Genomic DNA, 236,335 nt, shown 5'->3' on the forward strand with positions numbered 1-236,335 from the left:
CTATTTGCCAATTTAAAAAAATATTTTTAAAAATAAAGATGGTTCCTAGCATCTGGCATGTGCCTCACTCCTTAGTAGAGATGGACTGGAAACATGGAACATAATTTTTAAAACTAATATATGGCCTTGCTCTCTTTTGCTACAATAAATAGTTCTAGAGTAATTCAAACAAGTATTCAGGAACAAAACCGTCACTACTTATGTTGTCACCTCTCTGCAAGTGGTGACAGATTTGGGGGGGCTTGCAGGTCAGATTCCAATTGGAGGAGAACTTAGTATTGTGGAGGCTGGGCATTTTTCTCAGAATAATTTGTTTATTTAGACTTGTATAAAGCCCTGGGACAGAGGAACAAACTGCCTGCAAGCAATCCACCCCCTCCCCCCCCCCCTTTTTTTTTTTAAATGAATGTTAGTCAAAACACTAATACCTGTTTCCCAGGAATCCTAATGATTGACTCTAGTTAGATTAAGATAAATAGCTAATTTTCTTGCTATTTGCCACATCTCCCCAAAATAATTTGCATTACAAAACTAACAATACATCATTATTTAAAAAATTGTACATTGCTTGCTTGGTTAGAAAAATGCTTCCTAAGACTGTGCAATAGTTCTGCTTGGAGACTCCAGCCAGAATATTGTAAGTTCTTTTCTTCTGTTTGTAGCCCAAAAGGGATGAGTTCTTTAGGCACTACTTGTAATAGAAATAATGAATAACAAAATGAACTGTCCTTTTTCATATCTTAGTCTGAAATTATATCACCAAAACATAAACCAGATAGGTTTATTCAAAATATTTTGTCCAAAATCCATAGAATGATGCTCATACTTTATATCTTAAAGGCACATACTCTATGAAGAGGGTGACTAAGCATGACAAGTGGGATACTATGCATTTACGTTCACACAAAAGTAGATCTTTATGATAGCTGGCTATTGGGTTGAGTCTAGCTCACTGTGATGAAATCAAGGCCTTCGCTAGCAACACTTCTGTCCCTTGTGAATCATTCATATAATCACTTACAATCAAGTAAAGAGATCATCAGCTCAGAAAAAGACTCCTTTGCCCAGTATATTCTTATACAAATATAGTCTATTTCAGTTATTGATTCACGCCCTTTGGTTGTGATATTTTTAAATCCAGAGAAATTTCTGCTGTCTTAAGTTCTTTCTATCTCCTCTCCTGGGGCTTTCAGAACATACAATACCTATAAACTTTAAAGATATGACATGATGCTTCATCTCACTCAAATGCCTCATAAGTGAGGATTACTTAGCCACCTCTTCTGATATTTGATTTGTCGTCATAGCTGGTGACCTTGTTGTTTCTCCAACATATTGTGAATCCCTGGGGCATGTAATCAAATGTCACATGATTCATAATAAATGGTTTTTGCTTTACTTTATCCACCTTCCAAATACCACTATGAGAGAAGTTTCTTCTTGTGCATGGCACAGTTGCAGTAGCAGTAATCTATACACAACACCCTTTCCTCTCTGACATCAGATGGTAGAGGTAATTTTCTGCATCACTTTCAGATTTACATTGAGTTCACTAATATCTTTTTCAAACCTGTCTTACAACAATAATATTCCATGGTAGGCCCTAAATCAGGTGTCTAAAAAGTCAGTTCCCCTCTAGAGATTGGGTTTGGTTTTTTTCCTGGAGTTAAGGGTGCTGTAGCTGATAGAATATTTGCTGCTTGTGTGGGTCTGACTGTGCCATGTTGTCTAGGACTTTCTTCATGGTTAATTTCCCATGGCACTAAGGCTTAAGTCCCCTGTCCAGCAGTGAGAACCACATAGGCAGACTCCTCCATGCAGTGATCTACCGAAGTCCAATAACTTTACTGCGCATATGAATTTATGAACAATGCTACCATGTGCCAGTAGATGGCACTCTTTATATTAACGATTTTACATAAAACACATGTATACAGAACTCTAATCTAGCACTCCCTTAACACTTAGGACTGACCCACAATTAGGAGGAAAAACGAGGCATTTAAAAAAAAAAAGAAATACCATAGAAAAGAAGAGAAACAAAAAAAATCGAAGGGTAAAAAAAATCACTTACTTCTCCCCCCCGTAGTACTTAATTGTTTTTTGGCACTCGCATACCATTGTGGTAGATAGAAAAATATTTGTACTGAAATAAATATAGTACCAACCTACTCAGTCACTATCAATACATTACAGTGAATGTTCTTTATTTATGCTGACATGTTCATGCAACATTAGTGTGCCATTTTCTAGAACATTATTTGAAAAGTCTGTCGTTTTGCATCCACAGGGATGAACATTCCATAGAAATATCAGATGCAGTGAGCTGAAAAAGAGATTTTACTGCAGATGACATACAGGGACAGAAAAATCCCAGTCAGTTATTTAAATTTTAAATCCTTCAGTACGTAATCAGTAACTGCACCAAAATGAAAAAAATCAGCTTCTGAAAACTGCTGAATTATAATGTTGGCATAGAAAAAAGGAACAAAGAGTAAATCTTTACAACTCAATAATTAAGTTGGTGAAGAAGAAGTTAACCTAGGAACTTCTGAAGTAGGCTAAATTATAATGCTGTAGTGGGAAGCAAGAAACAAAACCAGAAATAAGTAACAGATTATATAACTGACTCATATTTGTAGTATTATCAAAGGTGATGATCAAAGTGAAGTAATGACAGCATATTTGGTAAATATAGTCTACTGATTGTTTCTTTACAAATACATTGTAGTAGCATGTATTTCTAGCTACATCTTTTACCAATATTTATGCATATTTTTCTAGGGGTATCAGTATTCCTCATTGTTAATGATTCATAACTTCTTAACTGTGGTTTTCTGATGGTATAACTTCATTAAAATCTATAGTTATTCCAATATTAAACTGGAGGAATGCAGTGGTGACACAAATTCGAGTGAAATATTGGCCCCATTGAAGTCAATGGAAGTTTTTGCTATTGATTTCAATGGAGTTAGTATTTTGCCCTGGAGACTTACTCTCAGGAAGTGGATTTTTATACAGAAAGAATAGGAGTAAAGAAGCGGGGAGGGATGGGTCAGTAGTTTGAGCAATGGTCTGCTAAACCCAGGGTTGTGAGTTCAATCCTTGAGGGGGGCCACTTAGGGATCTGGGGCAAAAATCAGTACTTGGCCCTGCTAGTGAAGGCAGGGGGCTGGACTCAATGACCTTTCAAGGTCCCTTCCAGTTCTAGGAGATAGGTATATCTCCAATTATACAAAAAATAAAAAGGAATCCATTCAAACCCTTCACAGCCTGCCACACAGATCTTGACATATTAATGTATGTATGAGGTTTTTAGATGTGACAGTCTTTTTCCCTATGTTCACCTTTCTACAAGACTATGATAAACTTGGTATAAAGTATGCCTTGTAAGGTAGCTCATATGATAAACATCATTGTCCTGGTACAATGTGTGGCAATATTGTATGTAAAGTTATGAAATTCCACTGTAGAAGACATGTTCCAAGTTTAGGGAAACTGCTTCAACCTGTTCTTCAGAGACAAAAGGCTAGCCAGCACCTCAGCCAGGTATCGGCATAATCAAATGGACTATCACCTGGTTAAGCGGCCATTCTTTGGCAGGAAGAAGGGTGTGAGTGAGAAATTTATATCTTGGCAATGCAACAGCTGGAGGTTCTCATGTAAACAGACTGGCTGTCACCTGAACCCCAGCAGGAGATTATTCTCAGAACAGGAAAATGTATAAAAATGAGGAACAGAGGCCCCAAATCACCTCTTTCCCCTCATCTCTACTTATGGCATCAACAACATTTGAAAGACAAAAGAAGCATCACTGAACTGGGGGAGCAGTCCTGGCTGAAAAATCCAGTCAGACCTCTACAAGCATGTGGTGAGAAACACTTTTGCGTTAAGTTCACTGATCTTGTTAAGTTAGGTATTAGTTTCCATTTTACTTTATTTCTTTGTAACCAGTTCTGACTTTTATGCTTCATTATTTATAATCACTTAAAATATATATTTCTGTAGTTAATAAACTTGTTTTATTTAAGCCGGTATGTTTGGATTGAAGTGTTTGTTATCTCAAATGAAGTTTCCCAAGGTTTGTGCATTTCATTTTCTGTTAATGAAATAACAGACAGCTTGTATTATTCAGGAGGTACTGGACAGTACAAGATGCACATTTCTAGGGGGAAGTCTGGGACTGGGAATTTGCTCATGTCACTCTGCAGTGTAATTCAAAGGTGGAAGGCTGGCTGGCTGAAGCACTCTAGCAATATAGCTAGGGGTAATTTACATGCTGGAGGTTGTGAGACCAGGCCAGGAGTGGTTACTCTTACAGCAAAGCAGTGTAAAAGGCACCCCAGGTTGGAGAACTGAAGAGACACAGCTGTCCAGATTGCACCCTGGGAAATGTCACATGTACACTTAAACTGTGCATCTTTAGCACTTCAGTGTAGACCAGGGTGGACAAACTTTTTGGCCTGAGGGACACATCTGGGTGGGGAAGTTGCACGCAGGGCCATGAATGTAGGGCTGAGGCAGGGGGTTGGAGTGCAGGGCATGGGAGGGGGTGCAGGAAGAGGCTCAGGGCAAGGGGTTGGGGCAGAGAAGGGGTGTGGAGTGTACGAGGGGGCTCCAGGAAGGGGGTTGGGGGTGCATAGTCTGGGAGGGGGCTCAGGGCAGTGGTGTAGAGAGGGGCAATTCCATGGGCTAGATCCAGCCCGCAGGCCGTAGTTTGCCCACCCCTGGTGTAGACCCTCACGACAGCAGTGGGAGGGGTTCTCCCATCGCTGTAGTTAATCCACCTCCCCAAGAGGCAGTAGCTAGGTCAATGGAAGAGTTCTTCTGTTGATCTAGTACTATCTACACCAGAGGTTAGGTTGGGTTAATTATGTCATCATGGGTGTGAAAAATTCACACCCCTGAGTGATGTAACTGGGTCAACCTTTAGTGTAGGCTTGGCCTTGGTGTTCACATATAGCTAGTCCCATATCTAGGGCTAGATTTGCATAGTTCAAAATTGTTTGAAGTTGCCAAATATGATACATATTCTGTAGCACCAGAATACCATCAACTAATTCTTAATTAGCTAAATGTGTTTAGTGCCTTGAGAAGGTAAAGTGCTATATAAGTAGTGGTGATGATTGAGTGACCAGTTTACTTGAAACACAGTTGTTTTGCAGTAACACCAGACTGATTTTTGTGTGTAATGGATTGTGTCAGATGGTATTTTCTTATAGTTTTATAATACAACTGAAGATCATGCAATTCCTTTCCTTGGTGTTTCATAGTCACTTTTTTTCTTTTCCCAAAACTTTAGGCTGCAAGTAAAGCAACAGTTGCTGGATAATAACCAGCTGTCATGCCTTTCACTTCAGACATGCATGCCACAAAGTATTCCAAGTCTTCCATTTTTGATAAGCAAGTCCCATTTTGTGATCTTCCATTGTAGTCATTTTTCTTGTATGGACATTTCTGCCCTGGCAGATTAGATGACCTAACAGGTTTTTAGACATTTCTAGTGTCTGTGGCTCTATAAAATTACCATACTTTTTGTTGTATCTGCACTACCCTCATTTCTTTTATGAAGTCCCTAAAGTTTCCTATGCAGCTTAATCCCAAGGTAGAGTAAAAAAACTTCAGGTTTCACTTTTGCTATATTCCTGCCTTTCATTTATTGTGAGAGATGCTGATCCAGTGAGTCCTCCATGATCTGTAGGTTTTTTTGAGGATCTGCTGAAAGCAAGAACTGCCTGTGTAAAGGATCCATGCCTCCACATTCCCTCCTCAACCCCCCTCCCCGCTCACACACACAGCTCTTTGCTATCCCCTGGCAGCAAGGAAAATATATGGTCTAGATTAAATTTACTGTACAGATAAGAGTTACACAAATGGCTGAAACTGTACTCAAAGAGTAGTTAGCGGTTCACTATGGAACTGGGAAGACATACCTAATGGGGGTCCTACAGCTGGATCCAGTACTATTTAATGTTTTTGTTAATGACTTGGATAATGGGGTGGAGAATTATGCTTACAAAATTTGCAGATGACATCAAGCTGGGAGAGGTTCCATGCACTTTGGAGAACAGGGTTAGAATTCAAAAGGACCTTTATAAATTGGAGAATTGGTCTGAAATCAACTGAACTAAGTTTAACAAAGACAAGTGCAAAGTACTTCACTTAGGGCTGGTCCACACTGAAAAGTTACAAGGTGACGCAACCCAGCTGGAGACTGCACTAGGGTGATAGAAGAATTCTTCTGTTGACCTGGTTACCTCCCCTTGGTGGGGGAAGGGGTGGATTACCTACAGTGAAGAGAGACCCCCCTTTTGTTGCTAGAGTAAGTATCTATGCTGAAGTGCTACAGGGTTGGATGCCATGCTTTCAGGAATATGTGGACAAACTGGAGAGTCCAGAGGAGAGCACAAAAAAAAAAAACGATGAAAGGTTTAGAAAACCTGACTTATGGGGAAAGGTTAAAAACACTGGGCATGTTTAAGCCTGAGAGGAGAAGACTGAGGGGGGACACAGTCTTCAAATATGTTAAGGGCTGTTATGAAGAGGACTGTGATCAGTTGTTCTCCATGTCCACTGATGGTAGGACAGGAAATAATCAGTTTAATCTACAAGGGAGATTTAAGTTAGATACTAGTGTAGAGATATTAAAGAAGGTACTAACAGTGATTTCCCCCAAGTGACAGTGACACCTCCACCCCCCAGTTTCACCAAGTACAAAAATCTTCTGTTAAAACTTGTAAGCTCCTGTCTGTAAAAACCATTGATAGACTCATAGACTTTAAGGTCAGAAGGGACCATTATGATCATCTAGTCTGATCTCCTGCACAATGCAGGCCACAGAATCCCACCCATCCACTTCTATAATGAACCCCTAGCCTATGTCTGAGTTATCGAAGTCCCCAAATTGCGGTTTGAAGACCTCAAGCTGCAGAGAATCCTCCAGAAAGTGACCCGTGACCCGTGCTGCAGAGGAAGGCGAAAAACCTCCAGGGCCTCTGCCAGTCTGCCCTGGAGGAAAATTCCTTCCCGACCCCAGATATTCCGATCAGTTAAACCCTGAGCATGTGGGCAAGACTCACCAGCCAGCACCCAGGAAAGAATTCTCTGTAGTAATGCAGATCCCAGCCCATCTAACATCCCATCACAGACCACTGGGCATACTTAGCTGCTGATAATCAAAGATCAATTGCCAAAATTAGGCTATCCCATCATACCATCCTATCTGTCCTGTGAAAGATACTCTATTACTATGTAAAACTTACAAACAAGCTAATTGACTTTGTTCTTGAAGTGAACGCTGTGAGCTTTAAGTTGTAATTATAATTGATACAATGTAAACAAATGCTCACTTCATTGTAACAGCAACGGCTCCTAGAAACAGACCCCCACTCTCTGTGATTAAAGGGCCGGGAGTCTCAAATGAATTAGCACACACCCCAAGAGTGGTGGAGACAGTAAATTAAAATATGGTTAAGATATAGAGTGTGTGTGTTGATAAATGCTTGATGTACATGAATGGTTAGGGAGGTGCCAACCTAGAAAGGGAGTATCTATCGGCCGAAGAATGTGTCAAGTGGACCACCAGACAACCCCCGAGGGGTGGATCCCAGTTTACCCTAACACCTGGAAGGATGAGAAACACAAACTTTGGACAGTGTGGAGCCACCAGGAATATACCATCTGCTGACTGAGTCAGCAACAGCAGGATGAAACAGCTCCCATAGACTAACATAGGAATTAATTCCTATAAGAATGAACTCCAAAGACTGAGGACTTGGAGTCTCTGGTTCTGCTACCAGCCTCCAGGAGCATCAGGTGCATCTGACACAGACTCGGCTCCATCCTCATGACCAAGATACCTGGCCAGTAACTTGGCATGAGCAACTTCTAGGCTGGTAACTATAACACCTATTCAGAATGTGTGTGTGGGGGGGGGAGGGTGTGATAGGGATGGACTAGAGGACCTCTAATGTCCCTTCCATTCCTGCATTTCTAGTATTCTGTGGTATCGCCTCTGGCCTATTCTGCCATGACACGTCCTTGGTGCAGGAGAGAGAATGGGGATAAATTATAATAGTTTCAAATGAAGAAACTATTCAGCCCAATGGGGAAAACTCATGTGAGTTACTGCTGATACTGGCCACTCTTTTGAAAGAGCCCCACCCAGTTCTCTCCATCTGGAGAATTATATAGGCAGAGTTCCTGTGGAGAGGGATTCAACATGATCTAGAATAAGTGGAGACATGTCCAGATGCTGGCACTTCATTTCAAACGAGAATAAATTTGGGCGGATCTTACAAAAATTGGAGCACTCTCCAGTGTTGAGTTTTCGTACTATAGGAGTCACCTTCCGGACTAGCTATTGCAACCAAAATGTCTGAGCCTCATTAAAGGTATATCTAGTAAGGAAAGGAGTGGAAAGCGTCTTTTCGTTTTACATTTATTTTCTTTCCATCCTTCCCTGGAGTGTGTCGTTTGTGAACTGAGGCAGGCAATTCCAGTTGGTACAAACAGAGGGATGAGAATATTTAAAGTAATTGGTAGTGACAAGTCACAGACTGAGTACAGGCAATTTGCTGTTAAAAATCCTCAAGTATAAAAGAAGGGAAGGTCTGTGATATTTCATTTTGCATGAAGAATGTACTAGTGGGGAGGATTCCTAGGAAAGCCAACTTTTTTTTTTCCCAGAAGAATTAAATGCAACATAAAATTGCGCCCTTTCATTTAACAAATAACCCATATTACAACAAGTGACATACAATAGTATGTCAGCTGTTCACACTGAGGAAAATACACAAAACATGTGAAATATTAGACCAGAGTCTTTTCCTGGGTTAAGGGAAGTCAGTTTGAACTTTGACAGTGTACTATCATGTAGCATCAGAACTTAACTGGGGGATATGGACAAGAAAAACAGTAGATAAGGAGAGAGTCATGGGGTACATTTCACTGCCTGCTAGACAGAATAATAATGTATTGTGCTATTGTTAAACTCCACCTCATATGAACCCTTTTGTGTGTCTAGCAGCACACTAGTATGTAAATAGTTTATTGCTGTAATTGTAACTAAAGAATAAAAGAGGCTACAGTGGAGGTTAATTATAAAAGTTCCCACCAGGATTTCAGTGTTAGCCCAAATGGCAACAAGAAACTAACAGTGAAGCACCACATTGGTATGTTTGGGAGATTTAAGCCCTCTATGAGAAAATAGCCTTGAAGAGGGAGCAACTCTAATCCTAAAATATTAGTCTTTCCATTTGGCTGACACCGTTCATATTCTCTTTAGTAATGGAATAGGTGTGTGCTGCCATTTACAATGTTTGGAATATTTGTAAAAATTTCTATTCTTTGACTTAGCTAAACAACCAGAAAATTTGACTGAGCACCTGAGGCTGGAAATGCAGTGTGCTGTACAACACATTATCTTGATTGGGAACTTTTCATTTATCCTTTAAAAGGCTCAAATTGAATGTTCTTTAGCTAGATACTCTCAGACCACTTTAACACACCCAGCTGAGGAGTGGAATAAAATAGCCATTTGATATCCGTAATACAACAGCTTTTAGGGGAGGTGAGATAAACAAACTTCTTCATTTGAAACTATTATAATTTATCTACATTTATTCATTAATGACTACCAAGCTGTGTAATATATAGCTAAAGGTACAGTCCCTACCCAAAGGAGTTTACAATGTTCTGGGAGAGAAAGGCAGTAATTTAGAGTGCTAGATTTTTCTTTCTCCATCTTTCTTGTATTATAAACTGGGGGTAATGATGGTATTCTGTTGGTGGTGTTGGGGAGGGGGGGATGACAAAAAGGGGATGGCTACAGGAGAGTGATAAAAGGCAGATATATTAGCCCCAGGTTAAACAGGTCCCTTTCCCTGGGTAAGGTAACTGGGGCAGTTCCAGAACAATCAGGAACTTGCTGGAACAAATTAAGGTAGACAGGCTAATTAAGACACCTGGAGCCAATTAAGAAGCTGCTAGAATAAATTAAGACAGGCAGCCAAATCAGGGCACCTGGTTTAAAAAGGACCTCACTTCAGTCAGTGAGGGGCATGTGAGGAGCTGGGAGTAAGAGGCACAAGGACCTGAGAGAGAGAGAGAGAGAGGGTGGGGGGGTGTACTGCTGGAGGACTGAGGAGTACAAGCGTTATCAGACATCAGGAGAAAGTTCCTGTGGTGAGGATAAAGAAGGTGTTTGGAGGAGGCCATGGGGAAGTAGCCCAGGGAGTTGTAGCTGTCATGCAGCTGTTACAGGAGGTACTATAGACAGTTGCAATCCACAGGGCCCTGGGCTGGAACCTGGAGTAGAGGGCGGGCCTGAGTTTCCCCCCAATCTCCTCAACTCCCTATTTGATATAAGAGGAGTTGATCTGGACTGCTGGTCCCACCAGAGGGGAAGGTCTCTGGCCTGTCCCGCAACCCATTAGGTGGGCTAGCAGAGACCATGGGGGATTGTTCTCCTTTTCCCAATGGTGGCCAGTGATGAAGTTGGCCAAGTGAATGGCAGGTTTGTGCCACTAACAAAAGGAGCCAAACTGTGGACTGTCATGAATCTCTGAGGTGAGCAAATCCGCCAGAAAGCGCAGAACCCACTAAGGCAGAGAAGGAACTTTATCACACCTGTATAATGCTTATACAGGGTAAACTCATGAATTGTCTGCCCTCTATAACACTGATTCTATATATATATAGAGAGAGAGGTTTGCTCCCCTAGGTATTAGTCACTAACTCTGGGTTCAATAATAAGCAAAAAATGATTTTATGAAGTATAACGAGTAGGATTTAAGTAGCTCCGAGTAATAATAGACAAGTGAATTAAGTTAAAAGATAAATAAAACAAAAACACACAAGTCTAAGCCTAATACATGAAGAAACTGATTAGATACAATCTCAGCCTCAGATGTTCCAATAAGATTTTTTCACAGACTGGATGCCTTCCTAGTCTGGGCCCAATCCTTTCCCCTGGTACAATCTTTGTTCCAGCTCAGGTGGTAGCTAGGGGATTTCTCATGACTGCACCCCCTTTGTTCTGTTCCACCCACGTATATAGCTTCAGCACAAGGCAGGAATATTTTGTGTCTCTGGGTCCCCACCCCTTCTTCTAAATGGAAAAGCACCAGGTTTAAGATGGATTCCAGTACCAGGTGACATGGTCACATGTCCTGGGAGACCCCAAGCCTTTGTTCTTCATGACTCACAGGAAGGCTTGCAAGTAAACAGAGCTATTTATAGCCAATTGTCCTAGTTGATGGGAGCCATCAAGATTCGAAACCACCATTAATGGCCCACACTTTGCATCATTACAATAGGGCCTCAGTTATATTTCATATTTCTGGTTTGATACAAGAATCATACATTTATACAAATTGGATGCCCACACTCAGATTATAACCTTTTAATGGTACCTTACAAGAGACCTTTTGCATGAAGCATATTCCAGTTACATTATATTCACACTCATTAGCATGTTTTCATAAAATCATATGGAGTGCAACATCACAAACAGAAAACCCAGATGTTGCAGAAAGTTATGTTGGTTATCAAGTAACTCTCAATTTCACATCTGATTCAGTATGTAATCAATGTAATAGACCAACATTAGGAGTCGTGGTGAATGCTCAATTTTTTTTGAGACATAAAATTATTATACTCTTAATAGTTTTGACCATTACAGATTCTGTGAGATTTTTCAGTGTTATGAGCAAAATCTGCCTTAAGTAATTATATATATATGGAATGGATAAATTATTTCTGTCTGAATGGAAAGATTAGATGTGATCATTTTACAATGTTTCTAGCTTAATATTAGACCAGAAAGAATAACTTGCAATGAATAATTTAATGAATTTAGCCTTTTTCTGGTCTCAGAATGTGCATTAGCAGATCGTTTCCTTGAATTATTTGGCAACATTTTCAGTACTTAATTGTTGAAATTTGAGCTGTGCTGCTTAGTTGCAACAGGCCAGTGTGATGGTCCTCACTTGTGGTCTGGTTGGGGAGTGTGGCCTAGTGGTCATGGCCAGAACTCCTGACTGCCAAGGGGGTTGTGGGGAGGGGAGCCCGGGCCCACCTACTCCATTGGACTCCAACCCAGGGCCCTTTGAGCTACCTGTGGTCTGGCAACCAAGCAGGGCCGGCTCCAGACCCCAGTGCACCAAGCAGGCGCGTGGGGTGGCATTTCGTGGCAGGGCGGCATTTGGCTCCGGCGGACCTGCCGCAGTCATGCCGGCGGACCTGCCGCAGTCATGCCGGCGGACCTGCCGCAGTCATGCCGGCGGAGGGTCCCCTCTTCCCGCGGCTCCGCTTGAGCTCCCACAGGCATGACTGCGGCAGGTGCGCTGGTCCCGTGGCTCGGACGGAGCCCCCGCAGGCATGCCTGCGGATGCTCCACCGGAGCCGCGGGACCAGTGGACGGTCCGCAGGCACTTCTGCCCCGGCCGCGGGACCGGGGAAGGGCGGCGCGAGTGGCGCAGCGTGCCGCCCTGCTTGGGGCGGCAGAATTTCTAGAGCCGCCCCTGCAACCAAGGCTGCTTAAGGCTGTCCTCCCTGGGCCTTCTTCCTCTTGTCTCATTCCCTGCCCCCTTCCCCTGCCCCTGCCCCTGCCCCTGGATCAGCTTAGCATATGGCTTTTTCCTGTTGCCTTCATAGATTGACATAGATGTAAAGATTTGCAAGCAGATTAGAAGGGAAATCCTTTCATAAAGAACTAGAAAAATAAGAGGCTGTTAAACAAATCAAATTCAAGATTTGAGAAGGCTGCAGTATTTGTGACAAGTTTTAACCAATTAAGTAATAGCTTTTGCAATGGGGGAACTGCCATCTGAGTGAGCCTAGAAACTGCTAAATTAGATGCCCACTGGGAAAGCTGAGAATGGTAAATGGACAAATTCCAGTTGCAATCTAGATAATAACAAATCCCTAATTGGCAGGCATTAGTACTAGTAGAAAAATTAATAGAGAAGGATGATTGTTACTCCTCTGCACAGCTACAACTGTGCTATTGCCCAGAAATAAACAAATCATTTACATAGCATAAATCTAGATTAATTCTGCTGTAGACAAGTGTCACTCCTGATTTACATTGGGATAGATTAGAGCAGAATCTACTTCCCACCTTCTCCCTGAACCCATCTGCGGCATTTTGAATTGTCACAAACATCTTACTAAAGCTTGGAGGTTGTAGCAAATGGGTTCCTGCTTCAGTAACAGCTGGGTTAATTGGTGAGATGTAAAAATATAGCTCCTATGCTGAATTGTGGAAATCAGTACTCACTCGATGGCTTGGGATTTTTTTTATAGAGATGGTTCTTTGCTTGATATTTTACTGCCAGCACAGAACAATACAGTGAATTCATCCTGTTTACTAGTTGGTGGGATTGTGGCTTGATTGTGGTTTTTTGTTTTTGTTCTTTTTAAGCACATCTAAAAATATATTGCTTAACTGGAACTGCATCTACCCAAGAAACAAGACCTGACCACAAACCAACCTCTGCCTATTGTGACACCAAAATGAGATGCTACCCACAATTGGTTACACAGATCTTCTTAATATAATAGTCCCTCTCCTTTCTTAAGTGCTTTGATCAGTGGTGAAATAGTTAAGTGTTGACATTTAAATTTTAGGTCCCAGAGTTAACACCCTAGTGAGGCAATTGAGGCAGCTCCCACCTCTCAGAACCAATTCAGGCTGTGTGCAGATGCAGGCAGACAGCATTGCATTGGTTTATACTCAGTTTACACTCTGAAGGTTTTCCTGACTTACGAAACATCTAGAAACTTTTTTTTAAAATGAAGCTTGGATTCTACAGAACAAGATGATAGCCACTATGAAAAAGTGCTAGCCAAACGAACCACTGCAAGCCTGCCAATTCAGTATACTTATTCCAGAGTAGCCTCACACAGCAATAGTTGAGCATATTATAGTACAGTGAGCAGAAAGCTAATATGGTAAAACTTAAATCAATATGATTTGCTGACATACCTAAAATTAATGGATCAAATACCTAATGCCATATATTTTTGGAAGTTGATTAATACAATTACTTCCCCCTCCTTCCAGATTTATAGTATTAATAATCACTTGGTGTGTAGCATAATCAGACTGATATGAGCAGATGCGTTAATAAAACCAATACATTAACTTTATTTTTGTTATACTTTATATTTAAAGTGACTCTGCATTGCTCAAGCCACTTTCATATTGAATATTTCTAGTTAATATCACATTTAATTCAACCCAACCAATAAAATGACCCATCTGTCACTTCATTCAATATGTTTATATGATGCAGTAATATTATGAGTTAAATCCTGTTTCTACTGAAGTCAGTGGTAAAACTCCTGTTGACTGCAATGAGTATAGGATCTAGCCCAGTTACCCAGTTTACCGTATCAGATCCTTTAACCCACCTCCTCCCCAAATGCCTGAGTAAATGTATGCAATGATACAATGAAAACTCACTAACAAGAAAACATCATGGGGATAATACAATGGACCCTTCATAAGGACTCAGTCTGTACTTTTTCAGACTCTGTCACAACCCAGCTGTTGCCATCTGCTGGAGAGAGCTTTTGGCAGACATGTGTTACAAAGCTCTGCCAAGCCACCAATCTGTTGAAAAAGTGAATCTCCAGAATTCTCCCAGACAGAATCGCCTTGAGAGAGGAGTAATTTTGTATGTCTAAGAAGAGTTCACATTTGTGGCTCGGTTTCCTGCCTGGATATCTCTCTGTAGCGGTCTAAAGATTAGGAAGTGACTGAATCCGTAAAAATAAAATAGAAACTTTTCATCGTCAATTACAAAAAGCTGATTTGAATTTTAAACAGAGCTACTGTAGTTATAAAAGCAACACCTTTTTGGTGATTTTAATTTCCTTGCAGCCCTCTTTCAGTTAATAATCACTAATTTTAGATAAAGTCCTCGGCTCAAGGGCTAACTGCTAGGATTTATTTAAAGGATAAATTACTGATGAAATTTTTCCTATGATGATTTCATCCACAAAGTTTCCCCAATTTAGCTAAGACTGGTCTTAGTGGAAAGTTGACAAACTACTAGTATAAAAAACTGTTAAGTAGCTAAAAATAATCCTGCATAAATTGATATCTTAAATTACATAGAGAAAATTCCATATTCCAGATAACAGATTCTGTTTAAGGTTGCTTCATGGTATAGTAAAAGGATTTGATACTTCATGATTTAAATTTTAATGCTTTTTGCTGAACTTATAAAACTATCCCATTTTTCTTGCATGGATTTAAGTTTTTTCCCTTTTTGTCTGTCTCAAGCACTTCACAAAGACACAGAGCTACCGGTGCATTACCTCTGGAACTGTTTTCTTCAAAAGAATAAGTGATCACTTTACTGACATTCTAGGAATTCACTATGGAAATTATCCATATAACATTAAATAAAATGCAAGCAAAAAAGTCAAGTGAAAGCACACATTGTTGTAAGGCATTATCTGGAGACCCAGAGTGTAGTCCAGAATGGAAAGTCCACCACATTTGGAAAGAGATTTGTACTTCAGGCCTTGGTAAAGTAGTAATTTTGTTTTTGTTTGTAAAGTCCCCCCCCCCCCACTTCCCAAAAAAGCTATTCCTGGGCTAGAGTAGTTAAATTTTAGAAATGTCTCCCATTTTTGAAGTTCTTTCAGAGTCTTATATCCATTCTAATCTTAATAACAAAAGCCTTAAATTAGATTGCTCATCACTTACATACAAGTAGATATTGCTTGAATCACATGCATACACACAGTTTTAGTAGATACATCAGTTCCAGCTTATTAAACCCAGCCGTTCTCTACATTTCCACTTTCCCCTTTTGGGTTCAGTGGTAATCACAGCATTGTTCTCACTCCATTGGTTAGTTACTACTAACCAGAGAAAAGTGGTAGAATTAGCATTTGTTAGGCAAGCCCTTAAACATGGAAACCCCATGTGGAAAATTGACTTCCTCTGCAGTATAACTACTGCAGTAATGCCACTTTCCTTCCAGAATAGTGTGCACATGGGGACTTATACCAGCATAGCCACATCAGTATAATTATACCAGCACAGTTCTGCCTGTCAATTTCCCAGTGCAGCTGAGCCCTAAGTATTTGGTTCTTAGGGCCTGATTCTGATTTTACACAGAGCAGTATGACTCTATTTACTCCAGTGGTGTATATCCTGACTTACACTGGTGTAAACGAGAAGAGAAATCAGGTACATATGTATATGTATATTTGCAATCAGTTGCCCAAATTTTCATCAGACTCCACTGATATCAGTAGAGTTATTATGGAATTATATGGGTATAAATGATTGCATGATTCTGTAAAGGGGATATGCAATGCCATTGCACAAGGCATAATACTATTTTGAAACACAAATGACTGGCGGGGTCCTAATGTAAATTCAAGTTCGCATCATTATCTTCTCTTAAGCATCAGAACTGGATGCTGTGGAGTACTCCAGATGTCCTTTTGAGGACATGGTTCATCTTAATGTGCTTAGGAGTTCACAACCTTTGCAGGGCATGCTGAATTGAAATCCTATTCCCTTGTAGCACAGGAACCCTGATAAACAATGGAACTTATGAATTTACACTGTGGGGGAAGGAAAATGTGAGGCGCCTTTGTGGGCTATGTAGACACCCTTCATCCCATAAAACATAGCTCTAGCGGGGCTTCCAACACCCTAGTACATAGGAGCTTTAAGGCAGGAAGGGCTGCAAGACAGAGCGATATATGTAAAAAGTGACTAAGGCATAAGGAGCACAAAACCCATTGCTTGCGTTTTGACAGTGAGCTCCCCAACCCAAGCAGGAAGTATTTAACATGGTGACCACTAAAGGGAATGAGAGAGTGACTCCTCTCTCAGAATGGAGTATGTATGGAGGCATAAAAAGAAGGGACGTATTGTCCACTTTCTATGTGTAACTGGTTGAAAAGGTCTCATCCTCAGCTGAGCAAATGGAGTCACATAATTGGTAAAGGCATGAGACAAAATATCATTGCCTGATGAATGGCTTGTCAGAGTTTTCAAATTCTTCTTTAGGAAGAAGGCCATGACTTGCACAGAGATTAGAACTGTCCTAATGAAATAAATCCTTCAGGATGGTATCTTGATATTTGTTTCAGTTGATGAGGAGGCCTGCCCTCTGGAACAAACTGCACATCTGCTCCACTGAGGTTCTCAGTATCTGCCACAGACCTCAGTCAGCTGGTCATTCACATGCATATAGATAAGAATCACCTGGTATCTTTAATGAGTAGCCCCCACACCAGGTACTGGGTGAGGACTCTGGGTATCATGGACACATCAAAAGGAATGGTATCAATAAAAAAAATGACATTTTTGATAAGAGCATCTAATATTATGAAAACAGGCATCTATGAAGTTTGAGACCCAAACCGTCTTGTTGGGAAAGGGAGAGAAGGAGAAAGGCCAAAGTAAGTGTCCAGAATTTGAAACTTCTGAAGAAAATTCTCAGCATTCTGAGGTTTGTGCGAGGTGTCACAGTTCATGACAACTGCGCCCGTCTTTCTCCCTTGCAGTCCAGCAAGGGCACCCACTGTGGGCTCCTGGCTCCTCGGCCATCACCTCTCTTGTGTGGTGTCACAACCAGGATGAAGATGGTCAGACCTCATGGCTGGAGTAGGAGTTAGGCCGAGTCAGGCACATTAGCTCAATGCACCCATGAATAGGTTAGTCTATTCTTTATACAGCTCAGGACTTTGATCTTCAGACTCTGGGAACAGGTCCCTTCCTCAGGATGTGGCTTCAGAAGACAGGTTTTTTGCATAACCAGAGATGGAGAATTTGCATCCATCTCTAGAGATTCCCCAGGCAAACCACTTGACACTTTTCGTCCCAAAAGTGCATTCTTATCTGTCACATTGTTCAGTACAGTCCTCTGAAGTTCTAACATTTCCCAGGGTTCTCATTGCATCTCCCTCACTAGAGAGGTTATGTACAATCCCAGCCCACAATAATACGTAACCTTTGCATTTAATACAACAGACTCCAAAGATACTTCAACTTAATTCATTAAGGCTTTTCAAAGATATTGCAGGAAATTGCTGTGTGTGTCATATTAGGGCAAAAACTCTTCAGAATGAGGTCCCCTGAGTAGAAACCTTTCGCGCTCTACCCTTTAGATCTTCTTCTGTGGCTCCCAACTCCAGTAAGACACTGCAAGGATACAACTGCAGAAGGGTCAGTCTTCTAGCAATACACTGGACACAACCAATCCTGGCAGGGGCTGCCTGACTGATTGCACTTCCTGAGAGGTGGAGCTAGCTACTACTTGACCCAGCAGCCACCAGAGCTCACTGGCTGTTCAATGCATTCCATGCCTGCAGCTGTGTTTGGTCCTGCTCCTGTCCAGTCTGCTGTTGTACCCACTTCAGCCCCTACCCTTCTCCATCCTCCATGTGCCTAGCTCTGGTTCCTGACCCACCTCTCCAGCTCACCCGCTGGAGTCAATAGCATGTTGTCAATTATTTGGGTCTGGAGTCGGTTCATGAGGATCCATGCATGAGTCTTGCCAGCAATGGAGAGCAAAGAGACACCGTGGTTACCACAGTTGCTCACTGAGCATTTGTCACTATTTATGAGCGTAATGTTGGCATATTTCAGTTATTGTGGTATAATTTCTTGAAGCCAGGCGTGTAAGAAAAATTCTAAGAGCTTATCAACGGGAAGATTTTCTGTGTTTGAAAACCACCGTTGGAATGGCATCAGGACTAGGGGATTTATTATTTTTCATTATTTGAACAGCCTTCAACAACTTGGATTGTGGGTGTGGATCGGCAGTGCAGTAAATGTGGGAATTTAATGGCTGTTATCCAGCGACTCATCAAAAACTGTAAATGAACGATTAAGTAGTTCATTAAAATGTTCATACCACCTTTATAATATGTTATAAGAGATTTGCCATCAGCATTTGTTAGCCATGTCAAGGCAGATTGGATAGGGTCATACACAGCTGTGGCCACATCACAGAAACCTTTGGAGTCATGTTGTTTCAGAGTGAAACCCTGTAGGACTTCATGGCTACTGTAGCAGTCCAGAAAGCAAACCTTGCCACCATACTTCGCTCTACAGGACAATCCCCTACTCACCCTGTGTCTACCGTCCCACCACATGGAGGAGGGGTTGGACTTACGGGACCCAGAGAGTGGGTCCTTAACTATCACCAAGATGACAAGGTCATTTTCCTGCTATATGCTGAATTTGCTTGCAGAACTCTATCTAAGCCTCCATCTGACAGTCCATTTTATGCTAGTTATGGTTTTCACCATCTCAATCTAGTCGCACCTGCATGCTTGCAGGTTCCTGTGGAAACAGACCTCATTACCCACCTTCATCACACTCACCAGGAACTTATGAAGTATCTGGAAGCCACCAAGGCAATGTAGACGTCATCCCAACTGAGACCGCCAAGTTGCACCAACACTAAAAGTGAGTGATAAGGTCCGGCTGTTTGCTAAACATCTGAAATCCTCTCGCCCATCTATCAAATTAGACCATCAATACCTGGGTCTATTCAAGATTGCTGAACAAGTCAACCAGTATCATTCTGATGCCAGCTGCCCAAATCCCTAAATATCCACCCGGTTTTCCATGTGTCCCCTACTGACGCCTTACACAGAAAATCTCTTTCCCCACTGCTCTCCCACTGCCTGCTCCCATGAAAGAGTCAAGAAGAATATGTAGTTGAGAAATCCTGGATTCTAAGCCAGTCCATGGTCAACTTTATTATCTGTTGGACTGGGAGGGTTACAGCCAAGAAGAATGGTCTTGAGAACCAAGTGGGAATGCCCATGTTCCAGAGCTTGTACATACTTTTCATCATAAGAATCCAGAAAAAAAACAGGCCCTAAGGCCCTTAAAAGGCACCTTAAGGGGCAAGTACTATCAGGGAGCCCATTGCAGCACTACACTGGACACAATTGATCCTGGCATTGCTGCCTGATAGATTGTGCTTCCAGATTAGTGGAGGGTGGAGCTAGCTACTACTTAATCCAGCAGCAGCCAGAGCTCACTGGCTGTTTAATGCATTCCATGCCTACAGCTTCTTTCTGTGCCTCTTCCTCTGCCTATTCCTGCTCCTGCCCAGCCTGCTGTTGTCTGCATCGGCCCCTGCCCTTCTCCACCCTAGACAGCCCTTGCTCTGTTTCCTGACCACCTCTCCAGGTCACCCATTGGCTCTGGCATTTGACTTAATTCTCAAGTATGCCCCCAGGTGTCCGATGGTCCTGATTCTTTGTCTCTGACCATTAGGCCTGACCACCCATGTCCCGGTCATGTCCCTGACAGGCATTCACCTCTGCCATCAGTACTATTTCATAAGGGATTTTAGAGTGGCTTGTGAAGTGGCATGGAGTGGAACTGGATCGTGTTTCAGTGTTCATTGTTTTGTGGCCCAACAATCCCAAGTAATTCTACTCTGTGCTGCAAGGAAATGGGGGGGGGGAAAGGTCCCCAAAGAAAGGAGAAGAAGGGTAGAGGTTAGTTCCACAACTGGTTCCAGGCTCTTGGGCACTGTGGCCTGGCTGACAACATGGCAGACCTGGGAGAAAGAAATCCAGCAGGAGGCTTAATATAGCATCAGAAGTTTTCCCTTTGGTTGTGGGTGCCTCTGAAGAGTCCTGGGGATGGAAAGAGGAAGCAAACCCCAACTCTTCCATACAAGAGGGAACAGGGATGATCCCCTGCTTCACCCTCTCCTTATATTAGCTCACCTGAAGATCAGACATGCATTTTGTCAGACCTTCAGTAATAGCCAATCACTTATGACACTTTTCAGAGTAGCAGCCGTGTTAGTAAGGCACTGCATTTAGCTGTATGGAGTGGAAATCCATCAACTTCATGAAAAAACTCGTACAGATACAGACAGACATCATCTTCCTTTCCAAATGCAAACAGATGGACCTCATAACAAAAGGACTAAAGGTAAAAAAAATCCATTACAATCTACATATCACACAGACTATGCTGACAGATTGTGCCACACACTCTCAAAGAAACTGCGAAACCACCTGATAATCTTCCCCTGTTTGCTGTATAGGATGTTGAAGACTGATCTCTGGCTCTCGTTCCCTAACACCCCTACTCTGCTTGCGCTACTCCATCATCTGGACTCATGGAAAAGAAGCCCTCGAGGAATTCTACCGTGACTTTAACAATTTCCATCCCACCATCAACCTCAGCCTAGACCAATCCACACAAGCGGTCCATTTCCTAGACACTACTGTGCTAATAAGCGATGGTCACATAAACACCACCCTATACCAGAAACCCACTGACCGCTATACTTACCTACATGTCTCTAGCTTCCATCCAGGACACACCACACGATCCATTGTCTACAGCCAAGCTCTAAGATACAACCGTATTTGTTCCAATCCCTCAGACAGAGATAAACACCTACAAGATCTCTATCAAGCATTCTTAAAACTACAATACCCACCTGCTGAAGTGAAAAAACAGATGGACAGAGCTAGAAGAGTACCCAGAAGCCACCTACTACAGGACAGGCCCAACAAAGAAAATAACAGAATGCCACTAGCCATCACCTACAGCCCCCAACTAAAACCTCTCCAGCGCATCATCAAAGATCAACAACCTATCCTTAAAGATGATCCCTCACTCTCACAGATCTTGGGAGACAGGCCAGTCCTCGCTTATAGACAGCCTCCCAACCTGAAGCAAATACTCACCAGCAACCGCAAACCATACAACATAAACACTAACCCAGGAATCTATCCTTGCAACAAAGCCTGATGCCAGCTCTGTCCACATATCTATTCAAGTGACACCATCATAGGACCTAATCACATCAGCCACACCATCAGGGGCTCGTTCACCTGCACATCTACCAACGTGATATATCCCCTCATGTGCCAGCAATGCTCCTCTGCCATGTACATTGGCCAAACTGGACAGACTCTATGCAAAAGAATAAATGGACACAAATCTGACATCAGGAATCATAACATTCAAAAACCAGTGGGAGAACACTTCAACCTCTCTAACCACTCAGTGACAGACTTGAAGGTGGCAATTTTGCAACAAAAAAACTTCAAAAACAGACTCCAAAGAGAGATTGCTGAACTCGAATTAATATGCAAATTAGATACAATTAACTCAGGCTTAAACAGAGACTGGGAATGGTTGGGTCATTACACTAATTGAATCTATTTCCCTATGTTAAGTTCTCCTCACACCTTCTATGGGTCATCTTGATTATCACTTCAAAAGGTTTTTTTTCTCCTGCTGATGATAGCTCATCTCAATTGATTAGACTCTGCCTGTTGGTATGCATACTTCCACCTTTTCATGTTCTCTGTATGTATAAATATCTCCTGTCTGTGTGTTCCATTCTATGCATCCAAAGAAGTGAGCTGGAGCTCACGAAAGCTCATGCTGAAATAAATTTGTTAGGCTCTAAGGTGCCACAAGTACTCCTGTTCTTTTTACTTATGACACTGGTAATGTGTCCATCAAATTTCTTGCACTCAGATTTTTTTTCTGGTTTTGAAAACCCTGCCTCCAACTGCCCTTGTATTGGAAGTGGAGTTCACTTAGGGCCTCTCTTACTCACTATGCTAATTTGATTAGTCATGTATTTCTGTTAGAAGCTGGTGACTGCCTCCAGGAAAAGACAATTCTGAACGGCTTTAAAACTCAAATTTTAAAAATGCTTTATTTATTAGATACAATAATCTGAATTTTATTGGGGCACAGGCCTGCTCCCAGTTAAATCAATGAGTTTTGCCACTGACTTCAATGGGAGCAGGCGAAGGCATTTGTTGCTCCTTTGTTGCCCATTTTTGTTCCTGTTATGTTCTTGAATATTTTTTGCAGCTAAACACTAGCAGCTAAAGAGCAGCATGAAGCTAAAATCTGCTACTCCATGCCACTCATTGGCTGTTAGTGTGATTGACAGAATGTATTTTCTAGGCCCTCCCCAGCACCAGCTCTCTGTGAACATTCTCTCCCTTGCTCTCTCTCTCTGCCCCTCAGAGGTTACTTTGGGTTTGCACCAATGTTTGCTAATTCAGGAGAAAGATGGAGGAAAAGAGCATGATGAGTCTGAAAATGCTAAATATATTGGTTGTTTGGTGCTTGAAAAGCATGATTCTGAGGCATGGTCTACACAACGAGGTTAGGTCAAATTTAGCAGCATTAGGTCTATTTTTTTTTAATAAGCAACGCAGCTACACAACCAACCCCATTCTGCTGACCTAAAGGGCTCTTAAAATCGACTGCTGGACTCCTCCCTGACGAGCGGAGTAGTGCTAAAATCGACCTTCCAGAGTCAAATTTGGGGTAGTGCAGACACAGCGCTGTGCTATTCGATGGTATTGGCCTCTGGGAGCTATCCCAGACTGCTCCAATGTGACCGCTCTGGACAGCACTTTCAACTCTGATGCACTAGCCAGGTACGCAGGAGAAACCCTAGGAACTTTTGAATTTGATTTCCTGTTTGGTCAGCGTGGCAAGCTCAGCAGAACAGGTGACCATGCAGTCTCAGAATTGCAAACAAGCTCCAGCATGGAGCGAATGGGAGACACTGGATCTGGTTGCTATATGAGGAGAAGAATCTGTGCAGGCAGAACTCCGATCCAGCAGAAGAAATGCTGATATATATGCCAAAATCACACAGGGCATGGTGGACAGAGGCTATACCAGGGACACACAGCAGTGCCGCATGAAAATTAAGGAGCTCAGGCAAGCCCACCAAAAGACAAAGGAGGAAAATGGTTGCTCCAGGTCAAAGCCCCAGACATGCCACTTCTATGATCAGCTGCATGTCATTCTAGGGAGGGACCCTACCACTACTCCACCACTGTCGGTGGACACCTGCAAGGGGGGAGCCTCACACAGTATGGATGAGGATTTTGTGGATGAGGAAGAGGAGGAGGAGGAGACTGTGCAGCAGGCAAGCAGAGCGTTCATTCTCCCCAGCAGCCAGGACCTTTTCATCACCATGGAGGCAATACCTTCCCAGGGTGAATTGTTCCCAGACCCTGAAGGCAAAGAAGGCACCTCTGGTGAGTGCACAATTTTAACTACACTACAGAGGTTAAAAGCAATTGTGTTTAATGTTTGTTTTACCCTGAAGACTTGGGATGCATTCGCAGTATAGCTACTGTAAAAGTCTGTTAATGTGTCTGGGGATAGAGCGGGAACCCTTCAGGGACATCTCCATGAAGCTCTCCTAGAGGTACTCTGAAAGCCTTTGCAAAAGGTTTCTGGGGCGGGCTGCCTTATTTAATCCTCCACGGTAGGACACTTTACTACTTCAAGCCAGAAGCAAGTAGTCTGGAATCATTGCAGCACAAAGCATGGCAGCAAATGATCCTGGGTTTTGGTTGGATTCATGCAACATTCGGTCTATATCTTTCTGTGTCAGCCTCAGGAGAGTGATATCATTCATGGTCATCTGGTTGAAATCAGGACATTTTTGTAAGGGAACCGTGATCCCCGGCACATTAGACCCCGGTCATGCTGGGCTGTTTGTGCTTGGCTAAAAGGGATCATCCCAGAGAATGGCCATGCAGGAAGGGATGGGTGTGCTGCACATCCACCCCGAAAGCTGCAGCCCCTCCTTTTAATGGCAACCGCAGGCCCTCCTTTTAAACAGAAAAACCATACGGCATTGGTTGCTATAGGAAAGGAGGGTGCTGCAGTGTGAATCCATTCCCACATGTTATGAACATGGAAGAAGCCAACTGTGTGTACCCTTTGGCTTACCATGGCTGCCTGGAAACTGAATTCTGTTGCCCAGCTGTATGTGATGTCACCATATCGGCAGGCACTCAATATAAAAGGCAAAATGCGACCTTGTACCTAAAACATATGTGCTGTCTGCTGTGAATTGCTTGATTCACTGTGAAAGAGTCTCCCTTTTGTATCTTCTTAAATTATACTCTCCCTTTTTTCCCCCCCTGCAGCTGCAAATGTTTCTATGCTCCCCATATTATCTCCGTCCCTGAGGTTATCGCAGATTAGAAGGCGGAAGAAATGCACTCATGATGACATGTTTTCAGAGCTCCTGCAGTCCTCCTGCAATGATAGGGCACAGCTGAATGCATGGAGGCATTTGGTGGCAGAGGCCAGGAAAGTATTCAGTAAGAGTGATCAGAACACGCAAGAGCAGATGCTGAGGCTAATGGGGGAGCAAGCGGACATGATGAGGCAGCTGGTGGAGCTGCAGGAAAGACAACTAGAGTGCAGAATCCCGCTGCATCCATTGTGTAACTGCCTGCCCTCCTCGCCAAGTTCAATATCCTCCTCACCCAGACACCCAAGAACTTGGGGGGTGGGGACCCAGCCACTCAACTCCAGAGGATGGCCCAAGCAACAGAAGTCTCATTCAAACAGCTTTGATTTGTAGTGTGGCTACAATATGCAATGTGGCCTTCTCCTTCCTTCCTCATCCTACCCCTCCCCCCGGGCTACCTTTTACTAGTCAGTATTGTCAGTGATCTCAGTTTCTTTTTTAATAACTAAAGAATGAATCAAGTAGTGGGGGTAACTGTGTTAGTCTGTGTCTGGAAAAACAACAAGGTGTCCGGTGGCACCTTAAAGACTAACAGATTTATTTGGGCATAAGCTTTTGTGGGTAAAAAACCCACTTCTTCAGATGCGTGGAGTGAAAATTACAGATGCAGGCATTATATACTGACACATGAAGAGAAGGGAGTTTTTTAGATGAAGAAAAGAAGTGGTTTTTTACCCACAAAAGCTTATGCCCAAATAAATCTGTTAGTCTTTAAGGTGCCACCAGACTTCTTGCTGTTTTAAAGAATAAATGAATGGATTCAAAACACTAGAGACTTTATTTCTTTTGCCAGCTGTGGTCAAAGTGGGGGAGGGGAATTGGCTTACAGGGAAGTTGGTTCACCAAAGGGGGCAGCTTTGCATCAAGGACAAACACACACAACTGTCACATCGTAGCCTGGTCAGTCATGAAACTGTTTTTCAAAGCCTCTCTGATGTGCAGCATGCCTTGGTGTGCTCTTCTAATTGCCCTCGTGTCTGGCTGTTCAAAACTGGCTGCCAGGCAATTTGCCTCAACCTTCCAACTCACCATAAACATCTGCCCCTTACTCTCACAGATATTATGGAGCACACAGCAAGCAGCAATAACAATGGGAATATTGGTTGCGCTGAGGTCTAACCAATTCAGCAAACAGCACCAGTGCCCTTTTAAACATCCAAAGGTACATTCTACCACCATTCTGCACTTGCTCAGCTTATAGTTGAACTGCTCCTTACTACTATCCAGGCTCCCTGTGTGTGGCTTCATGAGCCATGGGAGCAAGGGGTAGGCTGAGTCCCCAAGGATAACTATAGGCACTTCAACATCCCCAATGGTAATTTTCTGGTCTGAGAAGAAAGTCCCTTCTTGCAGCTTTTCCGAACAGCCCACGTTGATGTCAGTGAAATGGCTACCAGTGCTTGCAGCACTATTAAGAAGTACCCCTTGTAGTTTATGTACTGGTTGGCAAGGTGCTCCAGTGCCAAGATAGACTGAATGCATATTCCTATCACCCCACCACAGTTAGGGAACCCCATTGCAACACAGCCATCCACTAACCTGCACATTTCCCAGAGTCACTACCCTTGTTAGCAGAAGGTTAGTGATTGCCTTGGCTACCTGGATCACAGCAGCCTCAACAGTAGATTTGCCCACTCCAAATTGATTCCTGACTGACCAGTAGCAGTCAGGTGTTGCAAGCTTCCACAGGGCTATCGCCACTCACTTCTCAACTGTCAGGGAGGGTCTCATCTTGGTATTTCTGTGCTTCAGGATGGGGGAAAGCAACTCACACAATTCCATGAAATCATCCCATACCTGCAACACTATGCAGTCCCACCAATCTGTGCTTGTTTGCCGGGCCCAGAATCAGCATTCCACTCTATCCACATGCCCCAGTGCTGCCATGATATCCCAATTGCCACATCCCGTGCTTTCAGGAATGTCTGTGTCCATGTCCTCCTCACAATCCTCCTTGTGCTAGTGGCTCCTAGCCAGGCTCTGCACATACTGCAGGATAATGTGCGAGGTGTTTACAATGCTCACAACAGCAGTGCGCAGCTGAGCGGGCTCCATGCTTGCTGTGCTGTGATGTCTGCACGGATAACCCAGGAAAAAAGGTGCAAAATGATTGTTTGGCATTGCTTTCAAGGAGGGAGGGAAGGGAGACTGACGACATGTACCCCAAACCATCTGTGACAATGTTTTTGCCCCATCTGGCATTGGGAGCTTAACCCAGAGCTCCAATGGGCAGTGGAGACTATGGGATAGCTACCCACAGTGCACCACTCCATGAGTCTCTGCTAGCCACGGTATTGAGGATGCACTCTACCGACCTAATGTGCTTAGTGGGGACATGCATGATCAACTGTATAAAATTGGTTACTAAAGACCAACTTCTATAAAATCAACCTAATTTCGTAGTGTAGACATGCCCTGAGGAAGAATCGCCTTCCTTTAGAGGTCACTTAGGGGAAATAGCCCAGAATAGCTATTGCACTTTAAATTCACACCCTACTTTGAGTTTATTGCTATATAGGAACAGAAAGCAGGGTCAAAATGTTTGTTTTGTTTGGATTCCATTTCTAAGATCTGGTCTACACTACAGACCTATATTGGTATAGTCATGTCATTTAGGGGTGTGAAAAATCCACACCCCTGAGCGATATAATTATATTAACCTAACCTCCCTGTGTAGATAGCGCTGTGTCAACAGAAGAGCTTCTCCCTTCAGCATAGCTACCATCTCTCAGGGACATGGATTAACTACACAGACAGGAGAGCTCTCTTCTGTAGATGTAGAACATCTTCATTAAAGGGCTACAATGGCTCAGCTGCATCAGTGCAGCTGCACCAATGCAGTGGTTTAAGTTTAGACCTGCCCTTATTCTGATGTGGTAACAGTTGATGTGACACAAGCCTTAACAAGAGAAATCAAAAACACAACAACAAAATGAATTTCTAGTCTGAACATGAGTAACAACAACAAAAAATAGTACCCTGCAAAATTTGCTGGCAATCCACTTAGGCTCACGCATTTCTTTCCCTTGCTGCAAAGAGATGGGCAAAAATTCACTGTGGAGGGCAACACATTAAGATATTGTGCTTGCTTGCTCCATTATTGTCTATTATGAATCTAAGATTTTTTTACTTTGAACAGCCCTCAAGCAAGGATAATATTGCAGTTGTTTAAGATGAAAAGCGAAAAGGTTTTTCTCGCTCTCCTCCCAAGTTAAGCCCTTGTATAAAAGTGGAAGTAGAAAATCTGACAGAGAAACATTTTTGGGTTTTTTTTGTTGTTTTTTTAATGGCCACTGTGGAAAATAACTGGAATTACTGAAAACAGGAGATTATTTTATAGATTGATTCCCAGAATAGTTCTGTTTAAGATAGCATGTAACCTACAGTAATTTGCTCCTCTGATTGGTACTATGATGGTTATAGGAAATCTGAGGTAATGTGGACGGTTTCAATTCATCAGTTTTTTAATATTAGGTTGTAGAAGTCAAATACAGTTATTGGACAGGTACTATATTTTTTGCTAAATTCAACTAAGATATATTGCTGTCTACAAGTGTCATGTATGGCTGTAAATTCAGATACTGGTTTTGATCATAGCTGGACATATCTGTAAGAAAAAAGTGTGTTTATATAAAAGCCCTTGTGCTTCAAAGCAAGATTACGATGGTTGTTAGTGAAATTGGTAGTAGGAAAATATTATAGCTATGAAAATGCATGTTGTAATTACTATTGTTATCTCTGTGCTTTTATATTCAATAGTTCTGTCCTGGATGCTATTACTGCATATTGATTTGGAGAACAGAAAATAAGTTTCTCAGTATTAAAGCAGTTTAGCTTTACTTACAACAAGTCACTTCCTTTTTTTTTCTTTCTTTCTTTCTTTCTTCTGCTCTGGTTGTATCTTTAGATACCCATCTAACAACTGCTTTGATTTATTTTTAGCTTTTTTTTTGCATATTTAAAAGGGTGCTACCATATGGTGTGAGTAGCAAGCTAATGTAGCAATTAACTGACAAAGAAGCTGATCTCTACAATTCCAAATAAGGTAGAGATTATTTCTGGTTCAAAACAAATTGTATCCACATACACTGATACATAGAAAAGCCTGAGACATTTGACTATGCGTTTCAATTTTGAGTCACAGCACAGTATACAAATTACATTCAAATATTATGGTGAGTTTTTTTAAATTCAGATTATATAAATTGAACATTGCTGGCAGCACTAGCTAACCAGCAGCAACCTTTCAGAAGCAGTATCCTGTATGGCTAATGGAGCATCATCTACAAGCTACATTTGCATCTAAATACAATGATCCATGCAGAAAATATCTGGCTTTTATTTATAACTTACAATGAGCTTTTCTATTTCTGAACATAATAGTTCCTTTTAAAGGAGAGGAAGCTTCATCTTCCAATTGAACAGCTGATTTCATATTGTTTGAATAAGGTACAGTATGCTTACTAGTCAAGATATGTTACACAGAGGCTCTTATAAAATGTAGATATAAAACAAAGTTTGCTTTTTTCAACTAGCCCCAAATATCTTATTAAATGCATTATTTGGGCAGAGCACAAACTCTTTTTACATTGTATCTTGATTAAGAATTAAAGTACTTATAAGAAAAAAAAATCATAATGAAATTATTTTTCTTTATTTTCTACATTTTGTTTTTGTAAATGACTTTCTGCTTTTATCTCCACTGGAGGCACAGTCATCAACTTATACCAGAAATACACGACTAATCAAATTAGCATAGTGAGTTAGAGAGGCCCTAAGTGGACTCCACTTCCGATACATGGACAGTTGGAGGCCTGGTTTTCAAAATCAGAAAAAATCTGAGTGCAAGAAATTTGATAGGCACATTACCAGTGTCATAAGTGATTGGCTATTACTGGAGGTCCTAAAAAATTAATGTCTGATCTTCAGGTCAGATAATATAAGGAGGAGAGGGTGAAGCAGGAGATCATCCCTGCTCTCTCTTGTATGGAAGAGTTGGGGTTTGCTTCCTCTTTCCATCCCCAGGACCCTTCAGAGGCACCCACAACCAAAGGGAAAACTTATGATGCTATATTAAGCCTCCTGCTGGATTTGTTTCTCCCAGGTCTGCCATGTCGTCAGCCAGGCCACAGTGCCCAAGAGCCTGGAACCAGTTTTGGAACTAATCTCTACCCTTCTTCTCCTTTCTTTGGGGACCTTTCCCCCCCCCCCCCATTTCCTTGCAGCACAGAGTAGAATTACTTGGGATTGTTGGGCCACAAAACAATGAACACTGAAACATGATCCAGTTCCACTCCATGCCACTTCACAAGCCACTCTAAAATCCCTTATGAATCCTGCTCATGAAATAGTACTGACGGCAGAGGTGAATGCCTATCAGGGACATGATCGGGACATGTGTGGTCAGGCCTAATGGTCAGAGACATTGGGGCTGGAATCAAGAATCAGGACCATGGGATACCCGGAGGTATACTTGAGAATTGAGGGTCAGAGCCAGGGATCAAAAGTCAAATGCCAGAGCCAATGGGTGACCTGGAGAGGTGCTCAGGAAACAGAGCAAGGGGTGTCTAGGATGGAGAAGGGCAGGGGCCGATGCAGACACAAGAGCAGGCTGGGCAGGAACAGGCAGAGGAAGAGGTGCAGGAAGAAGCTGGAGGCATGGAATGCATTAAACAGCCAGTGAGCTCTGGCTGCTGCTGGATTAAGTAGTAGCTAACTCCACCCTCCCAGATTTGCCAGGATCAGCTGTGTCCAGTGTAGTGCTGCAATGGGCTCCCTGACAGTACTTGCCCCTTAAGGTGCCTTTTAAGGGCCTTGGGGCCTGTTTTTTTTCTGGATTCTTACGATGAAAAGTATGTACAGGCTCTGGAGCATGGACATTCTTGCCTGGTTCTCAAGACCATTCTTCTTGACTCTTTCATGGGAGCAGGCAGTGGAGAGGAGCAGTGGGGAAAGAGATTTTCTGTGTAAGGCGTCAGTAGGGGACACATGGAAAACCGGGTGGACATTTAGGGGGTTGGGCAGCTGGCATCAGAATGATACTGGTTGACTTGTTCAGCAATCTTGAATAGACCCAGGTATTGATGGTCTAATTTGATAGATGGGCGAGAGGATTTCAGATGTTTAGCAAACAACCGGACCTTATCACTCACTTTTAGTGTTGGTCCATGTCATAAACAGATAGTTAAGGGTTAAGGTCTCTTTTACCTGTAAAGGGTTAACAAACTCAGTAACCTGATGAACACCTGACCAGAGGACCAATCAAGGGACAAGATAATTTCAAATCTCTGTGGAGGGAAGTCTTTGTCTGGGTTCTTTGTTTGGGTCTTTGTTGTCTCTTTGGATCTAAGAGGGGCCAGACATATCTCCAAGTTTTCCTGAAGTATTTTCTTCTATTCAGTATAGTGAGTATTTGAAAGGCGGATTAGTCTTATAATTAATTTCTGCATTTGCAATTGTGTGTTTGCTGAAGAAATATCTTTATTTCTGTTTGCTGTTACTTTGATTATTCTGAGAAAGGAGGGGGGGGGAAGTCTCTCCAGGTTTATAAGCTAGACCCTGTATATTTTTTCCATCCTGGTGTTACAGAGATAGTGTACTTTCTTTCTTTCTTTCTTTAATAAAATCCTTTTTTTTTAAGAACCTGATTGATTTCTTCCCTTGTTTGGATTTTCAGGGGAAGGGGAGGGGGGAAAAGTGAATTCCTCTTTGTTTTGATTCAAGGAGTTTGAATCAAGGTGCTCTCTCCCAAGGACTAGAGGAGGGGGGAAGAAGGTGGGGGGAATGGATTATTTCCCTTTGTGTTAAGATCCAAGGAAGTTGGGATCTGTGTTCCCCAGGGAAAGTTTGGGGGAACAGGGAGTGTGCTAGACACTGGAATTTCTAGCTGGTGGCAGTCTACCAGATCTAAACTAGGATTTAAGTTTAGAGGAGCCCATGCAGGTCGTCCCCATCTTGTGGACGCTAAAGTTCAAAGTGGGGAATAAACCTATGACAGTGCAACTTGGCGGTCTCAGTTGGGATGACGTCTACATTGCCTTGGTGGCTTCCAAATACTCCATAAATTCCTGGTGAGTGTGGTGAAGGTGGGTAATGAGGTCTGTTGCCACAGAAACCTGCAAGTCTGCAGGTGCAACTAGACTGAGATGAGGGTGTAAACTGTAACTGGCATAAAATGGATTGTGTCAGATGGAGGTTTCGATAGAGTTCTGCAAGCAAATTCGGCATACGGCAGGAGAATGACCTTGTCATCTTGGTGATAGTTAAGGACCCACTCTCTGGGTCCCGTAAGTCCAACCCCTCCTCCACGTGGTGGGATGGGAGACACAGGGTGAGTAGGGGATTGTCCTGTAGAGCAAAGTATGGTGGCAAGGTTTGCTCTCTGGGCTACTATGGTACCTATGAAGTCCTACAGGGTTTCACTCTGAAACAACATGACTCCAAAGGTTTCTGTGATGTGGCCACAGCTGTGTATGACCCTATCCAATCTGCCTTGACATGGCTAACAAATGCTGATGGCAAATCTCTTATAACATATTATACATATTATAAAGGTGGCGTGAATCATTTTAGTGAACTACTTAATCATTCATTTACAGTTTCTGATGAGTCACTGGATAACATCCATTAAATTCCCACATCTATTGCACTTGCCGATCCACACCGACCAGGCTGTTCAAATAATGAAAAATAATAAATCCCTAATCCTGATGTCATTCCATCTGAGGTTTTCAAACACAGAGAAAATCTTCCCGTTGATAAGCCCTTAGAATTTTTCTTACATGCCTGGCTTCAAGAAATTATACCACAATAACTGAAATATGCCAACATTATGCTTATAAATACGTAGTGACAAAGGTCGAATGAGTGATAGTGGTAACTACCCTGGTATCTCTTTGTTCTCCATTGCTGGCAAGACTCATGTGGAGCAGCTGGAAGCACAGCACCAGGCACAGAAACAACAGTAAGTTCAATCAACACAACTAGGCAAATGGCTCTGAGGCCAGTATGGTAAATGTTGTTCTTCCTGAATTGGTCTATGGCAGTGGTGGGCAGATTGCATGCGGCCCGTCAGGATAATCGTGGTTTAAATGACTTGCCTAATATCACATAGCAGTTATATGAGAGAGCCAGGAATAGAACCCAGATCTAGATCCCAGTTAAGTCACTAGAAGACCCGTTATTCCCTTCCTAGAACACCTTGGCTCATAGATTATGCATATGTATACATAGTTGTGCAGTGAATGATGCAGAGGTCATACAAATAACAGATATTCCTTTGCTAGTTTGCTGTATTTTGTTTGTGTCAGAAGATTGCAGGGAGGAGGCTTAAGTAATATCTAGAGCTACTGGGAAAGATTTTTTAAAAATAGAAACCTAAAGCTGGGCTCCTAAATCCATAGATAAGCAACTTAATAAATAGCCTGATTTTCAAAAGTGTTGAGCAGTCAGCAACTTTGAGAATCAGGTCAGTTACATAGACGCCTAAATTGAGGCACCCATTTTTAAAAAAAGTTGGACAATCCATTCGTTTTTTCTTTTGGTGAATTTCTCTTTTAAATAAAGGACGCATGGTTAAGCGGGTTTCCCAAGGAATCTGAGGTAAACATTGAGCATTTATGTATTATTGGAGTTACCGGGTAATGCAGATGTGCTGCAGAATCTGGTTGGCATATCAATTATATATATCACAACAGAGAGCACTCACCTTTTTTGCTCCTTACCTTGGGTCCTCAGTGCAGATCAGATAAGAACATTTTGTCCTTAGGGAGTAGAATTCTTGTAATCCTTCACCAACTGGGATTTCCTACACAACATTCATGGCAATGGTACCATTAGTGCTGCTGCTGCTGTAGTGTGCTGGCGACAGAAATGAATTCTCTGGGCTGTTAAACAGAGCTTTCATTGTTCATTCATATGTGATTAATTGTTTATATGGCCATCAAGTTTCCCTCTGTAAATCTGATAGGAAAATAAGTTCTAATGATAAAATATACTGGCACAAAATGACCTTGTGTAGTTTTAATGACTACAGATGTTTGAAGTAAACTCCACACTTGTAGTAAATTATTCCAGATATATTTTTATGATACAAATAACATTACTTGATTCAGAAGGGAACACATTGTTTTAACAGCCAGCTTTCATGAAGTGTGCTCCTATCATCACCATAACTGAAGTGATCTACGAACAGTTGATTTATCATGCCACTGAATGGCAATGTGTAAAATATGCTAAACGTTTAAAAAAAAACAATGTTTGTGATCACCTTTTTGCACCTGACTGGTAGTCATGGCCAGAGCTGCTATTTTGGCTGGGAAGCCACAAACTGTGATCCAGTTAGCAATTAATCAATTCATAATTCTGTTTTTTAGTCTGTGGACAAGCCTTGCTATTTATAATTGAAATGAAGAAAGAAAGACCACTTTTAAGGCTCACTTTTTTGAGGGGTTTAGTCAGGGTGGTGAACTGTGGGGGGAAAGACAGTGGCACTCTTCTATGACCTGCCCGCAAAATAAACTCTGCCCATGAGAGCTGCCAGAATGATACACCATTCAGAGTATACTGTGCAGAAGTCCAAAATAAGATGATGTGTGCTCACTAAACCCCACTGGGATCCATGAGCGTGGATCCCACTTGGTGAGGTTTGAATATGACCACTGGCTCTGTGGGCTCCTTGGGCCTGGCTATTTCTTGATTGGAGGGGGAAAATGATACTTGTAGCTCTAAAATGAGACCTCATACAGTAAATTGTGCAGATCTGTGATCCTCCTGCTTTTTCGCATAAGCAAAGAAATAGCTAACAGTGTTGATGTCTATATTATCATCACTGGACATCTGAATTAATACCTCACTGAGATGAATAAGGCAGTTCACACCTCTCAGCACTGTTGTTCCGAGCTCCCTGCAGATTTGCATAGACATCTTTGCATTATGCTCAGTTGACACTTTATGAGGTTTTCTTCACAGCCGTAAGACCACAGACGTACTTTTTGTTTCCAAGTGAAAGCTGAACAAGCCAGCATCATCAGAGAGGTGCTGGGAGACCCTATCATTGTGTATCAGCTCATTCTGAGCACTGAGTTAGCATTTTATCACCTCTGGACTGGACTACTGAAATGCATTCTAATGGCCCAATGTTCAGAGATGGTGAGTACCTGTAACTCTGTTTGTCTGCAATGCCAGAAGGCAAAGGCCTGATCATAGACCATTGAAGTCAGTGGGAGCTTTTCATTAACTTATAGGAGAGCAGAATCAGGCTCTTGAATGCCTGACAAAAATAACAAACAAATTATTGAACATATCTCCTACATGGAAGCAAATAGAAAGATAAATGGACAATTTGGCTGAGAAACAATTATATTTATATGAGGGTAATTATTGGAATTTTCCTCTTCAGTAATCAATTTTTTGTATTAGAATTCTAAGCACTTTTGTTCATATGCTCACAAGCGTGACTCTGAATATCAAGTATTTCTAATAAGGTTAGGATATTGATCGGCTTATAAACATAGAAAAGCAATTCCCTCACTATTCATTCTCAGTTTCAAGTGTTTGTACAACTGTTATTGCTGCTTACTTAGAGTCTTTTGAAATTGCTGCTGTTGTGTAATTAAAACTTACAATGCATTTATGAAAGTGCACACTGGGGAAAAAAATCCTTCAGAACTAGCATCTCAGAGTGAAGATGGAAATTCTGTTCAGCGTCTTTCAAGATCTTCTTTAAAAAAAAACAACCCATGCACTGGATTCAAAGCTGGGGGTAAATTGGCATAGTTTCTTTGGCTTCAGTGGAGCTATATTGATTTACACAAGCTTAGGATCTGGATCCAGGGGTTTAAGTAGTTTTAGCAGTAGTATTAAAGGTACCTCTGAGCATGGGCACCAACTTATATGGGCTCGTGGGGCTAAAGCCCCAGGAATATTGACAATCAGGGGCTCTGCTCCACCAATATTTGGAGCTAGGTTTCTCCCCTGCTTGGAGCGCAGGGGAGTCAGAGGGCTCTGGGCTGCCTGCAACCGCGGGGAGCCAAGAGCCCTTTAAATCCCAGCCGTGGCCGGGAATCAGAGGGCTCTGCGCTGCCCGCGGCGGGGAGCCCAGAGCCCTTTAAATCTCAGCCGCGGCTGGGAATCAGAGGGCTCTGCGCTGCCGGCAGCCGTGGGGAGCCCAGAGCCTTTTAAATCCCAGCCGCGGCCGGGAATCAGAGGGCTCTGGGCTGCCCGCTGCGGCGGAGAGCCCATAGCCCTTTAAATCCCAGCCGCGGCCGGGAGTCAGAGGGCTCTGGGCTGCCTGCAACTGCGGGGAGCCCAGAGCCCTTTAAATCTCAGCCGCGGCCGGGAGTCAGAGGGCTCTGGGCTGCCTGCAACCGCGGGGAGCCCAGAGCCCTTTAAATCTCAGCCGCGGCTGGGAATCAGAGGGCTCTGGGCTGCCTGCAACCGCGGGGAGCCCAGAGCCCTTTAAATCTCAGCCGCAGCCGGGAGTCAGAGGGCTCTGCGCTGCCCGCAGGGGCAGGGAGCCCAGAGCCCTTTGAATCCCAGCCATGGCGGCGGCGGCTGGGATTTAAAGGGCTCAGGGCTCCCCGCGGCTGCCAGTAGCCCAGATCCCTTTGAATCTCAGCCCCTGGCCGCTGATTGCCCCCTCCCTAGACCCCTGTCCCAACTGCCCCCCAGGACCCCCACCCCCTATCTAAGCACCACTGGTCCTTGTCCCCTGATTACCCCCTCCCCAGACCCCTGCCCCTAACTGCCCTTTGGGACCCTAGCCCCTATCTAAGCCTCCCTTCTCTTTGTCCCCAACTGCCCCGTCCTGAGACCCCACCCCACTTCCCCCCAGGACCCCACCCCCTACCTGTCCCCTGATAAACCTCCTGGACTCCCATGCCTATCCAATTGCTGCCTATCCCCTGACTGCCCCTCCGAACCTCTGCCCCATCCAACCCCCCCTGCTCCTTGTCCCTTGACTGCCCCCCGGAACCCCCTACCCCTTCTCCAACCCCCAAACCGCTTACTGTGCCACTCAGACCAGCGTGTCTGGCTCCATGCAGCTCCAGATAGTTGCTGCCATGCTCCCCCATGGAGCCCACAGCCCTCTCCCACCCCCAGCACCTGCCTTCCAGATTTGAACACCTCAAAATTCAGGAGTGCTCAAGCTCGGTTTGGGCAGCTTTTACTTCATTTCTCTCAAATCAGTTTCCCCAGCAAGGTGTCAACTGAAGGTGTTGGAGAACAGAGAGATTGGGTGGCCTCCTAATGCCTGGAAAAGAGACAAAGGCCAGAGGAGGGAGTGTCAGTGCCTGTGCGGACTTCTGGGAAGTGCATGGTGTGGAAGGGGATGCTGTGATGCTTTGGAACAACTCCATACAAAGCCAGTCAGGACTCTGGGGGAGCCTCCTCTCTCTGAGCAGACTGTCTCCAGGGCAAGAAGCTTACACCTTCCTGGGTCTGACCTCGGAGCATTCAGCTTGCCCTTCCACATCATGCACTTTCCACAGCGAGTCTGCCCAGGCGGGTCCTGGGGCAACCAGAGGTCCCTGCACCCCAACTCCGCCGTCAGATGTGACTCTCAGCCAGACAGTAAAACAGAAGGTTTATTAGATGATGGGAACACAGTTTAAACAGAGCTTGTTGGTACAGAAAACAGAACCCCTCTGTCAGGTCCATCTTTGGGGGTGGGGAGCCCAGAACCAAGTTCTGGGTCTCTCCCCATTTCCCCAGCCAGCTCCAAACTGACACTCCCTCCTCTGGCCTCTGTGTCTCTTCTGGACAAGGAGGCCACCTGATCTCTTTGTCCCCAACACCTTCAGTTGGCATCTTGCAGGGGAAACTGAGGCACCCACACAGTATTCAGAGAAAATATTAAGAACATTCCCACTTCATCACAACAGGTGCAACAAAATATAATACTGTATATTGAAGTAGGCAAGTGCTGCTTCTGACTTTCCACTTTTAATTGACCCTTGTAACCTTGTGGCACTGACGCGTTGTAGCTTCATTTTAGATCGGCTTACAGGGCGGGAGCGGGGGGGCACCATCATTTTGGGCCCCACCAAAAATTATACAAACCTGCCGCCTATGCCTCTGAGGCCAAAATATGCCCTTGTATGTTTGCGTGACAAAGCTTATACAAATACAGCTTGCTGATGTGTTCTGTGAACCCTTTGTTGTTGAAAAGAATGTATCCAATTAGAATGGAGGGTAACAAGGGTGGATTCTCAAAGACCATGTGCAATAGCTTGAATGGTATAGTGAGCTGATGATACTAGTCAAAACCATAATGTATTATTTTATACCTGGAGGAAATTTAAGTGAAAAATATATCAACATAAATGTTTTATTATTAAAGGACTTCTTAAACATGTAGTTATAGATATTATAACTGTAATATCTTCCCAGTAATAAAGATGACCTTTGATTACTGGAATATTTTTTTATTTGGGAAGAGAAAGGAATGGACTCAGACTTTGGTCACTCTTTCCTAGATGTATAAATATACATTTGTTTCCTTAAATAAGGATGGATGAAACAGCAATGACAAAACTTAAGATATTTAGCCACAGTTTCAGGGCTCTAGCAAAAGTGTTCTGTTTTCAAACCTAGAGCCAGTCATGCTGCTCAATTGTCTGCTACTTCTCCCAGAGCCTGCTTCCAACAGCTGATTGTGATTGGGTATTTACAACACCTCCTTCAAATACACAAAACCCCTCTGTACTGATGCCATTCATCAGGGTAACTGTTCCCAGTCAGCCAGACAGCTGTCAATCAAAGTAATTTATCTCAACACAAAGCCAATCTGTCATGTAGTTGCAGGGTTTGAGCCAATTTAATTTAACCTATTAAAGTTGAAAGGAATGTTTGCCCCCTTGACAATGGGTGAAATGGTGTCATAATGATTATCATTTAATTGATAAATGTAGACTTGGCACTTGAAATTTAAACAGGCCCATTAGGACACTAGGAGTGAAATCCTTCACTGCAGAAGTGTGTCCTCATGACTCTTATGTTTAACTTTCCTGTAAGAAGTCTCCTCTCCAGTATTACATATATTGTAATATATAGAAGCCTCCACCACCCGTTGAATGAATCTGGAACTGCTCAAGTGCCTCTCATGAGCAGTAAGCTGCTAACCGAAATTCTCCTTTCGGTCAAGTGGTCTATGCTTTTTGTGTAGGAAGACTTGGTCCTATCTCTGCTTTCACCAGGAAGTTCTGAGTGGTCATGGTGTGCAGCATAGTGACAATAATGTATTCATAGGTGATTACAGATTAGTTACAATATCTTTACAACTTGTTACAATATTGTGATGCTGGCAAACCAGGTGCCAGCTTATGCCAAATTCCCCATGCCTCACTTGAATACTGACAAATGCATAGCTGGAACCAATCTGGCTCACCTGCATCTTAGTATTTTTAAAATAGGTATTAGAGTTACAAAAATGTGCTTAGTGTTTATACTCTATTAAATGCCTGTAAATTGTTGCATGCATCTCATTGATAACATCTGTATCTCATATTGTAAGTTAATATGTAAGTGTTTTGTATTATAACCCTCTATAACTGCATAAATCACCAGGCAGGAGAGTGACATTAACTAATGTGAAATAGTCTCCAACAGAAGGTGTTATGACAAAGAAGGCCCATCAATACCAGATGAACTATTGTGGGGCATCAGAGGACAAAAGACTCTGCTCTCCCCGACCCCATCCCTCAGTGAAGAGGAGACATGCAAGTGGATTCCTCCCATCAGCTAAATTTGCAACTTGAAGCAGAAGGGGTAAAGGAATAAAAGCCCTAACAAGGAGGAACTGTCTTTATGCTGCTTTGATTCGGAGGGGCAAGGATGATTAAGCATAAGCAAAAGATCTCCAGTGCTTAGCCTGGGTTAGTCCTAAAGAACATGTAGAGCTTCTATTACTTTTACTTTTTAAAAATCCACATCCTGGAATGATGTAGTTAAGAGGACCTCACTCCTGGTGGAGGCAGCACTAAGCTGACACAAGAATTCTTCCCTGCATACCCACTGCCTCTCCGGGAGGTGGATTACTTACAGCAGACGGGAGAACCCCTCACTTTGCTATAGTGAGTGTCTACACTGAAGCACTATAACCTTAGCTACTGAAGGTATACGCCTTCTTGTGAGTTGCCTGCTATGGATAAAGGCTTGTAAAATATTAAAAGCAACATTTAAATGACTTTTGACATGCTTCAAAATTTGCATTACTTTTTTCTTCTTTTCCTTGCCTCCGTTTCTTTGTCTACAGCCTACCTTCTTTGCTTATTAGCTAAAACCAGATTTTAAATAGAAAAAACATTTAAAGCAATAAACTAGGGACTGAAAAGAAATATGCCAAAGAAGAAATATTTCAAAGAATGACAGAATACACAAAGTGTTATAAAATACTTTGGGGCTCTTAGAGCCAGATTTAAGGCATTTATGTACCTAAAGATGCACATAAGCAACTAAATATGTTAAAATATCTGACCCTTAATGTATTGCATAAACTTGCATACGTTTTTAAATAGCTATGGTTCTGCTTGAGTAGTCTGTCTGTTACGAAAATTTAGCTAATTGCAGGTTTATATGTTGAATATTCCACCTATTGGGCCGTTAGCACACATTACAGATATAAAATTTATTTTAAATTAATTTCTTGAATGTTCTTTTGGCTCCATGAAATCTGGCTTTACTAAAGATATCCTATAAAGGATCATTATGTGAGTTCACTGATAACAGAATTCTCTTTATAGCCTGTGACCTCATTAATGTATTCTATGGCCAAACATTTCAAAGTTAGCTGTGTAAATATGAATTTAGATGCCTACATTAAGGCAAACCAATGTGACAGATTTGGCCCATGGTTTTTAATGAAACAGAAAATGCCAGGGGAACATAACTATTCAGGAAAAGCTAGTTAAGATTTGTTTATGTGCTGAATGTCCCTAACAGCCAGGTTAGTGGGGGCATATGGTACATACGTTGGGATTAACTCAGTTTCCATTGTAGCATTACAGGTCTCTTTGAAATGGATAGCTGCTGACCTATTTTCAGGTGTCTTGGTGAGGGTGGTACAAAACCTTTCTGGCACCTCAAAACACAACCAGGTAATATTTTACATTTAAAAAAAATGGTATCTATAGAATAGCAAATACTAGCAAGGTAAATCATAGAAGTCCTCTCTCAGAACTGCATGTGCATGTTGATGTGGGAAAGAGCAATTAATTTGCTACTCTGAAAAAGCAGTTTATTATTATGTGTATTACAGCTGCACTGAGAACACCGTATGGACCCCAATGCATAGTAAGAGACAGCTTCTGCCCCCAAGGGCTTCCAATCCAAATAGGGAAGATGGACTAAGAATGAAAGGGGAAACACAGATGAAAATCCACAAAGAGACTGAGGCATTGCAACACTGAGCATCTGTCACCACCAGCACCACCACCTGCCTGCTCCAGATTTTGTAAGGGCCCTGATCTGGTAGGTGTACTCAAAGTGTGGCTCCTGGATTGAGCCCCACAGGTGAGATAGGTCTGCGGATTGTACCAGCGCTTAAGTGTGTGATAGGCATCCGGATGCCTACAGTGAGGCTGTGTGCATGCCCAGCAGCGGAAACCTAGGCACTAGGGGACTTTTATGGCAAAAATTTAGGTGCCTTCAGGGATAGGTGGCAGCGGCAAAAGAAGGGGTTTTGAAGGTCTCAGTAGTGCCTATCTTTTTGGACTTAGGCACCTTAGTCTTTTTGTGGATCTGGGTCAAAGTGACTGGTCTAGGGTCACGCAGCAGGTCAGTAGCAAAGCTAGGAATAGAACCCAGGTCTCCTGATGCCCTAGTCGGTACCTTATCTGTTAGACCATGTTGCTTCTTTAAGTTGGCTGGAAGAATATTTTACTTCATCTTTGTTAGCACGTCATTATTTGCTTATTTCTTTATAGGCAAATATGCAAATTTGTATTCAGACATTTAACAATGTAGATGTTTTCCTTAAAACATTAGTCATGTGATATGAAAGACTATGCCAGTTCTCTGATATAGCACTTTGTGGCCCGTTAAATTGAGTCTACACTGGGTAACTTCATAGCCCTAATTCACTGTCGGTGCACTTGCACCATGGGAAGCAGTAGTAGTAAAAGCATAACTTGCACAGCACAGTGGCAAAAACCTGATCCCTGTCTACTCTACAGCTTCCACTATTGTTACCACCACTGGAGCTGTACCTATGGTGAATTACATCTATGAAGTTTGGTAGTGTAAACAGAGCCTTTGAGTTCAGAAATGTTTGTTCTAAATCAGAACAAGAGACTATCTAATACCAGTAATTTTAAATAGACAAATAGGAGCCTACACAAAGAGCATAGCATTAACCTTGTACATTAACAATAATGGACTTAAGGAGGACTTGGAATTTTTTAAAATTGTCCTACAAATTAAAAAACAAACAGATTTGATTTAAGCTGTTTTAAGGACATGCTCCTGATGAGAGGGCACTACATTTGTCTCATTTCAGTAGGGAGTATAATTTTTGTAGCTAAATTATGAACTGAAATATGTTTTTTTGTGTAGTGATTCTGCCAGGCCTTTAACTACAGTGTTACTACCACCATAATGGTAAAATGATCTGCTGTGCTGCTTTAGCCTTTGAGTGCCTAGTGAGGTTATTAGAGAAAATTCTATACTTTGTTGTGATGCCTGCCCTAGATAACAGGGCATGTAGATAAGACTCATGCAGTTAAAAATCTGCATTGATCTGTCATGTCCAGCACTACTTATGATGTCTGACTGGTTTGATTACACAGTGTAATAGGTGGGGGAGGAGAGGAAAGGAAAGGGGTGGGGGTCAAGACAAGACAGAAAACAAGACAGCAAATTAAATACCTCATTGTGTCTTTAAGGATACATGGTAGCACATTTATGATTTCTACATTTGTGTACCCAGGTTTGGCCAGCTAATCCTTGAAGTAATCTAATGAGTCTAGTGGAATTACCTTAGGAATGAATTTGCCCTATTATGTTCTGTATTTGTCTGGTTAGGTAAATATAATGGCAGTAGTAACAGACTTTAAGGAGTGCATGTAACATAGTAGTATAGGGTGATGTTTTGGAAAACTGTAAAAAGTTTGAACAGCCTTCAGAAAATTGAGACTTAAACCTCTTCCCTAACACTGTGCTAAGTCAAAAGCTTAGCTTCACCTGTGTTTGAAGTAGAGTATACCACACAACCAAACAGATACACTTTGAAGCAGTAGGGCCATTCTTCAAAAGGGAAATATTTTGTAAGCTTGCCTAGAGCATGTTTCCTTGCAGAAGATTTTAAATAGGTGAAAACCTGTAAAATCTTTCATGTGAGAAGCTATGAAATATGTGTATCTGATTTCTGCATCTTTAGTAATGGCTTATTTAAATTTTTATGCTGCCTGCAATTCTTTCCTGTTTAATGGATTGAGTTTGCTTTACATCTTTAGATATATCCACTGGCTTGGGGCACCTGCAGTCTAATGCTGTATGAATGTATTTCACAATTATTTTCTGTAGTTTTTAATTAATTACTGTGGCTATATTTACATGTGAACTACAAAGTATTGTTTTTAAATCACTAAACCCTTTTAAAAATTAAAATACATTATATTATACTTGAGACATTTGTCACCTTCTTGAGAAATATGAATGGCAGACTTGTGGGTTTCTCTGGCTGAATAAGTGATATCACAAGCACCATCAGCAAAGCTTGAAAGAAAAAAAATTGGACTAGAATTTTCAAAGGAGCCTGAAGCCATTAGACTTCCAATTTCTACTGTTGTTCGGGGCAGTTGATCATCTAACTCCCGCAGGCTGGGATTTTCAAAGGACCATAAACCTTTATCATTCCCATTACAGATAGGCATTTGTAATGGCACTGGCAAGGAAACCAAGGAGTCTGCACCTCAGATCTTGAATTTAGCAAGTCATTTTATTCTGAACCTTTAATTTGGCCTCTAGCTTCTTGCTAAGGGAGGAAGATCAACAGGTTTGACCTGAATGCATGCAGACAGCAGTGGAAAGAACATGGCCTTGCATTATAACAGAGCAGCTGCTCTCTCAACTGAGCATATTCATTGGACTCTCCTCAAATCACTCCTCAGGATCTGATTCTTCAGGGGGCTGGCTGCTCGCAGTCAGGATCAGACCCCAGTTGTGGCAGAGTGAGCAGAACCTCAAGTTTCCCCTTGAGAACTGGAATTAACCTCCTATATCATAGAAGTCACTGCAGCATCTGTGGGCTAGGTGCAGTAGGAGTTAATACCTGCTTGATCACGTCCTGGAGGTACCCAACCTGTATTTTTTCCTAGCTTGCTCTTTCTCATCTTCATGTAATAATAATGCTTAGCAAGTCTATAAGCAAGGAGATTTCCTTAGCTTGCACAAGAACCAGCCCTATTACCTCAGTGTTTGACAAAAACAGAGGAGTTGCAATAGTAATGTCACCAGCATTTATTTTCAATATTCTTCTCCCTTTTTGCCAGAAAGCTGCTTTTGAACACTAATGGCCACAATCTGTTCACACACTTGGTAGGTAGGATATTAATTGAAATGAACATTAGTGAATTCAGAAGATCTATTTTTAATCTGTTCCTCAGACAGGTTTTGATTTGTTTTCAAGGGATTGCTCCTTGTTCTGACTAGATTCTTGTAATGGGCTCATATATAGCCATGTTAAAAAAAATTCAGCTTCCTTACACATAAGGCAGTTGTAACATAACATTTAACAGGTTTCAGAGTAGCAGCCATGTTAGTCTGTATCCGTAAAAAGAACAGCAGTACTTGTGGCACCTTAGAGACTAACCAAAAAAAAAAGCGTATGCTCAAATAAATTTGTTAGTCTCTAAGATGCCACAAGTACTCCTGTTCTTTTTATAACATTTAACAGTTGAAAGCATGTTCCTATAAAAAGGTTCCTAGTTCACCAAACCTAGCAATATCTCCTGACCTTTGCTGTATCATGAAAACAAGATTTCTGCAGTCATTACATTTCTGATAGATAAAAGTAAGGCAGGTTGATGGTCTGACTAATCTGTAGGTTCATTTTGATGTTTGTAACCAATACTATAATAATCCACACTATCATTCTAATAATTACACTCAGATCAGTTTCGATAACATTCAGTGGTTTCATTTTTTCTTCTAGACAGCGTAATTTCCTTATGCTTTTAGATGCCAGTTTTACATTTGAAGATGGTAATTTAAACCAGACCAGTCTGAAATATTTTGCTTAATGTAGTTATGCAAAGCAAAATCCTATTAAAAATACGTTACTCCATTAATGTGGATTGTTCATAATTCTACATAGGCCAAATACTAAGAAATCTATCCGCTTATTCTCAGATTTATAATACTTCTGGAAAATGACACACTGATTTTGACATGATTTCATAAACTAAAATATTTCTTTCTTGGTCAGTTACATCCATTTTATATAATCAGTTATAGTAATCATTATTGTGGCCTGATCTCTTAAAGTCTTTCAAGCTTTCTGCCAATTTGTTGCAATTCCGGTACATAGAAGTTAGTTTAACGGTGCTTTTGTCCCTATCCATCGATTCCCAAACATAAAAATAAATAAAGCAATAACAGCAGCAGCCATTGCCAATAACAGAATCAAAGTATAAGAAACAATTGTTCCTGAATAGCAACAGTGAAACACTGTCAGTTAAATATTGTCACTTGCACATGCTCTCTTCATCTAAAAATAAATTGCTGGATTGTGTCACCAAAATCAACGAGCCTACAATACTACTGACTAAGGACTATAGGATTCTTGGTTGGAGATCTCTTTGTGGTAAAGTGAAGGACACACACACACTGAGCCTAATTTTGTCTTACACCTGTGTAAATTAGGAGTAACTCCACTGAAGTCAAAGAAGTCAAATTTAAAACTGTCAAACTAAGATCAGAATTAGGCCAACTGATATAGGCAAGCAGATGGGGAGACTCCCCTAACTGGTTACGTCTGATCTAGTGTCTGATCACCAGTTAGACAGATACAGCAGTTACTTCATCTTTTTTTCCTTTGTAACCTTTGAACAAAGTTAAACCTTTTATGAAACTGACTACACTGATGGTAAAATTGTTAAGAATTACTTTGTCAGTTTAATCAATTTCTCCCTCATGGAATACCGAGATGTGATTTTTTTTCACCTCGTTTTGTCAAGAAATTACTCATCACAGTTATCTCCATGAAGACACTGGATTAATCAGGGCACAGAACTAACAATCATTGTTTCTGGTAAATTGGCCATGCTAGCAGTCATCTCTTTGACAGAATTATTTTGCACACATCATGTGTAATGCAATTTCTCATTGATTCCAGACATGAATTGCACTGGATAGAGTCACCCAGTCTTTCATAGAATTATTTGGACCAGAAGAGAGCTCTGTTAGAACATTTAATCCATACACCAGCCAGTGGCAATCTCTTTCTGGTACACTGAGTGGAAGCAAGGCCTTCCTACCAATTCCTGCATCTTATTAAAGGTTCCATTCATCACCCTAATAGCCTGATTTTCAGCAATGCTGAACACTCCAGGTCCCTTGATTTCCAGTGGGATGGTGGATATTCAACGCCCTTTGAAAATCTGTTCAACAGCGTACATATGGAGGACTCAGGTTTGGATCCACAAAGGGAGTGGCTCTCAACCGTTCCTGATTACTGTACACTTCTCAGGAGTCTGATTTGACTTGTGTACCCCCAAGTTACACTTAAAGATGACTTGTTTACAAAATCAGACCTAAAAATACAAAAAAGTGTCACAGCATACTATTACTGAAAAATTGCTTACCTTTCTCATTTTTACCATAAAATAAATCAATTCAGATATAAATATTGTACTTACATTTCAGTGTATGGTATATAGAGGACTATAAATGTCATTGTATGACTTGATGTACCCCCTGGAAGACCTCTGTGTACCCCGGGGTATGCATACCCCTGGTGGAGAACCACTGCACAAAGGTACTTAGCTGCGTAACACCCACACTTAGGCACCTACGTTCTAATTTAAGTGTCACTGCAAAGTTCAGTTCAGCTTCCACCAAACTCTGTGGCACCTAAACTCAGTCCGCACCTAACATTTTGCAGTACAAGTTCCCTATGGCCAGGGGTGGCTCTAGGCATTTTGCCTGCCTGCCGCCCTCGCAGCGACCGGCAGAGCGCCCCCAGTGGCTTGCTGCCCCAAGCACGCGCTTGGCGTGCTGGTGCCTGGAGCCGCCCCTGCCTATGGCCCTAAGTTCCTGCCTCTGGGCACATGCACTCTAGTGCATGCTCTCTCACTCTAGTGTCCAGGCCCCTGTCTCCCACCTAAGCACCAGAGTGATCCATGAACTGGTAAGATAGGCACTCCTCTGCCTAACTCAGATGTGGGGCCTGATCCAATAGGTGTGTTGAGAGGCTAACTCCACGCAAAACAGATGGGGGCTGACATGAGGGGAAAAGAGAGATGAACCTCCTTATTACCTTTAGTCCAGTGGTTAAAGCATTCATGCAGGATGTGGAAGATGCCTGGTTGATGTCTCGCCTCCATTTGATGAGGGAGAAGGGATTTTGAACATAAGTCTCCCAATTCTCAGATGAGTAACCTCATTCCTAGACTCTGGGATATTCTGATGTGGGGCTCCCTCAATCTCTCTGGTTGAACTTATTCAATTTAATTAAATATTAACTGGGACAGAGAGAGTAAGAATAATTCTATATAGGCCCCTTACCTGAGAAATGGCAGATCCCTATTCTAACCCCTCCTCATCATCAGGTGAATAGAGGACTTGAATAGCGGTCTCCCACATGCTGGGTGAGTGCTTTCAGCACCGGCTACAATAGAGGGTCTCTTCCTCCTTACCTGCTGGAGTTAGGTGGCATCTGAACATGCCTACTGAATTGACCTCGCAGGCAAACTAAATGAAGGTGTGCTTATCTTCCCCTCATTCATGGATTACCACCTGAGATAGGTTCCTCCCTGCAGCCCGGATTTAGGCACCTATCTCTGTGAAAGGGGCAAGGCTTATGACACACTTCTCTCTGCATTTCCCATTGGCTAGTGTAGGTGGCTTCCCCACCTAACATACTGGTTTTGCAGATCAGATCATTGTTCCTGTTATTTTCCAGATGCCTAAAAGTTACTTTTGTGGATCCAGATCTGAGCCTTTAGGCCAACAGTTGCAGAGTGGGCCCTGACTCCATACTTAGGTAGTTGAAGAAAAACAGCCTGTTCACAAGTGCTGAACATCTGCAGCCGATATCTTGTTAGGCTGCTGCAAAGCATTACTAATGTCAACATCTGGTTCCACATACTTTCCCTGATAGAGACCTGTTAGGTTCTTGAATAAGAAAATAGTTCCACAAAGGGACAGTGGGGTTTAAGGATGGATTTCTAATATTTAGGCTAAGCAGAATTCAATTTAAAAAAAAATTTGGTAGATAATATTGATGTTTATATATAAGCACATTTCTTTTAGTTTTATCGATTTAAATTTTTCCTGCACACAATTATGGAGTTTAAGCATTTTTTAAATTTATTTTTATCCATTTAAGTGTTCACAGTTGCAGGAAACAGAGGCAGAGAATAATTAATTACAGTAGATGTTGCTATTCAAAAAGTAAAAGCTTTATAACCATTAAAACACAATTTTCCAACATCACATATCAAATATACAAAGTAAATATTCTTAAATCAAACTCTAATAAGTTCTCAAGCAACATTTTTCTTTGCCAAGCTGTAAATTTCAATTATCAATAATGGCAATTTTTGTTGTCAATTTTTGTGTGTGTACAGTGAAACAGACATTTACTTATATTTACTCATAAAAATCTAATCTTTCCAAGCCTATTTATACTTTTTAGCACCCTCATAAATGATTTATAACCATGAAGTTGTATGCACTGCTAAAATAGGTAACTTGTATCCTTTTCACTATTACTTTCATCTTTCTTTCCCTGTTCCTTTCTGTTTGTTACCTTTACGTGACACATCTTGTTTAATACTAGATTGTAAGGTCCTTGTGGCACAGACCGTGCCATTTTATGCATCTGTACAATGCCTGTTACAATAAAGCTTTGATAGTGATTGGGGCCTTTGGAACACTTTTATGGAGTGCAGAATTAAGCATATGTAAAATGATTTTTTGCTAGCCTTTTTGAAGGGTTTCATATTTATTTATATAAATATATTTATATTTATTGTGCTTGTGTCTATGCATTTCCTTTCCCTCTTGCCTCCAGACCATCTCAAATACTACTTGCTCTGGTTTGGGCTTCTCACCGTGACTAATTTTTCCTCTTGTTTCAGTCTCTGAACTTCTCTCTTCCTTACTGATCTTTTCCCGCTGGAAAAGACTGCAAACAGTGATTAGTTAATGAGAAAACCAGTCTGATTACTATTTAAAAAGAAAATGTGTAATAATGGTGTTATTATGTTTAAATAGTATAGAAAGATAAATCAGACACGATTCACTTCTTATTGGCTTTGCACTTCTGCCCCAGAAACAGAACCAAAGGAAATGAGTAGTTCTATCTTAGGGCTTGTCTACATGGGAAACTTATAGTGGTATCAGATGTGAATTTAAACTGATATAGTAATTCCTGTAAAACCCCCTATGTGGACATTCTTCTTCTGGTATAAGGGTGCCATTTTTCATTTTAGCTTATGTTGCTTTGGAAGAGGTTTAAACTAACCCAGAAAAAGCCACTCTTGTTCTGGAATAAGCGTGCCTATATGGGGGTTATACCAGTATAACTATATTGGTTTAACAATACTGGTATAATTTTCCTGGTATATTTGGTAAAGTTTCTTGTATAGACAAGCCTTTATTTTTCACTTTACCCATCAATTGTAGATTCAAGCTCAAATCTGAGGCCTAAGGACATTTGTGACATCTAGGTTAGGGTTATAGGGAATAAGGGCTTAATCCTGTGCCCACTGAAGTCAATAGCAGTATTTCCATTGACTTCCATAAGTGATGGATCACTTCATATGTAATTTTTGGGTGGAAACTATTATATTTTAATCCATGGTTGTATAATTTCCCTTGAAAGAAACCAAAGTGAGATATTTTCACTTTGCAGCCTGTCCTGCTTCTGCTGTTATAGGTTTTCTCTCTCAGTCAACGTTCTGCACTCCAACACTCTTAGTTTGATACCTGAACCCTCTCTTCACCCAATCTGTTTATTCAGTAATATTACCCCAAATTTTCTACAAATGACAGAAAGTTCAGACTCCTTCATTCCTGTTTTTAGTCCAATTAATCAAACACAGTGTGCCTTATCCCTATGTACTGACTTGCAGCTAATGCTGGAGTTAGAGGAGCCCTATTTGCCAGTGACTGGGCAAACACTGGGAAATGAGGACAGTGATTAGAAGGAGCTTATGCTCTCCCCTCCCACCAACACACACCTCAGACAGCTGCTGGAAACTCACTTGAGAGCTAGCCACAGCTTGAGAATGGCTGGGCTAGTAAAATATTTATAAGAGCACTCAACAGCTTTGTACAAGATGAGCCATATGGCACACTGCTTTATCTACTACGTGTGTATATGTGTGTATATATATATGTATGTATGTATATATATATATATATATATATATATATACTTTTTGTAATAGTCTTTTTAGAGAAATGTAAGAAAACATATCTTCTACATACATCTGACTCAGAATCCTTCTCATGGTGTCAAAATTCACGTAGGGCACAAACAAGCCTCCACCTTCCCTATCTGTCCTGGGCTGCTCTACGTATGTCCTCTGTTGTTAAGTCCCATAAAGATTCCCTTCTCAATGTACTAATACAGCATATGCGATATCTATTTATTTTTCAGCTAGATCAACCAGCACTTTCAGTTTTAATTGATTTTTGTTTGATCATTTTCAAAGAAAACAATATAAAAATTTACAAGCTTATTGCAAGACAGAGGCAGCTGGTCTCTTACAGTTTCTTCTTTTAAAAGTGAAATGCAATAAAGGAATCAGCCATGTGTTGCAATACAGAACTGACTGAAGCTTACAGTGACCACTCAGCAGGTTTCAGAGTGGTAGCCATGTTAGTCTTTATTAGCAAAAACGAGGAGTCCTTGTTGCACCTTAGAGACTAACAAATGTATTTGGGCATAAGCTTTCCTGGGCTAAAACCCACTTCATCAGATGAATGGAGTGAAAAATACACTTCAGTCTCCCTGGCCACTCAATAACAGACTTAAAAGTGGCAATTCTTCAACAAAAACTTCAAAACCAGACTCCAACAAGAAACTGCAGATCTGGACTTAATTTGCAAACTGGACACCATCAAATTAGGCCTGGGAGTGGATGGGTCATTACAAAAACTAATTTCCCCATACTGTTACGCACACCTTCGTGTCAACTGCTTGAAATTGGCCACCCTCATTATCACTACAAAAGTATTTTTCCTCCCTTGGTATTCTGCTGTTGAGAATAGCCTCCTTTAATTGAATTGTCTCATTAGCACTGACTCCCCACTTGGTAAACTAACTCCCATCTTTTCATGTACTGTGTATTTATACCTGCTACTGTATTTTCCACTCCATGTATCTGATGAAGTGGGTTATAGCCCTCGAAAGCTTATGCCCAAATAAATTTGTTAGTCTCTAAAGTGCCACAAGGACTCCTCTTGTTTTCACTCAGCAGGGGCCATCAGTTCTTCACATTGCGTTGCACAGCCATGCATTTGGAGGTGACAGACAGAGCGTCTGATGTTTGCAGCGCGCGAGAGGTGCCTGTGTGCATGCAGCAGTCACTCGGTCACTCACTGCCTGGAATTCCTTGTCTCTGCAGGAGAGAGAGAGGCGGGAGGTGCAGGCATGAAGAGACAGAGACGGTAGGTGCGTGCATGCAGTGAGCGACCAGAGCCGGGTGCGTGCATGCGTTCAGCGCCTTGTCTCGCTCGCTCTGCACCCAGCTAGTGCACAGTCCCCGCCGCACTTCTCCAGCCTGGCTCTGCTCTGCCCCGCCGCAAGCAGCCCCAGCGGCGCTGCATCTCTTGCGTTCGCACGCCGGGCTTTGGGAACATGCGCATTGCTGGAGCTCATCCTGCGCTGCCCGGACCGGCGGCGGCTGCTGCTGCTGCTGCTCCTCCTCCCGCCGCCGCCGCCGCCCGCTGCTGTCATTTTTCTCCCCTGCGCGGGGGGCTGGCGCGGGCTGCTCCTCGCTGCCTGCCCCGCTCCGGGACTCTCCTGCCGCCGGCGGAGCCGCGCCGCCCCCCGGCGAGTGTTATTGTTAGTCCGAGTCCCGGGGAGCCCGCGCGCGGGGCCAGCCGGGGCTGGCGCTGCCTTTGGAAGTGCGGGTCCCGCCGCGGCTAGCAAGGCGGCAGCCCCCCGGCGGCGGTGCGGGGCCCCGGAGGGGGTTGGGTCCCCCCCCCCCCCCGAAGTCCCGGAGATTCCCGGTAAGTTGGTTGCGGTTTCCAAAGTTGATGGCGGCGGGGGGGAGGGAGGCTGATGCATTAGCGCCGGGTCCAGCCTTGTCCCCCGTCCCCCCATGAGGGGCTCCAGGTTGCTCCCCGGGCTAGAGTGGGCGGGGCGGGGCGGGCACGTGTGGCCCACGGGCGGCGGAGGGGCGGTGCTGGTCCCCACGGGGCCGTCACTCCCCACAGAGATGTTACTGCCCGGCAGGTGCGGGGCCGGCGGGGTCCCAGAGGCAGCAGCGTGACTTGGGCTGGTGGCGTTAAGGGATGGCCGGCCGGCCGGGGGGGGCTTGTGTCTGATTTGCGGGTGGGGGTGTTTGGCTGGAGCGCTGCTCTTTCCCTGGCGGGACGGGGGACTCTCTAGGGAAGGCAAAGCGAGCGCGCGTGGGCGGGGGAGGGCAGGTTCGCGCGTGTGTGATTCCGGCGCCGTGCACTGCTCGGGGTTGGGCGTAGCAAGGTGGTTGGATTAGCTCAAGCAGTAGCCGCGCAATGACTACGGAGCCACGAAGTATCGGATGCGCCTCTGGCCAAGCAATGTATCTTGTGGCGCTGTGCTGTGGGCTCAGTAGTGGGAAGTGCTGTGCTCAAATGGCTGAGGTTGTGACATAAGCCCACAAAGCAAAGGCATCCAGAGGGATCGTTGTCACTCAGTCCCTGCCCAGAATTAGTGTGGGTAGAGCACTCTGCTTCAGACAGGTGTAAAACACCTTCATGCTTTGGCAGCATTTTACAACGCCTCGCAGATACAGATGTCAGCAAGGTCCAAAGCGGTGAAGAATCAGGACCAAAGTCTCAAATCAATGTGTATGTCTTGGCTTGCACCACATACGGCGATACACACAGCAGGCTGATTCTTTCAGCTTTGATTTTCCGTTCTGTTGTTGCTCCAAGTCAAATCCTTAACCATCGTTTAATTCAGATACAGTTACATTGTGACAGACTCCAGTTGGTTTCACAGTGGCATCTGTTCTTCGCATTGGAAACTCTTTGAACGGAAGAGCTCACCAAGGGAGAGCTGGATTTTTTTCAAAGCAGTGCAGAGAGCGTTACATGCACAAATTATACATAACAGATAATTTACTGTGTGCTTGGAACATTTTTTCTAATTTTTTTTTAAATCCACATACTGAAAAATAGACTTAACCGGATATTTGTGGAGATTGAAAGTTACTTGCACTAATGGACCCAGTTATCTAAATAAACAAACACAGTGATTTATAGGTGGCTGAACCGTAAGACTTTGAATGATAGAGCTCTGTAACATTTCTTTTTAATCTGTCCCTGAGAGATTTGTTTGTAAGCAGAGTAATATATCAGCAGTGTTGCCGAATGCTTTAGTTGATTAAATTTGTAACAGGAGTAGAGTTTGTTGTGTACTGGCTCAGTATTATTTCAAATGCAGAAAAAGAGACGAAAATGTAGTTTTGGCAGAAAAGATGTTTTCCTAGCAGCCATGTTTCAATTGAGTTTATCTGATGTATAGAGTATCATGTTTGTTTAATTTAGACTCAAACAAAATAAGGGTTGTTTGTTGTCTTAAACAACATGTAGGCAAATCTTCAGCTGGTGTAAATTGTCATTGCTCCTTACTTCAATGAAGCTAAGACAATTTCTTATGTTTACTGAGGCTTTGCCCAATAATCTGTGTGTGTGCTAGATTACACTTTCAGCAGTAGCTACTAGCTATTTGGGTTTCAATAACTATTGAAATAAATATTCAAAACATTCAGTAAAGGGAAGTTGTTTGTTACCAGATTTATTTACGTTGGGTGTAAAAACTGAGCTGAAATGTTAGAAACAAAGGTTTTACTATGTTCATGATTTTTAAACATTTTTTAAGTATCAGAGGGGTAGCCGTGTTAGTCTAGATCTGTAAAAGCAGCAAAGAGTCTTGTGGCACCTTATAGACTAACAGACGTTTTGGAGCATGAGCTTTCGTAGGTGAATACCCACTTCGTCGGATGCATGAGACGAAGTGGGCATTCACCCACGAAAGCTCATGCTCCAAAACGTCTGTTAAACATTTTTTAAACACCTGTACTACTTTGTTATACAATTTATCATTATAGCAAAAGCTCCACGTTTTACTAAGAAAGTCATTAATCCAGATACGATACTTATTTAACAAGAGGCCAATTCTGTGGCATGCTGAGCATCTCCTGCAAGTGCCAGCTGTCTTCAGCTGCCATTGGAATCAGTGACAGTAAAATGTACTCAGCACCTTGCAGGATGAGCCCAAGGAATTATTCTTCCATTTCAATACCCATCATGGACCCAGGTAGGGTCACCAGATGTCCTGATTTTATCGGGACTGTCCTGATATTTACTTGTTTGTCCCAAGTCCCAACTGATGTTCAGTTGGGACGCGAATTATCCTGATATTTTGCCCTTCGGTGCGCCGCGCCCCAACTCCACCCCAACCCTGCCCCAACTCCACCCCTCCCTCCCTCATTGGATCCCTCCCCAAATCTCCGCCCTGGCCCCGCCCTCCAGCCCATGCCCGCTCACTGCCCTATTGGATCCCTCCCCAAATCCCCGCCCTGGCCCCGCCTCTTCCCCAAGCACACCGAATTCCTCCTCCTCACCCCTCCCTCCCAGGCTTGTGCTAATCTGCTGTATGGTGGCGCACGCGCTGGAGGGAGGGGGGAGAAGCAGGACGCGGCAGCCAGCTCAGGGGAGGTGGAGACAGAGCGAAGGCGAGCTGGTGCGGGGGGGCGTGGCGTGGCACTGCCTGTGGGTGCTCAGCCGCCACCAATTTTTCCTATGCTCCGGCAGCTCTTGGTTGGTTTTTTTTTTTTTGCTTTTGTTTTTGTTTTTTTCTCCACCACCGGTTCTTGGTTGGGTTTTTTTGGTTGCTCCGCGGGCAAACCCCCTGCCTTCCCCCCCCCCCCCGCGTCCTGATATTTCATGTCTCTCATCTGGTCACCCTAGACCCAGGTGTTTCATCACAATATTATATGAATGTAAGATACTTTGTAAAGGAACATATACAGACACAGCTCTTAAATGAGAGGTTGAACTGAAGGCAGCGGGACTGCTTGCATGAGTAAAGTTTGCAGGATCTGACCTTTAACAAGCTTAAATATTTTTCTAATTCCTTTTGTGAAATGCCATTTAATAAATAAAAAAAAAAGAATAAGCCATAGTCTCTCTTAATGCCTTTCAAAACCCAAAGCTCTGCAGAAACCTAATTGCAAGGCATCTTAATGTGAATGTGGTTTTTAGCTCATACATTGAATACAGAGGAATGTTATTAAATAGCTTAAGCTCTAAATTTAACCTACCATTAGAATGATTTTAGTTTGATAGGAGGGACCATCTGGAGTCTAAATCATAAAAAGAAAATACTCCATAATCCAGAGCAAAAGTGTATTTTTGAAAGAGCCACTATTTTGTGGGATCTACAAAAACAAAGCAGTTGAGCTCCTCTCATGGGCTGTCCAGTGGCATTTAGGCAAGGAGCACTTTTTCCAAGGGCTCTGGTGACCTTATCGACACACAAGGAAGTTAACAAATGAACATTTTTCTCAACTAATTGATGCTAAAAGTTTTTCCCACCAAGTTTCTCTAAGGAGATGGCAAACAGTGAAGCATTTCCAAAGTAGCACTTGTTCCAGCAATGTACTATTTAAAACTCCTCAAATATGGGGAGGGGGAGGGATGCTAAGGTTAGTAGACCTGGTACGTTGTTAAACACATTTTAACACCATGTTTAATAGAAACAAATCCTTAAGGTGATCCACAGTGTAACTGAAGGCAGTCCACAGTGAGATCCCAAGTCTACAGCTGATAGTATGCAGGTCAACTGACCGGCTCACATGGGGCTGCTCTGACTTTAATGGGGTTTCACATGGGCACAGCGGTTCTGTTGAGTGCTGTCAGATGCAGGATGAAGGCTTTAATTGGGTAAAGCTATAGGCCCCAATCCTGCAAACCTTTACTCTTGTGAGTAAAGTAGTTCAGTGGGGGTACTCACATAGGAAGAAAAGGAATTGTATCTAAATATTTGCATTGCTGCATATCAACATATCAAGCAAGAAAATAAAAAGTACAAGAGATCTTACAGTGCAGTTTACTTAATATTAGGTCTGTTAAGGGATTAAAAAAAATAATCACGATTAATCGTGCAATTGAACAATAATAGAATACCATTTCTTTAAATATTTTTGGATGTTTTCTACATTTTCAAATATATTTATTTCAATTACAACACAGAATACCGTGTACAGTGCTCACTTTATATTTATTTTTGATTATAAGTGTTTGCACTGTAAAAAGACAAAATAAATAGTATTTTTCAATTCACCAAATACAAGAACTATAATGCAATCTTTTTATCACAAAAGTTGAATTTACAAATATAGAATTATGTACAAAAATACTGCATTCAAAAATAAAACAATGTGAAATTTTAGAGCTTGAAAGTCCACTCAGTCAGTTGCTCAGACAAACATGTTTGTTTACATTTGCAGGAGATAATGCTGCCCTCTTCTTCTTACAATGTCACCTGAAAGTCAGAACAGGTGTTCTCCTGGCACTGTTGTAGCCAGCGTCACAAGATCTTTATGTGCCAGATGTGCATGCTTTAACTACCATTGCAGGGAACATGCATCCCTGTTGATGATGAGTTCTGTTTGAAAACCATCCAAAGCAGTGTGGACTGACACATGTTAATTTTTATTATCTGAGTCAGATGCCACCAGCAGAACATTGATTTTCTTTTTTGATGGTTTGGGTTCTGTAATTTCTGCATCAGAGTGTTGCTCTTTTAAGACTTTTAAAAGCATACTCCCTACCTCATCCCTCTCAGATTTTGGAAGGCACTACAGATTTTTTAATCCTGGGTCGAGTGCTGTAGCTATCTTTAAAAATCTCACATTGGTACCTTCTTTGCGTTTTGTTAAATCTGCAATGAAAGTGTTCTTAACATGAACAACATGTGCTGGGTCATCATCCAGGACTGCCATAACATGAAATATATGGCAGAATGCGGGTAAAACAGAGCAGGGGATGTACAGTTCTCTCCTAAGGAGTTCAGTCAACGCCGGCTAGAAAAGTGCCATGCAAATGCCTGTTCTCACTTTCTGGTGACATAAATAAGAAGCAGGCAGCAGCATCTCCTGTAAATGTAAACAGACGTGTTTGTCTTAGCGATTGGCTGAACAAGAAGTAGGACTGAGTGGACTTGTGGCCTCTGAAGTTTTACATTGTTTTGTTTTTGAGTGCAGTTATGTAACAAAAAAAAATCTACCTTTGTAAGTTGCTCTTTCAGGACAGAGAGATTGCACTACAATACTTGGAGGAGGTGAACTGAAAAATTCTATTTCTTCTGTTTATCATTTTTACAGTGCAAATATATGTCATCAAAATAAACACTTTGATTTCAGTTACAACACAGAATACAAGATATATATGAAAATGTAGAAAAATATACAAAATATTTAATGCAGTTAAATTAGTAGTCTCTTGTTTAACAGTGCAATTAAAACTGTGATTAATCACAATTAATTTTTTTGAGTTCATTGCATGAGTTAACTGTGATTAATTGACAGCCCTACTTAATATTAATGATAATTAGCTTTTTACATTTTCAGAGCACTACATTAATCCTCACAAGACTCCCCTGCAAATTCATAAGTCTTACAATGTGTATTTTACAGATAGGAAAGTTGGTATATAAAGAGGCAACTGGCCCAAGACCAGAAACTGCAAGTCAGTGGTATAGTAAGTGACAGGACTGAGATTATCACCCAGGAGGTCTTGATTCCCAGTTCTCTGCTCAATCTACTAGACACCCACTGCCACTCCATTTTTATTTACTTTTATTCATTTATGTGGTTTGAATAAATGTTTTTAATCTAACATCAATAGCAGATTATTAGGGCAAATGAGCACTAAATTGCTACGTCCCTGTTGTGTCATATGCAAAGAGTGTTCATTTTAAAAGGTATGAGTGAACAGTGAAGGTGAAAGATAAACAGTGTTCATATGTCTGGAAGTATGCTGTGGGAAAGTATAAATGTGTAAGAAAATCTCTCTCCATGAATATGTCATTTAAATGTTTACATAACTTAAGGATAATACTTTGATATCAAAGATAAGCATGTAAAATCATGTTAGGATTCCTGCCAAAGGTGTCTTTTTATTTCCAAACTAGCTGGGGATGCATCATATCACTGGGCATGACCAATAATGTCCTTCTTCTACTGATTGTCAAGTGCTATTTCAACAAGATTTTGCGCAGAATGTTTGGTTAGTATTGACATTTTATTTCTACTTCCTCAGTACTGGCTTATGATCTGTTGTTCATAGTAATTGTGAAGAAAATGAAATTCTGTCTATGTAAAAACATGGAATAGGAAAATGATTTTTTTCCTTCAAAAGGAGGATATGGAATTAGGGAATTAACATAAAAGTTCATTTGCTTACTCACTTGGTTTGCTAAGGAGGCTCATGCTTAAAACAAATTGTCTTCCCACGGAAGAAATCTGTTAGTGACATGTTGACCAATTTTAATTTTCAAAGACCCTTTTGATGTCTTCAGATCATCAGCTTTCAAACAGTGTATGACAAATCTAGCTCCTTTTATATTATTGCTATTTGTTTACTGTAGCGTCCATGATGTATTAGGTGCTTTCCAGGCAAGGTGATGTCTAGGTCATGATTTTTTCCTGCCCTGAGCAGCTCAAAGTCTAAGAAGAAAAGCTCTCCTGTGAGCAACCAGAGAGTTCAGAATTTTACTGTGTGGATCATTGATTTCATAGCAGTATCACAATTGTATATAGGTGGTGTCCAATTCTTAAAAATGGATTAGAAATGATACTTTTGTATCAATGTCCATCAATACGTATTTCACTTTTATGTTAATATGTTTTCAGATATTCATATATTTTAGCTAACACTGACAGATAATGTAGATTGGTTGGAGTAAAGCTGTTGTCATCCGATTTCAAGAGCCATTTGTTCTACTGTGGTGTGATAAAGTAAATGTAGATGTTCCTTAAAGCTGCGTAATAACAATGAGTAATGGCTAACATTGATATATCACATTTTTATCCGAACACACACACTCTATAAACTTTTACAAACTAACTAATAAAAGGGTTGAAAGTGGCAATTATTTAATGGTACATGACAATGCTTAACTGTTCAGGACAGAATGAGAGGGGGCTCACTCGTCTAGTTGGGGGGTGAGGGTAAAACCCAATAGTAGCATTGCCCGTGATAGGGGGAGGCCAGACAGCACTCTGAAGCACTCTCCTGCAGTTGTCTTAGGATCCATGCAGAAAGTGCCTTCTTTCTCTGAAGGATTAACTAGCCTTGTCCAGTGTGCCAATCCCCAAACCCTCCTTTTAGAAGGAAGCATGTGGAGGGTGGTCCAGGAAGGAAGTGAACCTTAGGCCTTATCTACACTACTGTGGTAAGCTGACCTAAGTTACACTACTCCAATTACGTGAATAATGTAGCTGGAGTCGATGTAGCTTAAGTAGACTTACAGTGGTGTCTACACTGCACTGCGTCAACAGGGGACGCTCTTCTGTTGACTTACCTTACTCCTCTTGTTCTGGTGGAGTACAGGGAGCTGTCTGCGGTCGATTTAGCGGATCTTCACTATACCCGCTAAATTGACCCCCTCTGCATCGATCATAGCAGCATCGATTCCCGGAAAGTGTAGACAGGGCCTTAGGAAGTTTTTTGTATACTTCCTCCCCTCCAGCTGCCTAATTCAAAGCTTAATGAAGTCAAGAAAGACTCCCATTGATTTCAGTGGGCATTTAATCAGCCTCTATAGCTGGGAGTTGCACAGATATTTCTGTAACTCTGAACGTGGCCTGTTATGTTCTGTAGCGGTCTGGCTTTCGTTTCCAAATTTGCTCATCAATTATTTTCAAAAACAGAATTCTTAAAGTATTGCAATCAGTAAATTTAGCAAATGGAATGTTCGAGTTTTGGCATTATTCCACTGCATGATGAAAGTGACCACCAGTCAAAAGATAAAACATATGTGCTTCCATGTGTGCATATATATTTATACTTTGCAGAACAACCAACAGGCCAACTTTGTTTGCTTAAAGTGTCTGTTTAAAGCATTTTGAAAAATGGAAAATTTAGAAGAGTTTTTGTACAAACAAAACAAAATCTCTCCATTTTGGGGGGAAAAGGACAACTTTCATCAATATTTTTCATTGAACAAATTCCAGCCAACTGTACTTTATTCTCCCAGGGCAAAACCTGTAGGCATAACCAGTTTAAGAGTCTATAAGTCAAAATGAGTAAGACTTGACTGTAAGAAAAGTTACAGAAATTCTGCAATATGAGATTATATTATTCTCCAGTCTTTATCATCTCTGTAAAGTCTCAAAATACAGTTTCTGTTGATGGATCCTAAAAGAAATCTGCAAGGTGACTTTAAGACTTGCAGACACTTTGTTAGAGAAAGTACAGTACTATTTTATTAATAAAGTCCAGATTTAACTCTCATTTCATGGTGACTTTGTGTTGAAAACCAATTTAGCTTGTGTACAGTACTGCTGTACCGTGTGTAGAGTTTAAAGGTATTTAAAAAAGACCACTCAGCTGCAGATGCATTCATCTGGGGACTTACTCATTAATAATTGATAATCCGCTGAAACAAAATCTCTTCATTACTTCTTGGAATGATCACCTCTTCCCCCTTGCACTCATTGTTCTTTTAGAAAGTGCGACAGTGATTTAATTAAGGCATAAGGCAGCCTCTTGTGTTCCCTGCAAAGGGCACATAACTAAACAGCATAAATGAAATGCATGACAAAGGATAAACATTTTATTGTCCTGTGGAAAAATGCTGTGTTTTAATGTGTTGGAAGAACCACTTAAATACTGTATTTGAAACTTCCTTTCATCATATCACAGGAGTGAGTTCTTATAATAGATTATTAAATCAATGTACTGCAATATAAAACATCAAATTAAGGATTATTTGTTGTAATGGAGCAGTTGTAATTACAATATTGGGGCTTAACCCTGCCAGCTCCTACTCCCATGAAGAATCCATGTTCCTGTGAGTAGTCCCATTGTTGATTACAGTGGGACAATTTGCATGAGCATGGATTCCTCATGTGAGTCAGGGTTTGTAAAACTGGGCCTTATTTATCAGCCACAGAAGCACAATGATAAAATTGCCTTCTTTCAAAAAGCCATTATACTGCGTATAGATCTAATAAAGTATATTTGTGATTTAATTTTACCATTTATCTTATTTTTAATGGAAAAACTGCCTAGCCGTAAGGAAAGAAGTTAATCTTACTGATGACTTGATTGCTTTAGAGTTATTTGCCAAGTTCTGTAAGAGTCTTTAAAACTTCTAATATTTGCTGCCAATTTCATAGTCTAACTGTTAATGTACAGGAAATGTGAAGATCACATAATTAGAAGAGGAACCTAACAAATCTTATGGCTATTTTAATGCAAGGTTTCAGATATTACTTTTATTTAATTGAAAGGTGAATGCTATAAAAGCCTTGCCAGTCTGCTGTTTCCAAATGACAGCAAGTTTTAAGGAGTGACAGAAGTGTAAGCACCAGTGTGCTAGTCCCAGATCTCAATTTCAGGCTTCACAGATCCAGCTTTTCCTCCTGGCTATAGAAGGAGTGTGCATCTGTGGCCTCCTCTGGAGTTATGTCTTCTAAAAAATATTGTTTGTGACCAAATGAAGAAAGGACATCCCTCAAAATGATAAACTAATTCTCTCTGAGATTAAAGAAAACCAGATCCTCATCCTGTCCCTGCAAACAAAGTTATTAAGCTTGCTGTTGTAACAGGATGTGCAGTGCTTCTATCTTAACAGAGCTCTACTATGTTAATTTATGGAACTGTATTCAGAGTGCCAGATTCTGTACCCACTGAAGCCAGTGGGAATTTGGCCATTGAATTCAGTGGCAGCAAGAGAGGGTCCATATTATTTACATTGTTTTGATTACTCACTGCCTCGGGGGATCATTAAAACTCCTTTCCCTGCCAGCCAACTTAAACCCAACTCTGCTCTCTGGAACATCTTCCTCCGAATAATCACCCCATTAACACCACCTGTATGTTTTCTCTTGATTATTGATGTAATGTCCATTCCTGCAAATCCTTACTCACATGAATACTTCTACTGATAACTAAAATGTGTGGCTCCTCTATGGCTTAGGACACCATGAGCACATCAGGCCCATGCTTCAGTCCCTTCACTGCTTCTCAGTCTATTTCCATTGCCAGTTTAAGGTTTTGGCCTTTCCAAGCTGAGTTGGAGACTGGATCTCTATCAGTGAACTGCCAAGATAGTTGTACTCTTCTGGAGATCAGTGCAGATCACAAAGCGTGTGGGAGCCAGGAACAAACTGTTTTCAGTTGTGGGATTCTGGCTGTGGAATGATCTTCCAGAAGAGATTCCATGAATCAAGATCTAACTGTCTTTAGATAATGACATAAAACCACCTTCTCTGATCAAAATTTTTTCACGATAAGTGGAATCACATTTACAATATCAACAGCCTCCACTGTCCTCCTCCTGTAAAATAACAAAAATTACATACCCCAAGCAGGATTTTCTGTCTCCAGTAAGGGAGACGAGCCAGAGGTGCTATGAAGTCCATTAATGTCTCCACTCTTGCCAATCTATTTACATGGAAGGTGCCCCAATACTACAATAATGGACAGCAGTACAGAATCATAACACATATATATATAATGAAGGAATGCAGGACTGAGTCTACAAGAACACATTTCAGGGACACATACATTTTTAAAAACAAGCAAACAAACTCAAGGGGATTGATGGTTTCTTTGTGCTTCTTGCACAGTGATTCCCATACTCCTGAGGGAATTCTATGCCAAAAAATTAAAAATTTTGAACAAAAAAGTTACAATTCTGCAAAATTATGCACAATTTTATTTGTCAAAATAACACAATATAATCACACTAGTTTCAATTATTTTGGTAATTTAATTCAAAATACCTGTCAGCAAGTATGTCTGTAACAATACAGACAACAAAAAAAATTCAGGAAATGTTTTTTGACAAGCAGATTCCTTACTAGGCATATTAATACAGAACTCTGAGTAATAATTCATTTAAACAACAGTACAGAACCGTATTTCCCACACCCGTCAAAAGGAGTGCAAAGGCTTGTGGGAGTTAGGGATAATGGAGGAGCTGAGGGAGAGGTAAGTAATTGCTGGGAAGGAGCCTGAGTATGAACTTGAAGGGTTGTTGGGTATGGGTAGGAAAAGTATGGACCAGGTTTTGGGAGGTGGGGTGGGGAGAGATTGTTAGGGAGTGCCCCTCATGCAGACCCTAGCTGACCCCAACTTCTCTCATTCAGTCAGGTGCATCTGCTCCTGTCCCCATGTGTCCCTGTACCACCATGTGTCCTTGCACTCCCTGATCACGTGTCCCTCCACCCCCACTCAGATACACCCTCCCCCTGTCCCCATGTGTCCCTGCACTCCTATGGGTCCTTGTACCCTCTGTCCACGTTTCCCTCCACCCTCACTCAGACATCCACTCCCCCCATCTCTATGTGTGTCTGTGCCCCAACTCAGCCATCCTCCTTCCCCCTGTAGCTCTGTACCCCCTCCCCCTCTGCCCATGTGGCCCTGTGCCTCCACTCCCGTTCATCCCCTGGTCTAGTCTGTCCTCTCCCACTAGCCCTTATGAACCCCTGTCTGACCCCGCAGCAGCCCCACGCTGTCTGTCTCCCCATAGACCCTGCCTCCTGACCTGGCCTGACAGGCGCTGTGAAGAAGGCAGGCTCTTTCTCTTCCCCATCCTAGCTGTGGCTGGTCAGGAGAGGCTGCTCTATTCTAGCACCACAGTGCCCTCTAGTGGTTAAAAGACAGAACTGCAGCAACTTTTGAGCGGAATCTATTTTCTGCACACAAAAAAAATTAAAAATATGCATGGTACATGAAATATGCACATGTGCAGTGGTGCAGAATTCCTCCAGGAGTATTCCCCTCTGCATAAGGAAGGATCCAGGTCTTCAACTTGGAAGGAGAGGGAGTCAGATGATTCTGTGGCATCATCTCCCCTTTCCCTTTCCAGGCCTCACATAGGCCACCCTGAAGGCCAGGATGAGGGGCCACTGAATCGGTCTCCCTGGACCATGTAATCACAATACCCCATGTAGCTTATACAGAAAGGCTCTGGCTACTCTTCCATCTCATCATCTGGAATAGCTTCAACATGAGTGCTAAGCTGCAACCCTGCTACCAGTCCTGGTTTGAGGGGTTGATTTCACTTCTGCAATTCTTTTGCCTTGCACCAGCATAGAGCTCAATTACTTGGACTTTATATGAGTGAAGTGGCTATCACCTAGATGAATATATAGCAAATATCTATCATTTTTCATGCTAGTAAAGTCTTTCTACATTAGGCATCAATATTCAGACTTCTGAGATAAACTTGTTACTAGAAAACCAGAAGTACTATAAATGGCTGAATATGATAATTATCAAGAATATACATATTTTATAGATTCACCTTCCCTCCTCTCCTTAGTGAGTACTGTATATTTTAATTTTCACTTCAAGCATTGCCATAAGCCTGGGTTCAAAAGTATCTCTCACTTGGTATCTCCTAGTTGTTTTAAAAAAAAATACAGTAACTAGAACTGACTGCATTGTGTGTATGTTTCCCAAGTATGAAAGCTATGAAATGCCTCTTCATATTATGGGCAATTATTCAATATAAAAAGTACATTGTTTTGTGATGATTCTGTTTCAGGAAGTGCATTGTTTTGATCTGTTTGTAATATACAAGATTATATCATTTAATTTAGCAGTGTCAGAGATTGTTAATTTAATTTTCCTTTATTCTCATTAAATGCAAGATAACTGATCCAACTCAGTGGATGATTTGAGCTAACACAGTGGACGATTTGAGCTATATTGTTTGCAGATCATTCATTATTTATTAATCTGACACGTTCGATGAGGCATACTGTAGATCTGATTGTCTAAGGAGAGAACTAAGGGGAAATGAATACAGGGGAAACTAGATATTAAAATTCTGTTTTGCGCTTTGAGAAACTGTCAAATTATTGCATAATTTTAGTATGCTTTTTTTAAGAAGGGAATTTCCTGTTTGGTCTTTCAGAATATTGAATAGTCAATTAACACGTAAAGTGTTGGAAATAACTCATGGCTAATTGGGCAGAATATTTCTTTCACAGCTTTTTTTTTCTGCGTTATTTGAATAGGAACATAACACAACAATCAAACAAACACAAGAAGTTAAAATGAGTAATTTGAAGGAGATATTTTACAATTGGCTTTTTTGTCACAACCTGAACCTTCCTAATTCACTGACCTAGTTACAGGGCTAAGCCATTTATGACATGCAGTGGTTTGACACTAGTACTGTAGTCTAAGTTATCTTTTTCAAAGAATGGTATTTTCAAAAATTGGCCTCATAAAATGTGTTGTAATAAGCAGTGCACTCTGACAGTAGTACTCTTCTCTCTTGCCTTTGTATAGCCAGATAGATGTTTGGATATTTCTCTTATGTGTACCTTCACAGTTCCACGTATCCTGTATACAATCAGCAATGGATTAGTAGAATAAGCCGCTCACATCTACCAATCAGTGGAGTATGTAAAGAGTATTTTCTGATTATTTTTTTAAATGTACATTTATTAGCTATTGCTGTTGCCTCCATTTTTTGACTCTCATGATCTGAGGCCTTTCTGTATAGATTAACATGTAGCTCAAGGGAGTAATAATTTTTGAGTCCTTATTTAAAACCTTGGAATAAGTCTTACATTAGTTAATAGTTTTAGTAACCAAAAATAATGATCTTTGATTTAAAAAAAATGTTCAGAATTTTTCCATAGTACATTGTAAAATTAGTTTTTGTTTATTTTCTAACTGCAAATATGTATGTTTAGAACAGGTTATTTAATATTTTTTTTAGTACTTCCGGTTGATGACTTTGAAAAAATCTGTTACTTACCAGTAATTTAATAGATTAAAGCTACCAGGTAATTGGGAAATGTTTTTTTACCCTAATATTTTATATAAATGTGTGTTACAACAGGATCCACTTAACTGGGATACCACAGTGGCCAGTCTGCCATCCCAGTTAAATTGATGTCCCAGTTATGAAGAGACCCCCCTTTATTCATTGGCTTCAGTGGGAGCAGGATTTGACTTTCACTGTTTGACGTGACTGTTTAGTTTCATAACCTTAGTACACATGAAAATTAGCTGTTGTATTTTAACTGTTGTGGGTAGAATCCTGAGGTCCTTCCTCAGTTTACTCAGTCCTTATTCTTAAACGTCTCCCATTTAATATAGAAAATGTGTATAGATTAAATGGAGAATAATGTTGGAGAAATTGTGGTGAAAGAGGAGACTTGATATATGTCCAGTCATTAAACAGTACTGGGATGTATTCATAACCAAATATTGCAAACTGTTGGGTATTTATTAACACAGGATCCTTTGGTAATCCTCTTGGGGCTTCTTAGTGGAAATGGTCATGCTCAAAGATATGAAGAATTAAACTCTCATCTGCTAGTAGTTACTAGACTATGGATAGGCTCTCACTGGTAAAAGAAAAATAGTCCAAAATTAGAGGAACGGTTAAAAAAAAATCACAGGTTGTTATGGAAAAAAATCACACAAATTACATACCCTGCAAAATAGAAAGAGATACTTAGATACTGCCTGCAAAAATAACTCCAGCAGGCCAGTCCAATATATATTTTTTTAAACTGTTAACGTTTGATAGACATGCCTGGCTTGATAAATATGAGTTGTCAGTAGTTTAACTCAATTTAATAAAATCCCCAGAAACAAAAGTGGTATAAAGCATCTCACTCTGTAATATTGAACCCCCTTGTACCCCCTATTTCTCCCTCATACCCAGACCTTCCTGCCGAGCCTCATCCTCTCACGCTCAGAACGCCCCGATGAGCCCAACTCCTTCTGCACCTGGACCACCCTGACAAGCCACCCACACATGGATCCCCACCCCACTGAGCCCCAACCAGCTACACCTGGATCCCCACCCCACTGAGCCCCACTCCCCCAGCATCTGGACCCCCCATTAAGCCCCCCAGACCCACCCGCCGAGCTCCAACCACTTTCACCTGGACCCTCCTGCAGATTTCCCTTACCATTGCACCTAGGCCCCCCAACAAACCCCTGTGCATCCAGATCCCTTCCCCAACACCTGGATCCCCCACTGAGCTGCCCACACCCAGCTTGCCCCACACTAAACCCTCTCACCCCACACCTGGATCCCCCCACACTAAACCCCTTCACACTTGGATCCTGCCTTGCTGAGCCTGCCTGCGCACACCTGGTGCACCTGGTACAGAGGGGCAAGGCCCTGGGTGTTTCTGGGGCAGGCCCAGTTCTTGCGCTGTGTCTGGGTTGGGTGCAGCCTCACTGCTGAGTCTGTGTCCCGGGTGGGGAGCTGCACAGTGATCTCCCACCTCTGTGCTGCCAGTGGCCTGTGCTCCCCAATGCCATGCTGGAGCCTCCACATTTATGTGGCAAATAATATTTGGCAGAAATTTGCAGAATTTTGAAATATTGTGCACAGAATTTTTAATTTTTTGGTGCATATTTTTTAGTATTTTTGGCACAGAATGCCCTCAGGAGTAACTACCGTCTAAAGGAACTTAAGAAACAGAGATTTCTGTACTTGAAATCTGTCTAGAGATGGTTGTCTCATTTCTCCAATATAGTTCTAAACTCTGAAAATGCGCTGTACTTAATTAAAACAACGCCTTGCATTGCAACTTTAGTTGATAGTTATTTCTTCTTAGTTTAATCTTTATATGGAAACTGTTGTATAAAAACAGCCACTGCTCAGAATGTCATATGTGTGTAGTGAAAAATTTAATAACCCTTTAGCACCAACTGTGTATGCCTTAATTAAGATGAATTTATGCAAATTGAAGCAATCCTTTCCAAAGAGCCTGGTGTAAATAACTCATTTGTGTGCTGGGGAGCTGTGTCTGAGGATGGAAGAAAGGTCTGTGGGGGGAATATTACCTTTGGCTCTCTGCAGATGATGCTCCAGCCTAAAGGCAGGAGTGGCCGCAGACCATTTGCTGCAAATTTAACTTTGCCTCCTTTTACCCTTCCACATAAACCTTGTTATCAGATTAAAATCATGACTGGTGTGAAGAAAGTAAATAAGGAAGTGTTATTTACTCCTCCTCATAACACAAGAACTAGGGGCCACCAAATGAAATTAATAGGCAGCAGGTTTAAAACAAAAAGAAGGATCTTTTCACACAACGCACAGTCAATCTGTGGAACTCCTTGCCAGAGGATGTTATGAAGGCCAGGACTATAACAGGGTTCAAAAAAGAACTAGATAAATTCATGGAGGATAGATCCATCAATGGCTATTAGTGAGGATGGGCAGGGATGGTGTCCCTAGCCTCTGTTTGCCAGAAGCTGGAAATGGGCGACAGGGGATGGATCACCCTCTGGGGCACCTGGCATTGACCACTGTCAGAACAGGATACTGGGCTAGATGGACCCTTCGACTGACCCAGTATGGCCGTTCTTATGTTTTTATTATTTTCATCCAACGCTAGTAATGCAGACAGTTGGCATAGTAGTTGCTTACATTGGAATGGGTTAGTGTAGTAAAACATTGTATGCAGACTGGTGACTAAAGGAGCTCATGGAAGGTTGACATTCCTAGGGAGGCAGAATTAAGATTGTAGTGCATAGCCTGTGGTGTATGGTAGTTGTGGTAATGGTAAGGTGTGTGCCTGTGGATGGAGAACTGGAGAGCGTGTGCTTAATTTTTCATTTTCTTGCTTTTGTTGGTTTGTATCCAGTATGTTGTTTCTAATTACTTCACAACTAAAGCCTGGTCTACACTAGGCGTTTAAATCGGTTTTAGGAGCGTAAAACCGATTTAACGCCACAACCGTCCACACTAGGAGGCACCTTATATCGATTTTAATGGCTCTTTAAACCGGTTTCTGTACTCCTCCCTAACGAGAGGAGTAGCGCTAGTATCGGTATTACCATATCGGATTAGGGTTAGTGTGGCCGCTGATCGACGGTATTGGCCTCCGGGCGGTATCCCACAGTGCACCACTGACCGCTCTGGACAGCAATCTGAACTCGGATGCAGTGGCCAGGTAGACAGGAAAAGCCCCACGAAGTTTTGAATATTTCCTGTTTGCCTAGCGTGGAGCTCAGATCAGCACGTGTGGCGATGCAGTTAAAAATCAAAATAAAGAAAGAGCTCCCGCATGGACCATGCGGACGTGATCGCTGTAAGGGCAGGCAAATCTGTTCTATCAGCGCTCCGTTACAGAAGACGAAATTCAAAATCATTTTTTTAAAATCTCCAGACAGACGCCATAGCAGGGGCTCAGCGCACTGCTGCGTGACAAGCGTAACGGAAAGCCAAAGAATCAAATGGACGCTCATGGACTGGAGGACTCAAACTATCCCACAGTTCCTGCAGTCTCCGAAAAGCATTTGCATTCTTGGCTGAGCTCCAAATGCTTCTAGGGTCAAACACCGTGTCCGCGGTGGGTCAGGGCATAGCTCGGCAATTTACGCACCCCCCCACCCACCCCCAGAAGTGAAAGGGAAAACAATCCTCTCTTGACTCTTTTACATGTCACCCTATCTTTACTGAATGCTGCAGATAGACGCGATGCTGCAGCCGTCAACACTAACATCCTCACTCTCCCCCCCCCCCGCCATGGGTGGCTGATGGTGCAATACAACTGATACCCGTCCTCATCATCAGTCTATTGGCACATGGGGCAGTGCAAAAGGGCTGGTAACCATGCCGCCTAGCATCAGTGAGGTCAATCAAGGGCGCCTGGCCCTAATTTTTCCTTGTAGATGGTGCAGTATGGCTGGTAACCATCCTCATAATAGCAACAGGGGGCTGAGCTCCATCAGCCCCCACCCTTCATGTGTAAAGAAAAGATTAAATTGCCCCTGGACTAGCAGAGGGATGCTGGGCTCCTCTTCTCCACACTCCGTACTGTCCTGTCTGGACTATCATAGCAGCTGGAAGCTGCCTTCCACTCATTTCTCACTAACAAGTCACTGTGTCTTATTCCTGCATTCTTTATTAATTCATCACACAAGTGGGGGTGCAATGCTATGGTAGCCCAGGAAGGCTGGGGGAAGAACGGAATCAACAGGTGGGGTTGTTGCAGGAGCACCCCCTGTGAATAGCATACAGCTCATAATTTCTGTGGGATCTGACACAGAGCAGCTGTGCTCTCTGGCTCTATGATACAGTGGTTCTCTAGTACACTTGCCCATATTCTAGGCAGGACTGATTCTATTTTTAGATACCAAAAAGGAGGGATTGACTCAGGGAGTCATTCCCAATTTTGGCTTTTGCGCCCCTGGCTGATCGGCCAGGGGCACTTATGACAGCAGCAAATGGCACAGTGCAAAAGGACTGGTAACCATGACCATCTTATTACCAATTTATGGTATGGTAGATGGTGTAGTATGGCTAGTAACCATCTCTGCTATCATGCAAAAGCAAAAGCATGCTTCTGTGTAGCGCTGCTGAATCGCCTCTGTGAGCGGCATCTATTACACATACGGTGACAGTCACAAAAGACAAAACAGGCTCAATGATTGCCATGCTATGGCATCTGCCAGGGCAATCCAGGGAAAAAAGCCGCGAAATGCTTGTCTGCCGTTGCTTTCCCAGAGGAAGGAGTGACTGACGACATTTACCCAGAAACACCCACGACAATGATTTTTGCCCCATCAGGCACTGGGATCTCAACCCGGAAGTTCCAAGGGGCGGGGGAGGCTGCGGGAACTATGGGATAGCTACGGAATAGCTACCCACAGTGCAACGCTCCAGAAATCGACACTAGCCTCGAACCGTGGACGCACACCACCGATTTAATGTGTTTAGTGTGGCCGCGCGCACTCGATTTTATAAAATCTGTTTTACAAAACCGGTTTATGCAAATTCGGAATAGTCCTGTAGTGTAGACGTACCCAGAGTTCTTGTTTGTTAATTTCTTCATTTTTTTTTAATGCTTATTCAGAAGGGGAGGGCAAATGTGAAGGTAGAAATGCAGCTGAAGACCAAATTTTTGGCTGTCAATAAATTAGGGATGTAAAAGGTTAACTGGTAAGCAATAGTCTTACTGGTTAACCCGCCTTAAGTGTTAACTCTGGGCTGGGTGGCTGGCTGGGCCGGGTGGCCAGCCAGCCCAGGCGGCCTTATGCCGACCCGAGTAGACTTGCGCCCGCTGGCGCATCCAGAGCCGTGCTGCCTGGCCAGAGTGAGTCCCGCCATGCTGTCCGGGTAGAGCGGCTGGAGCCATACCACCCGGCTGGAGCAGCGCCGCCCAGCCGGAGCAGGCCTATTCATGCCGCCCGGCCAGAGCAGCCCCAGTGGATTGGCCCCAGACCCAGATGCTTAATCAGTTAACCATTTAAATGGCATATTTTTAATCGTTTAAATGGTTAACTTTTTAAATGGTATTTACATCCCTACAACAAATATACATGAATCTTTAAGAGCTGTCAGGTGCATGTCGGTTCTTCTCTGTTGTAGAATAAAATCTGATAGAAAAGTCTAGCTCCTGATGGTAACAGTTTGCATGAACTTGGCCCACATCAATCAGCTTTGTGTTCACAGTGCACAGACTTTCAGTTGTAACAGCTAAAAGTTACCCAGTATTTTAAGATAAATGCCAAACCACACTGCAGGAGATTGACTCCGATCCACCTTTTTATGATTTTTGTGTACACAGACAGACAATGATTGTTAAGAAATAGAACTACTGTGAACATTTCATCTTGTACTTTCCCTTCACCTCCTTACTATTGGGCTTGCATTTTAAAGATGCATAATACCTATATTCACCTTGTGCTGTCCATCAGTGAAGTGATGTGTCTTCCACACAGTTACAGATGGTCCTACAAAAGTGTGTACACAAGACCAACAATGTCACCTCTTTTATGACTGCAGATCTGAGAAACATGAGTGAAAATCCCATTCTTAACTGGATAACTCAGGTTTCCTTGACCAGTAACATAATTTGTTGCCTTACAAAGAGACTCGAGTTAACTAATACTAGTTAAAACTGAACTTGTTTGTTTAAGTACTTTATATAATGCCCTCTTTTAAAGTTCAGTTTTGACTACGATTGTTTCTGATTTCCTGAAACACATTGGTCATTGTGGAATAACAGAACAGGTGGTGTGTTTCTGATCTTAGCTGGCATACTAAAAGACCTGAAGTAATATCATTCCCATATTCCAGGAAGGAGGCTTTATCAACACAAAGTGACAGAGCTTTCTCACTCTAAAGGAGAAGTGTGTGGCACTGTGCATGTCTCTTAGTTTTGACAAAGCTAAGTGAAGAAAGAAGAAGTCTAGGAAGAAAATAGAGAAACTGAACTGCTTATGCTTTCTTTGAGTTTATATCTCCTATAAGTTTCTGAAAACTTTTCCTACAGGAGCCCAGTAGTGGCTCATTTATAGCTGACAGCCTCTAAAGGAGCTGAAAAATAAGGATAATGCAAAATGATTTGCAAATGTCGGGTAGAATTTCAGTATAGCTGTTATCAGTGACCCCAGCCTTCTCATTTTATCAGGAAGACTGATTTTTGCATTAACTATAGTTATTGCTGCTTCTTGAGTTCACACTTTGCCAGTGGGGCAGAAGCAACATTGCTGACGTGCCATATATTTCCCCCCAAGCTTCTCCATACACACAAAACAAAATTGAAGGGATATTCATGTTCATTTAATTATCTCCCATTAACGATAACAAGAGACTATTTTTAAATGGGCTGGGTCTGAGGTTTCTCAGTGATTCCTTCCCTCTGTATGCACTATTGCAACTGTTGTGACCAACAGAGAAGTTGTAGCTGGGAAGGTCTGAGATAAAAATTCTACAGGTAAGGGCAGACAGCTCTCTGTAGAAGACCTGGAATTTTAAAACTTCCAGCCATAGCTCAGAAGGAAGCAGAGAATTGCCATTGTAGTGCATGATGCAAAACCATGTCCTTCACACAGGCCTTCCCCAAATTAGGCCCCGGTCCAATGAAGCACCTAAGTGCATGCTTAACTTGGAGTGCGTTAGTAGCCCCATTGAAGTAAAAAAGTGAAGCATGTGCTTAAGTGCTTCATCAGAGCTTACTGAAGGAATGACTGGCAACATTCTCGTGGAAGACAAGCACCAAGAAGTGAACCTGGGTAGGAATGAGGTAAATCCAAGGTGGAACAGAGAGGTCTTTTTTGCCTGGTAAGGCCAAACTGATGTGACCCCTCAGTTCATTATTTCTGGCATCTGGATACTATCGTGATGGCAGAAAAAATGCACAGATTGACGTATATAGGAATAATGGAATAAACTAACAGAAACATTCTGATTAAAATTTTGGAAGAAGGCTTCTTGGAAATTTTAGTTTTCAACAAACCACTACAAAATTTGACAGGATTGTATGTACATATACGGTAGTTATTTCTGAAAAGATTTCCATGACAGCTGAAAAAGATATTCACTTCTCAATGCCATGGTACCCCATCAGTGTTTCATAGGAATTACGCGTACAAATCTATTTTTGCAGAGAGGTGACTACAAGTATAAAAATGACATTAGAAGCTATACTTACTGTTCTCACATGAGCATGTAAGCTTAATCTTTATTTATTGCTCACTAGATAGATGCTAACGGCTGAGAAACAATATACTGATGCTTTCATCCTTTAGTTGTATGTGAGCTGGTGGGAAGCTGTGGTAGCAGTATCATTAGCTAAATGAAAAAAATCTGCATGTTTTCAAGAGCATATTTTATTTGCATTATAATAGATGCTGCTAACATTCTTGATTATTTTGGATCAGTGTGCTCTGATAAAATATTCTGGATGATTGTGGCCTGGGCAATAGGCCTGGGACTTATACCTAAGGGCTTGTCTACACTTACATTTTATAGCGCTCTAACTTGCTGGCTCAGGGGTGTGAAAAATCACTCCCCTGAGCTCAGCAAGGCTGAGCGCTTTAAAGTGCTAGCGTAAACAGGCTCCAAGCGTTGGGAGCTGTGCTCCCAGCGCTTGGAGCTAATCCCCTCATGGAGGTGGATTACCAGGAGTGCTGAGAGACCTCTCCCCCAGCGCTCACGCGCGACCACACTCACACTTCAAAGCGCTGCCGCAGGAGTGTTCCCGTGACAGCGCTTTGAAGTTTCCAGTGTAGCCATACCCTAAGTCAAGTTCTCGGAGTTAACTATTGAACAACGTAGCATGTACAACATGATGAAAAACACGTAATTGGATGTTTAATGATTTCAGAGACAGTCTGAATAACAGTGGACCCATATAAATTAATTATAGTTGAGGTTTTAGGTGCCAAATTCTGTCTGTCTGTCTCTCTCTCAACCCCCCCCCCCAAACAAAACAAAAAAACACACTGCACCTGGAAGCTAGTTAAAAAGGCCATAGGTAAAGAAATTAATATACTTAGACTCAGCATGGAGGCTACTTTAGCACATATCAGAAGCAAAGAAGGCCTGCAACTCCTACAGAAGAAAGGAAGACAAGAACAAAAAATCAGTATGATGAAATGGCAAAGTTCAATAGGTTTCAGAGTGGTAGCTGTGTTAGTCTGTATCAGGAAAAAGAATGAGGAGTACCTGTGGCACCTTAGAGACTAACAAATTTATTTGGGCATAAGCTTTCGTGGGCTAAAACCCACTTCATCGGATGCATGCAAGAGGTTATTCAAGTCTTCTGGGTATCCTTCACAAAATTGATATCTAACCCTAGCAAATCCCATAGAAAAGAGTGTAAACTCAAACTATGGCTGGTCAAATATAAGATGAAAATAAGAAGAACTAATAGGCAATTTGATGAGCTAATAGTCAAAGACATAAAAACTAATAAGAAATTCTTTATATATCAAAAGGAGGAAATCTGTAAGAGAATTGGTGGGTCTGCTGGATCATCTGGGAGTTAAAGGAATATTGAAGATAGCAAGGACATTGCAGAGAAATTAAATTATTTGTTAGCTTTATTTTTTACTACAGGGATTTTGGGGAGGTACTCTTTAGGTAACAAAGATGAGGAACTGTCAAAGGGGAGTTTATTGGAAGAAACTGACAAATAGCAACAAGTCTCCAGAACTATATGGTGACACACAAGAGTTCTGAAGGAATGTAAGAATGAAGTAATGGAGCTTCTAACAAAAGTATGCAGTCTCTTATTTAAAATCAGCTACTACACAAGAAGATTGGAGGAAAGCAAATACTGGCTGGGGACTCTCATGAGTCTCCATTTTCCCATCTGAAAGGGAAGACTGTGATGCATCATGAGCAATGGAGTTCAACCAGGGATCCCAGTCTATAGATGAGAATGGGAGCAGGAGTCACTCTGTCTTCCATGATATGCAGCGGCATTTCCAATTAGAAATATTTTTGGGTTTGAATTGCTGATGAAAAATTGACATTTTTGGTGGGGGGCGGGGTGGGAAGGAAAGGGATATTTTTGACCATGGTCGTCTGTTGTTTAATGAATAGGTGGGCAGGACCAGATTAAGACCTTTAGAGGCCCTAAGCACTGAAAGGATTATGGTGCCCCCCATATGTAATTCAAAATAAAAACAATACTACACCGTAAAATAAAATTTTATTTTTTGAAATGACACAAAACTTATATGTATGCTGAAATTAAAATAGCTTCTTTCTAGATTTTCTGATTGCAAAATTCTGGATAAATTCATCGAAGCTGACTCGACGAAGCATGTCCGCTTCCATACACAATAGGGAAAGTGAATCAAGTCTGTCCTGACACGTTGTTCTCTGAGGGTTTTTTATTCTTTTCAGCTGAGAAAAAGAGCGTTCTGCAGAGCACTTAATAATCATCAATATTAGAAAAATATGTAGTGCGATCTCTACATTTGGAAATTCACATTGTGTTCTATCTTTCAGTATTGTGTCATGAAGATCAATGTGACTGAATTTCATTTTTCCTGTTTCATTAAACTTTGCGCACATATAACAGTGGAACTGCCGTAGTTCTCCACAGAGATTCATGTTCAAGTCAACAGGGTGTGAGTCAACTAGCTTTTGGGAACCTTGTGAATATTATTCGTCAGATAAGTCCATATCGTTTAGAAAAGAAAATCTACTTGATAATTCTTTGAACACTTCACCTCTCCTCTTCATATGAGCTTCAAGTGTATCAATTATAGCACAGTAAGTAGATACGTGAAATTTGTCTTTAGGATTCAATGCTGTTTCTATTGCACTGCTATCAGTTGCTTGTTTTTTTCCTGATTCGCTTGCGGGACTGGGCTTCTTTGTAGTTAGTATCAGGCAAGATATCTTTTGATATGTCTTCAAATCTTTTGAAATCATTCCTCAAAGTGTGTAAGTGGTCTGCTAATGATTCACAGAGGTCTGCACAGGTTTTCAAATCCAATTCTTTTTCTTGGGGAGCTTGACTTTTGTGGTAAAAGTGTTGTAAAATTTCATTCCACATGGTCAACATGCATACAAACTCTAGTTCTTGCATCTTGTTTGCAATGTTTTCTGTCTCTCGTATAGTTTCTCCCCTTTGTGATTGATCTTCAGCTATACTTTCTAATGCATCCACAATCTTTGAGTAGGACTCCAGAATTGCACTTGTTGCCACTGCATGTGCCTCCCAGCGAGTATTAGAAAGAGATTTCAACACACGATCATTGCCCAAATATGTTTTAAGAACTGCCCATCGGTGTGTTGAGGCAGAGAAAAATGTATAAAGTAACTGGACTGTGGAGAAAAACCTTACTGCCACTGGACAACAATCAACAGCATTGCAGCCAACAAGACAGAGAGTGTGCAGCACATGGTATGAATATGGCATATTTGTTCTGTTCTAAAAGCTGCTTCTGCATTCCTTGATAACGCCCTGACATGTTGGCAGCATTATCATAAGATTGACCTCTGCACTTTGAGAAAACTATTTTGCCTACTTGGCACAGATAATGCAGTACTTGATTTGCCATTTCTTTACCACTGTGGCTTTTCAAATTGAGGAATGTTATAAATCGTTTAACTGGTTTTCCATTTGTGGGAGACTCATACCTTAGTAGAATACTCAATTGATCAATATGGGAAAGATCAGGTGTAGAGTTGACAGATAAACTGAAGTACCCATCAGTACTTATTTCATCCACAATAGCTGAACGAACTTTGTCACTCATTAGACCAATGAGTTCATCACATATTGTCTTGGATAAGTATGATGGGTTACACCTTTGCCAGCATTCCCATATTTTGAGATATGGCCTGCTAAAAATGGGTCAAACTGAGCCACAAGCTCCAACAATCCCAAGAAATTTCCATTCTGCAATGATCCAGATGTGTCATTTGATCCCCGGAAAGGCAGACCATGTTCAGCTAATGTTTGAATAACAGCTATAACATGCTGCAAGACGTGTTGCCAGTATTCATGCCCCCCTTTAATTTGTTCTTCCAATTTTCGTGTCAGACCAGAGCCATGTCTTTGATTTAAATATGTCAACATTGAATCTCTGTGAGTAGTGCTATTTTCATGTTCAATTAAAACGGTGTTCCGCCAGTCACTAAATCCATCTGAAGCAAACCGAGATGTTGAAGGTTTATATGCAAAAAGTTTGCAAACAAAACAGTACACAGACCCTGTTGATGGTGAATACAGTAGCCATCTCGAGTGTATTTCTCACCATTCTCTTTCATGCTGAAAAATATTTTTTGTGGACAATATCTTGTTTGTTTGCCTTTGGTAAAAGTCCGACGTGATTTCTCAAATGGCCCAGTGTGGTGTTGACAGCCATTTGGTCCACGATCTATCCAGTAAGCTACATCATCAGTACTGAAATCAACCCACATACCAGGATCTTTTCTCCTTTTACAGCATGAGCAGGTTCAGTCTCTGACACGACCACATCCTTCTAGAACAAGGTCTGTTTTACCACCAGGAGTAGGATGATCAGTTACAGTCTCTGATGTCCTCGCATTATTTCGATCTACGTTAGTAGGATGCCCACCTGGTTTAGGTGGGGATAAGTAATAAAAAGAGAACAGAAAAACGGGGGAAGTGTGTGTAGCGGAGTGTAAGGAAGTCTAACAAAGTTCTGATTTTTCCCCATGATGACTACTTCGAGGGTTTTTTGAAATATCAAATTTAAAAAAAAAAACTTTTTTTTGGTTCCCCCTTCTTTGCTGGTGCCCTAAACATGTGCTTAGTCTGCCCTGGGTGGGAGCATACGGCAGAGCTGCTTCTATCCTGGGCCTACCCAGGCCTAATTCTTTTGACTTTTGCTCCTCTCCTTCCACAGACATAGGTGCATCAGTCCTTGTGTGATTAGACTATGCAGTCCTGTCTCTAAGCCTATAACTAATTTTATTTTATAAATCCATACTTGCCAAAAACCTGTTCCCTCCTGATAGGTTTGTGTCTTCAGGTTTTCTCTGACTTGAGTGAGTGGAAAAGAATAGCGGAAAAAATGGGGGGGTTAGCCTCTTGGATATTTCATGAGATGATTGTATTATTTATAAATTATTTATGACTTTGATTCTACACACTTTCTCCCCAGGTTATGTGTCTTGTATAACTGAACAGTATGATTTACCTTAAATTGCCCAGCTGACATGCTTCATGAATCTCTGTACACTTTACTGGTTCTGTTATCTTCTCTGGCCTTCACTAGTGGATAAGAGACATTTGCAGAAAGTGATTTTTGCATGTAAATGTGTTCAAGCCAAAGCTCCAGAGCATATTGTTATAACATATGTACAATCCCCTAGATTTGGTTTACTGCCTAACTCAGTCATTGAGTCTATTTATTTTTTTTAAATTAGCACTAAACTAAACAGTGTGTGTGTTTAGTTTTTAGGGGTCACTTTTATGGCAGTCTTTACATCCATACTTTACTATTTTAAGGCCTCTATTTTCTGGACAAATTTAGAGAAAAGCTGAACCATAAAGGGTCTTATGAGACAGGATGTGGTTGACAATTGGCTGTATTCTTATACTGGTCTGTTCAGAGGGATAGGGTATATTATATTATTAATGGAGATTACCCATGCAAAATCTCATACATATATACTGGGAGTTTTGCATTTGACTTAAACTGGGAGCAGGATGGGAAGCCTGTAGTGATGTAAATTAGAGCCATAGGGCCATATCCTCAGCTGGTGTAAATCAGCATAGCACCACTGAAATCAAAGAGCTACACTACTTGACAGTCTGATCCTTGAAGCATATACACATTTCACTTTGAATATCCTGGGAGGAGCCCAGTTGTTATCTTCCTGTGCACTCAAAATTCCCATTTGTCTATTTGGGATTGAGAGTTAGGCCTGGTCTACACTAGGACTTTAAATCGAATTTAGCAGCATTAATTCGAATTAACCGCTCAACCGTCCACACCAGGAAGCCGTTTAATTCGACCTAGAGGACTCTTTAGTTCGAATTCGGTACTCCACTCCGATGAGGGGAGTAGCGCTAAATTCGACATGGCTATCTCGAATTAGGCTATGTGTGGATGCAAATCGAACTTAGTAGCTCCGGGAGCTATCCCACAGTGCACCACTCTGTTGACGCTCTGGACAGCAGTCCAAGCTTGGATTCTCTGACCAGCCACACAGGAAACGACCCGGGAAAATTTGAATTCCTTTGCCTGTCTGGGCACTTTGAATCTGATGTCCTGGTTGGACATTGGGGCGAGCTCAGCAGCACCTGCAACGATGCAGAGCTCTCCAGCAGAGGAGTCCATGCAATCCCAGAATAGAAAGAGGTCCCCAGCATGGACAGACCGGGAAGTCCTGGATCTGATCGCTGTGTGGGGCGATGAGTCTGTGCTTTCGGAGCTGCGCTCCAACAAACGGAATGCAAAGACCTACAAGAAGGTCTCCAAAGCCATGGCACTCAGAGGATACAGCCGGGATACAACGCAGTGCCGCGTGAAAATCAAGGACCTGAGACAAGGCTACCAAAAAGTCAGAGCGGCAAACGGACGCTCCGGAGCCCAGCCCCAGACATGCCGCTTCTACGAGGCACTGCATGCCATTCTAGGTGGGTCTGCCACCACTGCCCCACCAGTGACCGTGGACTCTGAGGATGGCATAGTGTCGACGGGCAGTTCCTCAGCGATGTTCGCCGATGGGGAAGATGAGGAAGGGTTTGTGGAGGACGACGCAGGTGACAGCGCTTACAATACCGCTTTCCCCGACAGCCAGGATCTCTTCATCACCCTCACAGAGATCCCCTACCAACCCTCCCTGGCCGTTAACCCGGACTCAGAATCAGGGGAAGGATCAGTCGGTAAGTGCTATAAACATGGAAACATTTATTTTTTAAAAAACAGGAATAAAAAATATGTAAAAACTGTATAAAAACTTTTCCATATAAAACTATATAAAAAGAAGGTCCACACATATAGGGATGGAACAGAAATCCTCCTGGGACACTTCCACGAAGCTCTCATAGAGCAGCTCGAAAAGTCTCCGCAGGAGGTTCCTGGGGAGAGGTGCCTTATTTGGTGCTCCGTGGAAGCACACTCTTCCGCGCCAGGCCATCCTAATGTACAGCGGAATCATTGCCTCCACCAGCATGGCAGCATACGGTCCTGGTCTGTGCAGGGATTCTAGCAGCATCCTCTCTCTCTCTCTCTCCGAGTGACCCGCCTCAGGGTAATCTCGTTCGGCGACTGCTGCATCTAATTAGGGCAATTAGTGTACTGTTACTATTGTGAATGCTTGACTTTTACTTTGCATAGCAATGACTTTCGTTTAACAGCCACGTGTTGGAGGCCGCAGAGGAAAAGCATACAGTGATCTTTCCCGGGCACAGCCGCGAGGGGCTGGAACAGGGTCAGACTTTATGCTTTCCAGATTGCCTTCAGCGGGAGGGCACAGCTATCCATTAACTGTTAAGCAGCCTATAGTGTAGTGCTTACCAGGCCTGGCTGCTACACAGATTCAGCTGTACCGCCCCGCTTGTCCGATCTCCTGTGCACGACCGCAGCCAATGAAAGCGTATTCCAAAATCTCGAACTTGTCCTGAGAGCTCGTGAGACTAGGTGCCCTGTATGGTCTTGTTCACAGAAACTGACTAGACTGTGTTCAGTGTTCGCAAACATGTATCTTTTCAAGGAAATCACTTCCTTTTTCCCATCACACAGCTGCGGCTCTTTCACGAACTGCCCCGGCTTCCCCCTCACAGAGGCTGGCGCAGATTAGGCGGCGAAAGAAAAAGACTAGGGACGACATGTTCTCGGAACTGATGGCCTGCTCCAGAGCCGAGGCGGACGAGCAGAGACAGTGGAGGGAGACCCTATGTCAGCACCAGCGCTCACACAGCGAACGGGAGGACAGGTGGCGGCAGGAAGACCAGCAGGCGACTCAAACGCTGCTTGGGCTAATGAGGGAGCAAACGGACACGCTCCGGCACCTTGTAGATGTTCTGCAGGACCGCAGGCAGGAGCAGAGAGCCCCCCTGAACTGTATCTGCAACCGCCCTCCCCCGCCACAAAGTCCTGTCCCCCCCTCACCCAAAATCACAAGAAGGAGGGGCGCTAGGGGCCGTGAAAACTGTCACTCCACCCCAGCAGAGCGCTCATGTACCAAACAGCTCTCATGCCATAAATTTTGAGAAGTGCTTCCCTTCCTGGATCACCCAGTCCCAAATCCAAGTTTCATCCCCCCACTGTGTAGTTGAGTATTAAGAGTAGTTTGTTGTTATTCACTGTTTCCGTCACGTTTTCCTTGTCAGAAGACTTTGTGTGAAGGGGGGGAGGGGTTTTTTAATTGCATAGGACAGCCTCCATTACCAGGGTACAGACTTGGAGGCAGGATCAACAGCAGGACACACACAGACTGCAGTCACCAGGCACCAGGGTCAGTCTGTGAGGTGTATGCTGCCCCGGGTCAGTCTGTGAGGTGTATGCTGCCCCAGGGTCCTAGCGCCTGCCATCCACAAATGGCAAGGCAGGCTGCCCTTACCATGCCCTTCCACCCTAGCCATGAGCCTCTCCGATGCCCTGAGCCCCAGCAAGAGCCCTCATCCACGGACACATACTCACCCTTCCCACACACCCCTCACCCCTTCCTACGCCCCAACCCCCAGCCCAGAGCCTGCATCCAAACTCCGTCCCAAAGACGGCACCCCTCACCCCTTCCTGCAAACCCACCCCTTCCTGCACACCCACCTGCAACCGTCCTCCCCCCAGAGACCGCTGTAGGAGCAGGAGCCTGTCATTCCTCTAGTGCAGAAGCGGTCTGTACATCAGTGCACACCGTACCCACCACAGTCTGCGTCCATGTTTCAACCCTTGAACAGGAATTCATAATTAAAGAAAACTTTGTTAATAATCAGTGTTCCATTAAATTTATTTTAAAACGTGTGTTGGAAGGGGGGAAACCTGGAGAACGGGGTATGTAACCGCAGATCGAAGTCAACAGTCACTAAAACAGGCTCAGGTTCAGCTTCTCTGTAAATCAACTGGAGAGTCATAGGTTACCCTGCTCTCCGAGGAACCTAGCTTTCAAAGCCTCCCGGATGCACAGCGCTTCCCGCTGGGATCTTCTATCGGCACGGCTGTCTGGCTGAGCGTAATCAGCAGCCAGGCGATTTGCCTCAACGTCCCATCCCGCCAAAAAGGTCTCCCCCTTGCTCTCACAGAGATTGTGGAGCACACAGCAAGCAGCAATAACAACGGGGATATTTTTTCGCTGAGGTCCGAGCGAGTCAGTAAGCTCCGCCATCTCCTCTTGAGACGTCCGAAAGCACACTCCACCACCATTCTGCACTTGCTCAGCCGGTAGTTGAAGAGTTCCTTCTCACTGTCCAAGGCGCCTGTATAGGGCTTCATGAGCCAGGGCATTAGCGGGTAGGCTGGGTCCCCGAGGATCACTGTAGGCATCTGCACATCCCCAACCGTTATTTTGTAGTCCGGGAAGAAACTACCTGCCTGGAGGCGTTTAAACAGACCAGAGTTCCTGAACACACGCGCGTCATGAACCTTGCCCGGCCACCCGACGTAGATGTTGGTAAAACGTCCCCTATGGTCCACCAGTGCTTGCAGCACCATAGAAAAGTAGCCCTTTCGGTTAATGTACTCGCTGGCCTGGTGGGCCGGTCCCAGGATAGGGATGTGAGTCCCATCTATAGCCCCACCGCAGTTTGGGAATCCCATCGCGCCGAAGCCATCTATGACGACCTGGACGTTTCCCAGGGTCACTACCTTTGAGAGCAGTTGCTCAACGATTGCGTGGGCTACTTGAATCACAGCAAGCCCTACGGTAGATTTGCCCACGCCAAAGTGGTTCGCTACTGACCGGTAGCTGTCTGGCGTTGCAAGTTTCCAGAGGGCTATGGCCACTCGCTTCTGCACAGTCAGGGCTGCTCGCATCCGGGTGTCCTGGTGCTTCAGGGCAGGGGACAGCAAGTCACAGAGTTCAAGGAAAGTGCCCTTACGCATCCTGAAGTTTCGCAGCCACTGTGATTCATCCCAGACCTGCAGCACTATGCGGTCCCACCAGTCCGTGCTTGTTTCCCGGGCCCAGAATCGCCGTTCCACACCATGAACTTGACCCATTGCCACCATGATCTCCACTGCTCGGCGTACCCTGCTTTGTGAGAGGTCTGCGCCACTCTGTGACTTCCTGTCCTCACCGCGCTGACGGAGCCTCCTCGCCCGATTTCTCAGCAGCTGACTGTGGAAGAGGTGGACGATAAGGTGCGAGGAGTTGACAACGGCCATAAGTGCAGCGATGCTCGCAGTGCTGTGGCGTCCGAGCTGTAACCGACCAGAGAAGGGCGCGAAGAGATTTCCCGCCGGCGCTTTCAAGGACAGAGGGCGGGAGTGATGGTTGAATGATGACAGTTACCCAAAACCACCCTCGACACATTTTTTCCCCCAGCAGGCATTGGGGGCTCTACCCAGCATTCCAATGGGCAGCGGGGACTGCGGGAACTGTGGGATAGCTTCCCACAGTGCACCGCTTCCAAAGTCGACGCTGGCCCCGTTACTGTGGACTCAGACAGTCGAATTAGTGTACTTAGTGTGGATACACAAATTCGACTTCATAAGGTCGATTCCACAAATTCGAATTAAGTAGATTCGAAATAGTCTTGTAGTGTAGATGTACCCTTAGTGTGCAAATTAGAGAGAGATGATGCTCCACATCTGGAGGCTTATGAAGTACATGTGAGCACACTACAGCAAGAGCTGCATTTAAACCCTAAGGAGGTAAGGCAACTTTTGAATACTATATTGACAATTTTGAAATTAATTTCTAATCTTTTTGTAATTACCCTTTTTGAGTTCAATAGGTGCCTCACTCTCACATACACCTACCCACCCACCAACCATTCCTGGTGTCCTTATGTATCAAGTCTTGTGTTGGAATAGTAACAAGAAAATCCATGAAAGATGTAAAAGGGACTGCAGCCAAATCTGACTGAATAAGATACCACTCACCAGGGTCAGGAAGTATCGTGAATGATGACATCTGTCATAGTAGAAATGCTCCTCAAACCAGTCCAATGCCAGACTAGTGAGTTTCTTACCACAAATACCGCTGAAAATGGTAGTAGTTTTTCTGTCTTGTTTAGCTGCAATTCACTTGCCTCACAAACTATATATAGTTCCTTTGAAATTCCTCCCCTCTTTGCCATCTTGGGACAAAGTGCAGTAGCAAGGTAGGAGTGAGGACCAGCTAAGCCCCCACTTGCTCCCTGTGATCCATTCCCTAGACCTGACACTAGTGGAAAGGAAAGAGTAGAACCAGGCCCCAAGAATCTCCATCATATATGGGCTGGGAGAAGTAGAACAGGATTTCCTAGAGGCAGAGTTAGCCCTGGGGAGCACAAAGCAGCTGCAGTGAGATAAATGCTGCTCCCTTCATAGCCTTTGGGACCCAGCAGATGCTGAACGCTTTGTGCAGATTGGTTTTGTCCCAACCTCCTCCCACCCTTCTCACCTGCTGTTCATCTTTCTTTCCATTCTTCCGCCCCGCCTTCCATCACCCTCAGTAATCTTCTTCCCCTTCCTTTTCTCTTCTCCCTTGCTCCTGTTAACCTCCTCCTGCCATTCCCTACTCACCTCTCCTTTGCCCGTTAATAAAAAATAAGTAAATTAAAAGATGGAACTAACAAGACACGCACTTGTCACCCTGATCAATTTGTGTGTGTACATATCCATAGCCTCTGCTTCTCATCCATTTTTGTCCTTTTATATTGTAAGCTCTTGAGGGTAGGATTGTCTTTTCATGTGTATTTAGAAAGCTCCTGGCACATTTTGGGCCTTGCTGTCATATAACTAATATATTGTTAGGTGATATTCAAGATACAAATTAAAAAAAAAGGGAAAATTCACTGTCATTCAAGTATTGTTAATACCATGTAAGTTAGATTAACTTGACTTTGCATGAAACATTAAATATATTCACATAATTTGTGTACATGTAAAATATAATAGTTTTGTAAATAATTAATTGCATTTTACAGTTGTGAAGTATGTCTCTTTTTTGCATATTATTTTGTGGGAAAGAGTTGTTCATTTATTTGAGGGTGACAGTATTTTGATCAGGCATATATCAAGTGCAAAAGTTTGAGGGTTTTTACTTTGCTGGTTTCTATAATTACCAGATAGCTAATATGAGCTTGCCAGGTCCAACATGCTAATGATTGCTTTCTAGCTTTTAGAAAGACAGAAATTATATAGTAGCTATGTCTGAACAAGATTCTACTTCAATAGTGTAACTAAAACATGTGATACTGTGCTTTCATAGCATTGCAAAACATACATGATGTCCCTGTTCTCTCAATACAGAAAATAATAAACTCAAAGGTAAATTTCCTTTAGTCGTACTCAGATGGCTATGGGAATGCTGGGTCATCAATAATAGATGAACTCTTTGCAATTTTCTGAGACATCATGGGGATGTATCATGAATCATTTTCAGATAAAAGGTAAATGTTCTGACTGTCTGATTTTACTTCTGTTATAGTGCTGCATTTTTCTGCTTGGTTTGCAGATTTCCCCAGGAAAGCGCTATACGGTTGAGAAGCAGTGCATTTTCTTCCTAGGTTGCCTTTACTGAATTGACTGTGTAGACTAAGCAGCTTGATTAAACTTAATTCTGCTAAATCTTCAGCATTATGTCTGAATCTTTTGTGTTTGGACCTGATTTTACATTCCAAACAGCATGTTTACCTCCATTCTGTGCTGAGCTGTTTAGAAGAATGTAAAAAAACCAGTGCACAGAGAACATTCTCAAGTATCGCACATGCTTGCTTTTCTGCAATCGGAGTCCAAAACTAGACTAATGGGAATGCAACATATTGTTACTATGTTGCCAACCATTTTACAAATGTATACAATGGGTCTAAAAGATTTTTGTACAGTGTCTAGTTTCTGGAAGAATGGTCTGTAGCTTATGTTTTCTCTTTCAGTATAGTAAGGTCTTTAACCATTATGGTTACTGCCATTACATTGGGTCTACAATGCAAATAGCAGTATTTGAAGGTAGGAAAAGGGAAGCGGTGGAGATAGGTGAAACAAGAAAAAAATGCACAAAATGTTATGGCCTGGAGCAGCTGCAGTTTAAACAGATAATCCAGAGTTAATGTTGAAAAAAAGAAAAAAAAATTCTAAAACTACTGAAGGATTCTGTATTTTTTCTCCATTTCAGCACTAAAGTATTGTAGGTGTGAAGTGGAATGAAATTAACAGAGTATTACTACATTTGGGGCTTTGCGGATATGAGAGTGTAGAGAACGGGTTACTCCACTCCTGGGGGGGGGGGGGGAAAGAAGGGGAATCAGGAAAAAAAATTGGATGTGCAACCTTAATTCATACCCCGGATGTATAGGGATTATGTATTTAATTACATGACCACAGAACAATTTTCGTTCCACACAACCCATGCCTCATTCAGCATACACAATAGACTGTGCTCACTCAATGAGTAAGCTATTCAATATTTTGTTTTCTCCTCATTGTTCAGTGTGGCCCCATGCCTTATTTATGGCACTATTGAAACCGCGCTCTTAAGAAAGAATTATTAATTTCCTCATGGGTATTTCTTCATCACTATAGTACCCATGTGCTTCAGAAACATTTTTCTTTTTTCACAACTGCTCTATGAGATGAGGAGCTATTACCATCCCTATTTTAAACATGGGGAATTTTGGAATACAGAGATTAATGTCAAAAGTATCTACTAATTTTGGGTGCCCAATATGAGACACCTAGGACCTGATTTTTCAGCCTATGTAGTAGTTTATAATATGTTCAAAGCACAGCTTTCATTGACTGCCGTTGGAGCTCTGGGCATTCAGATCCCAGAATCTCAAGGCAGGTGTCCAGAACACAGAATTAGTGACCATCTATGAAAAGTTTTGTTTAAGTGACTTGACCAGCATCACATAGGAAGACAAGTACACAATCTGATTCTCCAGGGCAGCATTCAGCTGTCTTATCCATAAGAACATACTTTCTTTTCTTGCAGTCCCCTGCCTTGTTCACTACACTCCTTGCAGTGTCTGCTAGAAATGAAGTAGGAGTCCTGTGGAAACAACCACCTGCTTGATTATACAGTCCTGATTCATCCCCCAAAGCAGGTCCTTCCTGTGCATTAAATGAGGCTCAGGGTCTAACTGACTGCCATATTTGATGTCAGGAAGGAATTTTCTCCCAGGTCTGACTGGCTGAGACCCTAGGTTTGTTTGTTTTTTTTGGCCTTCCTCTGCAGCATGGGTCACGGGTCATATGCAGATTTAAACTAGTGTAAATGGTGAATTCTCTGTAACCTGAAGTTTTTAAACCATGATTTTAGGACTTCAGTAACTCAGCCAGAAGTTAGGGGTCTATTTCAGGAGTGAGAGAGGTTCTGTGGCCTACAGCTTGGAGGAGGTCAGACTAGATGATCACGATGGTCCTTTCTGACCTTAAAATCGATGAGTCTGCCCTGAGACTTGGGGATTAGTATGAGATTCCTGAATGAAGGGATTGCCTGCATGCTGACTGGCCACCTCTGATCTAGGGCTGGTGTATGTGTATAAATAAAACAAATTATACTTAGTGATGTGGACTCCAATTATATTCGGATTTCCTCTTCCACTGGATGCCCACGTGCTACTGCTCAGCAGAAGAATGACAATGTGTCTGAAGGAGTGGGGCAGCAATATTATACAACATGCATGACTGCTGAAATGCATATCTCTGGATTGTAAAGGGTAGAATTCCATTTTGATTGATGGTCCCTATGTGGATTCCACTGTGCATGTGTATGCACTCCATGTGCCTGGGACTGGAAGATTTTTGTTTAACAATGTCCATTGGTCCAGTCTCCTGTTCCTCACGCTCCCATGAGAGTGTATAAAGGCAGTGTGGACCGACCGCCTTTCCAGTTTCTTTCTACTGCAGCATGGGACTGAGACAGGACCCTTTCAGTGTCCACAGAGAGTAACCCCAGAGGACTTTGACATCCCTACTATTTGGAATATCTTCTTTCCTTAAAGCCCTTATGGTGAATCCACTGTACATAGTCTTCTATAAGGATAACATTTCGGTGTGGCTGCACCCTAAATTTACCCCCAAAGAGATCTCAGATTTCCACCTGAATCAGACAGTCCACCTATCTACCTTCTTCCCCAAACCAGACACCACTAATGGAGAGAGAAGCCTGCATTCCTTCGATATCAGTCAAGCAGTGGCATTCTATCTCCAAAGAACAAAGCCATTTAGGAAATCACCTCATATATTTCGCAGAACAAATGACAGGGGAAGCAGTCTCTTTCCAAAGACTTTCCAAATGGACTGTGGGATGCATTCTACTATGTTACGTGTTGAGAAAACACTCCACCACCACAGGGCTTTAGAGGTCACTGTACTAGAGCCCAAGCTGTTTCCGTAGCCTGCCTTTGAGATTTTCCTCTTGCTGAAATATGTAAAGTGGTTACATGGGGTTCAGTACATACCTTTTGAGACATTATGCGTTAGTCCAGGCTTCTGCAGCTGATACATCCCTCAGCACAGTAGTCCTTCTGTCAGCAGTACCACAGAGGTCCTCGCACCCTCCTATGCAATGAATGCTGCTTGTCAGTCACCCACAGTGGAGTACACATGGACTGTCACTCAAAGAAGAAAGAAAAGTTACTTACCTAATACAGTAACAGGATTCCTTTGTGATGTATTGACCTTATCTGTGTTCTACTACCCATTCTCTTTCCCCTCTGCTTCAGATCTTTATATATAGATTTGTGGTAAAGAAGGAATGGGACTGGCAGTTGGTCCACACCGCCTCTGATGCCCTTGGATTGGAGCACAAGGAGTAGCAGAACACAGTCACAGAGCAATGGACACTGTTAGAAAAACTCTTCTGGTCTCAGGCACAATGGAATACAAGTAGGGATCGCATAGTCTCAGAGAACTCCAGTTACAGTACAAAGTAAGCAACTTTTTTACTTTTAGAGAAATCCCATCAACCTTATGCCTGCCTTCATTTTTGTATTTATTCCCAGATATTCTACAAAATGTAGACATGCATTCAAGTGAGTAACACAAGTGTTTTTTCATGTCAGTGAAAGAAGAAGAGAAAAACTGAGTTGAGTGAGACTTTGCCATGGTATTTAAACTGTAAATATGGGTTTTTGTGTAGTTTGTCTTTTGGATATTTTGCAGCAGGCAGAGCAGGAGAATATGAATGAATGTGCATTTAAGTCATGTATGAGCTACATGATAGATGAAGAGAGTTTTTGATGGCTCCATCTGGCTAGAAGGTTCTGTGTGATCTATTTTCTAACAGATGGAGAATAGCACTTAGTGGAACCTTTTGAATATAAAAGCACTGGCATTATTATAGTTCAGTATCATTCAGAGCCCCCATTTCTTTCAGAGTGACAGGTGATGTTGCTGGTATGTGTGAGATAACTGATTTTTCCCCCTGCTGCACTGAACAGGTTTCCTTGCCTATGCCAGACCTATCCAGTTTCCTGTCATTCCTCACTGCAACAGGAGCTGAAGGAAAAATAAAAAGCAGGTTTCCATTTGGAAAAACATATTGAATACAAAGACAATTGTGGGGGAAATACATGTGTTAGAAGTGTTTAGACACTGGATTGGGTTTCTGTGCGACACTTTAATAGGTATAGAAAAATGAATGAATTGAGACTAGTTCAGTCTTTCCTAAATGTGCAGACTTCTTCTGAAACAGCACTAGTAGTTCCTTTCTCTCACTCTACTTCTACTTCCTTCCACCTCCCCTTGTGTATACAGAATCCCATTGAGTAACCCTGCCCAAGACCTGCACTTCCCAGCAAGATTTAATTGGTTATCATGCAACACAGGAATTGGGCCTCATAGCAATCTTGTATCTAAACCAAGGGTGGGCAAACTTTTTGGCCCAAGGCCACATCTAGGTATGGAAATTGTATGGAGGGCCATGAATGCTCACGAAATTGGGGGTTGGGGTGCGGGAGGAGGTGAGGGCTCTGGCTGTGGGTGCAGGCTCTGGAGTGGGGCTGAGGATGAGGGGCTTGGGGTGTAGGAGGGTGCTCCGGGCTGGGACCGAGGGGTTCAGAGGGCAGGAGGGGGATCAGGGGTGGGGCAGAGGGTTGAGGAACAGGAGGAGGTCAGGGGTACAGACTTTAGGTGGCGTTTACCTCAAGCAGTTCCTGGAAGCAGCGGCATGTCCCCCCTCTGGCTCCTATGGGGAGGTGCAGCCAGGTGGTTCTGCTCGCTGCCCCATCCGCAGGCGCTGCTCCCGCAGCTCCTGGAAGCAGCTGCATGTCCTGCTTCTGACTCCCAGACAGAGGCTTGGCGCCGGCCAGGCAGCTCCATGTGCTGCCCTATCTGCAGGTGCCGCTTCTGGCCAATGGGAGCTGCAGAACTGGCGCCTGAGGCAGGAGCAGTGTGCAGAGCCCTCTGGCTGCCCCTACACATAGGATCTGGGGGCGGGGGGGAGAGACAGGTTGCTTCTTCTGGGAGCCGCGCAGAGCGAGGCAAGCCCGCAACCCCACTCCCCGGCGGGAGCTCGAGGGCTGGATTAAAAGTCTGACGGGCTGGATGCAGCCCGTGCCGTAGTTTGCCTGCCCCTGATCTAAACCCTTCTCCATTTCTCGGGGGTTGATGCTGAGCTTCTCTTGGGCTTAGAATGACAATCTAATGTAGTCAGATTCATGCGTAATGAACTAATTCAGCCTCAGATAATTGCACCCAACTCTTGTCCTCAGTGAGAGTTGTGTGAAAGTATCTGAAGGCAACATTTGAACCATAGATTTGTATCTGTGTTATCTATTGAATTGTGACTTTAAGATCCTGCTTGCACTGGGGAAGACTGAGGAAAGGCTATGCAGTAGTTGGGAGTCCTGGTTCAGTCAGAATTTCTGTGGTGTTCTGGGAATAGTGGAAACTTGCTATACTTTTTCTAGGCTGCAGGATGTGCTGCCCCCTGCATCAGCTCAGCTGGTACACGACAGAGGAGTATAGAGTCATGGTACTGCCTCTGTCCAGCACTCTTGGAGATCCATCATCATTGGGCTAGACTGGAGAAGTACTTCTTTTTGCTTTATAGCTGGCTGTTTACCTCTGACTCCCCTTAGTCCTGGACCCACGCGAGGTCACTCAATTTTTTTCTGTCCCATAATGTCGTACATTATGTGCATTAAGCTCCACTGGTCCAAGATTTGATCCTGGCTGATGCCGATCAGGGTCTTTTGGTGTTACAGTTGCTCTGTACTAGTTCACCTGTGTGGGTCAGCCCACTGTTGGAGAGGAGGAGGGTCCACCCATCTCCCACCCAAATGATTAGATGAGTAGTGGCCTGCAGAGGCTGCTCTGCTCCCACTCTGTGACAATGTGGACAGCCCATGCAGGGGAGCAAGGAGGAGCCTTATGCCCCTTGTTGCTTGGGTGGCCGGTACTAAAGGTCACAATTTGGCCCATAATGCTTTTTCATTTATGAAGCAGCCACCTTCTGACCCAGAACTTGTATAGTTTTAGGCATCAATGTACTTACATTTCCAGCACTGCATTTCTTACATGTCCACATCATATCAATTTGAGAGAGCCTGTAAAACCCTACCTAATGTATTCACATGCCAAGTGAGCCCCTTGGGCTGGATTCTAACCTGCATGCATACAGGCAGGGAGTGCCACGTTGTTTGGAAATCCAGTATTCCTCCTACAGGAGCACAGCTTTGAATTTCTCAAAATGTGGGATGAGTTCCTGCACACCCATGATTCACCTGCAGTGGATCTTCTGAGGGCACCTTCCATGCCATGTCACCACCGCCCCCTTCACTGGCACCCCACAGAATACCCTAGTGTTGGATTAAAAAACAAAAACCTCAGAGATTGTAATGATACAGGAGCTGTAGGTAATCTCTCTCGTGTTGCTTCACTATCTTGAGACATATCCCAGATTCATTGTGAAACAGGAACAATACATGACAGTTGACATTGCAGTATTTGTGGTTATAAATGTCATACCTCAAGAACCTGTTACTAGGAAACCAGAGGTCAATGGAGCTACATTATGCATCAGAAATAAAAATGAAGATCTCCAGCACTTGTTTACTATTTTCTTAGTTTTATGCCAATATTACTCAAATGATTTGTTTTGTTTCATAAATAACTATGGGTTGTGTAATCTCCGTTTCTTTTCAAGTGATAGGAAACATATCGTTAATATGTGAAACTATGTATGTGATTGGTATATTCTATTGAATTTCTGCCTTGGGTTTCAATATTTTGGCTCTCTTTCTGACCTGCCTAGATTTATTTATTTTTGTTAGTCACAGGCGCCTGAGATTATAACATTCAATTTGATTTTGTAACTGACAGAATTTCTACTTGATTAATTGTTGTAGCTGTACTGCAGGAACAGCACAGGCAATGATGCTTTATAATTGCTTACTTTGCCTTTGGTATATTACCAATGCTCATTTCATTATTTATAAATTAATTACAAATGCATTCTTCAGGGGCAATAAAATATTCAGCAGACAGGGCAAGACTAGTAAGAGGTGGAGACACCCCCTGTCAGTGGAGAACCTTCCTGCAGAACCAGAGCACATTTAGGGTATAGTCCAAAACTCACCTCTTTGCTTTACCTTTTCCATTGCACTCAGAGATGATTGTTTTTAAAAACAATCATTTTATCTGCTTTTGGGGCTGCACCAGAGAATAATAAATACAAGACTAATGCAGTTCCTCATTGTTTGTTCTGCTCTTGGAAAGAGAAAAGAGAAATTTCAGGTCTGTTGGTAAATATAAGGCCACTGACCAGTTTCTCCAGGAAGCACTAATTCCACACACAAGGATCTTGCAAGCCCTTCCCTCAGGGCACAGTTTCTTAATTCAAACAAAAACCTCACAAAGTAACACAGCAAAGCTATTCCACTGGCCAACACAGGCTGCAGGGCCCAGAGGCCTTTTATCTGTACCTCACTCTGCTCCAGGTTCAGAGATAAGTGTTAGCCTCCCTCCTACAAATCCCCTTTGACTGAGCGCTCTGTTTTTTTTTAATAGGAATCAGCTGCGTCTGATAATCAAACAGGGCTGGCTTGCCCAGGCCCTCTGGCTCTTAAAGGGCCACCCTGTTACAGTAAATCAGTCATTAAAATTAATACAACTTTGTGAGGCACTTGGATATCATGTTGATGGGTGTAGTTAAAATAAACAGAGCTTATTAAGGCAGTAAAGATGTAACATTTAAAACCATGTTAGCTGTCTTTGGTATTTTATCTTCTCCAAAGAATTAGTCTGTTAGGAGAGAAATTTCAGGTAAATATAAGGCTGCTGACCAGTTTCCCCATTGCTAAATGTTATATACTGTGTGTTACAAAGTAGGACAGGGGTAACGTCTTTTCATAAACAGGAGAACTTTAAAGTTGAAGTGAAAAACAATTGCTTTGACCTTGACAGTGAATGTGGAAGACCAGCTTTGTAGTAATTGAGAATGTAGCTAAGCAACAACTGTGTAGTATGTTTGTATTGGGGTATTTTTAGAAGAATTCTTCAATAATGGAGATACCTGGACTAGCAAATAGAGCTGAATAATACATTCTGAGAATATTCTCACCTTTGTGTGTGAAAAATTTGACTTGTAATACACATTAACATTAGCCATAATTTGTGTCAGGGGAAAAATACTGTATGAGCATATCCTCTTAAAGCCTGAAAAAATGATCATCTGTCATTGTCCCTGAAAGCTTAGGCTGTTTTAAACTTTATCTCTCTGAAAATTGCCTGTGTAAAAATGGCACATGTTGTGGAAATCTAGTCTTTTTGTGTATTCAGAGTCATTTCTGCTTATTTTAATATTAAAAATTTATTTTTAAATACTGTTAATAGTTCTGAAAACCCAGCAAGGATAAGGCCTTCTCTATGCCAATTTAACTAAACTAGTTTAGAAACTGATTTATTTAAAGCAGTGCAAGTGCCTGGTGTGGATACTCTTATTTTGGTTTAAGATTGCTTTATATTGACGTAAGAAGTCAATTCCTTACAATTTAAGCTAATCCTTACTAGGCACTTCTAAAGCTAAATAAACACTGACACAAGAGGCCGCACTGATGTAGCGAAATCAGTTTTAAAACCGATTTGGTTAAATTTTCTCATGTAGACAAAGTCTTGGATTCTATTCCTTTAGGTGCATAATTAACATAATTGCTTACTAAGTCTAATTGGTTATCCTGTGCAAACCCCATGAGGGTAGTGGACTTATACAAGTGTCATTGAAGCATAGTTTGAAGACAGTGTGGTTGCATGGCAGTAAACTATTCTAACTGTACCTGCAGGATCCATATAACTTTTTTTCAGTGCAGGAGAGAGAGAATAAAAAAGCTAGTCTCATTTCTTTACCCAAGCTGTAAAATGCAAAAAATAAGTGAAAAATATAAATAGCAAACTTAGTGAATTAGCTTTTAAATTCTTTAATACTGCAAGGTGCTGCTAATAATAAATTAGGAAATATGTTGTCTAAAAATATTTGTACTCTAAGAGTCTCCCTTTAAATTGGAAAAAACATGAGAAAATAACTATCTATTTTGTTCCCTCACCCACTGTTCTATCATTAACTGGATTCACATGTTTAGAATCGTGAGCTTTTCCTTCTCTTTTTTTTGGCCAGGAGCATCCATCAATGCTATAGATCACTTGAACATCCGACCTTACAGAGACTGCAGGTAATTATTTATATAACTGCTTTTTTTTGTTTGCTCTGGAGGTCAGGTTGGATTTAGTTCAGCCTTATGTACAGACACCTGTAATTTATGGAGGTACCAGTTCTGACCAATTAAACCGGATAATACCATTACATTCAGCTTTTATGGAAGTTGTTACTTATGGCTTAATAATCCTGGATATGCTATGTAAAAACTCAAAATTACATCAGCATTAAAAAAAGATTTGTGATATGTTTTGCAAATGTGGTCGGTTGTGTGTGTGTGTGTGTGTTTTTTTTTAATATATATATAATGTGTGTAAAGTTGTCTTTTATATAGATCTGTTTCATATCACATGTGCCTTTGGAGTTCTGTTTTTCAGTCATGATGGCAGTATTTGATTCTGTCATGGCTCAAACTCCTACTTTCAGCCCCGACACTAATCTGATATGAGAGGAAAAGATCATGATGTGTGCATGGCCAAAAATTCATTGAATTTTCTGTCCCTGTTTGAAGAAAGCTGTCGATCTTTAAGGTGAAAAATCAGATCTATAAAAGAAAAAAAAATCAGGAACTAAAAGAGAGCTTTTATCTTACCACAAATAGTAGAACAGAGCAGAAACCACATCACAGAAAACTACTAATAGGACAGGTCTCTCTTCACCAGACAGCCCAATAGATTGTCTCTAGACTCATGCAGGCACGTACTTCCTGTAGTAACTAAAGAAGAGCTAATATCCTCATTTAGCCAAGTTTTCTATACTAGGCTAAAAAGAAAATGTGCTTTCCTTTAGTTACCCCTTTGGGCAATTAGCTTATTAATATGATGGTTTCTACTCTCTGGCCATTGAGTCACATTACTTTGGCCAGATCTTTCCTATCCAGATGTAGAACTAGTGAGTTTTCCCTTTATTTAGTGTGATTAATAGAGACTGAAATATATAGTTGAGGGAGATTCAATAGTGTGATATACACTGATTGTGCAAAATGGCAAAAGAATAAAGTGGGATGAAGCTGTGTAACTTATTGGATAAAACACTGTCTTTCAGTTCTGGGACCACAATCTAAGTGGGACTTATTTGCAGGTCTCAGTGCAGTTCACAACAGAAAAGAGATTACATCACCAAACTATCATACATCATTTAATGCAACTAAGAGTTTGTGGCCTCTGTATAGAAGAGCTGCTGGTGTGTAGACTGAACTATACTTCACCTCTAGATAGTGGGATCCTGTCATGTCAGGGTTGAGGTCACAGGAAAGGCAGAATGAGGAAATTTTCCCTGCAGCTGCCTGTCTAGCTTGGGGTTTAAAAAAGGAATTTCCAGTTTCTATCAGCATCAATCTCATAATGTTCAGACACAATTATTAATTGAAAATGTCACAGAAATATATTTTGCCAACGTGCATATAACCAAATAGCAAGGCCTGAAAGTTGCCCCTTATCCTTCTATTTGATTGTCTAATTAGGCTGTCTTAACAGGATCTCCAAAACAGAAGGGAAAGGAAGGGAGACATCTGGTAGCAATTTTCACATACTATACACAAGAGAACTCTTACAAAATGGGGTTTCACCCTTTAATTCAGCTTTTCCTTAATGGGATTCAGTTCCCCTCCCTTCAAGACAAACTGTGCCTTTTTAGGATCTTGGCATAGTATTTCAAGTGTGCTCTGAGCTGCCCTTTGTGAACCCATAGTCACTAAACAACTGAAGCTGGTATGATGGAAAACAATCTTCCTTTTGTTAATTCAAGCAAGAGAGTCAGGGCGCTACAATACTTGACAGTAGATGTCTCTTTGTTCAGGAGAGTATTTTGACTTTTTCCTAGAAAAATGTGTTTAGCAGCAGGAACTGCAGTTTTTGCATGGAATCAAGAAGCTTGATCTTTTTCCCCCCAAGCTTGTCCAAATGAGATTTCACAGTTCAGAAGATAGCCACCTATTTCCCCTCCTCTCTAGCAATATACGGTGTATTAAAACAGCATTTTTTGTTTTAGTATCAATTTCATATTCAGTGAGTTAATGCTTTTTAATTCTTGCTGTATTACTGAGCTGCACAATATTAGGATAAAATTCTGTTGTTGGGACATGCTTCACTACATGTGCTAAATCCTGAGATCCTTGCACAATTTTTCCTGAGTCCTTACTCAGGCAAACTTCACTGAAGTCAGCTGGGATCTGAGTAAAGATCTGCTGATTTAGACGACTGATAAATCTATTGCTACTCATGCTGAAAACTGTAATAGTATATGTACTTTGGGGGTGATAGTGCATGTTCACATTTGCATGTTTTGGCATAAATTCATCCTCAAGATTAAAATGTTAGGTATATATAAGATTATAGCGAGAACGCTGCAAGAAGCTTCCTCTCTTACACCAAGACCACTCCACCTCAGTTGCCTCTGCTCATCTTAAAGGCTGATACAATTTTGGGATACAGAATTACTGTGTTGTGAGCAAAGAGATAGTAGTTCTTTGCTATATAGAGCAACTGTGACACTGGGGGAAATGCAATCTCTCAAGTAGGCATGTGCCAGGCTATTTCTTCTTAGAAACAGCACCTAGCCCCCACCCATAAACTCAGACAGCTAGCATGGACCATGAAGCATTGGTGTAACATGCTGGTTGTTTGCCACTCTGCAAGTATTAATGAAGTTCAGCATGCGAAGTTCACTTCTGACAGAGAAAATCTTAATCTGCTAGCCAGATGCAAATATAAGAGAGCCAGCCTGGTTGCTGCTGAAACCTGATCATTCTTCAGTACCTGGAAATCTAATCAGGCTCCAAGATGTGAACAACTGGTGGACAAACACTCTCAATCAGACAGGCAGTGGGAAGAGGCAGAGCCCCCACACTGCTGTCTCAAAACAGCATGAGTGTCTGCACACACGACGGTTTAGTGTTCAAAATTTAGAGTTTCTCTATACATGAAGTTATTCAGGGATAGCTCTTCTGCTTTAAATTCACGCCCTACCTTAATCTGGAATAACTTGCATGTATATTCAAGTCCTTACCCCCTTCCTGAGGTTTGGTTCTATCTTTAACATAAATAATGGAACACAAACTTCAGCATAAGCTTTCTCCTGAGCTTGGCTTGTTCTCATGGTTTCTCTCTGCAAGACCACTAGTCCCTGCCCTTAGGTACTTCACTTTCCTCAAAAAATCACTTTTATACCATGGATTGGAGCTAATCAGCTCCACCAGGTCTGGCTTCCAGCATGAGTCACAAAACACTCCTGGCTCTCCCTACAGTGGCCTACACCCTAACATCCTTCCACAGGTATAGGCTCGCCATATCCTCTGGTTCCTTCCTCTAACCCACCAGTATCCCCTCTGTTTTATTTGGATTGAAGTATCAACCAGGTATGCCTCAGTCTTAACCAGACACTGAGAAAATTGTTCAGCTGCAACTTGTATAATCAGAAGAGATCATAAAAACATAAAGCTTATGTCATCATCAGGGGTGCTAGAGCAATTTTTATAGTGGGGGGTGCTGAGAGCCATTGAATCAAACTGTAAACCCAGTATATGATGGAAGCCACTTCAAGCCGGGGGAGGGGTGTGCTGCAGCGCCCCCCGCATCCCTAGTTCCAGCACCTGTTATCATCAGTATACTGAAGGCCGTGCAGCCCATGCTTCCTCACTGACACTTCCATGTTCATATTGAACAGGAGGGAGGACAAGATGGAGCTCTACTGAACCCCGCATGAGAGCACTGCGAGGGAAGAGGAGTAAGGGATCTGCCTGAGAGGAGAAAACAAAGCTGCTTGAGTTGTGGAGCTCTGGCTCCAAAATCCACCCCTGATCAGTGATTTTGAAGACAGCTCTTAGATAATGATAGTCTTCCTTTTTGCCTCCACCTCTTTCCCCTTCTCCTTTTAACTTCTGCACTGTTCTGAGTTGCAGCAGTGGGAACACTAAACTGAAGATTTGGGTTTTACTCTTTGCTCTGACGCTGAAAAAATTATGGTCACTCCCCTTTCCTCTGGTAATGAGGTCCGTAGCTTGGGCCCTGTAGCTGAGAAGGCCCTGCCTCCTGCTCTCATGAGTTTCACACTTGAAGTTGGCATTTTTATTGTTCCTGAGAAGTGCAATTGCCAGGGAAAAAAGTTGTCATTGAGGAGAGGCAATTTCTATCCTATTGTTGGCACTTCCATGAAGAGGCTTAACACTGAGACTTTGAAATAGAGATGCTGTTATTTGGGGAGCCAGCACTGTGAACAGAGAAGTGGGGTGATGTTTTGCTGTGAAGACTGGCCACTACATTCTGGATTAGTAGATGCTTTTCTCATGTCAAAGTGCTTATACCCAGGTGTAATGAATGAGATGCTGTAGTTAAGCCTGGAATTCGCAAAGACATGGGATCCTAGTTTTCTGTGATAAAGCCCCCAAAATTCTCTGAATAAAAATCCACCAAAATCTGTGTCTTTCTGCAATTAAAATGAAACACTGAACTTTTGTTTCCCTAGCCACAATAGAAGTATCAGCTGAACACAATGTTTTATTGATATACAATGGAACCCTGTTTATCCGATCTAATTGGGACTGGGGCCAGATCAGATAATCAAGACTGATTAAGACCTAAGACTGAAGTGTCAATTTCCCATATTCCTGTGTGTGTGCTGGTGGTTCGATTAATCCGGAGAGCCGAATAACGAAGGGTCGGATAAACAGAGTTCTACTGTATATGTTTTTATTTTTTCACAAAATTTAAAAACTAAAGATTCTCTGTAAAAAATGCAAATTCTGTGTTTTTCCATGGCAAACAGATTTATAGGGTCTCTGATGAAGACATAGATCACTGTGGCCAGGTCCATGTTTGATAAGGCAGAGTGAATAACCTTTTGTGATTCAAAGAGAAATTTTTTCTTCCTTGGAGCAGTTAACTAAAGATCCACCCTTTCATTCCCAATTGTGTGCTATATATATAATATAGAAAATATTAAAGAAACAAATTACAACAAAATCTGAGGTCACATATATCATAATTTTATTTTAGTATATCATAAAGTCGAGGGATCCAAGTATTTCTGGTGTGGATTTGCAATCACAGAGCTGCTACGGTACATGTCAGAACCACAACAATTGTGGTGACTGTGAAAATAGGCTTACATTGCAAGAATGCCTAAGGTGATTACCAGACTGCATGAATGATTAATTTACCCTGCTTTTGTTTCACCTTTGATCCCAGGCCTGTCTCAGGAAAAAAAAAGGCAATTTTAGAATAAGCTGATAGCTTTAAAATAAAAACTAAGTCAATTGTAATAATAGTCATCTTTATTACACAGATGTGCATTGAAACAAATCCAAGAGTAGCAAAGTGAGAGACAGTTTGCTACCACCTTCTTTGAAATGTGAATATAACATTAGAAATCTGTAGATGGTAATCACTGAATACTTTGCAATCAGTGTATCTATTCACATTTTAAAAGGAGAATATTGTTTCTCTTGTAATAGGATGAACAGTGGAAAAATGGTAGTCTTCTTAACAGCCCTCCTTACATATTAGAATGCTTTTGTTTTGTTGTTAAAATTGCCCCATGTATTTGAGACAGACTTCAGCTGAATGACTGCCTAACATGTGCTAGACATATATTGATTTTTTTCTTATTTCAAATGTTTCCCTTGGGCATAGTATTATTTATTCATAAAGCAGAAATGATGTCTGACAGGCAGTTACAGGGGTGTAAATCTGTAGTCCAGAAACAATGTGAAAAGCTTTGCGTGAACCCCCAGAAATCGATATGCTGATGTCATAGAGCAGCCTCTTAATTCTGAGCACATGCTTGTGCAATCATTCAGTGTGGAAAGGGAAATTTAAATAATAGTTTTTATTAAAACTAAAAGCCTACAGTTCATCTTTATTCCAATTTTCAATGTTAGTTTTCAAGCCAGGGTGGATGGTGGGGATGGTAGCAGTCTGGGTTGATGGAAATCTAAGCTAGGACATCTCCAATTTCTAAGGCAGCTCTGCCATTGTCCAAACCCATATAGATGTATGTAGCATAGAACCAAAGGGTTAGAAGGGACCGCAAGGGTCATCTAGTCTAACCCTCTGCCAAGATGCAGGATTTGTTGTTTTGTATGTATAAGTTAACTGAGGGGAAAATGATTTTACAAATAAAAATTGAATATCTCCAAGGCTGCTCAGGTAACCTAAACACCTACGATGCAATCCTAGCTCCATTGAAGTCAATGGGAATTTTGTCACTGACTTCAATGAGGCCAGGATTTCTTTTCTTAAAGGTAGGCATGATGTATAATCACTTGATTCTAATATTTCATATTCATATTTGAACATATATTGGAATACTATAATAATAAATACTGGGCATTTAGAATGTGAGTTGAAATATTTTTGATAACCTAATCATTTAGGTAGAACTGGTCAGAAAATGGAGGAGTTTTCTGCGGAAAATGTAGATGAAACCAAATTTGTTTGGACTTGTCATAAAAAATCTGCAGACCGCAGATAACCAAGAAGTACTTAGTTTGCTGATGAAAACTGTTTCCCCCTTCCCCTTCTCCCTGGAAAGCTGGTACTTCCCACAAAACTTTTCATTTAGTTAAAAATTCAGATTTCCATTGGAAAAAATTGTTACGGGAAATGTTCACCTACATGCAGACCCTCCCTCAGCAATGTACGCAGTCATGTAACTTTAAGCGTGCAGATCATAACATTAAACGTTGACGTCACATGCTAAGACTTACACAGGTGTTAAAGTGTCTTGCTGAATCAGACCACAGTATGGAACTTCCTGATGATTTATTTCAAACACAGGAAGGGTGCTGGAAAAATAGCATGTGGTCATACAAAAGATTATCATAATGCATATGCATAGTGGGGACAAATTAAGATTGCACAGACAATCTTAATTCTGGCATTTCCTATCTCATTAGCTTTGTAACCTTAATATACTTTTAATGTAGTTTTTTTGCCATGTAATATAATTAAATTAATTTAAACATTGTAGGGACTAAGATGGATAGACTTCTTTCTCTAAGGGCTTGGCTACACTTGCGAGTTACAGCGCAATAAAGGAGCCCCAGGCGCCCAAGCTCACTACCAGTCCACACTGTCAAGGCACGTAGAGCGCTCTGACTCCGCGGCTACAGCGCTACTGGTACTCCACCTCGGCAAGTGGAATAACGTTTGCTGCACCCCCGCTGGAGCGCTGCGGCACCCATGTGGATGAGGTGTTGCATTACTGCGATCTGATCAGCCTCCGGAAACGTCCCATAATCCCCTTAAATCAAGTGGCCATTCTTGTCATTGTTTTGAATCACTGGAGGAATGCGGATATGCCCTTTGAAAGCTCCATTTCTGACAGCCGGGAATGCTGTGTGTGAGAGAGAGGCGGGGGGTGGAAGGGAGAGATGTGCTGCTGTCTGAACTTACAAGTCAGCATGCTGACATGCTCACAGCCCCCTCAAAACCCACTTTCTCTCCCTCCACATACACACAACACACTCCCTGTCACACTCCACCTCACCCCCCCATTTGAAAAGCACGTTGCAGTCACTATAGCTGCCCATAATGCACTGCTCCCAATGCCACTGCAAGTGCCGCAAATGTGGTCATGCCAGTGCACAAGCAGCTGTCAGCGTGGACAGACTGCATCGCTTTCCCTCCTGCGCTCTCCGAAGGCGGGTTTAACTCACAGTGCTCTACATCTGCAAGTGTAGCCATGCCCTTAGTTAAAATTTTAGTACTCAGTGTTTTATTTACAGCCAAAAAGAAGGCACAGATTAATCTTGTGAAGCTATATTTCCATGTGCAGGATATCTTGGAGGAGTTTGACCTCAGGGAAGGTTTTGACTTCTTCAATCACTAAACATTATGATACGGGCAATTTTAAATCACTCAGTTGGGACAGCCTAATCAGTGTCCACACCTACTGTGTAAGAGTGCCTAAGGCACATATAATTTATATTGTTTTTTACAGTGAGTGGTATGTTTGTTCAAACAGAAATTTCACACTTATAAACACAGGCTTTTTGGCATTGTTAGGAAATCAAAGATATGAGCACTCATCTTTGTGGGTCTCACGTTCTAAAAATGCATATCAGGAGCACTACAGTGTTTTCAGACATCTAGATCTTATACCTTTTCTTCAGTGAATTTGAGACTCTGATCTCACTTCATTTAATCCAGAGAATGCGTGACAAAAATTGACAACATTTTTTTGCAAAGCTTTGCTGTGTATTTGCACTGGACACATTTTTGCAGTCATAATTTGATGCAAGATGAAACATCATGTCACAAGTATGTATTTCCCCCCAACACACAGAAATTACTTTAAAAGTCCATGCAGTATGGTTTATGTCTGCAGCTGTTCTTTAGTTAAAACCTTATAAGAATGACTAGTTTCTGTAAGAAGCAGATACAGAGTATTTAATTTAATAACAGGATGTGTAGTGTAGTGTTAAAGACAGTTGCTTGCTGAACATTAAGCATAATTGTAATTGAACTGTATTTTTTCTGGTCTATTAAACTAGAGGTGGAATAACAGTTTTAAAATATCTATTGTATATTTGATATCTCACCAATTAATAAAATGTGTTTCTTCAACCTAAACTGAACTATATGCATCTCCCCTCTAAACTCTATTCATCACTGCCATTACTGCTGTCAGGAACCTAGCTGTTTGCCAGGTCTCTTACCTTCTAAATATTTTATTAGAGTGATTCTGTCTTCTCTTACCTACTGTAACGTTACCTGCATTCAGTGCTATCTCAGGTACTTGTCTGCTTAAACATCTCAGTATCTTCATCTCATTATCTTCTCATGTCTTGATTATAGTAATTCCTTCCATATTGTCCTCGCTGTCAAATCTCAACTCTTCCTACTTCTGCACATCCAGACTGTGGAGTTCTGTCTCCTCACATATACCAAGAAACAAGAACGCATCACTCACATTCACAGAAATCTTCACTGGTGGGAGCAGTAGCTAAGTTTGCAGTTTGAAAAAGGCTGTAATTTAAGATTAAGAACAGTTGATGCAGGCCAATTCTCACTGGCTCCAAGGCACCTTTGAACAGGTTGAGTGGAAGACCAACAGGTTCAGCAGCATGTCCATGCCATAACTTTTGGATGGCCTTTTGTACTGCCTTGAGTGACAAAGGACCTACCCTGGGTCTGCAGCTGTGTGGTCTGCAGCTGTGCGCCCTTGGGTCTGCAGTTGTGCGGTTTGCCAGGTCACACATCTCTAGACAGTCGTCAGCAGGTGTGTGGTTCAGCAGGCTTTCATAATGTGTGTTCCATCTGTCCAGCACCTCATCCGCCAATAAGCAGAACGAGCCATCTGGTTTCATGATGAGGATGTTCGAAGGCTGTTTATGGCTGGCAGCCTGGCGCTTGATAGCTCTGTAGGCAGGACATAGATAGTTGTACTTTAGGCCATTCTCTGCTTTGTCAGCCAGGGAGTTGATGTAGATCGCACCATCAAGTTTTGGCATGGTCTGGGAAAAGTCTTTCAGCCATGTACGTTCTTGGACATCTCCCTGCTTAGCATCAGAGAGAGGCTATATATGTACATACTTCCTAAAATAAACTTGTATTTTGCAGCAGGATCAACTAGTCATATTGTAGATTATGCACCGCAAATTTGTTAGTTTAATTTTTTGTCTAACCAGACTATCACTTGCCTTTCTGGCAAACAATTGGCTTTGAGCAACCTGGCTACAGCTCAAAAACCTAGACCTAAAATTAAGTCCTGGACCCATTCATGCCAGTAGCGGAGCTCCCATTGACTTCAGTGAAGCAAGGATTTCACTTCTTATCTAACCCTTTTCCAGGCACCACAGGTCTAATCAGAGCACACTAACTGGCTGATGTTCAGTAATGCATATTCCGTGCTCCCAAGAAACTCTCTGTGTGGCTACATCAGTGAGGCCCGCCCATGTGCCAGTCCCCACCAACTGCTCCAGTTTGTTGCCGTCCTCAGCACTTTCCCCTCCTCTGCCCCAGATGCTGCTCAGTTTTTTTAGCTCAGCTACCAACTGTTTTCCCTGATTTCATTTCACCATCCCAGTTTTCTCTGTTGTTTTTTTCAAGTGAGCAGAAAATGTGACATTTTTACTTGCTGGGACAGCACTTATATATCTTGCAGCATTCTGGACGCTAGGATTTTTCCTAGTCTGTGTCAGAGACTTTACCCACACAACAGATACACAGCTGACCAAGAGCTGTCCCAACAACCTGCAAATCCATGACCTGGAATGATCCCTTGGTAAGGTCCAGGTCATTCATGCTCTCTATTTCAATCATTAGCCTCTTTTCTGAACCTGCAAGTGGGGTGTGACAGACATTGTCCCTTTTGATGGTGGGTTTAGAGCAGTGGTTCCCAAACTTGTTCCGCTGCTTGTGCAGGGACAGGGGTGGCACCAGGACCCAGCACGCCAAGTGCGTGCTTGGGGCGGCATGCCATGGGGGGCGCTCTGCCGGGAGGGCGGCAAGCGGCTCTGGTGGACCTCCCGCAGGTGTGCCTGTGGGAGGTCCACCGGAGCCGCGGGACCAGCGGACCCTCCGCAGGCACGTCTGCAGGAGGTCCACTGGAGCTGCGGGACCGGCGACAGGCAGAGCGCTCCCCGCGGTGTGCCACCGTGCTTGGGGTGGTGAAATTGCTTGAGCCGCCCCTGTGCAGGGAAAGCCCCTGGCAGGCCGGGCCAGTTTGTTTACCTGCCACGTCTGCAAGTTCGGCCGATCACAGCTCCCAGTGGCCGCGGTTTGCTGCTCCAGGCCAATGGGAGCTGCTGGAAGTGGTGCAGACCGAGGAACGTACTGGCCGCTGCTTCCAGCAGCTCCCATTGGCCTGGAGCGGCGAACCACGGCCACTGGGAGCCGCGATCGGCCGAACCTGCAGATGTGGCAGGTACACAAACCAGCCCGGCCCGCAAGGGGCTTTCCCTGCACAAGCGGCATAACAAGTTAGGGAACCACTGGTTTAGAGTATGTCTACACTGCAATGAAAGACTCTCAGCTGGCCCGGGTCAGCTGACTCTGGCTGTGGGGCAATACAATTGCCTGGGCTCTGGGACCCTGCGAGGGCGGAGGGTTCCAGAGTCCAGGCTTCAGCCCAAGCCCCAATGTCTACACTATGATAGCCCCTGTGAGCCTTGAGTGAGTTGATCCAGGCCAGCCATCGCTCTGCTGTGGGTCTTTTATCACAGTGCAGACATACCCTTAATGATTCCGACAGCTGACAACAAAGGAGCTAGATTGATATCACCAATCCTTTTTTCGCTCAGGCTGCCAAACAGTTATCAGATGCCAACCTTTAGTTACTACTAATCTGGGCTGGAATCAGACTGGTAGCTTAGATGTGAAAGATGCCATATCTCATGACCAGTCCCTTAAGAAATCTAGTGCCTCACATCCAGCACCATTTTTAAAACTGGAGCCATTTGCCCAGTCTGCATGTGCAATCATGCATATATATTCACACTGACGTGGCATGTGGTCCACCCAGCTCACTGCTGCCTTTCTTAGCAATGCTGGGATCTACACTCTGGATTAAAGTGAAACTGTGTGTGCTTCTGCATGTGATAATTTATAGAATGCTTCCCCCAGTTAAGGCTTTATAATTTTGAATACGCTTAGCCAAACAACATATTTGTGCTTTAGCTATACAGTACTTGCCATCTTAATAGGGCAAAACATATCCATAAATGGGAAAATCCTGTTTCCATTTGCATTGTGCAGTATTGACCAAGGGAGTTCTTAAGCAAAGTGAATGCTTAGTATGATTGCTTGCATGCTGATATACAGCATGTTCTTCTGATCTACAGCTATTTCATAGCAATGCTAGAATCTGGGTGACAGCAAATTGAAAGGTTATTGTGTGTATTGTGTTTCCTCCAGGTATAGATGTTAATCAGTTACGAATGGGTGTTCATGGTAATTTTGTTTGAAATGGTATGCAAATATTTAAAAGTAATTCATATTTTTAAGTATAACAGACCTTACCAAAGAAATACCTATTTATGCAAAGTATTATTCCATCGATAAGGATCTACTGATGATAGTGCAATGAAAAGATTTCTCTCTCCACTATTTTGTGGTCTTTTTCAAATTTTCAAATTGTTTTCTTTTCATTTAAGTGACACTTCAGCTGTTTTTCTGAAAATTGCGGATGGGTTAGTTAGACATTAACCACAACACAAGGAGGAGGAAGAGTTTAACATTCTTCTGTTCTTTAGCACTTCTTGATTGACAGTAATTGATATATATAACATTCTTGCTTCTCTAAGTAGAGGATGACACTTGCTTTCTTGCTTATGTACATTATACAGTATTGAAAAAAGGGGTATTGTGGGAAGTTCATTAATAGGTCATAAGACATACAGGAAAAAGTCCATTCATAACATTGATGTAGAATAAAAGACAATGCTGCTTTTGAGATTATCTTCTGTGGAGAGGTACAAATCAGATGTTAATATCAACATTAGTTACTTAGCTCAAATGGTCATGTTGTTTCCTCTGCAGTTACCAGATGCTGTCTCAATGCTATATTGTATAATAGATTTGGATCAAAGGTAAAAATATATTGTGTCAAATGGAACAGTATCCAACAGAATTAAAGATAGAACATGGTGTGTGTGTGTAAAAACCAAAATCAGACTCTGGGATGGCTGGTGAAGTCCTGTTTGTACTGATCCTTTTATATGTCAAGACTAATTTATTGTAACTACTGTCTTCATGATTCATTAAAGTATAATTAGTAATTAGTTTATGAAAATGAGCTACTGTGAGATAGTGATGTCCTGGGCTTTGAAATTAAACTATGAAAGGTATCAGTGTGCATTTTATTACATGTGTACTGTTTCAGAAGATATTGGGGTTGGGGGAGTGAAAAATGTGTTAATACAACTTGGTGTGTGTGTTTGTATATATGTATGTGATTTGCTGTGGACACAATGGGAAATACCAGTATAGTATGTTAATCACATGGTTATTGTTAACTGAATGTACCAGCTTTAAGGGCAATATGTGTCTGTAGGTATAGTAAAATTATACATAAAAAGTATATTAAAAGAACATTATTAAGGTTGCAAAGAGAAACACTTAAAACTTAGAAAATGTCAGAATATCTGTGAATCTCTGATTCAGCCCTCTTGTGTGTATGTATTATGATGCAATCTTTACATCCATGATCACATACTATTTTTCAGCGGAATGACCCAAGCCTCATTCAGTGCACAAGATGGATGATGCTCATTGAACGAGCAGCTTTTCAATATTTGTTGTCTCTTTCTTGTTCAATGTGTGGCCCCATGACATATTAACAGCACACTATTCAAACACTGCTCTGACAACAGAATGATTAATTTCTTCATGGGCTTTTGAGTTACTGTGCTCTGAGTAATTCACAAACACCAATACATTTATTTTCATAACTTCCCTGTGAGGTGCATTATCACCCCAATCTTCAGGGAATTAAGTTGCAAAGCTCCAGCAAGTGTCTACCGAGTGTGAGAACTGTAATATTTCAAAGAATTTGACCAAATTTGGCAACCACCCTGACAAATTTCAAATTCCTGCTCTAAAGCCTGGAGGTATTACAGATTGTCAAAAAAAGGACACCAGATTTTTTTAACAGGAACAATATAACATATTTTAATCCAGCCTCATCAGAAATAGAACTGTTTTGACTCATATTTTCCAAAATATTCAGCCACATAGTTACAGTTTGGTAAGGTTAAAAGCAACAGAAAAGAGGGTCTTATAATGGGAAATGTTGGACAACCTTAATCATAGCTGTGCTACCAGCCCTGCCTATAATAAAACCTATACCATGGCCCTTACAGCTGATACAGCTCTAAAATAATTTTTAAAATAATACTTCAATAGTTTTAATAACTATATGGCATATACCTAATACGTAGGTGTGTGTTGTGATATCAGTACTTATTTGGGATGGCATTTTTTAAAACAGTGGATCTATGCATTAATCCAATTCTACAGAGCTCACAGGGAACTATAAAACCTATATCTTTTCTGTGTATAGAAAAGTCGTGGTTTTAAGGTCTGATATCACAGGTTCTTCCAAGGTAAGGAAGGCGTGCCACTGTGGAGCTGGGAATTTCCCTTTCGATGGTATAATTTTTTTGTTTCTAGCTCTACAATGATGTGAGATAACAGATGCTAAAGTCACAACATTGTAATGTATATAAAAGTTGTTATGGCTCCAGGATTGAATAGTGTTCATTTTGGGCCTTTAACATGCATAATTTTTAAGGGACAATTAAAGACTGAGAGCAAATTTGTCCTTGTGTAATGCTATTCAGTTGTGTTGGTTTACCCCAAGAATGAATTTGCATTGGTATTTCAGTCTTACCTCTGAATTTCCTTTTGTTTATGTGGTACAATTGTCATACCTTGATTGCAACCTTAACATTATCTGACCATAATTTGTGGTTTAATTTCTTTATTATAGTAAAAGGGGAGCCAGTGATATGCTATTGAAGTGGAAATATTCTTTAGAGCCAGTACTACGGTAGGGAAGGTATATGTTGGCATGCCAAATCTGCACTTTATGATAGCAGTTGAAAAAAGGGGAAATATTGGTTCCCATCAACATACCATTCTTTGTTTTTAATCTTAGTTCTATTTAGCATGCTGTCATCAGTGAATTTTTTAAGGTTTAATATTATTGTATCGTCTCCAGACTGAGTGATATTCTTAATACACACTCACAGCATAGACTCTTGGCACCTGTTCCTGAAGTCCACATCTAGCAGAAATCCACATTAACTTACATGAGCTCTTTGCCTACCACAACCTTTCTTTCTAACTGTGGCAGTAGTAACAGACTAGAACTATACATTATTTTTCTCCTGTCTAATAATTGCCCTGCAGTAATTTATAAATGCTTTGCAGTGCTGGCTTTTACAATAGCTTAGTAGTAATTCTTAAAGTTCTTTCAGCAGGATTCTTTACATTTAGGATGTAGTAAAAAATCTGGTAATTGTTTGTTGTGTAGCAGGAGAAATCACTATTGAAATGTAAACCCTTGGGTATAATCAGGAGGCTATTTTGCTACAAGTGCTGCTACATTATGGCATGTAAAATTTGGAGCTTTTGTCTTTTAGACAGTCATCTTCTACATCATACATTGCTGTAACCATTTCCAGAATTTTTGTAATGGTTCTGTTTTCCAGATATGCATTAATATTGACAAGAGCCCTCCTTTCTGGTTCATAGTAGACTATATTTTTCAGTATGGATTTAATTCCACCAGGAATCAGGGTAGTGAAATGTGCTGTATGGCAGCTGGCACAACAGTATTTTAATTCAAATAATAGAATCCAGCTGGTGGGGAGTTGACGGATTTTTGAGACAGACATGACTTAGTACAGATCTTCCTTATTTCTTTAACAAAACGTATTATCCTGGCATATTAACCAAATGTTGATGAAAATACCAAATGTGCAGACCCAGTAGAAGTAAAACTGATTATATGACATCATTAACGGAATTATAGCGGGGAGAAAATGTAGTTTTAAAATCATATGAACTAAATGTATGCAAACTCATCTCTCATCCGCACTTCACAAAATTACCTCTGATTTGCAGATATACTTGTGATTATTTGGTACAAGATCTTCTTTGCTGAACCCATTGTATGCAACCCTCACTGCTCTTCATCTTTTTTAACTGCCTGCTGTTGTCACTGGCAACCAGAGACCCCTTCAAGGTAGATGTTAATTTCTATGCTATGGCTATGTTACAGAATAGTGGCTTAAAAGTGATTGACTCCAAGAGAATAATACATGCCTTTTGTATGAGCATTCTGTCGGAATAGTGTTTCACACAACACTTTTCCAGCAATGCCTGTTTATATATTACTTAAAGTTGTAACTATCCCATAGAATAAATTTAAGGAGGCTCTTACTGGCATATAGGATTGAAGATGATGTGACCCTCTTATACTTTGTAATAGTGCTGCATAGGTTGCCATACTGGAAACAGATCAACAGGTGCTACACTTTTCTGATGACTTTTCTTGTGAATTTTGATATACTGCCTAGAATAAACAAGCAGCCATGACAGGAGACTCATTCTGCCTCTATCATATTTCAATATTATAGAAAGAAATGACTCATACTGCTGAAAATAATAGTTGATTTTGTTTTCAATACACTGTACATCATTGTCCTTTTCTGCCAATGTAGTTAATTTATCAGTGTACAGAATCTGCTAATGGCACTTTGGACAGTTCCAGCACTGCTGCTGTGTTGCTATTATTTGAGTGCTGACTGTGTTCAGTGCAGTCCTAACATGAAAGAAAACACTGGGACAAATCCTGGCCTCACTGGAGTCAGTGGCAAAATTCCCATTGACTTCAGAGGAGCCAGGATTTCATCCAGGGTCTCATCTCTGCTCTGCTTACAATTTAAGGGCCCAGTCCTGTGAAGTGCTGATCGCTTTCAACTTCCATTGCAGTCAGTTTACATTGGAGGGAACTCTAATACCTCACAAAATCAAGCCCTCTGTTAAAGAAAGTATGATACACTGTGTCCAATCCTGCAAACCCTTATTCACGTGAATGGTCCTTTCTCCATCAAACAGTTCCGTTGAAATCACTGCCAACCCCATGAATGAGGACTTCTCATGCCAAGACTAAAGGGTAGAAGGATCAGCCTCATCAACATTTATTAAAAATACCTGATATATAGGCTGAAATTTCATGTGGTCAGAGTTTTGTTTTTAAATAACAGTTTTTAATGGTAGCTTTATCTATTCAATATGTTGTGTGTCCTCATTGAAAGGCTTATGGAAGGATTTTAATACACTGTTTGCATAACCAGCAGCTATGATTAGCTTTAGCTCTATTAATAATTTAATTTATTTATTTATTACAGCTCTGTTCTGTTAGGGCACCTTTCTCTAAGGGGTGAAATAAATGTATTTGAAAACCCAAACCAAATGTATCCAGCTATTTCAATAAAAGTCATGGAAATGTAAATAAATATTCATCAAGTGAATTTATTGTTTTATTATTTCCAAGATGTTTTTGTGATCTTCATGCTTTCTGACAATATTATGTGGGGGAGGTGTGTATATGATTTCTTTAATTAGATCTTTATTTGGCTTGTCTGTTTCCGTGGTATATAAATGCCTTCTTGAAAGTATAAATAATGTAAAAAACCTAAACAAAACCCAAAGTACTCCTAATACTTACATTTTGGTAAAGGTGCTGAACACTCAGGAAAGAAATAAATTATTATGAGTTAAGAAGTGGAATATAATGAGGAGTTCTGAAATTAAGAAACTAATAAGAAACTAAGTAAGAAAGGGTAAAATAGGACTGAATATCAGGAAATGTTCATGATAAGATCTTCGAAGCTGTGAAGCAATTATCCTAGGAAATATGGACGTTCATTCACTTTTGACATTTTTAAATTATCCTCTCCAGTCTAGAAAAGGGTGTTGTGAGGAATAATTCTACATTTGCGGGGAGATGGACTCTGTACACTAATTAGGTATTTTCCATCTTAGAATCATTTAGAGAATCAGAGATGTCAATCATTTTGCAGCAAACAAAATGAGGCTGTGATGAATGTTATCAATACAAAATATTGGTTCCAGTACACATATATTGGTTTGAGTTGAAATGTATATATTTTCACTTGGATTTGTTGGGTTAAATGTGCTTGGGGCAACAATGCACATAATAATGAATTGGTTTAAATGAAACCTTATTATACTGGCAGTATTTATTTCAATTAATACTGCTAGGTGGATAACAGTGGATTATGCATTAGTCATGCAATTTATGTCTGAAGATAACAGTCCTTTCAAAACTGACTAATTAAGCAGCCTATTTATAAAGTAATCCAATAAGTGTTAGAATGATTGGGGCTCTGTTCTTGCAAACAAATAAGCTCATGTGTGACACGGCTTACACAAGAGAGACAAGGAGATGAGAGAATATCTTTTACTGGACCAGCTTTTGTTGGGGGAAAGTACAAGCTTTCAGACTACACAGAGCTCCTCTTCAGGTTTGGGGAAGGAAGCAGAGTGTCTGGGACAAATTGTTAAACAGAAGAGGTGTAATGTGTGTTGGAGGTGATCGCTCTGGGCGAGCAGTTGGGAGTTAGATTGTTGTTTAAAGTGGGCAATGAAGTGTAGCAGGCAGTGTTGTGTGTTATAAAGGGTTTGTAATGAGCCATATACTAGTGTCCCGTTAAGTCCATGGTTTCTGGTGTCTAGCAGAGTTATGAATTTAAGTTCCCAGGCTCGCCTTTTGAAGGAGCTATGCAGTTTTTGTTTGGGGACAAGTATTGAAAGATCACTTTGTCAAATGAGTTCACCCACGGTGATAAGGTGTTTTTGTCTTTTATCATTTTTCTGTGTGACTTCATTCAAGAGTGTAGTGATTGTCTGGTTTCACCCACAAAGCTGTTATTGGGGTGATTTGATGCACTAGATGAGATGTTATTCAGTATAAATCATCCCATTTGCTTCACATGAGTAGTTATGTACTTGCTTACATGTTTATGGTATTTGGGTCTAAAACAATAAGCACTCAAAAGAACTGATTAAGACCCTGATCCTTCAAACACCACATGCTTAATTTTCCTACCATGAGTCATATCACTGATTTCAATTTTTTTGTTTTCACATGTAAATCATGAACCTCCTCATATAAAGAAGAGAAGGCAATCAGTCTTCAGTACAGCTTTCATGTTGCTCTGTAAACAATTGGCAAAAGGAACTCAAATGTTCTACATGCAACATCCTTCCCTGAAAACAGTGTATGTTCCACCCAGGGTGATGAGTAGAGTGAAAGTGCTCTCAATGGAAACCTCCACTATGCTTCAGAGGTTGTTTTTGATGTGGGAAATACAGAAAACACACCCACCTGACAGCATTTCATCAGGGTTCCTGTTTGGCCTTGGTTTCATTTAGAATTATAACAAAGTATTTGAACCTCCATGTATCAGTCCCCTCTAAAGATCCACCCCCATTGCTGATTTTCATGTATATTTTCTTAGGACTTGTCTACATTTACAGTGCTGCATCTGTGCGGCTGTGCCCCTGTACTGCTTAGTGCAGGCACTCCCATGCAAATGGGAGAGCTTGACGGGTTAGATCACAGAACCCCCCTTGGGAGCTGCCACCTGATGAGCCCAGATTACTTCTACCCCTGCTTTCTCAGGACTCCAGCTCGGGACCCCAGCACCCTGTCTTGCTGAGCCAGACACTCCCGTCTGCTCCAACACAGACCCAGGGTCTGAATTACTTGCCCCACAGCTGCAGGTTTACCTGAAAGCAGCTAACAGAAGTGTTCCTGTCTTTAACATTCAGATGCCCTACTCCCAATAGGGTCTAAACCCAGATAAACCCATTTTACCCTGTATAAAGCTTATACAGGGTAAACTCGTAAATGTAACACTGATAGAGAGATATGCACAGTTGTTTGCTTCCCCGGGTATTAATACATACTCTGAGTTAATTAATAAGTAAAAAGTGATTTTATTAAATACAGAAAGTAGGATTTAAGTGGTTCCAAGTAGTAACAGACAGAACAAAGTAAGTCACCAAGCAAAATAAAATAAAATGAGCAAATCTGTGTCTAATTAAACTGAATACAGAGAATCTCACCCTCAGAGATGCTTCAGTAAGTTTTTTCCTCAGACTGGACACCTTCCAGGCCTGGGCACAATTCTTTCCCCTGGTACAGCTCTTGTTCCAGCTCAGGTAGTAGCTAGGGGATTCTTCATGAGGGTTCCTTCCCTCCTTTTGTTCTGTTTCACCCATTTATATAATCTTTTGCATAAGGCGGGAATCCTTTGTCCCTCTCTGGGTTCCCCCACCTCCTTCTCAATGGAAAGACACCAGGTTAAAGATGGATTCCAGTTCAGGTGACATGATCACATGTCACTGTAAGACTTCATTGCCCACTTGCCAGCACACAGGTATACAGGAAGACTTACAGGTAAAACGCAGCCATCTGCAGACAATTGTCCTGGTTAATGGGAGTCATCAAGATTCCAAACCACCATTAATGGCCCACACTTTGCATAATTACAGTAGGCCCTCAGAGTTATATTTCATATTTCTAGTTTCAGATACAAGAGTGGTACATTTATACAAATAGGATGATTACTCTCAGTAGATTATAAGCTTTGTAATGATACCTTACAAGAGACCTTTTGCATGAAGCATATTCCAGTTACATTATATTCACTCATTAGCATATTTTTATAAAACCATATAGAGTGCAATGTCACAGAGTGCTTCTTCCGTTAGTGTAGGTACTCCACTTCCCCGAGAGTTGGTAGCAATGTTGATGGGAGAAACTCTCCTGTCGACATGGCACTGTGTTCACTGGGGGTCAGGTCATTATAACTGTGTCGCTCACGGGTGTGGAATTTACAGACATAAGTTGGTATTGTAGACCAAGCCTTAGAGAGTGAAAAATTTGCAGACTCGCCAAAGATTTTAATAAGAATAGTCAACAATTTATTCAAGCGTATTTTCAATATATGGAAACTTGTCTACAAAAGAAAATACTCATGTTTTGGCTTTAGCTTTCCTGGGAGTTCAAATAAATAGTTGTTTTGTTTGTTTTGTTTTTCTCTGGAGATTTTGTAGGTGTTTCAGTTTTTCCCCCTTTTAATCCTCTTGTTTTCTTATCTCATATAATTTATATGTGTTTATAATATTCAGCTGTTTAAGTGACATGAACGCATACTGGTCTTTGATCATATTTTCCTTCCTAACAAATGGAATTAGAAGTAAAATAATTTGTTTTCTATCCACTCTTGAGTTGTGCAAATGCCATTCATCTGTTTATCAGTGCATGTTGATAGGGACATATGATGTAGCATATGTGATTAAGCTAATTCTGTCTTTGACTTAATGGAATAGTTCACACTAAGCTTAGTTGTTGATGAGCTGAATGAGAAATTATGATTCTAGGCTTAGAGCACGCTCCCATGAGCTGAGTTAATATGAAACTGTGTTTGTTCAATACAAAAACAAAAGGAGGGGTCCCTGTCGAATACTCCATGAAGAAGATGTAGATGTATGTGCAGACTTTGCAATCCCACTATGTCCTACTTCCCCTGGGTCCTTCAGTGGAAGCCAGTCTGAGAGCGGGGAATTAGAACTTCACACCGGTTCTAATATGACTTCAAACCAATCCTGCTGTGAAACTTAATTCAACAGACTTGGCAAAATGGTAAGAAAAAACATAACCTGTGAAACAACCAAAGCATTGTTTCTCGCAGTATATTACTAGTATTTCTCTCAATATCTTTGTGATGTAGATTCCCGAAATTAACTATTATAAAGATGATTTTTGATCGCTAGTGTTCTCTTTTAATCAGAGAGGCCTGTCATGAAAGCATAAAGCTGGCTAGTGTGTTGTCCAAGCTATCGTTGGGATACCTACAGTAACTTCTTACTATAAACTACATTGACAAATATTGTTACTGTTGTTGCCTGTCTGTTGGGCAGTAGCAAGTGTCCAGGGGGTTGCTGATCAGCTTCCCCCTGGAGGAGAAATACCGGTAAGTGACATGTATGGGCATATTCTATATGTAACTTGTTTTATTTATACATCCATCCATCCTGGAACAAAGGTAATCAAACAGCAGGCACCACTTAAAAGGGTATCCTATATTACTCTCCCTTTGCCCGATTGCATCCCAAGAGCTCCAGGAGGTATTATAGTCCCCCTGGGATGATACACCCTGTCATAGGTCTCACCCCCACTCTGAACTTTAGGGTACAGATGTGGGGACTGCATGGACACTTCTAAGCTTAATTACCAGCTTAGATCTGGTCTCGCTGCCACCATCCTGATTTCTGAGTACCTGGAACACTCTCTTTCCCCCAAAAACCTTCCCCTCCCTGGGTAGCCTTGAGAGACTCCTCCACCAATTCCCTGGTGAGTCTAGATCCAATTCCCTTGGATCTCAAAAACAAGGAAGAATTACTCCTTCCCCCTCCCTTTTCCCCCCCACCAATCCCTGGTGAGTCTAGATCCAGTTCCCTTGGATCTAAAAAACAGGGAAAAAATCAATCAGGTTCTTAAAAAGAAGGCTTTTAATTAAAGAAAAGAAAGGTAAAAGAAAGAAAAAAAACCAAAACCCCTGAGAGTCAGCATTCCAGCTAATCTCACAGACAATCGATAGAAAACACAGGATGTTCCCCTGGGCAAAACCTTAATACACACAAGAATACCCAATTTGATAATTCCCCTAATTGCACCAAGATAAGTTACAAAAGAAAATAAACATAAACCTATTTATTCCTTTCTAAAACTTACTACTCTGATAAGAGGCTGGTTTCTTGATCTTTTTCACTCCAGCTGAAACTGACTAAAAAAAGGAAACTTCCCTCCTTCCTTTTGAAACATCTTGTTCTCCCATTGGTTCCTCTGGTTAGGTGTCAGCTAGGCTAGGTGAATTTCTTAACCCTTTACAGGTAAAAGAGGCATTAACCCTTAACTATCTGTTTATGACACACCCACATTTGTTCCCAGTGCATAATGTGCATAATGTCTAAATGGCACAGCGTAGCTCATAACCACTCTGAGCCTCAGGCTGTCTCTACACTGAAAATACCTGTTGCTATAGGTAATCCACCTCCCTGACAGGCAGTAGCTAGGTTGACAGCAACTAGCACTGTCCATACTGGGGGTTAGATCAGCTTGGATTTTTCACACACCTGAGATACATAGCTATGCTGATGTAACTTTTCGGTATAGACAAACCCTCAGTTCCTGTCATGTAAAACAGGGATAATGCTTCCTTACCTCACAGAGAGGTTGTGAGGATCATTTTTAATGTATGTGAGTTGCTCAAACTGGTGATGAGTGCATAGAAAAAGTTATAAATAAATCATAGTTATCATTTTTTAATAAACCCCAAACATAAGTGTTGTTGGGCATTATTTTCATCTATTGGAAATGGAATCTGTTTAAAACTAACACAGATCCTAAAGATCTTTATGGGGATTTCTTAGTGCATTGGTCAGTCTTACTGAGTAACTAAAAATGTTACAGAAAATTGTATTTGGAGAACAATGAAAAATAGGATGTAGGAGAGAAAAATCCAACTGGGCATAAAAATAACAAAACCTTAAACTTAGAATGAAAACCTCTATAAACAGATGCACAATTTTTTATACAGATATCATCCAATACAAAAAATAGTTCAGCCACGCATACAATGAATGGTGTGTTCACAAAGACACCTTTTATGTGTCCCACTTTTACTAAACCAAAGATGATAAATTTCAAGTGTAACCAAAGGCATTATGCATGCATAGTAAAAGTGTCTATTTTGGAATTGCATTACATGTAGATTCAGTGTAACCTATCTATTCTTCTTACTTTAATTCCCCCCCTGCTTTTACTTGGAAAAGCCCCCACAGAGTTACAAGGGCAAATAGCAGGACACCTAAAAAAGTTCTTTAATGTTGGATGGCAAGATGGTCTCACAATGTTTTATGGACATTTAAGTAGGATAAATATTAAAGGATAATGCTATACACAACATTGAGGTTTTAGAGAGGAGTCAAATGGGGACTTTTGTGGCTTGTGATGGAGGACCTTTTATATAAGTGCTTCAGAAATTAGATTAGGGTATATATCACACGAAATGTTCTCTCAATTGTGCTGTAAATTTAACTGCAAGGTTCTCTTGAAATGAGCTCCTGTGGTCAGCGAGCAAGAAAATCAATCAGTGGGCGCCTTATCACTCTTCTATATCCTTGATAGGTCTACAATTAAATTCAGCCTGAAAGGTCACACTGTGGGGTATACATTAACCTCAGACTAACCCTGTGTGTGATACTGCCACTGAGAACGAGTTAATAGACATCAGTTGGAACTGCAGGTTTGTTCTAACTCTTTTTGTATATATTACACACACACACACACACACACACACACACTTTTCACTTCTAATTATACCTTTGTGTATTAAGTTAATAGATTTCTGCTGAGAATTCCACTGTAATATTCAGTTGAATAAGCAGCTGAACTCCACATTTGGTTGGTAATAATATTTAAAGTAACTTTAAAATTAATATTTATACCCAAGTACATCAGTGAGACATGACCATGTCTCATTTTCAGACCATGATGATGTTCGCAGCACGCAGCAGCAGGCTTAATTTCCAAAGGTACCAAGGTTCCTGAAGTGCTGTTTGTATTGCACACGGTTGATCCAGATGGGCAAAATGCAAGTTCACTTATTGAGTGTTATGCAAGTACTTTATTATTGAAACGCATATAGAACTTTTTTAGAGAAATGGTGGCAAAGCTATTTTATGTTTTATCTGTATTTTGGTTTTGATTTGGGAGCCTTAGATTATACAGAAAGTGAGCTACAAAAGGACCTACATCTTTGCCCTGTTATCTATAAAATACAAGGCAACATGACATTCTGACTGTTAATGAAAGCAGTCCAGGGACATGCCAGAGAAACACAAAATCCAGCAATCTTTTCCCAAAAGCCAGATGTGTCTTAAGAGATATTGTCAAACTGATTCAGGTCTGTGGGAGTTCCATTCTTGGAACTTTCCCCCACAAAAATGGTTACTGTAGACATCTCCCTGCTTGGCTCAGACACCCATTTCCAGGAGTTCACAGATCAAGGCAAATGGACACCCCAGGAGATGTTTCTCCATATCAATACTTTCAAACACAGAGCAATCCAACACACTTACCATTTTCTGTCCAACATCAGAGATCCCTCTTTCAGAGTAATGCTGGACAACAGGACTGCAATGTATTATATAAATTGCCAAGGAGGAGCTAGATGGCAGTCCTTATGCTCAGAATTTATAAAACTATGGAATTAGTGGATATCCTATCACATAGAGATCTCAGCAGATTATCTACTGAAGCTACAGAACATCATAGCAGATTTGCTGAGAAGCTGTTTCTGTCATGACCATAAGTGGAAGCTGAATGACGCAGTATTTCAGGAGATTTGTGTCACCTAGGGCTCTCCAGAGATAGATCTCTTCACGACTCTGTTCAGTGCAAAATGCCAATGCTTTTGGGTAAGTCAGAACTACCTGGGAGACACCCTCCTTACTGCCTGGCCTCATGTCTTACTCTGTGCTCACCCCCAATTCTGTTGCTCCTCAAAGCCCTGAACAAGCTGAAACGAGAGATTGGTGCCATCCTTATAGTATGATCATGGCTGAAGGCAGGTATGGTTCCCAGATCTAGTTCACCTATCCCTGTGACCACCCCCTCACCTTCCTCTGACAGCGGACCGCCTCACTCAGGAATCAGGCACCATGACCCACCCCAACCTCTTGTCACTTCACCTGAAGGCTTGGCTCCTAGATGACTCTCTGGGATAGAACAGGATTGCTGTCTGGAGGTCCAAACAGTACTACTGAATAGTAGACAACCCACCACAAGGAAAACTTACCTGCAGCAGTGGAAACATTTTCATATTTCCTCCTCACACACATTCTGGATTACCTGCTAAATTTAAAAACCAGAGATTTATCAAAGAGTTCAATTAAGCTTCCCCTGGCTGCCATTACAGCATTTCATTTCCTGCCCCCCAAATGACAGGTTTTCAGTTTTCACTCATTCAACCACCAAAATATTCATTGAGGGGCTATCTAACTTTTTTCCCTCACATCGGAGAACCTACTCCACCATGGGATCTCAACTCATTCCTCAATAAATTGAGGAAACTCCTGTTTGAATCTGCAGAACTGTTCGCTGCTTTGTTTGTCCTTTAAGACCTTGCTCCTCATAACGATCACCTCAGCCAGAAGGGTTGGAAAATTAGGAGCACTGATGGCTGATCTGCTATACGCAGTGTTCTGTCTCGATAAATTGACTTTAAGTAGGAAACAAAGATGGGGACTTAGTCTCATCAGACTTTCACATCAATCAGGTAGTTCAGTTACCAGTGCTTTACCTCAGGCCTCACTCCTCAAGAGAGGGAGCCAGTCTCCAAACTCTGGATTTAAGAAGAGCTCTTGCCTTCTACCTTGATAGGACTAAGTCCTTCAGGGCTTCTTGATGATTTATTTCTTTTGATGAAAGAATGAAATGGCATTCGATTTCCTCCCAAAGACTGTTGAAATGGGTTCAGAATGCCTCTGGGGGGGTCCTCCACCTAGGTTGATTGCCCATTCTATCTGAGTTCAGTCTACTTCTGTGGCTTTACTAAAGAACATACCCATCTTGGACATTTGCAAGGCAGCCGCCTGGTCCTTAGCACTACACTGTTCCCGGTCTAACACAACCTTTGGTGAGGCTGCTCTTCAGGCCATACTAAATCCATCTCCTCAGCACGACCTCCCTAATCGGGAATAGGTAACCAGCAGACAATGGGTTTCTCCTCAGCGTGTAGCTCTAAAAGGTTGGGGCCTGAGATTGGGATTTTTATTCACCACCTCAAGTATTTCCTAGGAACTCTACTCAGCTTTGTTTGTCCCAAAGGTTCCTTCTTGTCTGGCACATTGTTTAGAATAGTCATTTGAAGCTCATAACACTTCCCCAGGCTTACACTGGTCATGTCTCCTCCCTAGAGAAGTTACATACAATCCCACAATAAGACATAAATATTGCATTTATAATACAATGGACTCCAAAGCTACTTAGACTTAATTCAATAAGATCTCTCAAAGATAGTACAGGAAATTGCCATATCTGTCACAGCATGGAACTAGGAATTTAGGAAAATACAGGGGACAGGAGAAAAGCAACTGTGAACGAAGTCCCTAATTCAGTACAGTAAGCACAGGTATAGCTATATTAAGTACATGGGTAATTCAACTGAAGTCAAAGTTACGCTTAGGTACCTTCCTGAATTAGGGTCAAAAGACTTAAATTTAGTTCTGAGTGGAACTAGTGTGTGTGTGTGTGTGTGTGTGTTCGCCCTTTCAGTTGTCCAGCCATATATATACCTGCTTTGATTAACTCAATAACTGTTGTGTTATGCTTCAGTGAAGCATGCTCCCACCAGCAATTGTTATAGGATAGTGTTTCATTTTCTTTTCTATTTTGGTGATCTATATTGTGGGCAGAGCATTGTTTGTTTGGATGCAGTTTTAATGTACTCTTCTGGATAGGGACACTGCCCCTAGTAAGTCAGAATCTGTGTGCGCAGGCTGGATGTGGGGGAGTGATTGCTTAGACCCTGGGTCAACCTAGAAATAATACTATGGTACTCTGGACAACTGCAGTTTTGCCCAATTACAAGGTTCAGCAATATTCAGATCAGACTTTGTGCTTAGTTCTTCTCCCCTCTTATTTATCACTACTCACATTTCTTTACTGCAGTTGGTGCTTTGAAATAAACACTCTTTTCTGGATTTCAGGATAAAGCATCCGTCATGATTTTTATTCTACGTCATAATGAAAACTCAGAAGTTTGGGTTTCACAGGAAATTCAGTCCTTTTTTTAAAATCCATTTAAAGAAATACGGATACCAGCATATACTTTAACAGCTAAGTGAAAGAAACGAATGCAGATGACAGTTTTCTCCAAATACAGCATGCAAGTCTTGCTTTCTGGATCAACCATATTAAATAGTAGGTTTGTACCATGTGTAATAAGTAGCAAAAGCATTTGCTTCCTCTCCCTGCAAAAAATGAGATTAAAATATTCTCACCCAGTGTGTGTGTCTCTTACAAGATTTCACTACTCCATCCCCATAACCCAGAGCTATTCCTATTTATTAAAAACATAAAACATGTATGAATAATGTCTAAGATGTATTTTAATTACATTTTCAGAAACATATGGGACTGATTCTTATTTCACTGGTATTACTCCAAGGACTTCCTGATTCACCCTGATGTGAGATCCGAATCAGGCCCCCTATACCAAACAATAGCAAAAGTCAGTACCATAAGAATAAGTTTACTGTACAAAAAAGAGTATGCTAGATAGAAAGGGGGAAATGACATAAGCATCTTATTCAATCAAGATTTAAGGTAGAAATCCAAAATTGCACACTTCACAAAAAGTAAGTGCTTAGGTTAAATATTATACTTAGACACATCAGAAGGAGGCTTTTCATCATTCCTTCATGCCCCCAGTGCATGAAGGACTGAGAGAGATCTGGAGATAACAGTAATGTTGTGTACATATGTAGTGGAGGAGAGCATGATAGAGGTACATATTGAGAAGTGTGCATGTCAGAAATCCATCGCACATGATAATATAGGTAGTTGTACCATTATAGAATTGGTGCTTTGTGCGTAAATGCTTTCCTGCAGTGTTGGATTTTTCTAGTGCTATGTTCACTGCCGGGAGAAGAAGGATCAAAACTATGGGCACCTTCTACAGAGCAACATGTAGTTTTCTTGTGTTTTATTACTCAGCAAAATGACTTCAAAGCTATACCCCAGCGGTTTGGCAAAGCTCTCTGTCCAGAAGGAATGAAGCCTCTCCAAAGAACTCATTCTGCAAAAGCAGCTGAAAGCATAGAAAGCAAAGAGCCTTATATTGTTTTTTTTCCAGATCTTATTTTTATCAGCTTTATGGGAGTTCCGTAGAATCCAAAGTGAATATTTTTACAGAATTACTGACAGAATCTTTGGGTCTCTAGCCAATTAATCCCTGATATAACGCCATTGAATCTGACCTATGTTTTCCAGTCTGCAAGAGTTTCCTAACAAAAAATTCAGTGTGTAGTTCTACCAATGTGACTCAGCAGATGGGAACCTTGAGAATACATTTATTTATGGAAGATCAATGTTTTAAAACCAGTAGGACTTAGTATTTTTGCCATCAGTATTCTCTCTCTTCCCTCTTCCTTTGTATGCAGTTATTTTTTGGTGTGTGCATTTACTTAACATGAAAGAATTCAAACAAGCTGACTCAACTGTTGCTTCCTATTGCCAATATATCTAAGGAAAGCTTATGTACATTAATTTCTGTTTGTTGGGACTCATGAGTAAGGCTACATTTTAGTCACAGGTATTTTTAGTAAAAGTCATGGACAGGTCACTGACCGTAAACAAAAATTCACAGGCCCGTGACCTGTCCATGACTTTTACTAAAAATACCCACGTGACTAAAACTTGGGTGGGGGAGCTTGGGGGGGCAGTCCAGGGGAACTGCGGGTGGTGGGGGAGGTGGCCTGGGACCCCTGGCTCTCTGCTGCCTAGGAGCAACAGAGGGGCCATGCCAGTGGGAGCTGGGGAGCCCCCCACTCTGAGGTAAACATCACCACACACTCCCCAACCCGCTGCTCTCAGCCTGCTCCCACACACCCAAACTGCTGCTGCTGGCCCAGGGGCTGCCCAGCCGCTGCAGAAGTCACAGAGGTCAGGGAAAGTCATGGAATCCGTGACCTCCGTGACAGACTCGCAGCCTTACACACCTTCTAACATCAAAAGCAATAGTACAACAGCCATAAAGATGTGCCAGTGTGTGAAAAGCAGAAGTCATTAATTCCCCTCTTCCCTCCCCCTTAGCTAAAGGTAATGATTGGTTGGCAGCAACAAAGCAATCACTGTTATGTCTTTCATTGTACATGGCATAAAAAATGTGTACATGTTCTGTAATTATACACCTTACTGTATAGTCCTGTCGTTAACTACAACTTGAAAATGATATAAAAATAATAAAATTGGTATAGTGTTATAGTGAAGGTTCAAGAATAGTGTTCAAAGGTGACAGTGACGTTTATTAAATTAACATTTTTTAAAGTTTTAATCGAGATAATTACAAGTCTGGTTCAAATAAAAGAAAAATACACTACTTTTAGTAGTGGATAAAGTAATGACTAACCTTATCCTTGTCCCGTATTAGTAAGGAAGGCAGAAAGGAATACTAGCTTGCTCAGTTATGCGATGCAGACTGAGGATGGTCCTCTTAAATTGATTGTACAGCATAAAGAAAAACAAAAGAACTCCGATCCCATTTGTTGCTGCTATTATGGCTTGGTGAATAAATGCTAACTTTTTATTGCAGGAAATAATGGAATCTTTGCCCTTTTACACTGATGTACATAATAAACTTTTTGGTAATGATACTGAGGCCACAAACTATTGCCTAACTCTCTCACTTTTTTTTCATTCTTTTAGTTAAATTACTTTAGTTTACAGCCATTGCTTCAGGCCACGGTAATTTGGAACTTCATAATGGCCTCCAAAAAAGGATTTTTTTCTTCCACACAGTTACAAGATAACCACATGGCCATTTTTGTCCTTTGAAATAAAAATAATAAGATTATTTTTTACATTACAGAAAAGTAATTTCTAATCTTCATGTAAGAGAGAAGTCTGTTGGTTGTCAGGTTAGAGATAAGAGTTCACAATGACCATCTGTATCAAAATTTTACCCACAGTAAGTTTAAAAAAAAAAACTGGTTCAAAGGCTCAGCATTTTTTTCATAGCCAGTGTTGTTTCAAAGGGGTTTCTCCTTGGTTCAGGGACTCAGGGAGTACTCAAAGATGCTTTCTGAGTTCATATAACTCTACTTTTTCATAAAATTTTTCATCATGCCACCCGATGCATCGGATAAGAAGGCTCCAGCTATCGTGAGCCAGATTAACGGAAAATAAATGGTTGTCATCTCCCATCTGAATTTGTTCACATTGGTAGAAAAATGAGCAGGCTCACTCACAAAATATGAACTTCTTATTTCTCCCCCTAAAATAAGATGGGTAGTGATATGGTTTTCTTTGCCCTTGATTCAGTTCCTTCTACTATAAACTGTAACTTAACGAAAACATTTCACATTATTTAAAAAATGAACAAAAACAATAAACTGAACCAGATAGAGAAATAACTTTAAAAAAAGCTTTAGAAAAGTGCGATCTCTTATATTCTTCATTGGATGCAGCTTGAGCCCTTCAGAACGCCTGTGTTCCTGAGTTTCATCCCAGATGGGGGAATATATTTACTTGACTTTACAAATGATTCTTGGCTAGGCTATGCTATGACCCCATTTGAATTTGGTTTCTATGAACAGTCAAATAATCAAGGGTTTATTTGCATAAATACTCATGTAAAATGAATTTTAAGCTTGTATGCTTGAGTATTCTCACCAGAAGTAGTGTACTGTATATGGTTTAGGATGTCTCTTGGTATTACAGTGGAGCAGTGTTCTCAAAACTCCTTGTGTTGATCCTTTGCAAAGAGACAGTGAGAGGGGCCTAGGAAGGATTTGGCGACACCCTTTGCAGCTATGACTGCACAAGCATATGCTATTACTGTGTGTGAATATGATTAGATGACATTTAAACTCTGCACCTAGCTAATAAATTTTGCAGCAGCCTAATTTTTTATATGAGAATGATGCCTTAGGCAAGACCTGTGTCATCCAGAGACGGTAGTGTGTGTCTTGCGTGGATGTGGGTGTTGCGTAGAGCACTGTGGGTGCTACTGGAATACTGCTAATAATAATAGAAGATGTTTCTATTCCAGTGGTTTGTATTAATGCTGTAAAGTCCCTCCAAGAAAATCTCCCATCCAAATACTAACCTAACTTGACCCTGCTTAGCTTGTAAGGTCTTACACTGCTCAGGGTAGTAAAAGACTAAACATCTAAAGATTGTATTGCAGACACAGCTGTATCTTAGACCCCTTTTGGTCTCCTTCGATGCACCGCTTAGGTGATAGGCCTGGTTTCCTGCATCCCATTGTGGGTGGAACCATGTGGTCCAGCTACTCTTAGACTGGTTCTTAGGGCTGCAGCGTTCCCTGTTTCCCAATCAAGTTGATCTGACAGAGCCAATTTTGTCTGGCACTTGTCAGCCCTTTTCCTCCAAGGACCTATGACAGCCGCTGAGTAAAGTGACTCAAAAGCAGCAATTTCAAAACAAAGCAACCTTTAATTACCAAGGAGAACTCAGTACCTGGAAAAATGGGTTAATGCAACTAAGAGTCCTATATGCATATTTCCCTACCTAAGCTTAACTTCTCTATATTCATATGTCAAGTAGGTCCAGTTTATTCCCATCTCTGGGTTGGGAGAACCACCCTGCTTGCTGCAGTCCCCATCAACCAGTGCAGCTTCAGTCTGCTGACAGCTCACTCAGCCCCTACACTTTTCTAGGCCTAATGTTTGGTATCTTACTTTTCATCCTAGTTTTAGCCTTGGGACAAGTAAACCATTCTCAGCCTGCCTGGAGGCAAGCAGGGGGTTTTCCCAATAAACAGCTTTTCCATTATTTCCTGCAAGACTCTTCCCTGTATCATTGTTTCACCTTTCCTGCTTTGTTCCTGTAACAATCCCTTTTGATCTAACTCCTTAGCAAGTAACCCGTCAGAAACAAACACAGACACATGCACCATATTCATAAAATAATAATACAGATATTTCCCAGTTCATTACAGGTTGGCATAAGTAAGTCTTTGCACAGACAGAAATTGATGAGAGTGCTTCTGTCTCATTTTCATTACATTTCTGGATATTTCTTATATGATTTCTTACTACCTTCAATGACCCTTGACAACACAATTCCAGTTCCCATAGCAACACCTGTTGATGGCAGTAATACTGCAGCACTTCAATAAGCCTTCCTACCCCAGGTCACGCTGTGCCAGCATGCCAGAATTGGGTTCAGTGTACAAGATTCTCTTTCTCCTCTTTTCTAATGGATGTCACGTCTGGAATCAGTTCCCCTGATTTGTGCAGACTGATTTAGAGAATCATAGAATGTCAGGGTTGGAAGGGACCTCAGGGGGTCATCTAGTCCAACCCCCTGTTCTCACTCTTGATTACAGCTCATGATACAACTAGTTATATGTGGTCTCAATATGCACCAGCAAGATATTGTATTGAGTCACTATTCAGGCTCTAAGATTTACATATGTCTTTTGAATGAATGAATTAATTAATTAATTTTTTTCCGAATGTTCACATCACTAAAGAAAACATTCTTTAGACTCCTTGTAATCTTTCCAAAAGTGCAGTAATTCTACATGCTTCATAGCTTCACGGTCTATTTAAAAACATTTTAAAATGCATTGGAGACATTCTTTGCAGAAAGTGAGTATAGCACTAGATACTTCCATGAATGTAGCTGGTTTTTTGTATTTTAAATAGCTCAAGTCCCTTAGTTGCCTACTGCCTATTTCTTTGGTAATTGCTTCCCAACAGAAACATTCAAAGCAGTGCTATTAAAAAAAAAGTCTCTCACTTTGCAGAAGTGTTTACAAGATTCCATGTGGCTTCCTCTTGGCAAGAAGTTCATTTGCTGTTGACACGTAACTAAGCATCAAGATGGTTATACGTCCTGTTGGGTCTACAATATTTTATTTTTCTTTTTAATGTTCTCTCTTCTCACACATTTAACTAAGAAGCTTTAAGTCACTTGTACTTTTTTTTTCTGATGTGCAATTTATAATTGTGGATCTTTGCCATGTTTATTATTTCTTCCTTCCCAGTTCTTCAGTGAGATATTTAAAGCTTGTTCAGCCAATATGGTAGGTTCCACATTCTGACAGATGGCTAACTCCAAGCTGGTGTTACTTTCACACACACTCTTGTTTGTTGGAGTCCAGTGTTCTGTTGGTTATTTTTAAATAAGGCATGAGAGAGACTTGCTGAACTGTTCACTTTGCTGTTTTAAGATTTCCAATATTTAATTCTAATTGAATGTATAAATTAATGTAATTTATGTAAATTTTTGTATGGCTAATCTCTAATGAGGACAATAGCCATGACCATTCTAAAATCTTGGGTTTATATTTCTGAAAGTTCCAGCCGTATGGAGCTCCTGAGCTCTACGGGTAAGAGAGGGAAGCTGAATTCCAAAGAAACAAAAGCAAAGCTTTGTGAATTGTAAATAAAGTGCACCAGTTTATCTCCAGATAGCCCAAAACAAAAGTTCTAAAAACTGTTCCATTCATCTCAATGGGGTATCAGCTTTAGCAATTTAAGGCACCCCAGTCCTGCATGAAGCTTTGTGTGGGCGGACCCATACATATGAGCTTCTACTAATGGTATGGGTGCAGGGTCTGTCTGTGTGAATCTCAGTGCAGTGTTGGTGCCATAATATCGCCCTCACTAGCTACTTCACTACTGATAACTTCAGCCAATCTATCCAGCTACCCTGTTTATCCCAAACTATCTGCCACCATTTCAGATGCTAGAAGCTCCGCCTTCTGCTTCATCAGCTGCCAAAACCATCAACTTCCTTCATCACAACTTCTACAATACATATGATACATCTGATAATGTTTCCACTCTGAAAACTAAAAATGGAGGGGCTGCAATTAATTGCATTGAATATCACATTAAATAATAAAAGGACTACTTCACTGATTGTGTTATTCATTTTCATATTTAATTCCAAAAAAACTGCAATTTTTAAATTTACCTGAAGCTGCCACAGAACATCCAGACTGCTGTGCTGGAATCCTGCAGAATCCAGAAGCCTCTGATTGCAGCATTTAGGTCAAGTTTGCCGCAGAATACAAAGGTTCTTGGCTACTATTACAGTGCCCTGGCTTGGCAATGGACCCTATGTAAATACATACTAATGACTGCATATTTGTACTCTTCGATTTAAGTCAGAATTACTGTTACGTTACATTTTTAGTTTGCTGGGGTGATTTATGTAGTCCTAAGATGAGTAGGAAATGGTTTTCCTGTCCTGTGAAAATGTTTGAGATTTCTAAAAAATTTCCCATCCCACATCATGACAAAATCAACATCTTTCAGTTTGTTTTGAGAAATGAGAGAGACTTCCCCTTCCCCCACCCCCAATAGCCAGGTGTGTACAGTAGACATCTGGTGTGTGGGAAACCCAGGCTCAAGTCCTTGCTCTGCCTGATTCTGAGGAAGGACGTAAACCTGTGTTTTCTCCATCATGCGGGGAGGGGTGCCCGAACCACTGGGCTATTGGCTATTCTGGGTCCATGCTCTCATTTTGACCAGAGATTCCTCTCTTGACCTGACAAATCTTCCCCAAAAAAGTTTTTTTGAAACCGATACATTCCTGCAAAATGTTTTGGCAGATGAACTGCCATTTTTTGATGAAAAAGCAGTTTTTCTGTAAAAGTCCCAACCAGATGTCATCCTAAGCAAAGCTCTCTGGTACAAGTTATTGCTACTCCTGTTCTGTTGTGTGAGGATTCAGGTACTGGAAAGATGATTTTCCTGTGTCTGCCTTTTGACATAAGACATCCTTGTCCAACTTCCATAATACCTTTGAATGGCTTAGTGAGTTCACTGTTACATATTACTTGGCATGTCATATTTTAATAGAAACTCTGAATGATGTTCATACATTTCTGAGGGACTTCAGAGTATAGCAACTTCCATAAAACTGTTCTATGCATTGTATCAAGGGCATTTTGAAAATATATAAAATTCATATAAAGCTGGGATTGCCATTCAGTTGATGATACATATGGTCTCTATTTGATCTATACATGATTTCTCCTATCTGAACCCTGCCTATTTTTGTCATAACCTCGAATCTACTCCTTTCTGTATTCTATATAGAAGTACACATGTAAATATCTTACCTGAGATAGACAGCAATTGAATGTCCCTCCAGGTTTTATGCTGACTGAACTTTCCTTTCTTTTTCAGCTTCACTATGTAGTAGAACCTCAGAGTTATGAACACCTCGGGAATGGAGGTTGTTCGTAACTCTGAAAAGTTCGTAACTCTTAACAAAACATTATGGTTGTTCTTTCAAAAGCTTACAGCTGAACAACTTTGAAACTTTACTATATAAAAGAAAAATGCTGCTTTTGACCAATTTAATTTAAATGAAACAAGCACAGGAACAGTTTTCTTACCTTGTCAAATATTTTTTTTTAATTTCCCCTTTTTTTAGTACTGTACTGTAATTTTTTATTTTATTTTATTTTATTTTTTGTCTCTGCTGCAGCCTGATTGTGTACTTCTGGTTCCAAATGAAGTGTGTGGTTGACTGGTCAGTTTGTAACTCTGGTGTTCATAACCCTGAGGTTCTATTGTATGATACATCTTTCTCACTTGTTTGGTATTTTTTCTTCTTCCTATGTCTTTTTGTAAGAGGCCTATCAAAATGTCTGCAGTGTTCTTCAAGTCTGCCTTAAACTCCATTGGAATGATATCTGGACCTGGTGCCTTTCCACTTTTTAACCAGTTGTCTGCCCTCTCTACTTCTACTCTTATGATAGATCCTAGTTCGACATCTAGATCATCTCCTTCCTCTGTATCTGGGGGATTAGCTACTGTCTCACCATTCAGCGGACTTAAGTCTGTTTGACCCAACTGTCCGTTCAGTTAGTTACTGTGGATTTACGTTGGTGTAAGCCAGGGGTCGGCAACCTTTCAGAAGTGGTGTGCTGAGTCTTCATTTATTCACTCTGATTTAAGGTTTCACATGCCAGTCATACATTTTAATGTTTTTAGAAGATCTCTTTCTGTAAGTCTATAATATATAACTAAACTATTGTTGTATGTAAAGCAAATAAGGTTTTTAAAATGTTTAAGATGCTTCATTTAAAATTAAATTAAAATGCAGAGCCTCCTGGACCGGTGGCCAGGACCCTGGCAGTGTGAATGCCACTGAAAATCAGCTTGTGTGACGCCTTCGGCACGCGTGCCATAGGTTGCCTACCCCTGGGGTAAGCAAAAGCAGCATTTAAAGCAGTAAAAGTGTTACAGATAGAGTGTCGGTAATGGTTTTCATAAACATTTGAACCACACTTTATACCATCTTTAGTGAGCGTCAAACCATGTGCAGCTGAAACTATTTTCCAATAATTTTTAGAAAGCATTTCCTAGCATAGTCTCTTGTGGTACAGACAAGGCATTAATGTACTGTTGCTTTGGCATACATAGGAGATTTATGTTGTTTTGATTCAGTGATGAATCAGGCAGGAGCTATCCGATGGTGTGAGTGGTATTGTTAACACATTAGTTAGTAGGAGAGCTGAAAGCTGTGAGCTGGAACAGCTGGGAGAGGAAATGAAGAGAGATGCAACTGAAATAAAGAGGTAGACAGCTTGAAGGAGAAATATAGACAGAGAAGCACTGAGTGCAAGACAGGCAAGGAGTGTTGGTAGGGTGGCCAGGTGTCCAATTTTCGACTGGAAAATCTGGTCGAAAAGGGGACCTGACAGGGAAAGAGGCAGGACAAGAGTGGGGTCTTGGGGGGAAAGAGGCAGGGTGGGGAAGTTCTGGCATTCCTGCTAGAGTGTCCGGTTTTTCAATATTACAAAGTTGGTAACCCTAAATGTAGGTTGCTCTTAGAGGTACTTATAAAATCATAAGGCTTGTCTTATCATAAGTGTGTTTTGTTTGTTGTATTGTATTATAGTGGAGAATTATAAGTGTAGACGTTCTTGTCTGGACTTAACATTTCTTCAGTAGCTGAAGCTACTCCATGCTTGATAGTGATGGAGCAATAATATGAAGATGATATATTTTGTGTACTCTACTTAATTAATTCAAAAATAAAAGTCAGAAGGGGAGAAAGCCAATACTGTGTCTAATATCAGGATCCCTGAAATGCTTTGGAAAGAGCCTTTTCCTATAAATGTTGCAAACATTTTTGCATGATTAGGCCAGCTCTTCTTCATCTGCCCAGTTGGTATAAAAATAAAATGTTTTCATTGTATCAGGCACACATATCTCCCCGATTGTAAATGTAACTGCAGTTTTCTGCCCGGATTCCCCCAGTACCAGCACGTGATCATATTTGAAGGGAAGTTAAGATTTTCTTCTTCATCACAAAACAATCACTGATTTATCAGAGACAACGGTCAGAGCCTGTTAGGGAAAGCTCACAGCTGTCTGCAGCTGTTCTAGTATATTTTTCTCAGAAGGGCCCAGTGTATATTGAAAAGGAATTAAAACTTAAATGAAATACATTAACAACTGTTGGGAGAGAAACCAGCATGAAGAAGAATTTTGAACGCAACAAAACTATTTATGTAAATCTGCCAGAGTTATACTAAATGACAGCTATAACAACTGACAGTAGTCTTTGTTCCTTTTTGTTTATGTTGAGTTTACTGGTGCACTGGAAATAAGAAACTGCTTTCTTGCATCCTGTACTGGCATGGTTATAAGACTTCAAAAACTCTTCATGGCTCAGTTGGTTGGACTCAGAATAGGGCTTCCACCATCAACATTCTAGCCATCTTCTCTCCCTCCTGGTCCTGCCTCAAGCCAAAATTGTGGGTGGGAAATAGGAGTCTGCTTCTGAAAACCAGAGTGTTTTTGTTTTAAATTGTGTCTCAGTGCTTTAAAGGTGATCTGAAAATGTTTTTTCCCAACCCTTGCCCATATATCTGTCATGTCCTCCTACATAGAAGTTTATTTCCACCCCACAGTTCTAAATTTTTGGAATTCGAACTGTGGCTCCTAGTCATAACTCTCAATGAAGTTAGTGGGAGTTTGTACAGATAATGACCAAGAACTGCAGAGGTTGGCCAAGTATCCAAATGCGTGCAAATTTTATCTCTGGAGATCTGCAAATTCAAATCCCTCTGGAGACAGAAATTCATGGTCCCTGCCAACACAGTGTTATTTGCTATCTCTCAGTTTTAGAGTTTTATACTAACATCCATCACTGTGGTGTCTGAGCATCTCTCAGGTTAATAAATCAGCACAGGTTAATGAATTAATATTCTTTATCACATTGTCCAGTGTTTTGTTTTATGAAATAAGATTATTATTTTTAACAATCTGTAATCAGGTAGTTTAAGACAACTTTTACTAGCAACCTGACTGTACAAGCAAGCATTCCGCGGTAAAGCTAGAAAAAAAAATTAGAGATGGAAAAGATCTACTAGGTAACATAGTTAATTCCCCTGTCAATGCGGGATTCTCCCCCAGAGTACATTCTCCAGTGGTTTGTCCGGTCCCCTTTGCTTTGTGCCATTTAAAAGGCCATCCTATACATGTGGAGTCATATTCCTGTTCTAAAACATCCCAGATGTTCCAGTGACCATGTAGGAAGGTGATTGAGTATGGTCACCACCCGCCAGGCAGGCTTGCTTTCAGTCCTTCAGATGAAGTGAATCACAGAGGGAAAAGTGTAGCTTGTAATGACATACAAACAGCGGGTAGCTGGAGAATTCATCCACTGAAATGAAGGGGATTGGATAGATGAAAGCTTCTCTGTGGCAGTCTGTCTCAGATTTGGTTTGGTTTGCTGTATCTATTGCGCTGAAATTACTATAGAGGCTTAACTGATTACCATACAGAGCCCCCATCTTACGTGGCTGGTTTTTTTATGTCAAAGGTTGATACAGGGGAGTGGCAGTGAATTTCAGGCCTCTGCCTCTCTATAGGAATCCCCAAATTCCTGATATGCTTTTCAAGATGGATTTTTTTGAAACCCAGTTTAGGTAACAGTTTTATTGGCAGAAGCCAGCCTATGTGATTGGGGGATAACTTTTAAAAATAAAAACAGTTTTTAAAGCACTTCTTTGAGGCTCTTTTTGGCAACTATAACAAAAATTTGCTCTGTCCACATTAACTGCCACTTGCTGGTAAACAATTCCACAAAAAGGTTGATCTTGAAAACCATTTCAAGTTTGGGGATTTTTGGAGCGTGTATGGAACGTCACACTGTCCTGTCAAAACCTGCACTGGACAGGTATGACTCTTTCAAGTATAGTTAAAATTGCTACACTCTCATTAACAAAAATCTGGGTCAAAGGATCTTCTCATGTATTCCAGCAGCTCTCACCTAACTGTAATATTATAGATGCTCCACGTTTGAAACTACTACACCTCTACCTCAATATAACGCTGTCCTCGGGAGCCAAAAAATGTTACATATTATAGGTGAAACTGCATTATATCGACCTTGCTTTGATCCGCCAGAGTGCGCAGCCCCTCCCTCCCCGAGCGCTGCTTTACCACATTATAGCCGAATTCGTGTTCTATCAGGTCGCGTTATATCGAGGTGGAGGTGTATGTATTTTATAAATGTAGTTGTAAGATAGCATTTTGCAAGCATGGTTTAAAATTAGATTCAGTGGGTATAGGAGCCTGTCTCATGGATTGTTTCATTCTCCATATCCAGGAAAGACTTCTTATTAACAAAAATATACAAAAAAAAGCTTCAGTTTGCTTCAGTTCCCCCTAAGCTATTTTTTCCCCTTGCAAATCCCTGATTTTCCTAGCAATATTGGGTGGCAATTTTTAACAGACCTATGCCTGTCCAGATTCAGCACTTAAATGTGCTGTAAACAGTTTATACAAAGAAACAAAGTCATTTGTTATATAATTGGTATATTTTCTTGTTCAAGTACTATTAAATTCTAATAATTACTGCTTACATAATGTAAGCGGCTGAGTTCCAGTGTTTTGTGTGTGACATTTTTGCTGACTACCGGTGATATGGCCTCTGTGCTGCACCAGTCTTGGTAATAGAGCAACTACAGTAAAAATTGGTCTGTCAGGATCAGGATTCAGAATGGCAAGCCAGCAATTACAGGCATGATGCAGAACAATCGAAACTGAGTGACAAAGTAGTGACACAGGTGATTGATGAGTGAAAAGGAGCAGTCAAAATTCCAGGGTTCCTTTTCCTGCAACTACTAAGGTAAGTCTTGTCATGGAATGACAGGAAAATATTAATCTCATCTCCTTATGACATTTGTCATTCTAAAAATTAAATACCTAGTTACACCTTTTCTGGTGGATATTTTACCAGATACTAGTATATCAATTCCATTTCCAAATTCTTCTGTTCACTAGTATTGGCATATTCTTTCTAGCTCACTTTAATCAGATGTGACATGTTAAAAAAAGCATGATTCCCTTGTGCTTTTATAGCTTGGCAATTTGATTTGGATAATCAGATCTGGTCCATATTTCCAACTAATTCAAGAGAGTTTCTTCTGGTTAGCCATGACAATATGAGAAAATGGATAGCTTTGCAATATTTTAAGCCATATCTAAATACATTTGAATGTCACGAGTCCAGAGATAGATTTGATTTGAAATCTAATTAAGGAGTGGAAAACAACATAAAAAAGCCCTACTCTGTCAAGACCTTCATCCTGTTAAATGAAACAGAGTACAGCACTCTTAAAATGATACAGCTGACTGAAGAAGGCCATAGGGGCCTGTAAATATAAGACATCCTATGTTTGTGAAGACTGATTTCATTCTTCAATTTTTGTTGCATTTTTTTTTATTTATAAAAATTAGCAAGCTGAAGTTGAGGGTAGATGGTACCAAAAAAATCAAGGGAACAGCAAACAGATTTGAAAAGGGCTATCGGAAACATACTGACTAGCAGAGATACTCTCATCTATTGTGACTATATTTGTAAAATGACATCAGGAGTTCTAAATATCTGATGCTTAATGTGCTTCTAGTTCATAATTACAATAATGTAAATCTGCATGCACTATAACTTTACATTACCAATGGGCAGTTCAGAAAATATCTATAACCTTGTAATGCAGGAAGTCAGGATACTACACTCTGGGTCTGTTATATTACAGACACTATCATACCAACATAGCTAGGTTGGCATAGTATTTTCATAACCCTGACTTTCTCGATATGAAAACACACCTTTTAGTAGTAAAGACATAGTCATAGGGTATGTCATTAGTAGACTTTCCTACCTCAAGTTAATTGATTGCCAGTTAACTCAATGTGCATAACAGGTTTGTTAGTGTAGGACCCTCCCACACAAACTGTGGAGCCTGTAATAAATGTAGACTGTGTCCACACTAGCCCTAAGGCACATGTCAAGATTCTTGAGTTAATTGGCAATCAATTCTCCCAAAGTAGGGAAGTCTAGAAGAGAAGACAAGCCCCTATTTTCGTGGTTAAAATAGCCCTTTGCTTCCCAGAACTCTTCATGTCTTTCACCCACTTAACCAACCAGCCAGACTATCATCTACAGTGCCCTCTCCACAGGTGTGCCTCCCAGCCCAGGTAGACAAACATGGGCTAGCTCTGCTTGCATGCTAAAAATAACAGTGTGAACATTGTAGCATGGATGGTGGCATGAGCTCAGACCCAGGGAGATTTAGTTAGATTTTTGTAAAGGTTTACTTTGATTTGACATCTGTATTTCAGTTGCTCATAAAAGTTCAGCACATTCCACATCTTTCAATATTTTATGTCAAGAAGAAATTCTAAAGTTTACACGTTATTCTGGATGTTGTATAATATATCTCTTTACCTATGCATATGTAAGTAAAGTGTGTGTATGAGAGTGCAAGAGAAAAGGAGTATATTGCATTTTTCATAAGATTTGATCAAATACAATTTCCCTACTAGTAGAATATTGAAAATTCTAATAACTGCACTGGTAATTCCAAAGATTTGTAATGTGTTCCTGTGATTACTTTTCCTAACATGGGACAAACCTTCTTTGACATTTTTAAAAACGAACATAGCTTAAAGGTATTCCTTTTAACTTCCAATCTGTAGTTCCACAGTCATTCTTGCATTCAGTGCCAGAGCTCTTTTCTCGCCATCCAAACTTCCCTAAGCAATGTCTCTTTTTCCCTGGATGTTATGCTCTTTTAAATATTCTTCTTTAGTTCTTAGTGTTCATGTAAAGAATGTATGTAAGAAATTCACTGGTGTAAATCCAGAGACATTGAAGTTAATGAAGTTCTTTGGCTTTGCATTGCTGTAACTGAAATCAGAATATTATGCACAGCATTTAATATGACTGAAAAGCATTTTCCATGCCTCTGGAAGTTAATATAAGTTTCATAACGTATTAGGGAATAATGGCCTCATCTTTATGTGCCAGAGGAGATGCTGTAAAAGCAGTTACCAAGGCATAAGAAGATTCAGAATAGTTCAGGGTCACACAAACTCAGAGGAAAAAAGAATGTGATAAATTTTATTAATGGTAGCTCTTAATCTCTATATATTATTTAGCAATACAAATCTATCTGGGAAATACAATTTGGGTAAGTTGCCCTGAGTTTTTGTTCCCCATAGAAGTATCTCTGCCACATTGCACTAGGTCAGTGGTTCCCAAACTTTAACAACCTGTGAACCCCTTTCACTAAAATGTCAAATCTCGTGAACCCCCTTCTAAAAATGAATATTTCCAGGGATTTTCTACTTTACCTGAGTATAAATTATAAAAGCAGTGATCTTGGAAATATAAAATTTGTTTTGATGACATGCTTATTACATACTATATATTATTATTATTATTTATCATCACAGTATTTTTATTACATTATGAAAATGGCAATACTCTTCCAAGATCTCACTTTCGTAGCTTGTATCACTTTCAATGAGCCTGATATAAGACAAGGCTGCTATGTTTCATCAAGGAGTATCAGATGTGAAACCAGCATGAAGGCATTTAAGAAGCCAACTTAAAGAGTTCCTCCTACACAAGCATTCAGGTCTTGAGCTGTCCAGGCAAGCAATGCACATTACAACAAAGCTTAAACTTGTTCTTCTTCATAATTTTAAAAACTATACTAGCTGCCTATTTAATTTTAAAAACAGCAAAAAATATACACCTCCCTTTCAATTTCTTATAAGGAGTCTTGAAGTTTAAATCTCCTCAGTGTGATAGATATGCTTGCTTTGATCTGCTTAGCTCTTGGAAGTCCAGGGGCTCCGGGCTGCTGGCCCCATGGTGCCCGGGGTCTGGGTCCCTAGGGACAGCTCTGTCCGCCATTAGGGAATTTTTTCCTGAGAACCCCCTGTAACATTTCATGAACCCCAGTTTGGGAAGCACTGCACTAGGTGCACCTAGGTGCATGAGTTTTTGTTTAAAAATCTGGTAGGACAGAATAAAGGTAAAAATACCACTGAACTGGGATGAGATTGCGCAGAAGACATTCCCAGATATCCACAACTATCTTCTAGGTTGCATGGGAAAGACTTTGAGCTCCAGGTGACTGCCATTTAATGATGCCATTCTTGAAAATACCACCTCCAACCCAAGGTATTTAATGAATGACATCTCAGTCTGTGGATGCTGCACTGCCATTCCCAGATGTTACACACTCAGGAGAAAAATGTTATGAGAATTAGTGGAAAATAATAATGACGCCCACCATTTTCAGATGTAGTACAGGTTTAAAAGAGAGGAGGGGAAATAAAGTTGGCCTACAGTACGACACTCTTGCTGGCCTATTCTTAGGCCCAGTCTATACTTAAAAGTTAGGCTTACATATCTGTGTCAGTCAGGGATGTGAAAAATATTTACCCCAATCAACATAGCTATGTCAACTAACCCCCAGTGTAGATGCAACTATGTCAATGGAAGAATATTTCCATCAATGTAGCTATCCTTGCTCATGGCGGTGGTGTTCCTACCCTGACAGGAAAACCTCTTCGATTGTTGTATGCTGCATCTGTACTGCAGGGTTATGCCGGCATTGCTATGGCAACTTCGCTATGCTGGTATGGTCGCCCTTCGTTGAATTGATTCTATTTGGTTCTAGCAATGAATGTGTCTCAGTGTATGTAAGATTTAGGTATTGTTTTCCCTTGCTATTTGTAAAGTTGTTCATGAGTTCTGGCCTCCTGGCATTTCTTTAGTTTGAGACATTTTCTTGCTTTCAGAGAAGGAAAAAAAAACCCACTGAAGCAGTTTTTTAAATGTATAAAAGTATATAGATTTTCAAATCAGTTATACAACTCTGTAGGGAAAAAACAGGTCAGATTTGAGGTCCATCAACCCTGACACTGCCCCTTTAAGCTAAATTGTATTTTCCTCTGGAATATTTTTTGTACATTTCAGATATTATGTCAAAGAAATTTTACACCTAAAATTCAACCAGGTTAACATCATTAGATTTCTGTTTCCTAAATCAAGGTTAAAAACAGAATCAAGGCACCACTTGGAATACTTGTGTGTAATGTTAATAAGGGGAGTGTTGTGGTTGTTTTGTGGCAGTGCTTGGAGGTCTCAAGCAGCATATTGGTCCCATTGTGCCAGGTGCTGGTAGATACGGTCTTTGCTCCAAAATGCTTGTAGTAGAGACTAGGACAAGTGTTTTGATTATTTTCTGATTTACCTCTGGATAAGCTTAACTACCCTTCAGAACAGGGGTTTTCACCAATTCCAAGGCCAGAACGGACCATTGTGATGATCCAGTCTGATCTTCTGTATATACAGGCCAGAGAACTTTCCCCAAATAGTTCCGAGAACACGTGTTTTAGAAAAACAACTAGTCTTGATTTAAAAATAGTCAGAGATGGAGAATCCACCGCAACCCTTGGTAAATTTGTTCCAAAAGTTAAATATCACCGTTAAAAATGTATGCCTTATTTCCAGTCTGAATGTATCTAGTTTCAACTCCTAGCCATTGGGTCGTATTATACCTTTCCCTGCTAAATTGAAGAGCCCATTATCAAATATTTGTTCCCCAAGTAGGTATTTACAGACTGTAATCAAGTCATCTTTTAGCCTTCTCTTTGTTAAGCTATAAATAAAAAATGTGGGCTGGTCATTTGGGACAGTCCTGTTCTATCATGCCCTTAAAAAAATGCTTGTGCATTAAGGGACAAGTTCTTACTTAGCTTCTGTGCACTTTCCACTAACACTACACTCCCACCAAAGTTTCCTGAGTGAGGATGTTAGGATTTGGCCTAATTCAAATTACTCCCGATGCACTGTTTTGTTTTGTTTTTTAAGTTAAGAAATACCCCTTACTTCTACAAACTAATCTTCTAAATTCAATTGCAAGCACCTAATATTATTTGTTCATAGAAACCTGCACCCATTCTTTCTTTAAAATAACTTTTTAATGTAGTGCCAAGGTCCCATAATGACAGCCCTGGAGAATGAGGTATTTTATCCACAGAAGTGACCAAAGCAACAGGTGCCAACTTATTAGAAGTTAATAAATAGGTATAGCTTGAACTTCAGCAGTATAAGTGTCCTATTATTGCGCTGTCAATGAGCATCTATACTGACCTAGCAGGACCTATTCTGGACAGGTGGAAGGGCCCCTGCCAGCAAATTGCTAAATAATACTGATTGCAATGGGAAATTATTGTAATGTTACCATAGTTCATCTGGGAACTGGAACACGTCCACAATCGTGCTCCATCCTGTCTAAATGGTCCCTGAATGTTATTACTGGCAATCAGCTTTAAGAAACAGTATTGTTTCCTCCTGCTACATATAAAGCAGTGGTTTTCAAACTGGGGTACGTGTACCCCTAGCTCTTGTCAGGGGTACACAAGAAAAATCCCGTAATGGCAGACAACACATCATGTTATCCTTTACTGACCTTTTTTTCCCCTGTTTTTATAGGTATATTCTGACCCTATCTCAGATATGGGTATGCAGTAGGCTACATTATTTGGAAAGGGGTAATCAGCCTAAAAAGGTTGTAAACCACTGATATAAAGTTAACTTTGGATATTTAAAAATCTTCCATTTAAATTAACCTTAAACAATATCAAAGTCATGTGTTCCACATATGGGAATACCCCAAATCCTTGTCAGGTTGGCTCAAAACACTGAAGTCAATGGGAGTTTTGCCATTGACTTAGTGTTAGTGGATCAAGGATTTTACCCCTGGTTACTTCACTTGGCCTTCCCAACTCAGAACTGCTCCAAGCGAGGTCTGAACTGTACTGTGCCTGAGGCTGTGATTTTGCAAAGAACTATGCACATGAGTTCAGTAAGACTATTCATGTGCTGAACTTTAAAGCACATACATAAATCTTTGCAGGATCAGTGCCTGATTTTTGTTCCAGTTGAAAGGAGAATAAGTAGAAGAACTGTGAAGTTAACTCTGGGTATACACTATGCCCTGCCTTCCAAAATATATTGGTTGAAATTAAGAGCATTTATTAGAGGTAAAAATTTACACAACTGCTTTAAAAAGGGACGGCTGGTATACATCATTCATTGCCAAAAGAGCTTTATGGGGAAGAGTGTAATAAATTTAAGAATCTTATTATCCTCCTCTGCATATTGACAGCTGTAAACATCTGCTAAGAAAGCCATTCATTGTTGGTAGAATGTTTCTCATAAAGTACTTGTTTTGGAAGGTCATCGACTATCATGCGTTCTGGAAAAATTAAATTGTAATGTCGTTTGGAAAAAGTGAACAGACAGATTTGTTTGGAGGATTTTTGATGTATGACTTCAGACTCTCACAGTATAAACCATAGTATTAATACTCTATTCCAGAAATTAAACCTCAGCAAAAGGAGCAGAATTCATAGTCAGTTTCAAAACAAATACATAGCAGACCATTTAAAACATACATTGCTATGTCAGTGTGAGATTTCTCTTCCAGATGTTAATCTTTATGACTTGAAACAACCTTTTCTGCCCCTTACATTATATCCCAAATAACTCCTCCCCTATTGCTCTCACAGACACCCACATATCTGAAACAGAAAAAGCATGAGAGTTTTCTTCCTATTGTATGTTTCATTTCATCTTTAAATGTAAGGTTTTGTGCATAATGCGCTAAATAATTTTTAATGGAGTTTTGGGCAATCAAAAATGCGCTGGTTTTTCCCATCAGTTCTCATCTTAGTTAAACTATCCCAAGGACAGGGTAAAAGTACAGGGTTGTACATTGAGGAGTGTCTTTGTGATACTATTCATTCTCTGTTCTGACAGAGAAGGCATTGTTTGCTCCCTGTAATACGCTTGGCAGCCAAATAAGGTAGAGATCTGTGCTGCGCATACAGAATCAGAAAGTAGCAGAGTGGACAAGAATATCAGAATTCCAAGAACTGGATTAACTAGAAGACGGAATGTTATAATGTGCTGCTAATAGCTTTTCATGGTGTCTTTGGTAGAATAGAAATGGGTTCCTGGATGAAGAAACCTTTTCAGTTGAAGGTAATATTTTCACTTTTATGGTAGCACATTAGTTAATGCTGTTTAATCCATTATTAATTAAAAATGCACACAATAGGAACAGAATAGTTCAGCAGTCTACAGCATTCTTTGGAAGAATCGGCAGTTTAGAACAAACAGTAGCTTGATAATACTGGGTCTTGCAGAAATTGAGGATTATTTAAGTTCAGACCCGTTCCCCTGTTAGAGCAGCTCCCATTACCATTAACGAGAAATTCTTTATGTGCCCCCATCAGAGGAAGAAAAGACCATTTAGTCTCTCAGCCTTCATTTTATACTCAGCAGCTACTGTATATATTCAGTGTGACTTGAGGATTTTGCTAATAGAGCTGCATTTCTGTATTGCCACTAGATAGGATAAATAGCTCTGCATGTTACCAGATACAGTTCTGTGCCTCTCAGGTGTTGCCTGTGGTAAAAAACATTCCACACTGTGGTGAAAAATTAACATTTGTTCCACATAGTACCGCAGAAAGAAAAAAAACAGCTTGTGTTTATTAAGCAAAATTTCTTATGGCATTTTATGATTGCAAATTGTGCTAAGCAGTTTTTTATGTAGTAATGCAGATGTATTTCCCCTATATCCTTACCAGTTAAATGGCAATTTTTTGTAGCGTTTCTACTTTATTTTTTATTTTTCTACTTCTATAAAAAAATATATTTTGTCTGAGCAGTTACAGGTTTTCTGGTTATTTTTGTTATTGTCATCCTCTGTGAATGTTTCAGTTGTAAGAGCATTATTGGAAGTGTTCATGCTGCATTAAATAGTCATTTTTGGTTTAATAAATACAGTATGAACATGATTTTCAAAAGTCAGTGACTAATAAATTTGGGTGCCCAACCTGAGATGCCTTCAGAACTGAGCTCCCACCCTCTGAGTCAGGTTCTCTTAAGGTGTCTCAAGCTGGACATCCAACATCTGGAGAACCTAAAATCACGAGTGACTTTAGAAAATCTTGGACTCTGGTACTTAAACAGAAAAGAAATCAGAAATGAGGAAAGTCTGCTGCTTACAATAGCAAATCTTGTGATTTACCTCTCCTTTCTTACTGTATATCGCAGCACCAACTGTTGCACATCTGGAGGCTTTCATTCAGAAAAACATTGCCAGTACCATCTGTGTGCCTGGTACCATGTGCCAGTTCCACCCGGCACACTCTACTTTGTGCTCCCGTGCTGTTTTAATCTCCAGGGAACCACCATTTCAAATAGCAAACACATCGCTTTGTATGGGAAGTCGTCGAAACATGCGGATAATGACAACAGCAGCCGTTGCCTATCACACTGAACAAAAGGCTGCCAAAAACAGTAGGGATTATTTGCTGACCAGCTAAAGAGTAGGGAACTACAAGCTCACCACCCACAAGTCAATCGCCACACTGGGCCAACACTTAAGGAGTGAACAGAAAATATCATTTGGCCACGGGAGACAGAGATGGTGATAGGATTTCATTTGAAAGTACTGTACCTGAAAATAAATACTGTCGGCAGTACAGGGTCTTACCTTGACGTACACATGTAACTCCTATGAATCTTTATAGAACTAGCGAGGCAGCTATAAGATGGAGTTGGGTCAGAACTAATAGAAAGAGCAAATCTTGAGCCAGCCGCTTTGCTCCCTGCTAAGAACAGTCATCCCTCTTGGCTGGCCTGCCTGAAGTGGTCCGCCTCCTGCTGCTTCTGGATCCTACCACTTCCTTCATGCTGGGAAAGAGAACAGGCCCAGGGTCCTCAGGCATGAGAGGCCAGGGCTGAGGAACTTCTGGCCCAAAGCCTAGAGCAACTCTTGCAGTCAGGCCAGCCAATGAGGGTTTGTGGGCAGAGAGCAGGAGAGAAGAGTTCACAGGTCAGGTTTTGGGGAACCTTGGGGGGTTGTGGGGTTCTCTTTATGGGAGAGAGAGGGAGGAAATGTAGGAGTGGAAATGGGATTCAGAGAAGGAGGATGGGGAGTGGTTAGATTCTCTGAAAGAGTGTATTCATCTGAGAATCCCAGCCAGTGCAGAGTGCTGAGGACAGATACTCTGTTCTTCTAAGTCCTAAGAGCTAAACATTTGATAGTCCATTAAAAGTTCTCAGAATCATAGGGTGGTAAAATTCACTTCTGCTGATGGTGGTAATAGAGTTACACCTGCTCATCCCACTAGTGTATTTAGCCCATCAGGTTTAATCTTGTTAATTTCAATCCTCTACTAACTCACAGGAGCTGATCTAGCAAAAGGAGTTGAGGTGCTCAAGGTGCACACAAACACACATGCACTTTGCTTATCATGTTGAGTTGTGTCAGTTCCAACAGCTGGGTTTTAAAGATTGTTGTAGCCCTCACACTATGGAGGCTTTAATATCAAAGAAATAATAACCCCCGACACATGCCTGATAAAGAAACATTTGGAAGCAAGAAGTCTTTTTTTTTGTGTGCGATGGGTCCTTTTATCAAATAAGCAGCCCATTAACGGTTTGTCAGTATTGCAGCCCCTGAGTTCTGGGGAGTGCAGGAACGGCTCCCTTTGTGCATTCCTGGAAAGGGGGAGAAGGATGGGGCGGTCCTACTTTCCCTCTGCATTAGCCTGTAGGTGGGGAAGGACTAAGCTAGATCTCATATTGAACCATTTATAGAACAACATCAATGTTTGAACTCTGCCATTTGTAGAATATCAACAGACAGGAGAAGTCTTTGTTCTTTTGATTAAGGAGACAAATTCCAAAAAGCGCCTACTCTGACCTAGGAAGATATTTCAAAGCAATAAAAATATAAATAAATCTGGAACTGCTTGTTAGATAAATGATGGGTCTCACTTGCCATTGACTTCATTGGAAGCAGGATTTTGTGTGTGTGTTTTCTAGATTAACATTAGGAGTTTGAACCAACAAACAGGAAATTCAGAGTTAGAGCTTGTCTACACACAAGAGGCCCTGAAAGAACTAGATTGGTTTTGTAAAAAGCGACAGAGTCCTGTGGCACCTTATAGACTAACAGAAGTATTGGAGCATAAGCTTTCGTGGGTGAATACCCACTTGGTCAGATGAAAGCTTATGCTCCAATACTTCTGTTAGTCGATAAGGTGCCACAGGACTCTGTTGCTTTTTACAGATCCAGACTAAGATGGCTACCCCTCTGATAGATTGGTTTTGATTCCTGCCTTTAGTTATTTCAGAGTAAGTTTATGTGAGGACACTCTTATTTTGGAATAAATTTTCCCTATTTCAGTTTAACCCTTAGGAAGGTAAAAACAACAACAAAACAATACATCAAAGTAAGGCACTCTTATTCTGAACCTATGAATTACCTGGCTTTGGTTGGTTTAAGGCCAACATTTTACATCACTTATTGTAGGAGTCTTAATAAGGATACTGCTTAATTTGCAAAACAATTATATAGCTGTTATTCACTCAGTTAATAAAAGATGCTGGGACAGACATATGTGCACCAAAATGCTCTATCCACATAAAACTCTTACTTAAAGTCCGTTCGCTGAATGCCAGATTTTTAGTGTATGTATGGTAACTATTTCCTCTGCCGTGTATTAGACAAAACAGGCAGAATCAGCTTGAAGTGGAATGCTTTTGGCTTTCACAGTTATATTTTCTATGCTGTACTGGTATTTAGAAACAAAAAGATGGATCTGTGTTTATAACTTACAGGCAGTGCTTGCAATAATATTTTAACCACTATTTCATTTTTCAGCACTCGAGCTTTGTTTCCCCGTTGGGAGGACCTGCATGACAACCTCAGTGGACACTGCTGCCAGGTAGGAGACACCCACTGAAAGTAAGATTTGTTTTGTTTGCTTGTTTTGAGTTGTTTGTTTTATTTTTTTAATTTTGCACTTCTTGAATTTCCATATGAAATTATTTCACATGGCAACTAGTGTTTTTCAAGTATGAATTACATATACTGTCATTTTATCATCCTGTGCTAACAAACGTGATGAAAATTTAATCGCATTATACGTGGGGTAAGAACATTTTTAAATAGTGTTGTAGATTACAGTATTAAATTTGCAAGCATAATTTTTCCTGCTGGCTTTAAACTCTCTGGGATGGTGCTCATGGGGGAGAGTCATGTCGTATGTTCCTTGTACCTTTTATATAGCAGATCAATGAAATACTTTACTGTATTTTTCATTAAAGGATGGGGTAAAAAAAATGAGAGCCAAGGTTTGCTTTCTGGTGTTCCCCATGAGAACCACCACTCTTCCTCCCACTACCTTGTTCTTCCTCAGTTTCCCCCATCATGCAAATTCTCTTTTTCCTAGCTCTGTGCTCATTTCTTGTCCATCTCCTCTCCCCACTTCTTAGAGCTTTGTTCTCTTCCTCCTTCTCCTAGTCTTCAGAGTAGCAGTGAGTAAGCTACTCTCTCTGCAAGGCCATCTTTCCCCTTCTTTGGTCCTTTGGTCCTCCCTCACAATGACAGGGAGCTCAGCTCACTACTGCTGCCAGGGAACAGAATTACGGGAAGCTTTGCCTTATTCAGCAGCAGACACGTTTCTCTCCACAGCCCTCTGCTGCCATATTGCAGTCTCTGCAGCTGGCGACAAGTGCATGCCGAATAGATGGATTGGACAACACTGCTTTACCCACATAAGTTCTAGGTTCCAGTCTGCCTTTGTTATGAAGCCAGCTGGAGAGGAAACAGGACTCAGAGGCCCAGTATACACTGAGAAAATTCACCACAGCAATGTGTTAATGAACACAATATAATTAACACAATGTCAACGTAGTTTTGCCTTTAGTGTGGTCAAGGACTGTCACGGTCAGAAGCATGTTAGCTGGTGATAGTTAACTTTAGAGGTACCTTGTGTGCATGAGGTGCAAAGTCATGTTTAATGCCCAGTTAGTCAAAATGTGTGAGCTAACAAGTTCTCTAGCATAATCCATATCCCCTGCACTAGGAGACACTGCTGCATTCTCCTCTGAGGGTGAAGGGCTTTGAGGATGTATGGAGGGTTGGGGACATGGCCTTGCAACTATGTAAAGCATAAGGTTCAGTGGGGAAAATCAATTTCATCCCAGCAGGCTTTGAGCATCCATGCATATATCACATTTGGTAGATGTGCAGGTGAACGAGCCTCTGATAGTGTGGCTGATGTGATTAGGCCCTATGATGTTGTTCCCTGAATAGATATGTGGACAGAGTTGGCAACGGGCTTTGTTGCAAGGATAGGTTCCTGGGTTAGTGTTTTTGTTGTGTGGTGTGTGAGTATTTGGTTGTGTGGCTAGTGAGTATTTGCTTCAGGTTGGGGGGCTGTCTGTAAGTGAGGACTGGCCTGTCTCCCAAGATCTGTGAGAGTGAGGTATCATCCTTCAGGATAGGTTGTAGATCCTTGATGATGCGCTGGAGAGCTTTTAGCTGGAGGCTGAAGGTGATGGCTAGTGGCGTTCTATTACTTTCTTTGTTGGGCCTTTCCTGTAGTAGGTGGCTTCTGGGTACTCTTCTGGCTCTGTCAATCTGCTTTTTCACTTCAGCAGGTGGGTATTGTAGTTTTAAAGAATGCTTGATAGAGATCTTGTAGGTGTTTGTCTCTGTCTGAGGGGTTGGAGCAAATGCGGTTGTATCTTAGAGCTTGTCTGTAGACAATGTGGTGTGGTCTGGATGAAAGCTGGAGGCATGTAGGTAAGTATAGTGGTCAGTAGGTTTCCAGTATAGGGTGGTGTTTATGTGACCATCGCTTATTAGTGCTGTAGTGTCCAGGAAGTAGATCTCCAGGAAGTAGTATGGTCCAGGCTGAGGTTGATGGTGGAATGGAAATTGTTGAAATTATGGTGGAATTCCTCAAGGGCTTCTTTTCCATGGGTCCAGATGCTGAAGATGTCATCAATGTAGCACAAGTAGAGTAGGGGCATTAGGGGACTTTTTTGTTGGAGTATTGCGACTTTGAGGTCTGTAATCAAGTGACCAGGGAGGTTGAAGTGTTATCTCACTGTTTTTTTAATGTTATAATTCTTCACATCTGATTTGTGTCCATTTATTCTTTTGCGTAGAAACTGTCTGGTTTGGCCAATGTACATGGCAGAGGGGCATTCCTTCAAAAACAGACTCCAACAAGAAACTGCAGAATTGGAATTACTTTGCAAACTGGACACCATTAAATTAGGCTTGAATAAAGACTGGGAGTGGATGGGTCATTACACAAAGTAAAACCTATTTCCCCATGCTAATTTTTCCCCTACTGTTACTCACACCTTCTTGTCAACTGCTGGAAATGCGCCATCCTGATTATCACTGCAAACGGGTTTTTTTCGCCTGCTGATAATAGCCCACCTTAACTGATTACTCTCATTATTGTTAGTATGGCAACACCCATTTTTTCATGTCCTCTGTGTATATATATATATATCTTCCTACTGTATTTTCCACTATATGTATCCGATGAAGTGGGTTTTAGCCCACAAAAGCTTATGCCCAAATAAATTTGTTAGTCTCTGAGGTGCCACAAGGACTCCTTGTTCTTTTTGCTGATACAGACTAACACAACTACCAGTCTGAAACTTATTTCTTTAGGCATGCATCTATATACATTTCTGACCAAGTAAGCTTTCTCTATTGGAATAACTAAGGAAATTTTGCTTTTGTTACTGAAAATGGGAGAACATCTGTTGGTACTTGCCTTAACGTCTCCATTTCTTTGTTCTAACTGCTGGAAATTTAGATTTTATACATCAGCCTCAGAGCTGAAAATATGGATCCCTTGGTTAAAACAAATATTGATTTTTGTCATCCTTCTTGTTCAGGAAGAAAATACGAAAACAGGAGAGCATGACAAAAGGGAAGGGCTGTTTCCCTTGATAAATGCTTTCAATTAGAGCACTGATTAATCGTGAGACAGCTTAAGAGTGTCATAATCTGCTATTTCTACTGAAACATGGCAGTAGCAGCTTAAAAAGGCTCTTAACAGGGAAAATAAGATCCATCTATGGAAAATGGAAAGAGCCAAATACTTTAAGTAGTCAGGAGAAAAGTAGAATAAAATGGATTATTTTCTAGACAGGGAAAATAAAGAGCTTTTTTCATAGAATTGTTTGAAGATCATAAAAACCTAGACTGTTGGTATCCCAGAGAGAGTGAGTGCTAATGAATCAACAGTTTTATTCATTATCTTCTTCTAAGTAGTCTCTGGAAACGTAGATAATCCAAACCTTGTATATCTCCAGGCTTGACCCATAAACTGTTATGGGAGGGTGTGTATTAGTTTAAAGAGAAAAAAATATTTATTTTCCCCCTTGTGATGTGTGGCTGCTCAGTCACTTCCGTTAATGTACTCTACTGTAAAGTACTGTTTGTAGCACACACAAATTGGGGGTAGGGAGGGGGGAGGCGGCATCAGATACGTTCTTGGGACTGGGTGAATAATGTTGCTCTTATAAAAGAAAACTGGACAATTTGAATAATTTCAGAAGGTGGGAAAAGGTGCATCTTGATGGAGAAAAATAGTAGGGAAAAGCAAATGCTTCTCCAGCAATTTAAAGTCTCTGAAATGACAATATAAATTTCATGGATATGGGGCATTAGATAAAAGGATTTTAGTGAGAGAGGAAGTAGTACTCTTGAGGGGAACAGATTGTGCTGGTAAGAGCTTCTTGTGTGTTGGCCTTTATTTTAAATATTACTTTAGAATGGGGCCTGTAAATCTAGGGATGTTAACAGTTTGGGTGGGAGAAAAGAGGCTTTTCTGTGTATGGTAAAGCAGAGGAGTAATTCTATTGCCCCAGCTATTAAAATATTTTTAAGATCAGCTTTAAAATTCACATTTACAAGAGTGGTACAGTACAGTGCATTGCAGTTAGGAGAAAGGGAAAGTTGGAATCTGTCCCAAAAACCTAGGTTTAAAAAAAAAAAGTATATAGTACTTCCCCTTCTGATCATGTGGGGTGGGAGGAGAATGAGGGAGATAAACTGCTAGCCAGCTAATAAGCTAACCCGTTCATTGCTTGTTTTGGAGAACCTTTCAGAATACAATTGAAGAACCACATCTTGAGGTGCTTACACAGGCAAAACTGAGTAAGTACCTCATGTTTTGGCCCTATAATATTTTAAGGAAATCTAGTTTAATGCAAAGAGAAATCAAGTTCATCCTAACTCTGCCTCTTTGGTCTTATGCTTTTAAAATGTATTTATTTTACTATAATAAATTAGTTAATACAATATGAGTGTATTATAAATGGGAATTTCTCATACGATCTTATATACAAGACCCATCATCTCCAGGCTTGAGTTTAATATCTATATCAAAGGTACCTGTAAAACAAGCCAGCTGTGAAAAGAAGTGGCTCAGAAGCTTTACAGTTATGAATGTTTACATTAAGCAGGTTGAAACTTTTTCTTCTTAGATCAATTCAAGCCTACAGAGTAGTTTAAAATGCTGGGAGACTGATTTGCTTCAAACTTGCTATGTTTTATAGCTATAATTTAAACACAAAAATCAAGCCAAGTCTGAAGACTGAATATAACATATATTAGAAATTAGTTTGTATTATATATTGTACTAATTGACAAATTATGGTATACTATATTTTAAGTAATAAGTACAAAGGGACAATGCTAAGGTTGAGCTCAGAATTTATCCTAGATTGGGAGTACCTGATTTCCCAATCTTAATATTGTATAGACACTGTTGCATGAAATTTTCTTTTTGGGTGGACAGTCCTGGTGTATATTTTAAGACTAAACTTGCCAATGGAGCTTCTAAATTCCACAATCTGAAACCGTATGGCTTTATACCATATGCTTCCAGCTGTCCTTGACTAAGGGCTTGTCTACATTACCGCTTAAGTCAGTGAAACTTACGTTGTTCAGGTGTGTGAAAAAAACGCCCCGCTAGTGACGTAAGTTACATTAACTTAGATGTGGAGTAATTACGTTGACAGGAGAGCGCTCTTCCATTGACGTAGCCCGAAGACTTCCTGAGTTTTCAGTCAGATACACCTGTTACTCTATATTTGGCAATTCATATAAGATGCAGTTTGGCTTTTCATACTTGTATAACTCCTGAGTAAACTCTTAAACTACTTGACACTAGATAAATACATCCTTATTGAGCAGGATTTATACTAATACTGTCTTAATCAAAAAGTAGTCATGGACATTCAGTATCATTAGATTAAATTATTTTCCTAGAAAGAGTTCCTATAAAGCAGCCAATTCCATTTTAATGTTCCCAGTTAAGTACAGTATACTGTAATAATATTTGACATTTATCTAGCACATCTCATCCCAAAGCACTTTATAAATATATACTGTAAATAACCACTGAATTATAGCAGCCTCTGGAAAGCAGGGAAACAGCCTTCTTGTGCAAAACACTGCTCAGTGGTGGGAACCTTTGTACACTGACACATGGGGAAAACCCCCTCTATTACAGAATGAACCAATAGGCTCTTGAACATGCAGACAGAGCTTCAATTTTTATGGTCTGGGGTGAAAGTTTTACCAGAGTAAAGTGCATGGAGCTCCGTCCATTTACTGTAAGGATGAAGGGCTAATCCAGTTTACCTAGATTGGAACCTGTAGAGTATTTCAAATCTGATGTTTCCACCACCGAGACGTCCTTTCCAGCTAAGTATAAAAGCTCCATTTCTCTCTGTATACCTTTACTCTTGTTTTATTTGTAACAGTAGTTATTTGTTGCTGGATAAATGCTTCTTCCAAACATCCATTTTGCCCACTCCTTTTCACGTGTCCTGGAAAGCCTCCCACCTCACTCTGGATTTTGTGGAAAGCAGCAGAGCAGGGGCTATTTTCCCCTTTTAAAGTGCGGTTTGTTCCACCAGGTGGCTGGGATTCTTTAATAATAATCATGCTTCACATTTTCAAAGCACTGTGCGGAGGTTAATTTAATTTCTCCTGTGAGATAGGTAAGTATTGTCCCCATTTTACAGATGGGTAAGTGGAGGCACAGAGATATTACTTAGGTCACCCAGTAACTTCACTGCAAGGCAAGAACAGATCCAAATACCCTGACTCCCACAAGACCATCTTGCTTTCCTGACACCTGTTGGGGAGCAAGGACTTAGTATTTGTTGACCATGACTCACTGTGCAGCACCTCAAATACTTCAGTTGATGTGAAAGGGGCTAGGCGCACCTTTTTAGAGATATTGAGGCAACTGCAGCCCTCAGCAGTGCAACATCTAACTAATTTAGAGTCTGTCTCATTTTCAAAAGGGATTTAGATATTTAGGAGCCTAAAACCCAATGACTACAAATCAGCTAGGTGTTGCAACAGTGAGGGCAGCAATGCATAAATATCTTGAAAAATCTGGATGCTCAACATCCATCAGAATCAACTCCCTCTGCATGTTCATTTGAATTAATTATAAATTACTTTAATAATGTAGATTTAATACAACTCTGATTAGCCTGGTGGGATATGTATGGTTAATTACTCTCACGTTAAAAATTTATACTTTATATCCAGTCTGAATTTATATAGCTTCGACTTCCAGCCATTGAATCATGCTATCCCTGTCTCTGCTCTGCTGGATTGAAAAGCCCATTATTAAACATTTGTTCTCCATGTAGGTACTTACAGGCTGTAATCAAGTCACCCCTTAACCTTCTCTTTGTTAAGCTAAATAGATTTAGCTCCTTGAGTTTATCATTATAAATGTTTTCTAATCCTTTCATCATCATCATGTTTTCTAATCCTTTCATCATCCTCATGGCTTTTCAACATCCTTCTTGAAGTGTGAGCACTAGAACTGGACATAGCATTCCAGCAGTCACACCAGTGTCAAATACAGAGGTAAAAGCCTCTACTTCTACTTGTCTACTCTTTACTGTTTACACATCACAGGATCACATTAGCTCTTTTGACTGCAGCATCATGCTAGGAGCCCATGTTCAGCTGGTTATCTACCACAACCCCTTGATCTTTTTCAGAGCCACCGCCTCCCAGCAGAGAGTTCTTGATCATGTAAGTGTGGTCTCCATTCATTGTTCCTAGATGTATACATTTACATTTAGCTGTAGTAAAACACACATTTTTGCTTGCGCCCAGTTTACCAAGCTGTCCAGATCACCCTGAATCAATTACCCGTCCTCTTCATTATTTACCACTTCCCCAGTTTGTGTGTCAACTGCTAACTATATCAGTGAGGATTTTGTTTTCTTCCAGGTCATTGATAAAAATGTTAATTAGTATAGGGCCAAGAACCAATCCCTGCAGGACCCCAATAGAAACTTACCCACTAGATGGTGATTCTGCATTTACAGTTTCATTCTGAAACCAGTTTTTAATCCATCTAATGTGTTCCATGTTAATGTTATATTGTTTTAGTATTTTTAATCAAAATGTCATGCAGTACCCAATCAAGTGCTTTACAGAAGTCAAAGTATATTATGTCAGTATTATTGTATCTATTAACCAAACCTTTAATTTCATTTTTTTTAAATCAATTTACCAGTAGTTTGGCAGGATCTATTTTCCATATATACCCATGTTGATTGGCATCAACTACATTATCCTCCTTTAATTTGTTATTAATCGAGTCCCATATCAGATGCTTCATTATCTTGCCTGGGATTGACATCAGACTGTAATTACCCAGGTCATCTGTTAACCATTTTAAAATATTGTCACAACATTAGTTTTCTTCTAGTCTTCTGGAACTTCCGCAGTGCATGAAGACTTATTGAAAATCAACATTAACTGTCCAGTGAGTTCTTCAGTCAACTACTTAAAAACTCTTTGATGTAGTTTATCCAAACCTATTGATTTAAAAATGTCTAACTTTAGAAGCTGCTGTTTAACATCCTCCTGAGATACTAGTGGAGTGGAGAGAGTTATCATATGATAGCACTACCCCTATTTTATTCTGAAGTACAGAACACGGATATTTATTGAACTCTTGTGCCTTTTTTGCATTAATATTGATAATTCTATCATTTCCATCTAATAATGATAAGGATTATTTTTGTTCCTCATTGTGACATTACACTCCATATTCTTTATGGAAATAAGCTTATGATATGGATATAGCATAACTGAGATATACTTCATGCAAGATGACTCATGAAAGGTATCATTGGAAAGGTTATGATTTACTGAATGTGTGTATCCAATTTGTATGCATGTATCATTTTTGTTCAATGCTTATCATTTTTGTATCAATATTGACCATGTCTCTGTATTTCAAATGTGCTACGTTGGATGAGGCCAAGCAGCATTAGTGGCTTATTGAAGAAATGCACACAGGCATAAGGATTACCCCAGGAACTGTGTGCAATAGAAACCTCTCAGAGATAGTGCTACACAATGGGAATTGTTTGACCCAGGTCACAGCAAAAAAGCTCCAGTGAGTGGGGGGAAGATATAAAAGAGTAACAATGACAACATGAGGGGTCCTCACTCTCCCTACAACAACACACCTGAGGAACAAAGACTGAACTGTGGGAAGTGATGGTCCCAGGCTGCAAAGATTTTTAGCCTGTTTAAGAAAACCTGGGAAAGCCAAGGCATAAGTTGCCACAAGTGCCTTAAGAATCTGGCAGCCTGCTTATCACTCAGGGTGAGAATTTGCTAATTTGTATCCTACCTATCTAGTTTGTTAAAATCAGTTTGCGACATTTGTTTATTTACTAAGGTAATCTGCTTTGTTCTGTTTGCTATCCCTTTAACCACTTAAAATCTACCTTTTGTAGTTAATATACTTATTTTGTTTTTATTAAATCCAGTTTATTAAACCCAGTTTATTAAATTTATTATTAAACCCAGTTTATGTAATTTCTAACTGGGGGCAAGAAGTTGTGCACATCTCTCTTCACATTGAGGAAAAGGGCAGATTTTTATGAGCTTGTGCTGTGCAGATTTTTCTATACAGTGTAAGACAATATTATTTTGGGTTTATCTCCCAAAAGGGGTTTGCACATGAGTGCTGGGGGAGTCCTCTCATACAGAGCTGACTTCAGTCTGTGTCTGCAGCGGGGTGTGGCCCTACCTGTCTGTGTGTGCTGCAAGAGGCCGGAGAGCCAGGGGCGGCTCCAGGCACCAACACGCCAAGCGCATGCCTGGGGCGGCAAGCCACGGGGGGGCGCTCTGCCGGTCGCCGCGAGGGCGGCAGGCAGGTTGCCTTCGGTGGCATACCTAGAGCCGCCCCTGCAGAGAGCCTAATCCAGCAAAGCAAGGAGGGGGAACCCAGGCTAGTTGAACAGGAAAGGCTCAGTGAAATCCCAGTACATCAGGTTGGACCAGAAGGGGGGTGCAACCCATCACACTCTTATGTTTAAAAAAACTCCTTATTGTCCTTAAACTCTACTGGACATAGATTTCTCCCTGTGTCCCTTTGTTTCAGCTATCAATGCACTACAATTCTTAACTTCTGATGTATATTCATTACTATCAACTTCCCCCTTTTTCCATTTGTTACAAGTTATACGTTTTCACCACTGCCTCCACTTACCCTCTAAGCCAGGTCAGTTTTTTAAACCAGCATGCGATTCTGGCTTTGAGGGCGTATAACTAGGAGTTCTTAAATGATTTCCTATTATCATTCACATTTTTCTGATTAAATTCTTCCTCCTAACTGATTTGGCTCATAGCTGTTTCCAGCTTTGTGAAACTGGCCCTATTAATGCACCAAGTATATCTATGACTGGTCTAGATTTTGTTCTGCTTGCACATTACAAATGTGATCAAGTCATGATCACTCATACTTAAGCCTCTATTATATGTCTCTCAATATTCTAACCAAATAGACTTCTCAGATAGAAGTCCCCCATGATCACACAGCTTTTTTTTTTACCCCTAGGTCCATAAGGAGTTGGACATTCTGTTCCCTAGTGTGTTTTGGTGGTCTGTAGCAGACACCAATTAGTACCCCATCTTGTGTTCTGTTGGGATATTGATCCATAAGCTCTTGAAATCATTTTCTTCTGAATTACCAGTGACTCGGAAACAGGTAATACCATTTTTTACAGAGTGCCTTCCTAAACAGGTTATAACCAGTGATTTTAACATTCCAGTTATGGGACTCATCCCACCAGGTTTCAGTAGTACCAACTAGATCAGGGGTGGGCAAACTTTTTGGACCGAGGGCTGCATCAGGTTTCGTAAATTGTATGGAGGGCCGGTTAGGGGAGGGGATCATGGCCTGGCCCCCACCTCCTATCTGCCCCTCCCTCCAGGACTCCTGCCCCATCCAACCTTCCCTGTTCCCTGATGGCCCCCCCAGGATCCCTGCCTCGTCCACACACCCTGCTCCCTGTCCCCTGACTGCCCCCAGACCCCCGCCACCCCATCCAACTGCTCCTCTCCTTCCTGACTGCCCCCCCAGGACTCCTGCCCCCCATTCAACCCCCTGTTTTCCCCCCTGACACCATCCACACCCCTGCCCCCTGACCACCACCCTGAACTCTCCTGCCCTCCATCCAACCCCCCCTGCTCCCTTGCCGCGCTGCCTGGAGCACTGGTGGCTGGCGGCGTTACAGCCGCACCGCCCGGCTGGAGCTGGGCCATGCTGCCACCGCCACCACCACACAGCACAGAGACCGGGTGAGGCCGGGTTCTGCAGCTGCACTGCCCCAGGAGCTCACAGCCCCACCGCCCAGAGCATTGCGCCGGCGGCAGAGCGAGCGAGCTGAGGCTGTGGGGGAGGGAGGACAACAGGGGAGGGGTTGGGGGCTAGCCTCCTGGGCCAGGAGCTCAGGGGCCAGGCAGGACGGTCCTGTGGGCCGTAGTTTGCCAACCTCTGAACTAGATCAAATTTATGCTCATAAATGAGCAGTTCCTGTTCCTCATGTTTGTTACCCAGACTCTTAGCAGTGGTGTATAGGCAATTAAAGAATATCTTCTCTTCATGTTCTTTGATTCCTTGATTAATTTTGTTCCCAACATCTGTTTTGTGCTGAATACTCATATCTTCCCCAAATCAAGATTTTTGAGAACAAAATTAATCAAGGAACTAAAGGATACGAAAAGAAATTCACCATAAAGACACTGACTAATGCATAAAAACCATTTCAAGATCAATTTTTAGTTGAACCTCAATTGAGATGAACTTCTAACCTATTGCACATGCTGTACATAGCAAAGAAAATACAACAAAAACCTATTATAAAAGCCTCTATCCAGATTGAAATGTAAGTGGTCTTCTAAGAAATCCAAGCTCAAGAAGGCAGTTTATGCTGGGCTATCCAATAGGGTGACCACCCGTCCCGAAATGCAGAGTTCAAGTCCTGGTCCCAGGCTGAATGACTCTGGGACAAATGCTGTCCCAGATCCCCTATGGTGCTGCTCTGCACCTGCCCAAGGCTCGGGGGTGGTGCCAGCTAGTGGGGTGGAGGCTGAGGTGGGCCTTAGCTCCCACTCGCCATAAGGCCACTGCTCCTCCTCTTCCCCTGAGACCCCGACCCTCTGGCCAGGCTGGAATCTGCAGCCAGGCCCTGGTAAGAACCACCCAGGGAGCCCCAGACCCTCCAGCTGCCCTGGGTGGCATGCCCCAGGGGGTGGGGACACAGACCATGGGCTGCTCTCGGGCACCCCGCCCCTCCCACCCCCTGGGTAAGTGGAGGGTCCGGGACTCCCCACAGCCTCAGGCTCCCTGGGTGGTTCTTACCATGGCCTGGCTCTGGCTTCTGGCCTGGCCAGGGCTGGGGCCTCGGGCGAATAGGAGGGGCAGGGGCGAGGCCATGGAGGGGGCGGGTTTTGCCTTTTGAAAAGGTGGTCACCCTACTATCCAATGGGCTGATAAACCCAGAGGAAAGGTTAACTAGGCCAAAGAGATGGGAGTGGTGGTGGGGAATTGAGCTTCTTAGCATGAAGCACTAAAATGTGTACACCATAAGTAGTAAAGGCTTGATCCAAAGCCCAGTGATGTCAGCTGGAATCAGGAGCGCCGCCAGCTTTTTTGCCGCCCTAGGCGGCGGAAGGTCCCGCTCCCGAAATGCCGCCCCTGACAGAGGCGGTGGAAGGTCCGGGCGCCGCAGGCACCGCCCCCCAAATGTTAGTGTTCTAGGCGACCGCCTAGGTCACCTAATGGGTTGCACCGGCCCTGGCTGGAATCTTTCCACTGGCTTCAGTGACCTTTGTGTCAGGCCATAAGCTCTCTGTAGTGTCTCTCTCTGTGACAGTAAAGCTGAAGTGAATGTTGGAGTTCTGTGGGGAAACAGCTCATATGTGTGAGTTCCTCACCTCTAGATTGCTATGCTGGGTCTGGCCCTTTAACAAGTAGGGTGGATAGGGTTACACAGCCTTTTGCAGTTGCTACAACCCTTAACAGCAGATCTACACTAAAAATCTTTAATAGTATAGTAATGGCAAAACCTTAATGTAGACACAGTTCTACTCGCAAAAGAATCCTTTAGTTTTTTGGGGGAGATGGGGGAGGGGAACCTGGGTTAAGATATAGGTGCAAAAGGACTTTTACTGGTATAAGCAGCTATACTAGGAGGGTTTACTGGTTAAACCTGAACCTTTCTAATGTACAAAAGGCCTAATTCAAATACAAGTCTCCATGTTGAGGAGGGAACCAGCTTTTTCCATTTCCCTTATGGAAAAGGCTTGTTGAATTTAATAGAAACAAATTAATCTACTCTAAAAGAATGAGATTCCTGCTGTGGAATTCTGTAGGGTGCTTACAAATTCTAAAGGAAAGGCAAAATCCTTTATTAAATCCCATGCAAATTTTCAGATGGAAGAAAAAACACACCTTCTACCTTATTGCAGCTAGGAAAGTTGTGTTCCCATCAGCCCTGGTGCGATCCTTGTAAGAGTTGTTTTCTATTCCCCCCACCCCCCCGATTATCACAGCTGAGAATGGATGCCAGCAGTTGTGGAAGTAAATTGGGGCTATATTTAATCTGTGTTTGTAAATAGGAACAACATTTCTGTTTTAATGCTAATGTTCTACAAATGGATAACAGAAATGCCGTTTAACTAAGGATACAGTGGGTAGTAATTCAGTTTATGGCAGACTAAAAGAATCTTCAGTTTTAAAGTATTGTCTGTTATTTATCCTTTTTTTTTTTTTTTGGTAGATTGTCTGGTTTAGTACAATTGATTCCACTTAGTAGCATTTCTGAGACGTTGCTGAGAAACCCCATTTAAATTAACATAATAGTCCATGTTTTGATTAGCACTCTGTGCCACTTGTGTAACAGTAAAGGTTTTTTTAAAAAAATCTATATTGTATTATAGTCATGAGCACTCTTATAGATACCAGCTTCTCCCCCAAAAGGTCTAACAACCATTGCTTAAAAAAATCTCTTGGACTTTTTCAGTGCCTTTGATGTGGTTTGCGATATATTTGAGTTTAAATATCTCTCTGAAGTCGCAGAGTCTACTCAATGGTAATACTTCCAGGAAACCTGATTTTTGTTAAGATTTGTGGTGAAAAGCAATGAAGTGTTATGGGCTAATTTGTGTAAAAGCTACTTTATTGGAGCTATTTATGCATTTTATTATGTGCCATTTGTGGTGAGGAGTTCCAGACATTCTAAGTGTGTGTGTGTGTGTGTGTGTGTGTGTGTGTGTGTGTGTGTGTGTGTGTGTATTATATATACACACACACACACTATATATATATACTCTTACTCAAACATCCTGCCTATGGGTGAATCCAAAAGAATTTTCACCTCTCCCAATCAGTCCAAGACTGGATGCTGGTAATTTTTCCCATCCTGTTCAGGCCTGTGATTTTACACATAATGCAAGGACAAATCCTCACCAGCTCCTCTTTCCAGCACCTACATGTGTTCTGAGGGCGAACAGATGCTATTACATAGTTGTACACCCTGTAGACACACTGCTATTTTGGGCCAGATTATTATCTCTGTGTGAACAGGTGCATTTCCCAACCTGTCCTACAAACAGTCCACATAACATGTAAAATCCAATTTCCTCCTCCCTGGGTTTTGGCTTCGTTAAAGAAATATAAGAACAAAGATCAGCTCAAACCTTCTCCGCAGGCTTGGCTACTTTTCAGGTCTGCTCAGCCCTCACCCTGGATCTCTCTTCAGAGACCTACTCCCACTCTTATATCCAAAAAAGTCACCTGCCTCCAACTGCAGAACCCATTTAACCCTCTTGCACTTTCTAACCTGCTATACCAGTGTAACTAACTACGTTGGAGCTGTTCCAGATATACACCAGTGTAACAAAGCAGAATCTAGCCTGTGTTCTGCATCCTCTCCTCCAGTCTATCCATTTATTTTCATGAAAAAATAGCTCTGGTAGAAATAAATCCCCATTTTTTACTAAAATCTTTTAAAGAAAAATTATCAGAAAGGAGTGTGGCCATAGGGGCTGTGACAACTGTCATTGCTGTCTCCCAATAGTCTGGAGCAATCTGGATGCAGAGTTCAAAGTTGCTGTCTTCATCAGGTATCTATATTAGGATTTATTGATAAATCTTGCCCACTGGTGTAGCTCTGTTGTTGGCAGCAATGGTGAGAGCACAACTGCAGATGAGGCAGCCACAGCCACCAGCATATTTGTCACCTCCTAACCCTGCTCAGGCAAATAAACAATACAGTGGTTAAAATGCCAGCACTACCACCCTTGCTGCCGATACCAGCTGTGCGGGTGTTATCAGTAGTGAGAAACTTAATGCCCAGAACCCCTAGTGCAAAAAAGGCTTTGGAAGTAGTTGTAGCTAGAGAGTAAACCATGGAGTGGATTAGTGATGGATGTAGTATGTCAGTGAAGTATGCAGTCATTGTGGTAACTTGATTCTTTAAACAAACAAAAAAATACTGTGATTGAGTTAAATCAGTGCAGTTAAATTAAAAGGACATAATATGCGGATTGCTTACTAAGAGACACAACAGAGAGTATCAGACCTTGAAGAGATATTGTCTCAATAAAGCCCTGTTAAGAAAACAATTGCAGCTTCATTCCTGATAAGTCTCAGACCCTGAGAATTTATTCTCATCTTATCTCCTTATCAATTAGGCATGACATCACAACTGTGCGTGTTGCTTTACAAAACTAAAAACACACAGAGATTGCAGTCTACATTAGACACAAATGGATTCAACAAATAAGGGCTACCTCCCACCCAAAAAATGTGATTCCTGTTGTTATGTTGTGTTCACTCAATTTGTAACTTGAATGTTGTAAACCATTAATAATTAACTTTGGAAAAACTACTATGTCACCACTGGCTACAATAATTAATAGCAAAGCTGTGGAACAAAGCCATCTTTGGTGTTTACTATTTTAAACCAGCAAACTAAGACTAACCCTTCCTTTCCAAGGGGCAATTAAATTAAAAGACTGGATTTAAGGGAAGCAATACTACTTAGTGACACCTCTGATCTTTCTACATGTTACTGCTTGTAAGAATCTTTCACCATATGTGGTTGTTGCCTGTTTGAAGCCATTTCTTATGGGTTAATGACACTAAAGGTTGGTTTCATTGTTTGTAATAAATGATGAAGGGTTGACACTAAAGCTCTACTTCAGCTTTCACATTTCTGTAGCCCTTCATTATGGATGCTTAATGGCTGTCTAGACAGCATTTTAACAACATCTTTAAACAAATGAAGGGATACTAGTCCTATTTCTAGTGCAGGTGTTAGGGATGTTTGTGTGTGTTTATTGGAGTTGGGTTTTTTGTTTGTTTCTTTGCTCTGGGTTTTTTTTGTTTTGTAAATGGAGAGTAGCTTTACTACAATAGAACTGATTGTCTGTAGGTTTTGAGAAACACCCAAAGCCTTCATATAAACAAACAACTCTGTTGGCTCTGAAGTCAGGGCTTGGGGTTTACTTCACACAGAGCACCAACATCAAATCCTTCTGGGTGGCTTCCCCAAACACAGTCAATGAGCTGGTTTCCACAAGGATATGGCTGAGGAAGATTTCACTGCATACATCTTTGTGCACTGAAATCTGACTTCAGGCCTAGAGATTTGTGAGGATATAAGTCTTTAGGTTGAAGTCAGACATCCTCACATACTATTATTCATTGAAGTCAGACCGTGGGGAACATATCTGACCTTTAGATAACAGAGTTTGACTGCATTCACCAAAAAACATAAAATCATAGAATCGTAGGACTTCAAGGGACCTGGAGAGGTCTTCTAGTCTAGTGGTTCTCAAAGCCGGTCCGCCGCTTGTTCAGGGAAAGCCCCTGGTGGGCCGGGCTGGTTTGTTTATCTGCCACGTCCGCAGGTTCGGCCAATCGCGGCTCCCACTGGCCGTGGTTCACCGCTCCAGGCCATTGGGGGCTGCGGGAAGGGCGGCCAGCACATCCCTTGGCCCGCACCGCTTCCCATAGCCCCCATTGGCCTGGAGCGGCGAACCGCAGCCAGTGGGAGCTGCGATTGGCCGAACTTGCGGACGTGGCAGGTAAACAAGCTAGTCTGGCCTGCCAGGGGCTTTCCCTGAACAAGCGGCAGACTGGCTTTGAGAACCACTGTTCTAGTCCAATCCCCTACACTCATCACATGACTAAATATTATCTAGACCACTCCTGATAGGTATTTGTCTAACCTGCTCTTAAAAATCTCCAATGATGGAGATTCCACAACCTCCCTAGGCAATTTATTCCAGCGCTGAACCACCCTCATAGTGAAGAAGTTTTTCCTAATGTCCAACCTAACCCGCCTTTGCTGCATTTAAGCCCATAGCATCTTATCCTATCCTCAGAGATTAAAGAGAACCATTTTTCTCCCTCCTCCTTGTAACAACCTTTTATGTACTTGAAAACTGTTGTCATGTCCCCCCTCAGTCTTCTCGTCTCCACACTAAACAAACCCAATTTTTTTCAAACTTCCCTCATAGGTCATGTTTTCTAGACCTTTAATCATTTTTGTTGCTCTTCTCCGGACTTTCTCCAATTTGTCCATATCTTTCCTGAAATGTGGCACCCAGAACTGGACACAGTACTACAGCTGAAGCCTAATCAGTGCAGAGCAGAAGAATTTCTTCTTTTGTCTTCCTTACGCTCCTGCTAATACATCCAAGAATGATGTTTGCTTTTTTTGCAACAGTGTTACACTGGTTTCAGAGTGGTAGCCATGTTATTCTATCAGCAAAAATAAAGAGGAGTACTTGTGGCACCTTAGAGACTAAAAAATTTATTTAAGCATTAGCTTTTGTGGACTAAAACCCCCTTCATCAGATGCATGCAGTGGAAAATACAGTAGGAAGATATATATATATATATATATATATATATACATACACACAGGACATGAAAAAATGGGTGTTGCCATACTAACTATAATGAGAGTAATCAGTTAAGGAGGGCTATTATCAGCAGGAGAAAAATAAACTTTTGTAGTGATAATCAAGTGGCCCATTTCCAACAGTTGACAAGAAGGTGTGAGTAACGCAGGGTGGGGTGGGGAATTAGCATGGGGAATTAGGTTTTGCTTTGTGTAATGACCCATCCACTCCCAGTCTTTATTCAAGCCTAATTTAATGGTGTCCAGTTTGCAAATTAATTCCAATTCTGCAGTTTCTCGTTTGAGGTCTGTAATCAAGTGACCAGGGAGGCTGAAGTGTTCTCTGACTGGTTTTTGAATGACGTCTGATTTGTGTCCATTTATTCTTGTGCGTAGAGACTGTCTGGTTTGGCCAATGTACGTGGCAGTGGGGCATTGCTGGCACATGATGGCATATATCACATTGGTAGATGTGGGCTTTAGCCCACGAAAGCTTATTCTCAGATAAATTTGATAGTCTCTAAGGTGCCACAAGTATTCCTTGTTCTTTTTAGTGTTACACTATTCACTCATGTTTAGTTTGTGATCCACTGTGACCCCCAGATCCCTTTCCGCAGTACTCCTTCCTAGGCAGTCATTTCCCATTTTGTATGTGTTCCTTCCTAAGTGGAGTACTTTGCATTTGTACTTTGCTACAGTAACTCCTCACTTAACATCGTCCCGATTAATGTTGTTTCCTTGTTACATTGATCAGCAATTAGAGAACATGCTCATTTAAAGTTGCACAGTGCTCCCTTATAACACAAATTTGGATATAACGCGGTAAAGCAGTGCCCCAGGGGGGTGGGGCTGCGCACTCTGGTGGATCAAAGCAAGTTCAGTATAACACGGTTTCACCTATAATGCAGTAAGATTTTTTTGGCTCCCAAGGACAGCATTATATCGAGGTAGAGGTGTGTATATATATAGTGTGTGTATAGTCTTTTGTCTAGTGAACAAAATTTCCCTGGAACCTAACCCCCACCCCCCATTTACATTAATTCTTATGAGGAAATTGGATTCGCTTAACATTGTTTCGCTTAAAGTAGCTGTAACAATGCGGGACTCACCCCAGCAGCACCTCCTGCTGGTCATCTCAGGAATTGGCTCTCCAGCCTCCAGAGTGCCCTCTGCAGACCAGTGTCCCACTTCTGCTTGGCCTCCATGTCCCTCCCTGGACTCCAGTGCCCCTTTATCTGGGGTACTGCCCTCTGGCAGTACACCCCCCAGTCTCAGGGTCTCCCCTCCCCAGGAAACCCCCACCCCCATCCCCACCTCACCTCAGTTGTAGGCGACTGCCAGTCACCAACTAGCCCCTGCGCCCTGGGGCAGACTGTAGTGTAAGCCACTTATCATAGGCAAGGTTGGGTCTGGACCTGTTGCCTCTCTCTGCAACCCAGTGCCTCTATGGGGCCTTGGACAAGGCCCTGCAGCCTGGAGAGTTGCCATCCTGGAGCTTCCCCAGCCCTTCTGGCCTTTCCACAGCACTGCCTCTCACTAGGCACCCCGAGCTTCCCAGCAGCCAGGCCCCTCTCTCTGAAGGCAGAGAGAGACTGTCTGTGCTTCTGGCCCACTGGCCTTTTTATACAGGCCAGCTGTGGCCTGATTGGGGCGTGGCCACAGCTCTGGCTGTTTCCCCAATCCGCTGCGGCTTGCTGCTTTCCTAGCAGCAGCCCTCTTGCTGTCTCAGCCCTCTCCCAGGGCTGATTTCAAGCCCTTCAGGGCAGGAGCGGGTGACCACCCCGCTACAGTAGCATTTTTCAGGAACATAATTACGATGTTAAGTGAGGAGTTATTGTATTTACTTCAGACCATTTCTCCAGTTTGTCCAAATCATTTTGAATTTTAATCCTACCCTCCAAAGCACTTGCAACTCCAAACTTTATAAGTGTACCCTCAGTGCTATTATCTAAATCATTGATGATGATATTGGACAGAACCAGACCCAGAACTGATCCCTGCAGGACCCTCTTGATATACTCTTCCAGCTTGACTGAACCACTGATAACTACTCTCTGGGAATGTTTTTTTAACCAGGTGTGCACCTGCCTTATAGTAGCTCCATTTAGGTTGTATTTCCTACTTTGTTTATGAGAAGATCATGTGAGACAGTATCAAAAGCCTTTCTAAAATGAAGATATGCCACATCTACCACTTCTTCCCTATCCATAAGGCTTGTCACCCTGTCAAAGAAAGCCGTTAGGTTGGTTTGACATGATTTGCTCTTGACAAATCCATGTTGACTATTACTTATCACCTTATTATCTTCTAGGTGTCTGCAATATAATTAATCTCACACAGCATTTGGAATAGATCACCAGCTAGCAACTGGCTTTAGACTGAGCAAGAGGCTAAGAAGCAGAAGTCCCAAATTCTAATCTCAGTTGTGACCTTACTCTTTGCATCAGTTTCCCCAAATGTAAAAGAAGGATAATGTACTTTCTCACCTACCCCACAGGCTTAGGTGAGGCTTAGTCAATATGTATACATCACTGAAAATGTCAAATGCTCTAGAAGTGCCAATTAATAATTATTATAATTATCCTGTGAAGAAGATTTGAAGCCGAAATTTGCATGTTGATTTAGGTCTTGAAAGTAAACCTTTCAAACAACACGTCTTATTTAGATCTTCTATGGCTTATCTTGGAAGATAGCTAATGTAACACCAATATTTAAAAAGGGCTCTAGAGGTGATCCTGGCAATTACAAACTGGTAAGTCTAACGTCAGTACCAGGCAAATTAGTTGAAACAATAGTGAAGAATAAAATTGTCAGACACATAGAAGAACATAAATTGTTGGGCAAAAGTCAACATGGTTTCTGTAAAGGGAAATCTTACTAATCTATTAGAGTTCTTTGAAGGGGTCAATAAACATGTGGACAAGGGGGATCCAGCTTATTGTTCTTCTTTGTTCAAATCACTAATATATTAAACACTACCAGCCCCAGAACTGTGTTAACTCCATTGTTAATCTTTTGTCATTTGAAAATTGACTATTTATTTTCCTACTCTTTGTAGACTGTCTTATCCAGATCCATGAGAGTAAGAAAAGAAATACATTTTTAAATATAATTAAGAAAAAATAAACCAGAAAAAGTAATCAGTGAGATTTCATATCTCTATTAATGATTTTATGTGTTCAGACGAGTCTCTCCCATCACACAGCAGTCACAACAATGAACAATTTTAAAAAGTGTTATAGTAAAAATGTTAGAGTAGGTGAGTGCAGTCGAGTACTAGAGGCATAAAGGGAGTGTGTATGATTAAGCACTAGTAGCATAGAAGAGTTATAGTGTGAGTGTTGTTTATAAAAGGTATATGGAATCAGTGAGATAGAGGGAGACCATTCCAGAGAGCTGCAGTGGAATGGTAGCAAAGGTTTGACCTTTAATTAGAGTTAGAAGCTGAGTTGAATGAAGTTTATACAGAGAAATGAAATTACAAAGGTAGTTGGGTCCTGGTTATGAAGGACCTTGAAGACAAGGATAACTGTTTTTGTAGAGCATCTGAATGGCATGTGTGTGATGTGATTATATTTGTCTGTATAGGTGAGAGAGTATGATATCCCAATCAGCTACCGTGTAAACATATATATAAAATTTGCCACATTTAAATATATAAAGCTTTCAAATTTACTGACATCTTCTCCTTTCCAACCATTATGCAGCTGTTCTTCCTTTAATCGATCCACTTTGCCTCTGCCTCCTGTCTGGAGAACTGTTACACTGTATCTGATTCAGTATTTCATCAAATTTCAGTACTCTCTTTCAAATCCCTGCTCAGGACCCACTTGTGTGATGATGCCTACAAAAAAAAACCTGACTGGTCAGAAACAAAAAAATATATAAATGGTTTGTAACCAACAAGTTAGGCCACTTTGGCCTATTTAGTTATGTGATGTTGTTACTGATACACTTGGCCTCCCTTCTCATACCCCTCTGTTGTTTGTCACTGTCACTTGTCAGATCTTATCTTTAATTTGATTGTAAACTCTTCATGACCGGGCCAGTGTATTTCTGTTTGTTTGTACACTGTCTAGCACACTGGGAGGTCTGGGAGGTTTACAAATGCAAATAATAATGTGGTGGAGTAGAGAGGCAGAGCTCTTTCTTTCAGGCACAGTTCCTGACTGATATCCCAGCAGATAAGCCACATCCTATGAGGCTACGTCTACACTACCCGCCGTATCGGCGGGTAGCGATCGATTTTTCAGGGATCGATATATCGCGTCTCATCTAGACGCGATATATCGATCCCCGAACGCGCTTATATCGATTCCGGAACTCCACCACCGCGAACGGCGGTGGCGGCGTCGATATGGAGAGCCCCGGAGATCGATCCCGCGCCGTGAGGACGGGTAAGTTATCGATATAAGATACTTCGACTTCAGCTACGTTATTCACGTAGCTGAAGTTGCGTATCTTATATCGATTTTTCCCCTTAGTGTAGACCAGCCCTGAGACACTTAATTGGGGCAGAATCACTGCTGATAGCTGCTGAGAAGAGCAAAGAGCTTCTGAAGGAAGAAAACACATTTTCAGGCACTAGGCTATCCATTTTCAAGTTAAAGATTTCGGGCTGTGGGCAAACTTCTGCCTTCAGGCAAATGTCTTTGGCCTTTATTAGTGTCCAGAAAACCAATATGTTCATATGAGACCAGAATTTGGTCCTATTAAGGAAATGATCCCTTTTACACATATCTGCAGATTATAACGTGCTAGTCCATGACATCCAAGTTAAATATTTATCTTTGAATAACATGTGAAATTATTTTCTTTGAGGAGTCCATTTTCTTACACAGATATTCGTAGCATGATTCTTCTGCATAGATCTAGTCATGATTTACCCAGGTGTGAGGAAGGATCTGGAAAAAAACTGTCAGATGATAGAGTTTACCAGAATTGAAAACTAAGTTTTCATACGTTGCCTTCTGAAGAGTCTTTTTTCCATAGTGTATAAACAAAATATCCCAGTTAAATCTGGAGGGAGAAGACCTGTTTTTCATTAGCTGTGAAGATTTTCAAAATTACATTAGTTGCAGTTCATTAGATCTTATAATCGTGTTTGCTGTGTGGCATTATGGGGGAAAAACCCTGCTTGCAAGTCATTCCCACAGGACTAAAGATTAGCTTTCGCTACCTCAGTCCACTGGGACAGAGTGTAGAATTTACATTTCCCTTTTTGTGGGAGGAAAGCCAAAGAGTTATCTGTAAACAGTGCCAGGAAATGGAAAACATTTCAAACAGTTCTTCTTATTTTCTTACATTATACTGCATTGTTTAGATTAAGAAGTGCAGTATGCTGAACAGTACTGAATATTAGCTGAGCTTGGAGGTATAGTTCACAGCACAGTTTAGCATATCCAGAGTTGCTGTCTTTTTGTCCATTTCCTCTTTCTCCAACCAGCCCTTCAGTAACATGGAAGGGATGACATTATGCTAGCATTAAAGATGAGGATAAAAAGAAACAAAGACAAATAAAATGAGGGCTTGATCCTGCGAGGTGCTGAGGAGAGTTGAGGGCCCGTTCAGAGAGAGAAAAAAATAAGGGATATGAAATCTGGCAAAACCCCAGGACTTTCAGGAGGGCTAATTAAGTTTCTTAAAGCTGTATACAGAAAATGTATATAAGCAACCACACCCCAGAATCCATGAAAGAAGCCAGTATATCAGTGCTGCCCAAACCAGACACTCTCAATTGTGTGCTCCTCATTTTGACCAATGTCACCCAAGATGGTCAATTGGGATTAATACAATTAACCGTAAGTATTAAATTAGCACTTGGCACTTCCATAGCGCCCTCAGTCTAGGGATCTCAAAGCATTTTGCAAATATTAAACCATTAATCCTCTCACCTCACTCAGTGTAGTAGTTAAATGCTGTTATCCTCAATTTACAGAGAGGGAAACTGAGGTTCTGTAACTTAAAGCCACACAGCAGCTATTCTACAGAAGTGGCAATAGAATCTAGAATATCTGATATCCAACCCATTGCACAACGTTTTGTCTTAATACATTTTAATGTAAAGATTATTTAATGTTTTAATATAAACCTTATTTGTTTGTTTTTTTTCCAGTAGCACCAACAATGTGCTGCTAGATGCATGGTGATCCCCAACCAAATACTTGATAATGTATGAAGAGCAAAATTAATAGTGCCTGTGCATACTCAAAAGAGAAAAGGATGGTATTCAAGTAAATACACAAGGGTTAGGACTCTGGAGATCTGGTTTCAATTCCCAGTTCTGCCAGATTTCCTTAGTGACCAGACTTCCTTAATCCCTCTGTGTCTCAGTTCCCCTTCTTTAAAAATGGGATAATTGTATGTCCTTTCTCCCACCCTTTGTCTGTCTGTTTAAGCTTCTTGGGACAGGGGCTGTGTCTGTATATGTACAGGGCCTTGCACAATGGAACCCACATTGTGATGTGGGCCTGTAGGCCATGCTGTAATATAAATAAATAATAGTATGTTGCCAGATGTTAAAAATCACTTGGTAGAGTCAGCTGATTTTGATAAAAGAAAGCCTGAGCCTGAGGTATAAAGGCTGAATACGTAAAGTGGACTGTAGTGTGAATTTTTATACTTTCTTATTTGCCAGCCACTCACCTGAGTGAGTGACCTCTTATTCAGAACACTACCTCAGTTAAATCCTTTCTAACACTTCTTCTGTAATGTCTAAATAGTCCTAAACATTACAATCCCTCTTTATGGAATCCACATCAGACCTCTAGCCATTGCTGCACTTCTCTGGAAGATGCACCATTATTCAGTATATTGTCATTATAACGTGTTTGATACTTTTGGATCAAATGTTCAGAAGTGATTAGTGACTCTGGGTTCCCCTATTTTTGGGTGCCCAACTTGAGACACATTAAAGGGGCTTAATATCCAGAGAGTAGGTGCACAGCACTTTCTGAAAACCAGGCTTTTCAGAATACCATCCTTTTCTCTTTTGAGTATGCACAGGCACTATTAATTTTGCTCTTCATACATTATCAAGTATTTGGTTGGGGATCACCATGCATCTAGCAGCACATTGTGGGCCTTTATATTTTCTTAATAGAGCCAAGCATTCTGTTTTTGTTTAGTCATGTTTTGTTGGGGGTAAGCAGGAGAGTTGTACTTTTTAATTGTTGCCACACACTGGACAGACACTTGAATCAAAGTCATTAGACCCTCAAGTATTCCTAGGTGGTATCCAGCAAATTGCCACACACAGACTGCATGTGCCATATTTGGTAACAGCACAGGATATCCTGGAGGAGCATATTTGTCAGGAGACAAGAAATCAGATCCCAGAACAGGTGAAGCTACAGTGAATGGACAGGGGGCTCCTAATAGTGTGCCAGACATAGGGAAAGATTTATGTAAAAATGTAGCAGAGAGCACAAAGCATTAGTGTGTTTTAAACTCCAGTACGTTCACATTAAGATACTATCTAATATGAGTCAACAATGTATTTTAAAAGGTCTTTTATCATGTTTTATGATTTATTCAGATTCCATTTATGTCAATAGGAGTCTTTCCATTGATTTCAGGGGGCTTTGGATCAGGCCCTAATAGACAATATTACATGTATCTGTTTTTTGAATTAGGGGAAGTTCTGTTACTTAAATTAACACAACCAATGTGTCAATGTACAGGAGAACATTGCTTGATATACTTTATTTAGAACACTGTCCCACAACAAGAAGAGAGAATTTTTTAAGTATATTAGAAACAAAGGATCCTAACAAAAATATTGGTTCATTACTAGATGGAAATGGTAAAATTGTCATTAATAATGAAGAAAAAGTGGAAGTATTTAATAAATAGCTGTTCTGTATTTCAGATAAAAACTGATGATGTGGTCATATCATTCCACTAGTGCCTCAGGAGGATGCGAAACAGCATCTACTAAAGTTAGACATTTTTAAATCAGCAGGTCTGGATGACTTGCATCTAGGAGTTTTTAAATAGTTGGCTGAGAAATTTGCTGGACTATTAGTGCTGATTTTTTATAAGTCTTTGCACATCAGGAAATTTCCAGAAGAAAGCTAATGTTATGCCAATATTTCAAAGGGTAAATAGGATGACCTGGGTAATTATAGACCTGTCAGTCTGACATCAGTCTTGGGCAAGATAATGGAGCGACTGATACAAGACTCAATTAATAAAGATTTAAAGGAGGGTAATGTAGTTTATACTAATCACATGGGTTTATGGAAAACAGATCCTCTCAAACTAACTTGATTTTTTTAAGTGAGATGACAAGTTTTGTTAATAAACATAGTAGTATTGATATAGGATACTTAGACTTCTGTAAGGTATTTGAATTTGTATTTGGCACTGATGCAACTGCTGTTGGAATATAGTGTCCAGGTCTGGTGCCCACAATCAGGAAGGATGTTGATAAATCAGAGAAGGTTCAGAGAAGAGCCACAAGAATGATTAAAAGGATTAGAAAACCTGACTTACAGTGATAGACTCAAGGAGCTCCCGCTATTTAGCTTAACAAAGAGAAAGTTAAGGATAACTTGATTACAGTCTTTAAGTACCTACATGGGAAACAAATATTTAATAATGGGCTCATCAATCTAGCAGAGAAAGGCACAGGCACTAGCTTTTTCCTTTGTCCGGGGGTACTCAACCCCCGCTTAGCCCCACTCCACCCCTTTCCCCAGTACTCACACCCCCTCCCCCCGCCAGTGCCTCCTGCACACCACAGAACAGCTGATCACGGTGGGTGGGAGGTGCTGGGAGGGAGAAGGAGGGGGAAGGGTTGATCGGCGGGGCTGCCAGCAAGCGGGAGTTGCTGCGGGTAGGCGGGGAGCTGGCTGCCAGTAGGTGCTAAGCACCCACTAATTTTTTTCCATGGATGGTCCAGCCCTGGGGAACCCACAGAGTCAACATCTATGGAGAGAGGCATAATATGATCTATGGCTGGAACTTAAAGCTAGACAAATTTAAATTGAAAAGAAGGCATAAATATTTAGGAGGAAGAGTAATTAATCATTGGAACAATTTACCAAGTGTCATTGTGAATTCTACATCCCTGATCATTTTTAAATCAAAATTGGATGTTTTTCTAAAACATACTCTAGGAATTATTTTGAGGGCATTCTATGGCTGCGTTACATGGAAGGTCAGACTAGATTATCACAATGGTCCCTTCTGGCCTAAGAATGTATGAAAAAACATGAATATAGAATATTGATTGCACAAAGATTACAAAATAAGCTGGGATAGCACAATTATGTACAGCAAAGTGCCATTGTAAACAGGTTATTTTTAGTATGAAATAATTCTACTTTTCCTGAAAGTGTGAGCTATTAGAAATCAGTGTCAGAACTGGAAAACATTTCACAAAGAGAGCTTTCATTTCTATACATTTTAAAGCATGAGATAATCGCAGTCTAATTACTTCGTAGAAGCCAGAAAGCAATATGGTTATTGGGGATGAAGAGTGGTGGGGGGGCTGAAAGAGAATAATATACTATAATTAGCCTGTAATGTTTGGCATGGTCACTCATTAGATAATACTGTGTTCCTTTAACACTCTAGCTAGTCATTGTACAGCTGGTAAAGCCTGGAATAAACAATGTGTGTTATTGCTATTATAAACCCTTTTATATAGCCTTGATTGTCAGCTTCTTCTTGAGCAGTGTTGCCTCTGTCAGTTTATCCAGACCAAACTGGTGCACCGCAGTTGAAAGATTGGTCTGTGTTATTTTCTTCTTTTTCTGGAGAACAGTTTTGTATTGATGACAACTGAATAACTCACTTAACTTTTCTGCCGCAGTTTTCCCATTTGTAAGAATAGGGATAATACTTCCCAACCCTACAGTGAGCTTGTGATATTAACTAGTTAAACATTTGTACATTGCTTTAAACCCTTAAAGCACTATTTAGGTGCTAAGCAAATTACTTCATAATAATATATCCTTCAGAAAACTGGACATTTAGGACCAGATTTTAAAAGTCAGATAGGTGCAATTGCATATATTTGTGCATGCCTGATTTATGTGAATATTGATCAGCTATTTGCGCATGACCATGGTTAGTTATGCACCTTCATGGTCAGGTGCATATACACTGGATGATGCCTGTATTGTATGAGTGAGCTGTGGGCAAATATATGCAGATAATTGCATGCACCTTCATTTGAAAATCTGGCTGTTATTTCACAGTCTCCTTTAATGTTGCAAGGGCAACAGTAGCCGTGCATTTTTAGTTTCTAGCCTTCTTTGTTCACTTTCTTGATAGCTTCCCACATCTCTAAGTTCACCCTTGTAATTTGGTTTTAGAAAGAAACCATTTAAGCTGGTTTTGTTTATTTTTGGTTTCCCCGACTTCCCAAAATGTCTCTTAATGCAGGGGATGAGGGCTAAGATACACACAAATGCAGAGGTTGTGTGTGTTGAAAGTTTGAGGGGCAACATAAACTGAAGTGGCATGTGATTAGCAGCCAATGATGAAATTAAAGGGATAGACCAGGCCAGAGTCAGGGGGGCGGGATAAAGATTTTCACAGCAGTGCCGTGGATGGACTGGAATGAGGAGAGATGGAAAATGAGAGGCAAAAAGATGCATTGGTCAAGCTGAGAGGTAACTAAGGCCTAGACCAGTGGTCCTCAAACTTTTGAGGGTAGTGCCCCCCCTTGCCCCTTTCTGTGTCTCCACTCCACCACCACCACCCCGAAGCCAGGAGTGGGGCTGCAGCTTGAGGGGAGGAGGGGTGATGCGGACAGGGTAAGGGGGCGGAGGCTGGGGCCAGGAGCAGATCTTGAGGCAGGGAGTGGGAGCAGAGCCTCAGCCTGGCCACGGTGGAGGCCGGCAGCTGGGCCTGTGGTTGGGTGCGGCTCTGCTCCTACCCCCTGCCTGGGCCCCTGGCTGGGAACAGAGCCACGGTCAGGGGTGAGGGTGAAGGCGAAGCCACAGCTGGGCACGGTGTGGGCCAGCAACCGCCACCCAGCCAGTTGCAGAGCCAGGGCCATGGGTGGGGCGGGGCTGGGTGGCCCTTCCTCCCTGCCCCCCATGGGGGCTGACTCGGGCCTGCCGCGTCCCCCGAATATTCCTCTGTGCCCCCCTAGGGGGGTGTGCCCCACAGTTTGGGGATCTCTGGCCTAGATTAACATATTGTCTCCTGAGCTGAAAAGGAGAGGACAAATGTGAGATATTCTGCAGTAGCAAGCAGAAGGATTGGTGAGAGTCTGGATCTGAGGGCTAAAAGGAAAGGCTGAGCCTGCACAGGAAGAATGGTATTGCTGAGAGTAACAGAGAAGGGGAGTAAAGGAGCAAATTTGGAAGGAAAGATAAGTTCAGCTGTACATAAGTTCTTCTTGAGATAGAAGCATCTGAGATAGGTGAAAGTACATGATTGAACCTCAGGTAAGAAGGGAGTGCTAGAGGGGATCAGGGCCATTGTATAGGTGAGCACTGAGAAATAGATTTGGGAGTCTTCAGCATAAGCTGTATTTGAATCTGTTGGAGTGAATGAGATCATTCTAGGGGAAGAGTGTAGAATGAAAAAAGATCTAGGGACCTGGGACAGAGCCCCGGGGGACTCTGACAGAGAGAAGAAAGGTGGGAGTCTTAAAGAAACCCTTGAAGAGCTTTCAGAAGGGTTTGCAAGATAAAAATCAGGAAGGCCCTGAGCAAAGAAGCACAGGTAGGAAACAATGACAATGGCAAAAATGATGGGAAGAATGGTAGAAAAGGATAGCTCACAGAAGTTAGTTATCCAGAGGTAAAAAAATATATTTTTAGCAGTGAAGCCAAGGCTTTTGGTCAGAGCAATTTCAGTAGAAAAAAAACAGATTGGGGGAGGGGGGTGTCAAAGAGAGAATTGGAAGACAGGGATTCAAGGCCACAAAAGGCCACTTGTTTGAGGTAGTGTACATAGAAGCAAGGGAGAGGAGAGAAAAGAGACAGTAGTTAAAAAGACAAAGTGGGACCATGAAGGTTTGTTTTTTCTAATATTGGATTACAACTTCATGTTTGAATGAGAAGTAGATAGAGGACAGAACAGTAAGGAGATGGGGGTGGAAAAGAGGGAGTGTGGGGGAATTTAACTCAGCAGGATATAACAGCATTTTCTGGTACATTCCAGGGGTGTGTGGGTGTGTGTGTAGAGAGAGACATGCACAGGTTCAGCTTTACAGAACCCTTTGTGCCTCGTTTATTTTGACAAAGAACAGGATGACAGGAGAATTGTAATTTATGTAGCCTCTGCAGTGACAGTTCTTACATTTCATTGAACATAGTAAATATTATCTGAATTTTAAATAGAAATAAGCTTGCTGCATCCTAACAAGTAGAGAAGCTGTTTGCTGTCAATGGGCTGCCCACGGTTCTGAGAAATTGTCCATTGTTTTCTTTTTTCTAATGCTTCCTTGCTGGATTGTTCATGGAACCACCAGATTTCCACTTTTTGGGAGAGCACAAATCTGTTGATCACAGAGTGAATTTGGGTCTCTTGGCACGTCAGCATTTATTGAAGGAAAGCCAATTTTGAATTTTTCTGTAATGCTATAGATACAAGATTTCACAGAGGTTTGTTTTTTGTATTTTTTTTAAAAAGACGTTTAAGGCCCAAATATGATTTTGGTTTCTTCAACTTTTGGCCCATCTTGAGTCCCCTTAAAAGGGACTGATTTTCAGAGGGCTCACACTCAGCACTTTGATAGCAAGGCCTCTTTAGCTTGACTCAAGTTGAACACCCAAAATTTGATGTATCCCAAATCACTAGTGACTTCTGAAAATCTAGGCCTAAATCTCCTTTTATATTAATTCTAGCAAATGATTCACATGTGCTCTACAAAGAATGAGAATTTTGAAGATGACATAAAAAGAGTAATTGGACTGGCTGCTACAGCATTTGGAAAACAGTTCAAGATCTGGAATGCTAAAGACATTTTGATAAAAAAACAAATCAGCGTACATCAGACAACTGTCATGCTGATACTGCTGTACAGATTGGAATGCTGGAGTATGAGGAAAGCCATTGAACAATAGATTTTGACCGCAGAAATGAACTGGCTGAGGGGAATACTGAGAGTTTCAAGACTTTAGAAAACGGCTAGGTGTCAAACCCTGAAGGCCTCAAACCTGGGTCGTGGGAGTCATTGTATCCAAGCCTCCACCCAGCAGCTCACAGACAGGAGCTGGGGCCAGGGCCCATGAAGCTCAAGTAGGGCACAAGCCCAGCCCCTATGCTCTGATTTGGAGAGCTCCAGGCTCTTGATTGGGCTGCAGACCCTATTTAAGCCAAAATAGGAAGCAGGAAGTTGTTTAAATAACTGGGCTCCACTCTGCCATGTACTGCTCTCCTGGGGTTTACCAGTTCCTGCCTTCTGATCCTGACCTCCTGATTTCTTGACTCTTGGTAACTGGTGCCTGTCCTCCAGTACTGTAACTAGCTCAGTGGTTTGAGCACTGGCCTGCTAAACTCAGGGTTGTGAGTTCAATCCTTGAGGGGGCCATGTAGGGATCTGGGGCAAAATCAGTACTTGGTCCTACTAGTGAAGGCAGGGGGCTGAACTAGATGACCTTTCAGGGTCCCTTCCAGCTCTATGAGATAGGTATATCTCCATATATTATATTAGCCTGTCTCTTGGTTCCAACCCTCCCGTTTGTCACTTGACTCCGGTCTCCTGGTGTTCCAAGTTGGCCTGGTTCCTGGTTCCTCAGCCCACGCCTGAGGTTAACCCCAAGGCAAGGCTGCCCATACCCCAGCCTTGACACTATGGCAAGAAATAATGCTGTTATAGAAGATTCAAGAAAGACAACTGTGATGGTTTAGACATGTGTCAAGAATGGACCCAGAAAGGATACCATACATGGCAACTTCATGGTATACCAGAGTGCAAGGAACCAGAAACAGAGGAAGACTAAAGATAAGTTGGATAGATGTGGTGAAGAGTGACAGAGAACAAAAAGGTTTAAAGATAAATGAAGCCATGAAGCTGGTACAAGATATGAAGTCTTTCCACCCCTTTTTTCAGCCCATTGGTGCTTTTGAGCTCCTGGATAGCAATAAAAGAGAGACAAGCTAGCTAGGCTTTTTTTTTGGAGAGACTGTAAAACCTCTGCATACTGTGTCTGTCAGAGCAGTTTTGCAAAGCAGAGCTGTGATATTTTGATGATTGGGAACACACAAACTGTCTACAAGTCATGTTCTTATATAACCTAGCAATCTAGTGCAGCTTGATAATGGTAGTCCATTCCAGTCAGTTTTATTCAAGTACCAAAACAGGCCCAGTCATGCAATCCCTCTGCATGTAGAATTCACATCAATGTCATGTGGGGAAGGCTTGCAAGACTGGGCCTTAATTATGTTCATGTCTAATTACAGTAGCAATTCCTGAGAAACAATTTTTGTCTCTATTTGTTCTCCTTAAATAGACACCATCAAGTCAAGCAACGTTAGATTTTGTAAATTTAAGAATCTATGATATTAAAGAATTCAAAGATCTAAATGCTAATGGAAAGTTTTTTGTGAGACTTAAAAAAAAATGATGACAGCATGGTTTTGATGGGTGCTGTTGGGATATTTGAGGAGTGGGAAGGTTGGATTGTATTCTCTTTCCCAAAATGAACACCCTCTTGCATTGTTTGAAGCCCAAACATTGCAAGTGTATTAGCGCATAGGAACCTGAAAGTGAAATTCACTGGAAACTGGCAAAAATGACACTGGCTAGTCCATTTTCATTATCCAGTTTCAGGAGTACAGATGCCATTGTGTTGGATGCTGTATAAGAACCTACATATAGACAGAAGTTGAAACAAATGTAGAAAATAAAAAAGCATAAAATTGTTTTAATAACTGTTTTTTTAAATGCACAGTTAGAATCATGGAAATGTGGAGCTGGAAGGGATCTGAAGAGGTCATCCAGTCCATCCTCCCATGCTGAGGCAGTACCAAATATACCTAAACCATCACTGACAAGTATTTGTCTAATCTGTCCTCAAAAACCTCCAGTGACAGGGATTCCACAATCTCCGTTGGAAGCCGATTCCAGAGCTTTATTATCCTTATCGTTAGAAAGTTTTTCCTAATATCTAACGTAAACCTCCCTTGCTGCAGATTAAGCCATTACTTCTTGTCCTACCTTCAGTGGACAGGGAGGACAATTGATCACCGTCCTCTTTATAACAGCCCTTAACATAGTTGAAGACTTACCAAGTCCCTCCTCGTTCTTCTCTTCTCAAGACTAAACATGCCCAGTTTTTTTAACCTTTCCTCATGGGTCAAGTTTTTTAAACCTTTCATCATTTTTGTTGCTTTCCTATGGATTCTCTCCAATTTCTTCATGTCTTTCTTGAAGTGTGGTGCCCAAAACTGGACACTATACTCCAGCTGAGGCCTCACCAGTGCTGAGTAGAATGGAACAATTACCTTCTGTATCTTGCATACAACATTCCTATACCCTAGAATGATATTAGTCTTTTTCTTAACCACATCACACTGTTGATTCATATTCAGTTTGTGATCCACTATAACCCCCAGATCCTTTTCAGCAGCACTATCACCTAGCCAGGAATTTCCCATTTTGTAGTTTTGCATGGGATTGTTCCTTCCTAAGTATAGTACTTTGCATTTGTCTTTATTGAATTTCATCTTGCTGATTTCATACCAATTCTCTAATTTATTACGGTTGTTTTGAATTCTAATCCTGTCCTCCACAGTTCTTGTAACCTCTCCCAGTTTGGTGTCATCTGCAAGCTTTATAAGCATCCTCTGCACTCCATTGTCCAAGTCATTAATGAAAATATTGACTAGTACCAGACCCAGTGGAACCCTACAAGATATGCTCTTCCAGTTTGATGGTGAACCATTAATAATTACTGTTTGAGTACGATCTTTCAGTCAGTTGTGCACCTTTCTCATGGTAATTTCTTCTAGACCAGGGGTTCTCAGGACAAAATTTTTGGTGGCCTCAGAGTGCGGCCACCAACTCTTGCTGGTGGCCCGTCTCACACTTTTTCCCTAAATACTTATTTGTTTTTCTTAAAGCTAATTAAGTATGCACATATACACGTCCAAATCATTGTAATTTATTTATTGCTAGCTAGTAAGTCTGTTGTAAAAGTATCACTTTTCACAGAAGACTTACTCAGCCCCAGCAAGCCTGGGGATGGCGGGGTCAGAGTAGGCAGTAGGGACCAGGGGCGATGGAGTTAGGGGGGACTGGTGGAGATAGTGGGGAGCCAGAGCCCAAAGCCCTGTAGCCAGAGCCCAAAGCCCCGTGGCCAGGGGACAGGGATGGAGCCTGAGGCTGGGCAGATGGAGCCTGCTGCCTCACCATTCCAGGGGTGAAGCCCAAAGCCTGAGCCCTACCACCCCCAGGAAGGTGGGAAACTCACCAGCTGCCTGCTCCTCCAGCGTTGTGCCCCAGCTGTCTCCAGAGGGGGGCAGGGCCAAACCCCTGCTTGCAGCCCCAGCAGGCAACACCAAGGCGGTGCATCCAGGAGCAACAGGGAGGGGGAGGGGCTGCTGCTTTGCCCTCCCCCTACCCCCCAAGTAGAGCCCAGGAGGCTGTGGCTGCAAGAAAAGCCACTGGTGGCCGCATTTGAGAAACACTGATCTTGACCACATTTCCCTAGTTTGCTTATGAGACTGTCATATGGGACTGTGTCAGAAGACTTACTACAATAAAGATGTATCCTATCTATTGCTTCTCCCCCATCTTCTAGGCCAGTAACCCTGTCAAAGAAGGCAACTGGGTTGGTTTGGCATGATTTGTTCTTGACAGATCCATGCTGGCTATTCCTTATAACCCTGTTATCCTCTATGTGTTTACAAATTTATTGTTTATTAATTTGTTCCCATATCTTTCCATGTATTGAAGTTAGGCTGACTGGTCTATAATTTCCTGGGTCCTCTTTGTTCCCCTTTTAAAAGATAAGGACTGTATGCCCTCCTGCAATTCTCTGGAGACCACACCTGTCCTCCATGAATTTTTGAAGATAATAGCTAACTGTTCCAAGATTGCTTCAGCTATTTCTTTAAATACGCTAGAATGAAGTTCATCAGGCCCTACTGACTTGAATACATCTAATTTATATTTAATCTGTTCTTTCCCTATTATAGCTTTTGTTCCTTTTCCTTTGATGTTAATATTAATTGTGTTGAGTATCTGGTCATCATTAACCTTTTTAGTGAAGACTGAAGCAAAATAAGCATTAAACACCTCAGCCTTCATGACGTCATCAATTAGTAACATAGTACACATGCCCAAGTGGTTGCTCAACTTTGCAGTGTGTGTGTGTACAATATATATGTATGTGTGAAACAAATCGAACACATTTTCTGGGTGAGCGTGGGGTGGAGCAGTGATTCTAGAATGGGCACAGTGAATCAGAAGTACACTCAGCAGTGACTGATGAAACAAACTGGGTTTCTGTAATACATGGGGAAGTTTGGTGTGAAATCTGGTCTGTGGGTTGATAGCAGGAGTTTCTGTGGTAACTGCTGTATGACTTCCTCTGTACAATTTGTTTGTACAGGAAGGCCCAAGAATGTGGAAAGATTCTAGGGACACGTAACTTTTAGACCATGTTTAGAGTTTTACTAAAGCCAGCGATGGTTCAGTTTTGCCTTCAGTTTAAAGAATGAGCTCTCTGGAAAAGGTGATCAATGTAACCTAAGTGTGAAGGGAATGCACCTTTAAGATCTGTTTTGTGTGCTCAGTCATTGTGCAACATCAGGAAGATACAGGCATCAGTGTTGTAATAATAAGAAAAAATCTTCTGCAACTACTATTAGGATCATGAACGTGTGGTTTCTGCCCCCATGTTGTTTTTAAATTCCACTGGTGGCAGGTCTGTAAAGTGAGCACATAAAATATCATAATTAATCCAATGTTGTCTTAAACTAGTCTGATTATATTGACTTTTGGACAGTGCTGATGTGGGCCATGTTCAGAGTGGTGACCTACAGCTGAAAGCTTTCATATCCCATTGTTAACCCATCATATTATCCAACTAACTCTAAACTCCAGTTCTCTGAAGCCCCACTGTGCTTTTGTTATCTAGGCATTCAGAGTAGTTTAGTTTGCAGAACAAATTTATGATTTATTTATGATTCATAAAGAAAACCACTGAAAGGTAAAACCATCAGCTTTTCCTACCTTTTTTTTTTTTGGAAACTGCTTGGTAGTGTTAGTCTAGATGGCTTATAACTGAATTTTAATAAAGCGGTTGTAAAACACCAACAGCAGACCTTCGAGGCTGAATTAAAATGTCATGTTCAAAATCTCATTGTACGCAGCCTGGCTCAACAGCTAAAGTAATATTATGCTGCCACCTTGTGGCCATGGCTGATGCATGTTTGATTTAGCACCAGGTATTTCAGTCAGTTGAACGATATGTTTAGCTAAACATTGAGATACATCTTTTCCTGCAGGGATGTGCCTTTATGCAGTGAACAGACATATTGCATAGCATTCCATTGGTATGGTTGGATAGTTTTTGAGACAGATGTATACCTTGAAAAATAACTAGAAAAAAATCTTGTTCACATCCAAGTGGAATAGGACTTTTGGTTTATTCACAGAATTCAGACACCAACATCACTGTAACATAGCTACTGTAACTAGGTGTTAGGCTTTGACCATTTGATTTGTAGAATTTATGTTGAAAGAGGTGTGGATCAAAAACTCAGATCCAGATATTCCCAGGCTTCAATGAAATTAAGATCTAGATTCAAATTTTGCAGCTTGGGCTCATTTCTAGTTTTCTGCCACATAAACTGTTAGCGATGACATTGAAAGGAAACTTCTAAACTCAAGGCATCCCTCTCCAACCTTATTTCATCTCTTAGTCTCTGAGCCTCATAATACTCCAGAGGTCCAGAGCACTCAGAATCTTCAGCTCCACAACATAGTCCCTGTGGCAGAGGCAGGTTCCACAGAACCCTTTTGTGCCCACTATGGCACTGCTCATCCTACCTTACTTTCTCTTTCTCTTTTCAATTGTCAGCAGCCACCTCCAACATGGTCTGGTGCTGCGGTGACTTAGCCCTCTGACACAAGTCACACCAGAGTTCCTCCCCTTCTGGGCTATCAAAATTCAAAATCAAATATCACAAACTCAAAAAGGAGGGTCATCTACCCGCCTCTTCGACCAGGCTCTGCCCTTCAGCTCAGGGTCTATCTCTTCCAGAGAACACTCACCTGGGCTCCCTGCTTCAGGCCTACATTCCCGCCAGGAGGCTCTGTCCGACAACAGTCCAACTCAGCTCCCTGGCACCAGCCAGGCTTCTCTCACTGAGTGAGAAGACAGAGATCTGCTCTCCTTCCCAATCAGCCCCCAACAGAGCCAGGTTCAGACCCTGTAGCTCCTCCCTCCAGGCCTGACACCTACTGCAGGTTTAGCAGGGTGGTGCTGATTGAGTCCACAAGCTCTCATTAACCCCTTCTTGGCCATCACACCCCCATCACACTCCTTTTCACCTTCATCATACACTCACCCACATTGCACACCTCCAACTTCGCTAAATCATGCTCAAATGAGCAACTTGAACACCAACCTCAGAATTATTGTAGGTTATTCACTCTGAAAGTAAAGGTATCTTTTAATGGCAAGATGTCTTAGCCATACTGAGGTTGGAGGTAAGATTGTGCATTCAAGTTTATCTTTGAGGAGTTGGCTGTATTGCCTTATGGGCTTATACCTGATACATAAAAAAGTATATGAAAATTCCCATAATGTGCATTACTATTCAAGGACAGGGTTGGGAGTGTGGGGATATAATTACTTCCCAGTTGCTGTTAGCTATTTGTTTTTAAGTGTGAGCATCAAAAGCCATTAACATTTTATCCCACCAGATGTAACTGCAAATGTCCTTCCTATCCATATGTCTTATCCTCGTCTTTATTGTTGTTGTTATTCAGAATTTGGTATCACCCATAGTGTGCTACAAGCTTTCTAAATGCAGTCAACTTAAAATTCTTTCTCTGAAGAAAGTACTATCTAAAAAATATCTTACGGTCTAAAAAGGTTTTCAGAGATTTTTCAAAACCGTCCAGATAAATAATATCCAGTCAGTGAGATACCTACAGGTTACACCTATTTAATGTATTGGGAGTATCTCAATGTGCAAAGGTCAAAGTAATGAAGTCTGGTGATCTTTTAGAGACAACAGTAGTATTTTTAAGCTAAGCAGTTGAAAGACTGCATATACACCTTCATTTTTAGCAGCCCTGATTATATTTAGCACTGAAATATAATCATGCAAGCAAAAAATACCTTCCGTCTAGAGCAAATAAACACCAGAGGGCAGCACAGTAAAACATTTCCTTTAGAAGCAACAGCTAATCCTTAAGAAACATAAACTGTTAGAAATAGTTTGAGATTGTTGAGTGGCCACTGGTTGTTCCATAGCTAAGCTCTCCAGACTAACTTGATCTCTTTCTTTGGCTAAAAAATCAGTTATCTTCTCAAAGGAAATGCAGTAAATCTAATCTATCTGGATTTCAGTAAGGCATTTGATACAGTTCCACATGGGAAATTATTAGTTAAATTGGAGAAGATGGGGATTAATATGAGAATTGAAAGGTGGATAAGGAACTGGTTAAAGGGGAGACTACAGTGGCTCAGACTGAAAGGTGAACTGTCAGGCAGGAGAGAGGTTACTAGTGGAGTTCCTCAGGGATTGGTCTTGGGACCGATCGTATTTAACATTTTTATTACTGACCTTGCACAAAAAATGGAAATGTGCTAATAAAATTTGTGGATAACACAAAGCAGGGAGGTATTGCCAGTACGGAGGAGGACCAGAATATCATACAAGATGATCTGCATGAGTAATAGAAATGGGTTGAACTTTAATAGTGCAAAGTGAAAGGTCATGCAATTAGAGCTGGGGTGGGCAAACTTTTTGGCCTGAGGGCCACATCTGGATGGGGAAATTGCATGCAGGGCCATGAATGTAAGGCTGGATCAGGGGGTTGGGGTGTGGGTGCGGGGTCTGGGAGGGGGTGTGATATGCAGGAAGGGGCTCAGGACAAGGGGTTGGGGCAGAGGAGGGTGCGGGGTGTACGAGGGGGCTCAGGGCAGGGGGTCGGGGTACAGGAGGGGGTGTGGAGTGCAGGAGGGGGGTCAGGGAAGGGGTGCAGGGAGGGGTGCGGAGTACAGGAGGAGGCTCAGGGCAGGGGGTTGGGGGCTCAGGGCAGGGGGTTGAGGTGCAGAAGAGGTGCAGCAAGGGGCTCAGGGCAGGGGGTTGGGGTACAGGAGGGGGTTGGGGTGTGGCAGGGGGTTGAGGTGCAGGAGGGGTGCGGCAGGGGGCTCAGGGTAGGGGGTTGGGGTGCAGGATGCAGGAGGGCTTCGGGGTGCAGACTCTGGCCTGGCGCAGCTTACCTGGAGCAGTTCTGGGGTGGCAGAGGCATGCAGTGGGACCAGGGCAGGCTATATAAATACATATAATATAAAGAAATATGTTAAAAGGTTTTTAGGCCCTTCTCATTGCTGTGATCTCAACCCCCAATGTTTAAAAACTGAAATTGATAACCGGCCACATCATAATGTAGCACTGAACTTTTGGATGTGCTGGTTTCTGTCCTGTAGGGTTTCATAATCATTTTATTCTTCATAAGCACATTGAACAAGTAACCAGTGTCTCCAGTAGTCACCTCTTCTTTTTCATTGATGGTGAAAGTTTTACGTCTGTACTTTGTCTCTTCCACAGTGGAATGACTCCAGTTTCTGTCCTTGGCTGCCTTCTCTTCTCAATTTATCTTCTGCCCAGTAGGATTTCTCATTTCTAGCTTCAACTTTGCTCATCACTCTTAAACAGCTGACATTCAAACAAATATCTCCCTTGACTCACTCTCTCTGATCCCACTTTTTTTTTAAATCTCTTTGTTGCTCTCAGTTCTCTTAGTTCCTGCTTATTCCATAACTTTCTTCAAAGTCTGCAATCTTCCTGTGGTCCACTTTGTTCCATGCCTCAGACTCTGTTATCACTCTCCTTAACTCAGATATTAACTTTGCTAGCAAGGCCAGCAATTTTAGAATATAATTGTAGAATAGGAAAAGGCACCTTTCCTGCCATATATCCCCATAGATATTACATAATCAAGTCCATTTTCTTGGTGACCAAGCAGGATTATTCCCGGGGGCTGTATGAAAAATCATATTTAATTTCCATGAAAAATGTCAAATAAAATGAACATTTTTTGTTTCATTCAAAAAATTATTGAAATTTTTTATTTTTAAATGAAAATGTCCAAATGCAATTAAATGAAGAAGTTGTTTGTTTTCTTCTCTTTTATCCCCCTTTTTCCCAGTGCATAAAAAATGGAGGGATGCTGAAAAGGGGGGCAAGGCAACATTTTTTTCTCACATTTTCTTTTTTTGTTTGTTTTTTTTCCTCACCCAGTGGAGGAAAAGGAGGGAAAGCTAGAATTAAAAACTAGAGAAAGCTGAGGGAAAGAATTTTTCCAGGTTTTAATTCCCACTTTCTTTCCCCTTTTAATTTTTGTCTCTTTTTTCCCAGTAAGGGGAAAAAGGAAGAAAGTGGAAAAACTGAAAAACAAAATAAAATTCATCAAAAAATTCCCAAATAAAAAAAATCTGAAACTTTTGATTCACTCAAAAAGCCATTTTTCATCAAAAGTTTCCAGCAAAAAATTTGAGCCAGTTTTATTGTTCCTTTCAATATATTATCTTGTGTTTTTAAAGTGCCAGGTAATGAGTATTTCACCACTTTCCCTTTGAGACTTCCACAGCCTAATACCCCTCACTATCAGTAGAGCCCTGCAAATCAGTGGATATCCACATACCATGTTTGTAGGTCACAGATGTGGATACAAATTTTGTATCTGTGCAGGGCTCTAACTACCAGATAATTATTTTCTGACATTTAGCCTAATTTTTTATTGTCTCAGTTTCATTCCATTACTCTTCATTATATCCATGTATCACACTAACTCCTCACCATCCTCCTCACCATTCACAGCTTTTAAATATTTGTACTTTATGTCTCCACTTTTTGTTTCGTGACCAAGCTACAGATATTAAACTCTACCTTAAAGTCAGGCCTTCTAGGGCCACAATAATTTCTATTGCTCTTCTTTGAACTTCATCCACTTTATCAACTTGACCTACCTTATATCTTTTCTGACTTCTCTGTCAATACCCTGTTCCTCCCAAAACAAATATGTTGCAATTGAACAGAGTAAATATGAATCCCCTGGTAAGATATCCTGAGTATTTATTCCCCTGATTTTCCTGCACCACTTTTGTCATTGATTTCAACAGGAGCAGGATCAAGCCCTATGCAAATCATCTCCTTATTACCTTGATCACCTTGATCAATCGGACCTTCAGCCCTCGTATAGATTGCACTGATCACAACGCGTCTTCCATTCTTCTTGTATCCTGGCCTTCCTTCTCCATGTGCAGCCATGTCTTTTCATGATAAAATCTTCCCATCTTTTTGGAGGTCGGCCGAGTGGTCATTTCAGTTCCCGTGGGTACCACTTGGCAACAGCTGCAGTCCATCGATGTCAGTAAGCCTCGCTATGTGCCCGGCCCATCGCATTTTACTCTGCCTGCTCTCAAGGATGACGTCCTGCACTCCACTCTGCTGTCTGATCACTTCATCAGGGGCTCGGTCACTACAGATAGCAAATCAGAGACAGTGGCCGAAAATATTCAACGAGGCAATCTTGAAAGTGAACATTTCCAAGGAAGACTGGAGTCTTATAGGAGATAACTGAGATGAGGATTATAAAAACTTCACTGATAAATTGAGGCAATGCATGAAACTAGCTGAGAAAGAAAGACTGAAAAGAGTGAAGGGAAGAATCTCGGAGGAAACGCGGAACTTCCTAGAGAAGTGGAGGAATATGAAGCAGAATGATGGTGACAAACTTGAGTACTTCCTCCTCTGCAAGTTGATAAGAAGAAATACCAAAATGAAAGGCTCTTAAAGACGGCTGAAGATCGGAGAAGCCTCAAAAAATGCAAAAAGGAATTGATGCTGTACAGGTTAACAATAATGGCTCTGAAGAACAAGGATGGAAAACCAGTAATTGACAGAACAGAGATGGAAGTGGTCTGCAAAGCTTCTACACCGAACTGTTCACATCTCAGATAAATGTCCCAGTACCAACACTTCAACAGACCAACGAGCATTTACTCCCAGTCCTTGTCAGCAAAGTCTGACATGCAGTTCACCAAATAAAGGAAGGAAAAGCTCCAGGTAAAGATGGACTGACAATCAAAATGATAAGAGCTGGAGGCCAAGACCTCTGGGAAACCCTTGCTCAGAGGTTTGGCTGGTACTTGGAAATGCAGAAGATACCATCTAGCTGGAAGGAGTCCAACACCATTCTGCTGTACAGGAAGAGCAATTGTGCAGATGTAAAGAACTATCGTCCAATATGCCTGCTCTCACATATCTACAAGCTGTTCACCTTATTACCATTCTTATCATTTTGAGATTATATCCCCCTACTGTTTGAAATCCTTGCTTTTATGAAAAAAATTTATCTCATCAGCTTTATTGATGTTGAAAATTTGAAAGTCTACTTTTCTGCCCCTACCTTTCCACCAACAACAAAAGCCATCTTTATCAAAGGCTCAATCTTTCTATCTCATAGGAGATCCAAAAGAAATAACCGTTCCTGAGATCACTGATGACCACCAATGAGTGTGGCTCCCCATGCAGAGAGAACGAGGAGTACTTGTAGCACCTTAGAGACTAACACATTTATTTGAGCATAAGCTTTCGTGGGCTAAAACCCACTTTATCGGTTGCATTCAGTGAAAAATACAGTAGGAAGATATATATACACAGAGAACATGAAAAAATGGGTGTTGCCATACCAACTGTAATGAGAGTAATCAATTAAGGTGGGCTATTATCAGCAGCAGAAAAAAAACTTTTGTAGTGATAATCAAGATGGCCCAGTTTCCAACAGTTGACAAGAAGGTATGAGTAATGGGCCATCCTGATTATCACTACAAAAGTTTTTTTTCTTTGGTTGAGAGTTCTGCTCTGGCATAATGGTTTTGCAGAGCTGTAGTGTAGTAGCTAATTGAGATTGCAATTAACGAGTGCGCAGCTGCTGCAGAAATATACGGTAAGATGGGGTCAATTCTCAGTCCTTCACTGAGCTACATCCAGCCCTTGTTCTTGGTTGTTATGTTTTCACTCAGACAGAGAAATATCATTGACCATTTTCTAATCGTTCTAGCTCATCGTCATGTTTCCTCATCTTGAACTCTGTTTGCCAGGATATAAATTAACCCTGCATATCCTATTTTGAAATTATGATGGCATAATGTAATCCATTAAAAAAAACCCACTGTTTTGAATACCAAAGAAAAACTTCACAATATACGAATGGCATTAGACTGAACAGTATCTCAAGGGCTCCTGCAATGAACAAAATAATTTGATTTATAGTGTCTTGTGTAGCAGAAGTTGTGTTGATTCAGGTAGTTGGAGGGGGGGAACCCATCTCCTCTTTTCTCGTGTGTTATTCTTGACAGTTTCTATTCAGCTCAAAAGTCATTTTGGATTCAGTTTTATTATTCTTGAGCCCAAGGCAGTCCAAAAAAATTAATAACGTTTCACATAGAGAAAATTAACTCTAATTATAATCCCTTTGTAGGAAGTGTTTTGTGCTATTCCATTTAGATTTACCTTGCTTGTTTGACATTATTAGAGCTGGGCAGAATTTTTCAGACAAAACCTTTTTTTACTGAAAAATGCACGTTTGGGTTGACTGAAACATTTTACGACTTCATGTCAAATTCACTGAATGGTTTATGTCAAAAATTAAACAAAATATATATTTCAAAAAAGGTAAAACATTTTGTTTTGACATTTTAAAAATGAAATATTTTGACTTTTTGATTCAAAATGACTTTCATTCAAAACTTTACTTCAATTTTGTTTTAAAAAACTTTAAAAGTAATTTAAAACTTCAAACAAATTGAAATGTTTCATTTTAAATCAAACAAAATGTTTCATTCAAGCAGAAACAAAATATTTTTTACTTTTTCAGTTTGCTGAAAAATTATAATTTTGGGTTGGCCTGAAACAATTCTTTTTATTCATTTTCAGTTCAGCCCTTAAACCAAAAAAACGGCTATGCACACAGCTCTAGTTGTTTAACAGATGGTCACATGTAGGCAGCTGACACTGAGAACTGGGAAGAGAGGAGGCACCATATAAATCATTTTTTTTTCTTGCTAACTTTGCAGAATGTTTAGTTGTGTTTGAAAATGCACTTACTAAAATCATCATTAACAATTATAGATGGAGAAGGGGCTGCTTTGCTACAAGTACTGAGATTATGCTACTTTCATCTATGTGAAGATTGTTGATATTTGATCATTTCTGTTAATATTTGACAGGTTTTTTCTATGTTACTATCAGGAGCTTACTGAAGATGTATTTTTGTTAGTCTTCTTGGAACAGTTTTTTATAGAATCATACAAATGTAGGTCTGGAAGGGACCTCGAGAGGTCATCTAGTCCAGCCCCCTGCATTGTAGCAGGACCAAGTAAACCCAGACCATCCCTGACAGTTGTTTGTTCAATCTGTTCTTAAAAACCTCCTATGATTGGGGATTCCATAACCTCCCTTGGAAGCCTAATCCAGATTTCAACTACCTGTATGGTTAGAAAGTTTTACCTAATGTCTAATCTAAATTTCCCTTGCTGCAGATTAGGCCCATTACTTCTTGTCCTACCTTCAGTGGACATGGAGAACAATTGATCAGTCCTCTGTGTAATAGCACTTAACATATTTGAAGACTGTTATCAGGTCCTCCCTCAGTCTTTTCTCAAAATTAAACATGCACCATTTTTTAACCTTTCCTCCTGGGTCAGGTTTTCTAAAAGCTGAGCATGTTTAGTCGTTAGTTTTGTAAACTATATTTGAAGATCTCTTTTGCCAGACCTGTAATTGTCAGTCTATCTTCAAAGTCCATAACAATTTCTAAAAACATTTTTCTCTTTGCAGAAAGAGAAGGTGCTTTCACCACAGATGCCAGCATTCTCCAAGGATTAATCCCTTCATTCTTAAGTTGAACCAGCTCCTATTAATATCATGGGACCTGACGGTGGTTTCCTAAGCAGTGGACAACTTCATGTCATTGTGTGGGGAAGTTTGGCAGCTGTGACAACACTCTTATTCCTTACTTTCCTTATCTTTCTGTGCTCCAGCTGTGACAGGTAAGACTCAGTGCATTAGGAGGCAATAAAGATAAGAAGCAGGAAAGGTGACAGAGGGAGTCCTGTTGCATTTTTCGTTAAGGTATAAATAAAGGAAAATCCTACTGTCATCATAATATGTTCTCTTCAGTTCTAGGGTAAATATTTTGATGCCTTGAGTATAGCATGGATTGAAGTCATTTAATTTACAACCAAGTAGCAAGAATGGCTGAAATTACAAAAATATCCTAAAAATGGGTCACAAACCAAAGTAGTTTATTAGCCAGTTTTCGTCACATGAAATTGCAAGCCCAATAGCAAGGATTGTTAATGAATCTGTGAATTCGGGGGTCAGATCCTATGACTAGGGAATTGCTAATATAGTACCTATTTTTAAGAAAGGGAAAAAAGTGACTCAGGAAACTACATGCCTGTTAGTTTTACCTCAATTGTATGCAAGGTCTTGGAACAAATTTTGAGAGAGAAAATATTTAAGGACATAGAGGTAAAGAGTAATTGGGATAAAATACAACAGGTAGATCATGCAAGATCAACCTGATCTCTTTCTTTGAGAAGATAACTGATGTTTTGTACAAAGGAAATGCAGTGTATCTAATCTACCTGGATTTCAGCAAGGCATTTGATACAGTTCTACATGGGAAATTATAGTTGAATTGGAGAAGATGGGGATTAATATGAGAATTGAAAGGTGGATAAGGAGCTAGTTAAAGGGAAGACTACAGTGGCTCAGACTGAAAGGTGAACTGTCAGGCTGGAGGGAGGTTACTAGTGGAGTTCCTCAGGGATTGGGTCTTGGTACAAATCTAATTCAACATTTTCAGTAATGACCTTTGCACAAAAAGTGGAAGTGTGCTAATAAAATTTGTGGATGACACAAAGTTGGGAGGTATTGCCAATACAAGCGAGGACAGGAAGATCTGGATGACCTTTTAAACTGGAGTAATTTAATAGTGCAAAGTCATGTATTTAGGGACTAACAACAAGAACTATTGCTGTAAGCTGGGGACGCTTGGGGCTTGGTCCTGCTTTGAGCAGGGGTTGGACTAGATGATCTCCTGAGGTCCCTTCCAACCCCGATATTCTATGATGCATCAGTTGGACGCAACAGAGGAGAAAGATCTAGGTTTATTGGTTGTTCGGAGGATGACTGTGAGCCACTAATGTGATGCAGATGTGAAAAAGACTAATACAATCCTACACACATCAGGCGAGGTATTTCCACTAGAGACAGGGAAGTGTTAGTACCATTATACAAGGCTCTGGTGAGACCTCATCTGGAATACTGTGTGTAATTCTGGTCTCCCATGTTTAAGAAAGATGAATTCAAACTGAAACAGGTGCAGAGAAGGGCTGTTAAGGTGATCAGAGGAATGGAAAACCTACCTTAGGAGAGGAGATTAAAGGAGCTTGGCTTGTTTAGCCTAACCAAATGCAGGCTGAGGGGAGATATGATTGCTGTCTATAAATACATAAGAGGGAAAATATCAGGGAGGGAAAGGGATTATTTAAATTAAGTGCCAGTGTGGAGACAAGAACAAATAGATATAAACTGGCCATCAACAAGTTCAGGCTTGAAATTTGATGAAGGCTTCTAACTAAGTCTGTTGATTAATCGCAGTTAACTCATGTGATTAACTCAAAATAAGTAATCACGATTAAAAAAATTAATCGTGATTAATCGCAGTTTTAATCGCACTGTTAAACAATAGAATACCAATTGAAATTTATTAAATATATTTCAACATTTTCATATATATTATTATTTTTATTCTAAATATTTCCACTGTAAAAATTATAAACAAAAGAAATAGTATTTTTCAGTTCACCTCATACAAGTACTGCAGTGCAAACTCTTTGTAGTGAAAGTGCAACTTACAAATGTAGATATTTTTGTTACATAACTGCACTCAAAAACAAAACAATGTAAAACTTCAGAGCCTACAAGTCCACTCAGTCCTACTTCTTGTTCAGCCAATCGCTAAGACAGACAAGTTAGTTTACATTTACAGGAGATAATGCTGCCCTCTTCTTACTTACAATGTCACCGGAAAGTGAGAACAGGCATTTGCATGGCACTTTTGTAGCTGACATTACAAGGGCCAGATATGCTAAACATTCGGTTTGCCCCTTCATGCTTTGGCCACCATTCCAGAGGACATGCTTCCATGCTGATGATGCTCATTAAAAAAATAAGTGTTAATTAAATTTGTGATTGAACTCCTGGGGGGAGAATTGTATAATTCATGTTATAGCAGTCTCGGATGATGACTCAGCACATATTGTTCATTTTAAGAACACTTTCACTGCAGATTTGACAAAACACAAAGAAGGTACCAAAGAAGGTGAGATTTCTAAAGATAGCTATAGTACTCGACCCAAGGTTTAAGAATCTGAAGTGCCTTCCAAAATCTGAGAGGCATGAGGTGTGGAGCATGCTCTCAGAAAACCAGGGAGCCCAGGGAGAAGGGAGTGATCACTAACCTGCCCAGGTTTTCAGGCAGAGCAGAGAACCTTGGAGAGAAGCAGGAGATGAATGTTCCCCGACACTGTTATCTGGTGAGTTGAACTGGGCAGAAGCATATGGGAGACAGAAGAAGCAGTAAGCAAAGTATTACATTGATATACCTACAAGTTTCACCTTTTTCTCATCCGTCTTTCAAGACCTAGGGGCTCCCCCTGAAGTTAAGAAGAAAGATCAAAACTTCAGATTTCACTAGCAAGCATGGTACTAAGCAAAGCTTTGATTTGCCACTCTACCCTTTGTTATTAGAGAGCCTCATTCCACCAAGACCAACAGCTTCTCTGAATATAAATATTTTGGTTTTCAAAGTAGAATTTCAAGCCCTTTCCAAAACATGTAAAATCAGCCCCACTGATGAAGTGATGGTGACTTTCATTGGCTTTAATGGGTCGTGCAGCTAAGTGAGGTGCAGTGTAGTGCTTTAAAATTTTACTCTTTAAAATCCAGAGGACTTTTTTCTGAAAAAATTATAACAATGGTGGGTTAAGTTTTGAGCAGAAAAACTTTTATCTAAATTTTGTTTTATTTACACTAGTGTAAATCCAGAGTAATTCTATAAATGTCAATGGATTTCATCTGGATTTTACATCATTTTAAATGAGAGCAGAAACATGTCCATACTATTTACAGCTGAAAATAGAGCAATGGTTGCCTGAGCTGTGCAACCTGCATCTGACCCAGAATGGATGTCTAATAAGTAGATTGAGGTTGACCTCTTTATATGAAAAATAAAGAGTAATTTTTTTTTAATTTCAAAAATTATACATTAAAATTATGAAAATCACAAAAATTACAAAAATCATGCATCATTTTTTCTTTACTGCTGTAAAGAATGTGGAAATGCTCAACAAGGAATATTGATGTGTACCCCAAACTGTGTCTTATGTTGTGGTCTATGGGAATGTCAGGAGAAGCAGACAGTTTCAGCACACTCCTCTCAGACCAGTGATTGCAAGTCATTAAGGCTAAATAGGTTATTTTCTTAGGTGACCTGCCTGAACCACTGGAAGAAACCAGACTGAGGCAAAAGGAAGACTTCACATCTGGCTTCAGTAAAAAGGCTACTTAGCAATATGGTAATTGGGGGCCAGAATCCCAGAAATGCATATGAAGGGTGCGGTACAGCAGCATAATTATAACCAGCAAATTACAACCTTTCCATAGATACCTTACTTGATCTCCTTTGTACAAGATTTGGTGCAACTATAGGACCTTGGTTGTAACAGTGATTTATACGGTCCCAGTTCACGTCAATAATGTCACAGAGCCTAACTTCCCTGAAAGGGAAGAACAGACTGAGGCACTCTCTGGAAGACAAGTTGGGACCAGGCTGGGCCCAAGAGCTCCTTGGCTTTCTAAAAAGCATGTGTAAATTGGTTCTGCTCTTAAAAGGTATACCCATCTAATCTCACTCTTTACTACAAGATCTCATGAGCATTCCCACATTTGTCACAACTGCCTCTATACAGATATGAGTTAAAAATCCTCTTGTTCTTAATCAAAGTTCTGATTAATGAATATTGCTCTATATTGTATCTAATAATGCTTGAGTCCCTGAGACAATGCCAGAAACAGGAAGCAGCAGAAAGCTTTTATGAGAATCAATCTGTTGGATATTTCTAACAAGTTATGCAAATTCATTGTTAGAAGTTATCTAGTGATGTTCTTCAGTAATTCAGCATGATGCTAGTCTGCGTGCAGTATCATTTATTACAAGTTACTTTGTGTGGCGGTTTGTTTACAAATTATATACAATTCCTTCACAGCATACTTTTTGAAAATTGTTGATGAAATATTTGATGACTTAAAAAAGTGTAAAATCTGGCGTGCTTAAAATGCTTTGTCAAAAAAGCTTTGAGGGAACGAAGTATTTGTAAACATGAATCACATTCTGCATGGGAAGAACGTTGGTATGGATTGAATTGATATAATTACTTGTTTCACAATTAAGTAGAAGTTTAGAGATATAGGCAGATTTCTGTTGTGGAAAATGCCATATGTCTCCGAGTATTTGGAGTAGGCGACATCATTAGTCTCCCACCTCACCTCCCTGTGCTTCCCCTCCCCACGCAGTCATTACTCCCTTTTTCCTCCAGATTAGAAGTTTCTATCTGTCAGCCTCATAGCTGTGTTTCAGATTAAGTGATCTTTTTCAGAAAGGAATGTTGGGGACATAATTAATCCCTTCTAAAAATCTGTAGATGATAAAGCATATCTGAAACACATTCATTGTATAATGAAGTACATGCCACATGGTGCTACAAATTACATTGTAAGTGCTATGCTTCTGAGAGTGCCCACTCTTTATCCACTTGTAGGTATTTTTTTAAGGAATCATAAACTGTGCTGTTAGTAGGACTTATGTGGCCCATAGGACCTTTAAAAAGCCTCTTTTAATTCCTCAGACTGTAATGTTCCTTAAAAGGTGTTACCCTGGCCATTTAAGGAGACAGCTTCATAGATTACAGAATCTGTCACAGAAAATACTTATGTGAGAATTTCAACAAGTGACAAAAAGAAGGGTTAAATTGATATTTTAATGTGGTAGTTCACAAACTTTTCCATTCTGCGAATGGATGTTAGCACAGGAAAACGTATTGATGAGACTGTCTGAATCTGTTTGCTGCCCTTCTCTAGATAGTGGCAACTCCCAGGTTAATAATCCATGTTTTAGTCTGAAGAATAAAAGTGCAGCAATATGGTCAATAGTGACCATCAGCACACTCATTTTACTAGGGGCCTACTGGATGTTCGCAGCATAATTTTACATTTTTTAATGTTTTAAATTAATTTTTTATTTTATTTTTAATTTAAGGGAAAAGAGGCCAAAACATCAGAATGGGGACCATGAAAATCTGATGAATGTGGTAAATATTATTTATTTATTTACAGCCTGTGTCTTTCTAGTGGTTTGTAATGAGCCCTTTGCCCAAGCCTGGGCATGCAAAATAAAATATTGCTGGTGAGAAGACAGAAATAGACCTATAGGTTTAGGGGAGTTAATGGGAGGATTTGTTTGAGGTGGGTACAGTTGATTCCTCTTAATAGCAATCCTGATATCAGCAACTTCCAGTTAATGGCAACATATTTCTGGGAACTAATCCCATCCCATTAACATCAGCGTTGATGGGATTCGGATATTAGCAATGGCATGCCACTTATTAGCAACTTTTGTTGGAAGAAAAGCACCACCTGCAGTCCCAGAAGGAAGCAGCGGAACATGCCGAGCACCCGCTGCAGGCAGGTTTGTGAGGCTACAGCCAGGGAAGGAAGTGCTGGGTTGTGTCTTCTCCGGCTGCAGCCCCACGAACCTGCTTGCGGCTGGTGCTCGACATATCCCAGTACTTCCTTCTGGGGCCTGCAGCCCAGCAAACCTGCCTGCACCAGGGAACCATACAGGAAGTAAGAGCTGGGAAGGGATGATGTGAGCAGAGGCAGTAGTGGAGTGAGGTACTGCAGCCCAGCAAATCTGCCTGCACACAGGGACCACACAGGAGGCAGAGCAGTAGCAGAGAAAGGCGCTGCAGCCCGGATGCCGCAGCAGCATGGTACCATTCTCTGGGCTGCACCTTGCTGAGGGACTGCATGCAGGGAAAGAAGCACTGGGATGTGGTGAGCCCCAGCCCCCAGAGAGTTCAGTGGAAGGCTTGGGTGAACAAGGATCAGGCAACATCTGCGATATCAGGCAGTGTTCTGAGGCTTTAGCATGTCCAGCATAGTAAAGGGCAAGGTGACGTCCCAACATTTAATGCTTACCTTTGAATTTTTATTGCATGGACTTAAACCAGATTTAATTCAACTTATGCAGTTATGACATAAATAACAATGATGAACATAAATTGGTCAGAAAACAGGTGTGTGTAGTGGTCGCCATTAAAAAGTCAACCTTTAGTCAAAATTATCACACAGGGATATCAAAGAAACTGCAGTCATTTTGTATTCTAATATTGTGGTAGATAAGATACCTCTGTGTGGTAACTAGGTAAATGTTGACTTTTCACTGTGCGAGTTTCTGATTTCATTTACACAGACTAGCTCCATTGAGTGTGGTGGACTTGCTCCTGATTTGCACATGATAGCTTAGACTACAGTTGTATCCTGTATATGGCAAAGTACAATAGTATAACTTGTGGGAATTTGTCCATCTGAGTGTGCAAAATAAGTGTAATTTACACACTGGCCACACAGTAGCATAAGTAGCCAAGAAGAATGGCAGCTTGGTGGGCTGTTTTCTCTACACCTTTTTGTTAGTGGCTTTTGCTGCTACCCTAACCCCATGACTTCCACTTTTTCCTCACTCGATCTGTAAATTACACTTGCTTTGCACACCCACTAACATCTGTTTTTTGACCAATTTATACTACAGAACATTACCAGTGAGTCTGGACTCGAGATTTCCATGGGAGTTATATCTGCTTTACTCTTGGCTGAACTTCACAGTATAATTAGATGCAGTTAGTGATTTAATATAACATATGCACAAATACTTTAATATATAGGGCCTGATTCTAACTTACACCAGTTTTAGACCTGATACAGAGCAGTGTGAGATCAGAATCAAATCCATAGTATGTGTATGCAGTAGCAGTGTGTGTATCTGTATAAACACATATGTGTCCAGTTTCAAATTAACTGCACTACATTCACAGTATTATTTTGCAATGTAGTTTATCTCTTGCTCTACTTAAATGCTAGGTGACCCTTCAGATTTTGTTTTCCAGCCTTCAGATAAGGAGATGTTCAGCCATTCCATCACAAGTCTGGCTATAGATCCTCTTGTCAGCAGTGACCAGAATGGGGGACTGAGTAATGGGGATGGTAAGTACTTTGAAAAGGAAAGGGAAAGAAATACCATACTTTTTAATTAGTTTCTTTTGTATAGCATCCTTTACATCTGCTTCACTTTGTGCAGTCTCTTGGCCCCATCCTGCAAATATCCACGTGCTTAACTTTATGCATGTGAGTAATGCCATTGACTTTAATAGAACTAGTCACATGAGTAAAGCTAAGCACATGTGTAAACGTTTGCAAAATCAGCACCTTCAGGTGTAAACTCTTCAGGGCAGGAAGTAGCCCTTCTTTTAGATTTCAGCAGCACAAAGGCACATTTTGGGGAGGATGGGAAAAGAAAGTATAAATAATAACAATGTACAAAGCTGTCCTGTTACCAGAGTCTTCTGAACATTTGGAAAAAACAAAACAACTTTCTTGTTCACTTGAAAATATTTTTATATTTGAGAAAACTGAAACATGAATAAACTCTTCCTTAATTCCTCTTGCTTTGCTGAACACTCAGAATGATTCACACTCATGTAACACCAGAAAATACTGTACTCAGCTGAAACTAAAAATAAACATGCTCTCAATACAGAGCTCCCAGGAGCCAACTGTTTTTTCCTCTCTGGGTTAGACGCTGACACACTGGGCTGCATTCCCTAGTTTACAGCTAAATCCCTAATCTCACTGTGAGGCTGTAAACTAATCCGTTACACCTTTAGCCCTCAAAAAACAATTAACAAAAGGAATTTTGAAACCTAACCTTTCTTATGGCTGATCCCCATTCCCTCATACTGGTTGGTGTTTCACATTTAGGTGTATTTACCTCACAGAGTGACTCAATACACTGAGGAGGCACAGCAAAGCCAGGAGGGGAGTATTTACAAAAGCTTCCATTGGAAAGTGCATGCAACTGACAGAACCAGCTACTAAAAGGAATACTGTCTAATTCAGGTTTTTAAACTATCACAAACTTCACAGCTGATATAAATTACCTTTTAAATAGCATGGACAGATTTGTTTTAATTTGTTATGTCTTTCATGGCTCTGTCTGCTGCCCCGCTGGTGTTTGTGTGGATCTTTTCAGCAAGGGAGCATGGTCAGGCCTAAGAGCAGCACTGTTTAATGTACTCAGTTTTGTCCCTCTTTCCTCCCCCTGCTTCCACTGTGTGTGCACACTTGCTACCTAGCCAGCCTCTTCACTTTCAATAGCCTTGGCAACAGCAGCATAGAGATGAGCTTTCAAAGTTCCAAACTACCTCACCCCATTCTCCAGTCCTTGCCTGGTTCCTGGGCTGCCCAGGAGCTGCATCCTGGGAGTGAAAAACACCTTACCAGATTCCCATTGGCCCCTGGGTTGAAGGAGAAGATGGTTCTGCTCCTGCCCTTTACCCAATTCCTGTTGTTCCCTGGCTTTGTTCAGGGATCCCAAGAGGGAAAGGAGTCTTCCTGACACCATCATTCCCAGCCTGAAACTCAGAAACATACTCAATTATGTTGCTGTGTTACAGGTAAACATCCTCTTGTTGGGCTGGGGCAAAAGTGTATGCCCAGAGCAGGGTGTGAAAGCGGTCATCATCCTTGTGCATGGCAAAGTTGACAACCAGCAAAATCAGTGACACTGATTACACACACAGTGTGGTCAAATCCACACATTAGACTGGAAAAGTGGAGGACAATACCACTTTCTCTCTTCTTCTTTTTTTAAGCTTTTGGCAGTGTGAAGTGTTACTAGAATCTAGCAAGTAAAATAACCTCATAGAGAAATTATTTTCAGGTAGATGTCCCTTATAAAAGCACATGATAAAATCTTGAAAGTGTTTTTATGGATTTGTGTATACTGTATATCTGACTGCCAGAAAACTTCAGTGCATACCTACATGTGCACAACCAGATAACAAGATCTGTAAATTCCATTCCAGGAGTATTATCTCTGAAAATAACAAGTTATTGTCATGTTCTCAGATGTGGGTTACGTGTTCTGCTTAACAGAACAGATTGCCCTTTTTTTCTTTTCTTTTCCCCCCAAATCTAAAATGGACTTCCTTATTTGTGACTGAGTTACTAGTAATCCCTCATTTGTAGGACTAAAGGTTGTCAGTTCATATTATGCATTACAGTATTAAGAAAAGTACTTCAATAAGGAACTCGTGGAGTAATGAATGTGCTCTGCAACCCAGCTGACTTCAGTAGGGTTGTACAAGGCGTGGGTCAGGTCAGAATTAGGCCATTCTGTTAAAGTGAGGGCATTTCTATTTGTCTCAGAGAAATGAGCAAACAGAAATCAAAGATCCAGCACGACTTTTCAAAAGCTGAGTCCAGGATCCTCACCAACATCCTCACTCTTAACCCCAGCAGTCTCTAATATGCAAAAATGGATAGCAGCCATTTTTGAGAACATTACATATGTTGCATCTACTCGCCTGTTCCCCGGGCTCACTATGAGCACTGCTGCTGTGTAAAGTGTTTTGAGATTCATTGCATAAATAATGTGCTGTGAAACCAAACTATCTTATCTGGTAAGTACAGCAGTGTCTTTTTATTTAAAACCTGAGAATACTATGAATGCCAGAGAATTCCAAATTATCTTTTCTCACTGTAAATAAAAAATAGTAATGCAGAAACAAAGTAGGTTGTATGCTTATTTAATCTAACCTTCCCATAGTCAGGAAGAGTTGATAAATTATTCTGGTTTCTTTTTTTGTAGTTCTCTCAGAAGACAGCACAACTGCCTGCATCCAGCCTTATGAAGAAGTACAAACTTCTGTTTCTGATCTGTTAGACCATCAGGACACTCTGGGAAAGTCGATAAAATGTCACCAGAGCCGGGAGCTTCCCAGAATTCCTCCTAATGATGCCATGGAAACCATCCTCTCCCCAAGAAATATTGAAAACGATCAGGGTCTTGGAATGGAAGGGCCTTATGAGGTCTTGAAAGATAGCTCCTCCCAAGAAAACATAGTTGAAGACTGCTTGTATGAAACTGTGAAGGAAATTAAGGATGTAGGAGTAGCAGCCAACACTGAGAGAAGCTGTGGCAGCAAACCAAAGTCTACACCGACAGTTGCCGAAGGTCTGGACCAGATTCCTGAGCACAGGACTGAATCAGCAGAATATGCCTCCGTTGACCGAAATAAAAAAAGTCGGCAAAGTACTAATTCAGAGAGTCCTCTTGGCAACACTCCAGACATGGAAGATGAGGCTCCACCTCCTGTACCTATGAAATTTCTTGATGAAAATGAGAATGTTCAGGAAAAGGGAGCAGAGGAGGAAGAAGAGGTGACTGAGGGGGCTGGTGAACCTGATAAGGTAAACCCTATACTGACAATTGTATAACGACAGAAAAAAGACCCTACGTACGTAGATGGTGGTCATAGAGCTGAAAGTTTAAAAATCGTCTTTTATTTTAAAAAACATATTTAAATTAAGGTCATGCATGGTCGTGAAATAGTAGAGGTGTGAAGCATACACTCCAGTCTCTCTGGTGAGGACAGCTATCCATACCCTCCTGACCTCCAGATTGGATTCATGCAGTGTGCTTTAAAATATTCAGAAATTGCAGGTAGTACAAACTGCTTCTGCCTGCTTCCTCAGTGGTGTTAGATGTATGGAAGCTCTCACACTAGTTCTCTAAAGGCTGCACTGGCTTCCTATTCATTTCTGTGACTTGGGGTCTTTTTCCTTTAGTTTTTGTTAATAACTTATGCAAATAATACCTAGATGTACAAAATGGAGAGCAGGGCTTCTTGGTAGAGGCCATTCTTACTTTGGAATGCACTTCTCATATTGGTTTAATAACAGTCCAACAAAAGTTTACAGGCAGGTATGATGAGGCCCAGTCCTGAAGTTCTTACAGTCCAGAGGCCAGGTTCTCTGCGGTGTCTAAGGCACAACATAGGAGGGGACAAAAGTGACTTTAAGCTACCTTTTTGCCCCCCAGATTCCACTTGCATAAGTGGTTGGGACGGCCCCCCTGATGTAAGTTAAATGTGCCCTAGGAGTTACTCTAACTTAGGGTATGTCTACACTACCCGCCGGATCAGCTGGCAGCAATCGATCCAGCGGGGCTTCATTTATCGCGTCTAGCTAGATGTGATAAATCGACCTACAAGGGCCTATACTCCACCAGGCCAAGAGGCGCAGGCGGAGTTGACGGGGGAGCATCAGCCGTCGACTCACTGCAGTGAAGACACCGCGGTGAGTAGATCTAAGGACGAGGACTTCAGCTACATTATTCACGTAGCTGAAGTTGCATAACTTAGATCGATTTCCCCCTCCTTCCCCCCCCCCGCCCAGTATAGACCAGGCCTTAGGCATCTTCCCCCTGGCTGCCATTAAACTGCTCTGTAGGCTAGAATGGCCATAGAGTTCTTATCAGTGTTAAGATCGATCAAGTTTCACAAAAGGCTCAAATTAAATTGTAGTGTTTTTTTCCCCATTGAGTTTGGGGGCTTTAGTGAGACAAGAACTGCTTTGGTCTTTACTTGTAAATATAGACTCCTAAAAGACATGATTGTTTATGGTCTAATCAGTGCTTTTAAGCAATTTCGGAGACTGTGTGATCACAATGGCAAAAATGTTAGCCTAGTGATCAAAGTTAACTTTTCCTGGTAGTAGGGCAATAATGTGTCTGAGCAGTTCATCACTTAGCCGTATCCTAGTTCTTCTTGTACACCAGTCAAATCTGTGCTGGAGGAGACCAACCGTGGAAAGGGAAACTGAGGCAGGAAGTGCCAGCCATGCCACGCTTGACCAACAGTATGTGCTACAGGGCAGCCACACCCTTATGATATGGGGCCATATTATTTGTTATTTGTGAGTGTACAAATTATATTGGGTACTTATTAGGGCTGTCAATTAATCGCAGTTAACTCATGCGACTAACTCAAAAAAAATAATCATGATTAAAAAAATTAATTGCGAATAATTGCACTTTTAATAGAATACCAATTGAAATTTATTAAATATTTTTGGATGCTTTTCTACATTTTCAAATATATCGATTTCAATTACAACACAGAATACAAAATATACAGTGCTCACTTTATATTTTTGATTACAAATATTTGCACTGTAAAAATGATAAACAAAAGAAACAGTATTTTTCAATTCACCTCATATAAGTACTGCAGTGCAATCTCTTTGTCATGAAAATACAAGTTACAAATGTAGGGTTTTTTTGTTACATAACTGTACTCAAAAACAAACCAATGTAAAACTTTAGAGCCTACAAGTCCACTCAATCCTACTTCTTGTTTAGCCAATCACTAAGAGAAACAAGTTTGTTTACATTTACGGGAGATAATGCTGCCTCCTCCTTAATTACAATGTCACCTGAAAGTGAGAACAGGTGTTCGCATGCACTGTTGTAGCTGGGGTCGCAAGATATTTACGTGCCAAATGTGATAAAGATTCATATGCCTCTTCATGCTTCGGCCATTGTTCCAGAGGACATACTTCCATGCTGATGACACTCGTTAAAAAATAATGCGTTAATTAAGTTTGTGACTTCCAAAATCTGAGAGGGATGAGATGTGGAGCATGCTTTCAGAAATCTTAAAGAGCAAGACTCTGATGAGGAAACTACAGAACCCAAACCACCAAAAAAGAAAATAAACCTTCTGCTGGTGGCATCTATCTGACTCAGATGATGAAAATGAACATGTGTTGGTCCACACTACTTTGGATCGTTACCAAGCAGAACCCATCAGCAGCATGAATGCATGTTCTCTGGAATGGTGGTTGAAGCATGAAGGGAAATATGAATCTTTAGCGCATCTGACATGTAAAATATCTTGCAACACCGGCTAAAACAGTGCCATGCAAACACCTGTTCTCACTTTCAGGTGACATTGTAAACAAGAAGCAGGCAGCATTATCTTCTGCAAAGGCAAACAAACTTGTTTATCTGAGCGATTGGCTGAACAAGAAGTAGGACTGAGTGAACTTGTAGGCTCTAAAGTTTTACATAGTTTCTTTTTGAATGCAGATATTTTTTGAACATAATTCTACATTTGTAAGTTCAACTTTCATGATAAAGAGATTGCACTACAGTACTTGCTTGTATTAGGTGAATTGAAAAATACTATTTCTTTTGTTTTTTACAGTGCAAATATTTGTAATAAAAATAAATATAAATTGAGCATTGTACATTTTGTATTCTGTGTTGTAATTGAAATCAGTATATTTTAAAAAGTAGAAAACACCCAAAAATATTTAAATAAATGGTATTCTATTATTGTTAACAGCACGATTAATCACATGATTAATCACATGATTAATCGCTATTAATCTTTTTAATTGTTTAGCCCTAGTATTTATTAAAATATTAACAAATCTTGAAGTTTCACAAGTTTTAATGTGAATGATTTTGTCTGAAATGTGTATTGGATATACATTACTTGCTATTTATTATTGGTGAGTCTCTTATTTAACATATTTCAATCATCCAATCAGGGACCAGATAAACACCATATAATATGGGTGGCTATATTATAGTTAAAGTGGACAATTTACACACAACTCATAAGCTCGAAAATTATTCATCAAGACTGTTCAGTGTATACTTACAAATAACAAGGTTACTAAAAGAAAATCAAGATTGCTTTGCTAATAATTAACCAAAAAGAGCTAAATATATAATAAATATTATATGTAATGAATATTAACACCAACCCTAATATTTATAGGGAAAATGGGTTGGTATTAATAACTTTATTCCTGTCAGGTGTGAAAAATCTTCCAAAAAATCATTTTATTTCATAGTCGTTGATACAAAGAAATGTATTCGCTGCTCTGTAGCTCCCCAATCCAGAGAATACAATGTCAGAATCTGCTGGGACTGGGAATTGATTAAAATGGTTCACGCTTTGAAGAATTAATCAAGAGATGACACATACAGATCCCTAAGTGCCAGAGAAAAGGTGTTTGTCTAATTAAAATTTATTCAGAGTAAAAGTCATCCCGAGTTAGAGCTCCGGCAGCATCACATGTTTCTTGCCATGTACATGCATAATGCATTGAATTGTAGGCCTGTTCTGTCCTTGAGAACTACGGCTGCAGCACTGTTGAAAATGGGAATTGATTGAATATTTTAAGCATTGTAGATGGGGGTTGTTGTAGGGTTTTTTTAATTCTAATTTCCCATTCCTCTATTTAGCTTTCACTATCAATGCACACCAGCATCTGCTGGTTCTGCTGTAGCAACAAAAAAGGGAATGTTTATGTAAATGTAATGTTTATCTTTGATTTTTTTGTTAAACCAACTTCATGGGTGACACCTTTATTTCCTCAGTTGTGAAGCCAAAGCCTCCAACCCAACCAACATCAAGACATCAGCCAGAACCATTTTGCAAAGGTTCCATTAACATTTTAACAAAGAATGGTACCTCCAGTAACTCATGTCTCTTTTAAAGGGATATTATTCCCTTGAATTTGTTTAAACTAATTAGTTTTAATTAGAAATAATTCTTAGATGTAAATAGTGTGATATGGTAAACCTTACAGAACAGCCTGGTGTTAATTGTTCATGATTGTAAACTTTTTGCAGACTCATTATTTCACTAGAAATCTAACTGCAGGAATCCTATAGAACAGAGTACATTTAACCATTGAATTGTTTTTACCTTTCTTTATGAAAGTTAGGTTCAGAACAACACTGGTGCACTAAAAAGCCATACTACCCTCAGGGCTGTTTATCTCAAAAGCAGTAGCATAGATATTAGTGGATGTAAAATAGAATGGAGTGAGCAAATACCCATGTAATATACATTGATTCTAAGGGGAATGCTGTATTATAGGTTTCACAATGTTCACTGTTAATGAGGGTTTTTTCTCTTCCAGAGGCTAAGTTCACTGTCTTACAAGTCTCGAGAGGAAGACCCGTCTCTGACAGAAGATGATGTAGGTTTCTTGCATGAAATTTAATAACTAACCGGAAGATTTTTTTTTTCAGACTCAGATCAGCATAAGTTGGGCATGATTAAGTGGGGTCTGAGAAAGGTGAAAATTCTCTGTAGGGAGACTAAAGCTGTGGATTTTTTTTTTGGTTTATAAAGCCAAAGTAATAAAATCTGAGGTGTTTTAAAGTAGAATGTTGCATTTTGGTTTTTCATACCTGTTACTCGGGGGTTACTGCCTTGTAAAGAAATAATGCCAGTAAATAATTTGAGGCCATAAATAGTCCAGTTGATTTCAATGAGGAGTTCTGCTTAAAATAAATCAATGGCCCAATATGGCCTGTTTTTTTTAAGTATCAGAGGGGTAGCCGTGTTAGTCTGGATCTGTAAAAGCAACAAAGAGTCCTGTGGTACCTTATAGACTAACAGACTTTTTGCAGCATGAGCTTTCGTGGGTGAATACCCACTTCGTCGGATGCATGCACCCACGATAGCTCATGCTCCAAAACTTCTGTTAGTCTATAAGGTGCCACAGGACTCTTTGCTGTTTTTTTTAAGTGTTTCCCTACCCATAGTGCTGGGGAAATGTAAAATAGATTTAAACCATAATAAAACTATTTGGAATATAAAGCCATTCTCTAAAAAATTATACAAGTAAAACAAACTAAGGGGATCCAGTAGGGAAGGAAAAGAAAAGTTTAAAAAAAAAGAGAGACTGAGTGTGGTCACCTCCAGTAACCCCATGAAATATACAAATATTTGTTGTCTAAACTAAAAAGCAAACATAAACTTTACAGTGCACCACATGATCTCATATATTCTATTAAGAGAGCCATAGACAGGCAGTCATCCGTGAACTTGGGTTCCTTTAATTTAGTCCTGAGAATCTGTGCATGCATGAACATGGTATTTCAGGAAATCTACTAGTAGGAAAACTTTCTGTCTGTATTTCGTATTGTTTGCAGGAAATAAGAGATCGGAAAGATCACCACCTGGAAAGTGATACATCTGTTAATTAAAAAATACAACAGAATAATAATGGAAGTGTTTGCACTGCCTATGTGAATCACAGGTGCACCTGCAGCACTCAATGTTGTCTTAAGATAATGCACATCTCTTGTTTCTTAATTCACTTCATCCAAATCATAAATGACCCTGCCTGTGTGTGTGAAAGACCCAAGATGCAACAGAAGAGCTATGTTTCCATTAACAAAGGTGGTAGGCTCAGAAAACCCACATAGGTGAGCTCCACCCCCTGCCTTATGCACTCTGCACCCCGGTAGAGAAGGGGTATAGAGAGAAGTGGAACCACAAAGCCAAATCCACACATAGGGTGGAGCAGTGAGTATCATCCACTTCTGCATCACATACCTAGAGCAGTGGCTGTGTGCTGTCTACTGCATTCTGGGGTTCAGGATTCCAAGTCTGGGCTCCAGGCCTTTTATGTGGGCTTGTTTGAGTACATGGCCCCTTTATTCAGCTCTGTGTTTTCTGAGATTTGGCTCTTTTAATTAATTATTCCCTTTGAAAGTGCCTTTTTATTGAACCATTCATGCCCTTGTTTGAGGTTTATTATTTCATAGCTTTTCAGGCATGTTAATTTTGTCATCCGCTCGTGGGAATTGGCTAGTGTGACCGTGGGTGTTCCCTCTCCCTGTCAGCCTCCAAGACATGCTGACAAGGGTTTGCTCTTTAACTTGCAGTCCTAAATCACAGAGGGACTAAGTCTGTGGCCCTTGCTCATGAAGCAATCCCATTGAAGTCAAATGAGTAGAGTCTGCAGCATCAGGCACAGCATTAGCTCTAGTTTTATTTAATATCACCTTGGCTGAGTAAATTTTGTCCTCCATTTTTATTTTCTCTTCACATCCTTGGTCCCTCATAGAACCTGTGACTACTATAGCTACAGTGCAGCCTCTATCCAAGGGTAAAAGAGTAGCCAGTCTGTCTAAAATTAGGTACAAATTACATTCCACCCCCTCACATACACATTGCTTTCCAGAAGCTGAAACCAGTCATCTCCTTGTCACACCCACAGTCAGCCAGAGCATAGAGAATATTGAGGTAAAACTTACTGTAACTCTGTCAACTTTCCCACAGGGCTGGCTATCTTTTGTATACAGATTGGACTACAAAGGATTATGTTTAATGGTTGTTTTTAATAAATAATATTTTCTCCATAAAGAAAAATCGATGTATGTAGCAGCAATATATTTTTCCATGGCTGACTTCAAAACAGATTGAGGATGATGGAACAGAAGTTTTTTACGATGCTTAAAAATTAAATCTCTCTCTCTCTCTCTCTTCCCTAGATTTCAGCTATGTACTCTTCTGTGAGTAAACCAGGACAGGCCATCAGAATGCTGGATTCTACTTACACTAGTATTCAAGAAGTTGTACCTCAAAGGTCCCCATCTATTTGCAGTGGCCTCTATGCTAGCGTAAAGGACTTGGAAAACACCTCAGACATTACCACTGTGCCTCAGTCAGCGGACAGGCCAAATGGGGAGTCAGAACCAGACTACGAAGTTGTCCAGTCAGCAAGCCAAGAGGAAGACAAGACCTTATCAGTGCCTAACACCAGCCAAGCTGTTCTCCAAGGAGAGAATGACTATGAGAGTATAGGGGACTTGCAGCAAAACTTTAGGGATCTCACCAGACTTTAATTGCCCTGGCAACAAGATTACGGCAGGTATTATCAACAGGTATTTTCAACAGATTCATGTGAAACAAGAACAGGAATATTTTTCCTTTTGAACAACACAAAGTCAAAGTATAAGTACAGAACAAAAGTTAAAGACAAAGAAGCAAAGCATTTTTCATTCAGGCTGCACTATCTTGCTGGTGGTGTGAACCTCACTAGAACAATTACATCAGTTCAGAATTGATATCAAAAGGGTTTAAAGGATCCTTTATTACTAGAGTTTCAAGACAACTAGTATTTGGGAAAGAGTACCACATTTGTCACCTCAAAGTGATCACTGCTGAAAAATACTGTCATTAAAGAAAACCAGCTTTACATTTTAAAATATTATTCTTGTCATTAACTTCAAAATATTTCTCAAGGATCATTTGCCTTCAATTTCAGCTCTCCTCTTCAAAGAGCAAATCTCAGATTATTTTAGCTCCATACTTCAACTCAGACTTCTTTGTGGGGCCAGGAAAAATGAGTTTAACTTCTCTACATAGGAGGAGCTCTGTATTTCAGTATATTAGGACTGTGAGCTCTTGCAGCCGGATGTAATCAGAGATAGAGACAGAATATTAATGTGTTCCATTCCATTTTCATTACTGCAGTAGTTTAAACAAAGGTACTTCAGTTCACAAGTGACTTACATCAATAGTACTTGAATTCATTTTGTAGAGTCCATGTTTTTTTAAGTCAGGCTTGAGAACTTGACTGTCAGTATTGAAGGAATGGTGTTTGTAGGGGTTGTTTGTTGCCTTTTTAAAAATTATCTGGGAGCATATTGCTTTAAAACTATAGCCTTAACATTTAGGTTCTGTCTCTCACACACATTCAGACTTACACACACAGCATTTGGGCAGCTGTCATGTCACATCTGAAGGGTTGTGCAAATGAATGTCCAGTCCACATTAACGCAGCATTGACCTCATCTTTAAGAAATCTGCTTCTTTTAAGTTACTCAACTTAGATGTAATCAGACCAAAATGTAAAAAACATATTTTTTTATTATGAGAATTTATTTACTGGGTGTGGTACGTGGGGGTTGATATTTTAAGTTTTATGCTTACTTCCTAACAAATTTTCCATGTTCAAAAATATTGTATATTAACTTACAATTTTATGTAACAAAAATTATCCTGATTTTAAAAACATTACCTATTAGTTATAATAGAAGCACATAAATTAATATGTTAATTGTTACTAGGCTTTGTCTGATTTCTAAGCAGGTATATAGAACATGCCTTGCTGTTTTTTCAAAAATCAAAATCATTCAGTCTCTGCAAAGACCACTTTGTTAAAAGACAAAGAGAGAAAAGAAGAGGATGAGAAATGTTCAGGGAAAGCCACTAGTGCTCACCATTCCTATGCTAAAAAGTAATGGGGAAAGAAAACAGCGAGGGAGGAGAAGAATCTCTTGGGATGTGATGGTAATTGACCATTTTGGCAACCAGTTTTAAAACCAGTATCATTCCAGAGAATTCAAGTTACATGGTTACTAATAAAAACAAAGTGTATGGCTTAGATTAAATAGATAGGTATTTTGCTGGTTCTTTTATTTCTTTCAACACACCATGATGGGCCACACTAAGAACACAGGAAAATGCACCACATCTGGGGTGTGGGTGTGTTATTTTACACACACAAAAACAGCTGTAAAATTTAAATCCAGATTTAAACTTCTCCTTCTCCCAAAATTTGATAGTGTTCAAATCCATGGGCCATCTCATGTTTGTATATGCAATATTATATAGTGTGTGTTTGAAAATGAAAAAAAAGAAAAGAGATACTTATACATTGAGACTGGCCCACTTAGTGGTATAATAGCCTATATCTGTTTCAGTTGGTATTAAGGAATACTGTTAATTGTTACCAGGGATGTATCAAATCTAACTGGGTATTTTCGTAACTCATGGGCACAATAAATACTTGGGCTCATAAAGCGCTACATACCAAACATGAATGTGTTTAATAACACACAGTTATAAAAGTGATTTTTTTAAACTGTAAGCAGTAAATTCATTCATTACTGTACAACACACATTAGAATTATTTTGTGAAGCAGTGATACTTTTCAGTGAAATCTTGCAGTATCAGAGCAATGAAAACTTTCTGGATCCTGACCTCCCACTCAGTCTGGGACATTTGGGCTGTGACTCTTTTCCTGTACATGCAGAGGCAATTCAGACTAAGCCAAAAGTATCTTGGGCCTGGCTCAAAGTCCTCTCAATACTTTCATACTTGTGCCAGATTCTCTGCCTCCAGTTCATTGTTTCTGCCTCTTCCACCTTTCAAAGATGATTTTGGGGGAGCAGCAGCCAAAATATTTTCCCCCTATTTTCTCATTTCCTTTCCTCAAAAATTTTGGAGGGTGGTGCCCTAAACAAGGGCCCCTGCTGAGATCCTTCTTTGCCTATTCTTCCCACCCCCATCATGGCAGCACAGGTCAAAGGACAAGAGGCATACCATTTGCAAGGAGATCTTCTCAGGATCCACACATGGGGAGATCTGCCAAGACTACTCCCTAAGGGGCTCAGAGTCTGGGTGGCTAGTTGGGGCATTTATATCCCTTCAAACCAGCTGAGATTCCTTTGTGGGGGTGGATCAGCGCTCTTCAACTGTTGGAAGCCAGCAAACGGAACAGTCCTCCTGATGAAGGACTCTTCAGGGGCAAGTCCAAAATTCCTATTCAACCTCCAGGTCCAATCCACCTTTAAAGAGAAATGTGCCAGGGTCCCATCCCAAGTTCTTACCTGGTTAATTTAATCACTTGACAAGGAACCTGGCATCTCTTCTCACTCCTTTCCAAGAGTAACATCTGGACTCTTAGTGATGCTTCCACTGCATTTCCTCTTCAGCTGTATATTGGAGGAGGCGAAGCACCAGAGTTCAGCAACGTCCTTCCACAGATGTTTCAAACCAGGATCACAAAATAGATGAATACTAGTATTGTAAGGCAGAGGGACATGCTTTGCCTGGCCTTACTTCTCTCTGCCTTTCCATTAATTCTTCCATGCTCACTACATCCCAAATGTCTCATATTAGGGGTGAGGTCAGTATCCAGAACATAGAATTTGCTACCTGATTATTTTCTTTCTAGGGCCTGCTCTACACTTAAAAGTTTTGCTGGCATAGGTTAGTTGGTTAGTAGTGTGAAAAAAATCACACCCTATTCAGCATAGCTGCATCAGCAAAAGCCCTAGTGGAGATACCAGTAAAAATGTCCTTTGGCTGGAATCACTAATTTCTTTCAGGGAACTGGTGTAAACTATGCCAGTAAAATCACTCTCTTTGTCAGTATAAACTAGTATCTCACGATACAAACTCTCTCCACTAGGAGCGTTTGCTGATTTAGTTATACCAGCAAATCTTTTCTAGTGTAGTCAAGGCCTAAAACTGATCTCGCCGCAAAGATAAAGCCACAGAGTATCTATATCATATCCTTATTGAGGCTCAGGTACCTAGTTACCAAAATAATCTAATCTATTCATAATCTGATCTACTGATTAGTATTCAGTGTTTCCATACCACTTTGTAAGCATTCATTTAGTACAGAGGTAGAGACAGTGTGACCAGCCCCTGAAGCCTCTTGGACAAGTCAAAACTGACTCTGCAATTTGTAGGAAGAGCGGAACACAGACTAAATATCTTTGAAAGTCAGAATGGTTAGTCCCAGGATGGGAATAGTCATGTCACAATCTTTCCAGAAAGATAGATGTTACAACAAAGCCTTGCAATGAAGAATTATTGATCTTCTTTTGTAAATCTTTAGTGATCCAGTGAGCTTTTAAGCCAGGCACATTCTGGGTCTACATCTATCTAGGATTAATAGTTGCTCGTGGTCTTTTGCATTAAAATCACTTGTAAACTCGTTCATATGTAGCAGGGTTCATAGTATTAGAAAAAAAATTGCAGGAGGGAAATAGGTGTGTGATTCAGACTCTCATTGGTCACCCAAAGCTGAAATCTTCCACAGTAGCAGTTGGCTAGGTGTCAACTGCTGCATCCTTCAGGACATAACATATTGTGCCTTTAGGAATCCATCTTCCAAGGATTCTTCTGGGCTGTATACTTCTCCGTGGATCCCTGCACAGCTCCTGCTGATAGTCGTGCTCAAAATTCTGTATACTTGGTATTCTCTGTTGTTAAACCTTTCAATGGTGCTTTTTTAAGATGCTGGATAAATGGTTCCAATGTGCTTTCTCAAAGCTGAAACGTAAAGCTGTGACATACATCATTCTCTGTTGCAACGAGTGTTTCCAGAACTTAGCTTTAGCAGTGTTATTCTAACTGCAAAACTCTCTAACAATGCTTCCTTTTTTCTCGTCAGCTCACACAGATTCAAAACGGAGTCCTCACACCTCACAAGCCTAGATTGGTCAATCAGTATTTAAATCAGCCAATCAGAGCCAGTGCCTGGGCTTAGGATCAGTTGGACATGTGAAGGTGTGATCTGTACATTATGGGGTTGGAATCATATATAAATAGGACCCAGTTCAGGGACTTACCTCCCGCTCCCAATTCTGTATATACATTTTACTTTGTAGTCTATCTAATGAAATATAGTCCTGAAACATGAATTGGAGTCAAATTCTGAGGTCCTTTCTTTGCCTTTAAACAGGCAAACTCTCATTTAATTCAGATTTGAATCACTGACTTCAATTGGAGCATGCCTGAGTAAGGCTATTGGACTTTGCCCGAATGAAGAACTTGGAATGTAGCTTCTTGCAAAATACAAGAATTCAGAAAGAACGACTCAGCATCTCAGACAGTGGTTTGTTGCTCTGTTACAGACCTCAAACCAAACACTGTTCTGAGGGAAAGAAGCTCAACTTTTACTGACTTGGATGAGCATTGTAACTGTTTACACCTGTGCAAAAGTTGGTCCCTAGTGTCTCTCTGTAGGATGGTAATGATGGAGGACATTGTGAAGGGAGCTCTCTGTCTGAGGAAAGGCAGGAAGATATATTTCAGCATCCCTTTCCAGCTAGCCATAGCTTATTGTGATAAAGGAAATTGGTAGATTTATAACACTGAAGAGATAAATGAGACAAGGGAGTTCCCACACTCAGATAATTATCTGAAGTCCCTTCCTTGCAGAATGAAGAGCCCTATCATATGTACCATTGAATGGGTCAGTATAGAAGAAGAACACATGCTCATAATTCTTACGTTCCCCCCTCAACCTAGAAACATACAATAGATTTATTTCTTACGTGCCAATTTTTCAGTAGTGCTAAAGCATACCACATGCACTGGGCATTGCACTTCTCTTGAGGGCTCGTGCAAACATGAATGGTGAATTCTGATGTGATCAGTTTCTGATGTGACCCAGTGATCAGTTTACAAAACATAACTGCACATCTTGCATATGTAAACCACTGGTCAGTGTGTATCATGCATCTGTCCTCAATCCACAGAGGACATGAGTCGGCTACAGTGCCTGGCGGTCTAGTTCAAGCTATAACAACTCATGCTTTTAGCTCTGGAGGGCCCCAGTTCAAACCCTTGCCAAGCTGGCAATCATCACACACAGGCTGACAAAGTGCCTACAGCTAAAGATATAAACAGATCACTGTTTCTGCACAAGAGTTATTAGGCTGATCTACTGTACATGCTGTTGTCCTGCTGTTTACTTTTTAAACTTACAGCTGTCAGTTATGTTCTTTTTATCCTTATGATAGTAGTTGCTCACAAGTTTTGTATATTTACAAACCCACTGGCTAATTTTAACAAGCATGAGTACATGTTTGTAATAGAAAAGATAAAAGGAGACTCTTTGGTTTACAGGGCACCTATGTTCAAAGGGTAGTTGTGTTATTTCTTCCTGTTTGTATAAAAATAACAAACTGTTCAGATGATTGGAGGGTACTTAAAGTTGATTTTGTTTTAAAGATTCTGTTATTTATTTTATTTGGGATGACTTCCTTTCAATACAATATAATGTTGCCACCTCTTGCGTTTTATATGAATCTCATAAAATTTAGTGTTGGTGGGGGGGGGTGTTTAGTGTATCCAGCCCCTGGAATCCTGTGATTTCTTGAGATCTCAGCTTTTTAATGTTTTTTAATGAAAATTTCTAATGCCTCATAGTTTCAGAGAAAAGCTTGAAACATGACAAAAGTGTAACCAAAAGGGTCTACAACCCAAGACACAAATTTTATTTTTAAAAAAGTCATGATCTTTTTAACACTGGGAGTTGGCAGTGCTGAAGCTCTGACTTCGTAATGCCCTGAAAGAGACTTAAAATATTTCATTTCTGGCTTTCACTATAGGCTGGGTTTGTAACGTCCATCATTTATGGAGCTGTTTAGTTGTTGGTGTTTTTTGTCACGTTGACAGCAATCAGCATTTTAACAACATTTCAGTCCTTTCTGAAATATGACTTAGCTATCAGAGGGTACGGACACTGCATCAGATTGAGAACTTAGAGTGGAATTTTCAACAGCTGCTAACTGATTTAGAAGCATGAGCCCTATGCTCCTAAGTCACTTAAGTCCTTTTGAAAACCACAGATCCTGCAGACCTTACTCAGGCGAATAGCTGTCACCTTGGCAAGCAGCTCAGCTGACAAGCAAGGATTGGTGAAACATAAACAGACAATCTGATAAAAATGTATTTTTAAAAACACACCTCAGAGGACAAGAACTTTTCAGGCTCAAGCAAGCGCGTGCAGTCTCTCAAATACCAGAGGACACTTGCATTTTACTTTTATCCTTGAGGCTATATCAGAACTATTACTTAGCCCATTTCCTCAGGGTTTCCCTACAATCAGCCAGCTCCAGTCTACTGCTCTGGCTTTGTACAGGCAACTGGATTTTCCTAGTAGCTGCTGATTTGCCACCTGTGTCTCCCTTAATTATTTCCACCTGCGCCTGACTCTACTCCTGGAAGTGGCTGTTTGCTTCAGAAGCTTTAACGCATACCAGGAAAGCTAGCGGCTCCTCCTCAGGCAGACCAGTTCTTCAATTTAAAGAAAAGGGTGTTGAGAGCCAAACTGCTAAACCAGAAAGGGTGGTTTCTTCTTGGGGGTGAAATGTAGACTGCTGTAGCAACTGGAAGAAGAATAAGAAAAGGGATGACAGGTAAGTTTCATTTATGTTTCAGCCATACCACAAAGATGCATTCCTCCCAGGAAAGATTCCCCTAGCAGGAGAGACTGCAATTCAAGGGGAACATTCCCAATGCCTAGGAAGAGGTGAATGCAGCTCCTTCCATCTCTCTTCAGGAGTCTTGCTCCTGAAGGTTTCGAGGTTCTCAAACTTCATTGCACTGCAGCCCCCTTCTGACAACAAAAATTACTACAGGACCTCAGGAGGGGGATCAAAGCCTGAGCCTGCCCAAGGGCCAGCATCCCAGATGCGGGGGGGCACCAAGCCCCACCACTCCAGATGGTGGTGCCAAAGCCCAAGGGCTTCAGCCACAGGCAGGGGTCCTGTAACCTGAGCCCCACCACCCGGGACCAAAGCCTTTGGCCCCAGGCCCCAGTAAGTGTAAGCCAGCCCTGGTGACCCCATTAAAACAAGGTTGTGACCCACTTTGGGGTCCCCACCCACAGTTTGAGAACTGCTGCCCTAAGCAAAAAGAGGCAATGGCAGGAATTCTCTCCTCCCTCTGCTCCATGCTGTTCTCTGCTAGCTTTTTCTGGAGAGCCCAGATAAACAAACAAACAAAAAATGAAAACCTAACTTCTAATTAGACAGCACTCTATGGGAAATCTCAAGTGGACAAATTTTGGATGCAGTGATGGAAATCCTGTTTAACCACTGCCTTCAAGGTGTTGATCTACACAGTGTGCTAATAGACTGTGACTGAAATTAGAATTGGCCGTCTTGATTTCAGTAGGATTATTCGCAAAAGTAAGAGTTGCAGGAGCAGGCCCTTAGATACAAAGCAGCTAATTTGTGTTTCTGTGAGTATTCTGTGTATTACAACTGAAGTGATAAACGGTTCTTTATTTCTCTGACCCTGGTCTACAATTGATCATGACTTCCATTGCAGCCAATGGAAAAAGCTCCGTATTTCTATGGGGAAATGTTGTTAATAGTAGCTATTACAAAGAGTTTGCCTCGTAATAATTCTCCAAGCATTTGCTTTAAATCAGGTATAAAAAATAACGAGGCTTCAGCACAAAAATCTTTATTTATGCATGAGACATCGTATTCTTAAAGCATATGAGATTTATATTTGTAATTATAGGCACTTGTTTTTAGTTTAACTATTGTTCTATAATGGAAAAAAAATTTATTGGAATGATTTCCTTGTAATGGTCTATTAAGGAACAAACAGTGTTTTCTGATATAGTTGACTTTTGTCACTGAAGCAGAACTCCAAAATATTCTGTGACCATCCTGATTTGAAAATGAGATGATTAGAACTGAATCCAACTATCATATCTTGGACTAGATACAGAGAACGTGTTAAAGAGACTGTATGTAGTTCAGTTGCATGGATAGTGAGATGTTTAACGGAATGGTTGTAATATAAGAAAGTGCAATCAGTGCATGCAGACTTCCAAGATGGCAGCATCTCAGGCTTGTTTGCAATATAGTTGGTGATTTGGCTTGCTACCTTTTGAAATCCGTATAGTTTTATTCACAGAACCAGCACGCAGTAGTGTAGTTTTCAGAAATTATGTAGCTTGGCTGTCATTTCAGGGTTTATACCATTATGAAAGTAATTCAGATCCAAAATACTAAGTTATGGTTTTGTAAATTGATAAATGACATGAAGTTCCTTTCAACATTTTTTTGTAATAGTATGTATTGATCTGGTGTAATCTAGCTCTACCATTATTCTAAGAATGTTCATTTGATGTTTCTAGCCAATTTAGCTTTTGGCTGCTGAAAGCACAGTAGGTAATTATGGTTATTTACTGTAAATATAGACAAGTTGTATGTAAATAATTTTTTTGCCCTGATGTAACTTAAGTATGAGGCAAGTTATGTAAAAGTAAGAACACAGGTCAATAATTTAAAATATAGGTTTTAATTATGTATAGCAGTACCCTAATCCTTTTTTGTTTATATGCTGGTAAAATCTTCATATTCTGTACTGTATTCTCTGAAAAGCTTTTAAAATAGGCTCTGCCATTTTTCTGATTCATATGATATTTGCATAGCATTTTTTAGTATATTGATGATCCATGTAAACAATGTCAAACTGAGAAATGTTTCACATTGAAAGGAAACACATCAAATTTTAAAAATCTTTGGGAAATTCAGTCGATTGAAATCTATAAAAACTAATAAATACAATAAATCAGTTTTGTCACTTTTTGAAATTGTCTTTTTTTAACAAATATTTCCATGTGTTCTTTTTGCACCCTGCTTCTGAAGCCTCTGAAATCCTCATTGTTTGATGGAGTCTTTTGCATTGATTTCAACCAGAAATATTTTGGATTGGTCATTAAATCTGATTGTCAGAGTCTCTCTTTAAATACTCTTACTCAGGTTGAGTAGCATCTTGTGCCACAAAGCTGATCTTGTGGAGACTTGGTACGTGTGCACTTCCATGCATTACAAGTGGTCCCCCTGCAGACACACACGGTACCACCGATTTCAGTGAAATCAGGTTATTGGAATTTGGCCATTAAACTTTTTAACGGGCAGTTTTTCAGCATTTTCAAAGAGCAACCGTTACCAAGTTTGTGTACCATATTCTGATGATGCTGTAAAATTTGATTTCTTTTTCCTAGTACCCAAAGTAACATTGCAAAGCTCTAGTTGTGTCAAAATACATTTTTTTTGTTTTTTCGTTTTGATTTTGTTCTGAAAACTTGTAACTTTCACTGTTCATAGATGCTGAGAATTTGCATGCATAAGGAAAACATTTTAATGGTACACTTCAAAATATTTTAAAGTGCTATCTTCATATTTGTACTCATAGTATGTAGTCTGGCTTTGAGAAACTCAGCAAAAATTGATAACATGTTAAGTAAGTGTCTGATTTTGCTGCCAATTTTGTATTTATTTTACATGTATTTTCACATCTGTAATTTCTGTACAGTTAGACTACAAATCATGTAAGGCCAAGACTCATTTTAGAAGGGAAAGACTGGAGGAGAAGCTATTACAATTTTCAATGTTAAGATAAAAGGATTAATTTTAATATATTAAAAAAAAGAAATGAGTTTCCACTAGTCCAATATTTACTATTCCAGCCTTGAAGGTACCTGATGAGGAACTACCTTCCAGCACACGGGCCTTCTCCCGCACGTAAGTAGTCTCATGACTTCATCTTGGAGAGGCAGAACTGCTCACCTGAGCTGTAGGGACAGGCCTGTATAGATATTTGTAGCATTTGATCAGACAGACTCATCAAAATATTTTTACTAAAGTCTATTGTATATCTATATGTTGCATTTAAAAATAAAACAACCCACAACCACTCAGACTATTTCTATGGCTAATCATGAGGCATTGTTGTAATTTAAAAACGATGGACGTCATTGTCGTAATACAGTTAGACATGCCCAACTACCCGAATGAAGCTTTTGAGCATGGAATACCAGCATTCCACCCAGCTGAGCAGTTTGTGACTTTCCACTTGCAGAATCCATAGAAGTGTAGGACTGGAAGGGACCTCAAGAAGTCATTTAGTCCAGTCCCCTGCACTCTTGGCAGGATTAAGTATTATCTAGCCCATCCCTGACAGGTGTTTGTCTAACCTGTTCTTAGAAACCACCAGTGACAGAGATTCCACAACCTCCCTAGGCAATTTTGATCCAGTGCTTAACTACCGTGACAGGAAATTTTCCCAAATGTCTAATCTAAATTTCCCTTGCTGCAATTAAGCCCGTTTCTTCCTGCCCTAGCCTCAAAGGTTAACAAGAACAACGTTTCACCCTCCTCCTTGTAACAACACTTTATGTACTTGAAAACTGTTATCATGGCCCCCCTCAGTCTTCTCCAGACTAAACAAACCCAAGAATCAAGCGCTCTCTGTGTGGGGAGAGGAATTTAATTTCTGATGTAATGTATTCTGTTATATGAAAGCCTGTGTGTGTCATCAGAGATTTTAATAAACAGATTTTTCTAGTTTTCCCTATTAGGCAACTTATATAGACTATCACCATGGTGTCTAAATGCAGTGTTAAAGACATCACTAAGCATGCCCTAAATGGCAAAATTCCCAGCCTTCTGTGTTCCCCATGTGATGGTTTAGGTTTGTTCTTGTTTTGCTCTTTTCTTCCTAGTTGCTGCCCCACCTTGATGCACCCCTGGCTCATTGCAGAGGGGATAGTGCCCACACAAGACCAGCTATGTGTACAGAAGCTGGTAGGTGTTTTATATGCATGCATATAATCAAAGCAAATCACAGGCAAAATGATGTTCCAGCAGTTGTCAGGGATGGGGGAGGTGAGGATAGAGGCCTTTTCTCCACTGTGCAGTTTAAATGGAAGCTGTTTTGAACAAGGCTTGTTACTGCAGTGGTAATGCAACTGTGACAGAGCACTAAATTTATAGAGCCCTGTGATAGGGTGAAGCCCTGCTCCCTTTAATATGGAGGAACAGCCTGGACTTTTTTTTTTTTTAAATAGAGATGTCACTTCTTTTGGTGGAAGAGGCAACATTTTCCCTTAAGAGACCTATCTGTTTTGTTAAGCACTGGTAATTGCTAAGCAGAAAGACAGATATTAGCTGAAATGCAAGTGATGTGTTATTGAAACCTATTGCCTTGTTTGTATTATGAAAAAAAAATTGTAAATTTTATTGCCACTGACAATAAATAGTTAGATAGTGAAGAAAAACTGCTGCTAATGCTGGTTATGGTGACACCTTCACAAGCAACAGGGCAGATTATCTGATGTAATTCCCTTGAAATCCATAGTTGCATCAGAGATGAATAATAAACAATGGTTAGAGTGCCTTGCATCTGAAGATCTCCAAGAACTATATAGGCAATGAATTAAACGCCACAACACCTCGCTGCTGATTGCATTCGCTCTGCAGTGCTAAGGGAGGTAAAAAGCAGTAAAAAGGTGCTATTGTTACATAAACAGAGCTGCATCTCTTTTACATTAAAAAAAATTGGTCTGAGATTGGAGCAATCATTCTGTATGCCCTTTAAATGGGGGAGAATTGATTTTTTCCCCCTCAAGCTCATTAAGTCAGTGAAAATTGATGCTACTGGAAAAGATTCCGTTTCTTCTGTGTATTGACACACACTCCCCCCTCCCGCTGCTGAAAAGCCCTGTCATTTTGATGGTTAACATTCTCTCTTGTAAGTATTAATGAGTAGGCTACTGCATAAAGCACTGTTGCAGTTTCATAAATCTGCATAAACTCAGTTAAGCCTCTTGTATATTTCATAGGAACTATGATAATGAATATAGACTGTCAGCAGAACAAAACCGGTAGGTTGCCTTTACTTGTATATAAAGTGTCAGACTGAGATTTTTTTTATCGTCTTCACAAGTTATACTAATAGCCTCAAAAATTCAGTGAAGCTCTAGTTGACAAACTCTTTCTATTACTTCTCTATCAGTTATTAGCCAACCAAGCATGTGCACTATCATGTAGAGTAATTACATGAGCATAACTAGGTGCATCCTCTGTTAAAGGGCTGTTGGGCTGATGGGCAGAGCAGGAATTGGAAACTATTAGTCTTGGCAAAACTATAGTTTCCATGCTTTGGTTCACAGCTAGTTGATGCAATGAGTCAGAAATTCCTGATGCACTATACCACTGCAAAGTGTATTAGAGCTAACATGGATGCTCCTAACCTGGCCAATGTCAAGCAGCTTATCAACCAAATCAGTCAAGACATATGATTTCATTAGTGAAATGGAGAAGAAGGGGCATGATCGTTTTACCATGGCTATGGGGCTAGCAGCATTCTTAGTGCACTAAAATATCCTACAATAGAATAATAATCAAATGTTCTTCTTCAAGTAGTGTCCTTATGGGTGCTCCACTGCTCCACTCTGCTCCACTCTGCACCTCTAATCAGAGATTTTAGGTAGCAGTGTCCCTTCAGCCCACACATGCACTCTGCCTCAAGGCTATCTAGCTCTCCGTGGGTGAACCCCGCTCAGTTCCTTCTGGACCATCTTTGGCCTCAAACGAAGCGAGCACTTGTCTCTTAATTCTTTGCATCATTAGTATAAGTAGTAGTTCTTTTGTTCTTCTTAGTTAGTGTTTCCATTTACCCATTTGGGGGTTAAAAAAGAAGAAAAAGAACTTCTCTCATTTCATTATAAAAAAAAAAGAGGAAGAAAACATCTTTCTTCTGCATTCCTCACTGCTAGAGGGTGATAGTCACCCCAGGCATAGATGACTCCTGCATCCCCATACCCGGGAGGGCGGGGGCACAATCTCAAGGGGAGGACATGTGACCATCCCATGTGAGTGCCCAGCAATACCTCCCCAGCCCAGACTGGGTCCACCATGCTCTCCCTACCCCATATTATCGGCGGGGGGGGGGACTCTGTTCTTCTCCTGTTGCACCCCTCACCCCACCTGCGACATGTTCGGCCACTCTCACTGGCAGCCGGGTGCAGGTGGGGAGGAGGACAGACTTGCCTCTTACACAGCTCAAGCTGGCCACTCCAGGTAGATGCTCTGGGGAGGCGGTGGCATGCCCCCCTTACACATCTCCTCTGGACCCAGGGGCATGACTGGCTCTCCCAGCTTCAAGCAGTGCCTCTCCTGCGAGGAGCTGATTCCAGTCATGGACAGACACTTTTGTTGTGTGTCTGGGAGCTGGGAGAGTCCCATGTCCCTCTAAAGTCCTCCCTCTGCCCAGTGCCCCAGAGACCTGATGGTTGGGGAAGAACTACAACCCCCGATACTCGGTATGAGGGCCCCGATACTGAGCACATCCCAGTGCCCAGAACCTGCACCGGGCTGTGTATCACCAATACCCCAGTCAGTGCTGTCCTTACCCCATACGATCATGATTGAAAGAGGCTAGATCTCTTTGGGAGGAAGACGTATTCGCTGGCAATATTGCAGTTTAGAGTTGTGAACTACCAAGCTGTCATGGCCAAATACAATTTAATTAATTATGGGAAACTCAATTCATTTGTGGAACATCTACCAGAGGTTAACTGCACCTTTGACACACATGCCCCTTTCCAACCCTTCCTTAAGGACTGGGGCTGTTGGATGGGAGGACCTGTCCCTTTGCTGGATCAGAAAGAAGCCCTGAGTCCGTGTCGACTCAGCTTTTTATCCAAAAATCCTTTTTTGTCTGGTCTCTGGACAATCCATCTTGAACCAGTACCAAGGAGCATCCCCCAGAGGCGGTGCCTCTCTGGACATGTTACAGCCTGAGTGATTTGAACATTACTGATGTTCATGAAGGTTGTTGTTTACAGATTTGCAAACATGAGCAGAAATAGGGTTGTGGATGTGAGGGGGGAGTAGCGGATGAGGGGCTCTTCACTTGGAATTTTCACCCATTGTCTCCCCCCCCCTTTCGTTTGTGGGTGTGGTGGTTTAATAGTAATGGGATAATTATTGACTTTGCATTCCAGCTGCAAGTCTGGCTTAAACATTAATGAAAGTTTCTTTCAAAGTCGGTTTAACCCACAACTTAAAACAGTTGTTCCAGGATTTCTAAAAATCAGTTGAAGTTCCCTGGTGGGTGTGTTTTTGTTTTTGTTTTTTTATTGTTGCTATTTTCAGTTATCGTATGTCCGTTGGGGAGAGAGAGACTAGAGTGCTCACTACAGTTGGTTACAATCATTTTCCTTGTTTTGCCAAGTTTTGCTTCCCTAGGTCATAAACAGCAGGTCACTTTTAGAAATCCGCAGTATAAATAAATTGTGTGAAAAGTGCTGGCTTGACAGTCCTGGAAGCAGAAGTTGTTGTACAGCGTTGAACAGCAGCAAAATGGGCATTGACAGGGTATTGATGCACTCCACACTGTGCCTCAGACCCCTTAAGCTGGACACTGATCGCTGACTACTGCACACCCTTGAGTGACTTATTGCTGTGAGAGTATGGCTCACTGCCTAATTTATTTAAATAAATGTTTTCTTGGAGGTGGAAGAGAATTATGCAACATATCCCGCTGCTATCCAAAACACTTCCCACTAGAAGGGCGAGAAAAAACAGAAGGGAAAAGTTTTCCACTAATTGCATCCTAGAAGCTGTTTTGGCATTTGGGTTCAGGATGGTAGAAGTTTATGGCGGAATGGTGAAGTGGAAGTGGGCGGTTTGGGATTGTGAGAAAGCACATTACCTGGAGGTTCCTGCTACTCTGATCTGTAGTGAAATAGTTAGTAGTGGTCTATTCAGATTGCCATAATTAGGTTTCAGAGTTAACCCCATTGACATGAATGGGCCAGGTGACACACATCTTGGAGCTATTGTTTCAAGCTGTCTGCTGACTCAGGCAGACATTTCATGGGTTTAAACTCTGCTTCTTTTCAGGATTATCTCCACAACAAGGAGACCTAGAGCCTAGCTTTTATCAAAATTAAAGCTTAAATGCTGCGATGATTTAGTTGGGGTTGGCCCTGCTTTGAGCAGGGGGTTGGACTAGATGACCTCCTGAGGTCTCTTCCAACCCTAATTTTCTATGAGTCTATTCTAAGTGGTAAATATGTGGATTCTGTGGTCACTCTCCTGTAGTGCACAGGGTCTTGGTTATAGACAATAGTGTAATGTGTTTCTTTTGCAGCAACAGAGTGAACAGTAGAGCTTTGCTGCTTGTCTCAAGCATATGGATGTAAAATGAAGTACTGTGCGTTGTGCACATACAGACTGATGGGTGATTTTTGCTACTATGATATTCACAGTCAATCATCACCACCTTTCAGCCATTCTCCTATTTATAGAGAAGGTCCCAGAAGGAAACTTAGTTAACGTAGTGTCCTTGTCAGCCTAAGTAATTGCTAAGGAAACATGAGACATAATCCATTATGCTCAACATATTTTTTTAAAGGTTGGTACTTCAATCGACTTGATAAGAGAAGCAGCAACTACCCTAGGCTACAGTGTGTGACTTACACGCTACCCTAGTGTGCTGGGTTCTCACGAGCTTGGCCACACTGTATTGAGATAGCTTCTCCCATTCTCATCAGCTGTATCGTAGAATAAACTTACATGCTTTTGTTCTGGGGCTCATGTATAACTCTGATGTCTTCACAGCCAGCTCCAACCCAAGGCTTGCAAACGCTAGTCCATCAGCCAGACCGCAAGCAATGAAGTACAAATTGTTCAATAGTGAGCTGGACCAGTGAGTCCTGAGTGAGGCAAATTTTAATATTTCATTCCAAGGTCGCACTGTATATGGGAAGCTTTATCGAGAGAAATCTCTCATGGACATGTGTGTATATAAGCTGTATAGATTAACGACACAAAAAACACTATTAAAGTTGCAAAGCCAGGCACGCAAAAGTTAGGAAATGCCTGTGCAACCTTAATTCGGTCCCTTTGTGAATCTGTTTGAAACAGTCTTGAATTATGTAACACTTCTGCCAGTGCTGCAAAACATCTGTTAGTCTATAAGGTGCCACAGGATTCTTTGCTGCTTCTGCCAGATGTCGTCTGCAGCAATCGGGGCTGAATTCAATGTCTAGGGATTCCTCTTAAAATTGCAAACCAAGACCATCTCAAGCTGGTGAATTCAGACCATAACAACCCCCTTTCTTACCCCCGCCCCCACAGTCTCCAGTGTACACTCCTTTCCCTCATATATCCCTGCAGAGCTACAGTCCTCCCCACTCCCCACAGCCTCAATTGCCCCTGTGCAGCCCCACTTTACAATGTGCTTCCTGGACCCATCCTGTCTCTGTTCCCTGCCAGGTTCAGCTTTTTGATGTCATGTGGCTAGTGTTGTAGCTAGGTATCAGTGGCACTGCTAACTGTGCTGTAGGATGGATGTATATGGGGAAGGGAACAAATTCTGGTTAAAGAGGAGTAGAGTTAGTATTTGTTTGCTTTGAGAGTATATATTTTATTTATTGTTACTAATGAAGACATCTGCTTTATATACATGCCAACCCCTAAAAGATCTAGTGTCTCCCATTTTTGCCAGAGTGAACCATTTAAATTCTGCACTGCAGGATCATTGGAAACCTAAGCCTTATGTAATTTTCCAGTATTTCAAATTCAACAGTGTTTTGCATCAACAGATAAATCAGGAGCAGCTTTTGTTGCTCACTCCAATGCCTACCAGCTTCCATGATTTTGAAGGGACTGGCAAGATGGATTTGCAGCAGTGGTGTGCCATCTAGTAGGCAAGGCATGCCCAAGCTACTGTGCATTGTTCAGCTGGAAGCCAGTTAATAGCATCTGGCCTCTCCTCTGTTCCCTGTGCAGGATTCCATTTTGTGCACAGCATGACCCACACATACAGCATGGAGGACACATTACAAATGGTGTCCTCTACAATAGTGTGACTTCACAAGCACCCTCCGTGCCAGGCCACACCACATGGTGAATGCCATTTTGGACCACCTAAGGCATGCAACAAATGTCACAGCACACCACTGTTATGCAGGCAGGACTGCTGATGGCTGGATTCATTGATGGACTTTGGCGGATACACTACTAGATTTTAAAGAATCTGTGGGTATGGCATTGGCAGTGGAGGCAACTACAAAAAAGGCACCAGAAGGTCAATATAAAAGGTGGTATGGCTAGGGCCTGCTGGAAGTGGAACTACTAATGTGTTCCCTGAGTGGAGGGTACCACTCCTTTGATCCAAGGTTCTCAACCTGTGGACTCTGGATCACAGCAGATGGTGGTCCCAGGACAGCTGGTTAATCACATGCTACTTTATTAAGGATATCTAAAAATACACAAAAACCTATCTTTAGGGGAGTATAGGGAACTGCTGTCATTTCCACTGGGATAGTGAATGGGAGGGAAGGTAGCCTTTATAATTGGGAAGGGAGATGGCCCATGAGCCCATCTCTGTATTAAGATGTGGTCCACACTCTGAAAAGCCTGAAACACTTTAAATGATCTAATGGGAGGCTTTCAATAAGCAACAAACTTCAGGCTTACCTGCAGGAAGAGGACACATCTCAGAAAGCGTGGAAACTAAGCTTAGTTTTATGGACCTGACCAGCAAGCAGCTGAGTCTACTCTTACCCAAGAAGTTTAGAAGGAAAACTTAAATTAGTTTTTCATTTCCATTGTTGACTGAAGTTCATGTAAGAGAGCTTAATCTATGTTATATTAGGTTACAATCTCCACAAATAGAAGCAGACGCTGGGACAGACAGCACTAGTTATTATTTGTTTAAAAAAGAGAAACTTGAGACATGGCATGCAATCCTTTTTGATCCCAAAGTAGCTTTTTTGAGCAAATACAAGGAAATATATTGTGGCACTGAGGGCCTAAGAATAGGCTGGTGTTCTGGCAAAGAACTGGAAACATCTTTGCAAGTGGCCCAGAGGGAGCCAGATTCTGATCTCACACCAATGTAAGTAAGGCCTAACCTAAGTGATATCAGTGGAGTTACACCAGCAGAGATCAGGTGAAAGTTGGACCAGAATTAGGTCCCAGATGTTAGTCTAAGATCTACTGTGATTCTTAAAGTTAGTAAGAACTAATAACTGCACCGTGGTTTGTTTAGCTGTGCAGAAGCGGAGCAGGCACTACTCAGAAAATAGCTGAAACATCTACTGAGTACTGATCAATATCACTTTTATCATGGAAGTATCCCAAGTGGCATAAAGTACTAGATAAGGAGTATAATTCCACATTCTTTGTAGCCCGTTGTATGTAATCTCTGGTTTAAATCTGCTGTAACGAACGAAATGGAATGCTAAACCGTATTATACTGTTCAGCCACTAGGTGGCACTGTGTGGGACAGACTTTATTTAAACTAACCTCAGCCATACCTGGCAGAACATTAAAGGATTTTAAGATGAACACAGCTGGTGTATATCTGGCTCAGAAGCAAATTCTAAAGTCACTCCACTTCTGGAACAGGAGCATGACAATGAACCTCTCCCAGTTTCAATTGTTGTTGCAGAACTGTTTGTTTAAGCGTAGTCTGTTGTTCCTAACAATGCTGCTAATTATGTAATGATCAGAACCAGGCCAGTGTGCTGAATATTTGCTAGCTTCCCCTTCTTATGCTGCATTTCCCACATTTTATTCTCTAACAGCTTTCTGAGTCCTGCACAGTGAAGAACATATATTACTGTATGTTTATGGCAAATCCATCCGTCTTTCAGTTGAAATGTAAAGGCAGACTGCTGGCAGTGACTGTGATCCCTGTCACTGGAGTCTGTGAGAAGTCAGGGGTGGCAGGTTTGTATCATTTTTGGTGGTGCCCAGAATGAGTCCAAGTCTTCTTCCCACCCCACACACACACATACCTGCCTAAGGCTCTGGGAGGGGGGTTGGGTGCAGAAAGGGACTTGGGGTGCAGGCTCTGGGAGGGAGTTTGGGTGCAGGCTCTGGGCTGGGGCAGGGGGTTGGGGTACAGGAGGGGATATGGGGTGCAGGCTCTGGGAGGGAGTTTGGGTGCGGGAGGGGGCTTGGAGTGTGGGCTCTGGGCTGGGGCAAGGGGTTAGGGTGTGGGAGGAGGGGTTTGGGTTCTGGGAGGGAGTTTGGGTGCAGGAGGGGTGAGGGATTGGGCTCTAGGAGGGCGTTTGGGTGCGAGCTCTGGGCTGGGGCAGGGGGTTGGGGTGCAGGAGGGGGAGCGGGATCTGGGAGGTTGTTTGGGTGTGGGCTCTGGGCTGGGGCAAGGGGTTGGGATGGGGGGAAGGAAAAGATGCCCTTTTGCTTTCCAGTAGTGACCCCTGTACGGAACAGCAGGAGGGAGCCACATGAAGCACTCCTCAGTTGGACTGGCTTGGGGCCTCTAAAGAAGGGAGAATTTGATTCCTTCCCCTCCTTCCCCCGCAAAAAAACCCCAAAACTTTTAATCAGTGTGAAAAACACTTTCAACTTTCTAGTTGTAATAACCAACTAGTATACAGTGATATCAAAGGACTTGAATGTCTTGAGGTACTGAAGCTTGGTGTAACTATTATGTGCAGTAAAAATGACTGATTTTTGACGTCCATACAATAAGAACACGGCAGCAGTTGTCTACCAGGTCATGCATTAGTGGAAAGGTGTCTCTGACCTGTGCAGATAACAACTAATTATTTTTGCTCCATCGTGAGACAGTTAACCTCAATCCTCCATTCAGAAGGTTGTTTGAACCCTAATCATTTTCTTTAGCAATGCACCCTGTTAAGAAAGAAGGTATCAAGGTTTTCCTACAAATCTTCCCCTTGATAACTTATAATTCCAAGCCATTGGAGATATTCGTGTGTTTAATTTACAGCCTGTCTTCCTCTGTTTATATAACATGGATTACACAGTTATTGCTCAATAAATAATGATAGCCCTACACTTAGCTACTTGCTATTAATTCAGGCACAAAAATAATGTTAATATTCTATTCCTCATTATTTACTGTTCCTCCTAATTGCTTCTGGGCAAACTGGAAAATCTTGCTATATTGTGGAGGATTTTGTATCAATGAAAATATCAGGGGGACTCATTAGTGACCTTTGTGGCATCTTTCTAGGATTGCAGAATCACACGGACAAATCTTGAAGTTCTTAATTCTTAATCAAGCAAAAATTCTCTTGGTGTCAGCGGGAGCTTTTTGCCTGAGCATAACTGACTTGGTCAAAAGAAAAGCCTGACTTGGTCTTCTAGCACAGCCCTGTCGATGCACATTTATTCCCGATGGAATAGTTCCTAGGTCAATTACACTTTGGGGAAATGGAGGGACAATTAATAATCTGTCTTCCCCTCCTCAAAATGCAAAACCAGCCCAGTGTACCATAGTATCATCAAAGTGGATAGAATCTACTTATGACTGGTGGATTGAGTCTGAATACTTTTTTTTTAGACCCACCTAAAAATGTGCCGTTGCCTATGAGTGTGGGATCTCTTCTCTGCAGTATGGACTGGGGATGGGAATTGGGCTCTGAATTTGTAAAGTGGTGGCCCCAATGTGCTTGGTGCTGTACAAATGCATGAAATGACATGGCTCAAGACAAACAGCTAGCAGGCATGGGAAGCAAACAACAGAAGGGGAGAATGAGGGTAACAGTGAAATGAAAGAATGACCCACCTCCTTGATCAATACAGTTGGGCAGTAGCACCCTCTGCTGTAAGTAGCATTTTTATAATATACATATCTGTGTGTGTACACACGTGCTGGGGGGAATGGAGAGACATACATATATCTGCATTTGAATAATTTAGCATAAAATCAAGTGGTGTTGTGTAAATCCTATACAACAGCCTTGCAAAGTCCCCTCGTTAAGGGCCAATATATTTTTTTTAAGTGAGCAAGTAGAATAAATGTTGAGGGCTCAGCTGCCAGTGCCAGGCAACCTCTACCCCAGGGGAGATTTTCTCCCCATCTACCACCTCTGCTAATTTGGAATACAGGCCTGAATGCTGCCAGCACCACCCTTCCACCTCCCTCCTTTATCTCCTGCCCCAGTGTTGGCAGTGCTCTTGTTTGGTGTGTGTTTTGTGAAGGCCCAGCTCCTGGAGCCATGTGATATGTGGTAATGCCAAACCCTGAATTAGATTATATGAGAATCGAAGCACTTTTCTTTTAATGTTTCTAGCCCTCAGGGTTGTAGAGAAAAGCTTGAATATGGGAACCCTAAAGGTTCCAAAAACAGAAGACAAATGAGAACCCAGATCTATTATGTTTTAAAATCATGATTTTAGAAGAGCCTGACTCAGAATTTCTGAATGCTTGGGGTCATCAACACGGCAGCCAGCAAACTGGGAAACCCACCTTCCTTGCCTCATTTAGCTCCCTGTCTTTGTGCCAGACATGCCAAACCTGCGGGAAAAAACCCAGAAATTGGGCTTGTTATTGGCTTGTGAATTACATGTTGGCTAGTCTTTGGCTTGTAGTTTGTTGCGGTTTTTACTGGCAAGCAGGGGCAAAGGGGCCCACCACAGTCCCAGACTGCACACTGGGGGGACCTAGACACATAGAGTGTTGGGATTCTTAGGGATTGGCTTGTTTTGGCCTTGTTCTGAAATGGGATTAGCTTGATTTTTGGCTTATTCTGAAAGTCGGGGTGTTTATTTACCATGTAAAAGTTGGCAACTGTGCTTTGTGCTGCTCCTTCCTTCCCCTGGCTAACTTTTCCATGTCCCTGAACTGGTGGCTGCTCTTTCCCTTGTCCAGGAGTCAGTGTTGTCTCCTTCCAGGCCATACAACAGGCATCCCTTCTGCCTCCTGCTCCGCACTCTGTGTCTGTCTCTGAAGCAAAGGTCGAAAGGAGCAGCAGCATCCACCACAGAAAACCGAGTTTGGGAGGGCGGGGAAGGCTCGGAAGAGAAGCTGAGCAAGCAGCCACAAAGGAGCAAGGAATTGATTGGGGGCAGGCAAGGGGAGAGGAGGAGGAAACCTAGGCACAGGCTCTCATTATCTGCAAGATAAGTCATTTCAGCAGGCTATGGGCATTTGTAAGTTTCCATAGGAATTTGCTGGGCTGCAATACATGGTAGTGCTCAGGGAGTAAGTTAGACCTGCTGCTTTATGTGTTTTAGCTGGCCCACTCTGGTCTTCTTGCAAAATGTTCTAATCTCCCTTTTCTTTACTTTTGCAATGCTGATATTGGTGCATAATCTAGTAGCTCACATCATACATAGCTATTGAATTTGGATATTATGTGAGGTGCAATGGTGGGTCAGCCATGAATAGAACATCTTAAGAAAGAGAAACCTGCCAGTTGTAATCCTTTGTGTGCCTGCCAAACTTCTGCCAGCTGACAATCTGCAGGAAATATGTTTGTGAGAAAGAGGTCTGAGTCTTGTGCTTTGGAGAGCAAATTAGGACTCTAACTATGAGTCTGTTTGTTTGTTTTGAAAGGCTTGCTCAGAGGAAACCTGCTAAAATGTCATCGGTAAAAGATACACTTTGCTGGCACTCCGGCTGGAAGCGTAACAGCTCAGCAAAGCCATGAATTAACAATAGCTTCACTGATGAGAAAGTAGCATGGAAATCAATATAATATTTCAGCTTCACTTGAGTTAGGTAGGAAAAGGGGAATTAACATCTGCGTTTGATGGATCTGGAATTGCACTAATGTCTCTGAATTCTGCTTTTTTAGTTTCTCTTGGGGATGGAGGAGAGAAGGATTTACTGTCTGTGTCCAACTTCTGGAGCTAAACTTTGCTTTCCTGATTAATGGACTTTTCTAGCTTCCTAGGGCAACAGAAATAGAAGTCTGCTATTATCTTTGTATCTGGCAGCAGCACAATGGTCAGGGCTCCATTTGTTTTCTGTAATTCTAGCCTCATTTTTACAGGATTTATAACTAGTCCTTTCTCAAGATAAAATCGCACACCTAGCCATCCCTCTCTTTAAAAAACAAACCAGAAAAGTAGGGCTGTAGATTAATCGCAGTTAACTCACACGATTAACTCAAAAGAAAATTAATCGCACTGTTAAACAATAGAATATCAATTGAAATGTATTAAATATTTTTGGATTTTTTTGTACATTTTCAAATATTGATTTCAATTACAACACAATACAGTACAAAGTGTACACTTCTCATTTTATATTTTATTACAAATATTTTCACTCTAAAAATGATAAAAGAAACAGTATTTTTCAATTCACCTCATACAAGTACTGCATTGCAATCTCTTTATCGTGAAAGTGCAACTTACAAATGTACATTTTTTTTTGTTACATAACTGCACTCAGAAACAAAGCAATGTAAAACTTTAGAGCCTACAAGTCCACTCAGTCCCACTTCCCATTCAGCCAATGGCTAAGAGAAACAAGTTTGTTTACATTTACCAGAGATAATATTGCCCACTTCTTATTTACAATGTCACCAGAAAGTGAGAACAGGCATTCGCATGGGACTTTTGTAGCCAGCGTTGCAAGGTATTTACGTGCCAAATATGCTAAACATTTTTATGCCCATTCATGCTTCGGCCACCATTCCAGAGGACATGCTTCCATGTTGATGACGCTCGTTAAAAAAAAAAACATTAATTACATTTGTGACTGAACTCCGTGGGGGAGAATTGTATGTCTCCGGCTCCATTCTACCCGCATTCTGCCATATATTTCATGTTATAGCAGTCTTGGATGATGACTCAGCACATGTTGTTCATTTTAAGAACATTTTCACTGCAGATTTGACAAAAAGCAAAGAAGGTACCAATGTCAGATTTCTAAATATAGCTGCAGCACTCAACCCAAGGTTTTGGAAGTGCCTTCCAAAATCAGAGAGGGATGAGGTAGGGAGCATGCTTTCAGAAGTCTTAAAAGAGCAACACTCTGATGAGGAAACAACGGGACCAGAACCACCAAAAAAAGAAAATCAACTTTTGCTGGTGGCATCTGACTCAGATAATGAAAATGAACATGCATAGGTCTGCACTGCTTTGGATTGTTATCGAACAGAACCCGTCATTAGTATGGATGCATGTCCTCTGGAATGGTGGTTGAAGCATGAAGGGACATGTGAATCTTTAGCACATCTGGCATGTAAATATCTTGCAATGGCAGCTACAACAGTGCCATGCGAACACCTGTTCTCACTTTCAGGTGACAATGATGCACGTTTCTTGTTCACAATATCTCCTGGAAATATAAACAAACTTGTTTGTCTTTGCAATTGGCAGAACAAAAAGCAGGACCAAGTGGACTTGCAGGCTCTAACATTTTACATTGTTTTATTTTTGAATGCAGTTTTTTTGTACATAATTCTCCATTTGTGAGTTCAACTTTCATGATTGAGATTGCACAATGTACTTGTATTAGGTGAATTGAAAAATACTATTTTGTTTTTTACAGTGCAAATATTTGTAATAAGTATAAAGTGATCACTGTACACTTTGTATTCTGTTATAATGGAAATCAATATATTTGAAAATGTAGAAAATATCCAAAAATATTTTTAAAATGTTTTTCTATTGTTTAACAGTGCGATTAATTGCAATTAATTTTTAATCGCTTGACAGCTCTACAGAAAAGGTTTAAATTAGCCACATCCCCCTAGTGCTTTATTATGTAAGTAAGCTTCTGAAAATACACTGAGAACAAAGGGACAAACCCATAAAGTTGTGTGTGTAGATTCAGCTGTGCAATTCTCATTAGCACTAATGGGAATTTCCTGACTAAATCCCTGTACTTTGCTCTAGCATTTAAACTTGTACATGAAGTTAATCTCCAGTTTCTGTGTCTCCATTAAAATAGTTATTTCCCCTGAAATGGGTTAGTAAAATAAGACTCAGGTCCTGCAACAGGACCACACAGACAGATGCCTCTACCCGCATTACAGCCATCTACAGGAACCTGGAGGGGTGGGGTGGGTAGTGCCCTGTTTTGACTGGAGGAAGGGAAGTTCATGTGTGGAGAAGTCCCTCCACACATGGATCTAAGTGAAACTCAGGGAACCAGCTAGCCCTATGCTAGACAACATTACTGGGCAGTGCTATTCATCATGCTGCCTTGATCATGCCACTGCAAATCAAATCTTCTAATCATATCCTGATCCATCTTTACTTTCATTCCCCAACATTTAACAAAATACAAACTGAATATCTGACAGACACCTGAACCTCTATCCCCACCATTACAGTGGAAGGTGGTTTCTGGTTAACAGTCCTAGGGCATGCTGTACAACTCTCCATTACTGGAGGTGAAGAAGAATTCTATATGCAGATGAAGCTATTTAAAGGTATTTCTACTGTGCTCTTCACCATAATATGAGTGCCCGAAGACAAACGATAGTAACAAATACTGTGCACTGGTGACTGGTCTCCAACTGCACGTGGAATTCTCTAAGCTGATATTTCTAGAGCTGCCATGTCATTTTGTCTCCTGAACTTGTGTTCTATCTTGGGAGGAATAAGCAATGTTTCACTATTCTAGAATCTTCAATATTATAGGCATTTTGTTATCAATGAAGTCTGTAGGAACCAAAGATTTTATGAATCAGTAAATCCAAGGTAAACCCCTAATACGAACAATTCAGTCTGGAACAAAAATAGTCCCAGGAACAAAAACAGTACCTGATATTATTTTAATTTGTATACAGGCTTCTTCTGAAAAGCTTCTAATGTTTTGATCGCTTCATAACATATGTAGGAAGAAGCCAGAAAACAGTCCACATCTCCAACACTTATCAGCAATATCTGTTTTTAAATTATATTTACTATGACTATTACTTTAGCTGAATATGAATGATAATGAGATTCACATGTTACATGCTGAAGTCCCATGTTTACTGCACCTTCATACCTGTTGGAGGTTTCTTATTCCAAGACTGCCAGCATTCTGGAAACAGAGGAGAGTCAAGAGATCCCACCCCCACTCCCCACCCCCCACCAAAAAAAATCCATAGTCTCAAAACTAAGCAGACACATGAATATCACAAATTGAAATCAGCAGGATAGTTCTAGGGGCAAGATCAAGCCTCCAGCACTGCTGAAATCAATGGAGGTTTTTGTCATTGATTTTGATTGAAGCAGGATCTGGTCTGTAGTGACTATTTTCTTAACACTTAAATTAGAATTTATCTCTCTCTCTTTTTTTTTAAATAGAAAAGTTCATCATTACTTCAATATCTCCACAACTGGGAGTGGTTCTGGTGTGTCACTGAGAACTGGTATTTTACTGCTGCTTCCCAGAGTGAAATCTAGTAGGGTTCTATATAGGCTAACATTACCTCTCTGGCTGATGATCTGTATAGGATCCATGAACCTTTAAGATTGCATAGTCATCCTTTAGTCCCAGTTTTAGGATTTATACCCCTACCCCTCAAATCTCTTCTATCTCTCCCTCCCCTTTTTCCTTCTC

At 41.2% G+C, this 236,335-nt stretch overlaps 1 protein-coding gene across 5 annotated transcripts; it reads left to right on the forward strand.

Annotated features, from left to right (window-relative positions):
- Positions 1 to 89,788: 89,788 nt before the first annotated feature.
- Positions 89,789 to 211,191, forward strand: PAG1 (phosphoprotein membrane anchor with glycosphingolipid microdomains 1). Of its 5 annotated transcripts, none has more exons than XM_045003154.1 (9): positions 89,789 to 89,925; positions 95,611 to 95,665; positions 147,041 to 147,124; positions 191,464 to 191,675; positions 197,012 to 197,063; positions 198,918 to 199,014; positions 201,680 to 202,281; positions 206,815 to 206,874; positions 209,183 to 211,191. In XM_045003154.1, the coding sequence occupies exons 4-9, from the start codon at positions 191,551 to 191,553 to the stop codon at positions 209,534 to 209,536; spliced, it is 1,290 nt and encodes a 429-aa protein (XP_044859089.1). In that variant the 5' UTR covers positions 89,789 to 89,925; positions 95,611 to 95,665; positions 147,041 to 147,124; positions 191,464 to 191,550; the 3' UTR covers positions 209,537 to 211,191. The 5 variants fall into 5 exon arrangements, with proteins under 5 accessions (XP_044859089.1, XP_044859088.1, XP_044859087.1 ...); XM_045003153.1 differs by having other exon boundaries at positions 147,041 to 147,104; XM_045003152.1 differs by lacking the exons at positions 89,789 to 89,925; positions 95,611 to 95,665 and adding an exon at positions 143,209 to 143,340.
- Positions 211,192 to 236,335: the final 25,144 nt, after the last annotated feature.

This window comes from Mauremys mutica, chromosome 2, assembly GCF_020497125.1.
Source record: "Mauremys mutica isolate MM-2020 ecotype Southern chromosome 2, ASM2049712v1, whole genome shotgun sequence".
Lineage (NCBI taxonomy): Eukaryota > Metazoa > Chordata > Testudines > Geoemydidae > Mauremys > Mauremys mutica.

Excerpts from the sequence above, each read along its gene's own strand:
- PAG1 (XM_045003154.1), top strand. The coding sequence starts at position 191,551 with ATGGGACCTGACGGTGGTTTCCTAAGCAGTGGACAACTTCATGTCATT. Across the intron at positions 197,064-198,917 it reads ATGAAAATCTGATGAATGTG|CCTTCAGATAAGGAGATGTT; the intron begins GTAAATATTATT and ends TTTGTTTTCCAG. Across the intron at positions 202,282-206,814 it reads GGGCTGGTGAACCTGATAAG|AGGCTAAGTTCACTGTCTTA; the intron begins GTAAACCCTATA and ends TTTCTCTTCCAG.